The 288,358-nt window shown below is 36.8% G+C and overlaps 1 protein-coding gene across 4 annotated transcripts; it reads right to left on the bottom strand.

Moving 5' to 3' along the window:
- Positions 1-40,191: 40,191 nt before the first annotated feature.
- On the bottom strand, positions 40,192-241,222 carry LOC149796134 (adhesion G protein-coupled receptor G2-like). 4 transcript variants are annotated; one of them, XM_089966047.1, is made up of 19 exons: positions 240,773-241,222; positions 214,793-214,989; positions 214,117-214,210; positions 169,194-169,267; positions 159,000-159,650; positions 99,938-100,234; positions 82,955-84,424; positions 76,301-76,396; positions 71,492-71,694; positions 67,407-67,547; positions 60,688-60,782; positions 59,831-59,990; positions 59,050-59,277; positions 53,532-53,571; positions 52,958-53,055; positions 51,507-51,631; positions 50,349-50,620; positions 48,220-48,289; positions 40,192-45,725 (listed from the first exon to the last, which is right to left on the bottom strand). In XM_089966047.1, the coding sequence occupies exons 3-19, from the start codon at positions 214,125-214,127 to the stop codon at positions 44,972-44,974; spliced, it is 4,785 nt and encodes a 1,594-aa protein (XP_089822173.1). In that variant the 5' UTR covers positions 214,128-214,210; positions 214,793-214,989; positions 240,773-241,222; the 3' UTR covers positions 40,192-44,971. The 4 variants fall into 4 exon arrangements, with proteins under 4 accessions (XP_089822173.1, XP_089822175.1, XP_089822174.1 ...); XM_089966049.1 differs by having other exon boundaries at positions 84,194-84,424; positions 240,773-241,218; XM_089966048.1 differs by lacking the exons at positions 214,117-214,210; positions 214,793-214,989.
- Between the last annotated feature and the right edge of the window lie 47,136 nt (positions 241,223-288,358).

Raw genomic sequence — 288,358 nt, forward strand, 5'->3', positions numbered from 1 at the left:
ATTACACAATATCCACTGGATCCCATTTCTCCGCCCAATGGTGGACGTCTTCATAATCTAGATGATGGCGAGAAGGAAGGGAACGCCAGTCCGCACTAGGAAGCTGTCTGTGCGCTGTCCTACATGAATGACTCTGCAGGACATTCCGTTATAAGCGTTCTTGATCATGTTCACCAGCTTGGTTGAAATGCAGTAGTGGCGAAGAAGTTTCCAGAGTGTCTCTCGGTCCACGCTGTCGAATGCCTTCTCATAATCAACACATCTGATGTAGAGCAAAGAATTCCAATTTGAGGATTGCTCGACTATGATGCGAAGAGTAGCTAGCTTGTCTGTACACGAAATGTTCTGCTAGAAGCCCGCTTGCTCGTCTCGTAACTTGGGGTCGACGTCCTCCTTCATCCTCTCCAAGAGGACCCGATTGAAAACTTTCCGTTACTGACATGAGTGTGATTCCTCTGTAAGTAGAGCAATTGCTGAGGTCGCCTTTCTTTGGGATCTTGATGATGTATCCCGCCATTCAGACAGTCGCTATTGATTCTTCCTCCCAGATCTTTTCAAAGAGGGGGAATAGCATTGCCACTGAATCCTCTAGGTCTGCTCTGAGGGCTTCTGCTGGGATGTCATCAGGTTCAGCTGCCTTGCCCTTCTTTAGCCGGGTGATGTCATACCTGATCTCGTATCTGGTGTGATTGTCACAGCTTTTAAGGAGATCTGCGATGGATGGGTTAATTTCTGGGGGACTTAGTGGTGCTGGTCTTTTCAACAGTTCTTCATAATGTTCTGCCCATCTGTTCATTTGGTGTTCTGTACTTGCTGTGGTCTTTCCCTGCTTGTCCTTTACGGGTTTATATTTTTGCTGTACTTGTCGGACAGTTTCTTGGTGATATCGTATAGCTTCTTCATGTTTCCACTTCTGGCCGCTACTTCTGCCTCTGCTGCCAGTCCTTCAAAGTAGTTTCTATTATCTATCTTGATGCTTCTTTTCACTTCTCTGTAAGCGTCAGTGTACTCTTTTTGTACCTTTACGTTTGAAGTTCTTGTCCTACTGCTTCTGTTTCCGCTCCTGGATTTTGCGCAATGTTTCGGCTGAAAGCCAATTGTTCTGCTGGTGCTTCATGGGGCCTTTTACTTCTTGGCCTGCTGATTTTACTGTCTCCTTAACTTTCTGCCATCTGTTGTTCGCATTGTCTTTCTCATGTTCAAGAAGCTCTTGTAGCCATTGTTAAGCATCAGTATGTACTCCTTTTTAGTTTTATCATCTTTCAACAGCCCGATGTTATACTTTGTTTTCTTCTTTTTTGTGCCCATCCGGTTCTTCTTCAGCTTAAGTTTCGATCTTGCGACAACTAAGTGCTGATCAGATGCCACATATGAGGGTATCTTCACCCTCACATCTTGCAGGGATCTTCTGAACTTCTTGGATATGCCGATCGGGTCAATATTATTATCTGTCACGTGGTCTGGTGATATCCATGTCTTCTTGTGGATTCTTTTGTGGGGAAAGATGTTTCCCCCATGACCAAGGCTGTACAGTGAACAAAGGGCTGCGAATCTCTCTCCATTTTCGTTCATCTCGCCTATGTTCGTACCCTGTGCTGTGTTGTCTGACCCAGCTTTGGCTTTGAAGTCACCCATGAAAATGTTGATGTCTTTGTCTGAGAATTCTTTACTGTGATCTGTAGTCTGTTATAAAACTGGTGCTTGTCTTTTTCTTCGCCGTCATTCGTTGCCGTGAGGATTCTGGGCCCGTGTGTTTCCCATCCTATCAGTGCATTATATGCTTGCTTCGACAGCATGAGCCTCACCCCAAGCAGCAGAAAGGGCGAACAACACCTCTAATTGGTTCACCCGTATTTTCGCAAAATACGACTTCCTGGGAGATCGCGACAATCGCGACTTTTTCTCAGTATCGGACATGAGTCGACGTTGTTCGCCGAACTTAATAGACTCCAACCCCACTTACTGGTTATCGCGATTATAAGCGATACATCGAAGGAAAATATGCGATTTTGTCGGTGCCAAGTTGGAGCCGCACCCTCTCGGCTGCTGTCAATTAAAAATTATTATATCATAATATGGTACATCCTGAATCTTACACAGCTAGACTAGCTAGAGAGCGACTAGAAGCAATCAAAAAATGTATTCGTGTCAGAGATGAGTTCAGAAAAAACTTACAGGCGCGGCAGGAAACACAAGTTGAGTACGCAGCGGAAACGGGACAGTTATTTAAACCCGTCACTGCGGTTCCTGGAAAAGTCTTAACTGCTATTAAGGGGCCTGAGAAAAAAGAGGAGGAGAAGGAAGAGAGTCTTATTCAAGTATTAAAACAAACTGCTGAAAAAATATCTGCGGCCCAGCGTCAACCTGAAGGTGCTGCTGGTGAAGAACCAAAAATAGGGAAAAAAGGGAATTGGTTTTATGGAGAAATGTACTGAAAAGGGTATAGCAACAATAAAAGAACTTCAACCACTAAAACACAAGGAAATACTCGAGTTTGGTGCGTTTTGCTGCTGCTAGCTATAATTCAAAAGAAAGTTTTTTAAAACCCAAATATGTTAAAAGTGTAGGTCGTGATGAATGGATTGATTGGGTGTTTAAAATAAACCGAAATATAGGTCAAATAAACAAACGAGAAGCATTTTATAAGACCTATTTATCAGGAATAAACAAATATGATGAAATGGAGCAGGAACGAGAAGAACAAGAACAACAACAACAAGAACAAAGGAGACAAAGAGAGCAAGAAAAACGAGAAGAACAAAAACAACAACAAAAACGCAGGAAAAAAAGGCAGGAAGACCCCCCCCCCTCCTATCCACTTCCTCCACCTCAACAGCAAATAGAACGACAAAAATCTCAACCCGAACCTCAACTCAGGCCCGAACTACCATCACAACCTGCGATGATGTTCACCGAAGAAGCTTTTGAAAATATTACCTCAGGATCATTACGGGCTAGATTAGTCAATATTGCTGTGAATCGTTATAATGCTAGAGACCAATATTTGAAACCTGAATACGTTGAAAAAGTAACACCTGAGGATTGGCCTGCTGTAGTATATTTTGCCGTTAATAAATCGCATATTGACCCAACCGATCCCAATTACCTAGCATTTATGCAAAGTATAGCCAGAGTAAGGCAACAACAACAATCTGCAAAAGAAATATCCGGCGCTACTGGCAGTGGTTTGGAAAGTGGTTTTGTTTGTCCTGATAATATTCTCAATGATGTGTCACGGTTAGAAGTTCTAATAGGAGGAAAACGAGCTGGAAATAACTCACCAGAAATAATTAATGAAGCAGCTGATATCTGTCGACGATTATTTCAAGGCGGTATCATGGACACTAGTATCTACCGAGAGCTTATCGATGAACTTGTTGATGATTACAGCGATTAGATAAAGAAATAGCAAATAGAATAAAATGGTTCTGTATAATAGACACTATAGACCAGTACAGGTCAGAGCAGTAAACTCACGATTACCAATCTACAGAACAACTTACGGATATGGACTCGGTGACATTGTTCAGGGGTTATTCGCGGGGTTAGCACCAAAAGCGGAACCTCTTGCAAAACAATTATCGATGAAAGCTATTAATATTGTTGGCAAAAAAGCTCCTGGTGCAATTGTCGATGTTGCTGGTAAGGCGTTCTCGGCAATCAAAGAAAGGCTAGCACGATTAATAAGACGAAAATCATCACCACCAGTAAAACTGGCAAGCACTGAAATTATGCCCGCAAATGTCAGTAAGGTGATAAATCAAGCTGCAAATCAGAATCTAGTAGCGCTGATAGATCAAGGGATTAACGCAGAAAAAATATAACAGCCAATTTGATAGCAGGAAGTGGACTTCGTGTCAGACGACGATAATCACCATTTGGAAAATAGGCAATTGTATAAAATGTTCAAACTCATATCCGACCCAGCATTCAATGTAGATGAGCCGGTCCAAAAAGATAAATCAGTGTGTGATTATCAATTTTATTCCTATGATGCAAACAAACCGGATCAACGAGGGCGTATCGAACTTCAAGTTCATGATACAAGTAGATATTTCTTGCCCGCTGAGGCTTTTATTGAAGTAGAAGGTGAACTTGTAAAGGCGGATTATACTACATACGGTGCTAATGACCGAGTTGGTATCGTCAATGATGGGATTATGGCACTGTTTAGTAGCGCCACATACATGACTGATGGAAAAAATATCGAATCGATTCAGAATGATGTCGATGTTGCTACAACAATAATTGGTCTAGCAAGATATTCTGATGATTACACAAGATCAGCTGGTCCATCAATGATGTTTGCTAAAGATATTACCAACAAAGCCGATCATATTCAATATGTTAAAAGACGGCCAAAATAAGTCTCTGCCGCTGCTGATGACGCAGATGTGGAGCCGATAATTATTAATACTAGCGCGACTCACAACTTAGGATTTGCAACACGCCGAACAATGTTGTCAGGAAATAATAGACATTTTTCGTGCGTGATTCCACTGTCTCACATCTTCGGATTTTGCTGGGATGTTTGAAAGGTCATCTTTGGAGCTAAACACACAGTTGTGCTTTTTAAAAAAGGTGATGACAATGATGAGATCTGGCGAGGAGCTGGTGTTGCTGATGCTGGTAAAGTAAATATAACAAAACTCTCACTGTGGATGCCGGTATTAACTCCATCGGTCACAGAAGAGCCGCGATTACTCTCTTTTATGAAACAAGGTGGTAAATCATTGATATCGTGGTTAACAGTAACCACAGACGCCACCCAAAGTAAAGTCAAAGATATATTGACTTGGCATATAGCATCACAACAAGGTGTTTCTGCGCCATGACATATTTTTATTGCGCTGCAAGATAATGGTCGGTTAAATAACCAGGAACGTTCGCATATGATATTTGACAAACTCGACGTTATCGAGGTTTCGTTGAGAATAAACGGACAACAAGAACCGTCCGAAGATATATCATTAAGTTTTACACATAATCATGTGGCGCGCGCATATCATCGCTGGCTGACATTTCTGGCGCGTAATACAGATATAGATGCTGGGACGCAAATATCACAGCTTGATTTTACAAATCTGTACCCGATTTATTACTTTCCGCTGGAGCATCTTGATTTATCCAAGCAAACTGTCGTTGATATACACTTCCGAGCTCGTGTTGGTACCCTACCAGTTCTCGCGACTGTTCCACCAGTTGAATATGGTCCTTACAGAGCGATCGTGGTCATACTCAGTGACAAAGCAATGTTACTTGAAGGCGTTAGTGGTCGAATGAGAGTTGTTGATGTACCAGTGGAAAACATGTAGACAATTAGATCAATCGCGTTTATTATAAAAATGTTATATAGTCACGTTAATGTTACTCTGACTCCTGGTCAGGCGAAAAAATTACAATCAAAAAGCGCGAGCGCATGTGGGGCAGCGATAACACTAAAACAAGATCAAATTGCTAATGGTGGCCCAAGCAAGTTATCGTTGACTAAAACCTAACTAAAACATTTCAATAAAGCGAAGCAAGCAAAAACCGGAGTTCAACTTGATTTAGCTCCAAAAGCCGTCAGCAACATGATTAAAACCGGTGGTATATTTCCACTCCTCTCAGCAATACCAGCGCTGATAGCTGCTGCTGCCCCAGCTCTTGCAAAAGCAGCCGCGTTAGGTGCTGTTGGAACAGCTGCTGAAATGGCATTAAAGAAAAACAACTGGAAAAGGATAAAAAAAGGGAGCGGGTCTAAGACTTCCAGGAACTCTGTCCTCATGGTACGGAAAGGGTCTAAGACTTCCAGGAACTCCGCCCTCATTGTATCCCAAACGCGGTTGAAAACACAGGGTGTTTTACCGATGTCAAATTTTGATTTGCTCGATGCTGCTAAGCAACTTAAAAGAAAACATTTCAGAGGTGTTTTTATGAGAGATCAGTTACCGCGTGAACCGAATAATCCAGAAACTGGAATTATTAATCTCGATAACAGCGATGGTCCAGGAACTCATTGGTTGCTTACGCGATATATCCACGAGGAATTGTTTATTTCGGTTCACATGGGTTAGCACCGCCAGTTGAATTTCTAAAATACGTATATAGAGTACGAAGTACTCCAGTGCATTTCACTTCCGCTCCCAAGTAATTAACGTACTTGACGCGTTCTTAAAATCAACGAAGCCACCTCACAAAGTTGTGCACGAGTATACCGCGGACCGATTTAACATTTTAAACAATCCCTAAAGAATAATGGTAGATATTTATGGAAGATCTCGTGATCATATCAGGAGTAAAAAAAATGCGATGATGTAGATTTATCAAAATATGCGACCAAAGATGAAATCGACAATCTTTTAACGTTATCCGGGATAGACCCAGATGAGGTTGTTATTTTTCAGGACCGACATGGCAAGCTAAAAACAGCAATATCAAATGGAATGACATAGTTCGCAGGGTTCTTGGAGCTACCCCGGATAACATCCCCGTGTTTACTGACAGCGGAAAAATCAGAGACTCAAGTATATCGTTTACAACCATCAGAGATGAAATCATACAGAGAGTTGCTAATCGCTTAAAAAATACCGGTGACACAATGACAGGTGAACTCAACATGAACGGAAACAAAATAGTGGTTTTAAGAGATCCAACATCCGACGAAGATGCAGCGACAAAAAAATACGTAGACGTTAACTACGGCGCCGTTGACTATAAATTATCCACGTTGCGGAACGAGTACGACGTTCACGTAAATGCGTTTGCAAATCTCCGTAGAAACTTTAGAAAAATTAATGAAACCGCAGAGGAATTCTTTGGTACTCCGCTCACCGTTGACGCAAAACTTTCTGATATCAAAACTAACATTGACACAATCAAACAAACACAGCAAGATATCTTAAGTGTGATTTTTTGTTATTTTTTAATATTTGTTTTTCGTTATATGCTATGGGTAATGTGACATTCTATCTAGTTGCTGACCTTCTTCCAAAATCAGTTACAGTTTTAATAAACTTTTTTTTTCATCCTTCTCAGAGAAAAACTCATTAAGTTGAGTCAAGGTCATACCTGGACTACGTGATATTTATCATGTGCCAATTGGTAAGAAACTTCTATTTTTTCCAGAAGAATGAACTTGTGACCCTCATCCGGTAATTCTTAGATTATTTTTTATTCAATTCGCAATACCGTAAGTTTTTCCTCATTTTTCACTTTGTATTCTAGGGAAATAAATTATTTGCTAAATTTTACAAAACTTGTTGTCTTCACTCTTTTCTGTTACTTATTTTTAGAGCAAATACTCATAACACTGTGTATAATAAATCTTTCACTACTTTATCCTGTTTGGCACACTTTCGATATGTTTTCAATAAACTTTGCATCCATTGTCCTTCGACTTAATTTGCTGCAGCAATACTCAATATTTTTATTAATTGATATCACTAGATAACAATAACACTAAAGAACTTTTTCCTGTACGGTCAGGTTATTGGCTTTGTGCAGTTATCAATTCGTGTCACATGTAAACTGATACTGATGCATGTTTATTGATTATGATAAGTTTTATATTGATCTTTTAACGCAATCCAATGTCCTTGCATGTTTCTTATGTAAGCGGCATGTCGCTAAATGCCCGTTATTCATACAGAAAATTTCATTAAATTGTGCATTCCAGATTAGTTTTTGATAGACACGAATCTATTGCGAACAACCGCATCACGGCTTCATACACATCCTAAGATTTCAATTTATCGGACGGGCTCAATGACGCTAGAAATAAAAATACTATTAATATGGATCATAATTCTATGCCGAGAGACTAGCACTTCTAGAAACAACCAGAGCTTTCAGAGACAAATCCTACTGCATTAACAAGCTTTCGTTTAAAAATGAAAATTTAATAAACGACAATCATTGAAAGATTGAAGACATAAAGTCAATAAATAAACAAATATAAATTCGTTCTGCTACCCAGTCATTATTGCTAGCCAAATGTAAAAATAGTAGCAATTAATTTATTAAAATAATAAGGCAGGATTAAGAAATGTGTTAATAATATCTTGCCAGATACAAAACTAAAATCTCACAGACAATTCAGAGAAAATGCATGAACACGTAGTACATGCGTTTCGAATTTTTCTGTTCTCTTGGGTAAAGGAAATAACTGACCTGGGTCTGAAACACGTTTCATGTCACCTGATTATTGGACTCCTTTGTAATCATTCGCAGATTGTATATCTTATAAATCAATATTAGGAATTCATTGCAAGTTACGAAATTGTTTAGTGAACATTACATTGTGGGATTTCACTTGGATTTACAAATCACCAAACATATGATTTGCTCCAGAAATGTAAAGTACATGCCACCAAAAGAACCCTACATCAGACGGAAGTTCCACAGCTGCCAGAAACCGGCTGCTGTTTTTTGCATGTTTTAATGAATAGATGATATCAGCCCTAAACCGCCAATCAATATTAACACGGGTGAGGAGCTGATTTATCGGCCTAGTAGTGCCCAAGCCTGGGCGATTGAAATGATGATCATTGCCCAAAAACAACGTTAGCCGACTAGGACTGAACAAATGGTAAAATTGAAACACGCATACTCACTCAAGCAGCAGAGAAAGTGAATCCCACAAGTTATTTCGCTTAACAGAGCCTTCTATCGAGAACATTTTAGATAGAGATATTATTTTTCACAAAATAAACCCTTCTAGTCAGAAAAACATGACAAAATAAGCTTTCTCTGCTGACTTGAAGTGTTATCTCATGAAAATATCTACCTATACAACTATTTCTGTTAGCACAGGGGTATCTCGCGAAAACACTCGGTGGCGTCGTCATTTTCTCTGCTGCTGAAACACTAGTGTTTCTGTGAAAGTCCCTGGCAGAGTTTACTTGTCGTCGCCGTGCTGTCTAGTTAAAAATTGTATCTATCCCAACTCGATACCGTGTTCGAGGATCATGTAAATTTATCGTTACAAATCCGTGTGGTTTTGCCTGAGCACGACTAAAGAAATTTCTGAATTTATTTATGTCCATGTCGCCGCTGCACCAAGTCTGATGAATATTTCGTAACGTGTGTATGTCAACGCCGTTGAACAGCGCAAGAATGTTACAGTTATCTCTGATCACTTTCGGAATTTGTGTATATCGTTGAGTTACATAAATCACATCCACATTTTTATGTCTGCCGCGTGAAAATATCCTGGCAGGGTTTGTTTGTTTGTCCAACATCACTTCGTCGTACACGACTAAATTATTGATGCTCCCGTCAATATCATCGATACCCGGCGACTCATCGATGTCAGTAATAAATTCAATAACATCATCACCGTCATTTATCGACGCTGCATTCTCATTAAAATCTTTTAACACGTTGTAGCATCGCTGATCGTCCACAGATGGAGCTACCAAATACAACTTATCCCACTTCATCCACTTCATTATTAAATTAAGTAACAACTGCGTCTTACCCGACCCAGATGGGCTTATAATAATCATTCGGACAGAATTTGGTAGCACTGAGTTATGTTTGATTGGCTCTCGTCGTTTTGTAGCAGAAAAGTCAGTGATCTCCATTAGATATATCATAAAATAATATGGATTTATATTGTGTGAAATGTAGAACACGTACCCCAACTGCAGATATAACAACCACTACAACAAAAAATAATCGATCTGCGCTTACAGGCAAGTGTGAACGATGCGGCACAAAAAAGTTCAAATTTATTATTAAAAAAAAGGAGGTGATATCGCAGCCAAGTTAGCCAAGCTGCCAGGACCTCCGTGGGCTAAATACCCAGGAGAAAAACATCTTCCAGGATATAATTACTGTGGTCCTGGAACCCGACTTGATATCAGACTTAATGACCAGAATCAGCCCAGTCCAGGTGAGTATCCGATAAACGCTATGTAGCTTACCGAAGTAAGGATTTGCAACAGCGCCATCTCGTGGATGTGAAATTAATTCACGCATTAAATGCCATCACTGATAAATCTTTCAAAGAAAAGTTAGCATCCTGGTTAATAAAATCTGCAATGAAAGGTAAATTAGCGCTAGGTGCTGCTATATAATGGAGTCGATTTATTATTCCCCAAGCGGATATTGGAGAGGTAGCGCAGCAATTAGTAAACTCGCTCAAGCAGCAAAAGTTACGAGAGTTACTGCTAAAAATTGGTTATCCCGACAAGCAATATGGCAAATTTATCTGCCGCGTCCTAAACAAGTTCACTTTGCGCATTTCAATGTTAGTGTGCCAAATGAAGTTCATCAGGCTGATATATTATTTCTGCCACACGATACTATTAAAATCCGGAGACGTCAAAACACATACAAGTACGCGTTAATTGTAGTTGATGTTGCAAGTAGATACAAAGATGCTGAGCCTTTAACAACTAAAACAGCATCCGAGGTTGCTTCTGCGTTTGAACGAATTTATCAACGAGGACCTGAACAACAAAGTGGTCTGCGATGGCCAAATTTATTACAAGTTGATCCTGGCAAAGAATTTCAAGGTGTAGTATCATCGTTGATGAAGCAACATAATGTCACCATCAGACGAGGGCATACTGAAATTCACCGTGATCAGGCAATTGTTGAGCGATTCAATCGAACACTTGCTGAGCGGTTATTTGGATATCAATACGCGAAGGAATTCATTCAGGACACGAGATCGCGCGAATGGGTTGCAAGATTACCAAGCGTGATAGCTGCGCTAAATAATGAAATTACTCGAACAACCAATATGAAACCTGCTATCGCGATCACAAAAAAAGATATACCCGTACGACGTGATTCTTCAGCACAACCAATACTGGGTAATGTCACTGTAAGATATTTATATGAACCAGGTGAACTTGAAGGCGGTAAACGAAGAGCGACTGATCCTATTTGGAGTGTTACCACACACAAGATATCCACCGTGACAAGATCCACTGGCAGACCAGCAATCTACAGGCTGGATTCAACTGCTCCTCAACGTGGATTCACACGTGAGCAATTACAAGTAATTCCCGAGGACACACAATTACCACCCCGATCACTTAACTAGCGCCAAGGGTGTCAGCACCCCGACGTCGATTACACTCAAGACAGGTCAACATCACATTATCACGTGTATGACCGCGACTGTTATCTTTTCTATCTACGGTGAATTGTCTTGGATTATTACTCGAATACTGCCATGGCATTATACAATTACAGCTCGCACAGTGATTATTCTGCTGTTGTTTCAGCGCAACAACGAAGTCATCGTCGAGGTCGAAATCGCGATTATTTTTTTTTTGTCACTCTGTTTGTAACCGGCGAGTTTTTTTCTTATTATGTCGCTGTTGTTTTCATTATTACTTTTATCAGCTATTGAATCTTCCAAGACAATTCTTCGCAGTTGAGATATTCTTCTGACTCTGGACACAGCCAAGTAGACCAAGTTTGACCATTCGATTCGATCATCAACAATCCAGACAGTTGTATCACTGATAGTTAGTCCTTGAGATGAATGAATTGTCATTGAGTATCCTAGCGTCCACGGGGATTTATTCATTTTTAGTGCATCTTTGACAGCATTAATATCAACTAACACAATATCATTCAGTACTAAATTCTGTTTCTCTGTTTTCCCAGGAATATCAACATTTATATTCTGTAACCGCGTATCAGCTGGTCTATAACATAACGGCACTGGCAGCATTGGAAACTTTTCTTGTTGTAACTGAAATAGCTGCTGTTGAAGTGTGTCTCTGACTATCTTTCTACTTGCCACTATCACATCGTTTGCTTTCCACACGCTCCAAAAGTCGCTCATTGAAGTTTTAGGAATCATCTCGCGTATAATTTCACATTGAATTTTATTCGGTTGTAATCTGATTAATGTTTTAAATTCCTTCAACGTTGCATCAAGTGCTCTATGATCATCAGACACTTCTTCATAATAATCAACAAAATCTTTTAACCACGAATGCGGGTATACGCCGACAAAAGGAGGTGGCTGACCGTGATCGCCGCACATTATCACTGCAGTATTCGCTGTTAGCAGCCAATCAAGAAATGTTTTTAACGTTTCCAACGGTACCGTACATATCTCATCCCAAATTATTTTCTCGGGAATATATTTTGTTCCCGTTCGATCTGACGTCCACACACCGCCGCTGTATTTGAAAAAGCTGTGATAAGTACAAGAATTGACTCCTCGTTGTTTCATCTCCCTGGCAAGCCTGTGTGTAGGTGTTAGCACAATCATATCTGAATTTCGAAATAATTCAATCGCTCGAATTGTCTTACCAGACCCACCCGGTCCGTTCAAATAAATGGTTTTGTGTCTGGTGATTGGATCATGCACAGATGGTGCGTTCGACATTTCTGATAATTCTGATTTCCAATAATTATCCTTAATTGTAACATCAGCGGATTCACAATATTCATGTAACATCTCCGCTTTTATTCTCCACGAACTCCATGATTCATCGTAAAAGTCTTCGACTTTGTTTGTAAAACGAGCCAGTGATTCTAAATATATTTTATTGATATAAAATGAATCCGTTGCAACTCTAACTGCGGTGTCAGGAAATCGATTTGTCATTGATAGCAAATTTATAGAAGCATAAGCTAGCATCGAAGATCTTAGATGTGTGTATTGAGGCGATTCTCCGTCGATATAATTTACAATTGTGCCCAACTTTTTCCCGTCGGGCAAAAGCGCGTCCTCCCGATTACAAAATATATTTCTCGCAACGGCATCAGCAATTATAAAATCCAATCCAGCATCATCGATAATCAGTCGCGAGTGATGTAGTTTATGATCATATGCAGCACCTTGAGTAAATTTACCGATTATTCTTCGTCCGAGATCTTTTGCTGTTTTTTCACTATTGCTAAGTTTGATCTTGAGAACTTTAGGAGCCTCACCGATAATGACATCCATGGGAGTATTTGGACTCTCTCGTGCATACTCGCTAATAACTTCATCGAGACTGATACGCTCCGGTGTTGGTAACCAAACTGAGGTCTGCGGTCGATATGATATGATTGCTTCACTGACAGTCAACGATACCAGTATTGGGCTGTCAAGCATATATCGCAATAACACTAATGGTACCCAGCGCTTTTCACTGAAGTGTCTGTCAAACCAAACATAACAGCACGATGAAGTCTCGCAGCGAATTCAAACGAAGGTCACACGAGCAAATCCTGTCAGGTCAAAGTCGGGTAAAGGACCGTTTATAGCAACTCGTGTCATCGAGTTCGTGGGATGTCCAAATCGCTTAAAGTATTCGCGGCACTCGCCCATCTCAAGAAATCTTCCGGATAACACGCGATCATATCCACGGAAATGATATCCCGGTAGTCATACCGGGTATTCCACAGCCCGCCATGCCCATACTCGACACAACTTAATTGTATATCCGAAAGAAACTGACTTCGGGTTGGTCTCCACGAATTTCTTTCTCTTGCTGTGTGAGCGGCAACACTCGGAATTGTAAAACAATTAACCAGTAACTGCTCAGTGTTTTCTGAATATTTCTCTGCGAGTTTTTTCATTTGTTGTTGCAACGACTCCGTCCGGTATAATTCACCGTTGGGTTTTACAAATTGATCATACTCGGAATCTTCGGAGCTTTTAAACAACCACATCGACACAGGGTCGGTTTTGCTTATCTGTTTGATAGCATCAAATATATTTCCCGAATGATATTTCACAACACGATCCCGCGGTAATATCGTAACTGCGTTAGTCCAAGCATGAGCGTTATGATCAATGATATTTATTGGAGCCCCGTATCGATTATATTTCGATTTGTATAATACTTCCTTTGTTATCGTTGTTACGGTTATGGGAAATCTTAATGCGCTTTCTAGCTTGGCAACATCGTTTATTGACGCTCCTGTGTGTTTGACCCGCTCAGCCCACGCTGCTATCTTGGACTGTCTTAACGCAGTCAAACCGTTTCCGCGCATCGCATTTTTAAAATGTTCCATTACTCGCTCGGCTATACAATTCAGCGCCAACGACGTAGTCGTCGACGACGTTCTCATCGGGGTAACTTTATCAATTTTTGGTTTTTTTATTGGATAGATTCCATAAATGACTGCGGTCACAGGATACGCCCGAGCGTAATATGGTTTATCAATCCCGGTCAGCATTCCTGGTTTGGAATCTTTACTTAACAGAATGGTCTTTCCGCTAGCAAGAACAAGGTCGAGTTTGTCACGGATAATCCATGTATCAGAATCTGCTTGCACAATAAATTTTATTTTTAAAAAATATTTCCGACCACCTTGATGTTCATCAAGGGTGAGATAATCAATAATTGTTTTTGCTCGTGCATCATTCATTGTAGCATCGATGACTTTGTCAACATTGACAGAATCGTCGAGGATAATTTTAAATGACGACCACACGTGAGATGCGCCGTCGTCGCGGAATTCTTTTTTGGCATTCCTGATAATATTAAATAGATCAGTCAGGGATTGTCGTCGTAAGTCCCGGGTTAGTCTGTCAAGATCGAATCTCCCGGCGCCAACTGCAGATAACCTCGAAAACTCCTCCATATTATATTTAACACAAATATTTAAATAAGAAATATTATATATACAAATGAATAATTGCAAGTGGTTAAAAGTTGGATCTGTAACAGTCTGTAATAAGTCCTGCAGGAAGGAATTCTGCGGTGAACACCTACAAAGCATCAAATGAGGAAGCACAGGACCTATACCATGCCTGCGATGTGGTATTAGGGTCAGAGGTAAAACGCAGTTATGTGCAATGTGCGGAGGAAAGCGATACCGTGAACTCAAGCGATATTACAACAAAAAAAATAATGGAGATGCGCCGAAATCCGAGCGTGATTATATAACTAAGTTTTCAGACAAATTATAAATTAGACAAATATATTATTATATAAATGAGCCAAGAATTTGTCTCACATCCAACCATTAAGAATTACGAAGCATCTCGAGAGGGAATAGTCAGAAATTGCAGGCTGAAAAAAACAGTTGGTGTTGTTGATAATGCTGGTTATCTTAGATTTACTGTTGGGGAAAAAGTTATCACAATCACAGGTTTGTGTTTGAGGTATTTAACGGAGAGATCAAAGACGGTCTTGTAATTGATCACCTTGATGGACAAAAACTTAATAACTCTTCAAAATTTACAAGCCATTACGCAGAGCGAGAATTCTGCACGAGGTGGTACTGGTAAATTTAAGAGTGTTGTAAGGAGAGCTGTCAGATCTTTCAACATAAGTACCTGTGAAGAAAAAATATTTCACTCAATGAACTCAGCTGCCAAGTATTTCGGTATTCACCCGATATCAGTCCAACGTGTTGCAGAAAATATAATCAAATCTACCCTCTCAAAAACATGTAGGCAAAAGATTATTTTTCATTATCACTAAAATCCTAGGATTTTCAAACGGAGATAGCTCCGTTAGGCATATCTCATGCAATTAGTTCCCTCCCTTTGTGCAATGTCATTACAGGTAAATTTATCGAGCACGGCTTAGCGGTATATTCTTTACAGGTAACACAACGAGCAGACGGTTTTCTGTGTACAAGGAAGTAAATAACTTTCCTTTATTCCTTAACAAAGTCACGAATGATTATATCATAGATAAAGGCGTAATTGTCTATTTATCTTTTTCTTGCGGATAAAACCCTTATTTTATTATACTTGTTCAGGGTTTTCCACACGATCATATTTAAGAAAAAACATTTTAAACATTTTAAACAAGTCACGCCCGTCGCGTGAGTTATTTTTGAGCTTCCAAGTATCAGTCGGTTTATATACGATACGATCCTATTAGAAGACGGAGTCTTCGAAGTTCAACAGCAATCAATACCATCTCGTCATATCCGCTCATGGCGGATGCTTTTTGCGTCCATCCAGGGGTTGATTTTCGGGATGGTATTGTCCCGCTGTTGAGTGTAGAAAAATGACTCCGTTAGGATAAGTCGTCTTACTATCTGTCTGTGCTGTCCTTAGTTACTACTATATATATGTACAATACTACTGTAAGCTTGCTAAAATGCTGTGGCAATTTAGAAGCTTTACGGATGTAAATACTATATGTCTACAATACTACTGTGTAAGCTTGCTAAAATGCGGTGGCAATTTAGAAGCTTTACAGTCCTAGGATAAGTTAGAATTAAGTTATATAGTGTAAAATACTACTGTAAGCTTGCTAAAATGCGGTGGCAATTTAGGAGCTTTACAGATGTAACTACTACATGTTGTGTGCTGTCCCTATATGAACCTTGCTAGCATATCATCAGGTAAGCTAGGGGTTCAATACGGGGAGTGTCTCGTCTCTCGCAAACACACCCTCTGGGCTCTCTAGACTGTTATTTGACAGGTTAGGGGCTCACATGGGGGTCGTGTTTCCGCTCCTGAGTTTGGTAGGATGTTATAGAACACCCTAGAGGCTCAAGGAGATGTGATGTCTATTTTTTTTCTTTTAAATATATATATATATGAATTACGAAAATATCAATAATGTGATTGCTGCTATTAACAAATTAGAAGAACAAGGATTTAATATATCACTAAATCCTGAAACAATTCTTACTGATTTTGAATCATTATATGAAGCTAAATGCGCAGGGCGTTATATTCTTCCTGCTCAATATCGATTCATAAAAAAGTTCAAAACAATTTGTATAAATCGCTGGCCACAGTAGAAGAAGCACAAGTAAATGAATTTGTTTCACGATCTCATGCAATTGAAAAGATTAGGTTGGCACTGGCAGCCGAGTATGAAATGAAAAAGATAATAAATACTCGCGTTAGAAAATTGAAACATTGTATGTCCCTTGATGAAATCAAGGATAAAGTCAATGACGAAATCAATGATGAAATTAAGGACGACGAGGAAGTAAATACCTCACCTTGATTTTACTTGGAAGTCACCTTGATGAAATCAAGTTCTTGGAAATGAAATCGAAAGTAAAAAAATATATTACTTTTTCTTTACTTCCTTGATTTTATCAAGATGACAACAAAGTCCCGGGACAACAAGGTCCTGGACAACAAAATCAAGATGACGAAATCAAGGTGATTAGTCGGTCGGGTTCAATGCAGGAGTGTACATAATTGAGAATTTGATCTCTGTCACATACTATTGCGGTAATATGCTCGCGTCTGAGATTATCCAACTGTTGCTGTGTTAGTAAGAAATCTTCGTCTCCGTATTTATCAATAAGCAATTTAACGTTAATTTCTTCTTGTGCAAATGCAGCCTTGACTGCTTGCTCGAGTGCTTGTTTGTCATACACGAAAATATCGGTGTGGTGGTACATATTTATAAATCTATAGATTTATCAATCTAATCTACGATCTAAATACGCGTATATACTCGAGGATTTGATGTATATCGCAATGCGCGATCACAACATGATCTTTTGTCAATACTTGCAATTGTGCATCAGTCAGTATAAAATCGTCATGACCGTATATATCAACAATTATTTTTTCCGGGGTAACTTTTCCGGTTTTGACACCGCTATCAAGAAGTTCCTTATCATGTATCAAACATTTCACGCGGTGATACATTATATGATACTTGCTTGATTAATTGTGGAAATCCTAAAAATCTTCGATTCTCAAGTCGAAGACTTCCGCGATTTTCAATATATTTTTTTATTGTTTAAAATAATTTATTGAAATATTTTTTATGTTGACGGTGACATTACTGCTGTCGTCGTCAGTGACATCACTGCTATCGTTGTCGTCTTCAGTGACATCACTGCTATCGTTGTCGTCGTCAGTGACATCACTGCTATCATCAATGAAATCATCATCACATTTTTTCTTCAGGGACATTATAATAATATAATATTATTAATTGAAAAATCGTTTTACGATTGAAAGTCCCGAAAATCAAAGATTTTCAAGTCGAAGACTTCTGCGATTTTTACTAGTAAAGTGAAATGCACGAGTCATGTTATATTTTAAAATAATTTGTTGAAATATTTTTTATGTTGACGGTGACATCACTGCTATCATCATCATTATCAGGGACATCACTGCTATCATCATCGTTATCAGTGACATCACTGCTATCATCATCGTTGTCAGTGACATCACTGCTATCATCAATGAAATCATCATCATCACATTTTTTCTTCAGGAACATTATTATGATATAATATTATTAATTGAAAGTCTCTAAAATCGAAGATTTTTAGGACTTGGAAATCCTCACGATTGAAAGTCTTAAGACTTTACCAGGAGACTAATATGTAGTGTTTCATTTCGCAAATCAAGGAGATTCCCAGACTGGTCTGTCAGCGTGAAATTTATTCTGGTCAGCCATGGATTATGACATCGTAGATAGACCGGATTGATTGGCTCTTGCACAATCAGAAATCCAGGTGGTTCTTTCGGAGTAAATGAATAAAGAATAAATCCTTGCTGGGCTTGATTTGATAATGTCGTGTCTGTGCTGTAACTGCCATCGATGACATCACACACAAGATTGACCGCGACCACTTCGGTTATATTTACGATGCCCGGGGATACATGACGGCCTTCCCCTTCGGTGTTATTGTTATGTCTGAGGATAGTTGGATCCGGTAGTGTTTTTCTGTGTTGTGCAAGTATGTCATCGAAGGATTCATTGATGAGATCAGTGACGGATTTTCTTAACTCGGGAACGTTATACCAGGGAAGTTTAAAATTTGGTAGATTCGCCTCTGGTATTCTAAAGAAGTTTAAAAATTGTTGCTTATATTTGGTTACGCCGTCAACATGATCGATTATCGCCTGAATTAATCGCTGATTAAAGTATTCCATATCGTATGCGAGCTGATTTAATATCTCAATTTGTTTAATAATTTCGCTGCGTAGTGATGTATCAAAAATATGTTCTTGGAAAAGTTGCCGTAGTTGCTGTAATTGTTTCTTATGCTCTTCATCAATAAATTTGAAGTAATGATTGATCTCATCTAGGTTTGTATCAAAGTATTTAGCTGTTCCTCTTTGGAGATCCCTTTCATAAGTAAAAAACCATTTGATATTATCCTTACTGTAAAATTCAAATATACTGCCCAACGTTGCGTTTTTTAGCTGAATTAAATTTTCCTCGTATATCGGTAAAACTCCGTGATATGACTTATTATCAGTGACATAGTCAGACTTTTTAGGTGTTGGTGGTATTGGTTGTACCAGTGGAGCGACTTCAGGCCATCCTAACACTGTTCTGATTGAACTATTATATATATCCACGGCGTAGTCTGGGGTGTTTATTTCGATCGCGGATGACAGAGTTGGCTCATGAACAGTTATTGCTATTTTGGATTCCTTCCCGGTGATACTTTTTATTCGACGTTGTAAGTCCTCATTGATTTCTTCGATTTGATAAGACCCGGTTGGGAACCCAATGACATTCCAGTCTGGCGTGCCATCGGGTTTATTTTTATATGCAAACACAAACGAATTATTTGCTGGCAAAATCCACCAAACGATTTTGATCTGATATTGGGCCAACTGTGATATACTCGCAATTGTGCCAATGCGATCTCGCTTACTGGAATCGTAGTTGGAAAATTAATACTGAATTCTGGTCTAGTTGAGGTTACTGTTATTAAAGAAGTTCGCGCTGGGCTTGTATTTGCGACTATCTGTTGAAGTAATTCCGTCATTATTTATCTTTTGTCGCTTCAAATGACCACTGTAGTCTTCATACATCTTTGCCATTTGCGCGAATTCGGAATCTGATATTGTTGTATCGTCAAGGCTGGATGATATCAACGACGACAATTTCGAGTATGTGCTTGTCGCCGCGCTGTTTAACTTTTCATATTCGTGCAATTTTGTTAGCGCACAGGAGGATATTTTTTTCGCAATTATATTAGCAACTCCTGCAATTGTAGTTGATGTTGAAATTGTGATTGTAATCGCGATTGCAGTTGTCACCGGAGTTAACGCAGACAATAGCACCCCAGTAGATGCAACTACCGCGGATACGGAATACACTATTGTGTCTAACATGGTTACACGCCGTTTGTATTTTTTTATCTTTTTTGCGCATTTGTCAATAGTATCTTTTAACTCGGAATGCCATTCGCGTACTTGATCATATCTATATTGCTGCGCATCTAATGTTGTTGTTGATGCTGACTTATTTTTTAATGCCATTTTATTATTTTACGCGGTAACCAATTGAGGCGTTTCAGCTACAAATTCCAAACACCACCAGTAAGATGTTGCGGTTAATTTCTTGTCGGCGGCTTCCAGTATAAATGTTTCTTCGGTTTCCTTGTTTAATATGATAGTCACAACCCCGGAATACTTATCAGTGGAATGTCTCCAGGGATATGTTGTGAAGATTTCAAATTTAGCGGCACTGAACACAGACAGTCTATACACGCCAGTGGCTGTTGCTGTATATTTGATAGTATTATTTTGTTTGGACCATGTTGCGAATCCCGATGATAATGTGTATACTATGTTGGTGATATGCCCAGGAGTAACTCCAGTGGGGACTTTAATCAAACTGGTTTTGCTAACGATCTCAGGAATCCCCGCTACGATGTTTTGCTGTGTTTGTTTGATCGTGTCAATATTGGTCTTGATATCAGAAAGTTTTATGTCGATGACGGGAGGAGTTCCAAAGAACTTATCCGTGGCATCATCGGTTTTTTGAAAGTTTCTTCGAAGTCTTGTGAACGCGTTTACATGAACATCATACTCTGCCCGCAACGTGGTTAGTTTACCGTCAACGGCGCTAGCGCTTGTGTCAACATATTGTTTGCTTGCGGCATCTTCCGGGGATGTTGGATCTCTTAAAACCACTATTTTGTTGCCGTTCATGCTGAGTTCACCTGTCATTGTATCACCGGTCTTCGCTACACGTTCCCTTGCAGCTTTTTGTGTGTCATCTCGAAGCGCCGCAATTGATACCAGCGAATCTCTGATTTTTCCGCTGTCAGTGAACACAGGGATGTTACCCGTAGTGGCTCCAATAACCCTACGAATTATTTCATGCCATTTGATATCACTGGTTTTTAGTTTTCCGTGCCGGTCCTGAAAAATAACAACCTCATCTGGGTCTATCCCGGTCAGACTTAAAAGATTATCGATTTCATCTTTGGTCGCATATTTTGATAAATCCACATCGGCGCGTTTTTTTTTGGTCTTTGTTTCGATGAGAGATCTTCCGTAAATATCAACCATTATTTGATAGGAAACTGTTTAAATCGACCCATGGTATACTCGTGCACGATTTTGTGAGGTGAAATCTTTGATTTCGAGATCGCATCAAGAACATTTAATACTTCACGGCCACATATCGGAGGATCGGTCAGTGTTTGTGTTGGTAATGTTGAATACCAAACTTTCCCTGTCAGGGGGATGTTTTTTGTATATCGGAGAAATTCAACTGGCGGTGCTAACCCATACGAATCAAAATAGATAATTCCACGTGGATCGATCGCGTAAGCAACCCAGTGAGTTCCTGGACCATCGCTGTTATCAAGATTAATAATTCCGGTTTCTGGATTATTCGGTTGTTGTGGCAATTGATCTCGCATAAAGACGCCTCTGAAATGTTTTATATTTAATTGTTTAACAGCATCAAGCAAATCAAAATTTGACACCGGTGTGAAAACACTTAGGACCGTTTTGGGTACCATGATGGCGGTGTTCCTGGGAGTCTTAGCCCTCGTCCCTTTTTTGTATCCTTTTCCTGTGGCTTTCTTTAGTGCCATTCCAGCAGCGGTTCCAACAGCTCCTAACGCGGCGGCTTTAGCAACAGCTGGGGCAGCAGCAGCTATCAACGCTGGTATTGCCGCGAGAAGAGGAAATATACCGCCGGTTTTAACCATGTCCTTGACCACGGCTGGAGAGAAATCAAGTCGAACTCCAGTCGCTGCTTGTTTTGCTTTATTAAAATGTTTTAGTTGGATTTTAGTCAACGATAACTTGTTTGAACCGCCAGTAATCTGATCATTTTTTAGTGTTATTGTTGTCCCACATGTGCTCGCGTTTTTCGATTGTAATTTCTTGGCCTGACCAGGAGTCAGAGTGACATTAACGTGACTATGACATTTCTTATAACTTTGCGATTGATCTAATTGCATTACTTTTAGCAATGCTACATGTTTTCCACTGGTGCATCAGCGAATGTCATTCGGCCGCCAGCACCTTCAAGCAACATTGCTTTATCGGAAAGTATGACCGCGATTGCTCTGTAATTAGCTATAGCTCCTACGTCTCTATTCACGGTAGCCCGAAAGTGTATATCAACGACAGACTGTCTGGTTAAATCAAGATGCTCTAACGAGAAGTAATAGATTGGATAATGAAAGATAAAATCCAATTGTGATATTTGCAAACCAGTATCGATATTTAGATCACCCGCTAGATATTTCGTCAAGCGTTGATATGCACGTGCAACATGATTATTACCAAAATCTAACAGTATGTTCTCAGATGGTTCTTGATGCTCGTTTATTCTCAGAGAAACGTCAGTGATACCAAGTTGATCAAATATCATATGCGAACGTGTTTCATTACCCACTCGTGCAACATCCTGAAAAGCAATAAAAATATGTCGCGGCGCGGAAACCCCCTGCTGTGATGCTATATGCCATGTGAATAAACCGTTGTTGGTATTTTGAATACTATCTGTGGTTGTTGTAAGCCACGATAACAACACTTTACCGCCTTGATCCATAAAAGAAAGCAGTCGCTGTTCTTCAGTAATTGCAGGAGTCATTACCGGCATCCACAGTGATAGTTTTGTTATGTTTACCTTACCAGCGTCACCTAGGGGTCGCCATATAGCATCATTGTCGTTGGCTTTTCTAACAAGCACGACTGTATGTTTTGCTCAAAGAAAACCTTTCTGGCATCTCTGCAAAATCCAAAGATGTGCGACAGCGGAATGGCACATGAAAAATTTCTACGATTACCTTTCAACATTTGTCTGCGTGCAGCGAAACCTAAATTAAATTCTGCATTAGCACCGTGAACCACCGGATTCACATCAACGTCGGCATTGCCGGCAAAGTTTTGTGGTCGTCTAAAATTGTACTGATCACTGTTAGGATGATTAGAAGTGTCCTTGGCAAACATCATTGATGGACCAGATGATCTTGTATAATCATCAGAATATCTTGCTACACCAATTATTGTTGTAGCAACATCGACATCCTTCTGAATCGATTCGATATTTTTTCCATCAATCATGTAGATAGCACTATCAAACAAGGCCATAATTCCGTTATTGACAAAACCGATTTTAACATTGGGTCCGTATTCTGTGTCATCGGTTTTATAATTTCACCTTCTACTTCAATAAATGCTTCAGCGGGCAGGAAATATCTACTTGTATCTTGAACCTGAAGTTCAATTCGTCCTCGTTTATTTGGTTCTCGTGCGTCATAAGAATAATACTGATAATCACGCACTGATTCATTTTTAAGAACGGTTCGTCTATGTCGAATGCTGGGTCGGATTCCCGTTTAAACATTTTATTATAAAAGTTATCGTCTAAAACGAAGACCACTTCCCGCCACCAAACTTGTGTCTATTTGTTCAGGATTTATCCTTTGATTTATCAGCGCTGCTAGTTTTTGATTTGCGGCTTCATTTATTACTTTACTAACATTTGCAGGCATATCTGCGGTGGCTGGTAATTTTACCGGCGAACCTCTTTGAGGTGGACCCCCTTGGGTTCTGCGTATTAATCGCGTTAGTCTGTCCTTGATTGCCAGGAATGCTTTACTGGCAGCGCTACCAACAGCGCCAGTAGCTTTATCTTTGATAACGTCAATGGCTTTCATCGATAATTGTTTTGCGATCGGTATTGCTTTAGGTGCCATCTTCGCGAATAAACCCCGAACAACATCGCCGAGTCCGTTTCCATATGTCATCCTGTATACGGGTACTCGTGAATTTTACCACCCTGACCATGACTGGTCTACGAAGAGAATTGTGTACGATAATTTTATTTAATTAGTTATTTATTTAACTAGTCGCTGTAGTAGTCACCGTCCGCGAGCTCATCAATAAGTTCTCGGTAGATGTGAGCATCCATGATACCGCCGCGAAATAATCGCTGACAGATATCAGCTGCTTCATTAATTATTTCTGGTGAGTTATTTCCGGCACGCCTTCCTCCTAAGAGAACTTCTAACCGCGATACGTCATTGATAATATTGTTAGGGCAGGGAATAAAATCACCTCCCAAACCACTTCCAGTAGCGTCGGTATCAAATATATCGTAAAACTCTTCTTCTTCATCTGGATGCTCCAATGGCGGTGAAGGTTCCTGCATTTTTTGTTTCAGTTTTCGCTTTTGTTCTTTTTCTTTTCGCTTTTGTTCTTTTTCTTTTTGTTTTTGTTCTTTTTCTTTTCGCTTTTGTTCTTTTTCCTGCTCTCTTTGTTCTTTTTGTTTTTGTTTTTGTTCTTTTTCTTGCTGTCTTTGTTCTTGCTTTTTTTCTTTTAATGTTTTATCATAACTTTCTGCCCCTTCTAAATAAATCTTATAACCAACATCTTCCTTGTCTATATAATCAACATCTTGATTGATTTGAAACAACCAATCTCTCCATGTATCACTACTTACTTTAACGTATCCGGGTTTCAAAAATTGATTTCTGGAAGAAAAACGTTCGACAGCAAACTCACCAAACTTGGCTTTGTCCTGTCTAGTTTTCATTTTATATTTTTTAATTTCCTGTATACCCTCTTCAGTAAATTTCTCCCTAAAATCGATTACTTTCTTTTCTTTTTTGGGGGTTTCACCAACAGCACCTTCAAGTATTTCTTCTCCTTCATCTTCAAGTTGTGGTTGAGCTGCAGCTATATCCGTTGAAAGATCTCATAAAGTTTTTTTGTTTGTTTGGTTCTTCTAGCAATTTTTTCAGTCTGCTCAGCGGTTTGTTTTAGAACTGGAAGAATACCCTTTTCATCTCCCAATAAAGCTCTTTCAGTGATCGCCGCAGCTTTTTCAGTAGCTGTTGTAACGGGTTTAAATAATTCTTCTGGACCTGTCGTAAATTCAACTTGTGCTTGTTGCCGCGCTTGTAATTTTTGTCTTACACTATCTCGTACAGGAAGACATTTTTTTATTGCTTCTAGTCGCTTTCGAGCTAGTCTGGCGGAATGTGCTTCTCCAATGTTAGCCATTATTGTTAACTTAAATTTTTAATTCACATTAGCAGAGACAGGCGACTACAGGCAAACTCTGCCAGGGACTTTCACAGAAACACTAGTGTTTCAGCAGCAGAGAAAGTGACGACGCCACCGAGTGTTTTCGCGAGATACCCCTGTGCTAACAGAAATAGTTGTATAGGTAGATATTTTGATGAGATAACACTTCAAGTCAGCAGAGAAAGCCTATTTTGTCATGTTTTTCTGACTAGAAGGGTTTATTTTGTGAAAAATAATATCTCTATCTAAAATGTTCTCGATAGAAGGCTCTGTTAAGCGAAATAACTTGTGGGATTCACTTTCTCTGCTGCTGCTCATCCTCTGAAGTCCGGCAATAAACTCTCTCTCTCTCGATCGATCGATCGATCGATTGATCCCTAAACCCCGTTACCTGAGCCTGATCCCTAACCCCGTTACATCAGCCAAAAGGTCTTCTGAATGCCGTCAAAGCCATCCAGGGAAATACAAAACCTGAGTGGTCTGATTCGCTAGGCATTTTAAATCGCTTAGACAACGCACCTCTTCTGTTCGCTTGAGTTCGAGTGTCAGCCTGACCAGTGTGGGTATGTGAGAAAGCTTGCCAGTAGCTTCCAGTGCAGTGTGTTGGTAGTTTTTCCTGGTTTCTTCCTCTACCAAAAATACTGGTCGTCTGGTATAGCCTATCATATGCTGAAAAATCAAGCAAACATCCACTTTATTACCTAGATATTTTTATTATCACCGGAACAGTTTGCTTCGTCCCGGAAAGAAAAAATATGAAAACACAAACCGCAAGGTGCGACACAAATTATGGGATTTTTGCCCGTTTTGTGTCAGCATTATATATTAGTATCATGTGTTACTGGTTGCATTTAGAAAAACATTTGTCGTTATCCACTTAAGATACCAGGTATTCCGGTAGATTGCCAAACGTTTACATCACAATTTTCTTTTCATGTTTCCAAAATGAACGTTGTGAGACACTTTACAAAATTTAATTGGGAATTTTGCATTGTTTTTCTTACTTGATTAAAAGCATTCGTAAAACAAAAATGAACATATCTTTAAATAAATCCTGCTTTTTATATCAAGTTGACCATAGCAAAGTGCAAAATTAAATATAACCGACCTGAAAGTGTTTATTCCTTTTAATCCAAGATTATTAACGGATATAGAAACTTAAATAATACCCTCTCTTGTATGACAACTAGATCATGTCAAAGGACTTTAGACATCGTGTATTGTTTAGACTATATGCGTGGGTCAAATACAAGTGATATTGTATGGTGATGCAACGAAAAATATTGGTAGAGATTAAATCTTTATTGCCCGAGTTGTTTCTGCCAATACCCTTTTGATTTGTCCAACACTATAATATCAGTGGTATCACACAAGAGAATATGGTCTACCTGATTTATTGCATTACAGCGGCTTTCTTTCCACTGGTCGCACGTCTCTCCTTATTGCACCTCTCGAATGATTACCTGAAAGCTACTTGGCACCCTCGCCGCTAAGTAAGCGTCTCCGCTATCTGGCAATTTACTATCCCGTTTTGGATATTATCCCTCGCCGTACACCTTAATGGACAGATCGGTGTGTTGAATGTAACAAATTAAATTAAAACAAATGGAGTGTGTGTGATTTTGATTTTTAATGTAGCTTTAACAATTTCTCAGTCATATCGCTACGATGTCAGTGTGGCAGTTTATAGTGATGACTAGCACTGGGGCATGTAGCATGATGTCCCACCCATAACATTATCCTGATACCAGGCCGACCAGTCCTAATACTAACCTCTTAATGCTGAGCACCAAGCAGGGCAGCTGTTAGTACCATTTTTATAAGTCTTTGATATGACTCGGCCGGGGATCGAACCCACGACCTTCTGCATCCGAGGCGGACGCCTTAGCCACTAGGCCACCGGAGCGGTCTCAAACACACGGCACGAATACTTTACTTTTATAACTTGCTAAGGTCAGTTTAATATATCTCTTGAATGTGATTGAAACTAAGTACAACTCTTTGTAAAACAAATGTGGTATCATGTGTGTTTGAAAAACATAAACTTTCTCATGCTTATTGCAGCACCTCCGTTGTGAAATCTTCACTTTTTGAGGTGCACGATTTTGCATGTTATTAAGGTCTTGAATTTCGGAGGTAAGTAAATCTTGTATCTAGTTCGAAATCTCATAATACCTCAATATAAGCCATTGGTTTTTGTAAAAGATGTGAACTTATCAAGTGTGCCAGAAAGGGTGAAATAAAGTTGATTTACTCACGTGACAGTAATCGTTGGTCAACTAACTCGTCAAAATATTGTATACATATGCAATGACCATTGTAGACGTCTTCTCAGATGAAGTCGATCTAATTTTGTTTCAAGTTTTGAACTCTTTCATAAGAACATTCCAAAATCGGCAGTGACATTAATTGCATTACTTATTTGTCTCCAGTAAATGATCTTGCTGAAAGGACTGATAAAAGAAATTACTCCATAGGAAATACTTTGGAAATGTAGCAAGTTTGCAATAATGATTTTGGAGAGAGAAACTTTGTTTTACTGGTCTCAACTGGTTATTATTCACAAAATAAATTCTTTCATGTGGGATACGTGTTCCAAACTGGGCTATGACATCGTAGCTAGAACTCGACACATATATATTGTTGGTGTTCTCAACTACTTTAAGGCGAAAAGAAACCCAGTCAGCTCAGTAAATCTGTGCCACTAAAGGAACACTGCCTTGACAATGTGAAATTTGAACAATCATTTATAAATATACCTGTCAAACGGAGAAATTATTTGCTTGATTAATGTTAAAATGGGTCAGTGTTGCATCTTGTCACAGGGCAGTTTTAGTCTAGAGTTCTCTGGAGTGATTCCTAACATGGTTTGTTTCGTCTGTTACTCGAATAGATTATCTTTCTCTGTTCCAAATGTTATACGATTTGATATTTACTTCAGCGGTTTTAATGAAGCTTGATACATGAAACGACGTGTGAATGCAAAAAAGAAAACAAACTATGAAAGAAAAAACGCATATCCCAATGAAAGAATGAATTAAGTAAGAAAAAATGGAGAATGAACTATCAGGGTCGAAAAAGGAAGGTGGGGAGAAGATGAAATGAATTGTTTGTTTTACATTTGTTTTCATTTCTCTGACACCACCTTATCCGAAACGTATAATAGATTTTCTGTGGAAAATCTCGTACCAATCGACACCAATATTTATCTGACACCATGTAATTGTCTGTGATCCCAAATGCAATATGTTAAAACATCTAGGTTAATCTATCTAAACTTCCACCTTTGACCCCTGATTTCTTGGCTGCAGCATCTTGCATAGGTCTATTATGTCGGATGACTCTAACTGAAAGCATCACAGTCGTTAATGACCCAAATATTCCGATTTACCAACCGGAACATCTCACAGGGCCACAATCTGTGCCTAAAATGTTTACCCTTAATCATTTAGACACCGATCTATGGGAACTACTCATTGGATCGGACTATCTAAACTCAAGCCAATCACCCGTGATCTCAAACAGGTTCTTAAACCATAACCAGGCCTACTCATAAGCTCGATTCTTCGCAGCTGATATCATTCGTCCTTGGTCCTATATATATATACTCGTGGATCACTACCATGCCCTCAGCAATACTTGATGTCAAACCTATGAATCAACATATTACCATTTTGGTCGTCAATATATTTCATGCTCAGTCCTACGGGAGGATGGGTCCACTTCACCTTGATGCAGCCCACCAAACAGCTAGTAGTTATTTATTCGATATATGTTCAGATATTGATAACTCATTTTTCTTTATAAAGGTGTAAAACGCAGAAATTCGAGATTTTGGCGTGAAGGAAACTCGCCAACAACGGACAAGAACGATAAAATATTGTAAAGAGAAAACCAAGGTAAAGAATTCTCATATAATTGATAAACTAACTAAAATCCACAAACCTGCCCACACAAACCCTTTTTCTCTTTAATCTTAGGTAATTTCAACAAATTCTTTTGGCTTTTATTGTGTCCTGCCACCCATTCAAAACAATGTGGTCTGATTTTATTGCTAAATCCAGTAGTTACTATAATATTGTTTATGTATACATTAGATAAGTGACTTGCCAGTGCTACAAAAATTCTCTGCATGTTTAGCTGTATCAGACTTGATATTACCAGTCAATATCTGAATGTATAAGGAACAAAAACTCAGTCAAAGTTATCGTTCTAAAGGTAGAAATGTTAAAAGGAATAATTATGGATACACCATTATATCGCTGATCGCTTGAATTGAAAATGCACCCTTCTAGTCATGCGTCCAACTATAGTGTACCAATATTTCCTAGTGTATAGCAAAGTACGAGGGTGTGTCAGACAAACATTGCATAAAAAAGCGCCATAACGTAAAGAATACATTTAAATTATTATCTTGTTGTTAAAATTTTCACATGTATCTTGCAAATTGTCACCTGTCTCTAGTATGTATTCATGAACGTATTATTCCCCAAACAGCTTAAAAAATCCACCTTACGGCAAAATCTTCTTGCAAAATAATTAAAGAAAGCTTGGTAATTTAGAAAGTTATGGAGGGGATTGGCTTTCAGATAACCGAAATTAAGTGACTATCGACCGTGATTCTTGCAACAGCACCACGATTAAAGATCAAAATTCCTTCACGAACCAATCGGAAGGAAACTGCACATAATGGTTGAGACTGAAAAAAATCGCAGACGCATCACAGCTGCTATCGCCGCCGATGCAGCTGAATAGGTTCGTCAACGCGCCGAAAATCCGTAATATATATTTCATAAACCTATTGGTGATTTTGAAGATTATTACGCGAATTTTGAACCCGCATACAAAAGAAGCAAAGATTAAAAAAAGAAAACTTGAAAGATGCATCCCAGAATTGTATAAACTTTACACCTACAGAGCTAAGGTGGACATTGATGTCGGCGTACATTTTGATTAAACAGCTATGTCGTACGTCATCAGACAAGGGAGGGTTAACAATTGCAAGTCATGGGTTCACAGCGGTGTCCATATGATCTTAAACCCCAAGGACGCAGAGAATATCAATGAAGAACTTGACAGAGGTGTTAAAAAGATTCTCGAGACGTTGAAAATATGTATCACTCCAGGATCTGGGTGGACTCTTGACAACTGTGTTAAAGTTTAATTACATGCTGCTCCAAATTTAATCATTCCGTGCGTCTAATGATATTGAAACACTAAAGTATGCTATGACGTGGTCAGCGAGAAATGTAAGAAATGATGACAATCGATGTTTCCAATGGGCGGTCCTCTACAGGTTACTAAGACTATCCTTAAAAGGTTTGAAGAACTTAATCCCACAATCGCTCTTAATCTGTTCGCTTGGAACAAAAATATGATGCGATTATGCTATTGCCACCTGTACAAAGCAAACATTTATATGGGTGCAACCATGTTGACCTACTCTTGCTAAGCAATCATGTAGTACCTAACAGACGCTTGACGACAATAACTTTTCCTGCAATAGACTTAATGAACAAACACGACGCAATAGCATAAAACACACTAAAATTCAACTGTACAGCGGAGAATTAAAGTCAGGTACATCATCTACGCGGTCTTCGAATGCTTAAATGTTCCAGTTGACACTCATGAGTTTTCAACAAAAAGATTCCAAATTGCCGAGCAAATTCATTGCTTGTTTTGTTATATTTTTATTTATATGTGATAGCGCGACTGATATGCCAATATTGTACAGCGCCTCAAACAAGGTAGATATGTTCATCAAATCGTTAGAGATCACAGGGAAAAAGATACGGCATCATCTTGCCTTGGATTCTTTCTAACAAACTTTCATTGAACCTTCATTGCCATCAGTGTTATTATTCAACACTAACGCGTGAAAATATAGGCGTCAGAGACAAATTGCATGCAGGCAATATCTGGGAATTATGTACCTGGGCACGGATGTTTTGCTGTTGAGGTTTAGCACGATACAGCTATACGGTTTTATGAACTTGATCCTAGACGCTACTTTTCTTACGCAGGAATGGCTTGGGGTCCATATTTAGCAAAAACAATGGTTGAGTTGGAGTTGTTGACAAAGATCAACATCTGTATATTTAAAATGGGATATGAGGTGTACTGAAACACGAATAACTTATACGAAGAACAATGATATAGCCGGTACGGGGTTTTACGAGGAATAGAGATCACCGACAAATCCACCCTGGTTGCATTCTCCGTTCATTATGTCTTACCAGCAATGACTCAACCAAGAAAAGAAAAGTCTCGACTGCTATTCAACCGACACATCTGATCGTGTTATAGGTTTTGGGCGAAAACAGGAACTATCGTTTATGTCACAACTTTGTGACTTAATCATTATAGTTCTAGTTGACATTATGCTAGGATCAAGAAAGCACATTTGCCAGCGACTTAAAGATTACACCGGGAGATATTTTCTATGATTGTATGATAGTTGTATCAGTAAAAATAACGAATCATTGGTTAGAAATGAGAGGTCGTGATGAAACTGAAGAATGCAAGATTGTCGAGCAGTTATACATGTGATGGACACGCAAATATAATTTAGTGGAATAGCAGCTGCGAGATGAAACAACACTACTCTTGAAATTCAAACGCTTATGTGTGGTTGTAGATGCTATTTGCAAATTCACCTCCGCACTAACTATTGGTCTTGGTGTTGCTTTATTTCTAACCACAGCAAATTTCATAGATACACCTATCTTATTTGTTGTTAAAGATGTGTCGATAGCAGCCGGTGTTACAGACAGTCCTGGTAAAATAATCTAGTTACTGCTGCATTCGCGAATACGTGTCTATTCAGAACGTGTCAGAGCTGCACAAATTTCTCACATGATTAGTATACTGTACTTGATGGCTATCGAGGATAAAACAAATACCATTGAAGAGTTCGAAACCCTATAGACGTAAGTGAAAAGTCACTGATGACTTGCTGAAGAGATACGGAACTGAAGTATTGTCAAACCCAAAACAGGTGATTGATTTACAGGCAGTTAAAATAGATTAACTTTTTGTCAGTCTATATCGATTTGTGGCTCACCGTTTACGAAAGCAGAGTTTGCTTTGCAAAATCTTTTACGCAAGCAAGGAATATCCAATGTGTTTGCAAGAATGACACTGCGTGTATAAAGGCGAATTTGTTTCCACCTGCTCTGGTTGTGTCACTGTTGTATTTCAAAAAATTTAGTAATTATGATTCGTAAAAATTAGTAAAGGCTACATTGCTTTCCTGTAGTGTTAGAATTATTTCTACTTCAAATTTTTCAACTACGAATATGTTACCTAAGTGTTAGCCAAATCGCATGCACTTGCGTGTTGCACGCAAGTAAATATTTTTAAATTTATCGGGTATAGAAGGCGGTGACCTATATCAGATGTGGTAATCTAGATCTCCCATTATGACACTACTCCATCTCTTATCGAATATACTGTCATATTGCCGAAATCATATGCTTAACATTATATGGCAGAAAATACAAGAAGGAAGAAAAAGCTAAATAAAACACTAACACGTACACGCAAGATCATTATTATCTTTTGTATAAATATGTTACTTTCATTTTTTGTTTAAAATAGTAATTGCTTGGTCGAGAGTATTTTAAGAAACTAATGTAAAAGATAAATATGCTAAATTATATCCTAAATTGTTTTAAACTTTAAGAATTACTTTTGTCGATGCATTAAAAGGGCATATTCATCGGTAGTATTAACTGCGTCGTTACAGAATGGAAAGAATTCACGAAAGTCAAAGATAGTGATATAAGTTCAACGTTTTTGGAGTCGATCCAGAGAACACGAAATATTTTAACTTCACTCATCAAATATTTTCTATCCGATAAAAAATGTAGATATCATTTCAATCTTTGTAGCAAATTTTTGAATGCTTCAATCTATTTCGTTTATTTACGAACTGTTTTGACAAGGCTTTGCCTACGCTCGCTTTCTAAGGAGTTTCATAGAGCTAACAACGTCAATTACAAAACTGGTACTTGATGGCTTTTAAGACATGCCACAAGACACACTATAGCAACCACCTAGCAACCTGTTTACGGATGACTGTATTGGATACCTGAAGAAACTGTTATGATTATGAACAACACCTCTCAACAAAGTTCAGCTTTTATACATATATTTACGTAAATATTTATCAACTATGATACGTCAAAGGACTCATGCAAGAAGTGTTGATCAGATTAAGCTCTCCATATTAGTTTCTCATATGCAATAATCTATTGTGACAAAACATTACGGCTTCTGTCAGTTTCTTCGGCTTCAAATGGTATGCCATATTGACTGCAGGCATACAAATATGTTTTGGATAATTTGTATCGTGGTATTAAATATCAAATTTTCCAATCGTATTGAGTAGACGAAATATTACAATCAAATTAATCCAGATAATTTACAACATTTCGATAAACTTTATATTGCTCTATCAAATCACCACTTTTACCAATATGCAGTACATTTCTCAAATATGCAATAATGAGAGACGCTCTGGTCGATGCGTATATAAGTGATCGCGCTGACCTGATTTGTTTTGCTTTTCTTAATAATGTTTTTATCATGTCTTTAATCATTAAATATTCATATCTTATCTGTATCGAAGATATATTTAAAAATGATCAATCCAGCTATTCTACTATATCTAGATGTCGTTGTTATTGAATTCTTAACTCACTTTAATTAATATTCAAGACATTATTCAAATGTGTTAACAAAGAGAAGCTATCTGGACACTCCGTATTTAACTGGTAGCACTAAAGTCTTGTAGATCTTTTGATCATGCCAGTAATTATCAAATCATTCAATCTAATATATACAGGCGAAGTATTGGAATCAAATTTAATTCAGCTATTTGACAAGATCTTCAAAGTCGTGATATCGAACTCTCCAAGTCTCTACTTCGGCCAATATTTATTTTAAATGTGGTAGCCAGGGGAGGCTACCTGACCAGTTATTTTCATATTGGTAAGCAATAGTTGTTTACCTTGTCATAGAAACTGTTAACTTGCACATAACAGCTATTGACAATAAAGAACAATTTTTAGTTGAGAACAATTTAACAAAACAAATTGTTTTCTTCAAATTCATATTCGATATCGTAGAGAATATTTCAAACAAAAGATAGCAAATAAAATATCGGCTGGTCTTGGTTTGCAAAACAAAATTTGCGAAAGATCATCTGTTAGTTTCTACAATCTGTGAATCTTTCTCTGTCTAAAGATTTGTGTGGCAATGTAGTTGTTTGTGTAACAATACGTTTGTCCACTTTTTTTTTATTAACAAAAGTCCCACCTCCACCTATATACCAGCAGCTATAAATCAGTACGAAATTCCACGGGACCGCTAGAAAGTCTTGTCCCGGGCAACGTCCGTCACGTAAATCAGCTAAGTTTGTCTCAGATGATCTTTGCTGCAATAATGGTTGGAAAGGCTGCAGTAAACAAAATGCATAATTTCATAGTTGCCTGATATCGTTATTCTTTTTAAATAAATGTCTGCCATTTTCAATAACTTAATTATTTTCTATAAGAAATATGGTAAATTTTCAATATTATGTTTAACGAGGTGATAACATTAAACAAATACACAAGCGTTGTTCTTTACTCTCTTTGTCTTACTAATATTTAGACATGCTTTTCTGGGGTCCGATGATACGTTAAATAATATGCAGCTTAAACATACATTTCACTCAGTGAAAATCTTTCCAAGTAACACTGCCATAATATTTCCGTTATGGAACATTTGCTCAAATAATATTTTAGCCTAAGCTGTCAACTCTAAGATGATTTGTCTTTTGTGATGAAAGGATCGACGTTTAATCAGATAACTGTTTTTAATATCAGTAAGATAAGTTAAGAAAATATGGCCTTAATAATCATAAACATTTACGTGTGCAATGCAACAATAAAATTATTATAATTATTATTATTATCATTATTATTATTATTATTATTATTATTAATTATATGGAGACCCCGTGTTGCCAAGTGGTCTAAAGCGCTCGCCTTTACCAATTACTGCCATCTCACTTCTGACCGCGTGGGTTCTAGTCTCGGGCTCAGCCAATGTGGTTATGTGAGAAAGCTGTTAGTAGTTTCCAGTGGGTCGGTAGTTCTTATCGGGATTTCCCAGGGTTCTTCCTCCACCATTGTACAGCCAAAACAAACAACAACAAGAACAATAATATGAATGATATCCTGTTACATAAGTAATGGGTATTCATTACACATAGAACACATAAGTTTGAGTGTGCTTCCCTACTCTTAATACTATTATTGTCCAAATAAGAAGCACTTTAAATCACCAATAAAGAGTCCAAAGAAATGTTTTTCCTATGGAAAAAATAACTAAGTACAACATAAAATACGTCTGCAGACTTACATCAGGAACATAAAAAGTGTGAATGACTCCAGAAATCGGAATGAAACAAATTACTTAATTTTCTCCTTATATACACCGTATATTGCGACTGTAGTTCGCAATAGATCCCATGTGACAACATACACGTTGATTTACGACAAATTACGTATATGTACATGGCCTCGCACAACCAATGGAAGTGCAATGAATTCTTCTTGAAACTTCCATATCCCATATGTCACTGCAATAATACAGTATAGGCGCTATTTTAAGTCTTAATATACGATTATTATTATTATTAATTGTTAACACGTACGTAAACATGTATTTATAGATCCTACGTAATTTGATTTTTTTAAAGAGCCAAATTATGCACACGATTTATAATAATAAAAAAACATGCTACACAGTTTCGACCATGAATACAAATTACGAAAATTAAATAAAATCATATACAAGAAGTTACAGAAATTTTAGATATGCATATATATTGTAGCGATTTTCCTCTGCATTCTAAGCCGGCTATTTTGATAAGTATCCAATGTTTGAGCCCATTGAACGCACATGTAATTTGCTCCAAGATGAATTTGCAATAATTGGTATACGAGATGAATATCCCGAGCCATGTTTGCCACAGAGAAGTTGCCAAGTCCGACAAATCAGACGAAATCATGTCATATCAACTACAACATTTTATGGATCTGGTTCGTGGCTAGATTATAAGTCCCCTATCGAGGCATGCGCCCACATTAATGGTTGTAAAAGCAAGCACAAATGCCTTTACCTCGCATTTTCTCTTCTCGGAAATGCGCTAAGCGTCCTACGAAACCTAAAGAATCAATGTTGAGAGTTAATATCATCTTTCAATGGCATTTGAGGAACTATTTCACCGCCCTAACAAACAGAATTGTATAGAGCGCAGCTGATAGAGAGAAGACAAAGAGCTGGCGAAATGCTTCCTGACCATGGCAAAGTGTCAGAGACTTGTTTTCTGAGCCTATTTAACAGCCACAGGTGATTTAGCTGAAGTTCTTGCCAAATAAACTTTTATTGGTAGATTCAGATATGCGCCTTCGCATTCAACAGGTGCGACCAAAATGTTTTAATGATGACATACACCAAGACGTTGAACTGGAAAAACAACGCATTGATGATCAAAGTTGCTACCATCGTCAATTAATTACCGGTGAAAAAGCACGGAAAGAAATATCAGAATCAGCGGCGAAGGAACATATGGCGCTGCACGCAGATTGTGAAAGCGCTGAAGCCAGCGCTAAGATATTCATCAAAACCGACACTGGGGAAAGAGAAAACAACCGGCGTCACCAAGCTCGAGTCCAATCTGTAGATACCGAGGCAGGAATGTATGTTACTGCCAGAATCCAAGGTCTTGATACCAAGTTTTAATTGATACTGGAGCGACCGTATTAGTTGCATTACAACGAACGTGTGATTGTAAAGGCCTTTCTCAAATTATCATTCATGGGACATTTAACAGCACAGTCAAACTCATTTTCTATATCTACACAAAAATGGTACAGTCTTTCAACATCGGGAATATTTTGAAGCCTACTTGTATTTGCCATTATGGGAAAAGTTACATTTCTGAATATGCATAGCCAGCTAGCGTTGTATAAAGAGTTCAAAAAATCTATATTGACAACTAAGATAATTTATGATCTTGTTATAGAATCGCAATATATCCAATGAATTTAAATCTCCGTTTAGTTCTTGATGAAAAATATCTTTACAAGGTTGTTTGAATATAATAAAAACGAGTTTCTCATTACCCAAACCTTGCATAACCCAATCTTCGCTCATTCCATATGAAAACAAAAGATTCTTAAATTTATTTGCCAACGGTCACACTGTTTTCCCTACGTCAATTGTAGTTTATAACTTTTATTTGGGAATTTAGCATCAGTTGTTTTTAATAATTTTAACCAATGCTTTAGAAATAATTTATATCTTACTTCTTGCATTAGCATTATGCCTTACCGTTCTAAACAAAAGCGTTCGGAGTGTATTTGTAATACCAACAATATATTTACAAAATGACCTATGTTTTATGGAAACCCCAGACTTTCGACCCATAATTCAAACTGGCGTTATTTTAGTATCAAATATTTGGAATAGTATGTTTGTAGACAGTATAACAAACCAGGTAAATCTAGTCTTCAGACAATAAATTGCCTTTGCCGCTTATGCTACTAGCGGTTTTTGCTAGATATACCATGACTTTTAAGAAAAGAATACACAACCAAGATATTTTCGGAAAGAAAACTATAATTTTATTTTTTTAATCTTTAATTTACAGATACTGTAGTATTCTATAAGTTTATTTAGATTTTTTTTAAAGTTGAATGGCAGTTTCGGCAAAGGCAACCAAGTCATCTGCAATCAACATTGTAAACAAATTAGCAAATTCTATTCCTACACCCTTATTGTGCGTCTTTAAATCATTTAGAAATAATGAATATGAAATAGGTGATAAAACACATCCTTGCCGATCCCTAGTAGCGCAATTAACTATTTCTCTCATGGTGTTTGGCGTTTTCACACAAGCTTTGACATTTGCATAAATGGCTTACAGCATTGTAAGCATTTTAATGCTATGTTTTCATTTATTAATTAATGATAAGGTAAGTTTCTGTCAATACGGTCAAATGCTTTTTCATAATCAACAAAAAGAGCATAACACATACCTCTATGCTTCCTGAAATGTTTACATATCAAGGTGCTTAGGGTAAATGTATTACCTACAGAGGAATATCCACGTCTAAAACCAGCTTGTGCGTCACATCAAATGTCAATTTTTTTAACTAGTTAGCTAGTCTTTCATTTACAATGGAGGTAAATATTATGCCAAGGACAGGAAAAGGCTTATAATTTCAGGCATATTTATATTACACTTTTTGTGAATGTGTGCCATGACAGCCGGGCTTGTAGACATAAGAAGAGAGAAAGTAAAAGTGATAATTCTGCAATCCTAAAGTAAGTGGAAGGAAGGGAGGATTAAAAACGGCATAACAAATATATAGCTTGAAAAAATACATTATATCAATACAAAACAATAGAATAAGAGAAAGATGAATCTGGGCAAACAATTCACTAATCAGCTTTTGTAGATTTATGCACAAGATCATAATTCAAGTCCAATAAAAACTAGCTGACATGTGTGGAAGATTTGATAACCCCAAACTGACTTAAGTTCCGTTAAAACATTGGAGGATTCTGTTTTTCATGTAACATTAAGACCATGACTATTCAGTTTTTGACACAACAGGCTGTGTATTCCGCAATGTGTATTCCGCATACTTATTACGAGACATTGATCCATCTACCTACGTTGTAACCAACCACAATTTTCGGGTGTGTTATATTTCTTCACTTTGGGGAGGAGAACAGGGATATCATCGTTGAACAACGTTTTTTCTTCTCGTGTCTTTTTCTTCCGTCTTGGTGGCCCGCTGTTTTCAACAAAATGCATATGTATCATTTAAGATTTCCATTTTCGTATGGCTGTTTTTGTGTCTGTTGTAAGTGTTTGGTTTGCTAAAGGAACCATTATGTCCCAATAATGATAAGACTAGTTTAGACTAGTTTTTCACTGGACCTCTAGGGGTCTAGTTCATGTGAAAATACATTTTTTTCCGCATATGTTGTATCTGTTACAAAAGAAATACATTGAACAGTATCAAATTATCTACCGTGATCCTTGGTCGGACGGTCAAACTGTGGATGGTAAGTGATTGCATAACTAAAAAGTTATAATAGAAAGTGAAATATTTATTGGAGAACTTGAGTGCTATTCGAACAATTCGAGGAATCAATATGTACCACTCTGCTTTTCGATGACTTAATTATTGGACAGGGATTACTTATAACAGGCTAATAATTGAAATTAGTAGAATTACTTCATGTATTGGGTAATTTCATTGTAATAAAACGCCATCACATACTCAAGGTCAGCTGTTAATATTTCGAAAAGAACTATTCATTGAACAACCCTTTACTGTTAAAATAATTCGGCAAAAACAATACCACATGTACAATATGAATATAGCGGCCATAAGGATTTACTAGTCGAACACGTAATTCTTCTTTAGATTTTTTTTAAATATTAAATTTGCACGTGTTTAATATTCTTTTAATCTTTGGTTTTGTCTATTGTATATTATGCTCAGGTCGTATATGTCATAAATTATTGTTGGAAATTGCGCTAATATAATCCTCGTCTCTTGAACCCGTGCATAGTTTGACGTATATGTATTGATTATGTCCAGTTTTCTGTGATACTTTATGATGTACTGTGATGAGATGCGAAACGTTGCAGTTTCGATATTCATATTCACTCATTCATGTTAAACACCTCATTTTATGCACAACACTTGGTTCGATGTAACTTATGCAGCACTGACAAGTGGTTTATCGGTCTATCGTGTTAAGTTTTTGTCTACAGCTTCATCTCTAATTAATATTTTGGTTTCGTTCATCATTCAGATATATACTAATTTTCAAATTAACTAATTGTATTCCACCATAAATATTCCTGTGCAAGCGTCACATACTGAATGAATTTTTAAGTGTTGTTTTGCCATATAACGATGCAATGTTATTCTGTGTAACTGACTTTTGAATAAAAAAATAAAATCTAATATTTTACAAAAATCTTTATTTTACGATTAATAACCAAAACTACAAGTCATGGTACAACAAGACTAGAGAAGAATCGAACAAACACTCATATTTATTTGGGTTATTTGTGGAAATAGAAACCAAATTACATACAGGACGTGCATTTCACATATTGTTCGATAGTGTTTAGTCCTCATTGATAATGAACTGAATTGTGATTCCAGTCCTTTGTATGAGTGAACGCTTTTTCACACACACACACACACACACTATATATATATATATATATATATATATATATATATATATATATATATATATATATATATATACACACACATACACACACACAAATGTCACAATCACTTTCAAAATAACTAAGAATGAAATCAGCTGGAGACAGAACTTAACTCATTATAGTTCCTAAGTATCGTTGCGTTGGAACTTTGAGGATCGTTTTAGTCGCAAACTGCAGCAACCTACATGTCTACATGATTACCTTAATAAACATTCTGATATTTAGAGCGTTTTGTATTTATGTTTGTTGCGTGAAATAGATTATATTATTGCATGCTCATGCTTGTTTCTAAATGTGGATCTAAAGAACTTCGAAATTTATCCTGACTTTTATTATTTAGAGTTCATCGAGTAAACGATATAACTGCAGACTCTAACAAAAAACAATTGTTGTACCATGCGATTTGTATTGCTGTGAAGTACTAACATCTTAATTAACCAGTTTCGTTTACAGTGTATGCTATTTTTCTCAGTCCGACACTATTGTCAGTATAGATTATTTCGTGTCGAAATATTTTATCTACATGAATTAACCGTGGTCTTATTTCATAGCTTTAAATAGGATTTAGACTAGACTTGCTTGTCTGAAATGTCATCACATTTGGAGTGACTCTTGTCGGATTAATCTTTTCGCATCTACGCAGGTTGTTGTTTTAAAGAATTTTCGCACCAGGCATACGCTTCTCTAGTTTCGACCAGCATTCTTAATATTACATTACAAAGGTACTGAATATTCCTTGCCAAGAATATACTTCTTTAGATTATAAATTTAACATCAGAAACTTGGTCTTCAATTAACTATGAAACAGATAATGATATCCATTTTTGTATGCAATAAACAAATACGTCAGCGAGAATATCCAACTTTGTAAGCAATAAACTGCGATGTCAGAGTGGATATTCACTTTTGCATGCAATAAACTAAGATCTCGGCGGAGATTTCAAACTTTTTTAAACCCTGGAGGAAATGAATACACGTGTCTTTAATAGTAGCCTACCATCATCTTACATAAAAGTTTTTTTTTAAATGTTTATCCTAAATGTGTGTATATTTAACAGTTTAAATGCACTTATATATTGTATTATTTCATTTTTACCACCGGGCATTTATTTTAACATCAGTACTATACTTTTAATTGCACAGTCTTATGACCGCTCCGGTGGCCTAGTGGTTAGAGCGTCCGCCTCGGATGCGGAAGGTTGTGGGTTCGATCCCCAGCCGAGTCATGCCAAAGATAAAAATGGTACTAACAGCTGCCTCTCTTGGCGCTCAGCATTAAGATGTTAGTGTTAGGACTGGTCTGCCTGGTGTCAGAATAATGTGACTGGGTGGGACATGATGCTACATGTCTGCGGCATGCTAGACATGACTATAAACAGCCACACTGCAGACATCGTAGCGATATGACTGAAAAATTGTTAAAGCTACGTTAAAATTCCAAATCACACAATATTGTGTATACATCGATTTCAGTACTGGCTGCTTTTAAATATACTTTCTACTCCATCAAATGATAATTAGATATTCTGCGATTATGACAAGAAAATATCCGTTTGGTAACCAAGTTATGCATGAAACAAGCATAAAAGTCTATTGTACCTTCCTATGAAACAAGTGATAAGGTTCTGAAAGCTGTAAAAAGGGACGCTGAAGAGATGAACCCCCAATAAACTATTTAACCTTCCCTGATACAAAATCTTCACCAATTGTTCACCAAACTGAAATCTGTAGATTTATGAGCCTGATAATTATCCGATCCTGCTTCATTTTAAACCAAATGATGTAATGTAAAAATTCAAAACATATTGTGCAATAATATTAAAAGCTGATATTGCTTAAATAATAATCGATCCAATTATATTGATCCATTTGTTTAAATGAAGGTCAACAATATTACACAATGACTGCGAATTTAAGCATCTGTTTAGTGTTTTACCATGCGCACTCAATGATATAGAGTCTATCGAGTATGGGAAAAAGATAGGACCCAATGCAGTACATCTTTAAATAATTCTAAAAAATAGCTTTCAAATTAAAGAGTGTGGTTAAACCAGTACTTTTCTGCACCAAAGTTGATAGTAAATATATAAATATACATTACATGCATTTTACATACACTGTTCATGAAGATAACCACGATACTACTTCCATAACACAACATTAAAATATGTACAATGGATTTATCAACAGCATATGCACTAAATATCCACGAAGTTCCTGGACTAATCATTGCTCCTTAGCAACAGCAGGAAAGATTACCATTGTCTATAATAATAAAAAACTTAGGGTCATTATTAAACTCAACTACAACAATCACTACTGTTAAAAGATAATTGAAGAAAGATTTATGAAATCAAAGTAATTGAAACATTATTTAATGTCAAGCTTAAACTGTACATAGCGAGAGCAAACTCGAACTGCATTTTGGGTAATAAGATCAAGCTTAGAAGTACATAGAGCTACTTTTATCGGCGTAATATATTGGAGTTATTACATTCTTTCTGTACGCAGTTTCTGTTGTGGAAATTCATATCTTTCGAGATGAGAGTGCATTATCCAGGTCACCAAACAATGTTATATAGAAAGTATGACGGCTACTGTAAGAACGATTACAGAATTACATGTGATTAACAAAGGAATAATACATGAACTTCCTCTTTAAATGCGGTTATAATGAAACACTGCAGTTGCAAGCAATGCTATTCTAGTGTTTACCTTTACAAATGTTTATGTTCTTTAAACACATTTTTTTAATTTGTGTTGCTAAAACGTACTAGCGTTTTGTAGTTGTGAGGCTCCAAATGATGCAATTAAAAATGACTTACAAACTCCAGCCTTTTCCATAAAAATAAAATGAGTACTTATTGGCTATGACATACTGTGCACCATCAAAGATAAACTCTTTATTAATCAGTGTCACGTGATCCAAGATTAATGGGTATTTGAACTCCTAATTACATATACTTGAATAAGTTTTGAGCCAGAAATAAAAAGTCCCCATACTGACTTTGAGTTTTATATTATTTTATAACCAGAAGATTATTTTTTGTGAAAAATAATAATACTGCTAACGGAAAATGTAGTCTAATAGATGAAGCGTGACTAAATTAAACTTTCGCTGATAATGGCGTAACCCCACCCCCACAAAAAGACCCAAGAATAACAACTAAATTAACATCTCTGAAGAAAATACACTCTTAAAAATAAAACAAGACAGCATTAAATGATGGGGCATCCCGAAAGAAACTGTTTCTAGACCAGGATTTTATCATATCCATATAGGATTTTAGGAATGGGATATTTCATGGAACTCTGATAAGGTATGTGCATTGTGTATGTCATTTCAATGAACTCTGCGCAAAGGTATGTGCATCGGGTGTGTCATTTCATTGAACTCTGAAAATTATGTGCATCGGGTATGTCAAAAGTTTATAACTTTTCAGCTAGTTACTTAATATACATGTAGATGTATGCTTCGTTTTGATGATAATATTAACCTTTAAATTACAAATAATAATAGTTTACACATATACATACAACGACAAGTACAATAATAAGTTTAGACATACACATGCAAGGACAAGCACAAATAATAATAGTTTAGACATACACATACAACGACAAGTACTGTAAGTATACACATACACATACAACGACAAGTACAATAATAAGTTTATATATATATACACATACAAGAAGTAAAAATAATAATAGTTTATACATACACATACAAGTACAATAATAAGTTTAGACATACACATACAACGACAAGTACTGTAAGTTTACACATACACATACAACGACAAGTACAATAATAAGTTTATATATACACATACAAGAAATAAAAATAATAATAGTTTATACATACACATACAAGTACAATAGTAAGTTTAGACATACACATACAACGACAAGTACTGTAAGTATACACATACACATACAACGACAAGTACAATAATAAGTTTATATATATACACATACAAGAAGTAAAAATAATAATAGTTTATACATACACATACAAGTACAATAATAAGTTTAGACATACACATACAACGACAAGTACTGTAAGTTTACACATACACATACAACGACAAGTACAATAATAAGTTTATATATACACATACAAGAAATAAAAATAATAATAGTTTATACATACACATACAAGTACAATAGTAAGTTTAGACATACACATACAAGCACAAAAATATTAGTTTATGCATATACATACGACGAAAAGTACAAATAATAATACTAGCGTAACCATACACATACAACGACAAGTACATTTCAAATTTAGCACACAAAGTATACAAACATATATGAAAAGTTTTCAGCAATAAATGCATGTCAGTGAATCTAATATTTATAATTGCATATGCGAATATATCGCAAATGCTTAAGGACAAACATGGTCAGGCTGCTGTTTTTGCTTTGTTTTCTTTTTCCAGTCTTTTGCAGTTCATACTAAACAATATTGCCCATTCAAACGTTCGCGCAACTGGTCACAATTTCGTGTATTCATCCCTGTCACTTTTAATGCCTGATGATCGCCTGCTATTAATTATGCTGACACCATTCACTGCATGGTTGCCGTTGGCACCGTAGATGGTTGAAATTCCACCGTTTCTGCTATTGTCTGTGCCATTGTATCTATGGAAATCATCAAAATAAGAATGCAGATCTTTGGAAGGTTTCCTGGAAATTCTGTGATGCTCTATTTGTTGTCCACTGTGAACGATATTTTGGCTTCTTTGTTTTCCAACACTGTTGTTGTACAGATTTGTCTTCTGAGTTTCATTTATACTTCCACTGAGTCTACTCTCTCCTCGAGATGAAGAGGAGTCGGAAACGAAGGATTTGATTGGGCCCTTGCGCCTCTTAAATTTACCAGTTTTAATGAGAAGGACCCATGACATACGAACTTCTGGATTAAAGAAGCATCTAAACACAAAAATAAGAAATCCTTGTAATGAATTTAAAATTGTGAACACATAGTTGATAACAATTTTAGCTTCATTTATCGCAAGGGGACCGAAAACCCAAGTTATGCCCAGTAAAACCATAACTGTAAAAGCTCCTCTAATCTGGGCTGTGGTAAGTGTGTCCTTGCTGCTTCCAACTTGACCTTTGAACTTTGGTTTCAGTATGACTCTAGAAACCATGATGAAAACAACGAGATTGGCCAAAAGTATCAAACACGCTGGTCCCAGCAATCCCGCGTAGAATGCGATGGTATTTGAGTGTGACAGGAAACACCTACAAGATATATATATATATATATATATATCTATATATATATATATATATATATATATATATATATATATATATATATATATGTGTGTGTGTGTGTATTAGAGTTGAAAAGAACAATGTCATGGATTTTCGAAGTATCATGTTAAATTATAAAAATTAGTTAATATACAGTATATATATATATATATATATATATATATATATATATATATATATATATATATATATATATATATATATATAACAAGTATTACGAGATGCTGCTATTTCCTGTGCAACATGGTGGGTTCCAAAACGAATGTGCAGAAGGAGGGATAAAATCAAACGCAATGTTTCTCCTTTTTTACACAAGGCATCTGAATACCATGGATTCCCGTAATGTGCCGAAGTAAAGGTCGTGTCCCGATTCGTGACCCGGTCCTTCAGTATGTTTTACAAAGGAATGCAAAGAATACGGCATGGAGATAATCGGAACTTGAGTAATTGCGGCCTCTATCTACAAGACCTGTCCTTATTATACAAACGGTTGCAAGTTCCCCATTTGATAAAAGCCATGTGCGATAAAGCGTTCTTGTCAACAGGTTAGAAACGTTTCACATCTAAAGGGTACTAGAAAATCTTATTTTACTCAGTTTATTGATACACTGAAGTACGCTATCAGCACACGACGGAGAGCTACTTTTTGACACAGCTGGCACCTCCGAGTTATTTATCGTTTACATACACTACTGAATACACCTACTATACTTTTGTGGAATTTTGTTTTCAATTCTGCTTTAAAATCACTTATGAACAGGGCCAGACAGTTTGAAGTTGCAGTAGAATCATTCACTAAATGACGACAGTAATCACTGATGCTTTGAAACTATATTATCTGTATGATAAACAATGTGAGGGGGACTATTCCTATCAAACAACGTGAATTTGTCAACAGCAAAGTCAAAAACAATTTTGAGTTTAGAGCAAAAACCGAGGTTAGAGCATAAACAGCTTATCCACTTGATTTGCATTACTTCTTTCCATTATGTACTGGTGATAAATGGACATTGTATAATGTTACTTTTAACACCAACACACCAATTCACCATATAAAAAATTCTGACAAACACATAAAATGTCCAACCACCGCTGTGTAATTCAACAGATACAATCTAAAAACTCAGCATACGATTTAGAACTTTCAGGACAATCAATGTGATTTAACATGTTAAATTGAAACTCTCGACATCTGACATTAAAATTTCAAAACCGCCGTGTAATTCAGAAGCCACAATCTAAAAACTCGACATTAGACATCGAATTTTCAACCAGCGCTGTGTAATTCAACAGATAAAATCTAAATATTCAACATATGAAATGGAACTTTCAACATAACCACCGCCGTGTAATTCAAACGACTCAATCTAAAATCTAGACAGAAAATATATCTTTCGACCAATACTGTTTAATTCAACAGATACAATCTCAAATCTCGACCTGGAAAATGGAACTCTAAGAACAAGCATTTTTGATACAACATTTGCAATTGGAATTTTGAATATATGACATCAAAATTTCAACGGCAACGTTCTGATTGGACCAGCTTTTGTCCGCTACGGCTCCTCAAGGCAGGAGCGTGCTAGATCCACACACTTTGGCTCATCGTCTTGTTTTATTAGCCGTGTTTAGGTTAGGGTAAAAGAAGTCAATATCCTGACCGTTGATAAAGTTCACTTTTTTGTGTGCCTTTTCGGTAGCCCTACCGATTGGGCGTTGAATAATGCATTGCACAGAGGTTGATCAGACGTCAAGGTTGACGATTGAAGAGAGTTTTCAAACTGTGTTAAGGAAAATGAGATAACTGGGATTTGTCTTCTTGTTCTATGCCGATCGGCTTTGAAACAATGTTTCTTTTTCACTGCCATTTACATTGAAGTAAAGATGAGTGTAATCCCAGGTCGCTAAATATAAAGCATAGTGTAATATGGAGCGCCAAGGGGGAATTAAGCAAATAATGATGGTCCATCGCAACATAAACGTGACGACTACGAGTATAACGTGATGTCGCCACGTCAAAAACAAAAGACGGTTGTAGTATCAATGAGGCAGAACGGCCGTGAGAACGTGTAATAGTTCTTTTCTTTCCAAAACAATTAAATGAAGAAATATTTCCATCAGAACAGCCAGTGCATGTTGAAATCACTAATGTATATGAATACTGCCAACAAACAAATGTCCTGAAAAACGGCACAAAAATCCGGAGTAGCTGCCTCAAGTCTGTTCGGCGATGGCGGCCATTTTGAATTACAATGATGATGGTTATTATTTCTCTCTGCTATATATCATATAAGTTAGAGATACTAATATCTTTTCTACTTTGGTAATGTATGTTTGGTATTTCCATTCCATTGATTCATTAAGTGTGTTGGTGATTGGTTTTTCGATGTTTTCAGGTTGGAGCTGATGGATTAAGTGTAATGTATTTATTGCTTTACAAGTGTATGTGGTTACTTACAGTTCTGATTTTGTACTGTAGTTGTCGATATCTACAGCCGCAATGATTATTACAATTACAGCTGGTACGCCTGGAAACAAAATAAAACAAATTTACTATATTTGCATATGGTCTCGATACAAATGGACTGATATCTCGTCTCAACAGACACGTTTTTCATTAGGAGAAAGACGACTGAGGAGACTGGTTCAATTCGTTACAAAGAAAAATAGTCATAAACATTATGGTATAACATGCTAATCAACAAACAGAAGAAATTAACTACAATAAATTCAACAGGCAGAAGTACTGAGACTGTATCAAACACGCAGCCATTCGATGACAAACATATATTGGCAACAAAAGGAGAAATAGTCCAGACATATCTGTAGCCACATATATTGCAAGAGCATGGTTTGTACGTGACCACCATGCATTGTATTTCAAACATGATGCGTTGTACTTCACATTCATATTTACTGACTAATGCAACAAATAAACGATAAGATAGAACGACTTCTGATTTTTGTCGTTTCAAAAGAGTTGAAGACAGCTTTATTAGTTAATTAACAAAGCTGATCTTCTTGTTACAAGCAGGACATACAAGATCGTGGAATATATACAGAGAGAGGGAATCTCACACGCGTAGTAATCTTATATTACATTTCATTTTAAACTCTTTAAATACTCTCCAGCTTTTGTTCGCCAGCACTGACAAAAGCTGAAAATTATTCAACTAGTTTAATAAATTTATTACTAAACCATTACCATTTCAAATTATGTTTATCATATAATTTTATTTTAATGAAAATAGTATGGAGAGAAAGAAGAAATCATTTCATTTATTCTAGCTCAGATACTGAATGTTTCAAGTGTTGCGCGTGATTCAATTGTTGCGCGTGAAAAAGGTCCCAGGCGCTAGTTGAGTTAACGGTGCCCAGTTCTATAACCAATAACAATTGAAAGTATTATAATTCAAGAGTTGATGAGTATAGTAATTCCAGATTTATTGTATTTGTGACCGGATATCTGCAGTATTATATTAGATTTTGAAGAATGCGGTGGTTAGATCATTTTTGTGTTAGTTCGGAGACTGGTATTTGTCCACATTCTTCTCGAACCAGAGGTGAGTTTATTTACCTCTGTAGGTCCACATTTAAACCATTCTTGTCATAGGATTGGGTGCCAATTATAGAAATTCGGACCAACATAACCCAACCATCTATTTGATGCCCGATACCCTGAGTTTATTTTTGTAAAGTTGAAATGAGAATACTGCGTAAGAATTTCATGGCTTTGTTAAGACCTATGAGACCCACATAAAATGATATAACTATGGAATAAATTTAAATCTAAATCGTACTCAATGACCTTTAATTTCCAATGAAATCTATACAAGGTTAAAATATACGGTCCAATCAATTTTCATTGTATAAAATGTTCCTAATCGTATATGGAAATTAAAAAATGTGCACAAAGTAGTAATATAAGGTAAATGCCGGTTTTCAGTTTGTCAGGAAGGAGACGTCCTGGCTTAAATTTGTATACATTTTACCTGGTAATTCTAGAACGTGGTAGTTTTCCAAGCTACACATAACAGCGTTGTATTCATTGACTCTGTGAGCGAGTACAAGCTACATGTGAACGAAAACCAAGGACAGCATGCGCAATATCTAAATATCTCGCCTAACGGAGACGGTGATGTCGAGTTTCTCACTTGACTCGATGAATTTATCTTATCCTAGGGGCAGAAAACTTCAAATGTGACGTATGTGACGTCATTCCATTGATATTTTCTTTACGTTCATAGGATGATGTCAGTTGATTTGATGAAATTGACGTCATCTATGCGCATGTAACGCGGAGATTGTATACAACTTCTCATATTCTGCAATATTTACCCCCGAAATTTAATTCCTGTGGTGGTCGTGAAAAATAATCCACCATAAGTGTAGGGACAGGATAAGAAAGTCTCACCATCGGGAAATAAGATTTGCTCTCATGGGACTCGGCAAGCTTCGCCTCTGTAACAAATCTTGGCCATTCTGAACAGATTTTCCTATCTTTGCTAGAAGCACTGGGAAGATTCTGTTACAATACGTTGAATAAAAATATTTTTAATGTAGGTTAAATAGTCAATAAAGATTTACCCCATGCAAAAATGCATCTCTTCAGCATGAAGTACCCTGAGTCTGTGGAAAAGACCTTGATGAGTGCTTGGTACATATTTACGGCTTCTACAAACATCCAACACAGCGTGCTTAATATAAAGTAGTGAAGCACTATGGCTACCGCAATACAGAGCTGGCTTCCGCTGGCAGATTTAGAGCTTTCAGAACCGAGCATAAAAGCTCCATTCATAAGAACCATGGACGTACAAAGATTCAGGAGGATTTTACCCGACTTCTCTCGATTCAAGCACCTGTTAAAATAATGTGCATATATGTTTATACATATTAAATATTTTGATTACTTTGTGATGTTGTCTGTGGAAAATGTTACAAGTGATGGATCAATACATTTCCTTCCTTTTGCGAGCGATTATTAATAATACAACTACGGTATTATTTCTGCAAACTGCTATTTGCAAGTTATACGGAATGATAAAGAATGCTACACATATCTTAAAGCAATAAAGTTCTGAACAACTATACATTTCCATTTTCTAAAGGAAGTCGTGAATATATATATATATATATATATATATATATATATATATATATATATATATATATATATATATACTGTTCCAAATTCCGAAATGGAAACTTGCAAAATGAGGATTTATTTCAATCCGTAAATCCTCATCTATTGAAAATGGTTGTGGAATTCAAGAAGTTAAATTTCCCTTGTAAAATAAATGATATTATAATTGTATCATGACTCAGCATAGTAGGTCTGTATGCTGCAAGGAGTGAAACATGGATGCATCGTGTACGACGGGTATGGTACCTCGTACGGACACTAAATTCATGATCAGCATTATGTAACTTTCAGATATTTGCAATATTTAGAACTGGATCAACAGAGTAAAATCATTATGAACAAAATGATTTTTTCATGTTAGAATAAAATGAATAGCTTCAAAAGCAATATACATTTCAATAGTTAAAATATGTCCTTTCTATACTGCAATTTAATTAATAATTCCTTCAGTTCTGCAACTGAGAAAATTATGCCTAGTTTGTATCCATTGAAAAATTACATTGTTTATAGAAGTATTTTGCTCCAAATATATAACTGTGAAATTCTTATCCTATTCATTTTTTATGCTGCATATATTTACAATTTAGTACCATCAGGCATACCTGAACATGGAGTAGGTGACAACTGTAATAACCAGACCTATCATTGATATCCCACATCCAACGTACGAAAGAAAGGTGATGATTTTCTCATGCTCTTGTGGCAATGAAAAGCCCGGAGTAGGATCCTATAAAAATAATAAATAATGAGGAATTTTATATCCTAGTGATTCTATGGTCATAGGCAATTAGATGAAACCTTAATTATTCCTTGAATAATACTGAAGTAATTGCTTTCCTTGATATCGCCAAACGTTCATACAATTACCATGATACTTTGCAACCATTGATCGTTAGGAAAGAAACTAATCCTAAATGTTATATTATACTGCTAGTAACACACAAGTTGAAGAGCTTAACTACAAAAAGATCAGTTCGTTTCCATAACCGTTAAATTTCGAATAATAATTATTGCAACTTATTAGATAATATTTGTTTCTGTTCACTGTTTAAGAGACGTGCTTATGACGAAATTCAATCATGGTCAGCATTATGTAAACCGTGATAAAGAAAAGTGAAAGTTGCATAAATCTATGAAGCATGACCCCTTGTGACAAACATGTATTGAGAGAGAGAGAGAGAGAGAGAGAGAGAGAGAGAGAGAAAGAGAGAGAGGGAGGGAGGGAGGGTTTTGGTATAGTAGTAAGAATTCGAGATAACTAAGCCATTAATATAAGGGATACATCAACATTCAAAATCAAATTTAAAAAATTGCTCGACCAGCAAGACATGGAGGTATTTTACAAACTGAATAAAGGTTACTAGACAACTCATCTCTTTAATGTATCAGCATCTCTTATGGTCGTATACACGGACATAGTTATAATAGGTTGCTGTAGATCTGCATCCTAAATGATACTAAATTTATTCTTATATAGCTTTCGAGCTGCACGTATGATTTGAAAATCTTTGAAAGTCATCTTAACAGAACTCTATTACTGAAACACCAAAACGTATCCAAAGACCATTCTTATTCTTGTTTCTACCTGTTGAGAGTACCTAGGTGTTTTGTCAATATTTATGGTAAAACCAAAACATTTGAAATAGTGATATAAAAGAAGTAAAGCGGACATACGACGTTTCTCTGAACTATCAAGAGCAAGTGATGTATCGTAAGCATACTGAGGTAGAACATATAATATATTAGCTTACATAAGACATTGTTATTATAACGTATATGCAGTAGCTTCGCAAATTTGATACTTTGTAGTCTGTGTCTCAATATTATAGCAAAAACATTAAATCTGATCTCCTTTACAAGAAACACACAAAAATATTAATTGTTTATTCATTTTTTTAAGATTTAAAAAAAAAAAATATCTGAAGTTTGGATGCTCAAGCAATTTTGTAACCTTGACTTTCATTGTTTCTACATAGAATGTGAAAATACAAACACAGTATTGATCCATTACTCTCAACATTCCATGGAATCGAAATAAGAAAGTGATATTTACCAGAAGTATTGAGAAAGCTGTCAAATGGTTTGAATGACACCGTGTATAATTGGCCCCTCTGTGAACCGTATTCACTCCATCTGTTGACCAGCTTCTCTCTTTGAAAACAAAAACAAAAAAAAAAACAGTTCAGAAATGTATTCAACATAAACCATAATAAAAATGTTGGTCGTAAATATCTTATTAAGGAACAAATTGTTTGAGAGCACAATCCTGTATTGGTAGGAAATTTTCACAAATGACATTTGTTAAGTATTACACTGTAAAAAGTCTTTATATTATTAAAAATAAAGCGATTCATTCATTTGGAATACTTGTTAAACATATGAATATAGATTTGTGTTGTTGTTGTTGTTGTGGGGTTTGACGCCATTTCCACCGACCCACGAGAAGCTACTGGCAAACTTTCTGACATACCCGCATTAGCCGAATCCGAGACTCGAACCCACGCAGACAGAGGTGAGATGGCAGTGATTCGTAACGGAGAGCGCTTTAGACCACTTTGCCACTCGGGGCCCCGAATATAGATTTAAAGAAATATTAAAGATGGTAGTTGTAAATAAGTCCTACTTACTTTCAGTATCCCAAAAGACACATGTGTGATTTTTGTTGTCCTGAAAGAGAAAAAGTTAAAAATTCTCCTGAGAACATAATTGCGGAATGCAATAAAATAATTATAAAATAAGCCATATTCTCATAAAAAAGATTCGCATTTAAAAAATAACGCTTTGAATGTATAAAAATTTCACATATTAGAGGAATAGCAAATGCTGAGTAAATTTGAACTCTATTTCACTCAGTTATTTTGGATTGTACTTTAACAAGAATTCTGAGTCACAATTTAACTTAAATGCAAAAGGGAACACGCAGCAAATATTTATTAGATACACGTCTATACAAGGTAGAGTTATTCTCTTTATCTGTGTTCTTTTCTGAGAAAGAAAAATTGCTTTCGCCAGTCTACGATGAAAGAGTATTTAGTGTTTTGGCAGTTCGATCTCGGATTATAAGGTTGATTTAGTCAGTAAATATCAATACTTTCATGAAGTTTTCCCAATGATGCTATTTGACTAGACGTTCTGCCAATTTAATTAAACGTTCTGCCAATTTAATTAAATGTTCTGCCAATTTAATTAAACGTTCTGCCAATTTAACTAGACGTTCTACCAATGTTTTAGGGAGATATACTTTCGGTCAAGCTGATATCGAAATATTTCAATAAAATGCATGTACTGGCAATTTGTATCTTCATTTTTAATAATTTGTTCCACTCGCATTACGCCATTTTACTAAAAATAAATAAGTCTTTTGAATCCTGGTCAAAATCTCTCAACAGCAAAAATTATTGGATATAATTTAAAATTAGGCTGCACAATGCCAATCTAAACTCACGATATCAACAGAAGTAATGTTGAGTAACTTGATTTAAATTCAAAACTGAATGTTGAAAGACCAAAGTGTCGACAGATGACAACTTGTCTGTTTTGATTAAATCATTCAAGCAGACAGTTTAATTACACATGCCGGAAATGTTATGTTGATATTGACTCCATTGACCTCTCGGTCACGTGGTCTTAACATACTTCTGGTGATCTAATTGGACGATCTGACAAAACTTTGCGAACATAGCGTTATAAAATACGTCTTAATAATAAAGGTAAAATGTAACAAAAATGTAGCTTTCGGAAGGGAATACATTTCCTAGAGAGATATGAGTGTCTCTTATCACACTCGATAGTAAAACTACACAAAATGTCGCGTCGTGAATGGATAGAACTTCATACATACATTCTTTCATAGTTTAATACCTTAAAAAGTATTAAAGGAAAGGATGCCAGTTCTGGTGACTATATAAAGTTGCTAATGGCACTGGCAAATAACTTGGTAACCATTCAATGACTCACTCTACTCTCTGTGGCCGATAACACTCCTTATAATAAAGGTCCATGAACACTTGGACAAAATTTCCCAGAGGTTTGTGATTCTCTGGTGAAATGGAAAATCTTTACTATGAGAATGACACTAGGAATGAAACGCAGACTCAAATTTAAGTTTCAAACGATTTTTGAACAGTCACAAAATCATTCAGCAGTAAACAGGTGATGTACTTTCTTATAATGACTCGCGGACTTGATATTACAGTGATAGTGTTGATTTTGACAAATATTATAGTTTGTTATCTACAAATATCAAAGATATCAAGTAAACAGATTATAATAATTTATTGTTTTTTGTTAGACTTAGAAATATTGTCTAACACTGAATAATATTCAACTGGGTTACGTTCACACTGAGTCTAGAGAAACACTCAATGGCTATACCAATAATAACTAACAGTCTGTGTAGAAAGCCTTGAGAAACACTCAATAGCTATACCAGTAATAACTAACAGCCTGTGTAGAAAGCCTTGAGAAACACTCAACAGCTATACCAGTAATAACTAACAGCATGTATACAAAGCCTTCAGGCACACCCAATGGCTTTACCAATAATAACTAACAGCATGTGTACAAAGCCTTGAGAAGCACTCAACAGCTTTACCAATAATAACTAACAGCATGTATACAAAGCCTTGAGAAGCACTCAATAGCTGTACCAATAATAACTAACAGCATGTATACAAAGCCTTGAGAAGCACTCAATAGCTGTACCAATAATAACTAACAGCATGTATACAAAGCCTTGAGAAGCACTCAATAGCTGTACCAATAATAACTAACAGCATGTATACAAAGCCTTGAGAAACACTCAATAGCTATACCAATAATAACTAACAGAACGTGTACAAAGCCCTGAGAAACACTCAACAGCTATACCAATAATAACTAAGAGCATGTACACAAAGCCTTGAAAAGCACTCAATAGCTGTACCAATAATAACTAACAGCATGTACACAAAGCCTTGAGGAACACGCAGTAGCTATAATAATAACTAACAGCATATGTACAAAGCCTTGAGAAGTACTCAATAGCTATACCAGTAATAACTAACAGCATGTGTACAAAGCCCTGAGAAACACTCAATAGCTATACCAATAATAACTAACAGCATGTACACAAAGCCTTGAGAAACACCCAATGGCTTTACCAATAATAACTAACAGCATGTGTACAAAGCCTTGAGAAGCACTCAATAGCTATACCAGGCCGTTTTATTCTACCGCGAAATGCTGCGGAATTCTACGCCTAGCAAGGAAATTTCTGTCGCTCGCTGGGTATCAACCGCAAGGATAGATTCTGTAAACACTCGCTCGCAGGGGCAACTATACTTTACTACTGATAACAACAAAACCACATCTTAATTAATAATTGTGATTAAAAACCTTTTTTATACAGTGTATTAGCCAAGTGTACATACAACTAATATAGGTCTCAATGGTTATATTATTGTTTTGTTTGAAAGTTCTGGCTCTGTGGTCAAAAACTAAGTGAGAGAAAGAATCTAAACCAACACGTTTTGTAAAAGAAAGCAGCTTACAGCATTATGAAGTGAATCGAACATAATCCTGATGAAGTTCTATGAAAGTCCAAAAGAATGAAAAGTTCCTTCTAGAACGCTTTTGAATAATTTACAATAGTTATCGGAATAATAGTATAGTCCAAAACAATAGCACATTCTGTTCTCCCTGAGCAGTCCAAGAACAAATGTATTTATAGATCTTATGTAATTTTACGTTCTTAATATTCATAAAACAGACACTAGTCACGTAGGCAAAATCTAACTGAAAATAATCTGTACAATTTGCAGCCATTATATTAAAAAAAATTGATAAAATCAAATACCAATAGTTACAAAACTATAGACCGCTCCGTTGGCCTAGTGGTTAGAGAGTCCGCCTCGGATGCGGGGGTCGTGGGTTCGATCCCCGGTTTGAGTCATACCAAAGACTTACAAAATGACACTAACCGCTGCCTCGTTTTGTGCTCAGCATTAAGAGGTTAGTGTTAGGACTGGTCGGCCTCGTGTCAAGAGCTACATGTCTACGGCATGATGCCCCAGTGCTAGACGTCACAATAAACTGTCACACTGCAGACATCGTAGCGATATGACCGAAAAATTGTTAAAGCTACGTTAAAAATCCAATTCACACACACACACACACACACACACACACACACACACACAACTAAAGATATACATCTTAAGAATGGATAATACCGTAAGTAACCATTAAATGTCATAGACCGGAAAACGAGGCTGATACAAAGGATGGAGCTAAACATTGATTCACTGCATACCATCATGTATTTAAAGCGTTTAAAGGATGATTTATGATCAGTTCATATGCGAATTTGGACTGTAAACGGTAATTATACCAACCATCGTTTGGCATGAGATACCTGTAGGTATTAATGAAGAGATAAATATTGACCGTACATGTAGCCCTATCTCTACAACCATCTGATTTTAAAATACCATACATTCGTTTTTAAACCCTGTATCAAAAATCATATTTATTATGTGGCAGGCATCATTTAATGATGGTGATATTACAAACTACATTTGATCAAACCTACCTTGGGCGAATGGCCTCGTTCATACATAACCATCCGTAGGGACGAGGTAGTCATTGCAATAATTAAAATTGGTCATACGTATTTAACCCACACCTACGTATTCATTCCTATCATATTAAAGGGTGAAGACCTATCACTCCTAACATATTAAAGGGTGAAGACATATCACTCCTAACATATTAAAGGGTGAAGACCTATCACTCCTAACATACTAAAGGGTGAAGACCTATCATCCCTAACATATTAAAGGGTGAAGACCTATCACCCCTAACACCCCTAACATATTAAAGGTTGAAGACCTGTCACTCCTAACATATTAAAGGGTGAAGACCTATCACTCCTAACATATTAAAGGGCGAAGACCTATCACCCCTAACATATTAAAGGGTGAAGACCTGTCACTCCTAACATATTAAAGGGTGAAGACCTATCACTCCTAACATATTAAAGGGCGAAGACCTATCACCCCTAACATATTAAAGGGTGAAGACCTATCACTCCTAACATATTAAAAGTTGAAGACCTACCTGAGGGTATTTCTTGCGATGAACCATTCACCATGACGTACTTTATGATAGACTGTTCGGTCTCCAACTTACGATTGTTAATACAACGTTCAGCACATGAAGGAGTTTTGATATGGTAAATGTGTCTTGATTTTAAATTTCTTGAAGGATGCTGACATGTATTTTAAAATATAGCTTGTGTGCAACCCTATTTCCTTTGAATTCTTTTAACCAACATATGTATTATTAAACACGCTAATTTAACTTTGATCTAATTAAGCTTTATATACACCATTACATTCTCTTTGATCGGAAACCTTCGTATCGTATTCTCATTATCTATCTCATCATTGTGATATTGTACTTTTATCGCTCGTAAGTAGTAAACCTTTTCGATACATAAATTTGTATCATTTGAGGCACCATAACGTCTTAAAGTGCAGGTGCGCCATAAAATCGACAGTCTAACAAAACAACAATCCAAACAACCGAATTCTGACAACACCCACCCACATCTGTTTTACTACCTAGAGCTTTACGATTAACGAACTTCATTTAAATTTTAGAAAAGAAAAACAAACAAAAAGAAACAAATATTTTGAGGCCCTTTCGATGCCATAGAAGCTGCCATAGGACTGTTTAGAAGAGAAACCAATGAACTTGGTTGAAACCACTGACGATGGACTGGTAAACACCTTGTCTTGCGCTTTGTGGAACTGTGTTTTGAATCTGGTGCTAATGAGGTACAAAGTGGAGGCATTACTGCTGTGCTATCCGCGTACCTTGTTTCCATGGTACAATTTATAGTTATTGCGATGCAATTTCTATTTTGTCTTGCACATATACGCAAGTTTAGTTTAGTCTAGTGGTTGTTGCAAAGCTATGGTAAATTCAAAGTCGATTACAAAAACGTAAAGACTACCCATATTTTTGTTTAGCACACACATAATGGTTTAAATGTTTTACTTTGACTGTTTTCATTTGCAAGCACTTCTCACTGTTTTAGGTACGTTAATATGAACAGTTATCTAAACGAATGTTTCAAAAAGTACACAAAAAGAAATTTACCTCTATATTCTTGACCAAAATATCGATAGGAGATGTCAAGTTTTTCAGTGGCTTCCCTTTGACGATTGCAGAAACCACCCATTGTTTCATGACTACGTCCTGCGGCGGAGCGTTATTCTCAGGAATGAAGAAAGAAGAAGTTCTAAACGTTATGAACTGGAGTCTGTGACCATCCTCAGTCTCTGCCCCGGCCAGAGCCTCTTTGGGTAAAGTAAGACGCACCCCGTGCTGTGTGGATAGATACATTCCCATATATAATAAACGTATCCAAAGCCTGACACTGGTTATGCAACAGTATATAATGATACATATTTGGTAGCAAATATAAATTTAAATAGACGCCAATGATGTCTGGTGCATTTATGTCTTGAGTAACGAATGACTAAACACAGAACAGTTCGAGAGAAACCGAGTCTCAACCAACCAAATAATCAGGTTTTCTTTCTCAACCAAGCGCCACAATCTGATATTTTAATTGGCAAACAGTTTTCACGTCTATAGGTGAGTTTGGAGTATTATGTTCAACTTCAGTTTTATCAGTCCTAGATCAAATTCCGTCCCACTTGTTGTCTTATTCATTGTTTTTGTCTATTGAGTCGCGTTAATCTTATGGTACCATTCATTAGGAATGAATACCTTACTGGACCTGTATCAGCGGCGTCTCGCGAACGGTTCAGTGCAGAAGCACTTATTCTGTTCAAATTAAGACACGTGTGCAGTTTTGATGACTTGTTTCGTTCTTATGTAATTTTCTAGACAGCTGGTGACTGTGTCAACTTACCTTATTTGCTTTATTTGGTTCTGGAAGTTGCGGTTCATACGTATACGGTTGTTCGGTACCCTTTAAATGCACCACATGAAGATCAATGTTTTTCGTTGTGATGTGAGTTGTATTATTTGTTTTTACTCTTGAGGTATATTCATCAAGTAACCACAGCAGCCTGAAATATATCACAAATGTTCGGTTTTATAGCCAGTTATTAATTTATTGTAATTGTAATATCTTCTTATCCACATCTCAATGCTATCATAATACAAATGAAAGTTTAAACACTTTAAAACTTTGCAAATATAAATTTAGTCAGTATCGGACTTTCTCATCCTTTATCTGTTTTCTGAATATAGTTTATGAGCATACAGTTGTTCCTCGCTAAAATAAATTTTGCTATCATAATTCTCGAGTATAATACAACAAACGGACACTTCGGAACACAAAATCAAAATTTACTAACTATAACATACGTCGTAATGGTGAAGACTTTCCTTTAATGTACACTTCGGGTGAACCCTAAATTGTTCCTTACAGCATAGAACTGCTTCAATATCAGACTAAGTTTCCAGATTAGCGATACAATTTCTATTCCTTATGCTAATTTTAGTTTACTTGGAATATTTCTGTACCACTATACAACTAAGTTTATACAATTGAGTTTCTGTACATGCTGCCTTTATACCAAAAAAAATGCCAGTTCCATGTTTACTCCTGAAGAAAAGTATGGAATACGAATTTATGGTTGTCTACAGAATCAGATTTAATCGCTTGTTGAGAATCGGGGAAATGATAAAAAGGATAGCATTTGTTCATTGAATATCATTATTGATTACCCCATCTCCCACGTACATTTGTTATTTATCTACCTTTCACTAGAATGGTTCTTGAAATTGCTTTCCAAAAGAACTGATTCGTTTGCTTTCAGTAGATTTCCAACCACGTTGGTCATTATTTCCGCTATCTGAAATGAAAGATGATCATTTTATATATATCTATACTCTGCATGACATATAAGGATTTTGTAAAGGAAAGTACTACGAAGGCGGTTATTTTCCCCTAACGCATCATGCGCCGGCAGATCTGGGTCTGTGCAGTTTGCAGTGGGACTAGTCTTATAAGCATGTACATACGGTATGATCTGTTTATGACGAAAAGTTGTTTTTGCTCTTTACCGTCCTTCTTCGGAGTGATCTAAGGCTTCTGACAGAATATAGAAGACTAACTGATCACATATCACGGACATAATACAACGAGAAAATATATCCTTTCTTTTCATCATAAGTCTTTTGATGAAAATTCCATGACATAATATCATCTGTTCTGGAGGAGTAACACATGATTTTCAAGACATGGCATGCATATTAGATGCACAACTGGCATCATTTTCAAGTAGGTCCAGCTAAATTACCGTCAGTCGATTGGTGAAAACTCCATGTTGATATACTATCTATTTTGAAGGAGTTGAGTTAAAAATATCTCCATGATAGCTACCATTATGACGATATTTTGGGTGGTTCAGTTTCATTTAGGACCAAATATACATTATAATAAGTCTTTCAATGAAAATTAAAAATTGGTATAACCATCAATTCAAGAAGAGTACCGATAATAATAAGATTTTCAGTATGGTTGCCGTGGCGGCCATATTGACGTCAGAGCGGCACTGCAAACCGCCTGTTGATATGACCGTCCATTCAGAAGGAGCAGCAATAACAAAGAGTTTCAAGATGGCCGCTTTGACGTCCATATTAGAAGTATGAGCAGTATCAATTGCATTTATGTATTAATTCATAAGGGAATAACATATGCGTAAATTTGTATGGCACTTCTAAATATAATTTTGAAGAAGTGGCGATAATAAATTTGTGCTAACGGACCACCCCATAACGGACGGATACATGTATAACAGACCATCCCATAACGGACGGATAGATGTATAACAGACCATCCCATAACGGACGGATAGATGGATAACAGACCATCCCATGACGGACGGATAAATATATAACAGACCATCCCGTGACGGACGGATAAATATATAACAGACCATCCCATATACTATTCTAGTATAAGACAAGATGAGCTAACAAAACAGCAACTGCTATACATGTGATTACTGATGTTCAAAAAACATCAGGCAGATGCCTGACCAACATGCAATTTTCACTTGTCAACGATCAATTGAGACGCAAGTCAACAAAATCGAGATTATATAATTATGCGTAGAAGTAGAAATACCTTTACTGGTCAACATTTAGAGCAATGTGGGGTTGTTTTTTCTTGAACGTGTGGATAAACATCTGTGAACCAGGATGAATTTGCACAATATAAAATATTAGAATTATAGAATTAATTTTAATTTATCCTCGAATATGAATTATAGGTATGTCACAAAAACAAGTGGCAACAATTATTTGCTTACATTTATGCTTACAAGTTAATCATATTCCATTTGGTATAAAGAATTATTTCTAACGAATAATTTTACTCCGATTTCAGTTAACTGTTTACCTTTTACGACATGATATACTTCATCAACTGTTTTCCGAACTGATCACATCCTCAAGCTGTCACTTCACACAAGACAATTAACTATATACATGTATATAATTGACAGGAGAATGAGTGGGGAAAGTCCAATATCTTCACCAATAATACCGTAGTTGTTGCATTGTAGTCAAAGTAAAATCCACTGTAGAGTATAAACAAGAGTCCCTCGATGGGACTGACGCTCTGATGGCTGTAAAGAACTTCCAGGAATTCAATGTTAGACCATTTAATTTTTCCTTTTAACTGCCGAGTGTTGAAACCAAATTTGATATTCAGTGATAAAAAGATAGTCAAATTAGCTACTTTGGTGGACATATTTATTGGATGTCAACTTGGCACCATTTTTATTTAGGACCAGTAAGGCATCATAAGAAGTCTTCTACCTGAGACTCCATGTTGATATGACTTACTACTTTGAAGGAGCAATAACAAAAAGACTTTTAAGATGGATGCCTCGGTGGCTTTATTCGATATCAGAGTGGCATTATCCCCATTTAGTACCAACTAAACAACATAATACGTTTTGTGCTTTTTTGTGAACCGACAATGTCGATATGACATATGACCAGCCATCTAGGAAAAGTAGTGGTACCAAGATTTCAAGATGGACATTATGGTAGTCCTATTATAAGTGAGATAGGCGCATTTTTCATTTATAACCATCCAGACATCATAAGGAGCACTTCAATGAAACCCATGTTGATATGACCATCCATTCAGGAGGAGGAGTGATAATGTTTTGAAGATGGCCACTATGGTGGCCATATTGGATATCAGACCGATATCACTTTAATTTTGGACCAGTTATACATCATGAAAAGTTTTATTTTAAGAACTCAATGGCAATATTACTTTTCAATCGGGGGATTGGCAATCCCAAGATTTTCAAGATGGCAACTGTGGCGGCTATACTAATAATCAGGGCGTGACCATTCTCATTTAGGACCAACACAACTTCATATGAAGTCTTGTAGCGAAAACCGCATACTGATAGGATCATATATTCAGCTGGGGCTGCGAGAAATCGATCTAGACTTTCGCTGTGGCAGCATAGTGACCATTGGATCCACACCGCTTTCATTTTGGCCCAAATAGACATCATTAAGAAGTATTTTAATGAAAACACCAGTGTTGATATGACAATCGATTCAGGAGAAGTAGTAAATACAAACTATTGAAGATGTCCACTGTATCGGCTGTATTGAATATCAGATTGGTACCATTCATTTAGAACCAGCTAGGCATTATAAGAAGTCTTCTAATGAAAACCCCGTGTCAATGTGACTTTCCATTAGGGAGGAGTAACGATTACACTATTTCCAATATGGCCGCTGTGGTTGCTATTTTGGACTTGACATCGGCGCCCAGTTTATTTAGGACCAACTAGACGTGATGTAAAGTCTTTTGGTGAAAACCCCATGTTTTTATGACTAATCTTTGAAAAAGAGTAGCGATAACAAGAGGTTAAAGATGACCACTGTGTCGACCATGTTAGGCGTCCAAGTGGCACCATTATTATGTCTCACTGGATAGATTTGTAATTTGACACCTCCCTAATTTTTAAGGTAGAAGGCATGAACCTAATTATCACAAGCCTAGCATTTATAAATTCACACAGAAGCTAAATCTGTAATGTGGTTGAGATTTACTTTGAGTTAGGCTTGGAAATGGGTTGTCTTGTTGGTGACTGCCTGTCACAGTTAGACGAGCATTGGAGATCAAATGCGTAACTTGGGCTGCAAATGAGCAGCCGACATGGCTTACGTATTTACCTGTGACTGCTACAGAGGTAAATATCTGAAAATCTTGATGGCTGAGGGGTGATGAAAAGCATGCTAATTTGTTATAGTAATAGTGAACGTTATTCATGCATAAGGCACATACTGATTCTTTTAGCTGCCTTGTCACAGGAAAATATCCAAAATAGCTCTTTGCTGTCAAAAATGAATGCAAAATTTAGGGGTTGGTGACAGTGTTGGTTCAGTATAAAAGCCACCAGTTGCATTAGGAATTAACCTGATTGCCGCAGTCAAAATCTCACATGTATGCTTTCTACAAAAATCATTAGTTTGTTTTTATCTTCAGTGTAAAATTATTCTCATTTTTCTGCAATAGGTCATTGTCGGATGAAAATTCACCACATAAACTGTCCAGTGAGACCATTAAGACCAAGAGAAGATGGGAATCATGTGGTGTGTGTGTGTGTGTGTGTGTGTGTGTGTGAATTTTCATGGTAATAACAAAAAGAATATTAAATGGAATACTACATCGCCTGAAGCTGTCAAGAATGAAGCAAAATTATACCAATATGACTGTTCATATTTTCAAGTGTATTTCGAAAATGAAAACTATTAGGCAGTATTAAGATATGCAATAGCTAAAAAATGCATTATATTTATCGAGAATATAATCTATTCCTATTTATGAAGAAAGTTATTGGTCTAACCTGACATCATGGTGTATTAATTGTGTGAACGTATTAATATTTCACATGAATGTTACCTACTGCTATTAACCGAGGTGCACTGTTCTGTATAGAGAGTCAAAGAGTTTAAATTGCAATTAATTGCTTTCTCTAATCCGTTTTTAAGACGCTGTTAGTTATCTCCTGTTCTTTACAGATTGTTAAAAGTCATTTAAAGGTTCTTTAACGCTAGACAGATTGTCGATAGTCATATAAAAGCCATGTAACACAGCTTGTCAATAGTCATATAAAGGCCATGTGACACTATAGAGATTGTCTATAGTCATATAAAGGCTCTCTAACACTAGAGAGATTTTCGAAAGTCATATAAAAGCCATGTAGCACAAATTGTCAACAGTCATATAAAGGCCCTATGACACTATAGAGATTGTCTATAGTCATATAAAGATCCTGTGTCACTCTAGAGATTGTCGATAGTCATATAAACGCCCTGTGACACTGTAGAGATTGTCGATAGGCATATAAAGACCATGTGACACAGATTATCGATAGTCATATACAGACCATGTGACACAGATTGTCGAAAGTCATAAAAGGTGATGTGATACTATATAAATTGTCAATAGTCATGTAATGACCATGCGACTCAGATTGCAGATAGTCATATAAAGACCCTGTGTTACTATAGAGATTGTAGATAATCATGTAAAGACCCTGTGTCACTATAGAGATTGTAGATAATCATGTAAAGACCCTGTGTCACTATAGAGATTATCCATAGTCATATAAAGACCATCGATAATCATGTAAGGGGGAGCTCACCAGTTATTATGTACTTTTGAGAGAGTGACGTATGTAAGGTGAAGTTGTTTGCATTTAAAACATGCGCAAAGGAGAGACTGTTGGCATACCTGTATGCTACATTAATGTAATCTGGATGATATTTCTTTGGATAGTGTACTTTTGGAAATTGTACATGATCTAAGCACACTGCTAACTAAAATGACTGCTCCCTTGTGCTACAAAATCAGCCTGAATTAGTCATAAGTACACTATCCATAGCAGCTATCAAAATAGGGAAAATGAATTTTGCCAGACTAAATAATACCAGCTTCTGAAAGTGCAATGAATAAATTAACAAATAAATAAAATGTAAAAAAAAGTTATCGGCTCTTTTTTATACAGTTTACATCTGACGTTCGGGAAGTGAAAATGGCCAAGTGGAGCTAGCTCTTTTTTGAAAGGTGCACATCTTGAGTAAGGCCAAGCTGTATACTCTATAACCCATATTACACCCATCAATCATACACCAAAGTAAAGGGAATTAAAGGTTCTTCAAACTATACCTAAGATATACAAGATCTTTTTTTAATAGCCAGTATAACCAGTGAGGAAAACCGGAGAAATTCCTTTTCTTTAAAATGCTAACCCTATGCAAAATACGAAACTGTAGAGCGCCACCTTAAAACAAATATAAAAAGGTATGGAATTATTTTTTATTTATTTTCATATCATTATGTAAGATGTTCTGAATAAAATGATACATTCATATTGATATTAAGCATAAAAATAAGCTAATTATGCTCATTTTGCTCTTACTTACATAATTTCCCATGAGGCATGTTTGTGTGAGTAGTGACTTTAATTATGGGGAAATTAGAAGTCTTAGAAGTAAATTGTAAAAACATAGAGCTGATAACTTTTTTTTACATTTTATATATTTGCTAATTTATTCATTGCACTTTCAGAAGTTCGTATTGTCTAGTCTGGCAAAATTCATTTTCCCTATTATAATAGCTGCTAAAGATAGTGTACTTTTGACTAATTCTGGCTGATTCTTTAGCACAAGGGAGCAGTCATTTTAGTTAGCTGTGTGCTTAGATCATTTACCATTTCCATAAGTACAATATCCAATGACATTTCAGACACAGTACATGAATGTATCATAGAGGTATGCCAACATTCTCTCCATTGTGCATGTTGAAAATGTAAACAACTTCACTTTATACCCACCACATTCTCATCAGTTCATAATATCTGTAGAGCGCCACCATAATGGCCATGTGACACAGATTTTCGATAGTAATACAAAGACCATGCGACACAGATTGTCGATAGTCATATAAAGGCCATGTAACACAGATTGTCGATAGTTATATAAGGGTCCCGTGAGACTATAGGCATTCGTCTTTCTTAATCCAGTTATATCTATAAACTGATTGATATCAATGTGCAGACAAAATAAAACCATGGTAATACCTCTATTTTAACTCTAAATATTTTAATATGCAGATTTTATGCACCAACCTCGATGTTCATGTTAAAGGGAATGTCATGTTTCCACACGTAGACATTTTGCATTGGGCTATTTGTTTTTGCAGCGGCTGATGTTATCATAAACACATGAAAGGTTTTGAAGTCTTACCTATGTTACGGCTATATTAAAGGGGCTGAATGCAACTTAAATGGCATGTCTACTAATGGGTTTCAGCGGTTTTAAATTTAGTCTCAGATCACAGGCACATAATTACACTATTTTCGACAGATTAATTTGTTTACATGATCTTCCAGATAATATATTTTGTGTTCGAAAATAATATACGTATTTACCTTGACGTTATCAAATGAGAAAATAAAGAGTTCCTCTAGTGCGGTAGTAATGTTGGCTACTTGCTCTGAGCCCAGGAATGCGGCCTCACCACTCATTGACATCAACGACTGGAGTATCGACGTAGCCTCGGTTTCATCGAGCTATAACAATAGATAAAACAAAACAAAAAGAGTCACATGGAAGGGACTGGCTCTCTACAAGGTGAATTTTTTTTCTTCGAAGAATTACAGATAAGACCATTTTTTCCTTTTAAATGCTGCGTCTTCAACTATCTTTGATACTTGTAAGCGATAAGATGAATTTCAAATTAGTTGCTGTAGTGGATATATTGAATGTCAAATTGGCACCAATTAGACATCATTAAAAGTCTTTTGATGAAAACGCCATATCAAAATGATCATTCTTTCAGGGGGAGAAGTGACAAAGTAACTAAGACAGTCGTCGTGACAACCATACGACGTACAACACAACTGGCACCATTTACATTTAGGAACAACTAGGTATCATAAGAAGGCTATGGGTGAAAACCCCATGTTGATATAGCCATTCATTTGGGAAGAGTAGAGATAACTATATTTAAAAATACATATCATGGTGGCCATATTGAGGGCTAGTCGTTTGTATTTCAGACCATCAAGACGCTATAAAAAGTCATCTGATGCAAATTCCATGTCAAAATGACTTTCCATTTTAGACAAGTAGTGACAGTATGACTTTCAAGATGGCCACATGCTGGAAGTCTGGTCAGCACCGTTTTAATTTAAGCTCAACAGTACGTTGTAAGACGTCTCTTAGTACAATTCTGAACTGATATAAGCATTCATTAAAGAGAATTAGTGACAACATGATTTTCAAGATAGCCAACGTTACAGTAATTTTAGACATCAGATCGGAACTTTTTATTTAGGACTAACTAGACATCATACAAAGTTTTCTGGTAAATATACCATGTCAATATGACCTTCCATTCAGGAGAAGTGTCCACAAAAGATGGCTTCTGTGACATCCATACTGGACGTGCGATCGGCATCATTTTCATTTAGGACCAAGTAGACATCATAAGGAGTCTGTTAGTGAAAAACGCATGTTGGTACGACCCTCCATTCAGTAGGAGTAATGATAAAATTTTCAAGATGGTCGTTGTATGGCGGCCATGTTGAATCTCAGATCGGCACCGTTTTCTTTTAAGACATGCTGGAAATCATGAGACGTTCTTTGGTGAAAACTCCACGTCAATATGACTTTATTTTCAGGTGGAGTTGTGATAAGATTTTCAATATTGGTTCCGCGGCGACTATATTGGAAGTCCGAGGGCAACATTTTCATTTGCGACCAGCTAGACATCATAAGAAATCTGTTGTGAAAACCCCATCTTGATGTGACCATTCATGCAGAAGAAGTAGCATTAATAAAAATGTCAAGATCGCTGCCGTGGCGGCCATATTGAAAGTCCAAGCAGCACCAGTTTCAATAACAATAGATGAATGCATGTGTAAAGACGAAAGACCAGCTCATCAGCTCTTCAGGTCTATGACCGGTAGAGCTAAAAAGCCATCTTTTAATCAATGTAACAAAAACTACAGACGATCAAACTATAGTCAATTAAACAAATAAACAAAAAGAAAACACACTTTTTCGGCTGACAGATTTAGATGCATTTATTTTTCTTTTATTTGTAAAATGTCGACGTCCTGTGAAGAAATCATAAATAAATCGTTGTTTTGCCGTTAAAAGATAATGATGTAAAAGATTTTTTAATAGTAATTATGGATATGTATTTAATACAACTGATCATTTAGATACAGTGTTAATAAAATATATAGGTTAAAATGTGTGGATCTTTTTGACGAAAGATGTACTTTGTTAGAACAAGCAACATACATTCATTAAACACTAAAATTATAATCCAAATCATAATATTTTTATTTTCTACACAAGAGTTAGTTGCGGCATGATGACAAAGGCTATAAACAATGTTTGCTCTTTTTCACCTGGGAATTGACCAAATAACATCCATATTCAACAAGTTTATTTAAGACTGACAGATGACTGACACTGAGTGTCGCACCTGTTTCAGTACTGAAGTAATGTGTGCTACATCTGGTGAGAAAGGAAATGGCGTTCAACATTAGTTTCCAATCGATGATATTTTAAATGTGAATAGTAACAATGGTATTTGTACAGTCCATGACAATATGTCAGAGAATTTCATTCTGTGAACTTCGCAGAATGCAACACAAGAGGTTGTAAATTCACGTGGATCGGTGCCAGATATTGTCCAGGAAACAGGCCATTTGTTTCCCCTTATCAAGATGTTATAGATATCCCTCTTCTTAGAAAATGAATGTGTGATGAACCTTCTTCATAATAAGAATGGTGGATTGACGGATAGCTTTAAAACAAGCACCATAAAACCTTTTGATAAAACGAGACTTTTTATCCAGTCGTTCAGTTCCTGTAAACAGATCGAGTTGTCTGGAGTGACTTAAAGTATGAATTTGACGGAAGTAAAAATCTAATTAGACCTAGAACTAAACAGTCTTGTCTTCCAATTTCAGATCATATCGAAAGCAAGATAATACAATTAAAAAATATATTTGAAGAGAAATGAAAAGGATAATAATTGAATCGTCATCCAGGAAATGCAAACAGTCATACCCATTCTAGAATATCTAGATGTAAAGCTAGGTAAATTACTGGCAACCATTCCATTTTTTTATTTTCATTATTGCCCTAACAAACATTTGACAGATTACCCTAAGATACGATTTTGACAAGTTGACCTAACATACTATTTTAATTATGTGCCCAACCATGTCATTTTGAAAAGTTTCTATAACACATTATTTGAATTATCTGCCCAACCATGGCATTCTGACTAGTTGCCTAAAAGCTTAATTAATAGATAACAAATGTCACAATATAAACAAGTCATGTTCAAAAGCATTGAAGCAAAGCAACATGAAATAGCCCTAACAGTCTTTACTGCCGTTAGCCACCACGAAGAACACTAATAGAGAAACTTTACACAGGCGGTAAAATGCCATAAACGGTACTAATGTAACATAGCGAAAAGCAAAAACCAACAAAACTCATTTTTCGACTCTCTTTCAGAGTTTAAGTCTATAGATTACAGACTCGTCTTCTATCCTGTTCTTCATGGAGGAGAAAGGACAGAAACATTAACCCAAATTTATATTCAGGGTTTTACTATTTGCTTTATATGTATCGTCGGTTGGAGACAATAGATAAGCTCCCATAAAACAAAACCTGTGATCACGCTTTGTTACATATGAGCGTAATACCGAGGTAGTGCTATGTGTCGGTTTATTAGAAGTTCTGGTTTAAGAAACTGGAAAACATCAAACTCAGATTCCTGTATCGGAAAATATCACTTAATATGTTTCTTTTTTCCTTTCAAAACTGGAAAATATAAAACTCAGATTCCTGTATCGGAATATAGCACTTGATATATTTCTTTTTTCATTTAATATTGTGACATTAACAGTAGCGCCATAAAATTAGAGTAACTTTAAGCCGTCCAAACAGTTAAACTATTCATGAATGATTCTCACACAAAAGTCCATCAATGAGACATAGACGGTAACTAAAATGTCACGGGTTACTAGAAAATGCCAATTTAACTTTTAAATGTATGGAAATATATTCATGTTGCCTAAATATTTAGAATAATAAATATTAGCTCATATACCGACTCAACATTTCAAGAAGAGACCAAAATTTTTACAATCTGACATTTTTTACATAAGAAAATGACACGTCTTTAAAATATTACTATATGTACAAGTAAGTCTATGATTTTTTCATATGGCATTGGTACTTCTACATTATATACACTTTCCTTAAGGCAATACAATAAAAAGAATAGGCTTGAATGTATAATAGTATAGTATAGTATAGTATAGTATAGTATAGTATAGTATAGTATAGTATAGTATAGTATAGTATAGTATAGGATAGTATAGGATAGTATAGTATAATATAATATAATATAATACAATATAATATAATATAATATAATATAATATAATATAAGTAGTCCGCGAGTATTAGAGGAGCTAACCTCTTTACACTCCTGTGTGTTTGGACTTATCCATACAGCCTCACCGGATGGGGACAAAACACAGGATCGGTTACCGTATCCGCGACTAAAGTAGGTCAGGGGTCCATAGGGGCAGGGATAGACTGCGCTATCGCCTATGTGTGTCCGGGGCCACAAGTAAACCCCTGTTTTGTCTGTAATTATCTTCTCTTCTCTGCAATACGCTGTAAAATATCAATGGGGATCGTCTTTAAATATAGGCAGTAAGTAAAACAGAACGTGAATGGCACAACTGTACCACTGTTGTGGACAAGTCCAATGTAGACCCTTCCTGTTCACGGTGTGGCACTTTCGGGATTGTAAAGGCGGAGAATAAAATCACGTAGGCTTTTCACTATTAAAAAGAAATTCTAGAAACAGCTGCAAGTTAATTCTTTAAAAGAGATCAAACATACATACCAGTAGCATAATAAAACAGGTCCTTGATACATCGATCAAGACATTATACATAATGTGTCATTTTAACGTTACGATTCACTGTTTATTTTAAAATATTTTGCCCAAAACGCAAAGATAAACTGTAAGACATTAATACGAAGCCCAACAACTGAAAGACACTGCGTGCAATTTAATAGTAAAACAGGAGACCCACGAAGGGACTGACGCTGATCTGGGACGAAATTAATTTTAGTGAATTCAATATAAGACCATTTCTTCATTTTATTTGTCAAGTGTTGGAATTATCTCGGATATTTTTTAGCAATAACAAGATGTTCACTTAGCTAATGCGATACACATATTGTCAGCTTAACACCATTTTCTTTAGGACAAAGTAGATATCATTGGAAGCCTTTCAGTGAAATCCCTATGTCACAATTATCATTTTCATTCAGGAAGTAGTGAAAACAAGATATTTAAGACAGTGGTCGTTTCAGCCATAATGGATGTACGACTGACGCCACTTTCATTTAGGACTAGCCATGTATCATAAAAGGTAATTAGTGAAAACCCAAGTTGATATATTCATCCATTTGGAGAGGATTAGATATAACACTATTTTTAAGATCAGAGCTTTCCATTCATCAGGAGCAATAACAGGATTTTCAAGATGGCTGCGGTGACGGTCATAGTGGACTTCAAATCGGCACCATTGTTATTTAATACTAACTGGACGTCATGAAAAAAAGTATTTGCTAAGTACCCCACGTGAATATGACTTTCTGTTAAAGTCTTGATAACGGAACTTTGAGATGGCTGCATTGGCATCATTTTTATTTACGATCATCTAGATATCATAAAACTTATTTTAGTGAAAATCCCATGCTGATACGACCTTCCGTTCAGGAAGAATAATGATAACACGATTTTCAAGACAGCTGCCGTGACGGTCATATTAGACGTCAAATCGACACCATTTTTATGTAGCGCCAAAGAATATTTATTGGAAGTATTTGTAGTGAAGACCACATGTTGATAAGAGCATCCATGCATGAAGAGTAGCGATAACAAAATGTTTAAGATTGCTGATGTGACAGCCTTATTGGACGACGGATCAGCACCTTTTTCAGTTAGGACAAATTCGACACCATATAAAGTTTTCTGATGAGCAGCCCGTGCTGACATGATCATCTTTTCAGGATGACAACAGCTTCAACATGGACACTGTGGCGGCCATATTGGTGTCAGATTGTCATCATTTTCATTTAGAACAACTATAAGTCATAAGAAGTCATTTAGTTAAAACCCCATGTTGATATTACAATCCAGGAGGAGTAACGATAACACGATTTTCAACATGGCTGCCATGGAAACCATACTGGATGTCCAAGCAGCAATATTTTCATCATGAACCAACTAAACCATCTGATGGATGTGTGCGTAAAGTTTCAAAGCAATCTTCCACTTTAGGAGGTGGATAGATAATACACGTTGTTTAACGACAGACGGACGGACGGACAACAGAAAATATCTCAAGAGTTAAAAACTGACAAAATAAATCCATATTCCCTCCAAAAAATTCGCATTTAAAAAAGAACAATTTAAATGCATCGGAATTTCACATTTTAGAAGAAAAGCAGATACTTAGAACCTCTGAACTCTAACTGCATCCAGTTATTTTAGATTGCACATTAGCAAGAATTCTGAGTCACCATTCAACTTTTGTGCCTAAAGTGAACACGCGGCAAACGTTTGTTGGACACATCTCTAATTACTATAGGGTTACTGTCTTTATACTCTTTTCTGAAAAAGAAAAATTGCTTCTTGCAAGTCTACAGTGAAAGAATATTTAGGGTTTTTGGTAGCTCTGATCGCAGATTGTAAGGCTGAGTTTGTAATAAACATCAATTCTGTCATGAAGTTTCTGTGTTGCTATTTAGCTAGATGATGTGCCAATGGTTAAGGAAACATAATTGATGAATCTGACAGCGATTCAATAAATTGCATTAAATTGCATTAACTGGCAATTCATATCTTTATTTTTTAATAGTGTTGTTTCACTTGCATTATGCCAGTTAACTAAAACTAAATAAGTCTTTTGAAGCCTGGTCAAAATATTTCAACAGCAAAAGTTAATGGATATAATTTAAATTAGGCTGCACAAGGCCAGCCTAAACTCACGATATCAACCGAACTCGTTTTGAGTTGTTAGATTTAAATTCAAAAATGAATGCTGAAAGGCCAAAGTCTCGACAGATGACAACTTGTCTGTTTTGATGAAATCATTCAGGCAGACAGTTTAACTATACATGCCGGAAACGTTACTTTGATATTGGCGCCATTATCTTCTCGGTCACGTGGTCTTAACATACCTCTCGATGATCTGACACGGCGTAGTTAACATAGTGTTATAAAATATGTCTTCAACATAAACGTAAAACGTAAACATGTCGTGGATGTCTGAAGTGAATAGTTTTACATTTACAAGAGAAGTATGCGTGTCTCTTATGACACTCGGTAGTAAAAGTACACAAATTGTCGCGACGGGAATGCATACAGTTTACCATAGTTTAATATTTAAAAAGAAAATTGAATGAAAGGATGCCAGTTCTAGTGACTCTAAATCAAATAATTCTTTTCATGTACGTTTCATCATAACTATGTACGATGAGATTTAAGTAGACTCTATAAGGAAGATGTTTAAAGAACTTCGCGTGATGCGGTTTGTTGAAGATTTCTAATATTCGTGTAGTGTGCCTAAGAAAATCGAAATCTGCTAAGTAAAAAGCAAAATAAGTAAAAGCTCAAATATTGCTTTCGTTGTCTTTGCTGCAGTGGAAGCAGCAGTTTTCCGCGTTCTGTGTTTGTTGATCTTGCCACCTTGAATATTTACATTTTTTCACAAATGTATTTTAGGATCGAGTAACATTTCTAAAGAAATTAGAGCCATTTAGATTAAAAAAACCTATCTTCGAATACCTATTTAACTCAACATTTTCTTAACTTAAAGCAGAAGCACCGGTTTTTACTGTTTTGTTTATCGATTTACGTCAAAAGATCGCGGTATTATTATGAGAGTAATTGTAAGTGTTATTAAATTATTATTCCGAAGTCATGTATCTTTCTTAAAATGATGCAATAACATCTTATCACGTCAGTAACGACGTTATGACATCATATTAGGTTATTGAGTAACATCAAGCTTCATATTCATTTCACCTCATTATTCTGTGGTTTCATTGCATAAAATCAGTATGTTGCATCATGAGATTAATACAATTTTTGATTGGTGCTCAGATGAAGTTAAACATATAAATTATGTGCACACAACAAGGCACTGAATTACAACAAAATGTAGAGATTATAATATTAATATGCGCTATTGGATGTTATTTTGATAACTATTCAGTGTATTACGTGGTCAAGTTTACTGGTGTTCCAGTGGCAGTTCATATCATTATTCAGACGAGTTGCCCCTCCAGTAGTACAGTTTCCAACTGCAGCACAAAGTGGTAAACTGATTCCGATGATGCAAAAGCCATTGACACTTATAATAACAGAATTTGATATGGTTATTAAAATACTAAAAATTCGTATGCACATAAAAAATAAACAAAAGTGCATATTAAACAGATTGTCTCAAATTTGTTTCCTGATCCAGATTTGTTGGGTCTTTTGTTTGATGACGTATCATTATCGCTAGACTGGTCGTCTCCAAATATGTAGATATTTCAGAAGCAGGGCAAGAAAGGTATACCTAAGCCCCGTAGCAAATACATATCCGAATTTAAGAGCGGATAAAACGCGAATTTATATGGGACCGTTCTTTCCACGCAAACTACAAAATTATCCTTATATAATTTGTCTTAATGGACAGATAACAATGTGACGTGTGGAATGTTTATCAGAAAAAATACTTCCCATACATTCAAATATTCAAACTATTTGACGTGTCAGTCATATGAATTATATGAAAATATGTCCAACTTAGTCAAACTTGAGAACAGAAATGGAATGCAAATACATGTAAACATATGTCGATCCATAAATACAATTTATAAAAATTTAAAAAAATTAAAAAAACAGCCTTAGATCAGTATTCATAAATGTAAATAATTCAATAACGAAATTCAATGTGCTCCATAAAATAACGTCTAACGTATCTGAGCACGTGTCTCTAAGTTTACTGATTTAAGAAAGTATTCAATATTTTATTAACAAATCCTGTTTATTATTACAATAAGATTTGCTGTCAACTCCTGACTGTAATTTAAAGCTAGCTGAATTTTTGACAGGTATAGTTGTTACATTATATCAATGATCTTTCTAAATCTAAAGAACTTTGATCTATTTAATTCGTTCATCTAAATAATACAAGTGTTTTCTACTCACGTTCTCTGCATGTGTATTTATCCCCCAAAGCCAGACAGCGTCCACCATCACAAGGATTAGAATAACATGGGTTGGACTTGCTCTGACATTTATCCCCTGCATTGTAGATTAAGAAGACATGAGTTAATCAGACAACAACTTGATAAATGCACGTACAGCAATCCTCTTAACAAAAGCGATTCACAATACACTGACTGCATTCGAGGTTTTGCTTAAACATTCTCCTGTTACATGTGATAAGATTCATTTAGTCTTATACGTTTTTCAAAATCTTATTACTGGTTTTCTCATATTCCTAAGGAATGAATTCTTGCCTAAATTCTGCTAATTATTAAAGAAAGTCTTAATATCGGGACGAACGAGATATTCGGTTTATCTGATACTGCTCCGTGGTTATTACTCTAATTGGGAGAAATACAAAAACAAATTAAACAAGAGGCTTTCGAAGAAACCAAAGAACTCCTGGAAAAAAATTAATTCTGGAAATTAAAGATAGGGCCATTTCTTCCAATTAACTACTGAGTGCTCCAGCCATTTCTGATATTCTTCAGCAAAACCAAGATATTCAAACTGGCTGATCTGGATGTCATCTTGGAACCATTGAAGTTTAGGACAAAGTAGACACCGGAAGATGTCTTTTGATGAAAATTTCATTATGATCATCCATCGGATAATATTTTAAGACAGTCATCGTGGCAGCCATACTGAATGTACAGATGACATCATTTTGATTAGAGAGCAACTAGACATCATAAGAAGTTTATTGGTGACCCCCAATCTTGGTACAAAATCCATTTACAAAGGCGTAAGATAACAATATTTTCAAGATATGATTTTCCATTCAGAGATAAAAAGAATTTCAAGATGACTGTTGTGGTGGTCATATTGGATGTCAGATCGGCAGCATTTTCATTTAAGATCAAATGAAGGTCTTCTTGTGAAAGACCCATTGAATTATGATTGTCTGTTCGAGCTGTGATCACACGATTCTTAATTTAAGATAGCTGCCTTATAAGCACCATTTTCCTTTACAGAAGCGATACGAGTATTGTCATGATGGAAAACGTAGACGTTGTATTTGATATATCAACACTATTTTGTATTTAAAACCAACACATCATCATAGGAAGTATTTTAGCAAAAGCCCCATGTTGACAGGACTGTCCATCCAGATGACTATCAATAATGACATGTTCAAGACCGACACTACGTGGCGGCCATATGATACATAAGATTAGCACCTTTATCATTGATCAGACTAAGAATTATTTTAATGAATGCGCTTTGGATATTTAACGTACCTTTAACAATTTTCTAGTCATAACGCTACGATATCTGCAGTTGTGTAGCAGTTTATTGTCATGTCTAGCACTGGGGCATCATGCCGCGGACATGAAGCATCATGTCGCACCCAGTCACATGATCCTGACACCCGGCCGACTAGTCCTAACACTAAACTTCTTAATGCTGAACGCCTAACGAGGCAGCTGTTAGTACCATTTTTATAAGTCTTTGGTATGCCTCGGCCGGGGTTCGAATACACAACCTCCCGCATCCGGGGAGGACGCTCTGTCCACTAGGCCACCGGAGCTGTCATTCAGAAGGAGTAGCGATAACACGATCTTCAATACTAGCGCCTATACTGCACTTCAGAATGGCACCGTTTTCGTTTACAAATAAATACACATACTTTGAAATCTTTTAGTGAAAACCCCATGTTGATATGATCATCCATACAGGAGGAGTAGCAATACAAAGATTTTAAAGATGGCCATTATGGCACCTGTATCGCATCTCAGATCGGCACTATTTTCGAAAAGGAACAACTAGTCATCATAAGAAGTGTTCCATGTTGATTAGACCATACATTTGGGAGTAGCGAAACAAGATTTTCAATATTGCTCACGTACCACCAATATTGGAAGTCCGAGGGGCGCCATTTTTATTTAAAACCTACTAGACCATAGGATGAATGTGTATATAAAGTTTCAAGGAAATCCTCCGAGTAGTTTAGGAAGATTATCGATAACAACAAATTGGCCTAACGGATGAACGAATTGCAGACGACTGACGATGAAAAGCAAGCCATCTCATAAGCTATTCTGGAATATGATCAGTAGAGCTAACCAGACCAAAATCGTAACCTCGAGTAAGATATGAACAGATCATATTTAGATGGAGTTTTAGAATGGAATATGTCTGCATTTACTGTTGTTCCAAATCATTGTCTAAATAAAAATAAATGTCGTAGTGTATCAGCGATTTTTTTCTAAGCGATACAATCGGGCAGTCGATGGAATAAGACGAACACAAGGCCAGACCAAATGCCGAATACCTTTCAACCTTTAAGATTATGCTGTGCATATGGTAATTTCAATCCGTTCAGATAAATCAAAATTGAATGTACAAATTTAAAAAGGAAATTATACAATTCAAATGAATAAAAGATAATAAGAGGCAGATTTTACTTTACATAGTGTTCAAATATCACGCAATTTTATGAAAAATGGAAGTCTCTTACATACTATTAACACAATCGGACTACAGAAAAGTTTTGTCCAATGTTCTGGAACATCTTGAAAGCTTGTAGCAAAAGCGCTTCTGAGCTGAGAGGAAATCACAAAGAAGTAATGATCAGAGATTTATCAATATGTAGTGCAATTGTGTAGATGTTTGGATTTATTCTTGATTATGTAAAAGAAATTGTTGATTATGTTAAAGAAATTGCTGTAAACAAAGAATTAGCATCATCATAAGGAATAAGTCATAGTTGTCATGCGAAAATTCCCATATCCGCGAAAGGATTGGGTATCTAAAGAATGTTTGACGTCGTTGACGACTCTGATGTGAATTTAATTAAAGGGTGAATTGTTTGGCGACTAAAAGAGATTGTTTGCATTTTTCGCCAGCTTAATGCATTTGATTTTTTACACCATTAATAAATCAGACAAGAAACTTTTCATAGCCTCTCCATACAATTATTAGAAAATAACGGCGCTACTTCGCGTCCATTTAATAACCATTCCTTTTAAAATTTTAAAACTTAGTTTTGCATGACACACTTAATCATGGGGCGTATTCGTTTATCAAAAAAGAAACAAAACTTAGAGCCTTGAGGACGCCACATAAATGATGTATTCCTTAAATACTGGACCAATATTTTACTACAATTCAGGATATATTTTTAACAGACATATTACAAAGATCAGTAAAACGAATGCTACGTACTCCACACGCTATATAGACAATTTATTATCCAATTAAGACACCATAAACTTTAAGGAAAAAGGATTCAAGATATCTTAAATAAAAGGCTGATATAGACGTATTTTTGCCAAGTAGCTTATTAGATATCTTGAAAATTTTATAAACTCTCGACAACCTTCAAACACTTGACCGTACGTCAACGGAATGATGTACGTATGACGGATGGTTTATTATACATATGCTTATGACGGATGGTTTATTAAACATAGCTATTAAAGATTTACGTATGACTGATGATTTATTACACATTTCCTAGTGAGATACTTAAGTATATCGATGGGAGACAAAACTGATATCGCCACAGTAGGCGACTATGGTGACATTACGTATAAAACTAATGTCATATTCCATTTTGTTAGACCATCTGCCTTTATGTGTGCTACATCAAATCGCAATTATACATCGTAATACGAATTTTAAGTAGCAATTATAACTTGCATCACAATCGTGTATGAAAACGATGGAAAAATCAGGTGTTGATTAACACTGATTGCAATTCGAAATTAAGTGGCAATCGAAAATTGGATACAGTGTCTGCTACCTAGCTAGACCTCAAGTTTGTCGAGGCCAAACAAATATTTTAGTTTGAATGTAGAAATGAACAAAATAAAGGACAAACGTCGTTCCAAGTAAATCACAATCATGAAGATATTCTTTCAAGATATTGCGTTCTGAATTCAGTCTGGTAAAACCGGCCTGATGTTTGAGTTACCCAACCAACAGTATCAATCCGCGAATATAAAGTGTTAACAAAAATACAAATGTCTAGATTTTCGCACAAATACGGTCCCTATTTTGACAAAATACAAAATCTGAAGCATCAAATGTACAAGCTTTATCTGTTGTTGTTGTTGTTGTTGATGTTGTTGTTGTTGTTGTTGTAGGGTTTAACGTCATTTTTCAGCACAAGATAGGCTATACACGGCGGCCAGTATAAATGGTGGAGGAAGAACCCGGGAAAACTCCGGAAAAAAACACCGACCCACGAGAAGCTACTGGCAAGCTTTCTCACATACCCAAGCTTTATCTGTAAAACGTGTGTCCCAAACTTATTATAAATTTATTAACTTCTCTTTATCGACGTAGTAATGCAGCTGTCAATGTAGCATAGAATGGAGAAAACCCATAAAAACTGACGGATTTTGGTTTTAAAAAATATATAATAAAACAAATCTATGTTTTTGAGTAGATTTATAGAGGATTTCATGCATCATGTTTTTAATAGTGAATTTCTTTACTGTGTTCAATAATGTCCAGGCTTGCAAAATCTCGAGATTATTTATTAATATTAAATCATTAACCATATGAGATTCTGTTTTAATTTTTGTTTTAATGGAAATAGTTTAGACAGAAAGAAGAAGAAATATTTTTCAGACATGTACCTTTCATCTGTTGCGCGTACAAATAGTCCCAGACGCTATTTGCATTAATAATGCGCAGTTATATAACCAATATCATTTAAAGGTATTTTTTCAAAATACAAATTTTCATTCAAAGAGCCACTCTACTTCCACATCAATAAAATATTTGACACAAACAGCATGGAAGTATTTGTGTGATCTCACATAGTTAGTTGACTCGGTTTAGGCGAGTCATCGATTTCCATGAAAATTGTACAATGTATCCGCCTAAAGTGTGTCAATTCCACTACTCAACATTTCAGTCGTAGGATATTAATGCGAGGGGATGATTACTGGATGCAGACTTACAGACATTTGTGACCGAATATTTGCATTATTTTATTAGGAACAGTACAGTAGACATAGACAAATCTTAGAGTCGGAATAGCATCAAATGATTAGAAATATGAGCTCGTTCGCGCTATTTTATAAAGTAAAATAATGTCGTTTAACATTCTGTCATTTGAGGGACAGGCATATGCCCATTTCTTTTCAAAACAGAGGTTAGTTTATTTACTCTGTTAATATTTAAACTAAGTTTATCGTAGGGTGGGGACAATGTTACAGGTTCCCCACCCAGCCCTCTATTGACTAATCGATACCCTTAATTTTATCTCTAACGAACCCGTGTGAGGTAAACTGGCCATATCCCAACAGATGTATCATTTTTATCCCAATGCCTCTTACCCAACCAATCTGGAAAATGGTCGCCATAAAATGTTGATAGTAATAGTACCAAAAAAGAGTTCCAAAAAGCGGGGTAAGGAAACTTCCCACAGCCACACCCAATCAGTAAAGAGAACACAGCGAAGGAATTCCATGTGCTTATTAGGACCCTTCAGAATCTCACAGTTATGTTAACATGTTGTCATCTCAAAAATATTTAACTGCGCACACTATAGCGAATATGTGATAAACGGAAATATTCGCTCGTGTAGTGGAAACAGTTTGTATTGCCATTCGTCGCTTCACCAATCGTGACAATACAATGTTACCATTTCACTCGTGAAACAATTTTAATATCATCCATGTAGCTATATTCCATACTTGTGATATCGATGATGTATTAGGATCTTCCTGATACGCATATTTGTCTAAAATTGAACAAGTAATTGAAATTATAATTTAGATTCTTAACACACACACACACACACACACACACACACACACACACGCACACAACGGATAAACAGTTCCAGTGACAATGCAATACTTCTAATGAAGACTGACTGTTAAATTAAATTACAAAGGCATGCTTAAGACAAACCAACACTTTTAGTGGACACGTCACAAGAAATCAATGAAAACAAAGGGAAAAAACATGAATACTCATAGCAATACAGTAAAAAGGTGAAAGTTACATACAACGAAAGACACCACACTAGAGTAAAAAAAGAATATTGGCCTTTTTCACTAACAAAACTTCAGTTCGGGCAGAAACTTAAGTTTAAATTCTGGTGATCAGACTGGCTGAAATTTGTGTCTTTTTCATGTTTGAGGAATCAACTGTCCGAAGTCTAGGCTTAACCTTAATATTTGTGTTGGTGAAACTCTGACCTGGATAAAGACTCATGCCAACACATGCGAAATGTTTCAACAAACCACATTCTTTAAAGTGCAATTATACCGTTCCACACTCAGCTTTTAGACAACAAAGAACTGCTTTGGCAAATATTCTTAAACATCCTATAAGCTTGGCGGAAGCAGAGCTACGTAAGCTGTGAGGGGATCACTGCTAGAGAATGATTGGAAATATTCATACAGTGCAATTTTTTAAAGGTTTCGAGTTCGTCTAGATGTCATCGAGGAATTTGCTAAAAGCAGTTCTATCATCACAAAGAAGAGAATTTTAGCTGACAGACTGTGCTACTACGGTTCCAAGCCATGCCCATGCAGAAAGATTCGAGTGTCTAAAACGTATTCTACGTCACGCAAGCAGGTAGGTTTCTACAGTCCATCAAAGAAAGTGAAGCATGCCCTCACTTACCGTAGAAGCCCTGGGCACAGTTACAGGAATACCAGTTGGAAATGTTAACATTCAGTAGGCCACCAGGATATACAGCGGACGGAACTTGAACGGATTTCCATCCCAGAATGACTCTGTGCGAGCATGTGCCATTATTTAAGCATGTACTTAAAAGATTACAGAACTTATAAAACTCACAGACCTTTCCATAAAAATTTGTATCCAAACAGTCACACCAAAACTTGCTGTAGTCACCACTAACAATGCATTTCCCTTCGTTCATACATGGCGAACTTGCACATAAATTTTTATACTGGCAAAGGTTTCCCATGTAACCGAAAAGGCATTCACATGAAAATGAGCTTGAGTTCCTTACGCACTGTGCCCCATTCCTGCATGGATTTGACAGGCATGGATTAAAATGTTCACACAATTTCCCCGAGTATAGTGCAGGGCAGTTACAAAAGGTATCCCCATCACTGGTTAGGTTTTTACAAGTTGCGTTGTTCTCACAACGTTTCATCTTACAGCCATCGATCTTCTCGCAGTTTTTTCCATAACGCTCGATAGAACAATTGCAAGTGAATTCGGTGTCGCTCATGTTGGTGCACATTCCACCGGCTGCGCATGGATTGGAAACGCATGGATTACTTCTTTCACATCTCTCACCATAGAAAGGAGGTTGGCACTCGCACACAAAGGCATCGCTGCTCGTATTAACGCAAATGCCGCCATTCAAGCAAGGCTTTTCGAAGCATTTATCGTAGTTCTGACACTGTGCTCCCCAGCGTCCCTCTGTACAATGACAACTATAAGACCCCGAATCAAGTGATTCGCACGTACCACCATTGTCACATGTGCTATAGGGGAGGGCACATGCGTCCTGTTTCTCACAGTACACTCCCCGAGAACCAAGTGGGCATATACACGTGTAATTACCAGTTATTTGCTCGAATCGACATTCACCTTTTACACACGGAATTCTTACAACACATGGGTTTTCGTTCTCACAGTACTTTCCATAGAAACCATTGTGACACTCGCACGTAGAATTCATCTCATTTAATTGTATGCATCTGCCATTAAAACATGATGACGGTGAACAAGTATTCATTATTTCACAGTGCTCACCGAAATAGAAATTTGGACAAGCACAGGTGTAGTTTGCATCATCCTTATTCAGATCACATATACCACCATTTTTACACTCGTGAGAAATACATGTATTATAAAATTGACACAAATTACCGTAAAACGTACCAGATGGACATTCGCAACGATAACTTCTATCTCCTTGGAATATACAAGTGCCGTTGTTTTTGCAGGGATGTCTTGCGCACAGATCCACCTCAGTACAGTTTGTGCCGCCCCATCCTTCAGAGCAGTTGCATCGATGGGACAGGTCTGGATTGACTAGGCACTCTCCTCCGTTCTTGCATGGGTCCCACACACTGCAGTTGGTGAATAAGCTGCACTCTTTTCCGTAAAGCCCTTAAAAATGATATAATTTGCACGAAAAGAAATATTTATCATAATCATTATCAGTTATTTGTAATTTATTTACGAAAACTACGTAATAATTATTTTTCACAAAATAGGGGTTACTATTATAATTAGTGTACAAGTTCTTTTTCAGCAAATTCTAATCTTATGTCTACGAATGGTAAGTATTTGGCATTTACTTATACGAAGATCTGTGTTCTTTGATTAATGTAAACAGAAACATCAGCGGGTGTGAATAGCACCATGCTGATTGTCTTTCGCATACTGGAAAGCAATAAGAGACTTCACTGCTTTCTATAACATTTTAATAATGATTTTATTCATAGAGAATACATTCAGAAATTCAAAATCAACTTGACAATTTCTAGAATGACTATCATCGCGTTTTCTCTGCAAGCTTATGTGCGGATAAACAGTAGCTAATAATTGCTACAAACAATTTACCGAAGATAACTAAGCTATGTTTATAGTAGATTCTTTGCAAGGATCTCTCTTACAAATTCCGTATTGTTTCGATAAAATGCTTGAAAAACGTTTAGGCACTATTATGTGTGTTTCATATTTATTGTGTGCTTGACCTTTGTCTATGATTGAGAGTAAATATTGGGACTACCTGATTTCTGGGATGTTTACTAAAATTTGATTTCAAGGCCTTTGTTTTTTCCTATGAATTTTATTGAATCTTAGGTCAAGTGAAATTAGGATATATATTCGATTTGAATAAACAAGTCCTTATTCCTGTTTCATACCAGTCTTTTGCAAACTATGATTATATATTTTAGTTGTGTTCATAAATAATTTGAGGGGAATCATTTATTTATTGTTCATTGGAATTTCAAGTGCTCGCTGACTTTTGGAACTAAAACACTGCTTTGGGATTGTTGTGAATTCATTCAAAGACATTCGGGACTATATCATTGTGATACATCGATACTATCTGTACATCGTCACATTGAAGACTGGTGGTATATCAGCACATTCAGTATTGGAACTCATTCGGAACATTCTATATTTTAAAACATGTGAGAGAGCATTCAAGATAATTTTGGATTTGATTCACAGTGCTGTCTTTTGATTTTTTCTTTATATTCTTGGAAAATAAAGTGTTTAGTTTAACAAAACTGGGTTTCGCTTGTTTTTGTTATTTAATTTAAGACTCTGATATAATAGTTAATCCCAAAATAGAGACGCGAATAGTTAAGCCTCAATAGGGACTAATACATTAGTTAAGCCTAAACAGAGGTTAATAGTTAAATCCAAAGAGAGACTCTAATATAATGCTTAAGCCAAAATATTGATTCAAACATAATCGTTAAGCCCAAATAGAAACCCTAATAGTTAGACCCAAACAGAGACTTTAATAGTTGAGCCCAAACAGGACCATAATACAATAGTTAACCCCAAGTATAGATTCTAATATAATAGTTAAACAAAAATAGAAACCCAAAGAGTTAAGCCCAAAAGAGAGACTCTAATGTAGCAGTTAAGCCCAAACAGAGACCTTAATAGTTAAGCCCAAATAGAGACTTAAATAGCTAAGCCCAAATAGAGACTTAAATAGCTAAGTCCAAAAGAGACCTTAATAGCCATGCCCAAATATAGACTGATATAATAGTTAAGCCTAAATAGACTTTAATATAATAATTAGGCCCCAATACAAATTCTATTATTATAATTAAGCACAAATAGAGACCCTAATAGTTAAGCCCAAATGGGAACTAATCTAATAGTAAAGCCCAAATACAGACTTTGATAGTTACGCCCAAGTAGAGATGAATATAATATTTAAGCCCAAATAGAGACTTTCAGACTAAATGTCACTTTAAACAATGTAGTCAAATAGAACACAGTTAAACAGCTCCAAGAACAGTTGATGAATTACACTCTATTTCAGATAAACATTGTTAATCATGAATCAACAATCCGTTTAGCCAGTTAGTTGGAAACAAGTCAGGAATTAAAGAAACGGCTCAGAAGCCGGAAATGGGAAATTCATGAGATTTGCCAAGAACGTATAATCACCAGAAATAGTGCTTTCTAAAATATATTGCAAACGTAGAAACATTAAGTTTCACGAACGGTCTAACGATATCTACTCAATGGATCATTATCATTACGAATATATATATATATGTATGTGTGTGTATGTGTGTGTGTGTGTATTGTACGAATGCCGTATCATTGATATACCACGCGATGTATAAATTTGTCATTAAAATGAAACGAAGCTTGCCGAGTTTCCTTTTATTGGAAAATTTATACAACGAGTGGTATATCATTGATACAGCGTACATGCTATACATATATTTTATTTATATCATATACAAATACACACATATGCACTTTGAATGAAGTTACGTTATGATCCGAGCAATTGTGTATCGAACGAGTGAATGAACTCCTCACATCCCTGCGAATGTGTCCGCTAAAAAATGTAGTTCTGCGATTTTTCTTGTTGTTCACAATCACACATGCAAATTTGTAAGTTTATTGTTTTATTTTTGAGTTTCTATTTTTATTCATATTTATTAAGTCGATATAACACACGCTCATGATTTAAACATGAAATATGGTCATTATGAAGAAAGTGGTGTACTAAAAATACGATACAGTATGTATGCCTCGTGACCGATAAATTTAACATATAGGCCTATTTTCGACTGGCGATTGCAACTATGTATCATTGATATTATGAACACTGTAGATAGATTCCAAGGAAGCGTAAACATACTGCTACGACGAAACAAGTTACTGTAGGGTATTTGGTACAATTTCAGCTTTAATGTTTTCGACCAGAGCAATATGTTTTTCTCTCTCACTCCAGATGTTTGCTTATTTTGTCCCTTACGCAAGAGAGGGGAGAGGGGAATGGAAAAAAGAAAGGATTCTGATGAAATTGTGCACCATTTTAATTTCGTTTAGAAAACAGGCACTATTAATACTTTTTATCGTTATTTTCATATGAGTAGAAATTCATCTTTGATCTATAGGCCTGCAGCTGAAAGAATGTTTATATATTCGTATTATTGCGCCATGGGAGGATCACAATTTGGTATACCAATAGTATTGGTATATCAATTTGCTTAATACCAATACTTTAAATGCCATGTTATTTTTAATGTATGTATGTATGTATGTATGTATGTGTGTATATATATATATATATATATATATATATATATATATATATATATATATATATATATATATATATATATATATATATATATTACATGGCCAGTTCTATGTTCCGTATTCCTCTGAACAGTACTTCCAACACATGATATTTTGTGACGGTCTGACATATAGGTACATAATGACTTTCTAAGAATGCGCAACATATACACAGTTTATGTTTTTTAGAAATTAATAATCTGCCTTTAAAAAAAAGATCCTTTCTACAGGGCGGATATTTACCGCAATCACAAGGAAAGAATGAGTCGATTAGCTGTTTCCTCAAGTTCAGGCACTTATGATAACGACCGAAGGCAGGTAAGAATTATTCTTCCATCAGCAAGTACAGGAAACAAAACGTATTTGCACAGCTTTACATTGACGTTTTACATTTTCTGTGCAGACTGAGTATGCGTTTTTGCCTCCCCATAGAGAAGGAAACGATGGTAATTAAACATGCATCTGCCTTTGAGAGTAGTGCATTATTATTGCCATAGGTTCTTTTGCATAAGTTGTTTCATTGTACTTACACACACACACACACACACACCACGGACGGTTGCATTCGAATTCAAATTATACACTAATAAGAAGAGGGGGTTTCTTTACTATAAGATCATCAGAACGTCCTATGCAGAAATACAGGATCGTGATTTTATAATTGATGAAACTCAGAATATTACTTTTCCTTTCAAAATGAAGATTGCTGCTATGTAGAAAATCCTTCTATGTAGAAAAATCTTTACCTGAATCTGATTTAATGACACACATTAACAGAAGCAGCAAGGTTATTTAATTTACCATTCATCAAGCAAATATGAACCATAAGGTACTCTGAATTAATACCAAAAATAGCCATTGAGATGTGTCTTTCATTGTGAATATTCGCAAACTACTGGTAATATTCTGAAAAATGTTGGAAGTGCACACAGTGATATTATGAATATTTGGAATAATATGGTGACAATGACATTCCATTTTTTTGGAAATGTTTTGTCATTTTCAGCAGTACCTTTGTGAACAATTGCAATACTTTTTCTTATAGAATTTTCCGCGAATATTGTGCGAAAACGCAATAATATTGTGTTTATTTGCAAATAAATTGCTAATATTAACAACGCCTTGGCTAATGAACTTAATTATCTACCTACCTGTCCATTGACATACATACGTACCTATCTTCCTGCTTACAACATTAAACGTAAATTTAATATCGATATAGTTTTGAAAATATTCTCATAAACGAATTTTTAAATTTTTTAAAAATGTATAGCAATAAATCATTCTCGATATTTTATAAGTGGCCTATTATTGAATATTTCACGTTGTAAAAGTAGTTCCAGGATGGTCGTGCGATACGTATAATTTAAAATACTGTTTCAAGCCAGGGGTCTTTACTTGACCGAGCGGTGTCAAAACCCTAGCGCGATTCTCGCTAGAAGTGATAAGTTTACCCCTAATTTCCAAAGACTTCCATACAACTTCATTTGTAAATTAGAAAGCATGACGTGTCCATTCTAAACATAACTTTTACTCTAATCATTGCAAGACCACAGATCTCACAACCTGCCAAATATCCACCAACCGCATACCCGCACGGCCTCTCTTCGTTAGGTTTCCGTACCGCCAGCAGTTATCGCCGTAGAAACTATGCAAATGTCCCTTAACACAGGGGACTATTTTAACTACGCCACCTTAGGCCAGTCAAACTATGGTTTCCAGGCACTTTCCGACAGTATAAATGCACTACATTTGCCACCATGGCGATATAAACGGTATCTGCCAAGTCCCTTCTTATTGATTTCATTGTGTAATTTACCGGTTTCCCACCATAAATACTGCCACTGCAGTCACATCAAAAGTGTACATCACTAGATTTTTGTAGGGACTTTATTATTCCATGCAATGGACACTCATTCGGTTTGGACCTGAATTCACTACTAGTGAACCATGGCATCATGGAAACTCACTAACACTTTACTCCGTGACGTTTGCTCCTAGTAATTGGCTAACTATTTCGGGGTAAGGAACATTGCCATTGCACCGAATTCCAACAATCAGACAAATAATCACAAAAATCTTAGAATTCCTTAAAACGTGGCGCTATAACCAAATGCGCATACTCCAAATTTATTACAATACTAAACTAAGTAAAATCCATTACGGCTTCACAATTCAAAACAATTGTTCTGCGGAATTATATTTTTAAGGAGCAAGTTTAAGGGACTTACAATTTGCATATTAAAATTACCGAAGAATCGAATTTTATTATTAAATCTGAGGATAAGTCAGACAAACATTTGCAACATAAAGGCAGACGTATCGCAGAGATCAGAAGCTATTTTTTATTGTGACGAAAATTTAGAATCTTACATTTTGTGACAATGTTGTTTAATCTTTTTTAACTCTGAAACGCACAAAAGGAACTGTATGTTTACATTTTAAATTCTTGCGGCCGTTCAAGTAGAAAAAAAAGAAGGAAACAGAACAATATTGTTTAGAATTTCCTTGTTCCAATATCTCCAAATGAATATTAAAAATCTAGTCTGCATTTTAGAAAAGACCGAATCTTCGATTTCTAAAAAATATATCCTTAAGTTATCACTTTATGCTCAAAGCATTCTTAATTTTTTGTATTAGCCAAACAAACAAAAACAGAGAGCTTGAATGTTCTGTAAATCAATGAGCTTTCTGTATAAAACTGAATATATTTAATTACTGTTAATCTGAAATATTTGCCCTGAAATTTGCTTTGAAGTTGATTGTCTATGTAGTAAGTAGTCTAGAAAGAAAGGGTCAATTACTGGTCCCAAATCTATCTTCATTTTGAAAAGTAAAGAAAAGGTCCACTTGCCTGTGACTGCAGATTAAATCTATTTATATGTCCCATTCAACATTTGTAAAAATTCAAAGCTAAAGAGTAGATCCATCTCTGCAATGCAAACCAGTCGATGATGTAAGTGCACAGTATATACTTAGGCCTAGACCCGGTAAAGGTACCAACTCGTTCTATCCGCCCTCTCGGAGCAACACACATAAGTAGTTTTGTCGATAGATTACGCGATCATCAGCGTCTTTGTTTTCGTTTGCGTCTGCACAATAATATTGTATCTGTGGTCTTCATATGTATCATAAATCCAATCAAGTTCTTACGATCAAATATACTCTTTGTAATTGTAATTATCGATATTTTTAAATACTGTCACATATTGAAATGTGAAAGATTAACAAGGAGCCATTTAGTCTGCAAAGGGAAAAATATAAAAAGATATTGTTATACAGGGCTTTGTTTGTAACTTTTTTCTTGTGTAAGTTAACATAAATGCAAAAAATAGTGTCCTTTGCCGTTTTAATTGCTTTAATTCTGAAACAAAAAACCTCAGCTATCAAAATTACATAATATTCCTATATTATAAGGTTGTGTCACCTAGAGTTAGTATGCACGTTTGAGAAAGGGAGCGGTAAAAGATGAACTTATTTGCATTGGCAACATGCACAATGGAGAGAATGTTGGCACACTTCTGTGACACTTTCATCTATTGTGACAACAACTTCTTTACAGATGATCATTATAGAAACCATACACTATCCAAAGAGGACAGCTGATAAATTGGCTGCCAGTATGTGCTCGAAAGATAAGCCTAAACTTGTCCAAGGTACATTTTCTTTAGAAGTTATTATACTTGGGAAAATGAATTTTTCCAGATTATACAATGCCAGTCGAACGTACAATGAATGAATCATGACATTCATAAGAAGTTATTTTAAAAAAACTTTATGAGCTCGTTTTATTTCCAATTTACCTTTCAAGTCCAGGAAGCGAAAATAACTACGAGAAGCTAGGAGTCTTTTGAGATGTACACATCTGAAGTAAGGCCAAATTGTATACTCTATAACCCAAATTATATACATCAATCATACATAACAATAAAGGAAATTAAAAGTTACTTTAATAATATCTAAGGTCTGATTAAATAACCAGGATAACAAGTTAATAAAACCTGGGAAATGCTTTATCTTCCAAAATCAGACCCTATCGAAAATGCATATCTGTAGAGCACAAGCTTAGGTGACAGGTATTGCCTATTCTTACAAAATTCGATTTTCCTATTTGAACAACTGTTAAAAATAGTGTACTTTAGAATATTCAGGCTAATTTTCTAACACAGAGGAGCAGCCATTTTAGTACATATACTTTCCATTTATGATCGTTTCATTCTCATTTTCCGAAAAAAGGACTAAGGTGCCCACTTCTTTAATAAATCAATGGCCAAACGGGATGTTTTCTGTGTAACTTCAAAAAGACAACTGTATTCCCGATGACTGTAAGTCATTTATTTAACATTTAATCCATTTAGTAATGGAATTATCTGATCAGGAAAAGACAAGAGGATTTAATATGACAAGACTGGATAAAGAATCAGTCTAATTAGTAGAACCTCATTAAAACTGGTTCTTGCCGTTCACTCGTTGTCTAATACATAGGAGACTTTTACTGGTTTTGTTTTCCGATATAATTGTGGTTATACGTCTTCTTATTGCATAATCAAATCAGTGAATTTACACATTTCCTGTTGTTTAGAATTATAACAAGGTGTTTAGAGTGTAATAAAATATGTCCAAATTCAATTCAGATTTAAACTGCAAGAGAGATGTCAATGAATTAAACCTAGCATTTAGGCCATATTTACATAAGTTTAGTGCATTCTTTGTGACTATTCCATTTCAGTCAACAATTGCGCGAGGCAAGTCTCAGCTACATGAAAATGGGTAATATCAAAATGTCATTTTGAAGAAACGTAAGTAATACTGATTGACAATATATGACCTTGACGCTTGTATTCGTTCCGTAAAAAAAGTGTCGATTACATCACATGTTTTGAATACCACAAAGTCCTACGCTCAAGGTTTACACCTATTTACTTCTTTAGAATGAAACTGTGGATTGTGTTTTTTTGTGGACTAAAATGCCAGTTAGGATGTTATTTCGTTTGAAAGACACAAGTGGCGGATTTGGGAAGATTTTATTTAGTTCTTCTGACGGAGAGTTTTAAGATGCTTCTTTGATATTACATGATGACAGTCCTCAATAGAATGTTACAATGAGTGGTACTTTCACTATCGATTTGTTCTTCGCAAGATCATTTCTATTCAGCCAATCAACCTTTTAGAACTCGCTTAATTGTTCATTGCAATGGAAAGTCACGCTCTTGCGAATTAAGTATTGTTCCTCTCGATTTTTCTTGCAATCTTCGTCTTCGAACAAATATGTGCTATTCATATTTCAAGCCCATGCCGTTGGAAGACTTGATTTAAAAGAAGTCGTCTTCAGGGCAAATTCCTGTTGTTCTTAATCCGAGACTATTTCATAAACTCTGGATGACTTGATTTAACACGGAATCGTCTTCAGAGCAAATTCGTGTTATTTCAAATCCAAGATCAATTCATAAAGCCTGGATGACTTGATTTAACATGGATTCGTCTTTCGAGAAACGTAGTGTTATTCCTATTTCGAGACGATTTCATAGTACCTGGATGGCTTGATTTAACATGGATTAGTCTTTCGAGAAACGTAGTGTTATCCCAAATATCACGATGTAAAAGAGCTCGATAATTTCCAAAATAGCGCACCACTACTTGAATTCTCTGGTAAACTGAGTTCACTTGCCTCTACATTTCCAATAGCTCATTAGACCCATGGTCGTTAAATCAATGGAGCTGAACACCCCAGCTATCGTCAACAAATCGCCAGTATACCTTTGGTAGCTTTTTGAATAGTCCATTCCTTGCTGTGATCATCTGGATGCGCCTTTCGTTTGCCTGGTTTTGTCTCCCTTGCTGCAGATATTTATTGTCTTCTTTTACACTCCGTTCTTTGTAATATTTTTTCATTAGATGCTTAATATTGTTTTCATTCTTTTAAGTCGAAATGCTCCTCCACTTCTTTCTATTTGCACTGTATGTGGCACTATCTGTCAAGGCTCTTTAACTTTCCGCAATGTAGTCGTCCCTATAAAGTGATCACTATTCCCGATCCTTTATCTGCAAGGAGGATAACGATAGAAGTGCCACTGAACAGTTTGTATATTAATCCTGTTTGGTAAGTTTCATTTTTCTTCCAGTCCACGAATTATACTTTCTCCAACCTATTCTATAAATAGGTTTAGTCATCGGTCATCTCTTCCCGCTACCGGATTCGAACTACTTAGATTTCATCGTTGACGTACACGAGTAGATAGTTTTTAAAAACAATGAATTCAACGTTAAAATCTCAATTCATTTTATGTTGCATTCATACAGTAATGCTAAAAATATTTCGTAAGCGTAAAAGATGGGGTATGTAATAAACACAAAACCACATTCGTGTTTTGTTCTAAGTCGTGGAAAGAACTCGTTTGATATGACGCACGAATACGTGCAAGAGGAAACAAAAATAATCTCTGCGCATTCAGTCCTAGAGATTTTATATACACAACTGACGAAAAAAAACTTTATCTTCGCCAGAAAACAGTAACCTGATGTCACATCCATAAAATCCACCTATGAATATAATTTGCGAATGTATTGATGTAGGTGACAAATTGTTTAAACGTTTACAAAAGTTAGCAAAAGGCATGTTGACGATTTCTTGACGATATTTGGGATGTATGAATTTTTAGACTTTACGTACTCTAGGCATTTTATATGCTATCAAATTCAATACACTTGTAAATTCAAGTAGAGATGAGATATTCTTCAAAAGAAGAAAAAACACAATTGTTTGTTACAGCATTCTTCCTGGTTAAGGGTTACATCAAAACCAAAATGTACAGAAAACCCACAGACAAGCACGTGTCATACTGATACTATGAAAAGAACTCGGAATGCACTTAAAACAAATTTGTCCAGAAAATGACAATTACATGTAAAACTGGGAGGAAACTAGATCTAATTTGCAAACACACAACATGACACAAAATTGAGAAGCAAATAAAAAAAGCCGGTATTTTGAATAGGAACGAGCTTTTCAAGAACAAAGTGAAAGTGAAACATTTGTTGAAACATTCTCTAAAGAACTATCAAATAAGCATGAAATAATAATAATAATAATAATAATAATGAGGACTTTGTATAGCGCCTAATCTTTAGAAGCTCTAAGCGATTTACAACATTAGACAACACCTATAAGATAAAAAAAACCTATAATAATATGACTACAAAAACAAACACCATGAAATTAGAAAACATTAAAAAAAAAACATGCTGAGAATATTTAAGGTAGGAAACATGGGATCACTGAGTCTTTGTGTCTAAGTTCAGTGGGCAATTCATTCCACCTTGCTGGGCCCTGGTATGCAAAAGAACGCTGTCCATATGACTTCGTTTTCATAGTGGGAATAATGAGTATACGATTGTCAGAAGAGGAGCGTAAGTATATTGCAGGTGTGTACACATGGGTGAGGTCGGATAGGTATGTTGGACTAGAATCCGACAGTGAAGCGTAGCACAGAGAACACATTTTGTGTTTGATTCTGGATCGAATGGATAGCCAGTGTAGGGTACAGAGCAGCGCGGAGGTGTGCTCTGATCGTGGTACTCTGATTATGATCCGAGCAGCTGTGTTTTGAACTTTTTGAAGTTTCTGGAGTAGATATTGAGATGAACCAGACAGAACTGAGTTACAATAGTCCAGTCTTGAACGTACTAATGAACACACAAGTGTTTTAGTGGCATCAACTGAAAGATATTTGCGAACTGACCTGATGCGTCTCAGCTCAAGATATGCAGCCTTGCATATGTTCATGACATGTTGGTGCAATGTGAGAGTACTGTCTAGAGTAACACCTAGGTTTCTTACTGATTGTGTGAATTTAATGTTGGTGTTGCTGATATTTATTGTTTCAGGTAAAGGATGTGAATGAGAAAGTCTTTGTGTTGTGATCAGAATGGCCTCAGTTTTATCATCATTCATCTGCAGCTTGTTACATGTCATCCATGATTTCACATCAGAAATGCACCTCTCTAAACCTTGGACGGTAGCATCAACTTCAGTTGGGTGGCTAGATTTGTATATTTGCGTGTCATCAGAGTACAATTGGTGAGACACTGGAGGATGATCTATGACACTTGAGAGCGAATGAGTGTACAGAATGAAGAGAACAGGTCCAAGAGCAGACCCCTGTGGAACACCACAACATAGATCAACTGGACTGGAGTGTATTCCATTTGCAGATACAATTTGTGTCCTGTTGACCAAGTAGGACTTGAAGCACAGTAAGGCTGTATCATGAATGCCAAATACATGCTGGAGACGGTGAAGTAATATATCATGGACTATTGTGTCAAATGCTGCAGATAAATCAAGGAGGGTGAGGACTGTAATCTTTCCGTTATCCAACGCAGAGAGAATATCATTAACTACTTTTAGAAGTGTAGTTTCAATACTGTGGCAAGGGCGATATGCATATTGTACATTACTAAAAAGACTGTTTGAATTTAGATGAGATACAAGCTGGGATAGAACAACCTTTTCTAAGATTTGTGAAATGAATGGGAGATTAGAAACTGGGAAGTAGTTCTTTAAATCATTATGGTCTAAGTTGGTTTCTTCAGCAGAGGCTTTACAATGGCAATTTTGAAAAATGATGATAATTCCCCGGATAAGAGAGAGGTATTAATAACATCAGTTAGTGAAGGCAATACTGGATCTAAGCACTGAAGCAGCAGTGATGTTGGAATTAGATCAGGTTCACATGACTTTGGTGCACTCTTCATCAGGATTGTACGTACGAAATCCATAGAGACAGGTAAATGCTGTTAATGGTTGTCGCTCAAATTCTGTATCCCATCTGTATGGTGACGACGAGTCAATTGAAATTGTGAAGTCAAGCTTATCTCTAATTGTTGGTACTTTGTCACGGAAGAAATTTGCAAACATGTCCGGAAGGTCGACTGGAGAGACGGTAGTTGGAAGTGGTGTAGATTTATTCCTTGACATTTGCTTGTTAGTAATGTCGAAGAGCTCTCTGCAGCTGGAACTTTCCATGATCTTAGTAGTGTAGTGGGCTGATTTCGCTGCATGGACTCTATTTGTGACATTCTTCTTAGCGGCTTCATAGATTTGCTTATGAATAGTGAGTCTGGTGGAATGCCAGAGCCTCTCAGCTTTACGGCGGTCTCTTTTAGCAGTGCGAAGCTGGTCCCTAACACTGCTATACCATGGAGGACACTTTTGAATTGATACTCTGCACTTGGTAGGTGGGGCATGTTTGTCAAGCAATGAACGCAGACAGTTATCGAGTTGTTCTGGGGGTAGGAGGTAAGCAAGTTGTTAGGTTAGCTTGGATGTCATGCATTAGTTTGGTTCTAATTATCATACGGAGGTTTCTCTTAGTAGCAGATAAAGGTGGAGGGTTAGGGACTGATACGTCAAGATGGCATATAATGCAGAGGTGATCTGATGCAAGGTCACCAGGGAGGACTGTAGAATCTTATTATCAGGTCTATGAAGAATCCAGTCTAAAATGTGACCATGTTTATGGGTGGGTTGGTTAACTGACTGTTTGAGGTTGAAAACATTAATGGAATCTATGAGTTTTCATTTATTTGAGTTTCCCGGACAGTCAAAATGAAAGTTTAAATCTCCAAGAATAATCAGGTTGCCACTTATCGAATGTCCATATTCCAGGAGATTCGGAAACTGCTCCAAAAAGAGAGAGTTAGCCAGCTTGTTTTTTCTACTAGGAGGAGGGCGGTATAGGCAGAAAAAATGGACTGACCTTTGCTCCAGTGTGAGTGTGGTATGGACTAGTTCAAACGATGTGTGGTCGAAATAGAATGTTGTGGGGTGGTTAAGACGTTTTATCATGGAGTTTTTGTGTTGACAACAATACCACCTCCGCGAGAATTACGGAGGAACGACTTGATGGAGTAACCAGTGGGTGTTAGATCCGCACACTTGGGCTCATCGCCTGATGTTTTTAGCCATGTTTCTGTCAGGAAAAAGACGTCAATATTCTGGTCGTTGATAAAATTAACTATTTCTGTGTGCTTTTCCGGTGGTCCTACTGACTGGGCATTGAATAATGCAATGCGCAGAGGTATTTCTTAGATAGTTGACACAAAGGTTGACGAATTAATAGGGATTTGAATTAGGTTATCTAAATTAGCGGTCGAATTTTTTTTTAACTTGTTGAGCCGAAATAAGGGAGATAACTGGAATTCTTCTTCCTGTTCTACGCCGACCAGCTTTGAGACAACGTTTCTTTTTTCGCTTCTGTTTACATTTAGGTAATGATGAATGTAGTCCCAGTTCGTTTAGTCTAGAGCACAATGTAGTGTGGAGAGCCAAGGAGTGATCATTTAAAACAATTAAACGGGTTGACTGGCGAGTATCACGTGATGGCGGTTTGTTCAAAAACAGTGGAGTATGACAGCTGAGAAAAAGTCTAAGTGTTCTCATTTCCAAAACAATGAGATGAAGAAACACATACGAATTTAACAGCCAATACATAATGAACAAAATAACGAAGATGAAAACAGGCAACAAGCACAAATATCATGAAAACGGCACTAAAAAACGGAACAGCTGCTTCAAGCCGGTTAAGCGATAGCGGCCATCTTGTTTCCAATATAAAAGAAGCAACTAAAATATCTCAATCATTTTGAGCAGCTAAAACAAATCTTCCCAAATCCGCCACTTGGTTCTTTTTTTCAAATAATATAACGAACTAAGAGAAGGTTTAGTTCACAAGCAGCACAATGTACATTTTCACACTAAAAAATAAAACGGGTGAGGCCCTTGTGGAAAGGATTGTGTAGTATGTAAATACGTGATGAAATCCAACCATTTCTTTGGCATGGACGCGATAGCATACACAATCTTTTGGCCATTTAAATTGTCAGTCAGTAGGACTTTTTGACTCTACATTCTGCAATAAATGTGCAACAAAAAGTGTGTGCAGGTCAAAATGGAGATTCTTAATATTGCAGCTAAACATTTAAAGTAGGATTAGAAAAAGAAGATTCTGCAGCAAAGCATTTTCATAAAAACAGACATTCACCGGGAGACTATTCCATGATAGGTAATAACAAAGTAAGAAAATTTTAACAGTGGTAAAAGTACTATTTTGGATCAAGAAACTAAACGCCGTCTCCAACTCAGTGTGGATTGTATTAAAATGTCCAGAGAACGTGATACATAGTTGACGTTTAAGTTACGACGTTACATTGCACGTTACGTCACCACCCAAGTGTTTACATTAACATTTGCTTTCAAAGATTGTATCAGATATATATATATATATATATATATATATATATATATATATATATATATATATATATATATATATATATATATATATATATAAAGATAGAGAAAATATTTTCTAATGCTATCTCATAGATTTCACGCATTTCTGGCCCAAAACCATTGTTATATACACGTTGAAAATAAGTGATAATTTCGAATAAAACAGAAATATGTGTTTATTCGAGCCTGACCTTCCCCCATGAATGAACAAAAGCTGCCCTGACACTGATATAAGTATTCATTAGGAGTTATGGTCATGATTGCACAGATCTATCTCAATCGGCAATATTGTGGAAATTAGGTAAGGTTGTCAATCATGTGTGATCAGGCTGGCTTCGCAAACTGTCCATCAGTCATGTCAGGAAGAATAATTCGAATGCGGAACACCAAATTCGCTGATCGTAGCTTATACCTAAGGTCAAGTTTCTGCTTCGTCATTACAACATATGATCTTGTAATATGACTGGTTTTCCTAATGATAAATAGCAAAGGTAATCATTCAATGAGTTGATGCAATCAAAAGCGGTTTAAAAATATATCCATTTTGGATAAAGTGAATATGCTATTCTGTTTAAATCAATATTGAACAGTATTTTTCTAATAATCTTTTTTATAAAAAAAACCCACAAATATTATGATGCTATTTATTCGCTTGTTATGATTGACGTCCGATATCAGATAGTTAAACAAAATACGAATCAATGGCTGCCATTTTAGGAAAGGAAGACGTTCTGTTCTGTTGTAATTGCTTCTTGCCATGATCAAGACATTGTTGTTTTATATTAAATATCACAAAGCAATAATGCTTCAAAAGATCATAGTTGTGGAAGGCTTTGCATTGTTTGAATCAATACTTTACAGGTTTACAGCAATTGAGTTATTACTTCGACCTTTATAGAGATCAAATATATGCCGGTTTTAATAAATCTAGAACTACTGTAGGTATTTTTTTTTCTGCGTTCCATAACTTCTTCATTGACATCAATACCAGTACTAGTCTTGGACTTATTACTATATAAAGAATCAATGCGTACCTTTTTTGCTTACGATGACTTTCCTTTGGACTCCCTGTGGACTCCATTCTAGACCATTATGAACTCGGACAGTGAAGGTGTAGTTTCTTTGAACTGAAGGTCCCCTTACCATGGTACAAGTTTCTTCCTGCACTCCATAAACCTTAACCGGCATTTTCTCAGTCACTTGGCCATTAAGTTGGAAGGAAAGCTCATATTTCATGACATAACTTCCATTTGTCGGATCTTTCCAGCAAATTCTTGCAACGGAGCTGGTGGGTGATATATCGTCAACCGCTACGCAGAAAACATCAGGCGCTAATGTAAAATACAACGTTAAAGTAATATTCCACATCATCGAAACAAAACTATGACGAAATATTCCTCTCTGACATATTTCTAAATTGAAACAAACATTTCACCAGGCAAAACACCTTGTAATACTATTCACATAACTCGATATTAGGGAACTCCGTCCTAAAAACACAAACAACAGTAATGCCAAGTCACTTCATTTGTCAATCAGCGGCAAATGCAACTAATTCTCTGCAGTCTGACTCTGCGAAACTGTAAGAAATGATTCATCAGCCTCACATCATCGTTCGTACCTACTAGAGTCTAATCCATCAACCCTATCACATCGCCCAGAGTAAGCCGACCAAGTTTAAAAAGATTAGGGCTATAAAGAGAACAGTACTTTCCAGCTGTCACCTCGGGCTGACTAGTTACCATCACGCTGACAGCTCCGTCCTAGGACGAAGGCAAGAAATAAGATGAATGTAACGTAGTCAGGTTAAAGGGTGAACAACCGTCCTCACTACACAGGCATCTGAATACCAAGTTAAACCAGAACTGAATATAAATATATCTCCGAAAAAGGATGTGCATATATAACAGTGTACCTTGTTTGTTATATTAACATCAAGATCAAGAAAGACAAACTTATTGACTGACCACCGTGATGATTATGCTCCACTTCCTATGTCGAAAGGTTAATTACCATGTAGATTCTCCATGCATCGTGACTGATTGACGAGTACACATACGAAATGGGCAGCACTCATAAAGTTTAGTTATTGTGCAAACTATATACAGATTATTCTTACAATAAATTTACGATTACTCATTAACAGTGTAGGAATGGAATAATGAACGATGGATCAAATACGTAGGTGTTACTGTAGGTTTGATTTTATCGGCACGTTTAGCCCACTATTGGTTGAATCATGTCGAGACGCTCTAACCACTGACACCACCTGAGCGGCGATCTATTACTTAAAGCAGACGCATCATGTGAGTTTAAATTTATAAATACAGACGTCTGCGTTGAATCTATTTGAATTCGCCGCATTCAGGAAGTTTAAACAAACTTTCTTGCGAAAGGTGACGGTATGATAAGATCGTTCCTGACCTTTATATAATAACTTTTAAATATTCTACTCCTTTAAAACAAAATACGTATTTCTGTTTATGTCACAGTTATTTACACACTGAAATGAAAGCCACTAACATATAATCAAACTTTTACAAAAGAGCCTAATTAGAAACTTTGTAAATCAGTGAATTGAGTATGTTTCTGCTTGATACATTTTCTTTCAATTAGATTTATTTATTTATTTATTTATTTATTTATTTATCACAATTTTTTATTCACATTTATGCAAAATGTGTTGAGTATCAGTTCTATGCGTGTACTATCGATTAACAAAGGATCGGAACATAACTGCATACACGAGCAATCCCTACACAAAGAACGTCTTTATCTTCGACTGAAACAGCCTCCATATAGATTCCAATGCTCGGTGTATTCAGATGTTCACGAATGTAAACTTGCGACATCTCGGAAATACAAAATACATACAGTGATGAAAACAGATTTTCACGTTAGCGTCCACTAAAGGTGACGCGAAGTGTTCATGAGCAGAAACGGTTATACAACGATTTATTGAATCCGGGAGTAAAACGCTCTCTCTCTCTCTCTCTCTCTCTCTCCGACATCACACACTGAAGAACTACTGTTAACGTAACCTAAGTTCTTTCTGGATCTAATAACCATTTCTCAAATGCAGACACAAAACACAAACAAACAATGAAGATACATGGAAAGAAACGCAATTGTGTATCAAGTAATTCAGCTAGCCGCACCACAAAACATGATTATGTGGTCCCCTATCCCCAATAACGTTGCAAGGGATGCTTGGGCGGCTGCTAAACTTGTGAAGAAATGCAAGTAAATAACTCCAAATGTTTCCATTGTCTTCAATCTGAGACTGAAAACGTCGATGCAACAGATTTTTTAAATATTCACATCAAATGGCGCTGTATACTTTCATGCAAACAAGTGTTCTGAACAATGTGTTGTACATCCTTTGATAAACATGATCTTTGTGCGGATCCAGTGCAGCTTGGCGTGCGTGTGTGTGCGTGTCAGTGTGTTTTCGTTTACAAAAGTACACCCAGTCTTAGTGGACACAAAAGTAGGAACATCTTTTTACTGACTGAGGACTGGGCGAAAAGATGTTCCATCAATATTAAGAGAAGACAATATCTTTAATTTAACCGCTGAGTGCTTAAATCAATCAGATATTCTTCAGCAATTAAAAGATTTTCGACTTTGCTGCTGTGATAGACATATTTGATGTCATATTGGCACCTTTTTATTTAGGACAAATTAGACATCTGTGTTAGTCTTTTGGTTAAAACCCATGTCATTATGTTCATCCATGGGGGTGGGGGGCATAGCGATAGAACATTTTCACGACATGGCAGCCACATTGGTTGTACGATTGGTACCATTTTCATTTAGGACCGACTAAATATCATAAGAAACTTATTAGTGATAACACTATGTTGATATATCCATCCACATGGGAGAAGTAGAGATGACAATGTTTTCTAGATAACCAACATGATAGCGATATTTAAGGTTAGTCATTTTTATTTATGGCCAAGTAGACACCATAAGAAAACTTCAGATGAAAACTTCATGTCAAAATCACTTTCCCTTTAAGAGGAGCAATGAAAACAGCATAATTTTACTTTATAGTCAAAAGAGCATTATAAGTAGTCATTTAGTGAAACACCCACGATGATATGACCATTCATTTAGTAGAGGTAGTGATAACCTGATTTTCAAGCTGGCTATATCATGATCAGACCCCAGATCAGAACCCTTTTCATTCAGAACTAAGCAGACCTAATAAGAGATGTTTTGGCGAAAACCCAATCTCAGTATGAGATTCCGGTAAAACAAAAGGCAGCAATAAGACAATGTTCAATTTGGCTGCTCTGGCAGATGGGCACTATTTTCATTAGAACCAAGTATTCACTATCCGAATTTCATACGACCATCTCTATTCAGGGTGAGTAGCAATAACAAGTTTCAAGATGGCTGTTGTGTGGCGGCCATACTGGATGTTAAATCCGTACCATTTTTTAAAGAAGTCTATTGATATAAACCCAATGTGTCTATAATTTTCTGTTCATGACGAGTATCGATAAGAAGATTTCTAAAACGGCTGCCTTGGCATGCATATTAGATTTCAGCTCAGTGCCGTTTTTCAGGACCCACTAGACATCCATTAAGAAGTCTTTTAGTTCAAATGACCATCTATATCGGAGGAGTAGCGATAACAAGATTTTCAAAATAGCCACTTGGCAACCGTATAGGACATGAGATCGGCACCATTCTCATTCAGGACCAAGTAGATATGATAAAAGGTCTTTTACTAAAACTTCATGTTGAAATGATCATCCATTGAGGAGAAGCAGCTATAATACGAATTACAAGATGGCTGCTGTGCCGGCATTCTTGGATGAGCGAACAGCATTATGTTCATCTAGGACCAACTAGACCACTGGATAAATGTGTCTGTAACGATTCATGGCAATATCCAATTAGTTCAGGAGGTCTTGCGATAACAAACCTATACTAAAAAAACGTAACGGACGACGGACAGCGGCCCATCACAGAAGCTCTTCTGGTTTGTGATCAAGCTCATTTTACACGGCGCAGATAAATTTCTAAAAGTCTGAAATAATTAAACGATGTAGGATTCACAAATGAGTAATGGATAGCAGATATGGTTAGTATCCACTGACATGCAATAGTGTCAGAATACTCTGACACAATAACTAAAGCTCCGTACAATAAAGACGTTGAGGACGTTTAATAGAATAAGAAATCTCGACTCCTTCAAAACAGATGCAATAGCTTTTGATCACTAACGTAGCTGAAAATCTAAATCAAGAATACACTGAAAAGTAGAAATCTTGTTCTTTCATAACGATTAGGATGTTCCAAGAAATTATAACAAGCTGACATGTCTAAATTACTTAAGTTCATTAATATATCGACAATGTTTTTTTCCTGTCCGCTAGTTGACCGATATTCCGGGCATCTGCTGCGTCGATGTTTTCAACAATCTCAGAGAAAACTGTGCAAGCTGTTAATACAAATAAACCATTAAGAGCAAGTTTCAGCCATAAAATCAACTTGAAAACATAACCAAATGGCAATATGTATGTATGTATGTATGTATGTATGTATGTATGAATGTATGTATGCTGATCGATTGATTTAAAATAATTGTTTACTATAAATTACGCGACATCACGAGTCCAGATACTGTAACCAATAAACATTACTGACGGTTGCAATAATTTATTACATTTCAAAATCCTAATCGGCAATGTCATGAAATGTTTTGTTTCGTTTTTCTTTATTGTACGGGAAAACAATACAGTATTTTCGCACATTAATCAAGCAAGTGTTTCACCTGTATTGATATTGGGCTTCGTTATGCACATGTATTTATTGGACATGACCAGCATTTCAAAGGTTTTGACCAGCACACACTCGAAGCAACCGGACATGACTCACAGGATATCCGAAATACCATAAAAGCAACGTGTCTTTGATTTTTCTACCCATTAAACTGTCAAATAAACGCCAAAAACGAAGTAAAATTCAAAGGTTGTTATGCCTAATTTTACAGACTGTTACCTTGTCTGACAATCAATAAAGGTGTCGCCAACTAAGCTTAATTCAAAGGTGACTAGGTCTTATTAACACAGATTATTTGTCGAAGAAAAGAAAGAGGTGTTGCCAATTAAGCTTGCTACTGCTCAGTAGTTAACCAAGTCAAACGGAGTTACAGAGGGCAACTTAATCCTTTAATGATTCTGATTTCAAAGATAGGTTTCCCATTAAGATATTTGTTACTTATTCTGAGGGAGAGAGCAAGTCCTGCTGTGGGAATAGCTGTTGACGAATAAACTGAAAATGCAACAAAGAAGCACCTGCTTTTATTAATTTTTAATGCGACAAACGGGGAATTGTATAATCTGTTCACAAAGCTAATCACTTTACTCTCTTCATAGCTACTACTAAAAGTTCCCCAACTAACAAGTACTTCCAGTTTCAAGCTTGGAGTGTGAGCGAGGATTTTCGCGGTATAATTTGATCAAAACAAACGCTGTGTTGCAGTCTGCACGCTTACACTTTTGACGAACATATGAAAATAGAAAAGAACAGAACACGACGCAGCTTTTGTTAATGAAAGTAAATCTCAGGCCACAAATCGGTGGTATATGAGAATGCCACAACTGCAATCATTTTATAAGATGACGTCACTAACCTATGCATCACAACATATGCCAATGTTTACAATCAGAGTAAGAATATTAAACATTAGAAGGGAACATGAGACGACCTGGCTACTTAAATATAGCATCTTAGGATAGAAGACAATAACTATAACGGAGTGTCCAAAAGTTGCAAAAGAAAAGAAAAATAATCAATCGTTAGAAGTTTGAGAAATTTCGAATTCCACAATATCATCATCAAAGATATGGTATTCATCATTAGAGTAACCCATCTGGCAGGATTCTGTAAATGTTTCCGATTTTTGGTCCCAAAAAATAATAATAATAATAATAATAATGAGGACTTTGTATAGCGCCTAATCTTTAGAAGCTCTAAGCGCTAAATTCAGTGGGCAATTCATTCCACCTTGCTGGGCCCTGGTATGCAAAAGAACGCTGTCCATATGACTCTGTTTTCGTAGTGGGAATAATGAGTATACGATTGTCAGAAGAGGAGCGTAAGTATCTTGCTGGTATGTACACATGGGTGAGGTCGGATAGGTATGTTGGAGTAGAGTCCGACAGTGAAAAGTAGCACAGAGAAAAAAATTTGTGCTTGATTCTGGATCGAATGGATAGCCAGTGCAGGGTACAGAGCAGTGGGGAGGTGTGCTCTAATCGTGGTACTCTAAGTATGATCCGAGCAGCTGTGTTTTGAACATTTTGAAGTTTCTGGAGTAGATATTTAGATGAACCAGACAGAATTGAGTTACAATAGTCCAGTCTTGAAAGTACTAACAAACACACAAGTGTTTTAGTGGCATCAACTGAAAGATATTTGCGAACTGACCTGATGCGTCTCAGCTCAAGATATGCAGCCTTGCATATGTTCATGACATGTTGGTGCAATGTGAGAGTACTGTCCAGAGTAACACCTAGGTTTCTTACTGATTGTGTGAATTTAATGTTGGTGTTGCTAATATTTATTGTTTCAGGTAAAGGATGTGAATGAGAAAGTCTTTGTGTTGTGATCAGAATGGCCTCAGTTTTATCATCATTCATCTGCAGCTTGTTACATGTCATCCATGATTTCACATCAGAAATGCACCTCTCTACACCTTGGATGGTAGCATCAATTTCAGTTGGGTGGCTAGATTTGTATATTTGCGTGTCATCAGCGTACAATTGGTGAGACACTGGAGGATGATCTATGACACTTGAGAGCGAATGAGTGTATAGAATGAAGAAAACAGGTCCAACAACAGACCCCTGTGGAACACCACAACATAGATCAACTGGACTGGAGTGTATTCCATTTGCAGATACGATTTGTGTCCTGTTGACCAAGTAGGACTTGAACCACAGTAAAGCTGTATCATGAATGCCAAATACATGCTGGAGACGGTGAAGTAATATATCATGGACTATTGTGTCAAATGCTGCAGATAAATCAAGAGGGTGAGGATTGTAATCTTTCCGTTATTAAACGCAGAGAGAATGTCATTAATTACTTTTAGAAGTGTAGTTTCAGTACTGTGGCAAGGGCGATATGCAGGTTGTACATTGCTAAAAAGACTGTTTGAATTCAGATAAGACACAAGCTGGGATAGAACAACCTTTTCTAAGATTTTTTTATATGAATCGGAGAGTCGAAACTGGACGTAAGTTCTTTAAATCGTTATGGTCTGTGTTGGTTTCTTCAGCAGAGGCTTTACAATGGCAGTTTTGAAAAATGATGGGAATTCCCCGGAAAGAGAGAGGTATTAATAACATCAGTTAGTGAAGGCAATACTGGATCTAAGCACTGAAGCAGCAGTGATGTTGGAATTGGATCAAGTTCACATGACTTTGGTGCACTCTTCATCAGGATTGTACGTACGAAATCCATAGAGACAGGTTCAAATCCTGCTAATGGTTGCCGCTCAAATTCTATATCCCAACTGTATGGTGACGACGAGTCAATTGAAATTGTGGTGTCTAGCTTATCTATAATGATTTGTACTTTGTCACGGAAGAAATTTACAAACATGTCCGGAAGGTCGACTGGAGAGACGGTAGTTGGAAGTGGTGAGGATTTGTTCCTTGACATTAGCTTGTTAGTAATGTCGAAGAGCTCTCTGCAGCTGGAACTTTCCATGATCTTAGTAGTGTAGTGGGCTGATTTCGCTGCATGGACTCTATTCGTGACATTCTTCTTAGCGGCTTCATAGATTTGCTTATGAATAGTGAGTCTGGTGGAATGCCAGAGGCTCTCAGCTTTACGGCGGTCTCTTTTAGCAGTGCGAAGCTGGTCCCTAACACTGCAAAACCATGGAGAACACTTTTGAATTGATACTCTGCACTTGGTAGCTGGGGCATATTTGTCGAGCAGTCAATGCAGGCACTTAGCGAGTTGTTCTGCTGTAGGAGGTAAGCAAGTTGTTAGGTTTGGTTGGATATCGTGCATTAGTTTGGTTCTATTCATCATACGGAGGTTTCTGTTAGTAGCAGATAAAGGTGGAGGGTTAGGGACTGATACGTCAAGATGGCATATAATGCAGAGGTGATCTGACGCAAGGTCATGGGTTACCAGGGAGGACCGTATAATGTTATCATCAGGTCTTTGAAGAATCCAGTCTAAAATGTGACCATGTTTATGGGTGGGTTGGTTAACTGACTGTTTGAGGTTAAAAACATTAATGGAATCTGTGAGTTTTGATGTGTTTGGGTTTCCGGGACAGTCAAAGTGAAAGTTGAAATCTCCAAGAATAATCAGGTTGCCACCTATCGAATTTCCATATTCCAGGAGATTCGGAAACTGCTCCAAAAAGAGAGTCAGCCAGCTTGTTTTACTACTAGGAGGAGGGCGGTATAGGCAGAAAAAATGATCTGACCTTTGCTCCAGTGTGAGTGTGGTATGGACTAGTTCAAACGATGTGTGGTCGAAACTGAATGTTGTGGTGTGGTTAAGACGTTTGATCATGGAGTTCTTTGTGATGACAGCAATTCCACCTCCGCGAGAGTTACGGGGGAACGACTTGATGGAGTAACCAGTGGGTGTTAGATTCGCACACTTGGGCTCATCGCCTGATGTTTTTAGCCATGTTTCTGTCAGGAAAAAGACGTCAATATTCTGGTCGTTGATAAATTAACTATTTCTGTGCGCTTTTCCGGTGGTCCTACTGACTGGGCCTTGAATAATGCAATACGCAGAGGTATCTCTTGGATAGTTGACACAAAGGTTGACGAATTAATAGGGATTTGAATTAGGTTATCTAAATTAACAGTGGAATTTGTTTTAAATTGTTGAGCCGAAATAAGGGAGATAACTGGAATTCTTCTTCCTGTTCTACGCCGACCAGCTTTGAAACAACGTTTCTTTTTTTTCCCGCTTCTGTTTACATTTAGGTAATGATGAATGTAGTCCCAGTTCGTTTAGTCTAGAGCACAATGTAGTGTGGAGAGCCAAGGAGTGATCATTTAAAGCAATTAATGAGGGTCCATCAAGGCATAAACGGGTTGACTGGTGAGTATCACGTGATGGCGGTTTGTTCAAAAACAGTGGAGCAAGACAGCTAAGAAAAAGTCTAATTGTTCTCATTTCCAAAACAAGGAGATGAAGAAACACATACGAATTTAACAGCCAATACATAATGAACACAATAACGTAGATGAAGACAGGCAACAAGCACAAATATCATTAAAACGGCACTAACAAACGGAACAGCTGCTTCAAGCCGGTTAAGCGATAGCGGCCATCTTGTTTATTATAAGGACCGTAAAAGAGGGTTTGCGGTAACAAAACGGTTTTAGAAACTTACTTCTTTCTTTGTGAATAAATCATATGGGTGTTGATATGAAAGACGTTTGTTCGATGCCGACAATCAGGAGGTGGACAAAAATCGAAATATAATTTCCTACCAATAAAACAAAGATAATGTTTTCATCAGACAGATGAAATGTAAGTGAGTGGATTTACCTTGGTGCAATTATGATCGACTGATTTTAAAAAAATATACCTTCTTGGTAAATTTGTAGCAAATCTGAGGCATACACATTGTTGGCTGCTACCGTCTGATGTGAACTATGGTGGGGTTTTCTTTCGTTTTCTTATTGATTACGTATTATAAACAGGAGATGTATATTGTGTGTATGTATGTATGCATGCATGCATACATGTATGTATGTATGTATGTATGTATGTATGTATGTATGTATGTATGTATGTATGGATGTATGTATGTATGCATGTAGGTAGGTAGGTAGGTATGTATGTATGTATGTATGCATGCATGCATGTATGTATGGATGGATGGATGTATGTATGGATGGATGTATGGATGGATTGATGTAGTATACGATTTAATCGCCGTGACACGCTTCCTGTATTTTGATATACGACTTTATATACAAATGAGTAGTAATATATGGAACTCACCAATCCTGACCGAGGTCTGCACTGCACCACATTCCATTTTGCAGAGCTACATGGCAAAGTGCTGTAATAACTCTCATTTGAAGTAATATATGCCCTGAAACATTCGTAGTTTCTAACTTTATGTCATTCAATGCTTAAAATATGGGGGATTTTACTGGTGTACATATTTCAAATGAAATGTTTGAAAAGGTGCACAAAAAAATGAAATTACTCAATTAGTTTCATTAATTTCACATGAATTGGAAACAAAATATAATTTTACATTTATCGTTCTGATTTTATTTTAATAGTGTAGTGAAAATATTTTGAAACATTTTGGATGACTCGGTCATTTCTCTCATGTGCATAATGTCATGAAGTATTATTACACGTGATACAAAACGACTGACGATGTTGTATACTACCGTGAATAACACAGTAGTCATATATAGAAGTTATGTAATAGAATGATATTGATGGCCAAACCGAGGGTATGCATTGGCGGTGGTCAGAATTGTAGCACGTTTCGGTTTGATTTCAGGGGCGCGTCTTGGCGCTATGACCAGAAAGTTGGACCATCCGTTATTTGTTATCAAGGTGTGTTGCTGTCTTTGGCTGCAAGAGCCAATTTGGCGACCTTAGTTGTGGTCATTTGGCGTTACTGATAAGATTAAAGTGCAACCCAGATTTAAACTGGTTTCTTTAGAATCAAGATGGTGGACACAGGCACCTTATATTTAGCCGTTGTTCATGTAATAAAGCAGTGCAGTCTTTGTTATTTCTCTACCCTACCAGTTTTTGCTCAGAAACAAAGTAATTTTCAGGTTGACAAGTTCTTGGAGGGAATATAAACATTTGTTCAGAATGTTAATATACACCCCGTTGATATTCAAGCTCTGGCGCTAATTTGTATTAATGTTGTCAGAGTAACCATATTCAAGTTAAATTGCTCTCTCTCTCTCTCTCTCTCTCTCAGTAATAAATGTTTAAACGTTCTAAATGTAGTAAACGACATATAAACCGAACTATATGCTTTCTGGAAGACATACATACCGATTTCACCATTTATTTCACTTAGGTAATTTGATGCGTTATCTGACAAAGAAAAACTACAAGTCAAGGATATGGATCATTTAATGTACGATATCAGAATCATACTAATTCTGCAATTTAAATAAACGAATCACTTAGCGGAATGACTAAATAGGACTGATATTTGTATCTGCAGTCAGTGAATACCTTCTTTTCAAGAAATCTCATTTGAATATAAATTTAAAACAAATGAAACAAAACAAAAATCGTGTTTTAAAAGAAACACGTTACATGACCCTCGAGAGGAGCAGATAATATATCATAGGGAATGACCTCATGATCTCATTGGCTCCCAACCAGGGATTTGACCCAAGGGGAGGAACTTTATTTGGAGTTAGGAAATATAACAGGCGTCTATATTACAAATACAGTATAAATTGGACAAGAACTAAAGAAATATGATATTTAGACCTATGGCCCCATACAGGGACGTAGCCCACGAGCAGGAGCTTGATATGTTATCTTGTATTCCAAATAAGCAGCGAAAAGGCACACTACAAAAGGAAGCACAATGGAAAAATAAAATAATGGATGATAAAAGTCCCAATTGATACTACCCACAAAGCAACAATGGAGAAAGGAAATACTGGATCATATAAAATCCCCAAGGATACTAAGCAGGGAGCAACAATGGAGAAATGAAAGGGGTCATATAAAATCCCAATGGATACTACTCAGAGAAAGACAATGTAGAGAGGAAGTAATAGATCATATAAAATCCCAAAGGACGCTACTCAGGGGGCAACAGTGGACAAAGGAAATTATGGATCATATAAAATCCTAAAGGACACTACTCAGGGGGCAACAGTGGACAAAGGAAATTCTGGATCATATAAAATCCTAAAGTACACTACTCAAGGAGCACCAATGGAGAAAGGAAATACTGATTCACATCAAATTCATACTACATGGTGAATTATGTGAGGAGTCGATAAACTATTAAAAATGAAAATCAAAAGTTCCCTGCTTCTTGACCGCATTGCACGATCCCGGGACTAAAGTCTTGAGAAAACAGTACTATGGTGAGAAAAGTAAGTTTCGAACCAGAAGGGCTAAGTGTTGTAAGGGGAGAAGAGGAAGTGTGTGCTATTAAACTTTCAGTATGACGTAAAATGGGTAAAGGATTTCTTGAAATATAATACCTTGCCCACGGAGTGCTCTGTATGTACTTTCTGACAGACCTTGGGTTGGGAGTAGTAAAAATACAACAGCTATGTGTCTGTTTATGTTATATTCTAAACATGAATCAGCTTGGTTATGGTTGTGTAAAGAAAAGTGAAGAAAAATAATTAACCCAGTATGTGTCCATGATATAATGCATGACACCATGATCACACCCAATAGAAGAATTGAGATGATATAATGCATGTCGCCATGATCACACCCAATAGAAGAACTGAGATGATATAATGCATGTCGCCATGATCACACCCAATAGAAGAACTGAGATGATATAATGCATGACGCCATGATCACACCCAATAGAAGAATTGAGATGATATGATGCATGACACCATGATCACACCCAAGAGAAGAATTGAGATGATGTAATGCATGACGCCATGATCACACCCAAGAGAAGAACTGAGATGATATAATGCATGACGCCATGATCACACCCAATAGAAGAACTGAGATGATGTAATGCATGACGCCATGATCACACCCAATAGAAGAACTGAGATGATATAATGCATGACGCCATGATCACACCCAATAAAAGAACTGAGATGATATAATGCATGACGCCATGATCACACCCAATAGAAGAACTGAGATGATATAATGCATGACGCCATGATCACACCCAATAGACGAACTGAGATGATGTAATGCATGACGCCATGATCACACCCAATAGAAGAACTGAGATGATATAATGCATGACGCCATGATCACACCCAATAGAAGAACTGAGATGATATAATGCATGACGCCATGATCACACCCAATAGAAGAACTGAGATGATGTAATGCATGACGCCATTATCACACCCAATAGAAGAATTGAGATGATATAATGCATGACGCCATGATCACACCTAATAGAAGAATTGAGAGCCATGAGTGCTAATTAAGAAATGGCCTCATACAACTGTGTAAAGATATTGTAATATGAAGAGACAATATTAGGATGTTACATTAAAATAAGTGTTGAAAGAAACTTGATGCAAAAACTTCTACTCAGTTGTTTTCCCAGTTCTTGCCCCCCATTGCTACCACACAGGGGCAGAACACAGGGGCGAAAGTAACCTCGAAATAACTGGAGTATGTGATGATGGTATATTCCAAATATAAATTTAATCCGGGTATGGATTACTGACTTACGAGTGCTGGAAAAATATGTTAAAAAAGACTTTAACCAAAATGGTCCCCATTATACTGTTTGACTCCATGGTCCAGGCAGAACCCTGGAACGGAGAGGTACTAAGAGAATGACAGTACATGATGATTATCTATTCCAAATTTCAAGTTAACTGGATAACATGTTACTGAGCTATTACGTGCTGTAAAACTAAAATTAGCCAAAAGTGTCAACAAACGTACTCACCCATAAATGGGCAAGTGAAATGCTGAATGTCCCCATCTAAGGTCATACGAAAAGATTTTATATCGAAAAGGCAAAGTGGATATCAGCTTTCGTTTCGATTAAATCATCGTCAGCTGAGGCATTTTTTCTTTGTTATATGCCAAACATGCCTTCACGATACGGTGATTCATAGCGGAAACTACAAATACTGTGGAATACAGTAGAGAGTTTTCACATATGCTCGACGAATTCTACTAAGGCACTTAAATGGCAGAGTCGATGATTTGATAATTTGATTCTCGATTCTTTCTAGAAAAGCTCCAGTAGATTATTCAACACTTGAAATACTGAAGGAACTCTAGTGTTATGAGACTTTCAAACATGCACTCGACTTTCGACAAATGCGGATGCTCTTCGCCTCAGTCGAAGGGTGCATTAAGTGCTTTATCAGGCAACTTACATTACACTATAGTGCGTTTACGAAATCATTGCAAATGCGATAAAAATAAATAAGACGTCTAATTTTGATCATAGAGACATCGTAGAAACTGCTTCTTTCTCACAGCCAGAACAGCTGCACATTTCGAACCAACGCAAGAACCTGCTTTACCCATTGGAATGTGATCACCTGACCCAAAACCAAACTAAAACACAAACACTGTGCGTGGATATCGTGGACGCGCTATAGTGTTGCTAGTTGCAACATCTCTGGCATTCCAGTAGCGGAAAAGAATCTCGAATAAAATGAATCTATAAATAAAATGAATAGGACACTTGCCAGTGTCAGGGCATAGATAGAATGAATAGGACACTTGCCAGTGTCAGGGCATATACAGAATGAATAGGACACTTGCCAGTGTCAGGGCATATACAGAATGAATGGGACATTTGCCAGTGTCAGTGCATATACAGAATGAATAGGACACTTGCCAGTGTCAGGGTGTATACAGAATGAATAGGACACTTACCAGTGTCAGGACATAAACATAATGAATAGGACACTTGCCAGTGTCAGTGCATATACAGAATGAATAGGACACTTGTCAGGGTCAAGGCATAGACAGGAATTGATATCTGTGTTGCCTTTTCTATATAATACTCTCGAATGTAATATAATGAAAATACAAAAATTTCTAAACGAAGAAAATTGATATGTCAATTAACACTGGGGAAGTCAAAGCATGTAAAATGTGTGTATTTATTACCTCTTTCTAGCCAATCTAGCACATCTCTAGTAAGAATGATGAGTCATTATTCTGAATTAATAAAAATTGCTTGCAACTATGCAATTGTTTCTATCCTTCGTGTCTTATTTCCCCATTTCCGTTGCTTCTTGTGTCTACCTTTTTCCATCATAGGTCCAGATACATCGTCATATGACACAGGCGAATATCCGCTACGTTTGTTCTTTTCACGGTTTTTCGCTGGTACCTTTCTACGAAGGTCCATATTATATATATATATATATATATATATATATATATATATATATATATATATATATATATATATATATATATATATATTCTAAAAATGCAATCTCTTTCGTTTCAATAGAAACATTATTCTTTAAAACATTAAAAGTGTATGCGCTAGACTCACGCGGCTAACGACTAAAAGGGCTTGATATGGATCAGAAGCCGATTAATATTGATCGATTTAATTAAAATAATTGATAACTATACATTACGCGACAGCACGCGTCCAGATTCATTAAATAATTAATATTACTGACTTGCAATCATTTATTATATTTAAAAATCATACAATGTCATGAAGCTTTTGTTTCATTTTTACTGTACGGAAAACAATTCAGTATTTTCATTAATCAAGCAAGTGTTTCTCGTGTTTTAATATCGGGCTTCGCTATACACATGTATTTGCTGGACATAACAGCCAGTTCAAAGGCTTTGAACAGCGCATGCTCGGAGCATCCGGACGACGTTCACTGGATATCTAAAATACTTTACTGCAACTTGTCTTTGATTTGTCTATCCATTTAACTATCAAATAAACGCCTGAACAAAGTAAAATTCAACGGTTGCTATGTTAAATGTTACAGACTTACCTTGTCTGACAATCAATAAAGGTGTCGCCAACTAAGCTTCATTTAAAGGTGACAATGTACTTGTATGTATCTATCTATCTATCTATCTATCTATCTATCTATCTATATATATATATATATATATATATATATATATATATATATATATATATATATATATATATATATATATATATATATATATATATATATATATATATATATATGTGTGTGTGTGTGTGTGTGTGTGTGTGTGTGTGTGTGTGTGACAGAGAGAGAGGGTTGGGGAAACTTACTATATAGGCATTCATTGATTGCCAATCCTTATGTCTTTTTATTAGTCAGCTAGTCTCCTGTTTTACCAATCCACACAATGATAGAGAAATGTTGAGGGAGGGTAGAGCGGCCTTCTGACATATTAATATTAAATGATTTAGACCCATAGTAATGAGTTTTATAAAATATGAAAAACGAAATAAAAATAAACAAAGTAGACAACAATATGTGTATTCCTTCTTGCAGATAAATATAAATCTTGACAGGCTATTGCAGCTTTGTGTCATTGATATTGTGAATACTGTATTAAAATCTCATGGAACGTTTACATCTAACCGTTACGAAGTCCCAGGTTCTTCAAGGTTACTTGGTGCAAGTTCAGTTATCTTTTTCTCTCACTCCACATACTTCTCTGTATTATCTCCCTTATGCATGAGAGAGAGAGAGAGAGAGAGAGGTGGGGGGGGGATTTCGATGAAATTCTGCGCCATGTTAAATTCATTTAGAAGACGCGGATTATTAATATTTTTATCGATATTTTATTACAACGCTAATAATTGTCAATCAGCTGAAATTAGTCACAGATTTAGAGAATACTGAAGCAATAACCTATTGTTGAAATATAATCTAATGTTGATAAAATATTTATGTATGCGTATTATTGCGCCATAGGCGGATTACAATTTGGTAAACCAATAATATTGGTATATACCACTACTTTAAGGCCATATTATATATATATATATATATATATATATATATATATATATATATATATATATATATATATATATATATATATATATATATATATATATATATATATATATATATATATATATGTGTGTGTGTGTGTGTGTGTGTGTGTGTGTTTATGCATCACTTAAGTGTATACCCATTCTTTATACCCTACTCTATTCATTAGTTGAGTGAGCAAATAATCACACCTAATTCTGATTTTATCCCACTGAGATTAGAATGACTGGAAATACTTCCATGCAACACGTATTCCCCGTCATACAACTCTAAAATTTAGTTTAATGCACGTTAAAGTCAAGTTACGGACAGTTAGGACAGTAACACTACATATTACAGCTCCAAATTTGCACCACTGACATATCAGTTACATGCATGTATATTAAGCAAATATAAATGTCTTCATTACGAAAGATAAAAAATGGACTCAGCCGCAGGCCATTCAGTAAATCTAGGTCATACTATTTTCTAGATCAAAGATATTTTTATTTTACCTATGAATAATTGTACAATAATGTCAAACTGAGTAATTATAGAGCGGACTAATCTACATATGAAATAAGACATTGATTGTAAGTAATGGTTTACGAATAATGTTTTTGATGTACGAGTTAAATGCTGCCTGGACATTTCTACCGATAAGTTAAAATGATGCTGCTTTAAAGTTCTCCAACTGAGCTCTTAACACCACAGATTTCAGCGTAGGTGGTCTTTCATATTCATGAAACCGGACAATCAAAATGACTTCAAATGAAAAACATTAGTTTGCTTTTGGCACGTGCCTGAAATACGGATCAACCAATCATACAGTATGAGGCGCCGTAGCGGACAAAAGCTGGTCTAATGAGAAATTTGCCATTAAAATTTCGATGTCGTATGTCGAGAAATCCAATATCATGTGTTAGATCAAATTGAATGTCCTTAAAGTTAAATTTTCCAGATCGAGATTTTAGATTTGTTTATGTTGAATTATACAGTAGTGGTCTAAAGTTCTATTTCCTATGTCGACGTTTTACAGCGTATATTTTGAATTACAAAGCGGTGGTTTAAATTTAAATATCATATGTCGAGAATCCCTAATTCACACGTTGTATGCAAATGTTTGTGATGAAAGTTCCATTTCATATAGCGAGTATTTAGATTTCATCTGTTGAATTTCACAGCAACGAGAAGCAGCCTACTTGTTTAAAAATAACGCAGCCCGTTCACGAGAGCGACCTCTAGCGAAGAAATTCACAGTAATTCTCAACCTGTGAATGGTAACTTTCAAACTGTAAATGCATGAAATGTAATGGCGCCTCATAATTTAAACACAATTGATGTATCTTAATACTCGATACTATTTTGAATTACTAACGTGGACATTGTGTAATATTACTTTTAACACCAACACACCATTTCACCATATAAAAATAACAATTCTGACAAGCACAATGGAATATCCAATCACCGCTGTGTAATTCAACAGATACAGTCTAAAAACTCAACATACGAAATGGAACTTTCAGCACAATCAATGTGATTCAACAAGTTAAATTAAAATTTAAACGGCAACGTTCTGATTGGACCAGCTTTTTGTCCGCTACGGCGCCCCATAATACAGTGCGTTCTTAACATTTGGGTTTGGGCTATGAAATCACTTACCAGGTACTGAAGACAAATATTAGTTTATGCACAAACAAATACCTGTGCATCCTACTTCAAATGTGTCTGAAAATAATATTTCTTAACGTCGAGAAACCTACCTTATGTTTAAAATTTACTTGAAGGATTTTTTCTTGTGCCTTTGTATTGAACTGCCTGGATTGGAGTACAACTGACTGAATTGGAATACATCCGACTTTGAAGCATAGTTTCGCATTAGAATGAAAAATTATACCGCGTACATTTAAGTTCCTTTGCTTCCTTTGTTTCTGTATTTAAGTCACGCGCTGTGTACCGGGAATTAAACTTTGCTAAAATTCTTCCAACTCACAAAAGAAGCGATGCTAATTCTGCATTCTATAATAAATATAGCATGTAGCTAAAGGGTCTCATGGCAGTTTATGACCCAGTCATTCACCCCACCCAACCCAACAAAAATGTATCCCGAGCTCAGCTTCCTCCAAAGTATTGTCAACTGAAATTGGCCCTGTACTTCACAAATGTAACAAATGCATTGACTGGTTGTCAAAATATGATTTTCAACAGTGAAACAAAAGAAGATAATAATGATGAAAGTCCCACTTCGTAGTGGCAAATTATATATTAAATTAAAACAGGTTTTAGCAGCTGAATTGTAAGACTACAAAGCAAAACATGTTGGTACGCACTTCTGCTTTGTTTTGCCTCAGTCCGCTTTAAGGTGTTTTGGCTTGTGGTTCAATGTAATTTATGTTGGATAGTGAGAGTAAGCGCATGATATCTGTAATACTTGGAGAGCGAAGAGCATTGATTGAGGGCAGAACACATGATATCTGTAATACAAGGAGAGTGAAGAGCATTGACTGAGGACAGAAAACATGATATATGTAATACAAGGAGAGTGAAGAGCATTGACTGAGAACAGAACACATGATATCTGTAATACAAGGAGAGTGAAGAGCATTGACTGACGACAGAACACATGATATCTGTAATACAAGGAGAGCGAAGAGCATTGACGGAGGACAAAAGACATGATAAATGAAATACAAGGTATTCAAACAATCGTTAAGACTATGGAGGATCCAGAAATAACGTTTAGGGTGCCGTAAACATGTAGGCAAATGGTTCTTTGGGATGGCACAGAGACTGGATTTTCTTGGAGAATGATCTTCATAATTCACTGGAGTGAAAGACGATAAATATTGATGATTCTTTAACCGCTCGTCAATGGACATTGATAATGTGACCATGAAATTTTAAGATATTCTTAGACGCTAGCATGATCTAGTGGTACAAATAAGTCCGTTAGGCATGATTTAGCAGTATAAATAAGGTCGTCTTGCATGATCTAGTGGTACAAATAAGGCCGTCTTACATGACCTAGTGGTACAAATAAGGCCGTCTTGCATGATTTAGTGGTACAAATAAGGCCATTTTGCATAATCTAGTGGTATAAATAAGGCCGTCTTGCATGTTCTAGTGGTACTAATAAGGCCGTCTTGCATGATCTAGTGGTGCAAATAAGGCCGTCTTGCATTGAAGAAGATCTAGGTTTAGAGCCATCTTCGTATAAAGTACTTCTTTTTATGTGCTGTTTTAACTTGAATTGGAAAAGACAATTATGCTACTACTTATGTACCAGTATGACAAACTATAGCAGAACATAAACGGTTAAACGGTAATCCGGTAACATCGCACGCAAATACGTCAGACCATAACAGGAAAATAAATTTTGCTTGTTCTGAATGAATAAAGGATATATTTCATCTCGTGGGTGAAAAATCTAAGTATTTTCACTCGTGGCCTCGCTACTCGTAGGAGAGAATGACACGTTTCTATCTCGTGTACGAAAAATCTCAATATTTTTACTCGTGGCCTCGCCACTCGTAGGTGAAATTAATACGTTTCTCACCCAGGAGATCAAATATTCAGTCGATTCTAGCAAATATCCTCACTATATTTTAGAAAATTGTCTGAACAATTACATTTTTTTAGATCGCGTTCAATAAAAGTCAATAACACGACATCTTCCGTCAAGGTTTTTCGTAATGTGCTTTTTACAGTAAAATGGGAGTAAAATATTGTCTTAATGGCTCGACTCCTGGAGGTATTTAGATGCAAAGGCCTGACATTGAAACGTATAAGACTGAATTTTGAACTGTCCCAGTTTAATGAGGAACATGTGGTCATGGCTGACACCTGCATTATAGCCTAATACAGGAGCAGTTGTCTAAAGAAAACGGGGAAAGCTGGATGCTTTCTGTAAATATTTATTCCAATGTTGTTGATATCATATCTTACGAAACAGCTGTTTGAAGGATTTCCCTATTATTTATATTGTCACCTATATTGTATGACACAATGTCAACATAATTTTCAAATATCACCGGCTTTTATGTAAGAACGCTTTCTGTAAAAGATGGTCAAAGTGTGTTGAGCGTGTTTTTGAGATAAACGTTATTTAAATGTTTGTCCAGTTTTAGTACTGGAGACCATATTTATGGTACAGATTAGCATCACTTCAATATATCTGAAATGTCTTTATACCAGGGTAGTTTCTGTCAAAATTAGGACCATATGTATTAAGTGGTTTTAACCAAAGAAACGTCGATGCAAAGTATTTTCTTTCTTTCTATTTTAGTAGTAACAGCCACATTTGATAGCGGATCGGCATTCTTGCCCCGAAAGTTAGATGGATTTATGCCAGACTCCTTTCTGTTAAATTGTTCCAATTCTGTTGACCGTTTGTTTTGAGATAGGTCATGGTAATTTCTATTTCTATTTTAATAATGACGGCAATGATTGATAACGCATTGACATAGTTTCTACAAAATTAAAAGCACTTTCTGCCAGGATGTTTCTTTTTTAAATTTGGGATGCTTTACTTTTAGTAACGGCAGCAAATCGACTGGCAGATCAACTGTATTTGTAAAAGTTTGAAAGCTCTCTAAGCTAGGGTGCTTTCTGTTAAAATTTGGCAAAATTTGTTCAGCATTTATCAAAAGACGGTGTTTTGGGGGTGGGGTTTTTTGTGCGGCAAATCAGCAGGAAATTTACCAACGTGCGAAACTTACGTGCACTATTAATCTGCATGTATATAAATCCTCTTAGCAGGTGGGTCAGTAATAGTTTTCATCCTTGTTCTGAACACCTGTACGCATGTCGCCCACAGACTTGTGAGAGAATATATAATAAATATGGACATGTTAAATACAACGATTAATAAGCGATCAGAAAATTACGATCTGACTATTATTACGCGGAGAGAGAGAGAGAGAGAGAGAGAGAGAGAGAGAGAGAGAGAGAGAGAGTTGAGAGGGTTTTTGAGATAAACGTGATTTAAATGTTTGTCCAGTTTTAGTACTGGAGACCATATTTAGAGAGTTGTAAGTTTGTGTTTTGTGGGTTTGGCGTCATTTGTCAGCACATGATAGGCTATACATGGCGGCCAATATTTTTGGTTGGGGGAGAACCAGGGAAAACCTGAGGAGAAGCAACAGCCCACGGGAATCTAATAGCAAGCTTCCCAATAACTGTGTTAGCCGACCCGAGACTAGGACCCACGTGGACAGATGTGAGATGTCATTAATCAGTAAAGACGATATTCTTCCACAACTCGGCCACCCGGGACCCCAAACAGAGTGAGAGAGAGAGAGAGAGAGAGAGAGCAAATTAGAGTTTCAACCAAAAATATTTTTATGAAACCAAAATCAAAATAGTAGTTTAGCATTATGAGTTAAGCGTTAAGTTCTGTATGAAACTTCGAAAAGATTTCTCCTATCCAGTTTTAAACAATTCTCAAACAGATAACTCATAGCGAGGAGCATCAAATGCACCAAAAGATAACTCGAAGCGACGTGCATAAGCAGATAACTCGAAGCGACGTGCATAAGCAGATAACTCGAAGAGAGGTGCATAAAATACATAGGCAGATAACTCAAAGCGAGGTGCATAAAATACATAGGCAGATAACTCAAAGCGAGGTGCATAAAATACACAGGCAGATAACTCAAAGCGAGGTGCATAAAATACACAGGCAGATAACTCAAAGCGAGGTGCATAAATAAATAAGCAGATAGATCAAAGCGAGGTGCATATAATACACGATCAGATAACTCGAAGCGAGGTGCATAAAATGCACAAGCAGAAAACTCGAGGGGAAGTACATAAGATATCCAAGCAGAAAACTTGAGGTGAGGTACATAAAATACACAATCAGTAAACTCAATGCGAGATGCATAAAATACACAGTCAGAAAACTCGAGGTGAGGTACACAAAATACACAAGCAGGAAACTTGTGGTGAGGTACATAAAATAATCAGATCAGCATATGTAGGATTCAGAAAATGCACATGCACTACAGATTGCATGAACCCAATTAAAATATATTTCCGTGGATAAGTGTCTGAGATGCTAGTAGTGAATAGGGATACCGTAGGGACTATAGGGCATACCATTAAAAACACCCTTGGGTCAATATAGGGGCAATGTAAATTTAACATGGGAAAAATGGCTGGGTCAATATAGAGACAAGGGGAATTGAACATGGGAAAAATGGCTGGGTCAATATGGGGACAAGGGAAATTGAAAATGGGAATAGATCGTGGGTCTGTCTAGGGCCAAGGGGAATTGAACATGGGATTTTTTTTAAAAAAAATAAAAAAATAAAATAAATAGGGCTAGGCAATTGAAAGTCTATCTCTTTTCGAGAGATTGGAGTGGCCCTGAAAAGGGCCTTTTGGTTTTATGTTAATATTAAGATATATTAACATAAAGGGCACCGCATTGGTCTTCTTCTTGCCCTTAGGCTACGTCTCACTGTAGGACCATACCTTAACACTCTTTTGAGACATCCTTGACGTTCTACATAGATCCTACGTATCCATAGACTCGTGTCTGTCCTATGGATAACTGCCCAGTTGGATCGGACATACATGGGTATGTCCGTCCGGAACAACATCGAAGAAACAAGGGTTGATGATTCGACTGTGGTCTACATCTTGAGGCACCGAGAACAGGTGAATCAATGCAGTGAACTGCGCTTATTTATAGGTAGAGGAAGGATTAAAACGAATTGAGTTCATTGACCAATCCAAACACGCGTTACAAAATTCAGTCAGCTTGCATCCAATCCGAAGAGAGCAGTCTGTGACGTCACGTGGTCTATATAGATTTGCTAGCGCCTGTGCGCAGTCAATTCATGCGACAGTTATTCAACATGACGGAAACTCAGAAAACGATAAATTGGGGTGCACCGGCAGTGGAGACCACCCAAGGGAACCCGGACTTACTTTCAGAAGAGGTAAATTGGGATTTTGTGGATTTTCTTACCTCGCAAGAATTTGTTCCGGAACGTTCGTCACCTTCTTCATTACCGCACGTGGAAAATTTTAGATAGAGACAGAAAGAAGAATTGGAGAAATTTATACAACAGCAAAAGGAAGCGGAACAAGCTTTTCTCCTACAGCAACAGCAGCAAGAAGAAGAGGTAAGAAAAAAACAAGAAGAAGAAGCAGCAGCAGCAAAGAAACAAGGGTGTGAAAAAATCAAACGGTCACGGTACTGTTAGACATTTTAGCGGAGTTAAGAAGTCTGAAACAGATGTATCAGACTTCTTTATTACGACCGAAGAGAATACGACCTTCCCGAGCTAAATACGCCAACCCTGTGACTAAGCCTACCGTGCCACCCTTAGTGATTTCAACCAAATCATCATCATCATCATCATCAACAGTACGCAGTCCAGAAGTAGGCCTTGGCCGTGGCAAAGGCTTAAGACAGTTAAAGTTGATTGCTTAAACTCACCCCTACACCAAAAAAGGCCCTTTTCAGGGACACCCACGTCTCTGGAAAAGAGATAGACTTTCAATTGCCAATAACTAAAAAAAAAACATCTTACCCCTATAGTACGTGTGTGTGTGTGTGTGTGTGTGTGAGAGAGAGAGAGAGAGAGAGAGAGAGAGAGAGAGAGAGAGTGTAGGTTCTTATTTTAAAATTAAAAATCACAAAGACACTTACCTATTATAATTAATTTATTCTTTTATAAATATTTACAATTCAATTCATAATTCACAACAAAACACTCTAAAAAGGTTCATAGACTTGTTCTGTCTCATTATTTACTCTCTCTGTTTTTTAAATTTCTTCACCGTCACAGTCTTTTCCTCTTCTTCCTCCTCACTTTCTTCCCTTCTTCTTTTCTTTTCCTGTTTCTTTTTCTTCACCTGTCTGCTTTCTTCCTCTTCTTCCTCTGAAGAATCCCTCTCTTCTTCTGACTCCTCTTGTTTCTTTTTTGGGCAATCTGGAGACCAATGTCCTTTTTCTTGACAATAATAACAGGTATCTTGACTTTTGTCTTTTCTAATCCCTGTTTTTTCTTTTTTGACGGTCTGGACACTCTGAAGACCAATGCCCTTTCTTCTGACAGATATAGCAAGTATCTTCGCTCTTATCTCGCAAGGAAGGAGAGTAGTCTGTCGGCTGGTCTGAAGAGAATTTTCTAATGACCCCTCGGAACGCTCTGATGAAACGTTCGATTTGGGTAGTCTCTTCCATCGTTGTGCTCGGTTTGAGAGTGAAATGAATAGTGAAAGGACAAGACACACACCCTTTTATATACGCTGGTCTGCCATGACTATAAATTAGTCCATGGTGTTTAAATTTTATTCATTTGACTTTTTTCAGTCAAGATGAAACGATTCAATTCATTCGAGAAGAAAAAAGAAAGTAAGAGGCAGAAACGTAATCTATCGCCTCGTACCAGGGCTGAAGTCTTGGCACAAATTCATGCCAGTGATTTTGAAGAGGACATGAGTGAACCAGAATTCAAACCCAGAGAGTCTTCCTCTAAACAAAGTTCACCACCCTTAGTCAACCCTGAAAATTACTATTCTATTCGAGAGACAGAAAAGCGCTCCTCTAGAAAATTTAGAACCACGCTTACACCTACACGGTGAAGTTTAAAAATTTCAAGTCCGACGTACCGTTAGAGAAAGCAGAAGGATTCATCACTGAGATGTGGAATTCTTTGCTTACCACACTCAAGCGACAATGTCAAGCCAAAGAAGACGATCGCTTGAGACTTTCCATACAACACGACGGCTTGAAATCCCCTGTTTGGATCGAGTTTAGTAGCCCTGCAGAATTGACCCCTTCCAAAGTCATGGACAAAATTCAACACGTACAACAATCCAATGACCAGTTTGACATCACCGACGGAAAAGCCACACTGTTTATGACCCACGTCTCTCCTCCTCAAGGGACTGGACGCAAAAAGATGTTATTGGTGAACGACCTTCGCAGCATTAAGCGTAGCCTCGTCCAAATTCACAACCCTCAAGACCAGATGTGTTTAGCCAGGGCTATTGTGGTTGGACGAACCTATGCCAACAAAAACGACACGGTAGAATGGAAAAGAGCCTGGGAGAATATTCGAAAATCGGATCGAGCCAAACAACGAAGTGAAGCAGAACTCCTGTTGCAACAAGCCGACTTGCCCAAAGACACACCCTGCGGCATTCCTGAAATGCAAAAATTGCAAGATGTCCTAGCTCCACGCTACACCTTGAAAGTGCACCCTCAAGAAATGCGTGGTCCTCTGTTGTTTCGAGGGAAAGACTTTAAGGATGGAAAATACATTCACGTCTATCATCACGATGACCATTTCGATACCATTACCACTATCACCGGATTCCTGGGATACGGTTATTATTGTGAGAAATGTGACTATCGCTATAACAATCGAGAGCAACACAAGCATTGTGGATCGAAATGGTCAAGATGTTTGGCCTCTCCACCCTGTCTGAGCGAAGGACAAGAACCAGTGCATTGTTTCACTTGTCTGCGCACGTTTGTCAGCCCTGCCTGTTACCAACAGCATTTGAAAACACAAGGTTCACAGAAGAAATGCGCTTGTCAACTGCTTAGATTGTGCCCTACGTGTGGACAAGACATATGTACCAATAGTGCCAAGGCACACGTATGTTTAGGAAAGAAAAAATGTCACATTTGTCATCACATCGTGGATTTGGAACACCATTGCTACGTGCAAAAATACCAACCAGAGAAAGAGGATGGACACAAGAAGAAAGGCAATTTCATCTTTTTCGATTTCGAATGCATGCAAAAGACTGGTATTCACATTCCTAATTTCTGCGTGGCTCATCGAGCGTGCGAAAAGTGCATTCAAGAACCTATCGTGAGTCATTGCCCTTACTGCAGTAAGATTCCTGGAGGGCGTGAAACAATCTTTCGGGGACCGAACACGCTAGCCGATTTCGCTCGATGGGTCTTAGACCCCATCGACAAGACGTGGAGCCAAGAGGACATCGAACGTTATGGAGATTGTCATTGCCATGCCACGGTGATGGCTCACAATTTCTCCGGATACGATGGACAGTTTCTTTTGAGGTACAATACGGAACATGGCACCGAACGTCCTAAAGTCACTTTGAACGGAGCCAAAATCATTTTCATGCAAGTGGGACAAGTACAGTCTAAAGATTCGATGAGTTACTTGGCCATGCCTTTGAGTCGAATGCCTAAAACGTTTGGAATGACAGAAATGGCTAAAGGTTATTTTCCTCACTTTTTCAATACGGAAGCCAATCAACATGCCGTTCTACCCCATTTGCCCGATGCTCACTATTACGACCCCGACAACATGCGTACCGAACAACGAGAAGCTTTCTACGCTTGGTACCAGGCTCACGCCTCCGACCCTTTCGACTTTCAGGAAGAAATGCTAAAGCACTGTCGTTCCGACGTGGACATTTTACGACGTTGCTGTGGAAAATTTCGAGAACTGTTCATGGAACACGGAGGGGTCGATCCTTTGAAAGAAGCTTGCACCATTGCCAAAGCGTGTTCCTTAGTGTACCGCCAACGATTCATGCCTGAAAACACCGTGGCTGTCATCAGTCCTCAAACGACCAACTATGTCAAACGTCAATACTCGGTCAAAGCCCTACGCTGGTTACGTTACTTGTGTGACAAGGAAGACAAGTGGATTCAGTATGCCCGCAACGGAGGAGGAGAAAAGACCATCGGAACGCATTCGGTCGATGGCTGGGACTTAGAAAACCCCAAGATCGTGTGCGAGTTTAACGGTTGCTTATTTCACAGATGTCCTGTCTGTTACCCTGACCGTGACACTAAAAATCAGTTTTTACAACGAACCATGGAAGACTTGTACCAGGCCACTTGTCAGCGACGCCTAAAGTTAGAACAGGAAGGATACCAAGTGGTGGAAATGTGGGAACACGAATACGATCACCGTTTGAAAACCGGTCCCGAGTTTAAACGCCTCGTGGAAAGTTACTAGTTCATGGACCCCCTGAACCCGAGGGAAAGTTTGTACGGAGGAAGGACCAATGCCACCTGTTTGCTGTACCAAGCCGACGAAGAGAAAGGAGAAGAAATCAAATACTTGGACGTGCGTTCGCTGTATCCCTACGTGTGCAAATATTTTCGCTTTCCTGCAGGGCACCCACAATTGTTCACCGAACACATCGACCTGAAAAACATTCGACAATACGAAGGCTTGATCAAATGCAAAGTTTTGCCTCCCACGGACTTGTACCATCCCGTCTTACCTCACCATTGCCAAGGCAAACTGATGTTTCCTTTGTGTCGTACTTGTGCCGAAACGTGCAACCAAGATCAACCTTGTCATCACACCCAGGAAGAACGGGCCTTGACGGGGACGTGGGTCAGCGTAGAATTGTTCAAAGCTTTGGACATGGGATACCAACTGTTAGAAGTGTACGAAATTTGTCACTTTCCCAAGACAAAACAATACCACAAGGGTAACCCCACGCAGAAAGGCATTTTCGCAGACTACGTGAATGACTTTTTGAAACTGAAGCAAGAAGCCAGTGGTTATCCGTCCTGGTGTCACACTCCCGAAGACCAAAAGACATTCAAAGAGAAATACTGGGCACAAGAAAGCATCACTTTAGATCACATCGAGAAAAACGAAGGCAGGCGATTGTTTGCCAAAGTGATGTTAAATTGCTTGTGGGGCAAAATGGCACAACGCCCGTGTTTACCCAAAACGGAATATTTGACCGAACCTTCCCGCTACTTCCAGATGATTCACGACAAAACCAAATTCATGAAACACGTGGACGTCGTTCGCGAAAATTTGGTCTTAGTGAATTACGAAGAAGATCTGGACTTTTTGCAAGACGACCCTTTTGGAAATGTCATCATTGCGGCTTACGTGACAGCTCATGCTCGCTTAAAATTGTACGAAGCTTTAGAACTGTTAGGGGAACGCGTCCTGTACTTTGACACGGACAGTTGCATTTACATCCATCACCCGAGTCAACAGCACCCTGACATCGAAGGAGACCGTTTAGAAGCCTGGATAGACGAGCACCCCGACGACAAGATTCTAAGTTTCGTCAGTGGTGGTCCCAAAAATTACGGTTACGAATACCGGGACAAACAAGGAGAAGTGCAGACGACGTGTAAAGTGAAAGGATTGACTCTGAATTATCGTACCAGTCGTGTGGTCAACTTTGGGGTATTGAAAGAAGCCTTGCAGTCTAGAGAAGATGAATACTTTAAAGTGATCACCTATCAGCCCAACAAGCTTGTACGTTTACCCACTCACCACATCGTCACTCGACCCTTGGAAAAAGTCTATCAAATCGTGTACCAGAAGCGAGTGCGACTTCCCATTTCACCTTACCGTATGGACACGTCGGTATTGGTCTGTATATAAAAAGGAACTCTAGGCAAGATCGATAGTTCATTGTGACTACCAAGACCAAGCGAACAAGATGAATACTTTCAGAGAAACACAAAACAAGTTCAGACAGGCACAATTCAAGTTTGGGGCTTCTGAAGTGGAATGCGATTGTGAGCCTTGCGATGGGAACGATGCTGTATGCTATGACCTTACCGATGCCGTAAAGCATCATGGGAACTTTGTTCTCACTGCCCCTATCATGGAAAGTGATGCTGTGCGTGTCAAACCTGAGGGATGCGAAAGCGATGCCGCTCGTCTTCTTGGACGCTTTACTGGGTTTCGTTTTAAAGGTGAATGTCCACCTTCACGTCTACCTCCCTACGGATGTCATCCAGCCCTGAACAAACTCCTGTCCATGTCACCCAACCCTCATCGAAACGAACCTGTGAAAGACGAATATTCGTTCCCTGTGCGTTTGTCGGAATACTGCGACTTTGAAAATCGTCTTCAATCGTTCAAAGGAAAATGGCCTAAGTATCTGGGAGGACCGACCCCCGAAGAATTAGCCAGAGCCGTATTTTTCTACTTGGGCGAAGGGGATAAAATCAAGTGCTTCAGTTGCGGTGTGTCACTTCACCACTGGGAACGACGAGATTCGGCCTACCTAGAACATGGTCGATGGTCATCGAATTGTCATTACGTATCCTTAGTGGGACCGAGACATTGAAGTAACTTATCATGTCGTTGACGAAGAAGAAGAAACCAGATTGGTTAGGAGTCAAATGTTGGACATCACCGAGACCAGTGTTTAAACTTCATTTCAAAAACGATATTGAATCATTACCTAAAGAACTGCAAGAGAAGATTTACAAGGAAGTTTGGCAGGGGTTTGCCAGAGTGAAATCTCAGTGGGTGACTGTAGAACTTTTGTGCCGAGAAATTCACAAGAGGAAAGTGAAAAAAGTCAACCAGTGTGTTAGATTTCTCTGGGTCAAGTGTGCATTCGTCCTATTATATTACTCCAGACCGTTTACATCAAAAGAGTTCAATGAGATTCTTGGACGTTACCCTGAATGTCAGTGGCCAGAAATTACTCACTATGTGGATTACTTTTGCTCTAGGAGAAGATTGTGAATTGTACGGACTGACCTATTCATGGATGCTTTGCTAGAGAACATTCGTGCTTTGCCTGTGGAGTTGAGAGAACGCATTTACCGAGAGCTGGTCAAAATACAAGTCAAACGTAAAGAACAACTGCATCCGTTACGTCACCGGTGTTTGAACCACTGGTACGTGAATGCTATACAAGGTCTGATACAGTTGAAAGTGTTCCATTGGACAGACATTGATCAACGATCCCCTAGTTTTAAAAAGGATTGGTTTGCTATTGATGATTCTATCTACTACATTGTAAACTTACTGCATCGAATTCCAGAGGAAGAGTTAACGAATTACCAACATCTTTTACGCAATGTCAACGTAGTGAAAGAGGAAACTTCTGAACGAATTGTAATGTGTAAATTAGTGACTAAACGATTTAAATTCGACACTGCAGTAAAACCATGTCTGTGCAAACGGTACATTTCTTGTGTCAGAAAGAGGATTTAGTATGACCTATTCATGGATACTTTACAAGAGAACATTCGTGCTTTGCCTGTGGAGTTGAGAGAACGCATTTACCGAGAGCTGGTCAAAATACAAGTCAAACGTAAAGAACAATTGCATCCGTTACGTCACCAGATCTTTAACCACTGGTACGTGAATGGTATAAGAGGACTGATTCGTCAGAAATTGTTTCAGTGGTCAGACCTTGTTCATCACTTTCAGTTAGTGAAGGAACTAAATGTTCGTAATTTTGGTCACTTCGAGATTTACCTAGAGCAACGTATTGAGGAAGACGAGTTAAAGGATTACCAACATATTTTACGTGGAATCTGCATAGCGGAAGACGAAACATCTAGACAAACTCTGAAGTGTAGGTTACAGTATGCAAGATTTAGATTCCCTACTGGAGAACGAAGATGTCTAGTTAGAAAGTACCTTCATTGCGTCCGAAATAAAGAGACTATAAAATCAGGAATCCATGCCACGGCTTATGTCACAAGTGATTGAACAGATTCCGTGGAAGAAACTCAATGACCATATTCAAACCGTGGATCATTACCATCAATTATTACAAGAACTGTATCCATTCAATTTGGGACGACGCATAGTGTGTGTCTTAGTGACTTGTTTTCTGGGATTTCGTTTACCAGCCGATTCCTTGTGGACTCTTTACGAACAGTACTTACCACCCCAATGGCCTTAAATGGTCATGAAAGACTCCTTTTGTTCAAAGCCTTGCGTTTTCATCTGGATACTTCTCGACCTCAACAGGAAAAAAAGATTCGTCAACTTTTAGCTACCGAAGACGTGTATGACGATGTGTGTGTAGCTTGTGACTTACACCCCCATTGGACAGATGTTCGTGACTGGAAAAAGGGGGGTTTTGAGGCTTGGACCCAAGAAGTGGTCCAGTATGCACAAGAGTTGTTCAAGGAAAAAAGTTACTTTTCAACCTGTGTTAGTGACAGTGCCAGAAGAACCCGTCACCGAGAACAACCACTTGCTTCAGGACAGGACTGTCATGGACATTCCTGAAAGGTCATTCTGGGAGGACACTTGTGTGATAATACCTCATGTAGAGACTGTAAGAACATTACACACTGTCCCTATGACATCTTGGTTATCCAAAACATGTTGTAGAGAGACTTGTTTATATTCCACTTTGATCGTTTTGATGTGTTTTTTATTCCTGTACATAACTATTTGGCTTTTATGTATTTTTGTCTTTCGTGTTGTTCATATTTGAAACATTCAATAAACGTGTGCTGAAAAAAGTATATAAACTCCCGTCTTGTTGGTTTTCGTGTCACAAGTGACATTCCTAACACTATGGCTACCTCTGCTGTCTCTGCTCCCTCTTCCTCTACTGTCAAAGTCATCGACGAACACTTAGATCGTGCCAGTTGGGAGGCTTTGTATCTTCGCCATCCCTTTAACATGCTCATTGCTGGACCTAGCGGTTCAGGCAAAACCGAATTCGTCAAACGTTTGATCGAACATAAACATCATTTGATCGATCAACCACCTCAACGCATCGTGTGGTGTTACAAAGAGTGGCAATCGGCGTACAGCCTCTTGCGAGAAAGTCAAGGCGATTCCATCGTGTTTGTGGAAGGCATTCCTAAAGAAGACGACGGCATCGTCTCTGACTCCCGTCTAACCCATTTGGTCATTTTCGACGACATGTTAGGAGAAGACGAAGAAGAAATTAAACTGTGGTTTACGCGCAAACGGCATCACCGTAATGCCAGTGTCGTTTACATCACTCAACATTTGTTTCAACAAAGTAAAGCCCATAGTACCATCAGTCTCAATGCGCATTACGTGGTCTTGTTTAAAAGCCCTCGAGATAAATCGCAAGTGCAAGTCTTAGCCAAACAGTTAGGAACGCCTTGGCTGACTCAGGCGTACGACGATGCCACTCAAACTCCACACGCTTATTTACTCGTCGATTTGAAACCTACGACCCCCGATGATTTGCGATTTCGTACCCACTTGTTTCACCACTGGTGCCAAGACGGAGGGCCTGTCCTGTACACGTCTCCGTCCTCGACTTAACTTCACTCAACAAAAAAATCTATAAAAACCTCAGACACTTTTCGTCTGTCTCACACAGCGTCAAGATGACGTCCCTTCAGTCGCATCTTCCCGTCAAATTGATTCGTGCCTTGTATGGCATCAATCGAGAAAAAAATCCACAAATACGGGCTCGTGTCTTAGAAGTTAGTCTCAAAGAAGACTTATTATGGTTCACGGTGACGGTACGTCAATTACTCCAAGGGATCATTCAGATTCCTCATCAAACCAAGCGCTTTTTTGATCGAAATAAAGTCGCTTTGACCCAACTGGCCGATCCTCACATCGACACTCAAACCAAACAATAAATCATTTTGAAACCTGGAGGGAGCGGTACTCTAGGAGGGGTCATCATTCGCTCTCTCTTAAGATGGGATCCTAATGCTCCCAAACTTCTCCGCAAGAAAAAAGTCAAACGAAGCTCCAAGAAGAAGAAAAAGAGCCACGGTGCCAAAGGCCAAGTCCCCAAGGAGACCCGTGTCTCCAAGAACTTCTCCAGTGGCGGGACCCTCCTCTTACCAGACACCACCCCGGAAAAAGAAAAGAAGCCCCCAGAGAAAGAAACAGAGAAAAAGTCCCCAGAAAAAGAAAAGTCCACAGAAGAAAACTCGTCGTAAGAGAGGCACTTCGGCCAGGACGCAACCTTACACTCGTAAACCACGACCTGCAAAGGCGGTGACCGCGTCTCCGGTAGCCTCAGGTTCATTCACTTCCCTGTTGATGTCACCAAGAACTGAAGAGTACTTGGAGACGTTGATCACACCAAGAACATCTCCGTTGATAACCCCAAGAACTTCCCCAGTGGCAGGTCCCTTGAATTTAGCGGCAGTGGCCGTTGCTCACAAAGTGCCTTCTCCCAAAATCAAAGTCCAAGAAAGATCGGGCATGTTACAAAGTTTACTGGATTTGTCCAAGCAAGAACTGCCTCGATTTAGTCCGTTACGTACCCCTGCACGACGTGTCATGCCTGTCCTGAAGTTGATACGCCGTAAAGACAACCAGTGGCGACGCGTTCCAGTATAAAAAAGGCCTGTGACTAAGTAGGGGTATCAGTGTTTTTGGTGCTGAAGACTCAAAGATGTCACCCTCCAGAAAACATCCCTCATCTAAACAACCCCAAGGAAAGAAAAGGAAAGGACTGCCTCCTCGTTTAGTCAAACATGGGGACATGTTATCTGTCCTGTCCAAAGCTTCTCCACCCCTACGAAAAAAACTCATTCAATCGGCCTCCAAAGAGGTCATCGATACCGTGTGCGAAAGTTGTTTGAACGTCTTGAAAGGCACGATCCCTTTGTCCAAACACCAGAAACAATGCTTAGGCAAACATCGTCACGTTCTTCGCCAAATGGTTCAAAAGAAAATTCCCATTCGTCAAAAGAAGAAGATGGTCCAACGTGGAGGCATTTTACCCCTCTTGTTAGGTCCATTGCTGAAAGGAGTCTTGGGAACCATGTTGGGAGGACTCGTGGGAGCAAGATAAAAAGGCCCTCTGAAGTCCCAAGATCTCATAATCGACCCCTGACAACCCCATGGAAGGACGAAAACTAGCTTTAGTGCCTTACAAACGATGGATGGAATACCATCGTTGGCAAGAACAACGCACCCCGCATTTACCTCCCAATCCCAATTTGAGCGAGATGTCCCAGTTACAACACGAACTGCAGTCCTTGATGGATCGCCAAGATTTGTCCGAAACAGAAAAATCGCAAAAGTACGGTCAACTCTTGCAACGACTGCAACTCTTTCACCAGAAAGCTTTAGACGAAACAGCTCTACCCACTCTGAAAGATTTTAAGACCTTGATGAAAAGTCCAGCACCATCATCACTACCACCACCACTACTACCATCCCCAGGGGTCACCAGAGATGCTACCCCACGAAGACCTGAGGAAGAAGAGATGCGAGAAGTGTTTCAAACACCGTCAGCAGCTCCCATTTCAAGTAAGATTGCAGCATCCTTGTTGACCCCGTCCCGCACACCCCAACGAGAAGAAATGAAAGCTTGGGTTAAAAAGATGATGTCCACTCCTCCTTCGACGGAAGTGAAAAAGAAAGAAGGGAAACCAGAAGTGAAAAAAGAAAAGAAGACCAAAGCCATTCCATTGCCACCTCCACCAGCACCACTACCTTCGACTTCTACTCCCGTAGCCCATCGGACACGTAAATCCGTTTCTAAACCACCCTTTCGACCCACCCAAAGTAGCATCCTCGAAGAGTGGGTGCCTTATTAACACACCAAAAAATGGAGAAGGTGTTAGCCAGCATTTACTACGATCCATCCCATCCTGCAGGTTACGCAGGAGTTCAAAAATTGTATCGTGCTGCCAAAACTCGACTGAAAAGTCTCCGTTTACCTCAAGTGCAACGATGGTTACAAGAACAAGCTACCTACACTTTACACAAACCCATTCGACGCAAGTTTTCCAGAAGTCGCACCCGAGTGGAAGGCATCGATCATCAATGGCAAGCCGATTTAGCCGATGTCTCTCATTTGGCCAGCTACAATCGCGGCTACAAATATTTGTTTCGTGTCATCGACGTCTTTTACAAATTTGCCTGGGTCGTACCCTTGACTTCCAAATCGAGCAGTGAGTTAGTGCGAGCCCTGCAACGAGTGTTGAAACAAAGCGGTCGTCACCCTCTTCGATGGCAAACGGACAAAGGTACCGAATTTCTGAACCAAGCTTTCCAAAAAGAATTAAAGAAACGTGACATTCATTTTTTTATCACTGAGAATCCCTAAACCAAAGCCAGCATCGTGGAACGTTTTCAACGCACTTTGAAAGAACGCATGTGGAAATATTTTACGCATCACCACACTCTGAAGTACATCGACATCTTACCGCACCTGGTGCAAGCGTACAACCAATCTTACCATCGAAGCATCGGACGTGCCCCGCAAGAAGTGACTCCCGAGAACGAAGTGTTGGTGTTTGAGCGCCTGTTTGGTACGTCCCCGACGAGGGCTGTCCCCAAGAAAAGTGAAGTGTTGGCCGTAGGAGATTGGGTGCGCATTGGCAAAACCAAACGCACTTTCGACAAAGGTTACTTACCTAACTGGACGACCGAATTGTTTCGTGTCACTGGACGAGTGCATGGCCGTCATCCTGTCGTCTATAAATTGGAAGACATGAACGGAGAAGTGCTCAAAGGAACGTTTTATTTGCCCGAGTTACAACGTGTCACCAAAAAAGAAGACGACGTGTACGACATCGAAAGCATTCTCGAACGCAGAACCCGTAAAGTGGGCAAACGACGTGTCAGAGAAGTCAAAGTACGTTGGAAAGGATATCCACCCAGTGTTGATTTTTGGATCAACGCTTCGCAAGTCATCGACTATAAAAAGAGCTGACCATCATGCCCTTTCACACAGACGCAGCTACGTCGACCACTCCTTCACCTAGTTCTTCTCTGCAAGACTTACAAAAACAACCTTTGTGGGTGTGGTGTGGAGAACGTGTGCCTAAAACGCAAATCGTCTTTTTCTGCCAAATCTTCGTGGTGTATTGTGTCATCGGGGCAGCCATCGCCAATCTGTGTTTGCAACAAGGAGACAAAAAATTGTGGACCATTTTATTAAGCAGTTGCATCGGTTACCTGCTTCCCAGTCCCTCCCTGAAATTCTCCTCGAACGGGAACAACAGGAACCTTGTGTCCAGTGCCAGTGTCAGTCACCACTCCAACAACAACAATAACCCCATTTTGAGCGGAGACACGCCTCTGACGTCCAGTAACCCCTCGGACAGCCACAGAACTCTGGAATTATGAGTCACCAAAACCAATTTTACTTAACCTTACCCAGTGACAGTTCCATGGAGGTGTTTCCCCACAACACGTTGTGCTGTTACACGGCCAAATTACCTCAGGCCATCCCATTAGATCACGAAGCAGATTGGGAAGTGGCTTTAGTGGAAATCATTCACCCGACCCAAGTCCACAATGTCCTTCCCAATCAAAATTCTTTTGCGGTGGAAGTTCATGACGAGCAAATGCAACTGTACTTGGATACCCATAGCAAATATGACAAGAAAACCCCTAACACAAAAAATCCAAAGTGGACCGACTATCACTTGTTCATTCCCGCAGGCTATTATTTTATTGGTCAACATTTGGTCAGCACCATAGCCTCCAGGTTTAATGTCGTGTTTCTGAAAGCTTTGGAGAGTGTCAATAAAAGTGTCACCCTGGAGTACCACAAAACAGCTCATCGCTTCCTGATGAAATTTCCTGAGGGGCGTAAAATCATGTCTTTCTTATTTTGTCCTGAATTGTCTGCCATATTGGGCGGAGACATGGAGATGAGGAAGAAAGTAGAAAAAGAAAAAGGCGAATTACTAGTCATTTCTGACAACGATACTTTTGCCAAGTATTTTCGTACCCCGGTAGAACTGAACCAAGGACTGAATTTGATGTTTGTGTACTCCGATGTGGTGGAGTACAACGTGGTGGGACACACCTCCGTACCGTTACTGCGCGTCATTCCTTTCAAAGTGGATTCTGTCACGAACACTGACGAGGAAGGTGGAAACACTTATCACGTCCACCGCGAATTTGTACATCCTCACTATTTGCCTGTCAGCAAGTCTTATTTGGACACGGTCAACATTGCTATAAAAGGAGATCTGGGAGAAAATATTTCATTCACCAAAGGAAAGGTCACGGTGAAACTCCATTTTCGAAAACGGTTCTCTCACGACTCGTAAGTCATGTATCCAGTGTACCGAGGGGTTGCTCGACAGCGAAGATACGGTTTAGGAGATATGTTAAAATCGGCCTTTCGTCGGTGGCTCCGGTGTTGAAACCGATGGTGACACGAGGATTGCACGCCTTGAAAGAGGCAGCACTGACGCAAGGCAAAGAATTTCTCCAAAATGTCATCATCGACAAACAAAACCCTAAAGAAGCCTTCATGAGGGCAGGCAAAAATGTCTTGCTGCAAACGGGCAAAGACCTTTTGGGCCGACGAGAAACACCTATAAATGCCCTGTACGCTACCGAGTCAGGCATTCAGCAAGGACAAGGCAGAAAGAGACGACGAAGAAAACACCCTTTCACCAGACTTCACACTTCTAAAGCTAGAAATATAAAGAAAAGAAGAACCGTTCGAGACTTAGACGTTTTCGATTATTAAAGTATTGAGACACAGAAAAAAAATGATGCACCGAGAATCTTGCACTTGTTCCAAGTCGGAACTGGATCTGTTTGCCATGCCCACCACCATGATGACCATGCAAGAATCCCAGTTTGTGGAATTTCACCCCGTCTCCTCTTTGACAGCCTCAGCTCCCATCGAGTTTGAAATCAAAGGACAGCCCGAAGATTACATAGATCTGAATATCAGTTACTTGTACCTGAAAGTCAAATTTGTCGATGAGGACAATTCGCCCCTAGATGGTGATGAGGTAATAGCTCCCGTCAACAATTTCATGCATTCCTTGTTCAGTGGAGTGGACTTGTACTTGAATAACAAACTAGTCAGTAGCAGCATGGATACTTACCCTTATCGCGCCTACCTGGAAAATCTCTTGACGTACGGAATAGACGCCATAAACACTCATCTCAATGCCTGTGTGGTATGGGAAGCTGACGAAGCTAACAAGTTTGAAACATTCAAAACTGATACAAAGGATAAAACTAAACCAAAAAATGGGGATTTCTAGAACGAAGAGACAAAATCAAAGACGGACAGAGTTTAGAACTGATGGATCGTTTGCATTTGGACATGTGGTTGCAAGAGAAATATTTGCTGAATGGGGTGAATGTTCGCCTGAGACTGAATCGTAGCAGTGCCGCTTTCCATTTGATAGGTACTACTGCTTGCAAAATTGTCATCGAGGAAGCCAGGCTCTACGTACGACGCGTGGAAGTGTTACCTAAAGTGGGAAACGACATAAGTCAGACGTTGAGCAGAACGACCGCTAAGTATCCGAAACGACGCGTGGAAGTGAAAACCTTCACCATTCCCAAGGGGCATCGATCCATGATCGAAGATCATCTGTTCCAAGGACAGCTACCCAAACGTTTAATCGTTGGTATCGTGAGCAATGAAGCCTTCAACGGAGCTTTGGCTAAAAATCATTTCTTCTTTCAACCCTTTGGCGTGTCCAAGATCGAAGTCAGTTGCGATGGCAAGACCTTGTGTACCCGACCTTTCGAACCTGACTTTGACAAGAAGAATTACTTTGAGATCGTACTTGTCCCTGTACGAAGCCACCGGTCAGTTAGGAACCAACACCATTCACGGCATTACGTACGACGATTATGCAGGAGGGTACGCTTTGTGGGATTATGATTTCACTCCAGACCAAAGCAGCGACGAGGGACATTTCCACCCTATAAAATCCGACCAGATTCGAGTAGAAATTCAGTTTGCAAACCGAATCCCTGATGAAACGGTGAACGTCATTCTGAATGCAGAATTTGATAATACCATAGAAATCAACAGTTTGAGAGAAGTCATTCTAGATTATTAGAAGCTATGGAAGACTGTTATCCCTCTTTACTTAGTGGAGAAACTTTGGAGATGAAATGTAAGGAGACCGTAGAAGAATCCCAAGACAAAGACGAAGAAGTTGTCATGATGAAGTCGAGATGGCCAGAACAAGAAGCTCATTTAGTCTCCTGTTTTGCCAAACACTTGGTCGAAAAAATTACGGAACTGATCAAGAAAGATTGCTATGGATATCAAAACGACCATCCCAGTCAAATTCAACACGATAAATGCCTGATGCTGAGTCAAGAAGAAAAATTGGACGAGTATCTGGACGAAGCTTGGAGTCTCATCTCGGACGAAGTCGTGTTGCACCAGTGGTATAAAGACTTGCGTGAACATTCTTGTCCACCATTAACCACTCAAGAGATCCATCGTATCGAAGCTCTCCTGAATCAGAGTGGGGAGACGAAACGAAGAAACGGTTATTTGTCAGACATTTTCAAGCAAAAAGTCAGGATCGAATTGATGACTTATTATTACCTGTGAAGAAAAAAACAACACACAAATGGATACCTGGGAACTTTATTACCTTTTGAACCACAGTTCGTACACGGCTTCTTGGAATCCTGTCGTCTGTGCTAAAGATGAACTCCCTCATCGCAAACATCAAGACCATCTAGCTTATGTGATCAACACGGACGACAGTCATCTCCCAGGAACCCACTGGGTAGCCGTCTACTTTCCTCAAGAAGGATGTGTGGAATATTTCGATTCGTATGGATTGCCACCTTTGGAAGACGATATCATTGACTTTATGAGAAGAAATGCTCAGACCACCCGATTCAATAATGTGAAATTACAAGGCACAGATTCCTTGGTGTGTGGACAATATTGTGTGTATTTTCTGCTTCATCGCAGCCTGGACTATTCCTTAGAACATTTAGTGACTCATTTTGATCCTCGTTCTTCTTCTAGAAACGATGTGAAAGTAGATCAATGGTTTTGTGACCATTATGCTTATCTTTTGTCTCAAGCTAGGAAACGTAGTGTCCATCAATGGCCTAATGACTTCCAACAGTGGAAATCACAATTTCATTCACAACGTTGTCAACCCTGTTTAAAGTAGAGTGTTAATTGAAAAAAATGTTTGTAATTTGAAAAAAATGTTTGATGTTATATTGTTGGATTATTGTTAAAAATGTTATAGTTGTTTGTTAGTGTTAAGTGATTTTGAATAAAAAATGTTGTGTTTTGAAGAAAAAATGCCTTTGTGGTTTGTTTGGCTATAAGAATTTTGATTCATGCTCTTTGACTTCTTACTATCCCTCTCATGACACTCATTGAACGTTGCGGCTCAAAAACCGTGGAGGGATGTTTTCCTTCACGTCCGCGCTTTGACTTTAAAGCCGGGGTAGCCTCCAGTCTAGCCATTCATTGTCGACTCATCGTCCTACGAAGATGTGCTCCAAACTAGCTAAGCTAAACGAAGCCTACGTGAATTTGCATAGGGTCAGACACAGTCTGATACCGAAGCCAGAAGAGATAGAGAATGTGAGAATCTTAAAAGTCACTGAAGACCTGATAGAAGAGCTCTTCAGAGAAGAAGTGAACATGGAGAAAGAAGAATGGACAGAGAAGTACAGACTTCAGAAACAGCAGAGAGAGCAGCAACAGCAACAACAGCAGCAGCAGAAACCTGAACCTGACAGAGGCTTTGTCGATTGTCGTATCGACACCAAAGAGTTCTTCTTCTCTTTCCGAAGAAGCAGACCTATCATCAGAAAGTCTATCGTCAGAGGACGTCGCATTCTCAGAAACTAAAAGATCGCCCTAGCTTCATCTTCACACAAGCAAAAAAACAGCCCTTTTCAGGGCTACCCAATACTCTAGAAAAGAAATAACAATCGATTTGCCAATGCGTGTATGTAGAGTAGTGTGAATATAAACACTAACTCTTTTCAGGCGTGATTGTATGTGTTTGTGTGGATAGTAGATAATGATCATACTTTTTTTGCTGTTTGGCGTGCGTGGAGAGTAGATTTGGGGTTTGATTTGATTGCTTTGCGTATGTGAATAGTATATTGAAGTGATTAATGAAACTTTTTAAATTAGTAATGGGTAGTAAAAAAGTGAGTGAGTGTTTCTTTTAGGTCCGCGCGTTGTTTGGTCATGAGCTAGGTAATATAACTTTGGTCTTAGGGGGATGTTTTCCTTCACGTCCGCGCTTTCACTATAAATTGAAAATCGCTCGGCAGTCTAGCTACCCTGTTCATTCGTTGACAAGACAATGAATACCAGAATTGTGAAACTGCTAGAACTCCAGATGCACCTGGAATATGCCAGGCGCATAGTAAATGAACTGGCCGCGGAGGCCATAGTAGAAGAGGCAAGGATAAAGAAAGAAGAGGAGGAGAGAAGACAAAAGGAAGAGGAGGAGGAAAAGAAAATAGGAGAGAGGATGGCTTACAAGATACCAGAGACAGAGGATTGGGGTGATGAAGCCAATCATCCTCCCTCTGCGCTCCCAGTCAAACGAGTCAACTGGAAAGATTGGAGTAGAAGATGTGTGTGTGGTGCCAGACCTGGAAGGTGCCATCATTAACCAGTGTCCTGGAGTTCTTGAAAAAAACAGCCCTTTTAGGGCTACCCAAATCTCAAGAAAAGAAATAGTAATTCATTTGCCAATGTGTGTATGTAGAGTAGTGAGAATATAAACACTGGCTCTTTTTTCCTAGTGTGAGTGTATGAGTTTATGTATATGATTGTGTGTTTATAAGCGCTAGCATAGGTTAGTGTGGATAGTAGATTATTGGGATTTGATTTTAATGCTTTGCGTGTGTGGATGGTAGATTTTGGGTTAGTTTCTTGCTGGTTAGCGTATGTGGATAGTAGATAATATGAAATGAGAAAAGTATGGGATGTTTTCCTTCACGTCCGCGCGTTTCAAGTAATGATCTAGGTAATATAAATTCTGTGTCTTAGGGTGATGTTTTCCTTCACGTCCGCGCTTTAACTATATGAACCCACAAAGTTCGTCATTCACACCATTCTGCAAAGAATAAAAAAGAAGATGGCTTCGAACCACCTTGATAAAATGAAAAAATTGCAAGACGTCGTGGACAATTTGGGCATGATTGAGCAAATGTTAGTTAGGCTAAACGAGGATCACTATTCTTATAGTCCCCATCGAGTGAAGATGGAGATTAACAACTTACGAAAACTAAAGGAAATCATCAGTGATCTGTTGAAAGAAATAAAGGAGGAGAAGGAGGATGAAGAGGAAAGGATAAGGATGAGAGCATGGAACGAAAAAATTGAAAAAGAAGAAGAAAATGAGAAGAGGAAGAAAGAAGAGGAGGAGAAGCAGAAAGAAGAGAAAAAGAAGAAAAAGGAGGAAGAAAAGAAAGAAAAGAAGAGAAAAAGTGTAGCAGAGAAAATAAGAAGCTGGTGGAGAAATAGAAGAAATTAAAAGAAGAAGAAGAAAACCAAAGGCCCTTTTCAGGCACTCCAATCTCTCGAAAAGAGATAGACTTTCAATTGCCTAGCCCTATTTATTTTATTTTTTTATTTTTTTTTAAAAATCCCATGTTCAATTCCCCTTGTCCCTAGACAGACCCACGATCTATTCCCATGTTCAATTCCCCTTGTCCCCATATTGACCCAGCCATTTTCCCATGTTCAATTCCCCTTGTCCCTATATTGACCCAGCCATTTTTCCCATGTTAAATTTACATTGTCCCTATATTGGCCCAAGGGTGTTTTTAATGGTATGCCCTATAGTCCCTACGGTATCCCTATTCACTACTGATGCTCTTTGCAAATTTCAATAAACGAATGGCCAAGCATTATTAGTATATGTTATAAAATTAATATTACACGAGTGCTCATTTCAAGCCCTGGCGAGCAAAAGTTTTAAATTATTCGAGGACTTTCAGAATTACATTCTATACTGCTTTTACAGACCTAAACTATACTAATTTTACGGACCAAAACTGTACTGATTTTACGGACCCAAACTATGATGACTTTACGGACCCAACTATATTGATTTTACGGTCCCAAACTACTGATTTTACGGACCCAAATTATACTGATTTTATGGACCCAAACGATAATGATTTTACGGACCCAAACTATACTGATTTTACGAACCCAAACTATACTGGTTTTACGGACCCAACTATACTGGTTTTACGGACCCAACTATACTGGTTGTGCGGACCAAAACTATACTGATTTTACGGACACAAACTATACTAATTTTACGGACCCAAACTATACTGGTTTTACGGACCCAAACTATACTGGTTTTATGGACCCAACTATACTGGTTGTGCGGACCCAAACTATAATGATTTTACGGACCCAAAAATATACTTGGTTTTATTTTACCAAAGTGGAAACACTATATTGTCATGAGTGGGGAAAATGCTTCCACTTCGAGTAAAATATTGCCTTATATCTACATAAAAACAGATTTTCGTTTTTATTGTATGCATTTAAAAAAAATTTAAAATAAAAAAACAGTAGATTTGCGTGGAATTTCTGTGCCAATACGATTAACGGCTGCATTATTACATTGCTAAAACTAAGTTCCTAAATTTGACAAAAAGTTTCGGAGGGCAACATCTTTTTCAAATTTAGCTTGTACATCCAAGGTGTAGAGAGGTGCATTTCTGATGTGAAATTATGGATGACATGTAACAAGCTGCAGATGAATGATGATAAAACTGAGGCCACTCTGATCACAAACAAAGACTTTCTTATTCACATCCTTTACCTCAAACAATAAATATCAGCAACACCAACATTAAATTCACACAGTCAGTATGAAACCTAGGTGTTACTCTGGACAGTACTCTCACACTGCACCAACATGTCATGAACATATGCAAGGCTGCATATCTTGAGCTGAGACGCATCAGCTCAATTCGCAAATATCTTTCAGCTGATGCCACTAAAACACTTGTGTGTTCATTAGTACGTTCAAGACTGGACTATTGTAACTCAATTATGTCTGGTTCATCTCAATATCTGCTCCAGAAACTTCAAAAAGTTCAAAACACAGCTGCTCGGATCATACTTAGAGTACCACGATCAGAGCACACCTCCCCGCTGCTCTGTACCTTACACTGGCTATCCATTCGATCCAGAATCAAACACAAAATTGTTCTCTTTGCTACTTTTCACTATCGGACTCTAGTCCAACATACCTATCCGACCTCACCCATGTGTACACACCAGCAAGATACTTACGCTCCTCTTCTGACAATCGTATACTCATTATTCCCACTATGAAAACAAAGTCATATGGACAGCGTTCTTTTGCATACCAGGGCCCAGCAAGGTGGAACGAATTGCCCACTGAACTTAGACACAAAGACACAATGATTTCATTCAAGAGTGCTCTCAAAACTCACTTATTTCGACTGCAAGAACAAACTTAAAGACCTAATAATGTTTCCTACCTTAAATATTCTCAGCATATTTTTTTAATGTTTTCTAATTTCATGGTGTTTGTGTTTGTAATCATATCATTATATGTTTTTTTACCTTATAGTGTTGTCTAATGTTGTAAAGCGCTTAGAGCTTCTAAAGATTAGGCGCTATACAAAGTTCTCATTATTATTATTATTATTATTATCATTATTATTATTATTATTTTGTCAAATTAAAGACTCTTTTCTAAAGAAGATAATCAGATTTTTGATTTTGGTATCTGTTTTCTTGCGCATATTGATACAGTAAAACATTATTGAGGTCATCTTCGCTAGCCAAGGTTCCGATATAATAACCCTATCCACGCCCTGGCATATCGAGCAGATATTTATGTGCATCGGTTCTGTGAATTTCATTGGCTGCGGCGGCAAGCCACTGCATCTAACTGAAATTAAGTTATTCAAATTGAACACTGTTCCTGCATGATAGAGACAATGGGAGCACACAGCTTGAATGGACTGAGAAATAAGCAATTGTCCACTGCCGGTCCTTGTTTGTACAAATACGTTTCACTCAAATACACATATATTGGTTTCCCTCTGGTACATAGTCATACTTTCAATGTTAAACTTACAAAGTATCCTTTTTACTTAATTTGCCTCCACCATTTATGGCCGATGTACAATGCACCGCTGTTACACGATCTGGCTACTAGGCATTACATACTAAGGGAGGCAACCCATGAAATCCAATAGATGTCGCTAGGATTAAGTAATAAAAACTATCTATTCGATCCGCCAAGGTGTAGATAGGGTTAGCTTATCGCATCCTTGGCTTTCGAAGATGTATGGGGGTTGGGGTACTGTAGAAAGATAACAGTGTCATATCCAATAAACTTCATAGCGTAAAATCTGAGACAATGGATTGCAATAATTGTAAGTTTACCTGTAAGAATTTTGGTTTTTATTTATTATTTATTTCGGCATTTAAAAGATTATTCTTTGACCTTTGCAAGCTAAATACGCTACACCCAAATCTCAGTTGACATTTAAGTTTGGTTTGCAGTCAACACTCATATATCCCTGATTTCTCCATTATTTTCAGACATAATTATGATTAGTTAAAATCACTACTTAAACAATTGTATTATTATATTTAATCAAGAATTTTCCCCATAAAAGTATGAAACCTAAATTTTGTTGTTTGGAGTCCGTTTTTAGGCGGTTTTTATGTGTGGATGACGCGTCCACATTGATCATATAAATATATACTAGATCATCTACAACAGGGGTCTCAAACACACGGCCAGTATAGTTATTTACCGTGGCCCATAACAACACCTGGATATGTAAAATAATTAATAATGCATTTTTTATCTTCAGCGCTGCGGCCCTGGTGCCAATGTATTAGTCCTCGTGTGGCCCTCGTGATGATTCGAGTTTGAGGCCCCTGGTCTACAGTCTTGACATATTATAAGTTCTGTTCAACCTGATAAAGAGAGATGAATGGTGGGGGAAATAATGAACGAAGAAGAACAAGAACAAGAATGGCAGTGAAATATGCCTAAATAGAGACTATAAGTTTGAATAAAATAAATAAGGGCAGATATCTTTCCTAAATGGGAAAGGAAAGTCGTTCCAAAAGCGATATCGCCGCTGTGACCCTTGGTGGTACAAAATTTTTCCCACTGATGCATTTCAGTATCTCATTATGAACCATGTAACGAATTTAAATGCCAATAAGTTTCTGTCATTTAAACTGGAGCATAGTCGTAAATAATTAGCTTACTTTCGATTTTATCTTCATGTTGTACACAGAGAATGCTGACAAGTAAAGTACGCCTATAAAAAGAAACATTGACGTAATTTTTCTCTGACAATGTGTCGCGTGACTCAGGCTTGACTGGATGACTCTAGGACTCGCCCCAGAGCTATACAGATCATTCGTACCATTATAGAGCTAAGCAAATCCTATGGCCATGTTCTGGACAAGTAAGCTTCTTGGTGATTAGATGGGATTACTTCTACAGTACCTTGACACGACCAGTTAGAGTTATACAACTGCCAATATCTCAGATTCACGGTAGGACTTGAATCTTCTACAGACGTATCATTCATTGTACAATCTCATCTGTTGTATTTCAGTAACAGACAAAGCTTTTAATATAACTTAAGACACAGGCTATCTACTGTCTCTAGCACTCAGAAGAATCACTGACATTGAAGGCTCGCTTCTAACGTTTCGTAATGCAATCACTGCAATGTATAAGCTGTCTGACTAGAAGCACTTGTCAACCATGTCCGTTTCACCTGTGCTACAAACTCGAGATAAGTAATCAAGTTTTACTGTAATAAGAATATACATAGATTTCTAATGACATGACAGGTACGCGTAATACTTTTTCGAAAAAAATATATGACCTTGTAACTGAGAACAACATTTAGATCAGTCACTTGACCCCTGGATTTTACTCCTGTACTGGAAAGGTTATAATTGATTACATTCCAAATGACATAAGTCTACAGAATCCCCCTTTGTAAAACCTTGATGCAAGAGATAACTTTAAAACTGACAATCGGAGTAACTCAATTTTCTGTTAGGATAAAACAAATATATCCAGCTAAGTTATTTTGATTGAACCCGTCAAAACTGTTCGAAGGCTTTGGCTAATGATTTTTTTTCTCCATTATTTATTTTTTAGAAACATTAAGGATACGTCATTATTACACCAGTCCTGTTGGATTTGGTGAAACAGAAATCAAGATTTCCATTGTAAAAAAAACAAAACATTATTACTTTATTCTGAACAAATGTATGAAAAATTAACGAAAAAGCTACATTTTATTTAGATGGGCTTTTGGAACAAACAAAACATCATGCGAACCAGGAATAGATTTCTAAAAACGTGCACGTATTATCAACAAGATATGCTTTAAAATAAAACTGCAAATGGTTGACAATATGAAGGGTCAAACTAAACTAGAGGCCAAGTTTCATTGCTGTCCTCAAAAGAACTGCTAACTGATGCCTGAAGCAGAACGTACATCATCACATAAGCGGCTTCGACAAGCTGAACTAAATATTGTTTAAATATTTTATAAATAAAAACCGTTCCAAACAAAAACTTTTATGCACGCATTCAATATAATATAAAAAAGTGAAGATGCTAAATACTGAAATAGTTACATAACATAAATGATAATGGAATAATTAGAAATGTGACCACACGTCACAGATGCCACCACCAATATAATGCAGTTAAAAGGGCAAAGTTCTAAGTAACGATGACTTTAACTCTTTGCCATTTTGCCAGGAAATATTAAAAATGAAAACAGTAACTTTAAATAGTGGTCTTAGTTTAAATCATCATATAAAAGTTGGTTGCGATCCATAAAACCCTTCAAAGTGTGCTGAGGGGCAGAGTCCCAAGTCAAATAGGAGTCAAAACTCCATTAAAATTTTCCAGACTACGGTGAAAACTAAACTTGGCAATGGTCTCGTTAATTAAAGTGTCATACCTAATTTCCCTTAAATCCAAGAGGCCCCATGAAGCGCTGTTAAAATGAAGACAGAGCTCTAAGTCATACATGATTCACAAATCCATTTAATGATGCCGCAAATTTGTGAAAATCCAACCTGACCAAATCTGTGAAAATCCAACCTAGTTTGAAGTCTCATTTCATTTAGATCCATCAAGTCCTTCAAAAGCTATAGACCGAAATGTGTGACGGATGTAATGGGACTAGACGCAACGTAACAGTGGAGACGGACGGACATTGGTAATAATAAACGACACAGATAAGGGGGGGGGGGATAGTGAAAAGTAATGCAAAAATATTATGAACAGGGCGACATTTTTAGTGACAGGCAAAATTCGCAACATCTGCAAAATCAAACTGCAATTATTTAAATTTTTTTTTGAAAACTTGCTTCTCTTGACTCAAAGAACTGCCTTGGTCGACATATTGTACGCAACATCTTCAAGGTTTTAATCAACATTCCCCCCCCCCCAACCCAACCCAACCCCCCGGAAATGTTAAATTACTTTGCAATCACAGTAAGGGGTACATTTTGTGTGAAATCCACACAAAGAGGATGTTAGTTTGGTTGAATTACACATACATATTGCTCTTGAGTTAGATTCAAAATCGGTTTTCTTGCAAGAAACTTTCACTACATTTGAGGGAAAAAATGACTCTTGGGGATTCAGCTAGAAGTAAGTATAAACCGAGGTACAACAGGCGAAAGTAAGGGCTTACGGTACTTCTGTGTAAACTAATTTATGTCAGTCGGAAATGCATTATATCTGAAAACCACATTTTAAATTAAATGCAGCTGCTGAGAGCAGCTGGTTGAGACACACCTAAAATATCGAATTTTGTGGGCTACGTATTTACAGAGCAGCATCAAATTTGCAGCTCTGCCCACTCATGAAAAAAGCAAACATGTATTAGCAATGATTTATTAATATACAGCAGAAAGAGTTTGATGTGAACAGGGATTGTCTAAAGGCTGCCAAACCATGACGCGATAGAACGCAAAAACAAACGAATCCCATTCTTAAAGCAAGAAAAGTAAATGCATACGCAAGATTCTGTACTTAGTGAAAGCATTTTACCTCACTTACATCTCAAGCATACCGTCGAAATAACATTAGGCTTAAAAGAAAAACATTACTTGAGTAGAGTACACCTGGAACTGATCAACCAACGCTTGAATCATTTCTGTCGATTTTCAGAGACCTAAACACAGAATGATATGGTATGTCCCAAATCTGTAACATTTCTGTAGAGGTTCAAACAACTAAATTTAAATTACTACGCTACATCCCACATCTGTATCATTTATGTAGATGTTCAGACACCTAAACATAGAATACTACGATACGTCCCTTCTCCGAATCATTTCGTAGCTGGATCTGAACTGAACGACTTACACTCCTCTGATAATTTACAATCCTGATATAAGTCTAGTGCGTATGGTCAGCACCTTAGAACTCGTTATGTGACGTATTTTAACACATTAAGCTTCAAAATACCAGCGATGCTTCCATCCAGGAGGTGAAAAATTTGTTTCAGTAATGTTTACTTCTGAAAAGTTAATTTGTACGAAGACAACACTCCCTAATGTATAATTAAATTATAATTATTTATATTTTTTTAAAAAAAAACAGCTGATCGTAGGCGTAGTACTGCCACGCTGTCATTATATTCTGACATTTTGTTTATAATTTTCGAGTGATTGACATTTTAATTTCGTAGAAAATAAATACAGCTGCGCAAACAGAATTCATTCTGGGACAGTTATGGGAATTGTTCTGCATATTTGGTATGTTTCTCTGCAATTAAACTCAATGCATTTCAAACAAACCTCCTATTTCCTCGGTTCTCTGGCGCAGACTACACTGCATGTGGTTGAAACAGTAAAATTTATTGTAACAGATAGTGTGTATTTGAACTACGTGGTTAAGTTAACCTATATATGCGCCCGTAAATAAAATTCTTCAGCATTGTGTTATTGTACATCTTTTTCGTCTTCTTCTGCAGTTAGAATGTTTAATATGCATTGATGCTGGTCACAGACCAAAGATTACATTCTTGCTAGAGTCACTACATAGTTCAGAGAACTGTATTGTGTGAAGCTATAATACGTTCTGTTCGTGTGGTCAGATCGCATCGGAATCGAAATAATAAGTTCACTAACACAGTCTCGTAGTAGAGAGGGTTGTCGTTGAACTAAAAATATGTCACGGTACCGTAGTAGAGAGGGTAGCAAATGAAAACAGTCACAGTACCGTAGTGGAGATTGTAGTCGCTGAACACTGGGGCTTTCACACTACCGTGGTGGAGAGGTTAGTCAGTGAACACTGGCGCTAACAAAAATTAAGCCTGCCGACTTAAATAGATAATGTAGATCCTCAAATATGCGAGTTTAATATGATAATCACATCACATTTCTCTTATTATGGTCAATATAATACACTTATTATAATATTTAAAATCCTTTAACACGCAAATTGACGAGAGAAGATGAAGCTTCGGATGTAAAATAGTGCCTATTGTTTCTTATTACAGCATAGTAACCTAACCTAGACGCCACAATAATTACATGACGTGACATCACTAATAGCAACATAATCAATAATTTTAGGCGATATAAACCAATAGTTTCTTCAATAGTTACATTACAAAATTGGAGAAATAGCATTAAAATAAGACATGCACGAGTTTCATTGATTGTTGAAACATCTTCGAGTGTTATTTTCAACATCTATTATTTAAAAGAATCTATTTTTTCACACCGAACCAGATGTTCGTTCGCCAAAAACTTGCCAATTTGGGAAGTATCACTCCTCTTCTACAGAGTTTAAGTTATTCAACGTATCAGAGACGAAGATGTTCAGAATGACGTCATTGGCTTACCATTCGGAATATCGATCTTTTTTATGGAATCAAATAACTTCGACTCTCTGAAACAGACTCTAAAGTTGTCGTAGTGATACTTCATAAATTTAGCGGGTGAAATTCCGGCTAGATGTGCAACGAGCAGAATCTTATAAAATGTTCGGTATTCAAATTAACACGACGGCGTTTCAGTAATCATCGAAATACCAACTCTTTTCATTTTTAATGTCACTTCCGCAACTATGTCATGAAAATAAAATGAAGAAATCACCTGGTATTAATAACATTGACTGTTGCTTGCGTTCTTGCTAGTGATGTCAAGTAATATAGTTATTGTAATGTCTAGAAATTTTTATGACATAGTAACACCTACTGGCATGAGGGCATTTCAGAACGGCCATAATTTACATCTGAGGTTTATTCAAGCACCCAAATGAAAAGATCGATCATGTTTCAATTAGTGGCTTACCATTCGGAACATCATCGTCTCTCTTCGAAACAAATCGAAGAAATTCGACTCTTTGAAAGAGATTCGGAGTTAATAGTAGTGACACGTTCCATATTGGTAAGATTTTGGCGGACGAACACGTGCGAAGAAGAGATTCGAATAAAACAATAGGCATTAAAATAAAACTTGACGACATTTCAACAGTAAATGAAATGCCAGCATGCTTTATTTTTCAACGTTATTTCCACAACTTTGCAATGAAAACGTAATCCTTCGGTTTTAGTGGCCCGAAACTTCTGCTTATTTTGCGTTTAGTTATGACAAGTCATATATTCAGTGTCAAGTAAAACAAAATCACTACGTAATAACAGCCATGGGGTTGAGAACAGTTAAAAATGGGTATAATTTACCTCCGAAGTTTGTTTTTAAAAGCTTTATATGGAGGACGTTTAGATTGGATGACTTGAACGATCGGAACATTGGCAGCCGTTTCCATCGCATGTTAGAAAAAAAATCGGATTTAATAGCCATTTTTAACGGATATCTTTCATTATAAGGATCTATTCTTCGTATGTAGCCCTATGTTCGTTCATCACTCAAAACCTTACCATAGTTAACCATCACAACTAATCCGAGCCTTTTTCTAAGAATCGAAGTTATTTGACAGGCATAGGACAGAGACTATGCTATTCTGAATGCTATCCAGTATTAGAAGAATTGAACAGACCCAAATCGTCAGTTATGTACCATCGCCCTCAGTCGATACAAACAACAGAAACAATATTTCCTTGAAGAGACTGAAGTGCTACTGGGCGAAAATAATGTACATGAATTCAAGATAAGACCATTTCTTCCTTGTCACTTGTCCAGTATTAAATCCATCTCTGATATTCTTCAGCTCTAACAAAGTTTTAAAGCTAGCTGATGTGGTACAAATATAAGAATCTGCTTGGCACCATTTTCATTTAGGAAAAAGTAGAAATCATTTATGAAAACCCCTTATCATAATGATTATCCATTCACAAGGAAGAGTGACGAGATTTTTTAAAACAGTCATCGTGGAAGCTATATAATGGATGCACAACCCGCACGATTTTCATTTCGGAAAAAGTAGAAATCATTGATGAAAACCCGTTGTCATTATGATCATCCATTCCGGTTAATAGTCATTGTGGAAGCTATATAGTGGATGTACTACTGACACCGTTTTCATCTAGGAACAACTAGGTATCGTAAGAAGTCTTTTAGTGAAACCCATTACTGGTACAGTCATCGATTTAAAGAGTATTATACATAAGTACTTCAATATAGGAAGTTCCAGTTAAGAGTAGTAATAACAAGAGGATATTCAAATGGCTGTTGTAGAGATTACGTCGGATCGGCATCATTTTCATTGGAAATCATAGGAAGTCTTCTGCGGAAACTCCCATATGAATTTGACATTCTGTTCAGGTAGAATTGCAATAAGATTTTCAAGATGGCCACTGCGGTAGCCACATTTGACGCCCTAGTAGCACCATTTTTATTAAGGTGTGATTTGAATGCGTGATTTAATTTTTTACTTAGTCTTATGTCACGTGTTTAGGCTCGAATAAACAGTAACACAAAAAAGAGTGAAAACAACAAGCTTTGAAAATATGCAATACCTTATGTCCCTGGAAAAATTCTGTAAAAATAATTTTGTTAAAATGAACTTATGGTTTTATAGAATCAAATCCAAAATAATCCAAGAATAATCCAAGAATACAATTTTTGAAGTCCTAATAGCAAAATATTCTACTAATTTCAAGTTAGAATCCCAACGAAGAATCCAAGCTGGAAGATGATGACGTATGCTGAAAATTGTAGAAATAAGAATTATCACTCCGGTCTGGGAAATTTAAATAAATTTCTTATAAGAACTGTCTTTGATTATGAATCTCACATGAGCACATGTATTTTCCAGAAAAATAACAGAATTAATCCTTTTGAATCCAAGTAATTTGAAATAACTCCAAACAGCGCAACATACAACTTCCACTTTAACAGCCCAGCTTCTAATAAGAATAATTCTCCAAAACAGAAGTTATATCGTATCCTAAAACGTAAACAAGGGGTCACGTGATCATCTTCTCGAAGCTTATAGAAACTAAATACTTGTTAAAGGCCACGTACACCCAGTGTGACCCTGACGAAAACAACCATTTTACTCTAAGAAATAAAAAAATTAAAAAAATTGTTTACATCTTAAACACGAAATCCCACCATGACCAAGACAACAACCAATCATTAAAAGAAAGATAGGACTTGTTTACAAATTTTGAAACAAAATCAGAATTTAGATCATCACCTGGTGTTTATAAAACGAACAGTCAAGGTCCAACTACTTTCTGAAAAAGGTATAATCTCTAGTGAAAAAAAATGCAATACAATATTATGTAAAGAAAACTAAAAATAAAAATTTAAAACTGACAAACAATTAAATTGAAATAAATATACATTAAATCAGATATAATTAAATCAATTATACATAACAGTAGCTATAACAATTTGTCAATCATATCGCTATAATGTCTGCAGTGCGGCTGTTAATAGCCATGTTTAGTATTGGGGCATCATTATCCTGACACCAGTGTGACCAGTCCTAACAATAGCCTATTAATGATGAGCGCCAAGCGAGGCAGCTGATAGTACATTTTTAAAGTCTTTGGTATGACTCGGCCGGGGTTCGAACCCGCTACCTACCGCATCCGAGGCGAACGCTCTGACAAATTAGGCCACCGGAGCGGTTATTAATGACCAACAAGAAAATGTGATGAATGTGTGTTTGAATTTTCAGAGCAACCCTCCAAGTAGTTTAGGAGGAATAGTGATAACAAAACTTGTGCTAACAGACGCAAGGACGACAGACAACAGACCATCCCATTAGCTCTTAAGGTCTATTACCAGTACAGTTAAACAATCATTGGTCGACGTCACAGTTTATATTATGAACGTCGTATTCGAACCATGATGGGCGTCCGAGTTTCCACGGACCCTTACAACCTCATCTGAGATATTTTTAATTTTATTTTTAGTAAATGTTGATGACATTTTTGTTTGTGTCTCGTGACTAATGAGTTGACTGTGCTCTCTGCTAGATTAAGCTGGCTTCCTCCATGGTATTACGACAGTGACTTGTCTGTGGTCGTTGTTCTTGGAATAAATATAATTAGAATTATGTGTCACTTCGTTTTAAGCTTTACTGGATATAGATCGTAAGTGTTTATGGGATGGTCTCTTGTCCGACGTCCGCCTGTCATCCATCGTTTGTCATCCAAGGTCCACCTGTCCGATAGCACGAGCTAGTTATCGCTACTGCTCCTGAACAACTGGCAAGATTGCCTTGAAACTTCACACACACACACACACACACACACACACGCACACACACACACACACACGGTCTAGTTGGTCCTAAATGAAACTGTGCTACTCGCACATCCAATATGGCTGTCAAGGTGGCCATCCATCGTTTGTCGTCCAAGGTCCATCCGTCCGATAGCACGAGCTTGTTATCGCTACTGCTCCTGAACAACTGGCAAAATTGCCTTGAAACTTCACACACACACACACAAACACACACACACACACACACACACACACGGTCTAGTTGGTCCTAAATGAAACTGTGCTACTCGCATATCCAATATGGCTGCCAAGGTGGCCATTTTGCGAATACTGTTGTCGCTACTCTTTCTAATTCGATGGTCATATCTATGTGAAGTTTTCACTAAAAGAATTCTCATGATATCCAGTTGTTCTGAAATAAAAATGGTGCGGATCCGACGTCCAAAATGGCCGGCACGGCCGCCATCTTCAAAATGTTATTATTACTATTCCTTCTGAATGGAAACTCATATCTTGAAGTTATGTTATCTTCCTTCAATTCCAAATGTATGGATATATCAACATAAGATTTTTACCAAAAGACTTGGCATGATACCTAGTTGTTCCTTAATGAAAATGGTGCAAGTTGCATATCCAATATGGCTGCCATGGTGACTTAATAATCTTGTCACTCCTCCCCTTTAATGGATAATCATTATGACAGAGGTTTCATCCAAAGCCTTCTAATGATATCTGTTTTGACTGAAAAAGAAAATGGTACCAGGCTGACATTCAATATGTGTAACACAGGACCTAATTTGAAAATACTGCTATCGGAGAATACTATCAGAGATTGTTTAACACTCGGCAATGTAATGGTGTAAAATATTTTACATATTTTTGAAGTGCGTTATTTCCTGATCAGCGATCAGCGTGACGCGTAACCAATAATATTGTCGTATGGGCTAGGCTCGCAATACATTGGAAGCATGCGATGATTAACCTCTCTTGTTTAAAGGCATTACTGGATTTCAATCAGGACCAGGTAAGATAACGGTCCCACAGAACTGTCAACTTAGGGCCCAGTGGAGGAAATTACAAAGTAGAGACAAGCCCGAGATACAATTTGGGAAATCTTGAAACATTTGAAATAGGTGCAAGAAAATGATATTTTCCAGAATAGTTAAAAAGAAACGCGGCCAAGAGAAAATTATTCTGACTTCGATGGGAGTGTTAAAAAATTCGTGGTTAGTTGTTGTTGCTGTTGTTGTAGGGTTTAACGCTATTTTCAGCCCAAGATAGGCTATACATGGTGACCAGTATTAATGGTCGAGGAAGAATCCGGGAAAAACCCGGAAAGAACCACCGACCCACGAGAAACTACTGGCAAGCTTTCTCACATACCCACATTGACCGAACCCGAGACTCGAACCCACGCAGACAGAGATGATATGGCAAAGATCCGTAACAGTGAACGCTTTAGACCACTCGGCCCCAATTCGCGGTTAGAAAAAGTTAATCATGATCGGTTAAGATAAACGAGAGTGTGTGTTTTCCAGACAAAATTCAAGGTTTTAAGTAATTTCCTTGCGCACTTTGGCAGTCCAAGTTTTTCTATGGAATGAGAAGCTGACTCCAAGATCAGTAAAAGGTACTTTTCTCGTTAAAATTATCCAAGGGACGAGTGTTGGGAAAGCTAAAGGACACGGAAAGAAAGATTAGTATTCACAGAAAAGGGAGCAAATCTCGGGAAAGCACATGGTATTGTCTCAATCGCATACAATATGTTGACTGATGTAAGTTTGTAAGTATTTGTTGAATTTATTCTTTTTAAATTCATACTTCAATTTCCCTTGTGTTCAGAAGTTTACCGTGCATTCTTTGTCTTAAATGTTATACGATTCATTTATTGTAAGAATGTCAAAAATATTTCACTGATATAAATGTGTTCAGATTTAGTGGTTTGTCTGTAATAGAAATCATGAATGGTAGGAATTGTATGCATTGCTCTGATACAAATTGTGAACATTAATTTATCCGTCTTAAATTATATGTATCATGTATGCAAAGAATTTATTTTACTATCTTCTAGGTCAATAGTTTGTTTTATTGTTTGCTCGATCCGGGCAATAACACCGTGGTCGATCATCTATTGGTAGCGACGACCAAAGCACCATGACAGGTGTGGGATTATATCATATCAACACACTCCTTAACAGACAAGTTTAAAGGAAGAAATGGTCTTATTTTTAATTCCTGTAAGTTCTTTTATCCGTGTGCAGCTTCAGTCCCTTCGTGAAACTATTGTTTTAAAAATATTACGTGACTTCCATTTAATATTTTCCACAAAATATTAATCCTTTTGTACAAAACTTTGGAAAGGACCTCTGATGTCATGGACACAGGTGTTGTGAGGCTTGGATGGTCATGTGACAAGCAAGGCAAATGGTGAGTGCCATGTCAAATTTCATCAACGCTGTGGTTTCGTTTCGTCTGTCGATGGATTAAAAACAAGGAATATTATACTCGCAGTTTCTAAGAAAATAAATTATCTTTCTGTCAATTTCATCAAGGTATTGCTCGATGCAGGGTTGTTTCAGTTTGCTAGGCCTACATGTAAGCGGCTACCCTATGCTGATACTGCGATGTGCTGGCAAATTCTAACTTTTAAATAGGCAATGTGTTCTGACCCTTAACCTCACTAGTAAATGTCAAAATATTCTAAACGGGGTAGAAAGGATCAGTGGAAACTTGAACTACATAAATAGATACGAGAAACCAAGGCAACAGACAGACAATACAGTAGCAACAGCACCCTGTAAATTTGTCTTCATACGAAACAATTGAAATAGTTATTTGTAAAGTTCAATGAAAAAGTAAAATTTTCTTATAATAGCAGCAAACACAAATATTGGCACCTGCTGTTCTTAAAATAAAAGAACGATGTTGGCCTTTTAAGCTAATATTTTCCAAGGAAGGTAAATCTTGTAGGTTTATATTCAAGAGGAAATCCTTAAAGCCGTTAGGTCCTAAGAGTTCCCATCCCTGTGAAAATTAGATATGTATAGTTAAGTCAATTTACTACACTTTTGTGATGTGACATGAAGTAAACTTGGTAATTTTCATCCGTAATAAAATATGACCTTAATTTATTATCATTTCAAATGAAACGAATGAAACCTGAAATAATGTTAATCTTTCTTCGTTGAGACTTGCAAAAGCTGAAGAATAATTGACTTTCATAAACTGCATTGAAAATCCGCATTCAGATAGCATCCTTTAAATATCCGCCGAAATTAACATGTTTACTAATCTAGTACTTGACCATTTTTCATGACTTGGTCGCGTGATCTCCAAAATCTCGCGGCTTGCGTTCTGAGGCCAAACAATATCTGAACACTCTAGTCTTTTTCATCAATGATTTGCTTTTACCATGTAACTGTTTGACGAGACGTCAAGGAAAGTGTAGACCATGGGATTTTGGGGTCAAGTTATCAAGCAATGTGGAGTGACCCAGTATTAGGTCAAGTCGTGAACGCATGAATTTCTGCCCTTAGGTCTGCCTATTAAAAAAGACTAAACAATTTTTGATTATGAAAAGAAACGTCCTATTTTTATTACGTAGCCTTAAATGTAAAAGCGACAATTTTCGCTAGTCCCCGCGTTCAATGACTACCCTATGAAACATTCATGTAGCATTAACACATTTCCCATATAAATTTTAATTTAGAATTTAATTTATATTAAGGTAAACATGCGGCTAAATATTACAATTTCAAATGAAAATTCTCGTGTGAAATCACAGCATGATACATGGGATTTGCTGAATAACTCTAACTACATACGGTGACTGATATTTAATTATTCAAAATGACCTACGTATTGGACGCCATTTAAGGCCCCAGTATTGGGATCCCATCAAAGTGTCCAATCTAAACATCGACGCTACTTTACGTTCGTTCAGTCAGGATTGGACCTTTCTTAAAATTTGGGCTGCAGTCGGTTTTAGGAAAATAGGTCACATAACAAATAAAATTGCTAACGCCGAAAACGAGGTCAATACAAATTTGCACTGAAATGAAAACGGCTAAGGATACAATTCTTGTATGAATTTAAAAGAAGCAGGAGTGTCCGCAGACTAATTTGCAGGGGGGAGGCGAACTTGTAGTGGTCAGCTATTACATTTTTACGTATGTAGGTCAAAACATTTTTAGAGGTGCCCTTATCTGCGGACGCGAACGATCATAACTGTGTGTATATTTTTTTAATACAAAAAACAACAACACCAATTTAAATTTATCGTAATAAGTAGCATTCAACTTACCTGGAACTTCCGACACCGTCACTGTCACCATGGTATGGTTCATCAATGATGGAGATCCGGTATCTTTTGCAGTGACGTTGAATGTCATGTTTTTAACATTTTCCGGAAAATCAGCAATCAACGTAATTTTTCCAGTTTGTGGATCTATTTGGAATACCATGACAGCGTCTAAATCAAAAATGTTGTACTGAAATTGTGCATTGTATGTTTGGTTGTCCATGTCCGTTGCCACGACGCTTCCGATGTTCACTTGTCCGCCAATGGCAAACTGGGTATATCGAGCGTATCTGTACGCCTGAAAGTAGTAATGAGTCCTGTCAAAACTTGGAGCGTACAAGTTTTTCTCTATCACATTTACCTGAACCTGTCTTTCTATAGTGCTTCCTTTATTGTAACCATAGGTTTTTAGGTCAAACACGAAACCCACCGGTTTGTCAACGGCCTTGTGGGTCAAAAGAAACCATTTCCTTGTATCTGTGTCCTCTTGCACAATATCGAAATAGGCGGCATTCTCTCCCTCAGCTAAGCCTACACGGTCTATCGATTCCGACGTATCCTTTATGTACGCCTTGATGATAGCCACACTTGTCCCAGCTGGAGCGTCTCTGTAGACGGTGCTAGGGTTTGGCGTCACCTCCAATTGGATCTGACCTGAACATACAAACAAATTATCTTATATTTATGTAACATTGATTACTTTACACGGTTTGTATGTTTTCTCGCAACTTGTGCCAAGTATTCTGTATGACTTAGATAAAGCACTGCGTGACCATTTCTGTGAAACAAACCTCTCTATACAGTGAACATTATATATGCGGTTCTGGATAAGCCTTATATAGAAATTGCTGATATTTGTAAACAGAAACTGAAAGGCATGTGTGGTGTTTGGGGAAAGTTGTAGGGGTAAACCTTTCCATAGTATGGACCAAACAACATATTACAACAGTTATGTGATACTCAAGAAAAATCAAAACATTTCAACGTGGGTGCTTAGTTACAGTATGCAACGTAAACTGTGACGTAATGCAAAAGTTAAAAGAAAAATTACAATTTCAGTACCATGGAACAGTAAACAACATAAAACAATGTAAAAGTTTTTTTTTAAATTAAAATCACAGCATAATTTAAATTCCAATGCAGCGTCACGTTCCACTCAAAGCTTATATGTATGTGTATATATATATATATATATATATATATATATATATATAGAGAGAGAGAGAGAGAGAGAGAGAGAGAGAGAGAGAGAGATAAACAGACAGACAGACATATCAATTATGGATCAATTTTATATTTACATCCAATAGTTTTTTTTCTCTTCTAAACCTGCATATAAAAAATATCCGCTCTTTCAAACGGAAATATTTGTCTCGCTTGCTTGTATGGTGTGTAGAAAGACTGTTCAATTACCCATTGTTGAACAATTCAATATATTGTTTCTGTTCTTTTTGTTTTCCTTTATCTTTTGCAACTATATTTGTATATATGCTTCAATAACTGAACTGTACAAATTATAGTAAAGGTGTCATTTGGCAGTAGTTTGAAACAAAATTAAACAAAACATCCAGAGAATGCTTTATGCTTGCTAAATTATTTTAGAGTATAACGCAAAGCTAATTTGACGACCTCTAAAAGGGTATGACTGATTTTAGATTTATGCTAATTTTTGTAATTCCTGTGGTTTACTGTAAAACAGCTACTTCATAGGGTGAGTCAGCATGTGTTGTGTTAAATCCTGCTATGTCCTCAGTAAATTTTATATCTGTGTTTTTTTTAATTATAATATACTGACCTAGTAAATTTTACACAATTTTTAAGTGTTCCGTAAATTTAGACGCATACACATTTGTGCATTTACCTACATCAAATACGTAATTTTTATTTTGTTCATACTGCACTCAGTAATACTGCTACAAAGGCTGATTGTCATTTTTCGACTGTTATAATCATTTGAAGTATTCTGCTAATCTGCATCTTTCCTGAAATATTGGAGTCTACTTTTTATTATTGATAAATTTCATCTTTACAGTTATAATTTGATGGTCATATAAAAGTTTGTCCAAGTGAGTAGGTAACCGGAACAATTTTGACAATATCATATTTACAATTGCAAATATTTATACCCCAACACCTAGTTCATGAAACTGTCATAACCTCTCTCTCTCTCTCTCTCTCTCTCTCTCTCTCTATATATATATATATATATATATATATATATATATATATATATATATATATATATATATATATATATATATATATATATAGTGAGGGAGAGAGCAAATTGCACATATGATAATAGTTAGAAGACTGGATAATTAACAGCTACCATACCTTTCATCAAGACCAAGTTTTGGCATTATAATGGCACACTATATGCACATGTTGCCACGGCACGACATACATTGAGACCGGATATAAATAACAATTAACGGAATATACTGTGTACATGTACGTTAAGGTTAAATATTCGTACATTCAGACCAAAAGAATGTAGCAAGTTATTAAGAGTACCGTTGTATTCAAGTGCACGACTGGACAAGTTTCGCTGTAAATAGTGTTGCTAATTAGTGGGAGGAACGTTTTCCTCAAATTCGAGAGGAACATTTCACCCACCCCATTCACGTGACCTTACACGTGAAACTCCAGAATGATATGAACGCTGCAAATATTCGTACCCTTTCAAGCAGATATGATTGAAATTAATCTCTCTAATTGGCTGATAAGTACATTTGCCATTATAAAATTATTTACTTTTTAAGCTATTGATTCGCGTACAGTAAAACAAAGTAATAATTACCCTCACTTCCTGTTTCTGAAATGAGGAAACTCGTAAATAGATATGCACATGGACCACAATATATATAATACATTTTCACTGAAAATGTATCAAAATATGAATTAAATGAAGGACAGATGAACAAATGGGCAATTTGTTTCCTCTTCTTCTGATCAGTTGGCATTGTCAAGACTAAAGATTTATACATGTAGAGTCGAATGAAAAGATGTCGTACAAGCGGGACAATGAGCCGACTTTTGCCGAACATTGTGTTCGTTTACGCTATCCACTACATCGCGATGATTTATAGAGCGGCTGGCGGCCAATACAAACTTCAAAGGTAACGACTTCAATACTCTTTTGGTGACCTTCCGGCAGTGTCACGCCTCCAACTCACAATCATACCAACATAACAAGTTGGCTGTAATGAAAACAATACGGTGGTGTTATGAAGTATCTCATTACAAACCGAAGCAAAGGGTCAGGCAAACGGCAATTATATAGCTTTTAAACTGCCAGATTGGCCCAATGTAATAAAAAACTTACGTCTTGGAGGTGGCGAAATGTACGTGTTTATTGGCGAAGGAATAACTTTTTATAGTCAATGCTTATAAATTACAGAAATTTCAGAAAGATCGAGAAACATCACCAACGTTCACTCACCTTTTCGGTGTGTTTGTTGTATTTGTAAGGACCAGAAATTACAAAAGAAAAATCAGTGAAATATTTACGTTATTACTGGAGTAACCGTACTTTCTTAATTTTGTAAATCTATGTCGTACTCCAAAAGTCTTTTACGTGTGAATTTTGTTACATTATTAGTTAGTGCCATTCGCGAACGAAAATGGCCTTAAAGTAGTTGGGATTTGCAATATTTCTTTCATCCACATAAATATAGCCTTTTCTCAGGGGGAAGTGTGGGTGGCGAAGGACACGGGAGGAACCGGACGTATATGGCTCTATGCTTGAATTGTACGAGAGTAATGAAATGTGTGTGTGTGAGGGGGGGTTGTTGTATTTTTTTAAAACGTTCAGCCTGGTATCCTTATACAAGGAAAAGATAATGTCAAAATATCACTATAAATTTTCTGTATTTGTATTGCATTTAAACCATTATTTTTGTAATTTGGTGTTCCATGCGTCGAGCCGGTATGTCTCTACATCTGAAGTTTAGATTTTATAGGTGGGGAACTGAGAAAATTCACTTCATTTTATGGTTTTGTTCTACGGTAGCAGGGAGTAGTTTCGTAAATTTAGCCCGTCAAATTTCTTAACTTAAAGCTATGATATAATATTTTTCAGTATCATTGTTTAATAATTAAAGATATAGATATATTCGTGAAAGATGCCTTCGAGCTTGTGTTGTTCATTAAATTCGTATGAGGCATGTCCACCTCACTGTATTTAGACAATGATTCACGAATAGTCGGCTAGGAAGCTGAGCTAGCCACAAATAGCAGCAGATGTCTGGGTTCAAAGCAAGTGGAATACTTTTAAAAAAACGGTCTAGATGTCAATTGTTTTAAACTGCATCAAACTGTTTAATATACAATCTTTTAAAAAAATTATCGCATGGGGAAAGGGCATCGTGAACATCACTTAATGTCAAAAATGACCTTCAGACGTGTAAAATGTACGTCTGAATTTGGGGCTGGGGCTCATAAACTTGTTTTGCTATGAACTTCCACTGATTTATCAAGTCAAGTGAATGATTTTCTAATGGTTTTTTTTTTTTTTTTTTTTTAACTGCTGTGATGAAAAGTGAAAGTCATATCTGATGATTAGTTTAGGGATATGATGGTAAGTAACGGCACAATATGATGGTAAATAAAGGTCAAATATGAAGAAATCTGCAATATATAATGTTTTAGTCTTTCTGTATCACATTATGCATGGACGAAAATTCTGTTTCTACGGTAAAATAATTTACTCGAACCAAATTCAAAAAATCACTGTAAAAATTATCGAATAGTTGGATTCTTCAAAATTACCAGTTGGATAACTTCTATTATCTACGGCTGGGTTTGCTGTTATGTTACCACTCCATTCTATAACAAGCCGAGCAGCCACTAAGGGGACGTCCATTTAGTACGTACGCATGGAGGGGGAGGGGGTAACCTAAATGCATACGCTTGCGTATGGGGGGGGGGGTCTACTGACACTGTACGTGCGCATAGGAAACGGGGGGGGGGGGGGGAGGGTGAAACCTCAATAATAATTTGTCTAATACGTAACCTGTTCGACTGGTCCAGTCGGCGTTTGAATTTTAGCATACACTAGACAAACTTTTTAAAGTTGCGCAGCTTATTTTCTTGATGCAGCCAGACATTCAACGTCGGTGGACTATTATTTTTATTAAACACGTTAATATTATTCATCCTTTATGGTTTCTGCGTATATTAAATTTAGACCGTTCTATTGAATTCGGGGGGAGGGGAGACGTGCGTGAAGCATACGTACACAGGTGAGGGTAGGGGGTAAAAAAGTACGCATGTGTACGAGTGGGGAGGGTCAAGCTTTGCCAGATTTTTGCGTACGTACTAAATGGATGGCCCCTAATGTACTTTATTCGCACGGTTATTTCAAAAACAAAAGACAGATTTTGTGAAATAGGTAGTAAAAAAAATTGTGATGAAAAACAGAAAAGGGGCATTGTTTTCCTATATTTTCATTATCTGAGCCAAGAAAACATGACAAATATATATCTACTGACAACACTGTGTCAAACCGGAAAGCATTATGAAGAACTGTCCTAATAGACTGTGCTGCTGATTCAGTGTTTTCCTAAGCATATAACAAGTGGTAAGATCCTCATTAATTCAAATAAACCTTACAAAGAGTTAAACATATCATTTTCAGGTAATAAGAAGAAGAATGCTTTAAAATAAGTAATCTTTCACAGAGTATATACATTTGTACTGCAAGCACATACCTTCATGAAACCTTGTTTTATATATTTATTAAGTAGATGATTGCGCAACAGCCCGTCAGAAGATAATGAATTACATTTAATGGGGATTCCTCTGTAAGTGCCATTTTAAAGAATTGCATCCACCCCACTCCCACCCACCCCCAATATGATGCAATTTGTTAGAAAGTACACTGTGATCACGCTTCTGCATCTGAATGTATGTTGTTTTCGTAAATCTTGAAATAAGGGTCAATGCGTTGTTGTTTTTTTTTCTAGATCTATGAATGACCGTACTGACCTTATCTGTATAGTATTATTTGTCTTGATCTGTAGATGACCATATCGACCGTACGTGTAGCACTAATCGTTCCAGAGTTCTTGAATTTCTTCAGCAAAACTATTCATTTCATATTCTATCGCAAATTCCCTAAACTACAATCTTTACTAAATTGTTTATTCTAGTAATGTGTCACCTCTGCGTAAATATCATATTTTGCGATGGTCAACTTTTAAAAAGTTTTTTTTTTTTATGTTAATGATGCAATAAAACTATATAAGAACAATCAATACGGGGTTTTCAGGTGTAGAAAGTTCAAAAATAAATTCATATAGAAATCTCCATATATGACGTTCTAGGTACGTAAGGTCTTTGATATTTACGTAGCATGTGCACGTCTTTAACAAGGATAATTAAATGTAAAAACAATGACGCAGATTGCACCATCGGCCTTTGAAAGCTGACAAGGCTCGTTTATTTTAAGGTGAAACGCGTCAAAAGTGATAAATAATGTTATGCATATTTAATTGTATTGTGTGCTTGACCGTTGTCCGTAATTGAGGGTAGAGGTTTGGCCTACCCGACTATTCTCATGAGTTTGTTCATGTTGTTCACTGATATTTAACTTCAAGAACTGTCCTTGTTTACAATGTTCTAGAACTATGATCTTGTTTACAAGTTAGTGAGGATTTCAAAAAGTACTGCTGCGTCATAGATCAAGCGATGATTAGTGTATAAGAATGAGGTAAAGAAAGTTAACATAAAGTCTTAGTGTATTAGAATGAGGTAAACAAAGTTATTTTCAGTTGTGTTCAGATATGCATTGAGAGGAATCATTAATTTAAACATTTTTCATTGGAAGTACAAATTGCAAATTGGCATTTTTGACAAAAACACTACATTGGGATTATTGTAAATCATAAAAGACACCCTGGATTATATCACTATTATACATCAAGAATGTTGCTACATCATATCACTATTATACATCAAGAATGTTGCTACATCATATCACTATTATACATCAAGAATGTTGCTACATCATATCACTATTATACATCAAGAATGTTGCTACATCATATCACTATTATACATCAAGAATGTTGCTACATCATATCACTATTATACATCAAGAATGTTGCTACATCATATCACTATTATACATCAAGAATGTTGCTACATCATATCACTATTATACATCAAGAATGTTGCTACATCATATCACTATTATACATCAAGAATGTTGCTACATCATATCACTATTATACATCAAGAATGTTGCTACATCATATCACTACTATACATCAAGAATGTTGCTACATCAGCCTATCAAAAACTATTATACATCAGCACATTCACGTTTTTTGAAAATCATTCGAAACATTCGTTACTTTTGGGCTTGCGATATAATATTTGGTATTATTTGGGATTTAATTCACAACACTATAAGTTCCTCTTAAATTTTCACTTTGTAACTAAGAGAAATAAATTATTTGTTAATTTTGCTACACTTTTTGGTTTCGCTTCTTTCTGTTACTTTGTTAAGAGTAGTAAATATAAAAATAATTAAACAATGAAAATAAATAAGAACCTTGACTCCCTGATTGTTTATTTGTTGAGGCGGGGATGTGTCTTATCAAAGCACATAATTTGTCATTTTTTCTTTGAAACAATGACATAAAGATACATGGAAAAACATTGCCCTATTCATCAGAATTAAGAATGCTTAAGACCGTGAGTCGTATGGCAGTGAGAGAACGCGCCTTCAAGTCCACTGCATCCTCTATTGAAGTAAGCAAATATATTCAGAATAGCTGAAACCATCTTAATCTCTCATCTTTTAATCTGTATAGGAAATCATGCCTACTCTCTTTTTTCAAAAAGCAACCTAATTCCGTAACTCAGCACAAAAGCTGGAGAGCACCTGATTGTATGATTCCTGTGAAGCCCGTTTGAGATGGCGACACTGAGACGTGTCGTGAGGAAATCAGCATTTAATATAGAAGATCTAGTGTTCTGATTGTCTGAAATTTGGGGAAACAGAAAATCAGCGAACAACAGAATGAAGGTGATTAATGTATTTTGTCATATGGAAGACTGTCGCAATATCTATTAATTTTAAAAACTTTATCCTCAAGTCACAGATGTATCAATCTATCAGATAACGGAAGTTCTACCACGATGATTTCCAAACTTATACGTTTGAGTCAGTCGTAAACTTAAGATATTACTAAACACTTATGTTCGCGCTGAAGGGGGGGGGGGGGGGCTAAAATAAAAAGCGCCGGAGGAGACTATCTGAATGTGAATTAATAAAAACCCATGGTACAGCACTAACTACATGTGCCTCCAGACGTGTCAAGAAAGATGAGTTTCTGAATAATTAATGCATGCGAGTGGGAGTACATTTCACATAAGTAAAACATAAACCATTACCGCCTGGGGGGGGGGGGGGGGGCTAATCATTTACATTAAGAATTGTCCAAGCGCCAAACAGTGTGTATCCAGAACAATATTAATGCGAGAGAAATTGAAAGAAACTGACAAAACTTGCCCTAAATCGCAGTCAGTGTATTTTATTTTGTTTATATCTCAGCCACTTTAACAGCATGAGTGCCCAGACGGTTGGAATACAATTTCTGATATACAAGACAGCAGTCTTCTAGAAATAAACCAGTACACACAATTCTCGTGTAAAAAAAAAAAAAAAAAAAAAAAATTAAAAAGGTCAAAATGGGGTTAAAATGGGGGCACGTAATTAAACACTGCTGATTTTTGTACTGTTTGGGATTTCTTTCTAAAAACTCTCTGATCTTATGTTTTGTTTCTTTCTTATCATTATTCGTGCTACTTTTGTACTTTATTCTGAAGAATCTTCAACGGTTTCGAAACAAACTTAATTTCACGCAGTTAATATCATCCATTGCGGACCTTTCCCTGCTTTTCCTTTCAGATTTTTGGCTTTAGTTGCTTGGCAAATAAAGTATTTTTGTTTTTTTTCTTTTCTATTCAGTCATTACATTCAGCAATAAATGTCAAAGTGTAAGTAAACGCAATCGTAAATGCAAATAGAGCTGGGAAAATTCGGGCGTCGGTGACAAGAAATGTGATGAACGGCTTGATTTGCCCAGGTGCGTCAAGGTTTAATCGTATTCGGGGTTTCGGCTCTTTTGCTGGTTACATAGTATGTATGCATATGCATGTACATCTCTGTTTGTGTGTGTGTGTTGAATGGATGTACTCAAACATAGAGAATGGTGTTTCTGAAACAGTTTTACAAGAGTTACAAGTAATGGGAAACCCTATCTTTAAATTACCTACCTTCCATCCGTGGGACAGTAATATGTCTGTGGTTGGTAAGTTACAATTTAATAAATGAAGGTGGTAAATAACGACAGTTTAATTGTCAAAATAAAAATTAATCTATTTTCATATATGGTGCTGAAAAACAAACAGCTTATATTAGATTTATTTAAGTTTTGTAAAGCTGTACATTATCAAATGATAGTATTTAGTATGCATTAAAAAGAAGTACAAGGTATTTACCACAACCCTTCAGGTCATCCAAGTATTTTATTTACCTTAACTTCAAAAGAGGAACGGTATCTTTTTGTGTAATTATATTGCCTGCTTTAGTTTTATCCGGTGTTACCGGGAAATAACATATTTATGTACATGTCAGTCGGAATATATTGCGCATCAGTCCACCCTTCTTCTAACTGAGAGAGACTAATCACAAAATTGACAGAAAGTGAAGTTATTAGATCAATAGATAGACTACTCACCGAACGAGTTTTTTTAATTATCGGCTGAAGTCAGTAATCTTAGTTTTATACTCCCCTCCAACAGTCATATGAAGAAAAACAAAAACAACCAATGCATACATCAGGTAAAATTGACATCATTAAGGTTTTATAAAATAGTTAAGGTCATTTACAACTGGGCTTCTATACACGCCATAATGAAATAGCTCTTTTCTTATTTATCTACGTGTCTGAATGAAATTAATTGCATAATTTCAAACTTAAAACTTGGAAAATTTACTTACTTCTGATATAACTTGTCAAATAAATGTAAAAACAAGTGAAAATTCAATCACGATATAAAATGAATTTAGGGGATAAAGTTTATATATTTTTATTCTTAGCTTTGTATATATATATATATATATATATATATATATATATATATATATATATATATATATATATAGTGACGGATACATACTTGAACAGCACAATGCTTTCCACAGAAGGATGACAATGACGATGTAGAACTTGTATCTTCCCATCATGCAAACTCTGAAAATAAAAAAATATAAAAGGGATCTTTTAATACTAAATTTGTCTTCTCTCTCTCTCTCTCTCTCTCAACGATATGAGTAATCGACGACGTAAATTTTAGCTTTAAAACAATATGAGTTAAAAAAAAACATGACATATCTGGAAAAAAAGAATATGACCGGGGAGATCTGTAACCGACATGACAGGTGGATGAACAAGTGGTGTTTATATAAATTTGATGTTATCCTTATACATTATATAGGTATACAGCGTGACTTAAAGGAAAGTTTTGTATTTTATAGTTTCTTTTAGTTTAGTTTTCAGGCAGGTATAACTCATTTTTACGCTCTTCCTTCCTGATCTTCATCTAGCATAAGAACTTTTAGAGACACGGCGTCTTTTGGAGCTACGGGTCGACTTGGCGGAACATATGTAAGGGGAGGCAACCCAATCAAGTTTATTAATTGTAGATTATCTATAATCATTTCCCTTTAGCACACAGCTACAACATAGCGTTACTGTCATTCGAAACGAAACAGACTCTGTATGCAGAACTAACATGAAAACTGCATAAATACAGCACTTATACTTTTGTTTAGGAATATGGGAAATAGTCGACGCTGAACTAAGTTAAGAAACGACATAAAATTCAGCCAACTAAATATGATGTGAAAGTTTAGGATCCAGCATTTGCGGCCCTAAATAAAAAACACGTTCATCCTTCCCACATTTCCATGAGTTTCGTAGGATTCGATGAAAAAAATATAAATTGCAAATATTTAATACTATCAAATGAAACATAAGACTTGAAGACGGTTCATTTATAAAAGAGAATCGTATGTAATGATGGTATGAGATTAATTACAGTTTGTAGCAAACAGTGATTAATACTGAGGGTAATGACCAATAGGATTTGTGATTCAACGTGCGACAGGATAAAGCTACGGCATCAAGGGCAAGATTCAAAACGACTGAAAATTGGATGACAATTTGCATAGGTTGACAAAAAGGCTGCCTGGATACAAAATCACCCTCGATTAGTGCCGTCTGGGATTGAAGAATGATATCCAAGCTAACCATGGATGTCGTTTTCTGAATTAAAAACTGTTTGGGAATGAAGACTGGAAAATGGCCTACCCATGGATGCCATTTTGCTCTTCTTATGATAACGTAATCCTTATAAATCCCGCATCTAAAATGCTGGCGAAGCCCAAGACAGCCGCATATAAAGATATGACTCCATTTCTTGAAATTTAGCATAGGATGCATTTGTTTCTATATTTAAATCTTTGTTTATATCGAATCGCGTATTGAATTCCTCTTAAAGTAGCTTGTCCCTTGGTTTTACAGCTATTGCATTTTCTAAATTTAAACACCCTAGCTTGAGAACATGTCTCTGTGTGTGTGTGTGTGTGTGTGTTTGTGAAAACCTATGCATGGGATCATGATTTGGATTTTTAACGTAGCTTTAATAATTTTTCAGTTATATAGCTACGTTGTCTGCAGTGTGGCAGTTTATAGTGATGTCTAGCACTGGAGCATCATGCCGCAGACATGTAGCATGATGTCCCACCCAGTCACATTATCTTGACACCAGACCGAACAGTCCTAACAATAACGTCTTAATGCTGTACCATTGTTATAAGTCTCTGGTATGACTCGGCCAGGGATCGAACCAGCGACCCACCGCATCCGAGGCGAACGCTCTAACCAGTAGGCCACCGGAGCGGTTCTTCTGAACATGACCGATTAACTGTGATATGGCACACGAGTAATGAAAGAACAGGTAAACAAATAATTGTTTCTTAAATAACGTTTTTAAGAAAACTTATAGTTTTCACACGAATTTCTAAGCTAAGCTAAACAGTGTATTAAAACAGAGAATAATGATCATGTATGCGGTATTTGATATACTGCAGTAATATTCATTACGTTTATTATTTCTTCATATGTACATGGTACATTAGTGTTCTGAAATTAAATGATACAATAGAAACAGGAAAACCAAGATAACACATTCGTTATAGCAATCACATCACCATAGCATATACGTGGGATAAGACAATGATAACATCTAAACTGGATATTAAGCAGATCAGTCAGTCTATGGCATTCTGAAAATCATGCAAAATATATTAGCGCAGTCCTACTATTGTGTTATGTTAATTGGTATTAAAATTTCCAAACTAGGCAGTGGTCATGAAAGTACTTTTTGAGAAGGAAATGAGCTCGACATCTTCCAAATGGAAAATAAGTGAACGCTTTGGCTACTCGTAATTTAGGGATGTATTTCCTGACTCACTTAACTGTGAAATGATGGGGTATTAATGCTCAGACCACGATGTCGTATTTCTTGATGCGTTAGAACTTACAAGGATGATGCATGTACTCTCATAAGAAATCGATGTCAGTGCTTAAAGACACACAATAAAATAGTATTTACACCCATAATAAAGCGATGTAAAAACTTAAAGACTCACAAATAAAATAGGTAAAAAGATACTGATATATTTTTGGGTAAGTAAATCAAAATAAAAAGACATTGAAACTTGATTCAGCATTACAAAATTATTACCTCTTTGAAAATGGCTAACATAATTGAAAAGAATTACGGCGTATGAATAGAGAGAATTTAGATAGAATATTAATCAAAAGACTTAGGTATTAATTTTGTAAATCTTCTAATGAATAACATTTTACAACAGTAATACTAAAACATTTTGACTCATTTTGTAATGAGAATGAACTTTATTTGAATAGATCGTTTTTCGAAAAATGTAATACTTTTTATATGAAAGCTCGTGAAACGACACATTAAAGGACAACAAGATAAGAACTCAAATATTTTACCACAGAACAAGCTCTCTCTCTCTCTCTCTCTCTCTCTCTCTCTCTCTCTCTGGCATTTATTTGACATTTTGACGTAAATATAGGAAAGTACGAGACAGATGTTTGACAGGATAGAATATTTCACAGTACACATATGTAGATATCATCCGCTCTAAGGAAGCTCATGTGTCGATTTGCCTAAATGTAACAGGAACAAATCAATTTTTAATTAATGTAAAAAGCGTGGAGGATAACATACATGTTTCTTTCATGATGTTGGATCAATTTTGAATACTCAAAACAACAAAATGCACAGACCCTATCAAAATATAATTTGGGTAGATACGGTTGATTTAATAGATGTCTGGTAAACGTAGAGGGCGTTATTTAACAATGAATTTTATATGGTTGTAACTACTTATCATGTCTCTCAACGATCTTAAAAATTCGACGGATGAAATAACTGAAATAGAAAGACAAAGACATTCTGGCCTATAATTCAAGTTTTACTATATTAGTCTCAATTTCTGTAAAGATAAAAGTAATACTAACGTACAAATATCCTTTATATATGTATGTATGCATGTATGTATGTGTGTGTGTGTGTGTGTGTGTGTGTGTGTGTGTGTCCCCCACCGGATTTGAGCAGCTGAAATATAATTTTACATTCACACCTTAATCAGTATAATTTGACTGAAATAAATATAAGTAAGAAAAGCGTATGTATGTATGTATGTATGTATGTATGTATGTATGTATGTATGTATGTATGTATGTATGTATTGTATGTATGTATGTGTGTGTGTGTGTGTGTGTGTGTGTGTGTGTCCCACCGGATTTGAGCAGCTGAAATGTAATTTTACATTCACACCTTAATCAGCATAATTTGACTGAAATAAATATAAGTAAGAAAGCGTATGTATGTATGTGTGTGTGTGTGTGTGTGTGTGTGTGTGTGTGTGTGTGTGCATGCATGCATGTATGCATGTATGTATGTATATACACACACAGATTGTTTTTTTATTTTATTGTGTATGAAACTAATCATATATGCATATGTCTGTATGTATGCATGTATGTATGTATGTATGTATGTACACACAGTATTTTTTATTTTATTGTGTATGAAACTAGTTATATATGCATTAGTTTTTTTATATTTTGTATGAAAATAATTTTTTTATTATCAATTTCCTGTTTTAATTCATTCAATGTAAGACCTGGCACATGCCTATCCGTTTTTAATTCAGTTTTTAATGTCTCTTTTTTTTCGGTTATGTATTAATTATACAATTTAAGGCAATATTTATTTTAGTGTGTTTGTTTTTACCTTCAGTTTTAGACGCATCTGCTTCCGTTAACAACTCCAATTTGAAATCATTTGAATCAAATGTTGTTTCATGTATCTAATCTGTCATAAATAAATGAAATGTTGTTTTCATGTATCGAATCTGTCATAGATACACATGTTGTTTTCATGTATCCAATCTCTCATAGATAATAAATTATATGTTGTTTTCATGATCCAATCTGTCGTAGAAAAATCATATGCTGTTTCATGTATCAATTATGTCGTTAATAACTCATTTGTTGTTTTCATGTATCTGATCTGTCAAAGATAAATCATATTTTGTTTTCATGTATCTAATCTGTCGTAGATTAATCATATGTTGTTTTACCGTGTTTATACAAAATGTAAAATTAGCATTTCTTTTGTAAATATATTGAGCATCAATGCAATATTTTTGCACATTTCCTTAATTCTTTGCGATTTCTCTGCTTAATATTTCAATTCCTACAAATGTAATACTATTGCAATCTCGTTCATTTAAGACTCTGTTTACATGTCTATAGTTTGTAATCTGGTTTTGCACTAGCTTTGCCTTTCGTATTTCCATTTCTTCTATCAGTTTTTCTCTGTTGCATTGGCAACACTTTCAACTCATTGCACTTGTGGTGTACACATGTGCAGCACGACTGTATTATGTATTGTGTAATGTACTACCAAATGGCAAGTCAAAGTTCTGGGAAAATGATATTTTCAAAATCTGTATAGGTACACACAGTGCAAGGTGTGCTATAGTCTACTTCATCCACGTGATACGAAATTTATTTCGGTATCAACTTATTATAATTACTTTTTTAGTAATTATCTATGACTGAATAGTTTTACGATGTATTAAAATTGTCCATGGTAAAAATAAACTATCTCGAAAGATTGCATAGTTGACGCTGTAGTCGTACAAAGTGCACGTGCTTATGCGACGATCGCTAAACCTTCTTCTCATAAAAGTTTAGGGAAAATTTAATTTCCCCATGACTGCATCAACACTTATAAGTTTTACTCACCTTTTTATTTTGTTCAAAATATATAATATACCATTTTATAGTCTTTTACATTGTATATATTACTCAGCTTCTCAAATAGATGTAGGTGGAATCATATTCACATTTAAAATATCTTTCACTGATTGTTCATTGTTGAATGTCATTTATTACCCTGCCAGTTCACTATTTAGATATTATTCGCCTTTGCATGTTTCTCGTGTTAACTATTACAACTGTGTGGTGTTAAAAAAAGTAACGGAAAAGAATGAAAACCCAAAAGTCTTACAAAATTCAACAATAATTTTTTTCCCAAGAATACAAAGTGAAAACGTAAAAGGAACTTGTGGTATTGCGAATTAAATCCCCAAATATTGTATAATTACTTAAACAAATGCTAACGAATAAAGTTCTGAATAAACTTTAGTGGTATTCCAAATAATTTCTAACGCTAAAGGTGTTGATATGCCTGTAGTGGGCGGTAGTCACTAAGGGCCTGCATAGTTATGATGTGTCAACAGTCTTCTGTTCAATCACAGGGATATAATCCAAAGTTTCCTTGCTTGAATTCAATATAATTCCCAGTTAATGTCTCTGTCCAAGAATATTATATATGAGAACTCTGTATTTCCAATGACTAAATAATTTGATAAACAAATTCCAGCCTTAATGAAATACCGAACGCAACAAATGATTATCTTACAACATGAATAAATAATTTTCACAGTAAACAAAAATAGAAAACCCTATACTTGACCAAGATCACAATTAGCATTTTCTATAAAGAATTATTCCTTGAAAGAAACTTCCATTCAAAACGATTTTATTATTAAAATTATAATAAAGAACATGGTAAACACAATGTCCTTGACTCAAACCAAGATAAATATGTTTATTTCCACTGATAATGATCCTAAAATTAAACCCACATTCATAGAATTTTTTTTTATCTATGTACTTAGTGGTTTACAGACTAAAACAAAAATCAATGATTCTGGTTAGGTAGACAATGAACTTGATTTTGGACAAGGTCAGCTACAACATATAGTTTACATAACCCATAGCGTATAATGAATACAAAAATAAATGTTTTACATAAAACAACCATGTTCTTATTTACCTTTGATTAATACAAATTCTTATTTTGATCATGTTTTCTTTGCATTTGTCCCATTCTAGAAATTCGTCCTTCAGAAACTCAAAGTTTTCATGTTTTTTAATACTACTATTTATGCTGTCTACTTAGGTGGTCTCCCACACATGTATCATTCATTTAGTTACGTAATATTTTCAGCTGATTTCCATCTGCTAAACGATTCTTCATACCCTTTCCAGTTAACGACTTTTTACCATTCGTCTGGTTTGCTTTTTATAATCATTCACTTTAGTTAGGTCAACGTTATTTTAGGTGTTCCAGTTATATCAGTTGTCAAATAACGGAACTGGTTGATCCATGCTTTAGATATTTAGGCATCCATGCATGCTGTAATCAAAGTCATCTCTGTTTAAGTTATGGTGTTAACGTATCCTTCAATTTTCTTTGGTAAAATGTCAACTCATTTTCTGCTTTTATTTTGAGTAAATGTCTCCAATGTCAAGCGCTTATGGGTCTCTGAAACAATTCTCCTTCAGATACGTTTTGTCTGAATAAGTTTAAAAGTTTTTAGCCTTTGCCTTTCTTGTTGTTCGACTCTTTTCGCTATCAAACTGGATCTTTTCAGAATTTCGCTCTTTAAAGATTGCTTTACAAGAATTGTGTCGGTCATTTTCTTTTTTCGCTGTGACATTTATAGGGCCAAGAATATTTAGAAAAGAAACTTTATCACCGTTAAAATTAATTCCAATTCATCGTCATTTCGTTATCATTTTCATTGGATGATGTCTGCTTGCTACTGGTAATCCGATGACTCGCACGGACACTTTCTGCAGAGAACTTTTCCCCCACTTGTTTGTGCAACATGTTAGTAGAATGTTCAGTTAACAATTCTTTCGAATCGCTGTATCTTTGTCCCGTCTAAATGGTACCGCAATTGAGTGATATTTGTTGAAGCAACCGAACTTCTAGGACTGTGTACTAATGATGTTCTTTGTCAGTGGTTTTAAAAGAAAAACATCCGACAGAATAGTCTGTGTCTGATAAATTGTCTTCAGGTGTTATCATTAAGCCACAAGGACGACGGTTTACAACAGGTATTTATATTTTCGGTAATTTGCAACGTTTCTTCAACGGCTCTGTGTGTGTGTGTGTGTGTGTGTGTGTGTGTGTGTGTGTGTTATCAACAAAATAACAGTTATACTTTTGAATGTTATTCTTCGACACATCCTGCTTTAACAACATTTTTGTCCGTTCAATCCTGTAAACAAATATGTATTATCTATTGATAACGACACAACTGCTTTCATGTTAATCTCTTGAAATATTTGTTAGTCTTCTCTGCAAGCTGTTGGATTCAGTACAATGCAGATTAGAGCTATTATTTACCATGTGTACACAACTTTAAATTATAATTTTGTGCTCGCAACGCCGCTTTCACCTCTCCGATCAACCCTCAGCTAATGCTACTGATCATTGGTTTATATCAATCTGATCATTGGTTTATATCAATCTGATCATTGGTTTATATCAATCAGATCATTGGTTTATATCAATCAGATCATTGGTTTATATCAATCTGATCATTGGTTTATATCAATCAGAGTATTGGTTTAAATCAATCTGATCATTGGTTTATATCAATCAGATCACTGGTTTATATCAATCAGATCACTGGTTTATATCAATCAGATCAATGGTTTTATATCAATCAGATCATTGGTTTAAATCCATCAGATCATTGGTTTATATCAATCACATCATTGGTTTATATCAATCAGAGTATTGGTTTAAATCAATCAGATCATTGGTTTATATCAATCAGATCATTGGTTTAAATCAATCAGATCATTGGTTTATATCAATCAGATCACTGGTTTATATCAATCAGATCAATGGTTTATATCAATCAGATCACTGGTTTTATATCAATCAGATCATTGGTTTAAATCAATCAGGTTTGGCGATTCGTCAGTACTACATTTTCTTTTATCTCTCTTTACTGTAATGCGATGGTAGGAGTACTCTACAAATTTGGATTGGTTCTAATTTAGTGTTGTCGTATCCATCTGTTAGTGTGTTTTGAATTGATTCTAATGTAGTGTTGTCGTATCCATGTGTTAGTTTGAAAGTATTAGACTGCGCATGAAATCCGAAATAATACTTACTAACTACACTGTAAAACCAGAATCGTCATCTCCATTTTACTCTCTTCTGTATGTAACTCGGTCATAATGACAAAAAAGCCACCCTAACAAAGAAGCTATGGTGTGAAAGAGAAACATCAGTTTCTTTCTATTTGCGATTTGCACTGCTATTACCACACTCACAACGATATGATTTGATTACAAACTGTAACGATTTATGGAGTCTCGTCAGATTAAGACATACATACATACATACATACATACATACATACATACATACATACATACATACATACATACGGACGGACGGACGGACATACATACATACATACATACATACATGTGAAAAGGGGCAAAATGCAAATACTGGTTAACTGTAATAACGAAGATGATCCAGTTGTAAAGCAGGCGATACATCGAATGAAGACAGACATCAATTAAAATATAACGAAATACACACTATCTCAATGTTATTCATGCAGTTGTATGTACATAAGAATTACCAACGAAAAAGATCATCGTCACTTAACAGATGGTACCTCGTTTTTCTCTTTCGCATAGACAAAACTCTGCAATAAATTCTGACGTTGACTGATTCATTACTTTGAACAAAACTATTCCGTTCATAATTCTTTAAATTAAATTGATTTAATGGCTTAATTTAATGAACAACAATATCCTTTTTGATTCGTTCGGTGCTGATGCTGTAGCCGGGCATACTATATGCATTATATGCAGATATAAAAGTGACCGTGAATAGAGGAGATCTGTCAGAAACTTTATAAACAGTTATCTATTTTGTTTATTTTTTGTATTTCATTGATACATAAAAAAAAGTATTTGTAAAGCTGAAAAAGAATATGTGCCGCATTGTTGACCAGCCTATTCAAACCCTTGAATAACCCATGGAACACTCAATGCAGTTACTCTTTGATGATCTTGATACAATATATAAGGATGATTTTAAGACTGACGAAATCAACAGGCGTTATCACATAGGTCATCAGCGTAGTTAATGTCATTTAGACTGATGAATTGTATATATATATATATATATATATATATATATATATATATATATATATATAGAGAGAGAGAGAGAGAGAGAGAGAGAGAGAGAGAGAGAGAGAGAGTTTTGACAGGTTAGTAGATAGATACGACACATATAGTCAGGCGGGAAAGATAAAACAAGACACGATACGATTAGATACGATACGATACGATACGATAAGATCAATATGAAAGAGAGATTACACTTCAAAAGGAAACAGCGACATCTCCATTATTTATTTTTTCATAACACTGGCAAAGGTGCATGCCAAGAACATTTTGTACGAGATGGTGTAGCCGACGTGATATATTCTAGCCACTTTTGTTGGAAAATAAAATATGAATGTAATAGTACTAATAATTGATAAATGCGGCAAGTTAACCACGTCAATTGATATAACAAATCGTGGTCAATACAAATGCCAATAAAGTATAGCTCGTTAAGATCTGAAATTACACGTTAATAACCCAGCACCTAGAAACTGGGTGCAATTTATCATCTTCCTATACAAAAGAATGCAGCAAATCAAAACATCGTGATGAAACTATTGGAATCGGGTTGTGCAAACTCCATGGACACTGGATATTAGTCGAACCTGCTTTAAAGATGAATTTTGTTAAGCGTCACGTGCATGAAACAGACACCTTTTAAACATTTCCTGCTCAAAATTCTTGCAGATTAAATCTCTACTTAGCCGTAGTCTGTATGACGAGGAATTCTGTCTACAATCGAAAGGTGACAGATTAAGTGGATTATGAAATATAATTTTTATGCTAATAAATGCATTATTTTATGCATTGTATATATTGTAAGAAACATTGTTTTACCGTTTATGTCCATTTCGTCGAAAGAATACGTTTTTTATGTGTACTTAGCTTTCCTATCATGCACGTGGCTCATGTGTATCTACAGTAAATGGTACAAGAACGGTAATGTTCTTTGATACCACTATCGATATAATATCAATGCGCGCGTGTTGTGGAGCATATGATTATAGTTTCATCTTAGGTGCAGGCAACGTTTGCGAACAAGTCCCGCCTACATTTCAAGTATTTCCCATTACAGCATGCTTCGCATTGATTACGGTTACGTGGCCGATAATTTATCTGTGAATTGTGGTCCATAATTTAATATAATATCAGAAATATCACAAGGTACACTTCTAGCAATCTTGCGCAACATTTATGATATCAATACCAAAGACATCGACCACAATATGCATTCAGAGTAGGTAAAGGATAATAATGTGAGCCCCTAAAAATGGGGTTGTTTTGTTTGTCTTGCTATAATAAAGAAATCTGTCAATAATTAAACAACAACAAAAAAGTTTGTCCCGCTGATTATTAAAAGACTTCTGAATATTTTAGTGGGCGGTACAACTTACAATTTCAGAATCAGGCACAGATGCCTGGATGGTCAGGCCTTTTGCCTCAAAAAATAATGCGCATACATCTCTCTTGTCAGTACGATTATGTCGAACATATGCGGTCTCTGTTTGCTTTCTTAAAATATTTTCTTCTCTTGCATAAGGTCCTAAAAAGTATATCCATGTCACAATCTCATTCAAACGTATCTGCTTTCGTGTTTTCATAGTTTTTTTGTCGACTTCAACTCAAGTCTACTTTTGTTGTTTTTATTGTTATTTCTGTTTTTTTATTCAGTAGTCAATAAATGCAGGACCCACTTTGTACAAATCTTGTTGAGTTTCAAGTGATTTTTAAAATTATTAAAAACAGCTGACGAATTAAAGCCCATGAAAATAGAAATATCGTCCATTGTGTCATGAGCATATTCATCAACATCCGCTCACCAATCGCAGACAACTGTATTCGTAACGTGGGTTATTTCCATGGATTCGCGAGCATCTTTAAAACCATGAAACTACCTCAGAAATGTAAACTATAACAAAAACCAGCATCAGCAAACTTTATCCAAGTAGACCTTGACCTCAGTCTGAGCATACCATAAGCGAAAGAGAACCGGGATTTAACAGTATGTTTTTTCCGCAGTAGCAGACTTGTTCTCCTCTGATGTTTTTAATTCAGTGTCAAATACATATATTATGTCACCTGCAGAACTTTTTAAATGCCCTCGTATTTCTATAAAACATGATAATTTAAGACAACAAAAACTTTCACCCCTAAGAGATAAGCTGAAATATTTTTTTCAAAAGTACATTTTCTATGTGGAATCCTCAGCAACCATGCTTAATAGTAAATGAAATGCTTCCTTAAAAATAAAGTTTTCAATCATTAATAGTCAAAATTTGTCATAGACTGTTTGGAGAAATGCGACGACAAAAACAAAGGGTTTAGTAATATAAAACTCCAATCACTATATCTTGTTTGCATTCCAGAGTGCAATTAACGTGATGTTCGTATACATATAAACACGAATTCCCAGACCATCTCTATATCTCATCCTAAATGTCATAAGGTTATGCTCAAACAAGCGAACGGTGGAGATACGGAGAGATAAAGATTTCACCTAAGAGTTTAGACGACGCGGTGGCTTACCCATAAGCCTTTCATAAAATGCAAAGCAGAATGGAGGGAGAGTTTTGAACACCAAATGATATACCTAAGCCCCTTATACTATGGGATTTACCATTGCTTACATCTGCCAACGGATGCTAAAAACTACGGTGCTATTATTTGAAGATCGAAATTTGTGGTACATCCCATTCCGTGTTTCATTTTGGCAACTGAAGACACAAGGTAATGCGAAATAACAGGGTGACACGAAAAAGCTTTTCATGTCTACCCCGTAGGAGAAAAAACAACAACACAAAACTCGTAATTCTTCACTTAGCATTAATTTGCCGGTAATGTAACTCTGATATGCTTATAACTCGGCTCTATATGCTCCAACTTTAAAGACGGCAGAGGACATACGGGGTCGTTCGTGTTCACCTGTCCATCCTCTCATTTGTCCGTCTCGAAAAAATTGTTTATTCATCTACCCTGTCACTTTTCACAATGGTAACTTATTAGAAAAGACCACTTGATGCCTTTCGGGCTTCGCTTCACTGGTATAAAAATATGGCAAGCCCTTATCGTACTTTATGTTATACTAGAGAAACAAATGCTGATAGAAAGACAGAAAAGCGAAGAAACAAAGTATGGGCGCCCGCAGAATTATTGGAGAGGGGGTGAGCAAAATCTAGCGGTCAACTATTAAGTTTAACGGATGTAGGCATAAATATGTTGAGAGGCAAAAATCCAGAGCCCTTATGTGCAGGCGCCCAAGAACAAAGTTCTTTGACGCACACACACACACACACAGATATATATATATATATATATATATATATATATATATATATATATATATATATATATATATATATAACTTAAATTCACACCTGTAATAGGAGTTGAGCTTATGGTTGCATTTGGGTGGTATCGTGTGCTGTTTAGTTTACAAGAAGGAAAACCAAATGCAGAGATTAATCTAGCAGATTCTAATCGAACAGAACACAGTTAACTTGCACTGTGTGACCTCATCTGCATAAGTTATAATGATCGACTCCGTACAACGTCATGGTGGTTTGTTGCAATACGGTAAAAGCACAGTCTTAAGATCTAGTAAAAATACACGTTTCTTTTAACAGGCCAAATAGGTTTCCATAACAGATTACATCAACTTCATTTTCTTGGTTGCGAATTCAAACATAGCAATATTTCGAAAATGTTTGTCAAGGAAGCCTGGTCCCTGACAGGTCATTGGCCATCACCTAAGCTAAAGGAAGAACATGAGACCAGTCTACGTCTTGAGGGAGCACGACGGTTTTTAAATCCCTTTAACGTGTCATTGTTAAATTAATGTTTTAAAATCGTGTATTCATTTACTGTTTTAAATCGTGTATTCATTTACTGTTTTAAAATCGTGTATTCATTACTGTTTTACAATCGTGTATTCATTTACTGTTTTAAAAAAATTCTCATTGTTTAAAGCAATCTACCTTTGCTTTGTCACATTACATTATATGAGTTGGTCGGCATAATTAAATGGAATTTATGCCACAAATACATTGTTGCCAATCTAATAAATCATAACCTATTTTAATTTTATCCATGAATGTTGCCCGTTTTGTTGCTGCTGTTTTTGCTGACACAGGTTATTGCTACTGTTGTTATTTTACAAGCAAGGCAAGCTAAATAAATGATAATATTTTAAAATAAACCATGTTGTCAAATATGGCTTATCTATCTTTGGCCTCATTGGAAAATGACGGCGTATACAAAGGGACGTCATCATCGTCCTGTTTCTTGAGGGCTATTTGATGGAATACGCAGATATTCCTAGATGTTATGATCATGAATTACGCGTGCCCACATCATTAGCCTCTTTCCTGCTTTATGATTCTTTGATATACAGATTAAAGCATCCCTTTAAAATAGATGCATCGTTGTCCTATGGATACAGCTCAAAATCTCGTTCGGATATAGAATAAGTCCATAACAGAGATCCGTTAACGTCAGCCACTTGGAACTATTGATAACATATCACATCATCGCTAGACAAAATATGTAAGTCACATTAAAAAGATTAAAACTTAATCAGTGTAGGAGTGATCGACTGTTTATCAAGGACAGCTTATTCATTAACCACAAACCAATATTGGTTTTAGAACATTACGATGTATAGCTCTGCTGTCATTTTTAATTTATCACTCGCAAGTACTCACTGTTTGCCCATGCAATATGATCCCAATAAAACAGAGACAGTTTACTAGTCGGATTTAATTAAAATTCTGACACTGATATGTCTCTTTCGTCGTCGTTAACATACACCACATGATATATATTAACGCATAAATCTGTTCAGATATTCATATGCATGGTTCAAATTGAAACATAAGTTGTCATACATGCAATAATTCCACCATGAAGGTCGAACTTCATAAAAAAAAGGTGTGGATTATTTAAGTGGTTTTCGTCTATCAAAGTTTATTAAGGCATGACAACTGCTATCAAATACATGTCATTTAAACACGCAGCTCACGTTCCACTTATTGTATTTGCACGTCTGCGATAATGGAAACTATGCTTTTCATTCTTCTTCCACTGAAAGAAATTTGCTGTCGCTCCTGATCGTTATCTATCTATCTATCTATCTATCTATCTGCATGTCTGTCTGCCTATGTGTGTGTGTATGTGTGTGTGAAAATTGCATTCTTAAAATATGTGCAGAATAATGCATTGTTTCACTTATATGCAGAAAGCAATTAATGGAAACTATGATTTTCATTCTTCTTCCACTGAAAGAAATTTGTTCTCTCTCTCTCTCTCTCTCTCTCTCTCTCTCTCTCTCTCTCTCTCTCTATATATATATATATATATATATATATATATATATATATATATATATATATATATATATATATATGAGTGTGTGTGTGTGTGTGTGTGTGTGTGTGTGTGAAAATTACGTTCTTCAAATAAACTGCATTCTTCAAATAGGTGCAAAATAATTTATTGTTTCACTTACATGCAGAAAACAATTAGATTAGTACGTAGGTTATACTACATTTTCTAAAAACAGTTGTAATTGAATGAAACCACTAGATTTTTTTTCGTGCCGAGCTGTTTGTTATCCTAAGCAACAGAACTGAGGCGGAACTAAATACTTTGAGTGTATTATTTAATGCTGCTTTCTACTGAATGCGATGGATGTGTTTCACTAAATAACAGATCTCCAGGAAAAATCAAAGAAACAGCATTAATGATTTTTGTTTGGACTACATTAGGATGCAATAACATCTGACTGTCACAGTTAGTGAATTCAACAAATGACTAACAATTAATTTTAAAAAAGCTGGGAAATTAGCAGGTCTAACATTATTTGCAAGGATGATATTCATTTTACTTTTTTTTCTTCTTCAGTTTTGTAAGCGGGTGTGAAATTTAATTTATTAAAGATTTTAAAGGAATACAAAAAATTCGTTCATAAAGCAGACATTTACGTTTGAAAGGTTTTGAAAATCCATTTTCTAATCTATAAATGAACTATTCCTCTGTACTTTCACTTGTGCACATCAATTACCGATGACGACATTTTGGGGTTATGGCTTGTCATAAGTTATGAAGAGCAAACTGATTATGTGACAGTAACATTTTCGTGAAACGGCAAATAAATAGCCACCACTTGTTGTTTAAGGTTATACGCAATGTATTTTTGTAGTCAGGAACATATGTAGTGTTAATTATTGTACATGCAAAATACATCATCGTTAAAACTTGTACACGTGTACGTGTCTGTCTTAAACATCAGGCGATGAATACAATTACGTAGAAGATTTGTAATACCTGAAGTGTCAAGAACAAAGTAAAATGTGTGTATTCAGTATGTGTACTCAAATATTTGTGTACTCAATGTGTATAGTTAAATATTTGTGTACTCAATGTGTGTACTCGATGTGTTTTCTCAATGTGTGTATTCAGATATTTGTGTACTCAATATGTGTACTCAAATACGTGTGTAATCAATGTGTGTACTCAAATATGTGTGTACTTAATCATGGTAAAACGTATCACTTCATCGGCGTTAGAAATCTTGTCTTATGCGGACTGCATGCTTCATTACACTGAACTATAAACCTTGTCACTGATATTGTCAAATAATGTGGCAAAGGAGGTAATGCCACAATGAAAACACGTGACAGTGACGAGTATTTAAGGAGCGGAGGCCCTGTTTTAATGTTAGATTCCATATTTATGTTCAGATTTAAAATGAAAATCAAGTTATTTCTTATTTATTTATCGTCCAATATAAAGTTCGAGATAAACTTATAAAATAAGTGATATCTGTCAATGTTACCCTTAACACAGTTGCAGCTGAAGTACGTGTCGAGAAAGCGTGACAAAGTTGTTGTTTATTTATTGAAAATATAAAATCTTGGTCAGCAAATCACTGTCATTATTTGAACTGGGTTGACATATAAACATCCTAAATAGTTGAACCAGAAATTTTTTGATCTAACTTAATATCTCTACCATTATTCTGTATTTTACTTTTCTTACTAAATGAAAACGTGTAATGTCTATTTTCTCTACATTGTGTTTGTTATGATAAAAAAAAAAAACTGAACTGGTCACCTCTACACAAAGTGACTGGTCATGACATTTATAGTACATAATGCAAAATTAATTGACTTTACTTCTAATTAGGCCACTCTGAATAGTATTTTGGGTCTTTAGTGAAAACAATGAGACTGAACTCTCCAAGTCATATCAACCCAGATTTGTTGGGACATACCAGTACTTGTGCGAAAAAACCTTATTTTTGTCTTGGACCTTAGCACAGTCAATACAATTGAAGCCTTGAAATAGCCGTTAAAAGTGGGTGGTAATCAATGTTGCTTAAATCTGAATATGGATAAGCCCTAATAATTATTTATATTCCATAGAATCAGTCTTGATGTGGTGGTGACAGGTGTATTGGAGATCACACTTAGAATTTGGGATGAGTGCCGTTAGTAAATACTGTGACGCAAGGAACAGTAGAACAAATGTTTATAATGATTAAAAGGAATCAAACTGAAAATTATGAAGGTGGAATCATTTTCATTACGTTAAAATAGAATTGTAAGAATCCATTATGACATAAAAATGCGAAATTACCTTGCTGCCGACAAATGGTGCGCCAGTACACCCATTTGGTTAGGACAAGAAGGCAGTGCAGAAATTATTATAGATGGCTTAAAATGGTGAGTCAAGACTTGCTGAATAAAAATTTATATATCATATATGTAAAAGGGCCAAATATCCTTGTGGTCCATGAGCAAGGATTAAATCACCCGTAACCATATGGGCAAATAATTATAAATGACACATACATACATACATACATACATACATACATACATACATGCGTGCGTGCGTGCGTGCGTACGTACGTACATCCATCCATCCATCCATACATCTACGGGTACAGATTAATCAAAATACACATATTCTTATAAAATATATTTTTGTTCTTCTTTTGAAGTGTGAAATATAGAAAACAAATATATTTTTCATTCCTATATTTAAACATGCGAAAAACATATCTTTATATTCTTATGCGAAAAAACAATATTTTCTATTATGCCATGTGACGCTTGATTCTAAGTGCCAGCGGAATGTATACCTACAGCAACATAAACGAGAACATTGTTAGCTAGAACAAATAAATGGAAAATGAATTACCTCTGAGACATGTCATTATTTTTGTTGCAGAAATTTGAATCGACAGACCATGCTGACAACAGGACTCAGGTCACAATTATTACGTCCGGTTCAGTGCCCAAGAATGAAGTCCCACTCTATTTTTAGACCATTCCCCCACCCCACCCCCACCCCGTCATTTTGGTGGTGATACAAGAGTTAGATATTGGCATTCTTTCTAATGATTTAAAGGTAAAATGTTTATTCTTTAGAATGTGAGCATTATGGTATGATTGTCTGTGTATATCGACAGTACAAAGTGAGTAGTGAGGCATCGATGCTGACCCACAAGTGAAATATGTAATTCATTGTTTACAGTCCAGTTTCTAAAAACAAAATATCGTATAGCATACGACAAGAATTTCACCGGGAGTTCATTGTTGGTGGTACTTTAGTTTCATATAGTATTTATTAGGATTCGGATACAGTGGAAAGTTCAGTATTGAAAAACAAATGTAGAGATTATATAGGAAAAATAATTGTGATCCGAGTCAAGCCTTTATTTGGTTTGGTTTGCTTCACGGCACTGCAACACAAGTATGTTGCTTAGTAACGAGGCAAGTGGAGTAAAGTGCCCTTGCACAAGGACATACAACGGTAGCTGACCCAGGATGGTCCTATGGCAGACAACAATAATAAACTACCTGTAACGCAGCGCTGAATTGGACTTAATTTGTGGTCGGATAGAGTACAATTTTTTTTTGTTTATTTGTTATTGTTTGCTGTTGCAATTAGCATATCAAGTGAAAGTAGAATCCTAATTAAAGAAAACTATATGCGATGCAGACGATGCTTGTTTACCCACTGCACGCGACTTTTCCATAGAGGCTCAGTGCTGTATCAAAACGCATCTTTCAGAACTCCAGGACGAACCTAAAGGATTACATGTTCGCAGACAACACTTTTTCAGCCTGTATGTCGATATCAATTATGTTTGAACCATTTGTGCAAGAAATAAGTTCGGTGAGTTTAGCTACATTTCGAGACGCAGACGTGACAGTTTAATAAGAAACAGATACGGATAGCATTAGTGATGATGTACGGAAGAAACTATAATGTTAAAAATGATTGTTGTTGTTTTAGGGTTTAACGCCATTTTTCAGCACAAGACTATACATGGCGGCCAGTATAAATGGTGGAGAAAGAACCTTGGAAAATCTCGGAAATAACCACCGACCCTCGAGAAGCTACTGGCAAGCTTTCTCACGTACCCACGTTTGCCGAGCCTGAGACTCGAACCCACGCAGATAGAGGTGAGAAGGCAGTGATCCGTAATGGTGAGCGTTTTAGACCGCTCGGCTAGTTAAAAATGGAAGGACAGATGATTTAACATATGGAAGCAAATTCTTGACAGAAAAGAACTTTGTTTCCCACCCACCCAAAAAATCGTCATACCATTATAAATCACTATAAATAAAGGTGTTTGATCAGTGAAATAAAGAAATTACACTATACAAAATTGTATTGTAGAGAATCGTTGCTTGCAAATATTTTTTGTGGTATATAAACTTAAACTGTCATGGACCTAGTGTAAGACTTATAACTTTTATGAAATTGCATATCCTGTATAAAGACATAATGTAACGTAAAATGTGCCATAAAGCGAATTTAATCTTTTCTCTTAATAACATAGTGTGCCCTTTCGTCCCGTGTCATTTGTAAGTACAGCATAAATATTTAATACACAGATAATATCTATTTGCTGGAAATTGTACACGTTATTGCAAAACACGTGACATTTGGTGATCTTTTCTACGAAAAAAGTGCACATTTCGATTGATTGCAACATTTTAAATCACGTGGCACTAATGTATTTTATCTGCAAGCTGCCACTTTTTAGGGTTGAGACTAATATTTATGTGTATTTTACAAGATTTATTGGTCTCATGAGACATAAAATATCACTATATCATACCATATCAATTTCCTCTCATATTTATGGCATCGTAAAATCTGCAGCTTTTTTTTTAATATCCCTAAAGCAAGATGAGTAGCCTAATATCCCTTAGTTTCACAATAGGTACTTTATTATCGTTAGAAGATGATTTTCCATCTAACATTGGTCTTCCCTATTTGAGGAAGAGAAACCCTGTTATCATCACCTTTCAGTGAATATATCCATGCATCCGTCCGTCATTCGGTGCACTGAAACCAGGAAATCTCAGTAAACTTTTGTTCTATTCTGGTGCTAAAATGTAGTATGAAAGCAGCAATCACAAATGCATTTCTTATAGTTCGTTGAGGTTTTTCTTTAAAATCATCATCGAATACACAAGATTGACACAATCCGCTTATTATATTCGTCACCCCATGAGAGCGTTGAAAAGTCTCAGGCCCCTGCACAAGCACATGAAAAAATCTTAGCGAACTGATTTATAAAAGTGTTCAAATTTGTCCTTTGGAAGATATTTTGTGTGATAATAGTCTTTTTTGTGCATTTAAAGAGAAAGGGAACCATATATTTTTACCTCTCTCAGAAAAAAACAGTTCAGTGTTCTACGAGATATCTGCTTGGATAGTTACTTTGCTACGTTAGTTGATAAATATTTTTATAGGTTGAGGCTGTGCCTCAAGGTTGATGAATGTAGCCAAGCATAGTTTGTTAATCCTGTGTATGTTTTAAATGATTTTCTTTAACCACTTATCCATTTTTCCACTTTTGGACTTATAATATTAACATATAAAATGCAATCTGAAGAGCTCAGCAACCGTTTAATAGTCTATCTTATTCTTCTCGTACTGTAGTTAAACTGGCCTCAAGATGTAATTTGACCATTTTTGTTTGAAATGTGCAAGCCGATGTTTTCAATTGAGTTATAACTTGATCTTTTATCTTTCACCAACAATTTCGATTTCCTTAAAATATTTTTAAAAATTTCAAGTTACACAGTTTTGAAAAATCGAGACGTGTTGAACAGATTCTCGTATTACAAAGGGTGGCGTGGCTAGCAACGAAGCAGTGAGTACATCAACACAGACTATACACACGTATTTATAGATTAGTAGTTTCCATTGTCTATAGGTTAACTGACTAAAAATGTTATTCGGTTTCTAACAGCTGCATTTTGTTTTCTTTCTATTGCATAATTTATATCTCAATGAAATTATAAAAAGTATGAAAAATGAGTATCCACGACCTTATTCCTAAATCTAAACATACGTGCCAAAAAACGAGCAGCGTGCATGATGCTTGTGCTGTCGTGTACGACATCATTACTCCAAGAAATCCACAAAAATAATATGTACTTTTAAAGAAATCTAGTTCCGAGATCCAAATTACCAATAGCAATGGTAAAAGGACAATTCAGTAAAATATACACAAATATCGACATTGGAAAAGAAAATATCTGTGTGTCGCGGAAATAGTTTTTCTTCTTTTCTTAGGTGGAAATATCGTTCACGGGAAAGAAAAAAAAGACAATTATTTGTGTCGTTATTCTCCCTCAGGCAAAAAGTCTTTCCATATAACCTATATGTCATATTACGAATGCTGCCATGCTGAGAAATAAATCAAATGTGTACGAAGAATTAATAAAGTTTATAGATTACCCATAAAGCTACTTCAGTATCACCCTGACCGCATCCATCTGGCACCCATGGTGCAGCAAAACGAATGCAAGCGTTCTGAGAAAAGTCTATATTTGTTTTCTTCTTCTGGTCCATCACGAACCTGAATGACAGATAGCGATGGAATGTACCATATACCGGTATAAATCTACCGTGCCAACATTTCAATACTGGCTACATTGTTTCTCCCGTTTGACCTAATCAAAATAACTTGGCACGTGACTACAAGAATAATCATTAATGTCACAGGACAATAACTGACTGAATGATGTCTTAAAGATAGGACAGGGACACGAAGCTAACCATAATATCTGAATCCAAATGTAGACGACAACGGTAAAAACACTGGTGCAAATGTATGACCCTCTTTCGCTGATGGAACTCGTATCAGATTAGTGGCCCATACATGCCTTTGTACACCAATTATATGTGTCGTGGAACACTTCTTAGTGGCCCATAAATGCCTTTGTACACCTATTATATGTGTCGTGGAACACTTATCAGTGGCCCATACATGCCTTTGTACATACATTGGTCCAGTTGTACATATGTGCCTTGGAACACATTAGTGGTCCATGTAAGCCTTTGTACACATTCCAGACTAGTGGCCCATGCGCGTCTTGGTACACATATCAGATTAGTTGTTCACATGTGTCTTTGAACACATCACAGACTAGTGGTCCGTGCGCGTCTTGGTACACATATCAGATTAGTGGTCCATATTTGCCTTTGAACACAGATTAGTGGTCCGTATGTGCCTTTTAAAACATTCCAGACTAGTGATCCATGCGTGTCTTGGTGCACATATCAGATTAGTGGTCCATATTTGCCTTTGAACACAGATTAGTGGTCTGTATGTGCCTTTTAACAAATTCCAGACTAGTGATCCATGCGTGTCTTGGTACACATATCAGATTAGTGGTCCATATTTGCCTTTGAACACAGATTAGTGGTCTGTATGTGCCTTTTAACACATTCCACACTAGTGTTCCATGCATGTCTTGGTACACGTATCCGATTAGTGGTCCATGTTTGCCTTTGAACACAGATTAGTGGTCTGTATGTGCCTTTTTAACACATTCCACACTATCGTTCCATGCATGTCTTGGTACACGTATCAGATCAATGGTCCATATTTGCCTTTGAACACAGATTAGAGGTCCGTATGTGCCTTTTAACACATTCCATACTAGTGATCCATGCGTGTCTTGGTACACATATCAGATTTGTGGTCCATATTTGCCTTTGAACACAGATTAGTGGTCCGTATGTGCCTTTTAACACATTCCAGACTAGTGATCCATGCGTGTCTCGGTACACAATAGTAGTCCATACATGATTTTCGCTATTTATAATTCTTCAGATTCAAAAATGTTAAGAGTCCAACTGTTTCTGTTCATGCATCCATTTATCATTCACAATTTATTTTCCGTGCCTGAGCTCCAAAACCGTTTTAGATATCTCTTTTAAGTTTTGTACACATGTGAAACTATCGGTGTATATGCGCTTTGTTATTCACAGTTCTTTAGTTTTAGTATTTTCAATCTGTTTGTAATTTTTCCGTCACTCCAACCGTCCGCGTTTCAATATTTTAAAGTTTTCATCCCTTTCTTCGTCCATGCATCCATTTATTTATACTTTCTTTTCCACAGCAAAACTCCAACAGAGTTCAAGATATATGTATGAGTCTTGGTATATATATTAGAATAGTGTTCAAAAAGTCCTTTTGCTCTTAAAATGTCTTTACTGTCAATATTTTTAATGTTTTGTCCGTTTGTCCGTCCATCCGTCCATTATCCGCACTTTAATTTTAGGGATACAACTCAAAAGCCTTGTATGAAATATTAATGAAATTGGGTCTGCACGTTAGACTAGCGCTGTACTGTATGTGTGCCTTTCGCAATTCACAAGTGTTCAGTTTCAATATCTGTAACGTTTTGGTCTATTAAACGTGTTCATCCATCCAGCTATCTTTCGCACTTTCGTTTCTGGTGCAAAACTCTAAAACTATTTAAGATATATCGATGAAATTTGGTACATATATTAGACTAATAGTGTAGATGTGCCTTGTCCTATTAACAGTTTTTCTATTTCAATATTCTGTAAATTTTCATATATTGGTCTCACCATGAACACTGTAGTTTCTGGAGTAAACTCATTGTGCATGTCACTTCCCTGTATACTTGGCAAAACTTCAATATATGAAGAATTTTTTATCAGGGCGGGAATACAAATGACTTAGTCGTGTTGTTGCTGCTATATTTTTATTATTATCATTATTATTATTATTATTATTATTATTATTAGTAGTAGTAGTAGTAGTAGTCCTGTTGATTTCCCTGCAGTGATTATCTCTGTTACCTTGCAATATCAAGTTTTATATGAAGACTATATCCAGAAAGTGTCGAGCAATGGCGGAAGTGTGTATCTTTCCGTGGAGTACTTGTCTATGGCCTTTAAATAGCTTTATATAATACACACATATATACTACTAATTTATATATATATATATATATATATATATATATATATATATATATATATATATATATATATATATATATAATGTTGTGAGTTTTTATTCATTGGTCAAAGCTAGATTATCTGGATAAAGATTGCTAAACGTAATAATCCGTGACAGCGAAAAATACGGTAATATATTTGTTTACTTAAGTTTCCTAATTTCCTTAATTTTTACCATATTATCACTAGTGAATTTCACAAACACATGTTAGAGTTTAGGGTTTTGTTTTATGATCTCAGAAAATCTCGAGATAGCGTAATCGTTTTCTTTTTCTTTCTTTTTTTTTTTTTGTTGTAGCTGAGTGGTATGAATTGTGTATGTAAATCGTCACAGTTGCAGCAAGAAAACTTTCTCCGATATATCAGGTTTCAAGAGCAAAAGCCTTGTCCTACTAACCCATACTAAAAATACACAATTTTAATGAGGCAGATTCAAATAATCACTCTCCATCTGTTGAAATGTCAAATGCATCTTGACATTCTGCAGCTTTCTTTAACCGTTGACATTTTAATGTCAGGAAGCTAACTTTGTGACTGTGCTGTCAACTCTGACTAATGTGTAATTTTGAGTTATAGGTAGTTTTTGAGTGCGCGTTTGAATGTTGTGGCTTTTTATAATAGAATATGTTAAGCCTGTCGATTAAAAATATAGTCATCCTCTTATTCAAAAATGACATGCCATACCGATATTGTTGTAATGGATTATAACATGCATTATACCGATATTGTTGTAATGGATTATAACATGCATTATACCGATATTGTTGTAATGGATTATAACATGCATTATACCGATATTGTTGTAATGGATTATAACATGCATTATACCGATATTGTTGTAATGGATTATAACATGCATTATACCTTACTGCATAACAGTTATAACCATATTATCAGGTACCGTAAATGTTTGTATCCATCATCGTCATGGAGCTCATAAGATAACGCGTATATGTAAAAGAAAGTCATGTTTGAAAACAGTGGCATACGGAAGTACCTATAGTCTCCGCCATTATCTTCCGGTACATTGTGCAAGCTGAAGGAAACGAACTTAGAAATATTTGTAAGTGCTCGTAACTGTAACCTTTAAGATCTGAAATTTTAATTTCAGTTCGACGAAAATGTGGAGAAAAGCTTCATCTAAGAACGTTACTATATACAGACAAAGAGCGCGCGAGAGACATCATACGTCACATCTCATTTACATCAAGCGACTTCAGTAAGATTATACATGATGCCCAGCAATATTCGCTAGTTACTAAATTTTACCTACTTTATATTACTGTCTCAAGAATTCTTTTACACATTTAAATCAATAAGGTAATTTAATATGCACTGTGTAAACAATTACTCTTACCATCGTGGTAGGATAACAAAAATGACACAGGGTTGTCAGTTTGGTTGTGTCTGATTGATTTGGATTTTTAACGTAGCTTTAAAAACAATTTAAGTCATATTGCCACGATGTCTGCAGTGTGGCAGTTTATAGTGATGTCTAGCACTGTGGCATCATGCCGCAGACATATAGCATGATGTCCCACCCAGTCACTTTATCCTGACGCCAGGCCGACCAGTCCTACCACTAACCTCTTATTGCTGAGTGCCTAGTGAGGTAGCTGTAAGTACTGTTTTTATGTCTTTGGTATGACTCGGCCGGTGTTCTAACCCGCGACCTCCCGCATCTGAGGCGGATGCTCTAACCACTAGGCCACCGGAGCGTTCCAGTTTGGGAGTAAAATGCAGCCTGAAGAAAACCTGGAGCATTTATGAATTTATCACTAAAAAGCAAATGCAATTATCTGCGACCCTTCGCTCGCGAGAACTTCATTTATATTGTTGGCATTTTACAGACAACATAGGTGAAAAAGAATGCGATTTTTTTACCCGAAGAATTAGAGCACAAGGACAATGTAGTTACAAGGTAGCAAGTGAACGAGTGTTATGTCTCAGTGACATCACAAAGAAGCAGGAGTTAATCGCTATACTCTGCCCAGTTCTCTTTCGATTTCCCTTTATTGAATTTCATTCCTTGTTAATGGAAATACAATAGGATCCAGTCAGCTTACGTATGTGTTAATGTGTAGGGACGGCGTTAAGACGACCTATAGGTTAAAACAGCCTTACGCGGCAATATAATCTTAGATAACTTCTAGAACAGAGGTGGGCAAACTTTCCAGTGCAAGTGCCGCATACACAAATTTACACCTTGTCGAGGGCCGCATAGTTCATTAAGTAAAATAATTAATATCTGAAATAGCAAAAACAAAAGGTTTTTCTAAATAACATCATGACTTGTTCCTAGGCCGCATGAAAACCCTTGGCGGGCCGTAGTTTGCCCACCCCTGCTCTAGAAAAACAAGAGTCGCTTGAAGAGACTCACTCGGCGAAATAAACTGTCCAGGTATTCAATATACGACCATTTCTTCCTTGTAACTGTTATCAGGGGTAGAGTGCTGTGGGAATGGCGTTCCCATACTTCTTTTAGCGCTCGCCCAGCACTGTCCCCCGCACCTGATTAACATGCGTTCCCTCGCTTGTTTATTGCGTTCCCTCACTTCTTTTAGTACTACACCACTGAACTGTATATGCTGAAACTGCATCAGACATTCTCCAGCGATAAAAAGATTTTCAAAATATCTGCTGTGGTGCACATACTGGATTTCAGCTCGGCACTAATTTCATTTAGGACAAAATAGACATAAGTTTTTTGTGGAAAACTCAAATGTCATAATGATCATTTAAATGTACTAAAGGGGAGTTGTGACAACACGATTTTTAAGACGTGGTAGCCATATTAGATGTATGACTGGAACCATTTTCATTTATGACCAACTAGATATCACAGGAAGTGAAAACCCAGTGTTGATATACCATCCATTTGGGAGGTGTAGATATAACAACATTTTCAAGACAGCCTTCATGGTGGCCATAGTGAGGGTCAGCCATTTTCATCACGGACCAACGGCACCAGAATAACTCATCTGATGAAAACCTGATGTAAAAATGACTTTCAATTTAAGACGAGTAACGAAAGCACGATTTTTAAGATGGTCACATATTGGAAATCAGGCCAGCACCATTTTAATTTAGGTTCAACAAAACATTATAAAACGTCTTTTACGTGAAAACCCCATATTGATCTGAGCATTTTATGCTGGTCTCTGTAGCAACCAACAGATCGTGACCATTTTCATTTAGGATTCTAGACATCCTAAAAAGTAATCTGGTGAAAACACACTTTCAATATGATTTCCATTTAGGAAGATTTGTGATAAAAATTGTGTAAAGAAGTCTGCCGTGACGGCTGTACTGGATGTCAGGTATTATGAACTTTTGAGAGAGTGGCAGGTGTAAGGTGAAGTTGTTTGCATACAGAATGTTGGCATATGTCTATGTTATTTACATTAACTGTGGCTGAAATTTCTTTCGATATTATACTTCGTGGAAATTATACATGATTTAAGCACACAGCAAACCAAAATGACTGCCACCATGTGGTCGAAACCTTAGCCTGAATTAGTCTAAATTATACTATCTTTAGCCGTTACTAGAATAGGGAAAACGAATTTTGCCAGACTAGACAATACCAGCTTCTGAATATGCAAAGAATGAATTAACAAATATATAAAATGTTTGAAAGATGTCGGTTCTTCTTTTACAATTTACCTGTGAAACCAAGAACGTGAAAATGAACAAGCGGAGTTAGCAGATTTTTCTTTTTATATGAGCGCATCTGAAGTAAAGAAAAGCTGTATACTCTATAACCCATACTAAACCAATCAATCATACGCCAAAATAAATGGAATAAAAAGTTCTTTTAACACTACCTAATATATACGTTTTAAATAGCCAGGAAAAACCACTGATGAAAACCGGGGGGAAAAAATTCTGTAAAACTCTAAATCTATGCAAAATACGAAACTGTAGAGCCCCACCTTAAGACCAGCTAGAATACATAAGAAGTCATTTAATGAAAACGCCATCTTAGTACGACCAGCCATGTATAAGGCGTACATATCAAAAAATTTTCAAGATGGCCACCGTGGTGGCGATATTAAACTTCATATCGGCACGATTTTCATTCCTGATCAATTAGACATCATAAGAAGTCTTTAACGAAACGCTATGCTGATGTAAATATCCAGTCAGGAGAAGTAGCGATGACATGATTTTCCAGATGGCCGCTGTGGCGGCAATATTGGATGTCCAAGTTGCACCATTTTCATATTGTACCAACTAGCCATAGGACGAGTGTGTGTGTGTGTGTGTGTGTGTGTGTGTGTGACATTTCATGGCAATTCTCCAAGTAGTTTAGAAAACTTTGAGATATAAAATTTGTGGCAACGGATGATTGACTAAAGACCATTCCATAAAAGCTTCTGATCTATGATTTACCAGTAGATGAGCTTAGAAAAAAAATATTTTTTTGTATACTGATAACATCGGATTCACTTTCTGCTCAGTTTTCGAGCTTCTTACATCTCATATTGTGACTGAGAGCCTTAAAATGACTAAACCAAAACACTGGACTCTTTTTTTCTGTGTATGATGTTCGTATACCATCGTATTCTGTATCAGAAGGAATTGTTATTTGTTGATAACTTATTCTTTCTGGCTCAGCAACAGCGATAAAGAGAAAGGTGGCAAGTGAAGGTAATGGGACAAGAAATGAAATACATACTGTTTGGTCTTCACCACCCCACCACCAGAATAATTTTTTTTAAAAAAATCGTAATGTGCCTGGCGTTGTTTATTTCCTTAGATTAATACAATTAGTTGGTCATTACAGTGACCTTATATCTCGTCGGTTATCTTGACTTCTACAATTTAGACAAGTCACATTGGATACTTTGTTACGAAACACAATCTAGATTTGCAGCCTGCGGGGGCTGTTCATGACCCAGCTGCCCTTCAACACTACGGTCATTGGTATTTAACAACCTTAGCCAAGGCACAGCAAACTACTGGATATATTAAACTTGCAGGGGTGGGCAAACTACGGCCCGCGGGCCGCATGCGGCCCGCCAAGGGCTTTCATGCGGCCCGCCAAGGGTTTTCATGCTTCCTAGGAACAAGTCATCATTCGCACTGACTCTGTTTATGTTACTCTGTTTATCAAATAAATGTGCTTCTTTTGAAGTTCAAGTTTAAATTTTCAAATATTAATAACATATTAACAACTGAAAATTAATTATGATGTTATTTAGAAAAACCTTTTGTTTTTGTCATTTCAAATATTAATTATTTTATTTAATGAACTATGCAGCCATCGACAAGGTGTAAATTTGTGTATGCGGCACTTGCACTGGAAAGTTTGCCTACCTCTGTATTAAAGAGACTCGCTGAAGAATGAATAAAACTAGTGTGGGTACAGGAATCTCGAATGAAAAACCGCAAGATTTGTGACGAAATGCATTCTAAAATTAACATATTCTTAAAGACCAATCAACCTGCTTATGACTTTAATAAAAGAGTATTATTATCTTTTAAGATCTGATTAATCCAAACTGACAGCGAAATAGATCAAATAATCAATGTGACAATGTAGTAATTCGGATATCAAAAGCTCAAACAAAATGAATTTAAACTCAACCAAAATCCATCCCAAAGATAAGATAATGAAATGACCAAGGTGGACGTTGAATCTGTGTACCAAAAAAACAAACAAAACAAACAAAAAAAACAACAGATTCGTAACTCTTCTGCCTAGAAACCAGCGAAATCCGTTCCAAAGAGTTGTAGACCGCTGGCGCCAGTGGTAATGCGTGCTCTAAACCAAATAAGGAAAGGATTAAAGAATCTACTAGACTTCCAAGATCATCTTTCAATCATTTTGGAAATCTATAGAGTATGGACACGGGACAGATCCGTGACATTGCACCAGGAAAACCCATATTTCCACCACATTCATAATTATGTCTGACACCATAATACAACGGAATTGCCAAAGGTTAAGGCAAATTTTGATGAAATTAGTTTTCTACTTCAAGACTATGATCCAATAATAGTTTGTCGTTAGTACACCATTTTAAAAGAAAACTACCGAGTAAATCTTACAAACTTCATCACTTACAATAGTTTGTCACGAAATACTGAAAGACTGCCCGATGATTGTTTATCTATCTTAAATAACAAGACTCCTCACAGCCAAATTAGTCTCATGACTACTTTACAGACCGTAGGCGTTTGTGTGTCATTCACTTTGTTAAATATATCTCCTTCTAAGCACTTCAGTCAGTAAATTGAAAGGTTGCTGTCGTCTTTTGTTTTGTTTGGCGACTTTAACGGCCACCATACACTTTGATGTTGTAAAGATATTAACGAGAGAGGGAAGAAGATATAAAACTTTATTTTAAAACGACCTCTGCCTTTATAATGATAAGTAGTATGCCTACCTGCATCCTACCACAGCATCCTACTTGTCCTTAGGTTTGACCTATCTGCATCCTACCACAGAATCCTACTTGTCCTTAGGTTTGACCTATCTGCATCCTACCACAGAATCCTACTTGTCCTTAGGTTTGACCTACCTGCATCCTACCACAGAATCCTACTTGTCCTTAGGTTTGACTACCTGCATCCTACTGCAGGGTCCTACTCGTCCTTATATTGTATTACCTGCATCCAACCATAGGAGCATACGCGTCCTTAGATTTGATTACCAACATCCTACCACAGGATCAATCTCTTCCTTAGACAAGATTATCTGCAAACTGCTTCCTTTACTCGAGTCCTCTTGGGAAGTTGGTGATGTACATACGTGGTAATGACCACATTCCGCTATATTTAAATAGTGATATCCCCAAACCTAAAGGACTCGGAAAAGATGGAAATTGAACATTATAGATTGGAAATGTTTCAGCCCTTCAGCGAGTCAAACCAGACAGGGGCTTGTTTTGACAACGAAGTATATCCGATATTAATGTCTACAAAGATATTCCAGTAAGATGTTGATGGGGATACAATACCCAAATATTGGACGATTCCTAAATATGTCCACAGACCAAGGCTGAGTGATACATGCATTGACATCATCAGGGAACGGGAAAAGTTTTTTTCTTCATATATCAATGCCAATCCAACAACTGAAAACCTGAATAGATACCATAGCTCATATGTCTCTAACTTGAACCTTCACTCCTCTATTAAATCTCTATTGAACATGGTACGAAAACTCACTTTCAAGAATAAAAGCAGTTACGTAAAGAGTTTGAAGAAATTTGATCACAATCGTTTAAACAAACTCGAAAGAACTCTTCTAAAGAGAATCGTTCTGAAAACTTCCGTCGTGTTAAAACTTTGAAAGTAAAAGTTCCTCTAAATGTCTATCGTGACTTTTTACATGCCACTTCAGCAGGACTAGAGGATACCCACTATCAAGCTTTCAAACATTTCTATGGCACAGCTGTTGAATACGTTTTGGGAGTGTAAACGTTTTCAATAATATTTGGGAAACTGACGAATTGCCGCAGTCTTGGCAAGAAGCAAACGCCACGCCACTACCCAGATATGAAAAGGGACCAAACCTGTGTTCCAACTTTCGTCAAACGGAGCTCCAAACTACTGTAAAACACTGGAATGGATTATATATTATAGACTGCTTTGGTGTTTCGAATCCAAGAAACTACAGACTTCATTGTGGATTCAGCAGCCAGAGATGAACAAAATACCATCTTGTCAGGCATGATGCATTTGTTAGAGAGGCTTTTATCAAGAAAGAACATATAGTTACCGTCTTTTCGACTTGGCAAAAGCCTACGAAAGCACGTGGAAGTACGGCATAACAAATTATATGTTCAAACTAGATCTAAGTGATGCTTACCTTTATCTTTTTTCAAAGATAGAATTTTCTGAGTCAAGATATGCAGCACCCTTTATAAAAGCTATCATTAGAGATGTTATCACCATAATCACCAATCGTATCAGCCAATCAGATGTAGTATTATATCTTAGCATTAGGCAGTGTGGCTGAAGAGCTGCAATGTGCGCCGAACGATTTGATTTACGTTCAGCTTTTTGAAAGGTGCATTTCCATTGGCTAATTCTAAGGTCACCAGAACATGGCCCTTATACGGTCACTATCAGATATTCACGTAGGACTGTGGAGATCTGAATCTGATTTGAATCAGACTGTGACCCTATTCAACATCAAAATTAACAGCTTAGTGAAATGCTTTCCTCCAGGAACGGTTTTCTCATTATATCTGTATGACTTTTTGATCTGATATAGATCAAAGAGCATTTAAAATATTGAACGTCAACTACAGATGAGCATAAAGCAAAGTTCAGAAATGGGCGAAAGCACACTGGCTCAAATTTTCGAAATATAAAAATGTGCGCATTTCTTCCGATTACAAAGTATTCCTAATGACACAGAGCTCTAGCTTAAACGTTCGTCTTATTCCTGTTGTGGGGAAGACCAGATTTTGGGGCTTACTTTAGACTCCACAACTTTTCGTCCACATAATAGAAACCTCATGGACAAATGTATAAAAAAAAGTCTGAATTCAATACGAGTCTTAGCTAGCACAAACTGTGTGGAGATCAGATGGTTTTGCTCTGGTTATAGATATCATTGTTAAGATCGAAACTTGATTATGGCTCGAATGTGTACGTATCAGCTTTCAAATCTTACCAGCAGATGCTTGACCAGATATAAAATCAGGGACTTGGACTTTTTCTGGGTGCATTTAGGAGTTCTCCTTCAGAAAGCATCTATGTTGAGGCAAATGATCCATCCCTTTATTACGAACGAACGAAATTGGGTCTTCAGTATGATACCACTCTATCTACTAATCTATGTAAACCGGATATGACGCAGTGCTTAGACTCGTATACCAAACTTTACACGTCCAGAAACCAAACTTCATATCACTTTTTGGCATAAGAATTCGTCCTCACTTAGTATCAACAAAACTAATTGTTAAAAATATTGTAAAATTTTGATTTCCCAAATGACCACAGTGGATATAACAACCACTAAAAAAAAAAATTGGCCTTTGCTAATTCACAAAGTCCTCAACATATCCTCTCCATTTTCAAAGTAAATCCAATTAAATCGAAACTTCCTATCGTAGCTATACGTAACTTAATACTGAAGGCTCTAAAGACGGAGACAAACTTGGAGCTGCCATTGCCATCATTTGGCTCAATATCGAATCGGTTACCGGATAAAGTCTAATATTTTATTTTAGAAATTAAAGCATACTCAAACATTGGAACTATGTTGAAACCTGCCAGAATAAATACATTACATTAATCAATTTGTGATTCCCTTTGCACATTGAAAGTCAGAATTTTAAAATCTGATCATCCGTTTAAATCCAAGCTAGTAAAGACACTTGATGTTCTCGTACAATCTGGGAAGAATATTATGTTCATTTGGCTGCCCAGTCTCATTGGCATAAAGGGTAAGCGGGCCGATAAAGAAGCCAAAGCTGCCCTGCATCGCCGTTTCCGAAGAAGATTCCATATACTGGCTTGAAATATTGTATAAGTCAGCATTTTATGGTGATGGCAAAGAATGTGCAATGACAACTCAACAATCTTAAAAAGAAATAAAAACCCAATACTTCAGAGTGGCATAGCTCGTATAGAACAAATTGGAGAGATTGGGTGGTATTGTGCCGATCGCATATCTCAGCCGGAATGTGGACGCTGCTAGTGTGGACCCTGCTAGTGCTCACTGATACAGGAGCACATTCATGTCGAGTGCGTTGACTCCATCCCCGTGAAACAGAAGTATTTTGAAGTAAACTACTTGAATAAGAGGACGTATCACTCGAAAACAAAATGTTTTTAAGAGAACGCGGTTCATACAACAAATTTTAAAACTGTTTTAAGGATTTTACCTGTGTTACCTTTATCGTTCTTATTATAAATTATACAGAATTTTAACATCTTTACCATTGTTATCTTGTCTTACTGTTCTTAATTTACATTTTTAAAGGGTTTAACTTCCTACATTTTTGTGCCATTTACCAATATATTTTTGTAACAACCTACAGGAGGCACTAAATAGCCACTTTCGTGATGACGTGCAGTAAGAGACTAATAAATACATGCAGAGCAGATAAAATGTGATCATGGATCTGTAATCATTAATAATATAAAATTAGTAGATATTATTGTTTCTGATGTGAACATGTACCTTGGAATTGATAAAACAGAACCAAAAGTATTCGCAAAATATTTGTATGGCTTCTGTGGAATATATTTGCAATGTTGTTGTTATTTGGGTTTTTGGGAAAACCCAAGTAAGAAATACCGACCCATTGGACGCTACTGGCAAGCTTTATCACATACCCAAATTGGCCGAGCCAAGACTCAAATTCACATGGACAGGGTTGAAATACTAGTGACAGGTAAAGGCGAACGCTTTTTTTTATTATATATAAATGCAAGAAACTGACAACAAACAGTGCAAAACTAGTATCTAACTAACCTGAGCGTTTTCGACTCTTTAATGAGTCTTTTTCAAAGGCAAACACAAAACATAGACAAGACAAATGAAACCGAAAAAAGGTTATGTTTGCAAAACTTTACATGGTTATTTCAACTTGTTGCTGATACTGGAAAATATTTGTATTGACCTAGAAATCGATGATCTGTTATTTTATGCAAATTTATGTAAGCGCAAATTATATCACGGATATTTCAGTGTTATAGTAGTCATTATAGGCCATTAAGCAAATTTAGAGAATTATTTAAAAGAAAATGTGTTGGATGCATAAGATATATTTATTTGTGCATAGCTGTTTTAGAACATTGTAAAAGCAAGCGGTTTAAAACAAGAAGACTAGAAAAAGACAGCCATATATATAATCGATCGTATGTACTAAAATACCTTTTTTAGAAAAGTGCGACTGTATTGAAAAAGGATAATCGGTCATATATTCAGTGGAACAAAAAGAAATATTTTGAAATTGGCAATTTTGTATACAAGATGGTGTTATACAAGATGGTGTTGGTCCTAGCAACATGAGGTACGGATATAATTTAAAATGGGAATTATCGTGTTTAGTGCTCTTGTACATGTTTAGAAGATCTTAAAATATCATAATTATAAAAAAGTTAGTTACTACATAAATACATTCGTTTCCTCTGTAATTCCAACAGTTACAATATTGAAAGGTTGACGTGGGGGAATACCTACATGATACAACTGTACTATGCTTATTTTGCCATTCAACTGCTTTTACATGGAGGACATATTGGCAACAAAATGTTCCTGATTGCAATATATGACAGAGACAAACTTACATCAATGAATAGACATCAAATAAATTTTGAATTCCCGGCAGATGAGGAGTGCGGTGTTTCAGCATTTGATATATTTTGCTTGATAAAGGAAAGATTCGATATTCGAGATATAAAAGTCTTTCTGAACAGCTGAAAGTAGGCAGTAAATTCAACCCAAAGAGTGTTGGCACAATTCAATTATTCATGAAAAAAATGTATGACGCACCACAAATGCCTTGGAAAAAAATGGTCTTATAACAATTGACGCTGTAGAATGTATGAAAAGGTCAAAGATTGAATTATACTAAAAAAGTCAATAACAAAAAGTAACACGCATTGAAGAGGTACTCTCCGAACTGTGGAGGAAACATGCTTTCTACGGACATTTGTTCTTTGGATAAAAATAGTACTCGAATATGGAGTTAAGACAGCCTATGGTTTGGAAAGTCACAGATAATAATCTTCTGACTTTATTAAATGTACTATTTTCAATCCAACACAACTGTAATATGTGTTTGGATAAACTTCAAAAGTTCCCGTGTTTTTCCAAACCGATCACTTCTTTTTAGACATTATGGGATTCTGACTACGTGCATGATTTACTTACCTCTGAAAATGAAGAGGCTGACAACGTGCTAAACTATGCACTTTTGAAACTGAAGATTTAGCAACAGAAAATGTTCCAATAAACATGGGCTATGTTTTATACAAAAATACCTGTTAACACATCGGCTTGACGTCTCTTTTAATGATCTTAAAATACAACCAAATCAGATATTATACTGAACTTAGCAAATCTTTAAAATAAAGTTATGGGCCCAAGTCTTTGAATCCATTTATCACTGTTGACATTCATACGTGCCCTCCGAGTTTGTCGGCGTTGGGATAATATCCAAAAACTGGAAAGTAAATCGCCTGATAGCTTACTTAGCTGCTTTGGTGCAGAATGTATGTTTGGGAGCGGCAAAATCTCAGTTGATGGAGCGTCGGACACGTATGCCGGCACAGGCCAAACCGGGTCGGCTGCCTCGGCGTGTTCTTGGGTAAGGCACTTAGCTCCCATTTCATCAGCATGATATACCCGCTAGTACGTTAAAAGTGCCGTAAAAACCAACAAAATCATACGAACCATATTTTAAACGAAATATGTTTATACTATATAGTAGAACTTTAACTGAAAGGCAGATTGAGTGACATTACATGTATTTCCATATAAATTTGCCTTCTGGCCATGATGAGAAACTGACAGATATTGAAAAACAAAGCTATATATCTCCATGGAAATGTTGCAGGAATTGCCAAATGAAAAAGAAAACCCTTGTGAAGTTTGGTTGCGTTAGGGTAAAGTCTAGGTCCGAGCATTTAATATAATTATTTAACATATATTAAATTGAAATATATGTCAATGCCATATCATATCATACCATACTGCAAGCGTATTTCTGATAGCCTGGTGATGCAATACTCATATGCATTGCTGAAAGCAGCACCATAGATATGAAATATGTCAGGAACGACACGTTACACTGCGCTACCATTTATGTTAGATCGTTCACCGCTGACTGACACGGAACACGTTATTTTGTATACATTAATGGACAGCATAGAGAACATAGTAATAGCTCTTCGTGAAAGGTTATTTATTTATATCCATGTGAGCTGTCAAAGACTGTATGAATGGCGGCGGTTGGACGATGCTTTTATGATCTTGAGAAACATAATTGTTCAGCTCTGTGAATGACCCTAATAATGAGATTGACTGGCTAGTACCTGTTTATAAGTTCACATATACACTGAGGATACTTGCAATAAACAGAAAGTTGTTTATTAGATATACGAATGTCACGTGGCTCTTTTGCTAGACTTCAGCGACAGTCTGGATTTTAACTCCAAAATAAGAATCTGGAAAAGTTCCAGCTTACTAATATCTAGAGAATAAACTGCCCGAAAAAAGTGCGTCGATGTTGCAGACTCCTGAAAGCGCGTTTTATCAATACTAATGTATCAAATAACGGCAGCTGATGGTTGGTGAAATTGAAATTATCAAACTCTTTCTTTCAGAATATCCAAATTATAATCTTATCATAAATGAAAACTAAATGAGCGCTCTTCTCTGTAATAGATGTCCTAGTTAATGATGTTTAATACCTTGCTAAAACAGACAGTAAATAATAGGATATTCAGTGCGGTCCGTGCGTCAGTTGTATTGAATTCAAAGACGTGTACACTTCATTATCCAGTTTCTAATCAATTACGTGACAGAACAAAGTATTATATACTTCCAATACCTTGTCTAAATGTGTGCAAAACCCGGATAGAGGTTGAAGCGTGTCATTATGCTGAGTACCAAATATTATATACTAAACCAACTAGAATTCAGCAATCGCATTGGATGAATCTTGCTCTGACGTCGTTTCAACCATTTAAATGTTTTTATATCTTTCTTTCCTCTGTCAGGAGATTTATACCAAATGACATACATAGAAATATAACGAAATGTAAAGTCACATGAAAGTGGTACTAACATGTATGCGAATTTACATTACACAAACACGCACACGCACAATTATTAAAAGCAATGGATCTGTGGCGGATGGGTACCATTCCATCATTACCCAATGAGGAATGGTTTCACTATTACGGTGACAGATAGTATACATCCGCGGGTGAAAGGTGACATTGCCATCCCTTGCCAAGTAAATGGCTGTACTAAGTAACAGTAATCTGAATTAAATTTCAACATTGGTCGTAAAAGTGTATGTATGACTAGCAATTGAAATTAGATAACACTGGACAACAAATTTTTACAAAAGTCATGTTACTGAAATAAAATTAGTCAATTCTTATCAATTTTTATGTGCTGAACACGAATATGACAGTCAAATTGCAAAATTGGCTCTAGTTTTTTTGTAATCTGCAAGAAATTAATGTTTACATAACGAAATGCATTCCAATAGTAAAAGGTCAACTGTAATAGCCTACCTATAAAAAATCAAGTCATTGACTACATCTTAGATTTCTTCGCCTGTCTCTTGTACAGCTGTTCGGGAGCATCTCTGAGGAGTGTCCAGCAGTAGTCAGCCAGCATTGTAGTGGACCATTTTCCCTGGTATCTTTGTTCCATTGTTGCGATATCTTGATGAAAACGTTCGCCGTGTTCATCACTAACAATACCACAGTTGCTAGGAAAGAAATCCAAATGGGAATGAAGGAAGTGAATCTTTAGAGACATATTGCAGCCAAGTTTCTTATACTTCATCAACATGTCTTCTACTAGTTCCTTATAGTTTTCTGCCCTAACATTTCCGAGGAAGTTTGTAGAAACTAGGCGAAAAGCATTCCATGCTTGTTTCGCGTCACCTTCCAGCAAGTTGTTGAACCGGTCATCTTTGAAAAGCTCTCGAATCTGAGGACCCACAAAAACTCCCTCTTTAATCTTTGCTTCGCTGAGTCGAGGGAATTTTTCATGCAGGTATCGGAATGCTGGCAAAGTCCGGTCAATGGCTTTCACGAAGTTCTTCATCAAACCTAGTTTGATGTGAAGGGGTGGTAGCAAGATTTTCTGAGCCTCAACCAGAGCTGGGTGTTGGATATTCTTCTCTCCAATGGCTACATTCTGCCTGTGATTCCATTCCTTCCTCATGTAGTGCATTTCCCTTGCTCGGCTATCCCACTCGCATAAGAAACACATGTATTTTGTATATCCTTGCTGCAGTCCCATTAAAAGGGCAACTACCTTCAAATCACCACAGAGGTGCCAGCTGTACTTGTTATACTCAATGGAATTCAGTAGCTGCCTTAAGTTATCGTATGTCTCTTTCATGTGGACAGCATACGCTACTGGAATAGATGGAAGAATGTTTCCATTGTGCAAAAGCACAGCCTTGAGACTCAGTTTCGAAGAGTCCACAAATAGTCTCCATTCTTGTGGGTCATGAGTGATTTTTAAAGCATTCATGAGGCCCTCAATATCGGAACAGAATATCAGATTACTTTCCTTTCTGAAGAAAGGCTCCAATTGCTGGTGGCGCTTTCGATATGCAGTAATTGTGACATCTTCTTCTAGAAGATTCCATTGTTGGAGTCTTGATCCTAGCAATTCTGCCTTGTTCTTTGATAAGTCCAAATCACGAATCAGGTCATTTAGTTCTTCCTGTGTTATTCTGTGTGGGGTTGATGATGCACCACAGTGAAAATCTGGATCACTGCATGCTGATGGACCAGGAGAAGAACAGGTCGACTCACCTTTGTCTTCGTCAGATGAATCAAGAGAATATTCTGCTGGAGGTTCTGGAATAGGAAGTCCCTCACCATGTGGAACTGGTCTCAATGCAGACGGAATGTTTGGGTAGACTATTCTCGACTTCTTTCGCTTCGTTATTCCGCCGGAAAGAGGAGGAACCAAGCAGAAGTAACAGTCATTTAGGTGGTTGCTTGGCTCTCTCCACACCATTGGGACTGCAAACGGCATTGATGACCTTTTGCAATTCAACCACTGTGAAAGCTGTGTTGTACATGTAGCACAGCATATATGCGGAGCCCAAGGCTTGTCTTGGTCACCAACCTTGCATCCGAAGTAAAGATGATATGCCTTCTTCACTTGAGAATTGATACTTTTCTTCTGGTTGGCAAATGTCACTTCCCCACAAATATAGCAAAAATTGTCCGCGGTATTAACACACTTTCGAGGCATTACTGTTCTTTATTGTACGTAAATGGATAAAATAATAAGTTTTATGTAACAGTAGCTTGAACTGTCTCGCACAACGTCTAAAATATTTTAAATGCTGAACCTATCTGATTGGGCTTTATATAGTACACTGCTTACGTCAGCTTCAGCAGCCGCCTGGCATTAGTATAATAGGCCTACACATGTATAGTACACTGCTGACGTCAACTTACTTCAGCAGCCGCATGGCATTAGTATTGCATTGCATCAGAAAATGATGCAATCAACTGTGGATGATGTGAGCATGATGGTATTATGCAATGTTACATCATTATTCCGGATGTTGCTGCAGTCCTACTGGAGAAATTTACACAGTGAAACATAGAAAATGAGGTATATGAATATCTTCAAAACGAGAGCCAATACAAATTTTTCACGGTTATATTCGTGTTCGGCACACCAAAATACTACAGATTAGGGCCTTTTCAAGTCAGTAATGATTTCACTGTTGACCAGTGTAATCAGAACACTAAAGACTCGAATAAAGGATCCATTCACATAGCCATACCATGTATCGATATCAGACTGATACATGGCTTTTATGATCCATTCATATGCCATAGTAAGTTAGTAAGTATTTCAGATCAGACTGGTACATCATATTAATTATTCATTCATACAGCCATACTGAGTAGTGAGATCAGTGTGGTACATGAATTTTATGACCCATTCATATCACATGCTAGTTATTTGAGGTCAGACTGGTACATCATATTAATGACCTATTTATATCTCCATACTATGAATTTGAGATCGGACTGGTACATCTTAATGGTTTTTTTTTTTAAATAACCACAAATACTTCAAGCTGCACGAGCTATAATCTTGTACAGTTATCACATTTTCATTAGGGCTGGGGATATACCCTAGTAGAAATTCTAAAAAAGTATTTTCTTAACGTCTTCTCTGTGCGATCTTGTAGATCTGTCACCACAACGATGACCTACGTAACAAAACTAAACTGAGTTGCACTAAACGATGTCAAGAGGACACAAGTAAAGGAAGCAAATCTTTACAAGGGCCTTCAAAATGCCAACATGTGTATGGTTTAAAATTATGCATTATTACCCCAAGTTGTACAATATGTCGGGTGATTTTTGACAAAAGGTAGAGTTTGTCGTGAGGTTTATGAATGCGGGTTCTATTGTTCTATGAGTCTTTAAACTGAATTAAATCATTATCTCCAATCATCCTGTTCTGTCACAAAGATATTCTAATATTAAGAACGCCTATGTGTATTGTCTGTTTCCCGTGAGCTTTGGTAGGCATGATAAGCGTATTTATAAAGTCTTTTTAAATATCCGGTCAAGCTGAATTTACACATTTGATGATTATATATATACTGTATCAAGGACAAAGTTCGACTGTCTTTAGTTACTTCCACCAAAGAACTTGCAGAGCTATCGCTCCAGTATTTGTTTTGAGACTACATCATGATTTAGTGTGAATAACTTATACACAAATAACAACTTTCTTCTATCACTTTATGTCAGTCCCGGTGCAGTTTTATGCCCAAACTGGCCCTGCACTGTATACTTTCAGATTCTACTATCGATCCCCAAATGCCCGATCGATTAGTTTACGTAAAACCACGAACTTTCTTCACAACGTAATGTCGAGCATACTCTTTTACAAGTCCAGTCCAACTGTAAGCCGTACAGACCAAAATCTGCGTCTCAGTACGGGCTAACATATCTGGTTTTACGTAGTTAGTTATGCGTTATGAGTAAAACAAAGTCGTAGACCCTGATGTGCCGGCACATCATGCGACGGGAGATCGGGATCAATCTTTGCAGTTAAATTTAACTTATAAGCAAGTATCGACGTTATGCTGTTTATGCTATTACCGACTAGAATTATTACTCCATATTTCACATGCATAACTTCATGTCGACATCACTTCATTTTTATGAAGTTTTAAGTAAAAGGAGATTTCTTACATTTTGGCAAGTTCCTTCAAGTGTCAGATTTATATTTAGGTATATGATAATTCTGATCGTTAAATATTATATATCAAACCAAGTAAAATCTATTAATAGGATTGGAGTTTGCTAACTTTGCCGTGAATTCAACCAGTTATGTGTCTTACTTCCATTAAAACTTCTTGGAACTCATAAATTTGGAAATGAAATGTTTTAAATTTGCTGTATTACAACTTTCAGGTAAAAATACCTTAAACCGGGCTGAGGCAAAGCAAACCAGGAATTGTCTGTGTGGTTCTGACGCGGACGTAGCCCAACCAAACCCGGCATTGTTTGTGCGTTTCTGACGCAGGATCATCCCTACCAAACATAGTATTGTTTGTGCGTTTCTGAAGTGGACCAAGGAAAACCAAACTAGGTTTTGTTTTGTGTGTTTCTGACACGACCTCAAGCCATCCAAATCAAGTGGTGATTGTTCATTTCTTACTCGACATAAGCCCAGCCTAACTAGGTACTGCTTGTGTGTCTGTGATGCCGGTTCAGCCCATGCAAACCAGGTATTTTTTTGTGTATTTCTAACTCAGGCTCAGCAAAACCAAGTCATGTATTGTTTGGGAGTTTCTGACGCGGGCACGACCCCACCGAACCAGGAATTGCTTTGTGTTTATGACGCAGGCTCAGTTCAACCAAACCATCTATTGTTTGCGTGTTTCTGACGCGGAATCAGCAAATTCAGATCAGGTATTATTTGTGCGTATCTGACGCAGGCTCCGACTGACCAAATCAGGTACTGCTTGTGAGTTTCTAACGAGGAATCAGAACAAGCAAGCCAAGCATTGTTTGTGTTCGTCACGCACATCAGTATCCTGTTACAACTTATACATGCAACAACTTGTGCCTAATTGAATAAACCAACTCTTCCTGACTGTATCTTCTTAGAAATTAATCAAGGAATATCTTTTTTAATACAACTATTCCAAACATTTGTGACACACTCCAAGATTTGTACGATTAAATATTGTGATGTTTCTATTGTTGTTGGTGCAGTGGTAGTTGTTGTTCTTTTTGATAATTCAGTCAAACGTTCATGTCATAATAACTCCAGTACGAATAGTGGTTTGACAATAAAATAACAAATTCCATTTTAATCAACCACTCGTTCACTGCCTAACCATAATCTATGCTGTCTGAAAATATTTACAAACTGGCTTCCAAGCTCTTAATTACATGACAATCAAATGATGCATGCATTAATTGACATTTAAATTAACATAAACCAAGTATTCATTCCAAAAGTAAGCGATGGTACCAAGCCGTTTAATTTTGAGCTGAATGTCTTCCTGGTGTCACCAAGTTCTTGAAATAGACAATAATGGAAAAATTACTGGGGTTAGTGTTGCAAAAAAGGAAATTGTGGATTGAAAGTAAGCATAACTGGTGTAGAAGCAGGTTATTAAAAATAGTAGAAACCCACCCACCCCTCATTGTCGACTCCCCCCCCCCCCTTCCCATTTTTTGTTATTTGAAGTCAATTCATGATTATCAATTCTGACACACATTACCCGGTAATTAATCACCTGTACTAAATGCTGAGTCAACGTCTCTAAGCCCTGGCGGGTTTTGCTTCCTTTTTTCCGATTATTCTTCCTTAGATTAAAACAACCAGCTGCAGATTTATTGTATGTAATATATGGGAGTGAGATTCGTAGCGATGAAGAAATGCCCAGCCTTAAAAAAAATATTTACAATCGAGTTCTAACTAATTAGTTTACTGAATCTATACTCGCATTGCTGTTTCTCTTGTTTTTCAACTTGAATTGTAGACATGCCTTCTGTGCAAGGGAGGAAATGAAAATATATTAATTTAGACTTTAGGCAGACCCCATATCTTGCTTGTCTTTTGTAAACAGTGGGGAAATATATTGACACAACATCGTGTTGCAACTAAGAGTAACACAGTTTCCATCTCCATGACCATGTTAATTTCTACAGTCTACGAGCTTTGTTTCCATCATATTATACTAAAATGTCAGTAGGTTTCATTGAGGATTAGGCAGACAAGGCAACTGTCCAGGGAGGCAAACTCGAGGAGGAGGAGGCAGCAAATTTTAAAGAATGAAAATCTGGCTTTGTTAAAGATTTGTATTTATTTACTTTAAATAAAAGAAAGAAAGAAAAGCTCTAGCTAAATTTTGCTATCCTTTAAAGACGGTAGGGTCTTTAAAGGATCTTGTTGACAGGCTTTAACATTTTACTGGTGGTAGGGGCAACAACTCTGGCAATGCCTAGCGGCAGTAAAATCATAAATCCGTCATTTATTACAATCAAGAATATTTGTTTACGTCCGTTCATGTGCAAATTGCAGCATAAGTTTCAACCAGGTGTCTCATAAATGATCGCATCTGCGAAACTTAAATTTTTTTATTAAAAATATCGTTTTCTGAAAACTACGGATATTTATAGATAATATAATCTTATATATATATATATATATATATATATATATATATATATATATATATATATATATATATATATATATATGATACCAAGTAGGTTTGTATGATCATTGAGATGACGTTGGTAGTATTGCTAAAACATCATCAACATGTCAAAATATATAAGTTTACACTAAAAGTGTCCGTGGGAATAAGATGAATATAATTTGTACATATTCACATCGATCGATTTTAACATAAATATAAGTTTGACGGGTTAAATTACCTCTCTCTCTCTCTCTCTCTCTCTGTGCAACAAGATCGTTTCGAGTTCCATTATCGCCGTCTTTTACAAAATATAAGCATTTAAATGGAAAACAATTTAATTGTGAACAATATATTTAATCCGATGTAATTAGTGTCTCTTTCATCTGGAACGACTACGGTCGGACATAAAAAGTATTTCAGTCATTTTAAAGCATCATTGAATTATATTTTGCAAATGACTTCTAAAAATTCAACTAGCATGCGGTTCTACGACAGAAATGTTAGTAAAATATATACATATTTTTCACATGGTAGTATTTGTCATTCAAATGAATTTTCGTACATAAAATCGCCTTCAAACTGTGACCATAGTGTCATCTGAAAGGAATTATTTATAGATATTACTTTTTAGGGGTAACATTTATGTTGAAGTTTTTTATTTGAATCGTTCATAATTCAGTTCCCAATATTGTTTGACAGGATTACGAAGTTATTAAAGTAAAGTAAAAGAAATAAAAAGCTTACCTTTCTTGCATTTCCTCCCTGACGAAAAACGATTATTATCTCAACTCATGAATTCGGTATCTTTCAACAAACTCCAAAGGCGTCACTCAATATGCTAAATTTAAAAACAAGTGAATGGTTTACAATCGTATTTCATACAAGAATGACAGCGAAGTTCAGCCTAGTAAAAGCTTGACAAGGCTAACACGGGGTGTAGTCTGAGTAATCCACTCGCTGGTCTAACCTCTCTCTCTCTCTCTCTCTGCCTCACTGATTAATTGAATAGATTGGCCTTTCCTGGGCACCGCTGCTGTAATTCAACTCTAAAGCACAACTACGGGCCTCCTAGTTATGTTGGCTTGCCTTATCCTTTCAAAACAAAACTTTTAATTGACTGTTCTGAGATCGTGGGCGTGCACTGCTCTTTGTCCACCTGTTTACTGAATACTCTCGGGAACACCTTTTTCTTAAATTTAAAAAATCAAAATAAATGACATCGAAAGTGGCAATTTTTTAAATATATTTCTAAATCACATATTGTTTTTAATTGTTGTTTAGGTCCACGTATGTCCTTTCTGAATGAAGATATTCAATTTTAAGTCGAGACCGAAAGGAATGTGGTTTTGCGATAGAAAGGCACTGCTATAGATTTTACGTATGCATCATACATAGATCGCATGTAAAGGTCAGGATGTACCTGCTAATATATGGTCACTTGTCTATCATTTCCCTGGTAGCTTTAAATCGTTGAATGTCGTTAAATTCCCGTATATCATGCCAGCGTCCTCCTTGCGTCACCTCAAAAGCTATAAATGTTTTAAATACAGAGATGAGATGATGTTTGCTTGGGTTCATTCTCTTCATTCTTCAATACGCTATCGAAGTCCACCATAGCTGCAATAAATTATTTATGTCCATAAACGAGATATATTATGTTGCACGGATCAAACATGTAGAATAACACAACCCATTAACTTCTGACTTTTATTCCATGTCTGCTAAACCGAATATAAGACGGTGAGTCCAGACCGTACCGTTTCGGTTCACTGAATAATGATGTCTCGTAGATTTCATACAGCGTTTATATTCATTACCTGTTTAATTATATATGATGTATGAATTACACGCAATAATTGATTGAACCACCCGCAGGAAAAATAAATGACTTGAATGACAGTTCAAGAAAAGAATAAGGCAAGTGACGGATATGTGACGGATTTGGAGAGGACTTCATCTCCAGCTAGCGAAAGAAATGTCCTGGTCATAAAAGGTGATTGTGAGTTACAAAATAATATTGGATGAAACATGCGTATCGTATTCAAGATGTAGTTCGATCAAACACTAAAGTCTAATCCATGAAGTTAAACTAAGCCTTTACTTGCCAAAAGAATACTTGAGTTGTTTGGGATTTGTGTTTTCGTTTTAAAAGAAAAAGCTGCACGATGTTTGGAGATAAATTTGAATAAATTGTGATATGCTTTAAAGTTGAGACTTTTCGTTACTGGAATAAGGTGATCATGGAAACTTATTACTCTGCAAAACTGATCGTAAACAGTGGCGTACTAAGGGTAAATGGCAACCGGAGCGATAACGAAGGCGCCCCAAGACCTCTGGCGCCTATGGTTTTTGGCGTCCCGAGACCTCTGGAGCCCCGTTCCACCCAACCGCACCCCCACCTTCCGTTAGTACTCTACTGCTTGTAAGGGACAAAAATATTTGAAATTTATATTATGCTAAATGCATTAATATATCATCCTGATAAGTTAATTACAAAACAACGTTTTACATCCAGATTTAATCTTCGTTTTATATCTGTTTTTATTTTTATTCAAACGTCGCATGATACGATTTTCTCACATCAGCCACGTTGGGAAACAGAAACCACATGCTTTTCGATAGTCATTTTATTTTCTCGATGACGTCACTATACAGTTTACTCGATCAAGAGTAAGTTCGATCACACTCAAGTCTATCCGTAGATATTTGGGTTAGTGACAATAACTCTTGCTACAAATATGACGTTAGCTACTTATAGAAAAGTCTCTTCCTAAGGAATCAAATTCGAGTTTAAAAGATGCCAAATTACACGTTTTCAAAATGAAGCCAGAACACAATTTACTACTATAAAAATGAAATGTATTTTGGAAAGAAAACGGGAAATGGAGGGCTTCAAGTTCTGAAGAAAGAACGCTAAATTTATTCTTGAAATGAATTTTAATTAAGAAAAAGTGCTTCCAAAGTGCAATGTTTTCATACGTGTCGGAAACAAACTCGTTCATGCTTAAAAGAAGCAAAAGCGGAGCGTGGATAATAATTGAATAAACAATATTTTATTTATTACGGTTGCCTGAAGCATAAATACCTTTATCTTTTGCTCTTCCACAATCACCGAAAATTCATATGGGCAATATAGAATGCATCACCGATTTCTCTCTTCAAAGTTTGATTCCACTATGGAGCCAATCAGTCATTATGGATCCTGCAGAGTCTCATGGAATCTCGCTATCAAGACCATATTGCAATGTTTGATTTGACACTAATGAATCGATTGACAGGCAACTTGAGTCGTAAAAAGGATGGAAGACACTAATCATTCATGCAGTAATTAAATTACATTCCATGGCATAAAGGACAGTATCGTGAAATTGTATATGTTTTATTGCTGACACTCAGCAAGAGATGACGTCATGAGATCATCATTTTTACAGTATATGACACTGGGTGTTTCAAATTTGGGAGGACGTATTAAATCAATATAAGACATGCTGCTGATTTAAGCATGAAATATGGTTTTTATGAAGAAAGTAGTGCAAACTACAAACACGGTTAGCCTCTTGTACACTGAACATGAACTGTCAGGAATTCACGTACTGGTGTATGGAAATTAGCGTGGAATAGAAACTAAGCGAAATGACGAACCAACAAGAGGCAATTAAAATATTTTAATGCATTTACAGTTCATCTAAGTCATTATTCTGCTTTAATTAACATTTCTAAATTCTCTCTCTCTCTCTCTCTCTCTGGATTCACTAGGGTTGGTGTCACCGAGTGCAGTAACTCACTGTGTCACCCCCATGGACCTCCTTCCTGCACAAAAATTCAAAAAGTTTATAGTCAGTCATTTTGGTGTCACCCTCTGATGGTGTCACCCGGTGCTGCCCGCACCCTCCTAGTCACGCCACTGCTCTCTCTCTCTCTCTCTTTCTCTCTCTCTCTGCGACAACGGCACATCTGTGCAAAAGAGCTTGCCCATGTTCAGCACTATTCCACGCCAGTTTTTAATGATTTTCAGTTCGTAATAGTTAATTGGTCAGAATAGGAGAGTTCGTATATTCGATATTGAGTCTTCCAGCTATTTCGATTATTATCTATTACAATTTTACCATAGCATCCCAACAGAATTGAAACGAACAAGAATTCAGATGTAATTTTCACTCAAATGTCAAATCCCTTGGAAAATTAAGCTTGTCAAACGGTCTCCAAGAAATAAATACGCCTATTTATGCAAGCAAATTTTCAACTGCCTTTTACATTGCATCACTCTACGATGGGAAGCAACCTACGCGAAGTTTGCGACCTATGATAACATGCTGAAGATTTTAGCTATGGCAGACTGCACATTGATAGCTCTATCACCTTCCTTACAATTTTCCATAACTATGCATACTGATGTGTTGTCGAGGTGAAGTTTCAATTTTTTTGGTGAGCATTCCATAGACTGGAATACACTCTGCAACATAATTATGCTACAGAAACAGACATTGTGACTCTCTGAAAGAGCCAAGGTTTCGACGTTTCACATGCATACTTCCACATCTGACTTTAATTTCAATTCAAATGAGAAAAAAGACATCCCCAACAATTGTTGGTCTATGTCTGAATATCATAAAGTGTTTTCTTGACAAGAGGTACATGTAACTTATACCGATGAATCGCTGCAAACATAAATGCTTATTTGCCCTATCTACCAATTCATATGTCATTCATGATAAGACGATGAAAAATAATAAGGCCGACTTTAACCTATAAGAACTGAACTGATCAGTTTGAGTTTGCCGAAAAGACTTCAAACGGAAAACGAAGTCTACTCTTCATGCGGGTCCTGGATGATAATACAAAGTTACTGGTTACCATACTCTGTTTTCACTGAGCAGATTTGGAATATGCAGAATCAATTTCCAATTCACGTCGGTAGTCTGGTCTTCTAGAGTACCGTATGTACTCGCTTATATATATAGCTAGTCAAACTGCAAAGAACAACTCTCCTGATCTACCGTAGTATAATGCGCCTGCAGTCCAATGTCTATGTTGTGTGTTCAACGGATTACTTATAACAAGCTGCAAGATCCAGATCTGCCGGTGCTCCATGCGCCGGCAGATCTGGATCTGTGCTTTTTGCAGTTTGACTTATAGGCGAGTACACACGGTAACCATGATGGATATGGACGTTACATCGCATGGTCAACTTCGGTCTGTCGCAGATGCAAAATCGCACAGAACATCGATGTTAGCGGACAAAAGCTGGTCCAATCAGAACGCTGCTGTTTAAATTTTAATGTCATATGACCAGAATTCCAATTTCACTTGTTGTATCAAAATGCTTGTCCTTAAAGTTCCATTTTCTAAGTCGAGAATTTAGATTGTATCTGTTAAATTGAACAGTAGTGGTTGAAAGTTATATTCTTTATGTCGATGTTTTAGATTGTGTCGTTTGAATTAAACGGCAGTGGTTGAAATTTCATTGTCATATGTCGAGTCTTCCCAATTTACGTATCGGTTCAAACATTTTATGTTGAAAGTTCCATCTCATATATTCAGTATTTAGATTTCATCTGTTGAATATACACAGCGCTGGTTAAAAATTCGATGTCCAATGTCAATTTTTAGATTTTATCTTCTGAATTACACGGCGGTTGTTGAACTTTTAATGTCACATGCCGAGAGTTTCAATTTAATATGTTGAATCACACTGATTTTGCTGAAAGTTCCATTTCGTATGTTGAGTTTTTAGTTTGTATCTGTTGCATTAAACAACGTGGATTGGATATTATATAATGATTGTAAAAATCATTTTGTTATATGGTGAAATGAGGTGTTGATGTTGAAAGTAACATTACACAATGTCCACTTAAAAATTAAAAATAATATCGATTATTAAGATAATCATTTGTGTATTCAATTGTGAGGAGCCATTGCATTTCATACATTTACAGTTTGAAAGTTACTATTCATAGGTTGAGAATGACTATGAATTCAATCGCTAAAGGTCGCTCTCGTGAACGGGCCGCATTATTTTTAAGCAAGAGGCTGCTTCTCGTTGATGTGAAATTTAACAGATGAAATCTAAATACTCGCCATATGAAATGGAACTTTCATCATAAACAGTTGCATACAACGTGTGAATTAGGGATTCTCGAAATATGATATTGGAATTTAAACCACCGCTTTGTAATTCAAAACATACACCGTAAAACGTCGACATAGGAAATAGAACTTTAAACCATCGCTGTATAATTCAACATATAAAATCTAAAATCTTGATATAGAAAATGGAACTTTAAGCACATTCAATTTGATCCAACACGTGATATTGGATTTCTCGACATACGACATTTGAATTTCAACTGCAAGTTTTCTCATTGGACCAACGTTTGTCCGCTACGGCGCCTCATATTAAACTATATATTAAATCCAATTTAGTTTACAGAAATAACATGGACCTAGTTTATATGTCGTCAAATACTTGCAACCTATTTTGGAAACATACTGCGTTTCACTAATGCAGGATAAGTATTACTGATTCGCTACGTAAATTCTTGTTATCAAGATATTCCGAGATATTTTTAAGACTTGTGTTTGTTAATTTGATCTCACTATATCTACGAACGTTTATCAGAACAACGAGTCACTTTCAACTAACTGCAGCTTGCCGTATAGAAGGAATGAACTAAGGCTGCGCTCGCTCTATAGTTTCGTACTTTGTATAGTGTTTGATTTTTACAGATAGGGAATTTCCCACGTTTTACCCACTGGCTGTCTTGATTATTGAAAAAAAACATCATTTATATCTTTGGTATTGTAATAAAGTTGACATGAAGTGAAAACGCTTAGGATGCTTTCATTTCGAATGTTATTTATTTATTTATTTCACACATTACGAGCAAATTATACGCCTCTGTGTCATTTTGTTTCAAAAGCAGTTTTATTTTGATGGAAGTATATCTATACGCTCCTGGTCAAAATGTCAGATGCCTGTCAAAGTAAAGTTAAGTTTTTACTCTGGGTTATATGGCGAAAGGTATTAAAGCAGCGGGAGTCAATAAATTAAGACAAATTTGAGTCCTAATTGGCACGACTCCTTTTGCATAACACAAAGAGCGTGTGAAAACAAAGACTATTACAGAAGACGCAGAGCATTTTATGAAAAGGCAACATGTTTAACAAGCAATCATGGTAATAAAACAGCAATCATTCCAGCTTTTTAAGCTTCCACGTCCAAATAGACTTTGATTCCAGACAGCTTATCTTAGAACCATGCAACAGATTGATATTCTACTTTAACCTAAAGACAAGGGTTAATACACCTACACTATAAGAACGTAAACAAGGGTTATCTAGCACAGTGGAAACCCTGTTTCCAGACTCATTTGTTTGACCCATATTTGTCATTCAGTATTTCGTGCGTGTTTCGCAGAAATGTAAAAACCGTTGAGGTAAGATGATTCTTTTCCAATACACGTGACTGTTCGGCAGGAATTCAGTGTAACCATCACCCACTTAACCAATATAGGAAAGAAAATAAAAAATAGAAAAAGATCGGTTTGTCTTTTGCATAAAATTGTAGTACTACATATTTTAACAGCATCAGTCAATATCTAGTGAGCGTGTGGAAGTACAGTAATTGCACATACTTTATTGTGAGGCTGGCGAATGCATTATCCTAGACTTTATTTTTTACAATATTGAGGTTAAAGTATTTAATTTCGGAATTTCAAACTACTAATGCAGGATTACCTCAAAGATCGATCATTGGACTATATTATTCTTGGTATATATACATGACATCACAAATGATTTACAATCATCACTTAGGCAATTAGTTGATGATACTGATTACATAAAATCATTTGAATTCCAAATGAGGCTGGTCGAATTCTAAATTCGGACATTTCAAAATTACGTGACTGGTTCCGTCATTGGCTAGCGATCTTTAGTATTTGATCCTTGAATACTATTCTGCCTTCTTTGTGAAGAACTACATTGTATCAAAAATCATTTCTACTTTTCACAATCCAAATATTCAACAAGTTACCAATTGAAATACTAATTAAAAATCTGAAAACAAACCTCTACTTGGATAAACATCAAATTCATTCATATTAGTATGTCGGTGATTGGGTGGGTCAAGTTGAGCACGCACGATTGAGAACGATTGAGAACTAAATGCAGTATTTTAAATATGATTTATCCCATAATCATGTTTCTACCAATAGCTACTTTACATATGGACATTTAGGAATGGCTGAACACTTGTTAGAATATACAAATACACAACTTTAAGACATTTGTTCTCTTCACGTTACCGTCTCGACTTACAATTACCACGTTGTCTGTCAATCATATGTACTCTAATGAAATTAATATGCAAATATTTATGTCAGTACAAAGCTTCATAAAGTATCACATCACTACACAGAACACAACCACATACATGTACTCTATCGTTATTTACCATTATGTAACTGAGTCAATATTCAGCAAACTTCAAGATTTCGACGGAACCCTCAGATTGTTTGTTGTTATAAATCATACGTGAAGATATTCTCTTGAAAACATAATGTTCGAACAAAAGTATTTCAGCTTGAAGATTTTAATATTACAATAATAGACGAATTATCTCAAGCATTATTGTTTGTCAATATATATGCCATTTATTCTTATGATGGATTATATTATCCTTCAGTATGAAGAGTGACGTAACACGTATGACTCAATTGTACCAAACGATTATTGTAAAAGTAGGAAATCATTTGCTAACAAGGCAGTGTTAATGACAAGCCACGCAACAAAAGAGGGTGCCATCAATCAGTGTTTCGAGAAGTCACGTAAAGTTATGCAGCGTGATCGATTGTCAGCGACATCTCAGTAACTTGATTATTTTGATAATGAGTCGTAAGGAAACACACAAGCGCGCGCGCGTGCACGTACGCTCTCTCCTTTTCTCTCTCAATGTAGAGGGTTCCCATGAAAACGGCAAGAAACAAATACGTTTTTGATACGAGTTTATCATGCAAAAGACGCTTGCTGAACGCAAATAGGGATAGCTTTTCGCGTATTAAACTTAGTTTCTGGTTGATATTTCTAAATTTCCCAGAAACAGTTTATATCACACATAGCAGAGTTGATGAGGCCGTAAAGCACGAGAGAAGCGTGGGATTCGTTTACACAATAAATTTATCTCCAGAATGGATACATGCATAGGTTCCTATTTATTATTAAACAGAGATCAAAAGATATCATGACGACTTTAATGAACGATTGTTAGAAAATGTTTATGGTTCTACGCGACTAGCTGGCAACGCTCTTAAATGTTGAAAACAAGAAACACTAAACCCATTCTTCCCCTCTTTTTTTAACGCAACGGACTGTATTATATCAAGATTTGACTTAAGTAGACACAGAAGTACAACAAAAAAAATACTTCGCTCCTTCATGTTGACTGAAAACAAAGTTGTGAAGCTAAAGTTTATTTACATCCATATTAACGGATAGAGATGTACCGTCTGTACTCGCTTATAAGACCAGTACGGCCGCAAACTGCAGAGAACCAGATCTGCCGGCGTATAATGTGGTGGACGTCAATATACTCGACAAGAAATTGTTAAACTGCCACTGTTCCGTAAAGTTCTTTAATATAAATCACTAAATATAATTTTATTGCAAAGACCGAAAATTAGATTAGGCTTATCGAGTTCCATGCTTATCGTTGATGATGATGATAATAATAATAATAATAATAATAATAATAATATTATTATTATTATTATTATTATTATTATTATTATTATTATTATTATTATTATCAATGCACATAACAGCTCTTCTGTGAAGACAATTTAAATTGTTTCCGATCATTACTAGAAAGAGCGATACTTTCATAGGCAAAATTTCTTTCCTACTGTTGGTGCAATCCATCTTGCGTATTGAGGAGCTTTTCTTTAAGTCTTTTTCCCAGAGGATAAAGGAAGAAAAATCGTAGCACTGCTTTTTACATCTAATCATTATCATTTGGGTGGTCCAGGTCATTTGTTTCAAGTTTGGACGGGATGTTATTACAAACACTGCTTCATAGTCCCATTTGATTTCGTGAAATGTTTAGTTGAAGTTCTACTGCCCTAATTAATTGGGGAGAAATTACTCTATTTGCGTTCTGTCAGTTGAAATTAACTTATCCTTGTAGAACTTGTACCCAAACAAAGCACAATGCAACACTTGAATAAGACCTTTAACTGTTCTTGAATGGTGCCTCTTGGAGTGATTACAGTATTTGTTATCATTTTGTCGTGGAAAGTTAGTCCCCACTTCTGCCGTTAAAAGTGTTCTGAAATAAAATTGATGTACACACATCCAACTGCGTAATTTCTTATGAAAACTTGACTTTATCCTTCTTCTTAATACACAAAATAAAACAAACATTAAAGAATGCCGAACTTAAAAATACCTAATTTATTTGCTTTTCAAACAGAAGAGTAATTTTTATTTAATATTGCTCTATTTATTGCGCTTCTATTATTACAGGGTTATATATAGTACCTAACTTTTGTCAGTCTACCCCTGAAAACACTCTAAATTTGATGTTAACACACACTTTGATCTTTACTAATTCCTGTACACTGCAGTAAGGAAAACTAAAAGAGACTTAATTCCAACGTTATTTTCCTAACCGGTGGAAAGGTTGTTAGACACAACGGGGCTTTCGTTCAGAAGTTTTAAACGGGTAATGAGTAAAAACCGAAGCAGCTTTTACAGACTTATGGTTCATTTGTTACCTACGGTTGTTTATTTTAAAGAAGAAAGTTGTAACTGTTATCGAGTTAATATAATTCTGATGAAATATTCCGCGTAAAAGTCAAGCAATTTAGGCATTTCCAACTTCTTTTATACCTCTGAATTTATTAAGGAATTAGATAAGGTGTTGAATATAGTATCAATTTCAACTGTGCTCGTTTCATTTTCTGTACGAGAGAGGAAAATGAGTAATTTTCATGTGAAACCAAATTATTCAGATCGACTTGTTTGAATTTTCCTCTGTTTTTCTAAGCAACTGAAGATAGATGATACGTCTGATAGAAGTTTTATTTCACATGAAATATTCATCCAAAGGGTGGTCTTCCCCTTCAAAAGCGACAGATTACACTGCCAATGTGAAAACTATTTGCCAAAAACTTATAAATAGTGAATAAAATCAAAATCTATTTAAAACAATGAACTGTCCTTCCCTCAAGAAAGCTTGTCCGTTTTGCTTTTTTCGAGTTATTTATAATACTGAAACATCCTTCCTACCAATAAGCTAGACTTTATTGTTTGTTCTGAGTTATTTAAACACAGAATCGTCCTTGCAGCAAAACAGTTCCACTTTATTGTATGCATCGACCTTTTTCGAACAGCAATATATGATTATTTACAATTATAAGTGAAGGTGACACGGGTATTTCCAAAACATCCTACATACAGATAGACTGAGGAATGAACTATGACTTCCATCCAACGATTCTTTTCCATCTCTGAGAAATAAACGTGATGCCATTTAACCGTATCAAAACGAACACTGAGGAATGACTGGCACTCCAATTTCCAAACCGCATATATGGTGTACTGTCTTCTGAAGAGAGTGACAAATTGCGTACTTGTCTTATTGTCGGGATTTTACCATTGTATAGTGAATAGTAGTGAATCGAATTGTACATTCTTCAGTCTTCATATTAAAAGATTTTTTAAAAAAAAAAACAGTTGTAAAATGCGAGATAAGATTTTTGTCTACCATATCAACATTTCAGGAAGGTAAACGTTCATTTATTCACGTAGAACACTTATGGCAATCACCTTCCCCGCCCGCACTTTCCCCCCTGCCGTGGTAATTATGGATGTTTATGTTGAGGGTGTGGTCACTTTAGAACTCGGTCAGAGTTAGCAACAGAGTAAGCAGATAGGACAAATTGGGCAGCTAGCTATGAGTTCTGTCAGGAAACCAATTTGTGGCATATCTGGACCGTCTCAAAAGGAAAGAAAAAATTGTATCATAATATGCCAAGATATCTGAAAATAATTCACTCCATTCTGAAATATGTTAGGTTACAAGATTCTAAAAATAAAAACGTGAAACAAACATCAGCTGAAAGACGATGAATGTACTTTCTTCACCTTCTGATAGTTCCATCAAAAATAAAAGAATGAAGATCTCGGACACAATTATGTATGTTAAACTCCACAAATGCTGAAAAGACAATTAAACAAATGTACACTGGACACCAACATTCGGTTGCTTTCTAGAATCTACTAATATACAGCGGTTTGATAAATGATAGAGCCCTAAGGAACATTTTTGCCAGGTGACCGAATTACAGAGGGGTCGGTTTTATTAGTATTAGAACAACCTTTATGGGGCTAATTTTGACAGGTGACGGAATTACGCAGGATCCGGTTTATGGAAGCTGGATAAGTATTAGAACGACTTTAGTGGGATTAGCTTTTCTCATATGACTGGATTCAAGAAGGGCCGATTTATGAAGGTTTTATTGTAAGTTTATCTTAACTTTACAAACCATCTTGGAATCTTTGCGATATAATTTTGTTTTCTGTCTCTTGTTGAAACGAAAAAAAAATCTTTGGCACTGTAGTATATTTTGGAGGCATAGTAATGTATATGCCTGTGTTTTGGATTTTTAACGTAGTTTTATATAAAAAAAATTCAGCCATATCGCTACAATGTCTGCGGTGTGGCAGTTTATAGTGGTGTCTTGCGCTGGGTCCTAACACTGACCTGTTAGTGCTGAGCGCCGAGCAAAGGCAGCTAGTTGCTTGTACCATTTTTATAAATCTTTCATATGACTCAGCAGCGTTCGAACCCGCGACCTCCCGCATCCGAGGTCGACGTTCTAACTTCTTAGGCCACCGGAACGGTGGAGGCATAATATATTATTTACCAGTGCTTTGTTTACAATAGATTACCATCTTATACATGAATAAACAGTTTGATTGTTACATCATTACCACACATTCTAAACCCTTGTTGGTATTATTCTATTGCTTACTGATCGTCTAATCGCATACATTTGTATACACTTTGAATATGGGGTATAGCGGTATGAGGCTTGTGTGTACATGATGTTTCTTTCAATTCATTCTCCTGAAGCTACCAGGTATTTATATTAATTAGTTGCTATAGTCTAACGATGAAAATAATTCAAGCAAATTACTGCGCAATACTTCTAAAGACAACATGGGTCAACAAATGTTCACATTTTGACTTCAAATTTTTATAAGATATTTCTCCTAAACTTAATCAATTAACAAAGATAGAAATTTAACATTGGGCTATGATTAATGACTTTGGTAACCAAGTATCTGAATCAATTCTAAACAGGGCACTGACCAAAGTAGTGCCCATTTTGAGATGAAGTACTCGTCAAAGTCGCACATTACGTCGCCATCTACGATCTTCATTCTATACATATAAACTGCCAAGTCTGACATCTCGATGCGGTATTGTCACAAGGTGGGGTTGATGTGTGTGTGTGTGTGTGTGTGTGTGTGTGTGTGTGATTTAGATTATTAACGTAGCTTAAAAAATTTTCAGTCATATCTCTACGATGTCTGCAGTGTGACAGTTTAATGTGATGTCTATCACTGGGGCATCATGCCGCAGACATGTAGCATGATGTCCCATTCAGTCACATTATCCCGACACCAGGCCGACCAGTCCTAACACTAACCTCTTAATGTTGAGCGCCAGGCGAGGAAGCTGTTAGTACCATTTTTGTAGGTCTTTGGTATGACTCGACCGGGGTTTGAACCCGTGACCTCTCGCATCCGAGGCGGGCGCTCTAACCACTAGGCCATCGGAGCGGTTTGGGTTGATGTGTGAAATCCCCAATCCATTATGGTTTGTGGTTATTGTTATCTTGGAGATGATCGACCACGGTGTTTTTGGCCGGATCGAGTTATCAAAATCAAATATGAAATTAATGGATGGAATAACAGAGATGTGTGCAGGGATATAAAACAAAACAACACGTACCCCCGTATGTAAAATATAAAAATTTATTCAATTACATAAACAAAATGAAAATGAACATGACATTTGAATAATTCGCTTTCTCTTAGAAATAAAGTTACATAATTTATGCGAAATTCAATTAGCCGTTCTGTTATACCGATCAAACGAATTTCATAATATAATCGAGTGAATGATCGAACTTAAATTACCGGCATGTCACCGTTACATGGTTCTTTCGGTCTTGCTCAAATCACTGTTGTTGAAAGGTCAGAATTGTTTTTAGTACCTTCCCTAGCCCTCGCTCGCTTATTGTCAGATACGTTCCTCTGTCTCTTCTCTGGTTCAGGCGTTCACGAATTTCCAGATCCCCTTCCTTGCAGGATTTATCTAACAAGATAAATTACTTATTATTTTTTCTCGAAGTTAAATTCTGGCTTCCCTGAGAACTTTGATTGATTACTTTCGCGAGGGAAATTACTTTAAAACCATGAATTTTGTCTGGGAAAAACACCCCTCGTTAGCTTAGCCAATCAGGACAGCTTTCTCTAGCCGCCAAAATATGTTAACACCCCCAACGAAGTCATAATAATCCTCTCGAGTCCGCCTTTATTAATAACTAATTTGGAAAATATAATTTTATGATACCTGTTTCAAATGGTCCAAGATTTCACAAAATTTGTCTCTGATTTGTCTCAACTCCGCCATTCTCCGCCATGTGACATTACAATGGCATATCTGTCAAACCATTATCGAACTGACTGTAATTAAAATTAATTTCATGCGCCAAACTGAGCCGATCCCATCCCTCGCAGTCAGCAATTTATTGAGAGTCTAGCCCATACGTCAGTGTTAATGGTTGCGTGTCAGGCTGACCACGACAGAATGTACTGCGAAATGATCTTTACAAAATTTTGCACCATTCCAGGTATCTAGGTATCGATTGGTCAACAACTTGAAATTGACAAGATATAACACATGCATGAAAATAAGCAGTCGATTGATGATAAGTCTTGCGTCTATTAGATGAACTTTAGAGGAAAGTCAAAACTATTCCAGTCAGGGATTTGATAACAGTTATGGAAACGCAATAAAATCACGTCCTTTGTCATAACGATTTCAAAGGAAAAAAGCAAATTTCTTGAGTATCAACATGAGAATAATTACTAATTCCTTACAATCGTCAATGAAAACGAAAAAAATTTACAAGACAAGAGTCACCCTAAAACAACGCTCTACAGGCTGAAAAGAATTTCTAGCAATTCAAGATATGACATTTCTTCCATTTAACTACTGAGTGTTAAAGTACTGTTTGATATTCTTCAGCGATAACACGATTTTTAAATTAACTACTTTGGTGGAAAGAGAGAATTAAACCCCAGTCTGGTGGAAGCTTGAATCATTGTAAAGCTACCAAAACAGGTACCCTTAGGAACTGTTGCAACTGGAGAGGCATCACCCTGCTATCTCTTTCGACCAAGGTCTTCAGCAGAATCATTATCTAGATCAAAGCTGATGACCTCATCAGAAAGGAATGGAATGGTTTCAGGTAAGGAACATCCTGCGTTGAGCAGGTTTTCACAGCCCGACAGATACTGGAGCAGACAACTGAATATTGTCTTCATAGACGTCGAAAAGGCTTTCGTCAATCTTCACCTGACTCCCTCAGGAAACTATTCCGATTCTATGGTATCCCACTGAAGACTGTAAACTTCATCAAACTTCTGCACCAAGACTTCCAGTGTAACGTCATCTCCGACAAGCATCTCACAAACTGCTTCAGCATCAACATGGCGTAAAACAAGTCTGCACCTTGCACCTTTCCTCTTCACCCTTGTCATTGAATGTCTAATGAAAGAGACAGTTGTGGAAGGCAAAAGAGGAATTAGGAGGACCCTCGCTTCATTCGTGGAAGTGCTCAATTATGTCATCAACACTTAGCTGTTTTCAAGATATTCAAGAAAAGACTTACAATCGTAATGAAAGTGAACAACATGAAAACCAGATTAAGGAATAAACACCATAAAACCAACGATTACATCAGTGTGAACAGAGTTGATAGAGGAATTCAGATACCTTTAAATCAAGGTGTCCACAAATGGAGACTCAGAAAAACAGCAACCAGAATTAGCAAAGCAAATCAAGCCTGAGACACATCTGGAAATCCAAACTAATCGGACTCAAGACCAAGCTGAGTATTTACCGAAGCAATGGCCACTGCTATCAGGTTGCTGCTGTACGACTCAGAATGCTCGAAGCTAACACCAAATATCAAGAGTAGCAAAACGCTTGAAATCTTCGAAACAATGGTCTTCGAAAGATTCTTGGCACTTTCTGGCCAAACGGGATAAGAAAAAACACCTTCATCAAATGACAGAATCAACATCCCTTGTTATGAAAACAGGAAAATGGCAATATCTGGTGCGTGTATTCCAAATGTCACTGGATGCACCGGCCAGGACAGCCCTTTGCTAGACCCCAGATGGGAGACGAAAGAGGCATGGATTCAAAGAGGCTTGGAGGAGGACTATAGAGAAAGAGAAAAAGGAATGCGGCCGGACGTAGAACATCATCACACGTAGGGCTGCCAACAGTAGTGGCGCTCTCTCGTCGAAGCCACCTGAGGAACGACGAGGAAAGAATGAGTGACTGATGTATTGTAAGAAGTTGTTTAAAAAAAACCCAGTGTTGATACGATAATCCACTCAGGAGGAGTAGTGAGAACAATATGTTCAGGATGTCCACTGTAGTGGCCATATTGGAAACCATATGTAAACTATTTTCAACAACTTGACATCATAAGTAGCCTTTTGGTGAAAACCCATGTCAATATTACTTTTTGTTAAAGCCGAGTAGCGATAAGAAATTTTTCAATAAATTTCAATTTTTCCATAATGGGCATTAGATCGGCGCCGCTTCCATTTAAGACCAACGAGACCTCATAAGAAATCATTTAGTGGAAACCCAATGTTTATATGACCGTTCATTCAGGATGAGTAGCGATAAAACGAATTTCAGGATGGTCACTGTTGCGACCACCACTGTGGCAATCTTAGATGTCGGAGCTGCATCATTTCCATTTATACCAACTGGACCATACAGTGTGTGTGTGTGTGTGTGTGTGTGTGTGCATGTTAAGTTTCATAATGCATTTCATTTATAACGTTACGTCAATGACGTAATTGCTTTTAAAATATGAAGACCTCATTCGTTTATATCAAAATGTTTGTGCCTGAAGAAGCATACGGTAATTGTAAAGTTTTTTTCTTCATCGAAATCATCCAAGTAGTTTAGGAGGAATATCGATAGCGAATTAGTGCCAACGGATGGTCAGACAACGGACAACGGACAATAAGCTCTTCTGGTCTATGAGTAGTAGACCTAAAGAGCTTTTTTATGGTGTAATCCAAAAGAATGGTGTTTTGCATATGTTCATATTTCATTATATAGTACAGAATTGTTAAATAGATTTATATCCAGCCACATTTAATTATACGTTTATTCATACGCATATAACCACATTATTCCTTTTTTAATAACATAGAAAAATTATGTTAATTTTTCTAACGGAAAGTGAAATATAACTGCCACTACAGTCCAGTAAAAGTACTGAATAATTTAAACAAATGCATTAGTTCTTAATTGGTTTAAAAACAGACTCTTATTAGGGAGATTTACTTTGAAATCAGATAACCTATTGTACGGTCCATCTCTTTTTCACTTTGGATTAAATGCAACGTGTACTCTGCCGCAGTTATGCGTGCTAACTTGGATGGATGTTATTTTCCTGCACAACTGGCACCAATTTCTTTCAATTAATGAAATGAACTAAGAAGGAAAAAATAAAACCGGTGTTTATATCTATTAATAGTGTCATTAAGAAACACTTGAAACCTGCTCCAAACCGTCATTGTAAACTACAACTGTCTGCACCGTCCCAGCACTGGGCGTTAAATGAATGGCGCATAACAAATGCATGTCTGCATCGTAAGCTAAGAATTCTTCACAACATATTCTCCTTCTTCGTCATCTCTCTCTCTCTTTATATATATATATATATATATATATATATATATATATATATATATATATATATATATATATATATATATATATATATATATATATATATAATGAAAACAGGAAAATGTCATTGTCTGGTGCGTGTATTCCAAATGTCACTGTAAAGTTGTAATCAACCTGATATTATCAGATATATACATTATATTTCTGTGAAAGATAAGTAAATTAAACGAAGGATATTATTTAAGGGATTTCCTGATATCCTCTATTCAGATTTTGACAATTTTCTATGTCATTAGATGTGAAGAAAACAGCAGTACCTGTATAATTAAGTATGCGTATTGATAAAATCTAACTTAGTATTATAGTTATAAAATAAGAAAATATGTCTAAATATGATATGTGATGTAATTTTATCATACATAAAGCGTTGTCAAAACTGTAAAAGACCGCTCGTGGGACCATTTAAATGTGTTCTTTATTAGAAGTTGGTCTCTATGTACAGGTAAACCTGCACTGATTGATGTAGGATAAGTTGTGTCGTTTTTCAAAACCTGAGTTAAAAACTAAAATAAGTGAGTCTTAATTTTACACCAACAACTGCATTTGAGTCAAAGCATTATGAATTAAGTTCCGCTATCCGTCGTCATGAACATGCAACCTTGTACCGCATGAAGCCATGAAGAGGAAGAAGACAGCCGACCCCATCGAGTCTACATCGCACTGCCCATCTTTGCATCAGCACGTATCAGCTCAAATAACCTGTATATTATTTATGCAAAGGTTTTATTCATGTTTACAAAGGGTATACGAAATGAATGGAATGGGCATCGTTTGATCAAATCCATATTTGTGTGATGTCGAAGTTTAAAAGAAATGCTAAAGGAATATGAAGCACCAGTTATTAAAACTGTTTCTCATTCTTTGCAATTAAACTGAACAAGTCAATGCAATTAAGCTGAATAAGTCAATGCAATTAAGCTGAACAAGTCAATGCAATTAAGCTGAACAAGTCACAGCGAAGTCGTGTATCTTCAAAGGGAGGACCTGTCCGGGAAGAAGACGACGAACGGCAACCCTTTGAATCAAAGCTAGAGAGTTACATCACTTAGACAACATTAGTACACACTATTCATAACTCGAAAACCATGGCAAAGTCAGTTTTCATTTATCTGACGCTCATTAAGGAGGTTACCAGTTAACGACAACAACAATTATCTAATCAGTACATTCCTTTATAAATCGTGCATAGACTCTTTGTAACATAACTTCGTATCTTAACCGTTTCTATATTTGTCGATGCACTGGCATTTGTGTAAGAAGGTTAAATGGATTTTCAGTCAGCATTCGACTATTTATCACTATCGATTAACAACGGCGTCAAAAATTTATGAAGTAAATATTTTTAAAAAAAATAAAGGATGAACACAGGAAATATATTAGGCATCTTACGTGTTATCACAAACAATAAACTGACTCCCTATTATCAAGAATTGGTGGAGCTAATAATGTCATTCAACACTTAACCACATGTGCAGCTATTTCATTGTCTAGTTTTATCTCTCTGTCTGATATATGAACGGAACGATGCTTTCTTCTTGCGCGGCGTTAACAGTTTCCTTAATGCTGCACCGAATTACACCCACTTCTTACGTGTGTCTCTGTTTACAACTAATAGAAAGATAGATAACGTTATCCACCTGTCCTTTTTCCTCCAATTTATACTGCATTATTCCGGTGTTAGGTGTATAAGTCAGTAATTAGAGAATAAAATATAGCGGGAGAGGCTCTTTTCTGGTCATCAAAAACTTTTACAGGGTTAGGGAAAGAAAAACTGGTCTCTAATTTTAGAACTACCACAAGTTTGATTGAAGATAATAACTGCTATCATGGAGATTTTTATACGTTTTATGATCCCGTTTATACGTATCATTGGTATAATCAGAAAATAATATAAAAGACGAAAGATATAAATTCCTCTCATTAACGAGCTTGGTATCAATCCTGGAGTTTTTTCTGTTTAATTGTATGACCTGGGCACACTTAAGACGGTGAAGTTATGTGGCGATATTATTATTATTATTGTTATTATTATTATTATTATTAGTAGTAGTAGTAGTATAATTTCTCCTCTTCATCATGATCGTCGTCGTCGTTTTCATCAACAATATCGACCAAATAGGAATATATTTATTTTCTGTAGCACAAAAGGTTAATGTGCTCAGATTACACGAGGCTTGGACAAAATAATCTAACAAGGGATTGCGTTAAGTTCTTTTTGTTTTCTTTCTCCAAACAAATGGCAAAAATATACTTTCATCTGTGATGTACTAATGTTATAAAGTTTGCCAAAGAACGAAGATTTTGTTAGAAAAATATATCAATAAAAAAATAAACATCACCGAATGGAGAAACTTCCAAACTTACGTAACTGTATGATATATCAACATTATGTAGTACAATATCCGCAGGTATGACAAAGATGTGATTGGTCAACATAATGTAAACTAATATCCCCATATGACATGGATATGGTCTGTCAACATTATGTAATACAATATCCCTATATATGACAAGGATGTGGTCTGTCAACAGTGTGTGTGTGTGTGTGTGATTTAGATTTTTAACGTAGCTTAACATTTTTCAGTCATATCGCTACGATGTCTGCATTGTGACAGTTTATAGTGATGTCTAGCACTGGGGCATCATGCCGCAAACATGTAGCATGATGTCCCACCCAGTCACATTATCCTGACACATAGCCGACCAGTCCTAACACTAACATCTTAATGCTGAGCGCCAAGCGAAGCAGCTGTTAGTACCATTTTTGTAAGTCTTTGGTATGACTCGACCGGGGATCGAACCCACGACCTCCCGCATCCAAGGCTGACGCTCTAATAATCTAGGCCACCGGTGCGGTATCAACATTATGTAATACAAAATCCCCACGTATGACAAGGATGTGATCTGTCAACATTATGTAATACAATATTCCCATATATGACAAGGATTAAGTAGATATAATAGGCTATATAAGTAAATATGGATTGATATAGCTTATATATGGTGTTTATACATACCGGTTATAAATTATTATCTCCAAAGCACCGCACCGGTGGCCTAGTGGTTAGAGCGTCCGCTTCGGAAGCGGTAGGTCGTGGGTTCGATCCCCGGCAGAGTCATACCAATGACTTACAAAAATGGTACTAACAGCTTCCTCGCTTGGCGCGCAGCATTAAGAGGTTAATGTTAGGACTGGTCGGCTATGTGTCAGGATAATGTGACTGGGTGGGACATCATGCTACATGTTTGCGGCATGATGCCCCAGTGCTAGACATCACTATAAACTGCCACACTGCAGACATCGTAGCGATATGACTGAAAAATTGTTAAAGCTACGTTCAAATCGAAATCACACACACACACACACACACACACATAATACTAAATATCTCCAAAGCAAATAGAAGGATCATATTTGTCTGAAAATTGGCATAAAACTATTTTTTTCCCAAGAGATATCTGTTTAAATACGTGGGAAAGAAAGCCGAATACCGTCTTTACTCGCCTATAAGTCGAGTCAAAGTCCAAACAACAAAGATCCTGATCTGCCGTAGCATAATGCGCCTGCAGATCAGTGTCTATATTTTTGTTCTACTGATAACTTTAAATAAACTGCACAAAACCAGATCTGCGGGCGCAATAGATGAGGGCAGATCTGGGTCTGTGCAGTTTGCAGCTGGAATTTTAAAAACTATGCATCGGCAAAACCTCGTCATAACTAAGACCCCAGAGCTGGGGTCCATGGGAAACGTTCATAGTAACGAAGCATGTTGTAATGATGCAGTCTACCCCAGCGCTTATGAAATGGAACTAGATGATTACTTTGGAAACACCAAATATAAAGTATCAAGAATAGCTAATTTAAACAAACATAAAAAAGGCAAGAAAAGCTATGTTCTCACAAAAAAGTGATGATGTAATTTTATAACCATCTTATTTTTTTTACAGTGATTCGATACTAAAAACTATTTTTTTGTATTCATGTCATTAATGTAATAATTTTGTAGTTACGAAGATCAAGGGAGATATTTTCACTAATCGCATTGTATTTCACTAGAGGTCCCAGCATGCAGGAACGCCCGCCGAATTATTTTCAGGGAGGTTGGGCAAACGTGTAGTGGTCAGTGTAAGCGTACCCACTGTCCACTTTGTAGAAACTGTACACAAAGTCCCCTCTTCTTGCAGGAGGTTTGTGGGTTGGCGGATTGTACCTTCTTTCAAGGTGTCCGCTTAGTTTGGTTCTCGTTATCTAGAGGTTGACCACCAACGATGTTATTGCCCGGTTCGAGTAAATATAAATATAAGAGGTGAACTTGTAAGTGGAATAGATAAAGATCTGAGCAGATATATAGAACAGACCAACAGGAGCCCCCGTACATGTAAACAACGATTTAATCAATTACATAAAACAACTGTGCGAATTCATTACATCAGGAATATACTCTGCTTATAGAAATAAAACATTCGCCGATTTAATAAAAGCCCACAAATATATTTAAATAAAGTAGCCGATCTGTTTACTGATAGATTTAGTTCATCATAGGATCGAGTGAACAATCGAAGTCAATGCCTTGTACAATTGCATAACCTGTTTCTTCATACACTCCATTTCCACTGTAGCTGTTCCTTTGACTTCCGTCGGTCTTGCCTCTTTCGGTCCTCACTCTATGCGTAGCACGTAGATTCACAGATATCTGGATCTCAGGATAAGTACGTCTCACTATACGTCTCAGGATACGTCTCAGAATTAATACGTTACAGGATACGTCTATGAATACGTCTCAGAGATAATACGTCGCAGGATACGTCTCAGATATAATACGCCACAGGATACGTCTCAGAGTTAATACGTCGCAGGAACTATTTTCTCCCTTTGAGTTTCAGCGTTCCTCGCTTCTACCAACAAATTTGTTCGTCGGTTTTCCTCGACAACAGTCCTCGTGAGCCACAGTCTTTACGAGAGAATTTCTCCCAAATTACTATCGGGTTATTCTTACGCTAGTTTTCTCTTGCAGAAAAGCTTAGACTGACTAAAATTTTCGATGTGGCGATATTAAAACTAGGAAATTTAGTGTGGGAAACACGCCCATTATTTAGCGTAACCAATCAGGATTAAATATATTTGCCGCCTTTTCCAGAGGCGCCAAAGTCGTGGTCAACTTGACCTTGTGGTTTGAGTAACAGAGCTCTACAATCTTTCAATCCTGACATTTACACTATGAAATCGAAGGTAGCTTTTTGTTTCCACCAGTCTTATGTGGGCTAAATAAACGAATGCTTAATTAAGAATGAAATTCTCCCCTCGAAAAGACATTACCGATCATGGCAGTATGGCGATTTGATGCGCGCCTATCCCCATAAATCTAATTAATTGCTCTCTGGTCTCAACTAATGTGTTCTTAATAGATCGCCAGAAATGTGTCCCTTCACAGTCAGCTATTACGTTTTTGGGATATAGACCAAAACATGTTTAGACGTGAAATCCAGGGTTCGGGCGGGCGGGGGAGGGGAGGGGCAAGTGAATAAATGCTTCTTAGGGACTTCGTCTTAGTCAAGAGTTGATAATAACGATGTCCACATTAATGAGGGACCATGCTCTTTCTTATCTTTATCACACTCGGTAACATAACCATCAAGGGTCCTTAAAAGCATGGCATCATTGATTGCATACGCAATGGTAATATTAGTTGTAACAGCAGTAGTGATAGTATTTATAGCATTTGTTTTTGTTGTTGTTACTGTTGTTGTTATTATTGTTGTTTTATGGCGGAAGTAGTGATTGTGATTATAAGAATAGTAGAAGAAAATAAGCAATTTTTTTTTACGAATACCGATTATACAATTGATACAAGCAGTTCAAGTGATATTCATGCGCACTGCAACATTTGATTCTGAGACAAATATCAATACTCCTTCTACATTTGTCTACATTATAATTGTCCAAATCAGAAAGTAACTCACGACAATTAAGACTTCAGCATACTGTCCATCATTTGTAGAATGGTGCTAGGTAGCGCATTTATTTGCACTCTTTGGTACGCAGGCGAAATCACGGAAAAGCGGAGAATATTCATAACCTACACTACGAGGTCGCGTTCTTTTGACATTATTGCAACATTTGACTTAACGGCTTGTACCATTTACCCCACCCCCACCCTCCACAAAAACGATTTCCTAAGTGTTCCGCTTCATTAGCAGCAGAAAACAGAAATAAATTTCTGGACAAATTTACCAGTCATATCTTGGAGAGCTAACAACATGTCACTATATAGAATTCTTCAAAAACGACGAACTCCTTTGACTAACTGATCGCTAAATAGTCTAATTTTCAAAACAAGTTAAAGATAATTATAATTTATTTCATTGTGTATAAATGTATTCCGTAGCTCCTAAAGAAAATAATATCTCTCCCACGATAGGTTTCCATTATTTACATACGATTAACTACTCCAGACTTCCAGGTTGTGTGTTTTCATTTTCTGACTAGCCCTAGCTGTTATGCACACTCTCCTAGGCCAGGGAGATTGGAATATCTTGGTTTCGGAGTTATGCTATTGACTGAAGTCACTATCTCGTCAATAAATAACCTATCACAATGCCTTTCTGTATGGCAAAAATGGATTTTAGATTTTTGTTCCAGATCCCTGAGCTAACGTGGGATTAATTCACCACAAAGCAACTATTATATCTAAGCTTACCGTTTTATGGTAACGTTCACTATCGCAATTTACAAATGTTGTGTCGTTAAAAGTCTGCTTAATCAATGCACAATTTTGCAATGTACAAACTTATGGTACGACAACATGTTAAAGCTGAGTTTCTTTTCTCAGCATGTATGAGATTATCTCGGATGACCAAGCGTTCCTTCCCTTTATTGATTGACAGATTTATTTATTTACTCACTGAATCGACTGATTGATATATTTCACATTTGATATACTGATCTTAATCAATACCAGACTATTTATTTGCTTTTCCTATCCAAACTTCTTTCAGTTGAAAATGTGTTTCATCTTTGATCTCTGACGCAGGAATGCAACACTTACTACGTACTGAATCCTCTGAAAAGTGAGTGGATGGTAACAGAGATTTATGATATTCTGTTGATAAACTTTGGTTTCAAAATGCATTATTCTGACCCCTATCAGGGTATAAGTTTAAAAACATGTTGTGCGTTTTCGGGATATCATAATGGAGGCCAGACTTACAAGAATTTCGAGAATGAAATATAGAACCAAATTTGTTTTTATTTTCCAATTAGATCTGTGATTCAGTTACGAAATTAAATTTTGCGATAAAATCTGAACATTATTCTAAAAACGATAAATTGACAGCCAACACGATAATTATATATTAATTTCGAATAAAGACACGTTTTGCTAAAGATAGTGCAAGAAAGGTTCATTGAATATTCAATCATGCTTTAAGATTATGCGTTTTGTATTTAATTATTTCTCTTTATAAGATTCAATTTTGGAAATAAAATTATCTCATATTATTTGTATTATTGTATTTTTGCTGCCTTATTCCCGATAAAAGCTGACCTTTTGTACTTATTTTTTCATGTAATTAACTCGAGTTTTAAACTTATTGACTAAACTTGCATCATATTAATTGTCTCGTGCAAACGAAATTACGTTTTAGACATCAAAAGTCATTAATATTAATTTGCATACGTACTTGAAGAATAAATATCGTCGTAAACTTTGAAAACAGAGCTATTTAAAATTCTACAAATAAATTATACGTATGTGAAGGTTCCATTTCCCAAAGCCCCTGCCACATGCCGAACTCTTGAACTAGGATTTACCGAGCAAATATATAATGACAGCCTATGTGTGATTCATTAATAATTTTCGGAGTTATACGGAAAAAGTAAAAAGATCTTTGCACAGTTTCCCCATCATATATATATATATATATATATATATATATATATATATATATATATATATATATATATATATATATATATATATATATATATATATATATATATATATATATATATGTATTTTCTGAAACACTGTTTTTACTGTTTCATCTCCAAACTTGGTACCTTTAGGAATCGCAAAGAAATGCAAACGACAAATCCACAAATACAGTGAGACAAATAACATCACAAAGAGCGTAGATTTTTACAGCGACATAAAACATTTTTATTATTATAACTTTTTAATGGAAATAATGCTTAAACGCTTGATAATTTGTTCATGTTATATATATATATATATATATATATATATATATATATATATATATATATATATATATATATATATATATACACACACGCAGTCTGGAAAGTGTTTGATTCCAAGGTTCAGAATCTTTATATAATACTCCACCAAACGTTTACACTAGGCAAACAGAATATTATCGCTAGTCCTACATGAATCGTTACTATGCATATACATTATCAAGCGAACTTATTATATTTAAAAATTAATACGACAATTTTTCATTTACTTTTTTAGTACCTTTTAATGCTATTTGTTATTGCTATTTTGTTTTTAAGCTAAAGCAGAACGTAACATTTCAATGACGTAATACAGGTAAAATCACAAAATGCATACATGAAAGCAGGTATCTCTACCGTTGAATAAGAATGGAGATTTATGTTCACGATTAATTACATCTTTCAATCACAAAACTTTTGACCAAACACTTAGGGATGTAGAAAAACATAAAACTAAGCTAAACTCTCAGGTTTGTGGACCAACATGAAACTGTAGGCCAAACACTTAGGGTCGTAGATCAACATACAACAAAGCGGAGAGATTAAATGAAGAAATAAAAGAATGTCACACGTGCTAAGAATCAAGCAAAAATCATTTATACTGATTTCCACTTATGGAACAGGCATTTACTAGGAGTCAACCCTAACACTCCTTTTATAAATCTACCATTAATAAACCTCACACAATCTTTATTAAATGATTGTCGGTATGGTCCCAAACACCTCTGTGACAAATGCCAACAGTTTTATGTCGGATAAAAGTAAAGTCCATCTTTTAAAGTTCAATTTGAAAACAGCTTTGACAGTTATCATGTAGAATTAAACTGGTTTATTGTTTTGAAAGAGCGATAGAGTTTTTAAAAAAAAACTTTGGTATGATCCGTGTGCCAGCCAATTTACCTTATTTAAGCAAATTTCCCAACAACTTGTTGATCATCAGTTTCTATAGGAAATATACTTTTAGCCTACTATGTCAGTTATAGATAGGTCAATAGGTTAGTATTCGCCGAGTACATGACTTTACGCTTTAAATTGTTCCAATCCACAACCATAAATTGGAAAGTAGAAAGATCACTTACCTCTTTTCTTGAGATCTATCAGAGTTTAGTCATCGTGTTCATGTCCAGGGTGACACTGCTATTTATTGGGTAAACACAGTAATAGAATTCGATACAAGTGTTGATTAGAACCTTCCTCTTAAAGCCCACGTAGTCGGCAAACAAGCATTTCTCGCCTGGGTCGTTAGAAAACACAATACAGTATTGGCCCAATCTTTAACCAAGGAGATAACTCTGCATGGGAACACTCATTCATCCTGTGCGGTAACACGTGGGTCTATGTGTGTGTGTGTGTGTGGTATGTACGCTGTATCAATGATATTCCACGAGATGTATACATTTTTCATTAAAAGGAAAAGAGGTTTGCCCGAGTTTCCATTTAATTAAACATTTATACAACGAGTGGTATATCATTGATACAGCCTACATACAAATACACATATTTGCACTTGAAATGGAGTTACGATATGGTCCAGACAACTGTGTATTGACCCAGTGAATGAACTCCTTACATCCCTGCGAGTGTGTCCGCTACAAAATGTAGTTCTACGATTTTTCCTCTTGTTCACAATCACATATGCAAATTGATAAGTTGATTGTTTTCTTTTTCAATTTCTATTTCTATTCACATTTATTAAATCAATATCAGACACACTCATGATTTAAACATGAAATATGGTTTTTATGAAGAAAGAAGTGCACTACAAACACGGTTAACTTCTTGTACACTGAACCAGTATTGTCAGGCATTCACGTACTGTCGTATAGAAACTAGCGTGGAATAGAAACTATGTGAAATGACGAACCAACAAGAGGTAATTAAAATATTTTAATAAATTGACAGTTCATCAAAGTCATTCTAAAGACTATAAAACTCTCTCTCTCTTCTACCCCCCTCCCTTTTTGGACGGCTTGACTAACATTACCATCATTCATAGGTCCAGCGACATCGTCGTATGACACAAGCGAAAATCCCCAACGCTCGCATTTCATGGATTTTCGCCCGTATCTAGCTAGGATAATCCAGAGAGAGAGAGAGAGAAGAGGGGGTGCGGGGACGACCATTTGGACATTTTTACATTAATAATTAATAATCGATTTTTAGAACATTATAATAGGAATAAGAAACAACGACAAAGGATTAAAACAATGCAGCATGTGTGCCTCGTAACCGACAAATTTAACATATAGGCCTTGTGTCATTGGCTATTGCACCTATGTATCATTGATATTATGAACACTGTAGATAGGTCCCAAGGAAAGCGTAAACATACCATTACGAAGAAACATATTATTGTAGGTTACTTAGTTCAAGTTCAGTTTTAGTGTTTTGGTCCAGCGCAATATGTTTTTCTCTCTCACTCCAGATTTATGCTTATTTTGTCATTTACGCGCGACAGGGGAATGGAAAAAAGAAAGGATTCCAATGAAATTGTGTACCATTTTAATATCATTTAGAAAACAGGGACCATTAATACTTTTTATCGTTCTTTTCATATGTCATATCGGATTAATGAATGAGTAGAAATTCATCATTGATCTATAGGCCTGTGCTTCCTACACAATATGGTATTTTAAGTGAGATCGGAAATGCACTTAATTAACTAATAAGTCTCTCTGATCATGTAGTTGAAGCATACTTTATTCTAACTCGAGAAATTTAACCGATCACCATCCAGTCTAATGGTTTATCCTGTTGGCATATTCAGTCTAATGGTTTATTCTGCAGGCATCTAGTCTAATGGTTTATCCTGTAGGCATCCAGTCTAATGGTTTATCATGCTGGCACAAAGTCTAATGGTTTATTCTGTTGGCATCCAGTCTAATGGTTTATTCTTTAGGCATCTAGTCTAATGGTTTATCCTGTTGGCATCCAGTCTAATGGTTTATCCTGTTGGCATCCAGTCTAATGGTTTATCCTCTAGGCATCCAGTATAATGGTTTATCCTGTTGGCATCCAGTCTAATGCTTTATCCTGTTGGCATCCAGTCTAATGGTTTATCCTGTAGGCATCTAGTCTAATGGTTTATCCGATAGGCATCCAGTATAATGGTTTATCCTGCTGGCACCCAGTCTAATGGTTTATCCTGTTGGCATCAAGTCTAATGGTTTATTCTGTAGGCATCCAGTCTAATGGTTTATCTGATAGGCATCCCGTCTAATGCTTTATTCTGTAGGCATCCAGTCTAATGGTTTATCCCGTAGGCATCCAGTCTAATGGTTTATCCTGTTGGCACCCAGTCTAATGGTTTATCCTGTTGGCATCAAGTCTAATGTTTATTCTGTAGGCATCCAGTCTAATGGTTTCTCTTGAAGGCATCCAGTCTAATGGTTTATTCTGTAGGCATCCAGTCTAATGGTTTATCCTGCTGGCATCCAGTCTAATGGTTTATCCTGTAGGCATCCATTATAATGATTTATCCTGTTGGCATCCAGTCTAATGGTTTATCCTGTAGGCATCCAGTGTAATGGTTTATCCTGTTGGCATCCAGTCTAATGGTTTATCCTGTAGGATCTAGTCTAATGGTTTCTCTTGTAGGCATCCAGTCTAATGGTTTATTCTGTAGGCATCCAGTCTAATGGTTTATCCTGCTGGCATCCAGTCTAATGGTTTATCCTGTAGGCATCCAGTATAATGGTTTATCCTGTTGGCATCCAGTCTAATGGTTTATCCTGTTGGCATCCAGTCTAATGGTTTATCCTGTAGGCATCCAGTCTAATGGTTTATCCGATAGGCATCCAGTCTAATGAATTATCCTGTTGGCATCCAATCTAATGGTTTATCCGATAGGCATTAGTTTTTCGCAACTAGGCCTTTAATTCCGTTTCGGATGTTAGTTTGATATGACATCATGGCTATGACAGTTTGATATAACATTGTGGCTCTGACAGTTTGATATGACATCGTGGCTATGACAGTTTGATATGACATTGTGGCTATGATATTTTGATATGACATCGTGGCTGTGATAGTTTGATATGACATCGTGGCTGTGACAGTTTGACATGACATCGTGGCCATGACAGTTTGATATGATATCTTGGCTATGACAGTTTGATATAATATTGTGGCTATGATAGTTTGATATGATATTTATAAATCAAATTGTATATTATATTCAATTACCTTTGTATTACACCAGATCGTGGCAGATACATGCTGCTGCGAGTGATTCTGTTTGGGGGAAAAAAAAGCGATTCAGAATAATAGAAGCTAAGATGTAACAATACAAGCTATGAGACGTTGACTGGAAGTTGGCATGGCTTCAATGCCAATCAGATACAGAGCTGATAATGAGGTATGAATAAAAACTTGAATTTCCTACAAAACTATTTACAATAAATGGTCTAGTTTTGTTTACACATTATTCTAGAATTTTTAGCTGGAGGTTTACCAGTGGATTTCACACAGACGTATTAACCGAATCAATTTAGCATTTTCATTTTTATATTGTACACCTTTTGGCTCCGTAAGCTGAGGGCTCTTGCAGTAGTGAGTGATTACGTCAGGGAGCAGGGACGTTTTTTTATTCACAAATTTACTGCTGCATCCACCTGTCTAATATAAAAAGTCAAAGATATAAAAATACACAAGTGAAGTTGATAAGGTCTATATTTTTGGAGAGCCATATTAAAACAAAGCATAAGAATATTATTCACTTGACTTGAATAATTCAGCTGCAATTCAAAGCAAAGGAAGTTAGTGCACCTCGACTAAAATTTATAGCATTTTTCTCGTACGATGCCCAGTTCTGACAAGTGATCTTCACAGTGCAAACACAAGCCCTTTGCCAAGGTGATAATTCTGAGAAACATTGTGCAATTCACAATAGTTGCCATCCAGGCAGTGTTTAAAATATTCAGTTTGCCTTGAACCCATATGTCTACTACCATGGGTGTCTAGCTTTTCTTCCTAGCCGACTATTGGTATTTCACTGTCTACATGCTGCGAAGTAACTATGCCCCACGTTAATTTCAAGAACACCAAAAGCCCGAAACGCCATAAATTTGGTAGCTTGTGATAGTCAGCCTCTCTTGTTTGAAAGCAGGATTTTATTTTAATTCGGACCCGTTAGGATAACAGTCCGACAGATATGCCAATGTAGGTTAAGTGGAGGAAATGACAAAGTTGAGACAAACCATAGACATATTTTGGGAAATCTTGGGACGTTTCAAATAGTGTCATAAAACTGTATTTTCCACAATAGTTATTAATAAAGGCGAACTAAAGAAAATTATTAGAATTCGATGGGAGTGTTAAAAATTTGGCGGTTAGAGAACGTTAACCCTGATTGTCTAAGCTAAACAAAGGGGTTGTTTCCTAGATGAAATTCAATGTTTTAAGTAATTTCCTTGCGAAATTAGTCAGCCCAAGTTTTTCTGCTGAAAGAGAAGTATGAGGGAATCCAATGAAAATAGTAAATAATTTATCTCGTTAAATAAATCGTTGAATGAAAAAAATTCTAGAATATTGAGAACACGGAAAGAGAGATTCGAGTTCATAGAAAAGGGTACGAGTCTCGGAAAAGCACAAGGTATAGTCTCAAACACATACGTTGTGCTCATTGATATAATTTTGCAATTATTTGTTGAATTTGTTCGTTTTAAATTCATACATCAATTTTATTTTATTGTTCGCTCGATCCGGGCAATAACTCCGTGGTCGACCATCTCCTAGATAATGATAATCAAAGCACTATAGAGGTGGGGGAAACAAATCACATACCACACCACACTAATTACCCATCACAATCCCATTATGCCTAAATGGAAGTAATCGGGTTTGAAAAACATCGAAACTTAAGAAACTTGCATCAATACATTTTAATACTTAGTCATGTCGCCATTTTCAAACCAAGTTATGTCAGAGTTTGAGTCTTTAAAAATAAAAATTAAAACAAAGTTTGGACTTACGACTTTGCTGGTGTCAATGTCATTCCACAAACTTCGTCATAGTGGACAAACTTGAACCCGAGGACACTGGAATGATAAAACCGTAGCTATTATTGACTGTATTACATATTACGGTGAATGTGGCAAATAGGGAAAGTACACAATCCCTGTTTTTTCTCTGCGAGATTTGCGCATATTTTGGTCCACTCAACGAATGCATAGTTCCAGAAAAAACCCAATAATGTTATTGTACACATTCCTGAAAATCACGTCTGATTTCTGTACAGATTCCCTGAAATGGTTATTGCTGCGAAATAAAGAATTCCACGTGCAAGGTGTAGTAGTTAGGTGTGTGTGTGTGTGAGTGCGCGCGCACATGTGTGTGTGTGTGTGTGTGTGTGTGTGTGTGAGAGAGAGAGAGAGAGAGAGAGAGAGAGAGAGAGAGGCAAAATAGAGTTTATTACTGAAAATTAAGTAACGGTGGCGCTGACTAGTGATGAGCATGTGTGTGCGTGTGTGTTTAAGATTTGTAACGTAGCTTTAACAATTTCAGTCATATCGCTACGATGTCTGCAGTGGGACGGTTTATAGTCATGTCTATCACTGGGGCATCATGCTGTAGACATGAAACATAATGTCCCACTCAGTCACATTATCCTGATACCTGTCCGACCAGTCCTAACACTAACCTTTTAATGCTAAGCGCCTAGCGAATCAGCTATTAGTACCATTTTTATAAGTTTTTCCCATGACTTGGCCGTGGTTCGAACCCGCGACCCTACACATCCGAGGCGGACGCTCTAACCTTAATGAGCATGTAACTGTTGTGTTAAATTCTATACAAAGAACACTCATTTTACGATTAAACTGCAAGGATGAGATTTTTATTTGAAAAAAAATTAAAACTTCTATCTTTCAGTCAAGTCATGATTGTAACAAGATCTTTGTAATAGATAAGCACCATTTCTACATTATATAATATGAATACTCCCCCGAAAATAAATGTAAGCACTCCCAATGTTTCCAGAAACCACACTCATGGACTTAACGTGTTGCAGTTGGTATAATCACTGATGATGGTCAATAGGCTTGAATATTGAGAGAAATAAAATAATACTGATACATTTCAGAAAGTTACTCGTATTTTTGTAACCCCTTTCGAACGCATCTTAATTTGTACTCTCATTCTTATTGACAGAAGCCTGTCCGTAGTACCAAAACGATTTTACATCGATACTACAGAGATGGGCATTTATCATTTACAGTTAACTCTATTATCTTCTCTCCAATAGCTCAGTCTTGATATTGGGATGACAACATTCCAAAAATACTTGAAATACAGTGCTATAAAAGAGTGATCCTCGAGAGTGTCGTCACATGAAAAGAAGAAGCAAAACGAGACAATCGAGGTAGAAGTCCCCTCGTTCTTCGCAGCAGGCACTCTGAAATTCCCACTTTATATTACCAACAGTTCATTTATTCTATTAATTGGGTTTTTAAGAAAGGTAAGGACGCTTTTGTCGCACAATCCCAAAAAGTTAGCAAACATATGCAAACTTTTAAATATTTTTCTGGGATTTACAACATAACCTAACGTTATCACTGCGCAAGCTTGCAAAACTGACGGAAAATCCTTAAGTTCATAGTATAAAGAACAAAAGAAGAGATACAGTCTTTAAAAGTTCACTTGCAAAAGAAGTAACACTAGTTGAACTGAGACAGGTAAACACTATGCAACAAGTTCTGATGAAACCATCCATCACACGATGCAAATGGGCTTTGTGAAATAGTCACTATCTCTTGAATACACTGTTTTCTTTCTAAAAGAAACTGTCAGTGTTTTATTTTCTTTTATGACTCATCTCTTAAAACGTTAATATTAGTTAACGTTTGAACTACAAATCTGTAAATTCCACAGTATCACGTCGCCAAGTGACCAATGCATATTCATGGTGTCCACAAATCTTTTTCTTGAAAAATGTAATACTAAGCGTCTGTGAAGAAGTTTTTCAGATTTTGCAGATGGCCACTGGAGAATATTTCAAACATTTTCATTAAAGGAATTATTTCACTCGATTCTAGTTAAATGGCATTGTCTCCCCTTTGTGACTCCATCAAAGGCAGACAAAACTGATGTTTACTCGGGCAACTACTAAGAATAGTATAAACAAATCTAATTTATCAGGAAAAAATGAATGACCTCGAATCAAATAACATTACGAAATTTTATGAAATATATAAACGTTGACACCAAGAAACTCGTTTTATCTCACGTACATTGTTTCTTTTCGCATGAACGAACATGAGAGAGAGAGAGAGAGAGAGAGAGAGAGAGAGAGAGAGAGAGAGAGAGAGAGAGAATACCAATCGATATTTTTTAAACGGATTTCTCGGGATGGCAGTAATAATAGCGATTGCTTATTCATGTATTACATGTTAGAGGATAAGAAAAGACGTTGGGAAGAGCATTGTGTGTTCAGTACATCCATGATTCATAGCATAGCTAATACAGATAAGACAAATTGGTCAAATACCGGATCCCAGATAAGATGTCAAAATAAGGTCAAATCCACACACCGGTCGAGATATTTAATCTTCCAGTCTTTTCAATTTGTCATCAAACAAACACACACAGGCCTATCCTTCATATACCTAGATAACCCTGAATGGAATGATCACTTCATAGACCTTAGGAAATGTGTACACCCACTTCTGCGAGCAGTTAGAACACAGACAAGCTGATTCGGAAGCGTGGGTTATACCCATTTGAGCAACAAGGTTAAAACACCATTTTTGCCTTTAAGAAATATTATACTTTTCTGAACGTGTTTTTCTTCTCAAGAAGAAGAGTAAGACAATCACTACAAACAGACCGTATCCACACCTGTTTTTCACAAAGGCAATATATATATATATATATATATATATATATATATATATATATATATATATATATATATATATATATATATATATATATATATATATATATTGTGGGGGTGTAGCGGTTGTCTAGGGGTGGGGTTCTTCTTATAGACTTTAACGAATTATGAGAAGTTCCCCTGGTCCTTATTCAGAAGGTTAATTCTGGACACTATATTATTTATTGACTAAATATATTTATGGCTACGAGCCCCCAGTCAGCAATGCCGACAGTTAAATTAAAAGAAATACAAAGATGAAATTTAAACAATAACAATTTAATAAATGAAATTTAAAAGAATTTAAAGTAATCAATGTCTCTCTTTCACCCAATGATCCCTTTGATCATCATTTGAGTTCACAGTGTGAGGAGATTTTTCCCTTCTTGAGTGCTACTCATCTAAATCTCTTCGTTCCCTTGTCTTTCTCTCCTTTCGTGATCTCCACTTCCGCTTCCTCTTCTATAATCCTTGTTCCTTGCCGTTATCTTGACTTCCGGTTCCTCTTCTAGTATCCGGAACCCTTGACGGTATCCCTTGAGGTCACCCGAAATTCACTCGGTATCTCTCACCGTCACCCGAAATTCTCTGAACTTCTCTCGTCCCCGAAATTCTCTGAAATTCTTTCGTCCCCCGAAAGCTTCCTGATCGAAGCTATTTCATGAATTTCCTAAATTCCGCCAATTTTTACGAATGGCTAACGGAGTGTGTGTCACTGCGACCCTTAAACACCAACTGACGAATTTCAGGCTTGTACAAATCTTATGCCAGTTTCTCGAATCAAGTCCCACCTACAACGCATCCCGATTGGATGGCGACGGACTCTGGTCATTTGATCGAACTGTCAATCATAAAAATGTCAGTCTGTGTGTCCCCATGTACTGTCCAGCCTACCATTGTCGGCTTCCGGCTCTTTGAAGTTGTCTACGTCACGTGTTCCCATGTACAAAGATTCCCGCCAGATTTCCACTCAAGAGCTCAAACAAAGACTGGGTTACGTAAGAGGATTAGCCAACTTAGGCACTTGGAAAAACAAAGCTTACCTGGCTCCACTTACAGACTTATAAATACATGTATAATACAAGGGGTTGGGGTAAAACATCACATCCCCCCACGCTTGAGAATAAAATCAGGATTTTATTCACTCAAACTAAAAAAGCAAAAGTGTTACACGATATAAAGAACAAAATCAGCAAAATGAACTAAATGCTAAACTGAGTATGAACACGAAAATATAACAAATGATCTATATCATTTCGGCGCTTCTACTCATGAAATCTGCGCCTACGTTTTCAGATCCTTTCACGTATCTGATCTGCATCTGGTACTGCTGTAAAAACAGCGACCATCGCATCAATCGACCATTGGACAACTTTGCCTGCGCCAGATAGGCGAGTGGTTGGTGGTCGGTCTCCAATATGAACTTACGTCCATATAGGTATCGCTCGAACCGTGATATGCCGAACACGATTCCGAGACATTCCCTCTCCGATACTGAGTAATTCTTCTCGGCAGCAGACAACTTCCGGCTGCCGTATGCGACAGGAAAAAGCGTCTTGTCATGCTCCTGGAGCAGTACTGCTCCCAGTCCCGTGTCGCATGCATCGGTGCGCAGAACGAATTCTTTATCCAAGTCCGGTAGACGAACAACTGCGTCGGATGTAAGTCTATCCTTTAGCGTTTGGAATGCGTGCTCACACGCATCTGTCCAAACGAACTTACTCGGGGTCCGTTTCTTGGTTAGGTCAGACAACGGGCCCGCAATCGCGCTGAAATTAGCGACATACCTCCGGTAATATCCGGCCAGTCCCAGGAATGACCTCACTTCCGTTTTCGTGGTGGGGCGTGCGGCGTTTCTCAACTGCTCCACCTTCGACTTCTCTGGAGACAGCGTGCCTTGGCTCAGGGTATGTCCTAAATAGTCTAATGTCCTGAAACCAAGGTGACATTTGGAAGGGCGGGCTGTCAAGCCCTCCTGACGTAGCCGCTCCAAAACGTCAGCTAACAGAGCGAGGTGTTCACCCCATGTCTCTGTAGCTAACAAGAGGTCATCCATGAAGTTGTGGACACCCCTATCGCGCAAGGGCTCCAACAACTTCCGCATCATTCTGGTAAAGACGCTGGGCGCGTTTTGTACCCCGAACGGCATCACCAACCATTGGTATGTCCCGTCGGGAGTAGCAAAAGCAAGCTTCGGTCGGTCTTCTTTCCTTACCGGAATTTGCCAATACCCCTTGGACAAATCCAGTTTGGAAAAATATTTCGCTTTCGAGACCGAAGCGAAGATATGTTCGGGGTCAGGTAGCATTTCAACTTGAAATTCTGTCACCTGATTCAGCTTCCGGTAGTCGACGCAGAACCGATGGGTGCCGTCCTTCTTCTGCACTAAGACTACTGGTGAGCTGTACGGAGAGTCGGCAGGTTCGATTACTCCCAGAGCAATCATCTGCTCGATTTCTTCCCTTACAACTTGTCGTTTCGCGTGGGGCAAGGGGTAGGGTTTACGCTGAACTGGTCGGTCGTCCACCATCTTTAACCCGAACTCGACAAGCGTCGTCCTCCCGGGTTTCTCTGTTAGCACGTCGGAATATCCGGCCAGCAAGGTCTCTATCTCGTTCCGCTGCCCTTCAGTTAACATGGGGTCACACTCCACGTCCGACGGAGTCTCGGCCCTCGTTAATGGACAGCTCGGGACAGTGTTAGCACCTTCCGTATCGCCTTCGATATCCTCGGTGACTATCGCTGCGACAACAAAATCGCTGGCGGTCTCCCTTTCCCGGTACCTCTTGAGCAAATTGGCATGGTACAATTTCTCTTTCGTCGGTAGCTGTATCCGGTAGGTTTGACCTCCGACCTTCTTGGTGACGACGTATGGACCCCTCCAGGAAACTTGCAACTTGTTGTGTTCCTGGGGCAACAACAACAACACTTTGTCCCCTACCTCAAACTGACGTGGTTTTGCGCGCTTATTGTAATTTTTCGCCTGTTGCGCCCTAGCTCGTTTGAGATTTTCTTGCGCGAGAGAACAAACCTCTTCCAGTTTGTTGCGCAAGTCCGCGACGTACTGGTAGGTAGTGCGTACTTCCTCTACAGCGTGGTCGTCTGTCCACAGCTGTCTCAGTACGGCGATTGGGCCGCGTACGGTTCTCCCGTACAAGAGTTCAAAGGGAGAGAACCCCAAACTCGCTTGCGGTACTTCCCGGTATGCAAAAAGCATGGCCGGAATATACCGGTCCCAATCCTTGGGGCGGCCTTCGCACAATTTCTTGAGCGTGTTTTTCAAGGTCCCATTAAACCGTTCGACCAATCCGTTACATTGGGGGTGATACGGTGTAGTCGTGAGGTGTTTAATCGACATGAGACGATTCACCTCCGCCATCACACGACTCATAAATTGTGTTCCTTGATCGGTCAAGATCTCGTCGGGCACTCCGACTCTTGACCAGATCGCAAACAGAGCTTCCGCGACGGTTTCCGTGTCAATGTTACGCAACGCAACGGCCTCCGGATAGCGTGTAGCATAATCGACAACCGTTAAAATATATCGATTTCCGTGCGCAGACGCGGGTTTTATCGGTCCGATTAAATCCATGGCAACACGTCTAAATGGTTCATCGATAAGGGGCGTACTCCCCAAAGGGATGGGTCGCTGATCCGTTTTCGGTGCCATTCTCTGGCATTTGTCACAGGAGAGACAGAACCGTTTTACGTCTCCCTGGACCCCTGGCCAGTAAAACTCTTTTACAAGACGGTCACGCGTCTTAGCAATTCCCATGTGTCCACCCATGAGACTCTCGTGTGCAAGTTTCAGTACTTCGCAACGCTTTTCCTTTGGCACGACGACTTGCTTGAAGTGTTCGTTGTGTTTCCTGGCGTGGCGATACAAGATTCCCTTCTTGTAGACAAACTTCACCGCGCCGTTCGGAGTTTCCCTTTCTGTTCCCGCTTCTGCGTGTTTGTGCAACTGCGCCAGAGTTGCGTCCTCCTGTTGCAGCTTCCTTAACTCCGCTGGAATAACATTACTAACCGGTGTCGATGTAACTTGGATTGGCTTTTGTTTCGGCTGTCGACTCATGGCCCTGGTTTCAACAGCACTCACTGGCATAGGTGTGCAGGTTTCGGGGTTCGGCTGGGGTAACACATAACGGCAACCCAATATGACGTCATGTGATAGCCCCTCCAAGCAAGCAGCTTCAATTTTCCCCTTCACGTATGGTGAATCGAGGTCAATGACAGCTACTGGTAATGAGTCACGCGCGCAGTTCGCGTACTGAACTTCTATTACCTCCCCTGTATAGTCCTCCGGCTTGACATATTTCTTGTCGACAAGCGCGGGGACGCTGCACCCAGTGTCATACAAGATGGTGGCGCCTTCACCATTGACAGTTGCGACCGCAAGGTTGGCTGGGTTGCGACTCGCTTCCGGCACACATTCCTTCTTAGCTACGACATTCACCTGGGTCTGCCTGCCCTTGGGACAGTCCCTGGCAAAATGCCCCAGGCGCTTGCAATTAAAACATGTCGGCGGCCCTCGCCGACTTGCAAGTCCTGGTTTCGTGGGTGAGGCCTGTCCAGGTCGATAGGCGGCAGCCCTACCTGTAGGTGCCCCTCCGACCTTCCCGTCGCCCTGACGGTTACGGACAGCCGGCTCAACCTCCCCCATACGACGCGACTCAGAGGGTCGGGGTCGGTCAGCAACCCCGGAACCTCCACTCTTTGAGTGCGCCTGCTCGTATCGCTCCGCCATGTTAGCGATCTCTTCGAGCGTCCGGTGTTCTCTTTCTGCTAAGAAAACTGTCAACTCGCGACGGTAAGTACCCAGGACATGTTCCTTGAGTATTACCTCGCGTAGCCCTTCGTACGTGCGTTCGACTTCGGCCATTTTCATCCACTTCTCAAATAAACCTCGAACACGGTTGTGGAATTGAGAGTGGGTCTCTGTTACCTTTTTCACCGAGTCCCGGAAAAGTTTCCGGTAAGTCTCGGCGGTCAGCCGATAATGGCAGAGAAGCGCCTTCTTGAGGGCAGTGTAGTCATCAGCCTCTTCTGCAGTTAAGCCGTGGTAGACTTCCCGAGCTGCACCTTGCAAAAAGGCTGAGACATTAATGGCCCAGTGCTGTTCAGGGACCTGATGAGCGCGTGCGAGTTTCTCAAACTGGACGAGAAAATCGTCAATAGCCTCCTCCCTATCATTGAAGCGTGACATGTTGATCTGGACTATCCGGTGGTCGATGAAAGGTCGGCCGGTTGTTCCAGAGCTTGTACTGGCGTCGTCCCGTCCGTTGGTCCTAACTTCAACTCTGACCTTTTCCATCTCCAGAGTGTGAGCGAGTCTGGCTAGCTCCAGCTCTTTCTGGGCGTCTCGGTCCGCTGCTTCTCGGTCCGCGGCTATCTTGGCTTGATCCGCTGCGATCTTGGCTAACTCTTGGTCCGCTGCTATCTTGGCTAGTTCTCTCTGGGCTTCTCTTTCCGCTGCTTTTTCGGCCTTCCATTCCTTGATCCTTTCTTCTATAAAGGTTGCCAGGCGATCTCCCTCGTATCCAAGATCTTCCGACCCCATGGCGCGGTATTCCTTTATCATTTGTCGTTCGGTAGCCATTATACTAATGTAAAGTGATACCTTGTCTCAAAATTCAAACAGTATACAGATATTTGTAATACCAGTTTAAATACTTACCTGTCGACAACAACTAGTTTCGTTCAGGTAAGATATTTGTTCGATATCTGCTTCACACGTACTGCTATGAATGGAAGATCTACAAAGCCTGCACATATGACAATAAAAATACAAGATGAGAAAATCACAAAATTTCAGATACAAAGAATGGAAAATATCTCACACTGTTCACTAATACTTCTACCAATAACTTTAAGTCCCAAAATAATATATATGTCTAATTCATATCCCGGACGAAGCGCCCACTGTGGGGGTGTAGCGGTTGTCTAGGGGTGGGGTTCTTCTTATAGACTTTAACGAATTATGAGAAGTTCCCCTGGTCCTTATTCAGAAGGTTAATTCTGGACACTATATTATTTATTGACTAAATATATTTATGGCTACGAGCCCCCAGTCAGCAATGCCGACAGTTAAATTAAAAGAAATACAAAGATGAAATTTAAACAATAACAATTTAATAAATGAAATTTAAAAGAATTTAAAGTAATCAATGTCTCTCTTTCACCCAATGATCCCTTTGATCATCATTTGAGTTCACAGTGTGAGGAGATTTTTCCCTTCTTGAGTGCTACTCATCTAAATCTCTTCGTTCCCTTGTCTTTCTCTCCTTTCGTGATCTCCACTTCCGCTTCCTCTTCTATAATCCTTGTTCCTTGCCGTTATCTTGACTTCCGGTTCCTCTTCTAGTATCCGGAACCCTTGACGGTATCCCTTGAGGTCACCCGAAATTCACTCGGTATCTCTCACCGTCACCCGAAATTCTCTGAACTTCTCTCGTCCCCGAAATTCTCTGAAATTCTTTCGTCCCCCGAAAGCTTCCTGATCGAAGCTATTTCATGAATTTCCTAAATTCCGCCAATTTTTACGAATGGCTAACGGAGTGTGTGTCACTGCGACCCTTAAACACCAACTGACGAATTTCAGGCTTGTACAAATCTTATGCCAGTTTCTCGAATCAAGTCCCACCTACAACGCATCCCGATTGGATGGCGACGGACTCTGGTCATTTGATCGAACTGTCAATCATAAAAATGTCAGTCTGTGTGTCCCCATGTACTGTCCAGCCTACCATTGTCGGCTTCCGGCTCTTTGAAGTTGTCTACGTCACGTGTTCCCATGTACAAAGATTCCCGCCAGATTTCCACTCAAGAGCTCAAACAAAGACTGGGTTACGTAAGAGGATTAGCCAACTTAGGCACTTGGAAAAACAAAGCTTACCTGGCTCCACTTACAGACTTATAAATACATGTATAATACAAGGGGTTGGGGTAAAACATCACATCGGGTGGGGGTGTAGTGGTGGTCTAGGGGTGGGGTTCTTCTTATAGACTTTAACGAATTATGAGAAGTTCCCCTGGTCCTTATTCAGAAGGTTAATTCTGGACACTATATTATTTATTGACTAAATATATTTATGGCTACGAGCCCCCAGTCAGCAATGCCGACAGTTAAATTAAAAGAAATACAAAGATGAAATTTAAACAATAACAATTTAATAAATGAAATTTAAAAGAATTTAAAGTAATCAATGTCTCTCTTTCACCCAATGATCCCTTTGATCATCATTTGAGTTCACAGTGTGAGGAGATTTTTCCCTTCTTGAGTGCTACTCATCTAAATCTCTTCGTTCCCTTGTCTTTCTCTCCTTTCGTGATCTCCACTTCCGCTTCCTCTTCTATAATCCTTGTTCCTTGCCGTTATCTTGACTTCCGGTTCCTCTTCTAGTATCCGGAACCCTTGACGGTATCCCTTGAGGTCACCCGAAATTCACTCGGTATCTCTCACCGTCACCCGAAATTCTCTGAACTTCTCTCGTCCCCGAAATTCTCTGAAATTCTTTCGTCCCCCGAAAGCTTCCTGATCGAAGCTATTTCATGAATTTCCTAAATTCCGCCAATTTTTACGAATGGCTAACGGAGTGTGTGTCACTGCGACCCTTAAACACCAACTGACGAATTTCAGGCTTGTACAAATCTTATGCCAGTTTCTCGAATCAAGTCCCACCTACAACGCATCCCGATTGGATGGCGACGGACTCTGGTCATTTGATCGAACTGTCAATCATAAAAATGTCAGTCTGTGTGTCCCCATGTACTGTCCAGCCTACCATTGTCGGCTTCCGGCTCTTTGAAGTTGTCTACGTCACGTGTTCCCATGTACAAAGATTCCCGCCAGATTTCCACTCAAGAGCTCAAACAAAGACTGGGTTACGTAAGAGGATTAGCCAACTTAGGCACTTGGAAAAACAAAGCTTACCTGGCTCCACTTACAGACTTATAAATACATGTATAATACAAGGGGTTGGGGTAAAACATCACATATATATATATATATATATACACACACACATATATACATATATATATATATAATGTGTGTGTGTGTGTGTGTGTGTGTGTGTGTGTAAAACAGACTTTTTGATGACATTATATTCATATTTTTTATTGTTATATTTTCACATTCAAGAACTATATCGTTATATTTTACATAAGACAATATAAAATTTCCATGATGGCATGTGAAGCTTGATTGTGTGTGCCTCCAAAGGTTGTATCTGCGGCAATAAAAACGAGTACTTTGTAGGCATGGTGGGATAAACAGAAACTGCCTTCAGACATGGAGATGAATCCTTCTTAAAGAAATTTGGCCAGACTCCGTTCTCGTCTGTGAAGTTATTTCCCCTTACTTCCCTTACAACAACGATAAACCCGCTTTTAGCTAGGTATTGCTTATTTAGCCTAGCATTGTTTTCAGACAGGGCCAGATAGTCTACAATATGACAAAATGTAATTTACTGCGACGGATTAGGTCAGCCCAGTCCTATCGTTTTCTTGAAGTCTTGTATATTTTATGTATGATCAGCAGATGAAAGTGGGATGAATTTACGAAAAAGGGGTGGGGTGAGCGTGTTGTGCCAAATGGGGAGTTTAATCTTCTAAACTTCGATTCTGGTGCAAGTTTGGTAGTTAATGAAAAGGACATTTTCTTTTCCTATGTTAATACTGGATATATTTCATGATGAAATATATCTGGTATTAACATATGAAAATCTCTCTCTCTCTCTCTCTCTCTCTCTCTCTCTCTCTCTATCTATCTATCTATATATATATATATATATATATATATATATATATATATATATATATATATATATATATATATATATATATATGACAGCTACTGTCAAGCTTTCTCAAAAACCCACGTTGGCCGAGCCCGAGACTAGAACCCACATAAACTGAAGTGAGATCTCAGTGGTCTGTAAAGGTCAGCGCCTTATAATAATTGACCGCCAAGTACCCTTATCAATAGTGTCGATAGTAAATTTGTAGGGTGTAGTTCAACAATTCTTACTTTTATCGACAAGCTCTCAAATATCAGCACCTTTTCTAGTATAAACTTAATCAACCCAGTCTAATTACATTTTTTATATTACAACGTATGAAACAATTAGCAAATTCATCAGCCTAAAGGATCTGACAATTTATTGAGGGCTGCGATTTTCTTTTGAGCTGATATATTTTATTTTCTTTATCTCAGGATAATTATGTTTTCAAATACTACAATATGATATTTTGCTAAAATCAGAGCAGGATATTTTTTCCAGCTTTTGATAGACGGAGATTTAAAACGATGTGTCAGGCCCCTGTCCCAGAACATTACAGTATTGGTCTCAAATATAAATGCGTTAACCCGTGGAACGTATCACAGTATGTTTAGAATTACTGTGGTATACCTTAACACTGTCACACTGCAGACATTGTAGCGATATGACTGATTTATTTAAAAAGCTACGTTAAAAATCCAAATCACACACACACACACACACACACACACACACACACACACATGACACAAGGTGTTTCGTTGTATCCAACTCTACCTCATTCATTTAAGATATAATGGACTAGTCCAATAAATCACCCCACCACCCCTCCAAATCTGTGCTGATACTAATGGACGATATGTATGTCTGATGTCACCTGTTTATTACAATATGAAATTTTCCTGCATGGAAATGTTTCCGAAACACACCTGCGAACCGTTTAGTCGCTTACGGGTATTTGGTGATAGCCATATCTAGTGCGGTATTCAAAATGACCATAAGACAGAGGATTCTGCTATTACACGTGGATTTAAAAGTCGCCAAACACAGGATTTGATACGGAAATATGTACATATCGCCAAAAGAACCCTTCAGCAGCCGGTTGCTCAACAGCCGCGAGAAATACCGGTAGGTGTATTATATAACTAACGAACAATACTATTGATATAACAGGCCGGGGAACTTTTTAACTGTGAGTGTGATACCAACATCCGGGCAAGATATTTATCAGAGTGGGTCATTAAACAGAAAACACACTTACTCAACAAACGAGAAAATACTTAGTGGACTTGAGAAGTTATATAAAATTAAAACGGAAAGCAACTGCTCTCCTGAAAGGCTTCGGACGATTCGCCGTCTTAGAAAAGAATACACGTACTAAACAAATTCGCTTGTAAATAACTAAAATATGACATTCTGTAGCCCAGCATTTGTCCAAAAGATGGATTTGGCCGGATATCATTTGCAATTACCCATTTGGATATATTTGGCATAAGGGACACATGTCAAACATGTGATTAAAGGATAAAAAAATATAATGATATTTGTAATATTCAAAATTAATTTGTTACAAATATACAAGTACTGTATGAAACATGTTATACATTCTTAAATTATTTTGGCATAAAAAAATGAAAACATGAATGTTATAATGGAAAAAAAATCGTATAAGGATTACTCGATAATTTCCGTACATTTCTTGCTAACGGAAATTTCCCAAGTACCTATATATTGCAAAAATACCGTCGTACGTACTAAGTCTGTTGATTTATGTATTTTAGACAGGTGACGTAATCTTCTTGCTCACGAATTTTCGGGGATGAGATATTTATTGGTCTTCTGGTCTCTTTGCTGCTTCGAACATTTAGTTGATGACATGCGTTGGATCAACCTTGGCTACTGGAAGAATCCGACATCAGTCAGCTCTTTGTTTGCTTCATCGATATGTTCTTGTGCCATTACAATGACCGCTGACCCTTTATCAGCTGGTTTGATAATAGTGTCAGTTCTAGGTTATACTACTACTACTACTACTACTACTACTACTAATAATAATAATAATAATAATAACGAGGACTTTGTTTAGCGCTTAATCTTTACAAGCACTAAGTGCTTTATAACATTAGGCAACACCTAAAACATAAAAAAAAACATCTATAATGATATGATTAACAAACAATATACCACGAAATTAGAATACATAAAAGATGATGAAAATATTTAGGTAGGAAACATTATTAGGTCTTTAAGTTTGTTCTTGCAGTCGAAATATGTGAGTTTTAAGAGCACTCTTGAATAAAATCATTTTGTCTTTGCGTCTAGTACCGGTAAGGTTTCATTTTCCTTACGGCGATTTGTGATTTTACGGTCGATGGATGTGTCCTATAAAGTAATCACTCTTTGTGTTTGTAGTTTTCGTTTGTGTCGTATTAAGTAACCAATCTTTGTGTTTTGTATTTGTCGTTTGTGTCTTATAAAGTAATCACTCGTTTTGTTTTGTAGTTGTGGTTTGTGTCCTATAAAGTAATCACTCGTTCTGTTTTGTAGTTGTTGTTTGTGTCCTATAAAGTAATTACTCTTTGTGTTTTGTACTGGTCGTTTGTCCTATAAAGTAATCACTCTTTGTATTTTGTAGTTTTCGTTTGTGTCCTATAAAGTAATCACTCTTTGTGTTTTTTTGTAGTTGTCGTTTTGTATCCTATAAAGTAATCACGTATTTGTGTTTTGTACTTTTCGTTTGTGTCTTATAAAGTAATCACTGTTTATGTGTTGTATTTGTTGTTTGTGTCCATTAAAGTAATCATTTATTTGTGTTTTGTAGTTGTCGTTTGTGTCCTATAAAGTAATCACATATTTTTGTAGTTGTCGTTTGTTCTATTAAGTAATCACTCTCGTGTTTTGCATTTGTCGTTTATGTCCTATAAAATAATCACTTCTTTGTGTTTTGTACTTTTCGTTTGTGTCGTTTTCAGTAATCAATCATTGTGTTTTGTAGTTGTTTTGTCGTTTGTGTCCTATTAAGTAATTACTCTTTGTTTTATAGTTGTCGTTAGTATCCTATAAAGTATTAACGTATTTGTGCTTTGCACTCATCTTTTGTGGCCTATAAAGTAATCACTGTTTGTGTTTGCAGTTGTCGTTTGTGTTCTATAAAGTAATCACTTATTTGTGTTTTGTATTCGTCGTTTGTGTCCAATAATTTAATCACTGTTTGTGTTTTATAGTTGTTGTGTGTGTTCTATAAAGTAATGACGTATTTGTGTTATGTATTCGTCGTTTGTGTCCTATAAATCACTCTTTGTGTTTTGTAATTGTCGTTTGTGTCCTATAAAGTAATCACGTACTTGTGTTTTGTGGATGTCGTTTGTGTCCTATTAAGTGATTACTCTTTGTTTTGTAGTAGTCATTTGTATCGTATTAAGTAATCACTCTTTGTGTTTTGTAATTGTCGTTTGTGTCCTATAAAGTAATAACGTATTTGTGTTATGTAGTTGTCGTTTGTGCCCTGTAAAGTAATCACTCTTTGTGTTTTTTGTACTTGTCGTTTGTGTCCTATTAAGTAATCACTCTTTGTGTTTTGTACTTGTCGTTTGTGTCCTATAAAGCTTTGTATCACCAGAACAGAATGGATAGATTTCGACAGCTCTTGGGTTTTCCGCTGTTGTTTAACAGAATTTTTATTATATAGACACGTACGCAAACACACAGAGGCACACACTTAACTGCTGAGACGATGCTGGAAGGCAAAGCCAGTAACTATTAGTGATTCAATTATTATCTAGTGGTTTCATTTAACAGAGAATATTGTCGTTTTTTATAAATATTTTTACGCCATAAGTGATTGACATGTAGTCGAATTCATGTTGAATTTTGTTGCTTCTTTCAACTAAAATAAAATGCATAATAATGCGTACAGTCAATATCGATATCACATATATGAAATAATAATGCATACAGTCAATATCATTAACACGTATAGGAAATAATAATGCATACAATAAACAAGTAATATCAATAACACATATAGGAAATAAGTGCAGGTGTAAAATTAGATAATAATTACTTGAAATATACATATAAGCTGAATGTATGCACGCACACTTATGTATATTTACGTACATAGTGTGTGCGTGTTCACTTGTAGGTTTATCGAGATCTGATTATCAACTTGCACTGTTTTCATATATGGATGACTCTGTCTATATTCACTAAACTTAGTATGTAAAATAAGAATTTGTATTACTCGATTACGTTGGTCGGTGTTGCTGTTAGTTAGATTTTAATGGCATTTTCAGCACAATTCTGACTATATCATGTCGAGTAAATATAAATGCAGAGACAGACAACCCTGGCTTGCACGGGCGGGTATCGGACCAGCCACATTATATATATATATATATATATATATATATATATATATATATATATATATATATATATATATATATATATATATATATATACACATATATATATATATATATATATATATATATATATATATATATATATATATATATATATATATATATATATATATAAGTGCGACGCTCTACCAGCTAAGCTTCTGATTTTCACATAATTAAACATTGAATAAGTGTATTATGTAACCATGGAAATGACAGCGTATTTGAAACTTGCAACCTTTTCAGGACGCGTTATGGAGTACATGTCTGAACATACATTGTCATCGCAAAATGGAACATTAAGTACATTTGCAAAAGAGCCGACAATTCTTGTGTCAGAAAATTCCATGTTGTTTTTGTTGATGTTGTTGTTGTGCATCTTCGGACCTATGTATATCTACAAAACCAGAACACATGCATTATACGGTATCAATGTCAATGCCAAAAGAAGAGAGAAAAGAATAGAGTCTGGTCAGTTTATGTTCACTCGAAGAAAAAAAATGTTGGACTGTATATCCTATTATGTTTAACTTTTTTCTCTAGCTACACGTATAATACAGATACGAGATCTGTGATGTACCTCAGTCATCCTATTATCCCACACTTCTCGCCTACCCAAATCTAGTTTCCGTAGATCCGACCAAGTTGTTTCACAAATTTAAATAGGGGTCACTCCGAAATAAAAACAAAAATTGTCAGTTTTTAACAATTTGAAGAGTAAATATAAATGTTGTGGATTATATTTAAAATTAAAGTAAATAAAAAGAAATTAGAACACATTCATTAGACTCGACTATGACCCGTATCAACTGGCTAACAAACATTTTGGCTTGAAATAACACATCCAAGCTTAACCGAAATATTGGCTATTTGAAAAAAGCTGGTTGAATGATTGAGTGTTGGATGATTTGAAGGGGAACATAGCACATGAAAGGTTATATCGTACCGAGGCAATAGGAATAAAGTGTCCTGTCCAGATGCACACCACGGACTGCTTTGGGCAGGATTCGAAATCTCAGGCTTTTTCAGATCGCTAGCCACTGAGCTTCTGCAGCTCCTGAAAAGTGGAAATGCCATAAAAAAGCCAATATGGCCAAGCTTGTGTCGTACATATGGTGTGCGTGTAAATGTTATTATGTCACAAACGTAACTTTCAATCCTGGACACGTATTTTGCCATTCATACGGGATCCGGTTTGCAGTAGGTACTCGGCTTCTTTCACAGTCGGTTGCGAAGAATTAGGCGTTACCTCGGTGGTCTGAAGTGTGGGAGAATAAACACACGTCCTGTATCTAATCAATCCCTTAATTTCCCCCCAAAATTAATGATTTAGTTTTGTCGGAACACCAAAAATATCGAATTGGCGTATTTTTTGATGATAAGGGGATTTATATTAGCATACTGTTACTAAAATACTCAGATCGCAACCACAAACTGGTCGTGGGAACAAAGGTAATGTTTCCCTTTCTGCACGTTGTAACCTTGATACACTTGCGGCTTCTGCAACAACTCATTTCTTTTCATTTTTTCTTTTTCTGATTTCATCTCTTTCCAGAACAAGTAAAATTTCACATAGCAGTAGTCGCAACACGATTTAAGGCTAAGCCAGCCGAGGATGAATCACACACACACTTTTTGATTTCTACTGCATTATCTATTGTTAGGTCGACATTGGTCTGGAATCAAGTCTGTACTCTCTGAGAAAATACTTAAAGGCCTTGTAGCAATTGTGTACACTCGGAGAACATACTTAACGGCCTGGTATTAAGTCTGTACACTCAGAGAACAGACTTAAAGGCCTGGTATTAAGTCTGTGCACTCAAAGAAAATACTTAAAGACCTGGTCGCAAGTCTGTACACTCAAAGAACAGACTTAAAGGCTTGTGTCTTTGACTGTATTATTGTGTTCAAAGAAATATGGTCAGCTGCGATTTTGCAATACTGCCAGTTTCATTAAAACATACTATTTCTTTCTTTCTTTCTTTTCACTGATAGAAGGCACGGCTAAATATGTTATTGGTAATGCATATTATCGGTTCATCGCCATATGCACTCACTGATAAAAGCCCGTAGCTTAATAAAAAAATTCCTTCACGATACAGTCCTCACATTGATTGCACACTCAATCCAAGTTTTTGATAATCGCTTATGAAAATACTAAACTGAGGAGAAAATATTTCAATGTTGAAGCTTATTCAGTTAAAGAGTATTTTAAATATGGAAGATCATCTAACAAAACTCAAATACTAAATGATCTAAAGAAACATCATTTGATTTTGAGTAAGCACTTAAAATGAGGTTTTATCCCCTTTATTATAATGATTACTTAAAACGTGAATGGTCAGTTTATTGTTAAAAACTCCTTTTTATAGGTATCTGGTGAATAATTTATTCCTTTGGTAAAAGATCGTATGAAAATAACCATCAGAAACGGTTCGCTTAGTTTAATCTTTTTGTTGCAGCACACACGTACCCCTGTTTCGTACTCTGGCAAACGATTATCTGAGCACTTGAGAAGGACTTTAAACGAATGCTCATATTCTCCTCCCTCGGACTGCGGGAAATGTTTGCCAGAACATCCAGGAATAACTTAAAACCCTTGCTGACATACTCCCTCTTTGTTCTTAAGAAAACTTGACAAACCGTGTATTATCATGAAATAATATGTTTACATGGGAACCAATTCATTTTAACGGTCCAAACAGGAATAAAATCAGCATACAGTAATTTTATCACAATACATTAGTCAGGGGCCGCGAATGGCCGAATGGTCTAAAGCGCTCGCTTTTATCTATCACTGCCATTTCACCTCTCATCGCGTAGATTCGAGTCTCAAACTCGGCCTTTGTGGTTATGTGATAAAGCTTGCCAGTAGCTGCCCGTAGATCGGTGGTTCTTCCCGGGTTCTTTCTCCACCAAGTATGATGTCCGCTATGTATAGCCTATCATGTGCTGAAAAATGGCGCTAAGCCCACAACAACAACATCATTTTAGACGACCCCAAATATCTTCAATCTTTATAGCAAAAGCATTCTTTGTGTCCCACCTATAAACCTATTATGCCAGTTGATATATTTTAATCTTTTTCTGTTTAATTTTATGATACCTTGGCGACAATATCCAACTTCCCTGTATAACGCAGTCGTGAAATAAGATTAAGTTATTACGTAATAATTTTAAACGTAAATCGTTTAAAATTTTTAAATAAAAAGTAAAAAAGATTACGGAATAAACTGGGTCTTTTTTGGACATCACGATATTGCTGTTACGTTCCGTTTGGACTAAAAACAAGAGTACGGAAGGTAAAATACAGAGCTAAGCTCAGTAACCACCGTATGTTGTACACAAAAGGGCATTGGAAACACGACGAAACATACATTCGTTGTGTCTCCATCAACTGCTGTCATTTACAGGAGTGCGTTTATGTTTGGGTGCAACATAAGGCCTTTAAGTGCACATGCTTGTCAGTAAAAGCATTGTTTGATAGCTCCATGTGAGACGTTTAAATGAACAGAAACTATAAAAGATATTTGTACGCGTAAAAACACATATTATGACATATCTTTCATAAACAGAGATACACAGATAGCATGGAAATTTACCAGAACAAATATTGAATTTCAGTATGGTGCAGCCAGTACACGTATACTTTTGCGCCGAAAAATCCGCCAAAAGGTAAGTTTCAAATTTGACCTTGAATTCCGATATGTGCATAATGGCATCAGACGTGCTTCTCGATGTTAATGTCTTCTAAGGGTCAGTGCCTAGATGATTAAGTACAGTAAACTGTACTTAATGATTCATTAGGTGCAGCACACTTTAAACAAGTGCAAATAGAAATCACCGGCAAGGGAAATAACTCCAACAATTCAAGACAAAAGTGAAATGGCAGTGATCCGTAACGGTGAGCGCCTAAGACCAGGGTTCGGCAACCTACGCCACGTGTGCAACAAGATGGCACGTCAAGAGGTTTTGTGTCGCACGCGAAGGGCATCTAAAAATCTTGATTTTAACAGTGTTACTCTCTTACTGGTGGCACGCGCTCGTTCATTTTGTAACTGATCCTGAAAATAATTTGGCACGCTATATAAAATAGGTTGCCGAACCCTGCCATAGACATTCTTCCACCCGCCCCCCCTCCCCCTTGTGAAATGTCGCTGCGTCAAGTTATTGATGAATGAAATCTAAACTCTCTAAACCGCAGGGGTGGATTCAAGGTGGGATAGAGCCATTCTCTACCACTCCCCTCCTCCCTTCAATTAGCGCGAATAATCTGAACGTTTCCAAAAGTAAATTTTCAATATATTTTGACAGTTAAATTTAACCCATTTAAACGCTTCAAATGTAGGAACTTCAGGAGGCTGAGCCCACTGGGCTCCAACCAGGGATTCCATCATACAGACCCCATACCTTGATCAACATATTCCCAACTACACTAAAATGTGTGCTCACGAAACTCCAATAACATTAATACTCACAATACTTCATGATTACAGCATTTCTTTATAAATATATTTTTGCTAATGAACATACGTCATTTCATCTCTTTAAAATAGATGCTAATACTCATTTATCTTCGATATCTTTTAAAAATGATATCTAATGGTTGAATTACTGACTTTCTAATTGTTAGCTAAAACAGCAGAGGATAGCGTTGAAAATATTCACATTTTACTTCAGGGGTGATAATTCTTGTATTGTTCACAGTAAACGCATGGTTATAACTTCGGGTTGTGTCCCATTATATGCCGGTGTCTCTGAGGGGGCAGGGTCCAGTTTTTATGTACAAATTTAATGCCGCAATCAGCGACCTAGTATAAAAAATCATAAAAAATCAAATATACAAGTGAGGTCAAAAAGGTCCATATTTTTAGATACCTATATTAAAACAAGGCATAAGAATAGTATTCACTTGACCAAAGAAGTCAATGGCAGTTCACAGCAGAAGAGGTTTATGCACCCCAACCCCTATTTTATACATGCATTTTTCACATCCAAATGCCATTTTTGACAGCATGTGGTGCTCACAGTGCAAACGCAAGCCCTTTCCCTGGATGAAAATTTTGAAAAACATTGTCTACTAAATAGTTTGATGCAATTCAGAATAGTTGTCATCCAAGCCGTTTTTGAGATACTCTAGTTGCCTTGAACCCACGTGTCTAGTGATATGGGAAGCTAGCTCTTCTTCCTAGCCAACTATTGGTATTTCACTATCAACATACTGCAGAGCAACTATGGAAGGTGTACATGCCTGACATCAATTTCAAGAACAACACAAGCCCAAAACACCTAGTTCACAAATATATCCATATCTATAAATACGAAACAATAATAGCTGAAAAAGTCATACCATAGCCTTAAGTTAAGAAATTTGCCAGGGGCCAATTTACGAAACTGGACCCTGCCACCTGAAGTTCATTTGACGGTCTGCCTCTTTTATTATCTGGAATCGACTGCATCAAGATGGCAAGAATACAGATTTCATATCTTGGTATTCCACAAAAAACTGGAGAGGACGTGCTAATTTGGGGAAAAGTAGGCCTCGGTAATCTAAATAGTCTTCAATCCATTGACATCACAACAAATATATTAGTGAACTGAACTATTCTCAGCAATAACGTTTTTTTTTAAAAAACATATTATATTTTTATTTCCAGGAAATTTTTGCACAGGTATAGTCTGTATCAGTTTAAAAGTGCAGCACGAATATTAAAGAAAATATCTGATGCATTCATCGCGTTTGCATCCCTTTAATTATGCGAAACAGGTGGAAGTCTTCAAGTTGCACGTGTTCATTAGGTAGTTAAAATGGTTTACACTAAGAGTTGGAAATAGAAGTCTAAAAGTTCAAATTATTTCACCTAGATATTTATTGGCATTATTGTTATCTATTGCCGATCTTATTTAGTTTAAAAATAACATAATTTCCGGGGCGGAATTTGTTCATAAGTGAATAACCTTGGGTGAATATTACATATGACCAAGGAAAATGCATTTAATCGATTCAATTAATCTGTTTGAAATACTAAAATATCCTGCCATATTCCCGGAGAATGTAACTGATTTTACCAGAGGACACATACAAAGTGAGCAATCGAGGGAGTGAGTATTCATGCACTTTTGATACCAGTATAATTCTACGAAGTTGGTCGCATATCTAAAAAATAAACGCTTTTCTGAAATAACATGAATACATGAAATGTACTTAGAAATCCTTAAGATTTCATCTTTTTTCATTTTTGTCTAACACACGTACGAATATTAAATATTTCTTAGGATTTTAGCATAGACAGGGTAAACATCACATACATGAATTAGCCAAGAACGTCATTTTTTTTGGGGGTGGGGGCAGGGTGCACCCCACCTGCCCTCCGAATTTGCACGTGCTGTAAAATTGCTGTAGCCTATATACGAAAATTAACAAGCCCGTAAAATTTCTCCCCCCGCCCAAAAAAAAATGAAATGACGTCCTGCTATTACTGTCTCTCTAATCTGTTATTCAGCCTGAGCCAGCGCGTTGATATTTGCATGAATGAAGTTTTGCCCCCCCCCCCCCCCCCCGCAACCCCGAAAAAAGTTGAAATGACGTCCCTGGAACTAGCTGGCAACGTAATTGGTTGTAAACTAAAGTTATTATTCTCTTCTAAAAGAAGTAAATCTTTTTTAAAATGCAATGTAATGCAAATTGTATGGTTACATCAGAAACGAGAATCTGCTATACTGTTTTCGACTAATATTTTCAAGTTAGAAATCAGAGAGAAATAGTCCATTCATCCGGGGCGGAATTTGTTCATAAGTGAATAACCTTGGGTGAATATTACATATGACCAAGGAAAATGCATTTAATCGATTCAATTAATCTGTTTGAAATACTAAAATATCCTGCCATATTTGCCTTTTGAAGACATAATTAACGTTTTGAGTACCAAATTTTCAAACATTTGTGGTTATGTCAATTTTATTGGTAGATAGGTTACAGTTGTACCAACAAACACAAACATCTTCATTTCAAGTTTCACAAATTAATCCGACGAAGAATTTAACAACTAACCATTATTGACTGATGTTTACCTTTTAGAATTCCTGATGGATTATGGATTTTATCCATCAGTGGCATTCCAATTTATTTGAGAGAATGACAGTAAAGTCATTTGATGGACCATTTTTTTAAATTTATTAGCTATAACAATCATTTACTTGATAACACGTTACATGCAACAAAGAATTGCATTGTTATAATGCTGTTTTGAGGTCAAAATTATGCTTACAGTTTTATGTTTACGTTATTATCATGCAAAAGTATTAAATATATAAACATTCAAAGGAACTGGTGCAGTACTCTTTGAAAATGTGCTTGTGTTCTTATCACGTTTCAGGACCGGCGCAAATTCGCCATCCATACTAAATACAAGATCCGTATTAATTACGTAATGTGACAATGTAAACATTAAAATAAAAGAAGTAGCACACAAAAAATGCAGATCCAAACGCTCTTTGTAGTAAAGGCCGTCGACTGTAGCGTCATCAGCTTCCAAAACGAAACTGTTATCTCTGTCAAATAACAAAATCCGTATAAGGAATATGTACCCTATACTAGTAACATATAGTATGACGATATGGGGACAAAGAATAGGAATTAACATTACAGTTGTCATCTTGAAAATATGACCTGGGTGGTGGGGCATTGGAAATGTAATGCTACAGGTTTAAAATGAATATGATCCTTTCGGGACAAGGGAAATAGTATGTTAAAAATATCCATTTAACATTACGTGCCGATACCAAAGATAATAATTGACAATATGAGGTCAAGGGGATTTAAGTGTTGTAATAATTGTCATTGAAATTGTCATGCTTTACATATTGACTGACCATCAATTGCCTCTACTGACCATCGCCCAAACCTACTGACCGACACGCCATCTGAATGACCAGTATAACCAATCACCACCCAGGTCATATTGTACTGTCCAGATTCAATTTTGTATTACTGTCCAACACCTACTTTTTAAGTAACAGCCAACGACTACTTTTTGATTACTGTCCAACACTGAATACTGATTATAGCCTGAGTTATCATACGGCTACTACTACTGCTGCTGTAGTACCTTAACTTTGTACAATTTCTTATCTTCGCCAGAAAGTTTTCCGATTGTAGTACGACCTTTACCTCTGTAATGTTGTTCTCTTAAAGATGCTTTTGAAGTCTGAATTCCCGCTCTCTCTTTTACGAATGACATGCATTTGGAGTACGCCTATTAAAATTCATTAAGTTATTAAACCTCTGCGTTGGTCAAAATCCTGACGTGTACTGAAGTGATGACCTGTAAAATAAGGGTCTGCTTCGGACAGGTGTCCCGCCCATATTTTCCTAACTCAACCCTGATTTGATGCTGAGATGTCTTTGAGCTTTAGTCTGCCTAATTTCTCACGCGCATGTCAAATTTCTTTCTCTTGGGGTTAGGTCGCAGCGTGGGTGTGAATAAGCAACCTCTTCCGGTTTGACCAGTTACTTCCTCTCTTTGAAGACAGCCGCATCTTTGTTCCCTTTAGTGTCGATTCAAGCCGCAATCTAGGTCAGTCGCCAATGTCGTGGCGACATTCTCCACCCCAGGTAAGTTGTGTACATGAGGGCTGTCTTCAGAACGTGACAACCTCGTTCTCAGTCATTACCCGTATATAATGAATTGAAAGAAAAAGAAACAGAAGAAAAAATCAGAGTTAAAAATAAATATTTATTCCAAAACAATAATTAGAAAACAATAATAAGAACAAGAGGAAGAAAGTTAACAAGAAGAGGAGAAGAGGAAGACTTTGAATCTGGAGAAGAAAGAAGCGGATAAAAACAAAATTGTTATTTGTTGCAATACAGTTTGAAACACCAGAGAGACATGTATCAAACTTCTTTAGCAAATTCGAAGAGAAAGTTACCAGCCTGATCCATTACTTCAAACCTTCTTTGACTACATTGGCGTTTACTACCACCAAAGAGACGCCGGCATTAGTATTAGCAGTCATTGCTACAACTACCACAGAGCCAGCAGGAGTAGGATTTGGATGTGGAAAATGCCCCTTTTCTTGGCATTGATAAGAGATATCTTTAGTTTCGTCTCAGTATCCTCCTTTCTAGCAGTTCCGTTTCTTTGAAGTCGTGGACATGGAGCTAAATGTCCCTTTTTCCTGATGGACATACAGTTGTCTTGATCTTTACCTGCATTCCATTATTCGGAAGTCTTGTTGAGGGTACATTTTCGAATGACTGCAAATCTTTGACGAGAAATCTGATCTGTTGTATCTTACGGAACCTTTTCATCTTGATTGCAAATATTTCGTTTGACTAGGCTTCTTACGCAGCAGGTCATTATATAAGATTAGTGTCTTATAGGTTTTAGCGTATTCATTCAGTTCTCAAACAATCAAGAGTCAACACAGATTGACCTGCAGGTCAAAGATTTGCTACGAGTCATACGAAAGCATAATTCACAGGAGAAAGTGTCAACAAAACTTACCCTTCTGGTCTAAGATTTGATAAGAGTCATAGAAAAGTGTACAAGTCCTGATGAAGTTTGCTATATATGTAAGGTACATGGGCATTTGTCTCCAACATGTCCGCTTCGTCCAATAAAGAGAGACAAAAGTCAAAGTACCTGTTATCGTTGTCAGGAGAGAGGACAAAGGGCTTCAGGGTGCCCTAAGAAAGAAAAAAAAAAGAAACAAGAGGAGAAATGGAGAGGGGATCAGAAGAAAAAAGTGATGATGAGGAAGATCTTGTGCCAGTGAGGAGATGGAAATGGAAAAATGGACAATCTGAGTCAATGTGTTGGCCTATAGCCTCAAACAGGAAATGATGTAATGTGAAATTTCATTCTAAATTCTAAAAAGAGAATACACTAGAAAGAAAGCGTAAGTGTCTCTTGGTCTGGATGTTTATAATTCGAATGGTATATATTGTTTTTGTATTGTCACTGCTCGGATATATGCCTTTTCATCTCTCTCTATCCCTCTGAATCATGTTTTAGTTTGAAATGAAATGGAAGGGATGTTTTCCTTCACGTACGTACTTCAGGCATGCACGTGAGATAAATTTTTAAGTTTGTTCATCAATCATTGTTATGTCTTGATTTTTTCTAAATACTTTAAATAAATCCTCATACACGCATACACTGACGCCATAGAATGATGGGTTAAAGGGATTTGGAGTGAGTGTGCGTGTATTTTTGTTTGCGTTTTTGTGCGTACGCATATGCGTGAGTGTTTGTGTGTCTTTTCTCTTTAACCAATCCATGTCCACACTCATGAGTGTTCTAAACACACAAAAAGGTATTTTTGTGTTTGTGCGTGTGTGAATGTGTTTGTTTTTGTGTGTGTCTATGTGTTCGCGCGTACGTTTGTGTGTGTATGTGTGATGGTTTTTCCCTTAACAAAAACACTTGTCCCTAAACACAACAAGGTGTGTTTGTGTGTGTATGTGTGCGCACGTACGTTTGTGTGTGTGTGCGTGTGCGTGTGTTTATTTTTGTTTATATGTGCACGCATACATTTGGTATTGGCGTGTGTGTTTCTTTTTTCTGTGAACAAAAACCCTTCCCGCTGTAAAAAAATAATTGTTATGTGCGAAAGTAGAGTAGTGTCACTGTAAATACTAAAATTACTTACCTGATGTCATTGTAGGTGATGATGTATTATTTTATTTTTTCAAACTTTCCTTCTCCACAATATGTTAATAGAAAGTACAGTGGGTTTCGTTAGTATTAGAGTGTTGTTTTGCAAAACATTTATTTTAGATTAGCACTCATATCACTGTGAATTGTTTGGTATGTGATATAGGTAGTTGGTGTGAGGTGATGTTTTGCTTCACAACCGTGTTTGAGGTATATAAAGTTAAGCGTTCATCACTCGAAATTACATTAACAAGGCAGTAATAATAAGTGACTCGCTTAGCGTCATTTCCTCCATACTAACAAACAACACTACATTAGGAGAAAATTTCCTTGGTCAAACCTACATATAACTCTAAGAACTGAATAACAATCAACAAAAAGTAGAATTCATCTGGATTCAATCCCACATCGATATCCAAGGAAATGAACTAGCTGACCACGTAGCGAAACTCAAACTAAACGAACCAAATCATACTAACATTAAATACAGTGTCAGTGAATTACTCAGCATAGCAAAAAGCTATATTAACAGCAAATGGCAGCAACAATGGAACCAAAACACCAAAGGTCGGAAACTATTTGCCATACAAAAGGATATTGACAGAACCAGGAAACCACCAAAAGTAAATAGCTCTGATCAAAAAAGCATCAACAGAATTCTCACTGGAAAAACATTTGTCCAGCAGCTTTGGAAAGCACTTAGGATCCAAACGATCCAACATCAATTGCTTCCACTGCCAAATTCCAGAAGATTTAACAACTGCCATTAACTCAAGAAAGAAAGAATTAAATTCAAAAGGGAACAAAACAAAATTGGATCCGGTGAAACATACTCAGAATTCCTATTGAATACAAACCCCAACATAAACAACACGTACCTAAACATCATTAACTTCATACACGAGTCAGAACTTACAAACAAAATTTAGGAAAACAATCAACTAAACAGGGACCAATATAAAATAAGATGTCACTGAAACGCCTCACGAGACCTGAACACTCAGCAATGATGTCTGTCTTTTAAATCTGTATGCCAAAATTAGGGAACGGAGCGTGGCGCCCCTATCGGTGACTGGCGGAAAACCCACACTTAATAAACACCCGCAGATGTAAGTACATGGACAACCACCGCGTGGTTTCACCGGTGGGCGTACTTGTACCCACCACCGGAGGGGAGGCACGACTCGCCCTCTGACACTTAACCAAACAAACCACTAACCAGAAAAGTAATCATATAATAACAATATAACGAAACTTCCACTTCTCCATATAACTAGATTGTCACCGCCACATTTAAAGTAATAGGGGGAATTAATTTATAAAAAAATTTAATAATAATAATAATAATAATAATAATAATAATAATAATAATAATGATTGATAATAATAATAATAATAATAATAATAATAACAATTAATGACAATAATAACAAGGAAGGACTTGCAGGTGGGGGGGGGGCAGCGTGTCGCCCCTAACAGGTGTGGGGCGAAAGCATGCATGTCGCTAGAACATGATTGTCGCCTGTACGCGAACTTGGACCCACCACCAGGGTGGACGACAAGCTTCACCCCTTAACTCCCTAACTGTTAAAAACATTATCATTATTTATTATTATTATTATTATTACCTTTTCCTTACTATTCTACTTCTTTCAATTCGTACCATAATCTAATCTAATACTCTTCATGAATACTAATGTAATAACATCTCCAATCTAACTACACTCTATTGCCTGAATGTGACAGCTATCGTTTAGGCAAGGGCATTTAATTCAACACAGACCAGACCCAAAATTAGAACTTATAAGGTGGTCGAAACGACCAAGACCATCAGGCACCACCGCCCAAGGTGGCAAACAAGCAGACATTATTAGGAAAATTAAGACCCAAAATTAGTTCATATAAGTTGGTCTGAACACAAGAGACCATCAGGCCCAGCAGCACAAAGAAGCAACCAAACATTTCTTACTAAGGAACTCGAATGACCCCATATTTTATACAACATATAAGGTGGTCTAAAGTCCAGGACCATTAGGGCCAGCCACACAAGGTGGAAAACCTAGTAAGATAACAAGACTGTCATCAAATGTACACCTATTCATTCTAAACTAAAAACCCTAAACAAAACAGCACAGTGTTTTCCACTTTGTACAAGACAACATTTAGGCCTTAAATACTGGAGTCTAGGAGCAACGACCTGTGAACCAGAATTTAACCTGCCCACCTTCCATTTCTCAGACAGACATCCAAACCTATTAGCGTGCAGTGCACGCACCAAACACTACTGGAAACGCAGTAAAATTGTAACAAAATTACGAGTGTGTGCTGGGTCTGCTCTCACTAATATACACTATACACTGCTCGCTGGATACAGACCTAAATCATGAGTGTGTGCTGGGTCTATTCCCACTGATGCAAGCCCTACATTCAGGTATTTAGGGACTTTAATTATTCCCACGACCTGACGGCTTCAATTAAGTAGTGCTCCTTGAGCACATAAATGTCTCTGGCAAGTGGGTCCGATTTCGTCCCCTAGGAATAATTAAATAGCCTGCTGTGCAGGCATAAAATAGTGGTACATGCACTGATGGGCGAAAACCACTTTAATTCAGATTAAGTAAGTAACTCGAAATTACACTTAATCATCTCTTTAAAGACCTAGGAACCAAGAAATCAGAATTAAATAGTGAAATCACCATATATGAATGGGAACTAGCATTAGGGTCAAAGAAAGAAACATTCATTGGAAAATACCAAATTGGCTACATCATGTATAACCCAACCCCACTAACAACATTACAATAATTGTTATAAAACTACTTAACAAAATCTGGAATAGTGGGAAACTACCTGATAGTTGGAAACAAGCCACTGTCGTACCAATCTCTAAACCAGGCAAAGACCTTACTAATAAAAACTCGTGCCGACCCATCTCCCTCACTAATAACATCTGTAAACTTATGGAAACAATCTTGGTCAATAGATTATAACTCCATCTCGAAAGCAACATCTTACTATTGGAAAATCAAAGCGGCTTTCATAACAAGCGATCCACCACTGATCAGCTATTAAGATTAAGAAGCGGACATAAAGCTAGTATTCAACTCAAGAAGGAAATCAGATAGAAACCTTATAGCTCTTTTCCTCGACCTAGAAAAGGCATTTGACCTTGTCTGGACAAAAGAATTGATTGCAAAACTAAACCACTTCGGAATTACTGGAAGCATGTTCACCTGGATAGAAAACTTTCTCACAGTTCGAAAAATTATTGCTAGAGTAGGGAACACTCATTCGGAAGAATAACACCTTGAAGACGGCACCCCACAAGGGAACGTACTCAGCCCTACGCTTCTTAATACCATGATCAACGACCTGGATTGTAACCTCACCTCCAAAAAAGTAAACATCTCACAATTCGCCGACGATAGCGGTATCTGGAGGTCAGGAAACCCTGCAAGCAACCTAGTAATCAAGGAAATACAGCAAAATGTAGACAATATAGTTAGATGGGTAGATAAATGGGGGTTTAAGCTATCACATTTAAAAAAAACAGTTGCAATCATGTTCACCCCCAAAACGTAATAACCAACTTATTTACCATAAACATACAAAACCAAATCATCAACATGTACTTCGATAACCACCTTACCTGGAAACATCACATTGATCACCTAATTCAATATTGCAATAAAGAAAAAAACCTACTAAGAAACCTTAAGGAGACCACATTGGGATCCAACCAAGAAAAATGCTAATCATCTATAGAGCACTTATAATATCGAAACTAGACTATTGTTGTCAATTTACAATTCAGCAAAATAACCATACCTGAAAAAACTGGATGCCATTCAAAGAAAAGCACTGATTGTCTGCACTGGCACCTTACCCTCGACCTCGTTGGACGAACTCCAAGTCCTCTCTGGAGAGCTGCCAATGAGGCTGAGAAGACAGGAAATGCTCATCAGTTATTAAATTCGGCTAAATAATCACCGCAGTATGCATCCCACCAAAATTACCATCTTCAAATGTAGCACAGCTTTTAGTCGCAAACTAGTTCCAAACTTACCAGGTGGTAAAAAAATTTTAGAACTGAGGAAAAATCTGACAATCTTAGACCAGCAAGGAGGATTACACGAACCCGATCAAGCTCATTGGATAAACTCTAAACCAAGGATTAACACAAAATCCACTGAATATAGAAACAAAATGAAACAAGAGTTAAAACTAAAAACCATAATTGCAATGGACATACATGACACCTACCCTGGTTTCGTAAAAATATACACTGATGGATCCAAAACTCCAAAGCCACCCCGAACAGTAGCTGCAGTAGTTATTGTTGTTGTTGTTGTAGTGTTTAACGCCATTTTTCAGCACAAGATAGGCTACACATGGCGGCCAGTATAACTGGTGGAGGAAGAACCCTAGAAAACCCCGGGAAGAACCACCGACCCACGAGAAGCTACTGGCAGGCTCTCTCTCATACCCACGTTAGCCGAGTCTGAGACTCGAACCCACGCAGACAGAGGTGAGATGGCAGTGATCCGGAACAGTGAGCGCTTTAGACCACTCGGCCACTCGGGGCCCCTAGCTGCAGTAGTAATCCTAGAATATAACATTCAAATGGGAACCAGGTTACCAGACCACTGTTCTACATTCACAACAGAATTATGGGCTATTAATGAATCGTTCAACTGGATTAAAGATAACAGCATCCAAAAATCAGTGATCATCAGTGGCTCTCTTAGTGTAACTGTTATGTATATTTGATTTAATTATATCTGATTTAATAAATATTTGTTTTAATTTAATTGTTTGTTTGTCAGTTTTAAATTCTTGTTTTCATTACATGCTATTGTAATGTAAATTTATTCACTGGAGATGATATTTTACCAGAAAATCAGTTGACCTGAATCATTCTTTCGTAAACAACCACATTGTGACCTAGATCATGACCTTGATTCAAAATTAGTAGCAACCACGTAAATAAGTTCTATTTTTATTTTAAAATGATTGGTTGTTGTCGAGATCATGATGGGACTACATAGTTTAAGAGTTAATTTTTTTTTAAATTTTATTTCTTAGAGTAAAATGATTGATTTTCGTCAGGTCGTGTCAGGTGTACGTGATATAAACATGATCAAGTGATCCCCTTTCGATTTCGCAACTTGGAGATTTTAGAAACTGCGTTTTAGAATACGATATAACCTGTGTTTTAGAGAAACATTCTCAGTTAGTTGGGCTTTTTTCATTACACTGGAAAGTGTTTTGTCGTTTGGAGTTATTTCAAATTACTTGGATTCAAAAGGATTAATTATTTTTTTCCTGGAAAATACGTGAGCTCATATGAAATTTTTGAATAAAGATAGCTCTTATAAAAATTATTCGGATTTCCAAAACCGGAGTGATATTTCTTGTTTCTACAAGGAACTCTAGATTTCAACACACTACAGGTTACAGCATACGTCATTGTCTTCCATCTTGGATTTCTTCGTCGGGACTTGAACTTGTAATCATTAGAAGATTTTTTATTAGGACTTCTAAAATTGTATTCGTGGATTATTCTTGGATTATTTTTGGATTTGATTCTTAAAACCGTAAGTTCATATTTTCTTCTTCATTTTTACAGTATTTTTCCAGGGAAATAAATTATTATATTTTTAAAAGTTTGTTGTTTTCTCTCTTTCTTGTGTTACTGTTTATTCGAGCCTAAACACGTAACACAAGAGTAACTACATCAATAAAGGCCCACAACACTAAATCAAGTGAAAAATTCCTTATTAAGACCTATCACCTGCTTAAAGAATTATCCACTATCAGTCAGTTAGTAGAATTTATGTGGATACCATCGCATATAGGAATCCTTGGTAATGAACAAGCCGATAAAGCAGCCAAAAGTAAACTAGGAGACCCAAACCATGCCACACGTAAGTATAGCATCTCAGAAGCACAAAGTTTTACTAAAAATTATATCAGGCAAGAATACTGGAATACTACCCCCAAAGGTAGAAAGCTATACTCCACCCTGAAGGAAGTTACCATGTCCATTAAACCACCTAAAGTAAACAGCTCGGACCAAAACATCAATAATCGAATTATGACAGACAAGACAAAATTAGCTGGCAGCTTTGGTAAGCATCTAGGATCCAAACCCGCAAAAACAGAAACTGCTACCACTGCCATACCATAGAGGACCTCCATCGTCTATTCAACAGTTGCTCTAAATATTAGCTGGCAAGAGCTAAATTCCTAAAAGCACAAGAAGAAATTGGATCCCTTATTACATACGCGGAAATTCTAGACAATAATAACCCCAAACATAACTATAACATACCGAAATATCTTAAACTTCCTAGACGAAACCGGGTTTAAAGAAAACATATAACACACTCCCAAAGTACCCAGTCAGATCTTAAGCAGATAAGACTCAACCCTATAGCCCAGTTTGGTAAGTGCATCTTGACATTACGTCCCTTGACGTGCTCTCCATTGCCGACGATAAGAAAAGTATAAACCGCCACTTCCGTGGAGCAGTTTCCAACAATGGCTAGGATACTTATTAAATAGATTGCCATTTCTTTTATGTGCTCTTTGGATAGACGGACACACATCACTATTTAAAGGGGGTGGGCGCAATATGAGTTGCATGCTTTCTCAGCCGCAATCATGGGTAATAATTATCAATCTCCTGAGCACAAATAAATTTTATATAAATGGATGCTTACATTAAATATATCAATGCTTGTATGAACTTTATGTCAGGTTATTGTGGAAATAATCATGAAACATGAGAAAAGATATGCACATAACTTTGATTTAATTTGTACGTAAAAATGTATTATTATGAATATCCCTCTTTAAATTTACTCAAAAAGATGTATTGAAGTAGTACTTAATTCTTAAAGATTTTTAATACTATGCACACATAAATTGATTCTAGAAATCAGAATTTAAGGGAACAAAAATTGAACAGCATAAAAAAATCTGAACATACTATTTCAATTCTTCTTTTCTTTTCTTTTAAAAGTATCCAACTAACACAGACATTGATTGTTTTGACAATACTGAATTATACATCATCTAATGGTTTTAAATCTTTCCCGCGTTTAATATGTCTCGTAAAATTTTAAGGGAAAACTGCATGGAGGTAAAACTCATTCAACATGGTGACTATACTTTCCCAAAATTCAATGTCAAAAAAATAAAATACGTTCTACTGAACGTCCTTCTAAGGTCCCCACATAAAAGTCACACCATTGTTGTCCCTGCACCTGATAATAATATGAATGACTTTAACCCATGTGTGGAAATTTGGGATTGATTATAAATCCAGACTATTTTACAGATATCACTGTTGCCCCACTTCACACGTTAACATGTGTGTATGTGTGATTTGGATTTTTATCGTAGCTTTAAAACATTTTTAGTCATATCGCTATGATGTCTGCTGTGAGGCAGTTAATAGTGATGTCTAGCACTGGGGCACCATGCCGCAGATATGTAGCATGATGTCCCACCCAGTCACATTATCCTGACACCAGGCCGACCAGTCCTAACACTAACCTCTTAATGCTGAGCGCCAAGCGAGGCAGCTGCAAGTACCATTTTTGTAAGTCTGTGGTATGACTCGGCCGTGGATCGAATCCACGACTTCCCGCATCCGAGGCGGACTGGTCGGTCTGGTGTCAGGAGCTTTTTACAAATCATCCCAAACTTTGACAAAGTTAATCGACCACTTCTATCAACATTCCATTCTGTGCACTTGGACTGTTTTCTCGTTCTCAACTCATTAGCTTTGCAATCATCTGCACTTACAGAAAGTTTTTAAAGGTAACTTTGAAATGTAACTGTTGGATCATGACTTTTTATCTTAACATCTTCATGGTACATGAACTCTGGTTCTGGTAACCTGATTTGTACTTTTGGCAAGTACTTAGTGGTTAATAGCTCTGTACAATATTCATTCAAAAACATTTTTACGTTAAGGAAAAGGAAAGGTATAATTAATATATTTAGTTGCAAGTACAAATATTAAAGTCGTTATCTCATTTCCTTGTATCTAATTGACCGTGTGCAATTTATCTATATAGTTGTCGCCGAGATGGCAAAAACCAGTCAAAGTTTGGTATTTCCCCAACAGGTTTATATATATTTTATTTCAATCTTAATATATATTAGTTTTCTTCGATGTACTCACATCAGTTCGAACCCCATATTTCTTCAAAAGCTTGCCATGTTAATGTTGTTGTTGTTATGGGTAATTTGTATTTTCAAGATTTAGTTATTCATTACCAAAAAGGAAGGATAAGTACTTTGGTAAATTTATAAATAACATTTGATTCTCTGTTTCTCCCGCATGTTTAAAATTTACGACCCTCAAGTTTATGCAAACTTTCCATCATTTGAAACAAAACTAGGGTAAACATTTATATAAGCAAACAAACTACACATACAATTCTACTAAAATACACTTTAAATCTAGTTCAAAGATTCATGTTATTAAGCGTGAAGTCCAAATCGTTTGAACGTGATCCAGTTTGATAGCAATACATTATTATGTTTCATTGAAATTGAAAGTAAGAGCAAATGAAAGATTTTACAATTTATTTCCTGCTGAAAGACGATTTCAAAAGCATCGGAGGTTTTAAATCAGTCGACGTTTTACCATTTAAGTAAAGAACTGTAGTTTTCAGAGCGTTTATGTTACGTACTTGTAACGTTTAAATTGGATGGATCGCCTTTTCCTTTGTTTAAATCTATTCTTACAATGCTCCCCAGAAGCAACTAATGTACGCTCATTGCAAGAATGATAACTCTGCAGCTATTCTTTAAAGGAGGTAAATAATTGTATCGTTATCGAACTGGGCCTAAGACGGGTGTCTTTGATACGTCACCCTGGGACCTATTTAATTTAATTTTTAATTTAATTGTAATTAAAAGTTTAAAACACAACAATAAATATAACATACCGAAACATCTTAAACTTCCTAGACGCGTGTTCTTGAGACGTCGTTTGAGACCTGTTTACACACCAAAGACACCCGCCCTTCAATAGGTCCACACCATAACCGCACAACAACTAACCCTAACATTTCCCCCAACAGAATAACAACTACCAAAACTACTAAATAGGGACAAATATAGTCTCAACCCTATAGACGGATGTCTTACATACGTCACCCTGGGACCTGGCTACTCAGCAAACATATCCGTCTATTGTAAGAAAAACAAATTTAAAACACAAAAATAACTCTCCCTAAAACGCACCACACATAAACCTTGCCTAAACTAAGTGTCAACAAACAATTCAATAAATTTATCAAAACAAGAATTCTTCTCCCCCCTTCTCTCAATTAACCTGCAAACTAATTCATCCTATAATCCTACCATACTAATACCTCTCAGCCAAAAGATGACAGCTACCTCACTATGAAGTTTCTCGACCCCACAACCTTAATGTTATAAGGTGGTCCGAACACCCAGGACCATCAGGGCTCGCCACACAAGGCAATTACGTAAACCTAGATTATAGAAACATTAGGGTCCCAAATATCCTTATATAAGGTGGTCAAAAGCCCTATGACCATCAGGACCCGCTGCACAAGGCGGAATTTTTAAAAATTATTTACATTTACTTATGGTCCCCAAAAATTCCAGGTCGACATACCCCAAGACCAATAGGTCCCGAAAATAATAACAAGTAGGTTAAGTAGGACCCCAAAACATTATCTCATATAAGGTGGTCTAAGCCCAGGACCATCAGGGCCAGTCACGCATGCAAATGGCTGTCATCTACGGTACCACCTTTTAACTAACGAATACAAAACAGCACAGACTTTCTAAAAAGTTCAGAAATTTTCAGGAAATTTTCGGCAGCTCAGTATTCATAATTCAAAATTCGTGCGAGACGAAAAATTTAGGTCAACATCCTGGAGTCAACGGGCATCTTCCAGTGAATCGTCGCCTGACAGCCTTTCTTACATCCTCCCATGACTTCACCGCACAACAAGTTAACAGCGTCCAATGCGCGCATGCATATTATACCAAGAGAAAACCTCTACAACAAATACGTGAGTAAGTGCTGATAGTACTCCCAGTCATCTACGAAATTAGTAGAGGCGGACTGAAACATGTATGTGTGTTGGGCCTATTCCCACTCATGACAGCCTATCATTCAGATAGCTTGGCACACTTTCTTTTGCTACATGACAGCTTAATTAACAGCACTCTCTGAGTACATTAACGACTGGGGGATGTGGCTCTAATTCCAACCCCCACGAATAATTACCAGCCTGCGGTGCAGGCATTAACTAGTGGCACATGTACGATTGTGCGCATGCCACTTTAATTTAAATAATCAACCAAAATCAAACTCGCGCCATTCAGCATTGAATAATTTATCCATGGCGACAAACTATATGGGCAAGATGCTTAAATTGCAGGAAGTGGTAGATAAAGATGATGGTCAGATTGGAGGATGGGTGTTATAGCCCCCACCGTGTAAAGATGGAGATTAACAATTTAAAGAAGGCTAAGGAAAGATTGAGAGAACTGATAAAGGAGGAAAAAGAGAAAAAGGAACAGATAAGAAGATGGAATGAGAAAATAATAAAAGAAGAAAATGAGAAGAGCAAAAAGGAGAAGGAGGAAGAGGAGAAGAAGGTGTTATGTATATTTAATTTAATTGTTTGTTAGTTTTATTTTTTTAAATTTCATTACATGTTATTATACTGTAACTGTTTGTTTGACTTGATCTTGTCCTAACCTGAGTTCATTTCAGCTTGACCTGATTGACTTTTTTATATTTGTTATTTATAATGTTTATGTAAACTGATAAGAGCTGCATTTTTCTATATGTGTATGAGCTTATTAACCGAATTATTATTCAGATACACAAGAAATGGTAAATATGTTGATCAGTGTCAGGGTTTTGAAGATTCTTAAGTGAATTTTATAGGCTATTGTGGTGTAAATAGAAAATGCTAATGTGACCTGAGGTCAAGCAGAGAACTATATTATCTTGTGACTGTGAGGATTTTTGGATAAAGACATTCACTGGAATTTATATTGAATTTAAACCTGGACTAATATTTCTGTGAATCTACAAGAGACCGTTGACACATCAGTACTTCGTAGGCTATATCAGACACGTCATCGACTCCAATTTTTGAACTCTTCGGGACTTGAACTGAGCTTCATTCTGAACTTTTTATTAATAGGACTTGCGTCTTTAATTCTTGGATTATTTTTGGATTTAATTCGCAAAACCGCAAGCTCTTTTTTCTCATTTTTCACTTTTCATTTTGTATTCTAGGGAAAAAAATTATTTGTTAAATTTTACAAAGCTTGTTGTCATCGCTCGTTTCTGTTACTTATTTTAACAGCATAGACTCGTTACAAAGGACAAATATGGCAAAAAGAAGAAAAAGAAGAAGAATGCAGTGGAGAGACGAACAAGAAGAAGAAACCCAAAGGCGCTTTTCTGGGTCCCTCCATTGCCTCGAAAAGATACATATTCTCTCTTGCCTACAATTTTTAGTCGGTTGTATAGTAGTTGTTCGTGTGATAGATTTATGGTCATAAATCTATGCATGTGTAATATATCTCTGTCTCTGCCTGTGTCTCTAACCCTGTCTCTAACCACGTCTCTATGTCTAGTGCCGGAACCCTCTCTGTAATGCTAATTCCTTTGTCCGTAAAGTGACCCCCCACCTCCTCTTACACTACTGACATCGCATGTTTTTCTTCCTAATAGCGATAAAAGCTATATGTCAATACCATAAAATGAAAGGTAGGTACATGATTGTTAACTTTCTTTTCATTGTTAGAGTTTTAGTGCAAACCCATTTTTAACGGTGCTCCGTAAAACACCTGAGCGTAGCATGTGCGACAAGACGATTGTCGGTCGAAAGTGCCTGAAGGTTTTGTTAGTTGCTATAAAGTTCGGACTAATTTATTTATAACTTGTTTCATATGAAAAACGGAAACGTCCTGGCAATATCTGAGAGTATCTAGATGTCTTAGTAGTATTTCGAAGTATCTTAATGTCTTGGCAGTAATTCGAAGTATCTTGATGTCTTAGCAGTATTTCGAAGTATCTTGATGTCTTAGCAGTATTTCGAAGTATCTTGATGTCTTAGCAGTAACTCGAAGTATCTTGATATCTTAGCAGTAACTCGAAGTATCTTAATGTCTTAGCAGTAATTCGAAGTATCTTGATGTCTTAGCAGTAACTCGAAGTATCTTGATGTCTTAGCAGTATTTCGAAGTATCTTCATGTTCTAGCATTATCTCTGAGTATTTAGCTGCTTAGCAGTATCTCGAGCTATTTGGATGTCCTAGCGTATATTGAAGTCTTGATGTTTTAGCATTATCTAGAAGTATTGTAATGTGTTAACGGTATCTCGGATTATTTTGATGTCTTAGCAGTATCTTGGAGTATCTTGATGTTTTAGCAGAGTATTTAGATGTCTTAGTATTTTCTCGGAGTATTTTATTATCTTAATATTATCTCGAAGTATCTTGATGTCTTAGAAGAATATGAAAGTATTTTGATACAGTTTTGAGATCATATAACTCCTGTGAAAAATGGTTGGTTTCCAAGTTCTGACAGCTTTATAAAACCGTTAAAACGTGAGGAAACTCTGACGTACCGTCCATCGTGTATCTGCATACTCGAAATTTATCATTATTTATCTTATAGCGTAACAGAGTATTTCTGTGTGACCTTTTTAACAATTCCAAGCTGAACTTTATGGCAAGAGTGAATCGATAAACCAATGGATCAGCGACAGACCAGATTTGGCTTTGTGAAGTTACATTTATGTCCCTTGTGAAGTCACATTAATGTCCCTTGTGAAGTCACATTTATGTCCCTCACGACAACATTGGTAGACAGTCAGTTGAAAGTAATATTTTAAATGAATCCGCCATATTTTTAAAACTGCTCATGTGTTTGTTTAAAATAAATGTTGGTATATCTTTTCATTCACTTAAAGTAAAAAGTAACCTATGAAAATAAGAGTTCACTTTCCTTTAAGTCGTAATCAGACATTGCACCATTGCATAAATTCACGTAATATTGTAGGGTGAATGTAGAGACTCACTGCAAACCGTTTTCCTCATTTTATAAATTACAAGTCATAATAATATCAGTTACGCTATTTAAGTGGGTGTTCTGGAGTTAAAATACTAAAAGTGAACAATTATCATCTTTGTATGGCATTTAGATTCAACACTGAGGTGTGCGGTAAAATAAGCAAAAGCCGGTTCCCCTTGAACAAGGTCATTTTATTCGACACTGGGTTTTTTAATATCATGTGTAGCGAAAAGAGCCCAAGTTTATATTATGAGACATCCAGCCTGGCTTGGACGGGCACATTGCACAGAAAAACAAAGGCGACCAATAGGTTACCGTTATTGTGAATCATTTTGGAACTTGAATGGATCACAACAAATTATTAATAAATCATGTATTTTGGATAGCATTCAAACATATACTCCGGCTCAGACCGTTTTGAAATATTTCACAGTACGACAACAGCTGTTACATACTTTGTTTTTCGACAGGCAAAGATTTCAAATTATACGTCACAACCGCGAATAAAATGCACAGTGCGACATAAAAATCCATTTATTAGGAGAGTTAAATGAATGAAAAGTACAGTACGAAAGGAGCTACACAAAAGCCGAGAATATCATGCGAGATAATGAGTAAGGATACGACAAGCACATGATTCACATTTATATTAAGAGTTATAAATTAAAAGATGAAAGCAATTAGACAACGAAAAAAGCAGAATTGTGTAAATGTAGTGCGGTGATTAACTTAAACTAGAACCACGACAAAAAAGCATATATGTTTTTCGATTTATTCATTCAGAATGACTAAACCTACTAGGAAAGAAATGAAATACGCCTGTGGCTTATTGCATGATGAAGTCTCAAAAATATTTTACGAAATAAATCAAAGTTGCAACACTTTCAAAGCTAATAAACCTCCCATTCTCTCGCGTGCATGGTACTCCTTGAAATTAAAAAACAAAACAAACGGAAACCTCCACCTAATCTCTAATCCACCAGCATCAGTCTTCGCGTCTTAATAAAATAAAAATATCTTTTTTGAGTGCTTATTTCAAAATGAAATTAAAGAAACTAGCATAATTGATAATTGCTTATAATATTTACTTGCCTTAGCAAGTTAAACCGCAAACACGTTACATATAAGGTTAATTTTTAAAATTTTTATTAAGGCCAAGTTACACACACACACACACACACACACACACACACACACACATATATATATATATATATATATATATATATATATATATATATATATATATATATATATATATATATATATATAAGATCTGTATTAGATACTTATTAGTAATATAGTTTTATTTAAGTCAATTGGGTTTATAAAATTTATATTTCGATTCATTAAATTCGGTGGCGGCTTGTGCTATAGTACAAATACATGTACCATAAGTAAAATTTTCATTTATAAATTAAGACCGATTGCTAAGGTCAAGTCAAGAACTATTTCGATCCAAGTAAGTCACGCATTATTTTGAATGGAGTTTCAAAACACATCACTTGATTCTCGGAGTACATTCACCCTGTAGAGATATTATGCACTCCCTCGTTGTTGATTGGCTCAAATATTGGACAAGGTCAGAAGGCAGATAGATCAACAGTCTGACAAAAAATTGAAATGCGATTTTCTTCGTGATAATTATCAGCACTTTAAAAATCTTTACAGAATTTTATTTTTTAATAAAGATATCATGCTTATAACAAATCGACACTAGTCATGTACTCATGTACCTTTTATTGCCAGTTTATAAAACCAAATATATAATGTGGCAACAACAATATAAGAGAAATGCGTTGATACAACTGAAGTTTATGTACAAATGGCTTGATTTCAAATGCATACTCTTTTCTTTCTTTTCTTTATGACTAGATTTAAAACATTTATTACAAAATGTATGCCCAACACGAGAGCCTAAAATTTAGTTGCATGCGCGATACCGGTTGTATGCGCAATGCCGGTTGTCTGGGAGATATTGGGCGACTGTTTTTCTTTCCACTACACACCAACATGAATCTCTAGAATGCAAATGTTACATGTTGTATTCAAATACATGTATTATTATCTAAATATTTTGAGATGGATGCATACTAGAATATTCGCAATTCGTATCAAGCAAACCTTTATGATGATTTATTTAAAAATAACAAGGCCTGGAATAATGGTCAATAAATCAAATTTCTCACACAGACTTTCGTATTAGGATGCAGTTCATGAAAAGCGTCGTTAAGTGAGTTTGGATGATAATTAATCGGCGAGATTAAAAATGACGGACAAATTAAACATGGCAACAAATTGAGAAACATTAAGATCTCATCCATTCTGTTAAAGCAGATAAAAAGATGGTCTTCACCTTATACTAAAATCTTGTAGAATCTTAAAAAGAAAAAAAATGTACTTTAACCAAATTAAATGTTGGTGACTCTTCCAGATGAATAAATGACGACTGTCATGCCACAAACTAGTTTCAGTATCTTGGTTCCGATATAATAATTGTACTTCCTTCTTTTTTATTACGTTCTGCGTCATCTTCTCTCGAAGCTCACTGGCTCGTGCCAGATCATACGACCAGTATTACGTTCTTCCTTGTCTGAAAAGACAGAACTCACCATATAATGAAACATTGTTTAATCAATGAATCAAATGTATCAGTCATAGTTGTGCTCATGGCATCTAAACTACTATGTATCTGATATCAAGGAACATTAATAGTAATTTGAAGATTAAACCAGCCTATACTTACCTAGCCCCAGGAGCTCGTTATTAAATGAGAGAGGTATCTTGAGTAAAGCTAACGTCTACGAAAAACTTAAAGACTTAGTAAAATATTGATGGCGATGT

Source organism: Sinohyriopsis cumingii, chromosome 7 (genome assembly GCF_028554795.1).
Source record: "Sinohyriopsis cumingii isolate HCF-2022 chromosome 7, ASM2855479v2, whole genome shotgun sequence".
In the NCBI taxonomy this organism is placed as follows: domain Eukaryota; kingdom Metazoa; phylum Mollusca; class Bivalvia; order Unionida; family Unionidae; genus Sinohyriopsis; species Sinohyriopsis cumingii.

Coding starts and splice junctions, on each gene's coding strand:
- LOC149796134 (XM_089966047.1), bottom strand. Junction 60,783..67,406: donor TCTCATTTGATAACGTCAAG/GTAAATACGTAT, acceptor CTTTCATTTCAG/ATAGCGGAAATAATGACCAA. Junction 53,572..59,049: donor TTTTGGTCAAGAATATAGAG/GTAAATTTCTTT, acceptor TTTCTCTTTCAG/GACAACAAAAATCACACATG.